Source organism: Rhodnius prolixus, unplaced genomic scaffold (assembly GCF_049639745.1).
Source record: "Rhodnius prolixus isolate KJV_2025 unplaced genomic scaffold, Rpr scaffold_7, whole genome shotgun sequence".
Lineage (NCBI taxonomy): Eukaryota > Metazoa > Arthropoda > Insecta > Hemiptera > Reduviidae > Rhodnius > Rhodnius prolixus.
The window spans coordinates 15,540,114-15,742,879 of NW_027411582.1; the positions used below are offsets into that span (position 1 = coordinate 15,540,114).

Consider the following 202,766-nt stretch of genomic DNA (forward strand, 5'->3'; position numbering starts at 1 on the left):
AAATAACAAGACTCTTATACCTACTGTTACTGCGACCCTATTTGGTCATTCGGCATCGAATTATGGGGATCGACTAAGCGTTACACAACTCATGACGCCTCCAGACATTACAGTCCAAAAATACTTCGAAAACTACTTAACGCTCCGTTCTATGTATCTAACCTCAACTATCCATAATGACCTCAAAATCTCTTTCATTAAAGATCTAGCTAGCACTCGTTTTCTTAAATTTCATTCCTCTACAGCTGCTCATCCTAACCCCATAATCGAAAAACTATCTTCTTCCGCAATACCAGGTAATCCTCCAAGGAGATTGAAGAGAAGATGGCCCCGCGATCTACTCTCCTCATGAGAGCAGTATAGTGCATCTATTCACGTTAATGGAGTGTCGCCACTGGGTCGCCTTCTCCAATCTTCATTCAAGACATTGTTACACTTTATCACATTTGCTCGTTGCAATAATCTTTACAGTTGCAAATTTCAATAAAAGATAAAAAAATAATAAAATAAAAATCTAACTACTTTCTTGCAGAGTTGGTTTTAAACAAATTTAAAGAGAAAACTAGAGGAACAATTGTTAAATTATAAAAGATAATGTCAGCTTCAAAGATAAAGTGTAAAAGAAACAATATTATCTGATCTACGAATGTTTTAATAAATACAAACATAAAAATCAAAACGGCATTGCTCACCATAGATAGTAGTTCTGGGCTAGAGAGTATAATAAGTAAAAACTTTTAGCAATAAATTAACTTAGAAAATATTTAAAACACAAAGTTGTGGGTGTACGTCCACGGTCATCTGTGCAATAAACGTCCCCTTGCAATTACCTCCTAACTTCTTTCTCGACTTATTTATGTACAAATTTTTAAATTACATATCTTGATTTAAATATCCTTGACATATAAATCAGGCTCTGTACTAAATGGAGCAATTATAATGATTTAATTAAGGCTCTAAATCTAAGTTTAATTAAAACGAAGAAAAGGGAACAAAAATTTTAGATTTATAGGTCTTAAAAGACAAAGGCAATAACAAAACGTGCGAAACTGCTTTACAGGCTTCTTGGACGACGCTCCAAATTGTCCATAGAACTCAAACGCTTAATATGCAACACTATCCTCTAACCTATGTGGACTTACGGGGACTAGAGCTGTGGGGTTCAGCCAAACCTATGTACAAACATACGGACTGTACAAGACATTTCAATCAAAACTACTGATGCTGACGCTCCTTTCTACGGTGACTAACCTCACACTTCAGAACGACCTCAATATCCCATTCGTACACCAACTCGCCGAGACAAAATACCAAAAAGTCCATACTACTATCTCGACTAGCTCTAATCCTCTTGTACTGTCTCTCGCTTCCTCTGACATCACTAATACTCCTCGCCGACTGAATCGCCAGTGGCTCCGCGACTTCCTTGTAGGCTGAAGACCTAAATCATTATTCTCCTATCTCTCCTCTCTCCGTAGAGAGTGCTACCGTTGGGTAGTTTCTCTCCTCCTGTTCTCCTCCCGCACCAGTTCATCTTATCTACCTCCTATTTACTTATTGTACGAGGGTCGTTTGGAAAGTCCGTGCAAAAATAAAAACTACTTAATTTTTTGGGGTATTCCTTTTTTATTTTTCAACATAGTCTCCTTTTAGGCTTATACACTTCGTCCAACGCTGCTCTAGTTTGTTGATCCCTTCCGAATAATAGGATTTGTCCAAGTCTGAAAAATAGCCATTCGTTTCTGCAATCACCTCCTCGTTTGAATAAAATCTTTTTCCTGCCAGCCATTTCTTCATATTGGGGAACAAATAGTAGTCCGAGGGAGCCAAGTCTGAAGAATAGGGGGGATGTGAAACGAGTTGGAACCCTATTTCCATTAATTTTGCGACCACAACTGCTGAGGTGTGAGCTGGTGCGTTGTCGTGATGGAAAAGGACTTTTTTGTGGGCCAATCGTGGGCGTTTTTCTAGCAGCTCGGTTTTCAAACGGTCCAATAACGATGAATAATATGCACCTGTAATAGTTTTACCCTTTTCCAGATAGTCGATGAGGATTATTCCTTGCGAATCCCAAAAGACAGTCGCCATAATCTTTCCGGCCGAAGGAACGGTCTTCGCCTTTTTTGGCGCAGATTCCCCCTTGGTAACCCATTGTTTAGATTGTTCTTTGGTCTCAGGAGTGTAGTGATGTATCCATGTTTCATCCACAGTGACGAAACGACGCTTAAAGTCCTGCGGATTCTTCTGGAACAGCTGCAAACCGTCCTTGCAACACTTCACACGATTTCGTTTTTGGTCAAGCGTGAGCAATCGCGGCACCCATCTTGCGGATAGCTTTGTCATGTCCAAATGTTGATGCAAAATATTATGTACCCGTTTATTCGAGATGCCCACAGCACTAGCAATCTCACGCACCTTCACTCTTCTGTCATCCATCACGGATTTTATCAATGATTTCTGGAGTAGTAACCTTAATAGGGCGTCCAGAACGTTTAGCGTCACTTGTGCCTATATGGCCACTCCGAAAATTTTGAAACCACTTATAAACTGTTCTAATCGAAGGTGCAGAGTCACCATAATGTTTATCAAGCTTCTCTTTAGTCTCCTGAGGCGTTTTGCCTTTCATAAAGTAGTGTTTAATCAACACACGAAATTCTTTTTCGTCCATTTTTTGAAAATCACTCGACTTCCTCGATTCAAACGAATGCCAAACACAAAGAAATAGACCGATCTGGCTGAAACTTGGTATGTGTTCTTCCAAGAGATGCTACTAACTAAACATAACCTCGATACGCGCCAGTGGTGCTATCTCTCTGACTTTGCAAGGACTTTTCAAACGACCCTCGTATATACAGATTGTAAATTACAAAATAAATAATAATAATAATAAACTGTGTTTTGACGCACCAATATTTAAATAAATTAACAAACAGCCCTTACTTTTCGAATACGCTTTGTACAATTTTGGAAATGCCTCTAACCTAAAACACTAGTTCATAAGATTTAAAAATGGGCTTAGTTTCATTAGTTATTTGACTAATCTTTGCTGTAATTATTAAAAACCCTTAATGTAGTTTATTAAATTATTTAAAGAATACATTTCATGGTGTAGAAGAATTCATTAAAAAGAAATCATGTCAATAATCGCACATTTAAAACAATGCATTTTCAAAAAAAGTAGAATATATTTTTCTATTCTACAAATCATTGAACTCCATCAATTTTATCTAACAAAGATCTTAGCCTAGCTTCAAAAGGACTACATACTTCTAAAACTATAGTAGACTAGACTATCCGGTTTAGAAACTGCTATAAAAGTCAAACCTGGGCTAACAATTTGGATTAAGTTCTTGTCATAAAAAATTGTGAAGGCTTGAATAGACTTCTTTAAATAATTATGCCCACGCCTGATCTATTTTAGTTTTTCTCACTGTTTCAACAGTTTTGGAATTCTAAACCGTGAATTTAGTTGGCAAACTTTTTCTGATTTCTAATTCTACTAAATATTTAGTTACCCAAGAAAGTTTCGTGAGATAGAGACAAGAAAAATCAGAAAGTGTCAGTAACTTTTTAACTGCCAAATAAAGAAGCCCGTTTCCATTTCTTTTTTTATGAGCTAATAATTTTTATGCCCTCAAAAGTAAAAATTATTTATAAATGTTGGTGAAACAAAATAAAAAATTAATGGAAGATTTTTTTTTAAAAAATAAAACTTTATCTTTATCTAGCTCGTGAACACGTTTTCTTGTAAAACAAACGTAATTTCTCATACGAAGATAAAAGGAATCCTGGAAAATGATATACCGTTAGAAAGCCCATTAAACAAGGAAACTTTTATAAAAAGTGCCAGCACCTAGGTCTGATAATGATCACATAAGGGCCTAATGAGTTTTCTTTAAAAATTTCGATTACTTTTATTTTTTTAGTATCCAGGAGGAAGATTGAGGCTGTTTGGAGAATAACTTATGCTTCAAAATGGTGACAAATTTTTAGAAAATTTATCTGTCTTTCTAACCGTGTCATCAGAATCAAATTCGCACTAAAACTTTCTGAGTAATAACATTTTTATTGAAAAAAAGTAATGATTTTAGAAAAAAAAAATTAAAAGTGACGTCACTCAAGAACAGTGTAAAATATGAAGTTGGCCAATACATCACTCCACTTTAGATGTACTACACACAGTAGGCCTGTGGACATTATTTACTGTTTCATTCTGTATATACAGGGTGTATACGGAGGAGTGGTCGAAACTTCGGGGGGTGATTCAGCAGCTCAAATGCAACAAAAAATATTCTCTTCACTTTGGCCCGATTCTCAATAGTGTCCAAGATATTTGCATTTTTAACTTTTCCAACCATACTCGCGTTTTTCACCATAAAAACGGCCGTAACTTTTCTATCCTTTATCCTACAACAAATCTGCTTATTCCAAACGAAAGAGCATTAAATTTCCTATAAATCTGCTCAATATAGACCCTCATAACGTTTCTTATAACAATGAAATTTTTACTTTAATGTCTAAAAAATTCGTTCTCGATGATTTTTGTTAAAGTTTTCAACTGCATTCTTTCAATGATTAATGAATCAAGGAGACACATAATTTCAGAAAAAGTGGCGCATTTATTGAGCTTCAAGACCATATGGATTTTTTTGGTTTTTAATAAAACCCTACCCCGAACAGAGGGGTGTAAATGCAGAAAAGTGGGATTTTACGTAACCGACTTTTCACTACAAATTTACTCAAATGTCAATTTTTGGAGAAGGAACGAAAAGCAAAGTAACCATTTTAGTTTTTAACAATTATTATTTAATAAAACGGAAGTAAAAAATAAAGTAGCAATAAAACGCAGTAGTTGACTATAATTGTTTATGCAACTTATTTTAATGACATAATGGAGGTTTTTTTTCATCAAAATTAATTAATAATAATTCAAAAATAAAATGGTTATTTTCTTTTTGTTCGTTCTCCAAAAATTGATTGGTTTTGAATTAATATTAATTAACTTTGATGAAAAAAAACCCTCCATTTTGTCGTTAAAATATGTTGCACAAATAATTGTAGTCAAGAAACTAAAAATTTGCCACAATTCTTTCCCACTTCCTTGTTTGAATAGTTCGAACGATTTTTGTAGCAATTTTAACTAGGCATCTGCCTATAGTACTTTTTCACTTCTGTGTTTTATTGCTACTTTATTTTTTACTTCCGTTTTATAAAATAATAATTGTTCTAAACTAAAATGGTTACTAAAATGGTAAAAATTGAGATTTGAGTAAATTAGTAATGAAAAATCAGTTCGCAAAATCCCAGTTTTCTGCATTTACACCCCTCTGTTCGGGGTAGGGTTTTATTAAAAACCAAAAAAATCCATATGGTCTTGAAGCTCAATAAATGCGCAACTTTTTCTGAAATTATGTGTCTCCTTGATTCATTAATCATTGAAAGAATGCAGTTGAAAACTTTAACAAAAATCATAGAGAACGAAATTTTTAGATATTAAAGTAAAAATGTAATTGTTATAAGAATCGTTTTGAGGCTTGGTATGAGCAAATTTATAGGAAATTTAATGCTCTTTCGTTTGGAATAAGCAGATTTTTTTATAGGACAAAGGATAGAAAAGTTAGGGCCGTTTTTATGGAGAAAAACGCGAGTATGGTCGGAAAAGATAAAAATGCAAATATCTTGGACACTATTGAGAATCGGGCCAAAGAGAAGAGAATATTTTTTGTTGCATTTGAGCTGCTGAATCACCTCCCGAAGTTTCGACCACTCCTCCGCATACACCCTGTATATTTTTTTTTATGACCAAACAGCCCTTACTTTTCTAAAATGCATCTGATGTACCTGATCACTTAGAAAGTAAGAACTGGATAAAAGCAAAAAATTAAATCACATGAATACGTATTTCTTGTAATGTAGAAAAGATTTTTTAAATAAACCATTTCCACCACTCACTTAAATGCGTGCTTATTTTTAAGATAAAGAAGGCTGTGTAAGAGAATGACGACATCTAAATGGGATGTATCAGTTCGTTATATTCTATTGTGAACTATTTTTTCTTTACTTTTTTTTTTTTTATTGTTTATCTCAACCTTTTCGTATTCCTTAAGATGGTTTAAATGAAGCAATCGCCAAGTGAAAGTGTTTACAGTTTGTACATATAAATACAATTCAGATCACGTTTGTAATTTTAATGTTTTTAACTTGATATTCAAGCAGTACGTAATTAACTATTTCAGTAATATTTAAAATAACTTCAACATTGATTGCAGCTATGTAAAAATGATTAACTTGTTTATAAACTTTCTTATTTCAAATTTTTACGTACCTTATTTGAATTAATTGGTCTGTGGGTTTATTTGTAGAAGTAAGAAGGAATTTTAATCACAACTTGTAGAGTTACTTTTTAATCAAAGACCTTATTATTGTTTGTTATGTCACTGTTGAATCCAATTTATGCCTTCATTATATGGTTTTCATCTTTCTATATTCCTAATGATGTTAGCACAATTTCTATTTTACTAGAAGTGCAGAGAAAGTTCAATACCTGAAGGGAGCCTCTTAGAATGGGTTTCAATTGCCGGGGTAATCTTTTACTTCCTTGCCCTATTATCTAAATGAGCCTTCTGCATCTAATGTGCTTCTTAAATCAGATTCTACTTATTACCAACCTCCTGAATACCCACTTCTTTTTTCTATCCTTGCCTTGAGAAAAAGACGTCCTCTAATCTTTCTGAATTCTCCAATTAATTGACCCAACATTTTTTTTTGTATTTGATTTAGTTAGAGGCTCTACTATTGTTCTAAGCCAGTGTTTTTCGAAATGGGTTGCGTGTAACATTGCTGTTCATTTTGATAATTAATGGCACATTCGCCTCTTGTGTTCCGTGAAAAAATGGAAATACTTTCATAGATCAAATTTAGTAAAACTGTTATGTAATTCAATGACGCTGAAAGTAAAAAACTATAGAGGGCTGAGGGGAGTCATGTGTATCATTTTGACTAATATCACTCTCTAATAAGTCTGCATTTTATATCTATTACAACACCGGCAGGGCTCCTGTCCACCTGTCCTCTTCAACAGCAATCCTCTTCCTTGTACACAGATCTGGAGCGCTACCTTAGGTTCTACATAGAAAAAAGACTCACGTTGAACCCACACACTAGACTTAAAAGACAAAGGCAATGACAAAACGTGCGAAACTGCTTTACAGACTACTTGGACGACGCTCCAAATTACCCATTGAACTTAAACGCTTAATATACAACATTATTCTCAAACCTATGTGGACTTACGGGACTAGAGCTGTGGGGTTCAGCCAAACCTACAAACATACGGACAGTACAAAACATTTCAGTCAAAACTACTTCGACAGATAGCTGACGCTCCTTTCTACGGTGACTAACCTCACCCTTCACACCGACCTCAACATTCCCTTCATAGACCAACTCGCCAAGACTGAATACCAAAAATTCCATACTACTCTCTCGACTAGCTCTAATACCCTTGTACTGTCTCTCGCTTCCACTGACATCCCTAATACTCCTCGCCGACTGAATCGCCAGTGGCCCCGCGACTTCCTTGTAGGCTGAAGACCTAAACGTCATCCTTCTCCTGTAGAGAGTGCTACCGCTGGGTAGTTTCTCTCCTCCCGCACCAGTTCATCACTCTCTCCATATTTACTGATTGAATACAATGTATACAGATCGTAAATTACAAAATAAATTAAAAATATATAAGTACACAGGGTGACCAGAGTTATACGCTCCACCCACTTTTTTTTTTAACGGCGTGAAATTTCGAAAAAATAAAAAACACGTATTTTATAATTTTTAGTCTAGTTTATTTTCAGTGATTGAACCATTTTTTTAAACCCCTGTATCTCGAGATACAGCATCCAACTTTTGTTTTTCAAATGGAACGTTATATTTTTTGTTGCACATTTTTATAGTATTTGAGCTCCTAAAAAAAACAAAAAAAAAAATTTTTGAAATCGGTTAGGTTTTTCAAAAGTTATGGTAATTTAAAATATGAAAAACAAATTTCAGTTTACTGTCAAAATTACTTATTTTTTTAAAAAATCTGATCAAACTGGGCACAATAAACGGTTAGGCAAGCCAAAACTCTGGACTCCCACGCTTTGCTTGTAGCAGCACTTATGGTGTCGAAGTCATGATCTAGGCAGGCTAGAGTTATTCGACGTTCAGGTTGTTTTTTCTACAAACGTTTGGTGTGAAGTTTTAGGAAATCAACTAATCGGCCCATACTTCTACAGAGAGAACTTAACTGGTGCAAGGTATCTAACTTTTTTTTCAGAGACATTTTGCCAGTTCTGCTTGAAGATGTTCCGCTACAACGTCGGCTAGATATGTATTTTCAACAAAATGGTTGCCCGGCACATAATGCGAGAGTGGTTCGAGGTTATCTGGACAGAAATTTCCATGAAAAGTGCTTAGGGACTCATTGTCCCATCCAATGGCCACCTCGATCTCCGGACTTAACCCAAATGGACTATTTTTTTGTGGGGATACCTAAAAAAATAAAGTGTAAAGTATCCTTAATCCCGTGGCTTTAGTCGATGATCTGAAACGTCGAATAACTCAAGCCTGCCTAGATATTGACTTCTCTAACATAAGTGCTGCTACAAGCAGAGCGTGGGAGTCCAGAGTTTTGGCTTGCCTATCCGTTGATTGTGCCCAGTTTGAACTGATTCTTTAAAAAAAATAACGTAATTTTGACAGTAAACTGAAATTTGTTTTTCATATTTTAAATTACCATAACTTTTGAAAAACCTAACCGATTTCAAAAAAAAATTTTTTGTTGTTTTTAGGAGCTCAAATACTACAAAAATATGCAACAAAAAATATAGCGTTCCATTTGAAAAACAAAAGTTGGATGCTGTATCTCGAGATACAAGGGTTTAAAAAAATGGGTCAATCACTGAAAATAAACTAGACTAAAAATGATTAAATACGTGTTTTTTATTTTTTCGAAATTTCACGCCGTTAAAATAAATAAAATAGAAATAAAATAAAAATAAAATAGAAATATATACAGATAAAAAGAAATTAGTCAATTAAAAAAACACAATAATTTTATTAAATCACTACACCATGATTTGTCATAAATTAATGTTGTTCATCTGAAAAACTGGAGTAGTACGACGCTACAGAAGAAGGATTGGAGAATTCGTCCTGATCAGAAGTAGTAGGACGTGAAAATGTAATTTAATTTTGCCTAGTATTTAGATGAAAGTTAGCATTAAGGGATTGAGAACCAAATTAAATGTAGCAAAAATTACCTGAATTCTCCATTAACTACTAATTGTTAATTAATTTAAACTATTAATTATTAAAAACTATTGTAGCTTCACAAATACTATGGCCCCACAGAGGTTTCTTTAAACAAACAACAAATAATGTATCAATATCCATAACCTTTGAAAAATAACCTTTACAAATTGGGCGCGATGAGAGCGAAGAAATCAAACATGTCATAACGCTTCGCTCTACTCTTTATAGATAGCGTTGCTCTATCTTTGCTTTGCTCGCCACTATGCGCGGTCCCATATGTTTACCTGTGTTTGATTTCGCCGCTTTGCTCGCCGCTCCACTATGTTTCCAGCCTAAGTCCCTCGTACAAGAACAGCAGCTGGTTGTTCGTTATATTTATAACATTTAAAAATAATTAATAATATAATTTATTAATTTGAGGAGAACGAAATATTACTAAATTACTGCGTTAAAATGTTCCGTAAAATGGCACTCGTAATTTATTTTATCAACAACTGCTAGGCATCTGATCGATTATTATGCTCTCTAAATGAATATAAATCTACGCAATCAAGGATAATTAGATGGTATATAACTGAAGTAATCAATCATGTAGAAATAAGTATTATTCATATAGTATAACTAGTGAAAGTAGAACATTAGATTGCTAAGTTCTCAAAAGAACCGTTAAGTCAATTATGATTGCCATTACAGGGTTAAAAGAGTAACATAACCTGAACACAAGTAGAAACGCTTTGTTTATAAACTTCAGCTTATTGTCTAGCAGCACTAATTTCATGTGTAATTGGTTCTCTTCTTGATTTTTTGCTTATTTTAAAAACAGTTCCGCCTCCAATACTGAAACAATAAAGAATACACCTTTTTTTTAGTTAATTATTTGTGGAAATTTTTTTAAATCAGAAGTACAACTTCATTAGAAGTACTGCTCTGTCATAAATTCGATTAGATTAAATTAAAACTTGAATTGGGATGAATTACACAAGCATTGCTGCTGAATGGTGATTGTTGTGCGAACTATTTACAGGTAAGTAGAAGAAAAATTCTCTCATTTTCCAAAAGTCCAAGGTTATTTTTCTCACCAATAATTTTTTAATACAACCTCTCCTTGTCCCAAAGTGGCGAAAGAATCATATCGCAAAAACTAGCGATTGTAACGAAAACAAATAGGAAGTTAGCATGTAATTTCAGAGTAAAGCATCGGTACATCCTTTGAGAAAAATGGCAAAATCTAATGTGTAAAGTGGCACAATTTGTTCGATTTTAAGCAAAAAGCTGAGTAAGTGTCGGTGGTTTTCGATAGCTACACCTTAACCCTAATCGAATTAATCTGAAAATTCAGCGACTTTCAATTTCTGAGTAGGACTGCAACATCTACAAATATCTTAAATCACAAACTCAGTGAGTGAAAGACCACTTTATACAAATATCTATTATAGACTCAGGAGGTTTCAGCACAGTTATTTACGAGGACTATTCAATTTCGAATATATTATATAATCGCAATATTTAATTAAAAAGTAAGTTAGATCCTGCAAATAATTTCTTTTCTCAAAACCCGATTTGACAAGAAACAATGCTGTTTTATGAGGTGTAAGGTTAGTGAAACCTTCTTGTGAGTAACTCAGTGTTACCCGAGAATAGTTACCAGAGTTTTCTTTTTTTGTTCACACTTACGAGAAATCAAAAAACGAGTTTAAAAAAATAGTAACCATTTTCAAACATTCTAAATGTCAAAAGATTACTCATCTATCAACAGCACAGGTAATAAGTTATAAGCCTAGGACAAACCATTGACACCTGAACCCACGAAAATTCCAGAAATGGAGCCGTAAAAAATTAACGCTTTTATCATTATGATTTGTTAGATGCCACCTTCAGAAAACTGTAATTACTATATAAAATTGAATGAGACAATAATGAAATATAATGTTAGACAGAAATTATAGATAATGACATAAAAAATGATAATACGTAGAGGACAATGTACAGCTTAGAAAAGTAAGATCTTTATTTTTGAATCCTTCAAGGTAGTTTAGTTTAAACAAGTCTAGAGGTGGGTGTTTTGATTTTTTTTTAAAAATGAACTGTAATGAAAACAATCCGCAACAATATGTAAATCCAACCTGTCAATTATGACAAGACAAATCGTTTTATATCTCCATTAATATCTTCATCCGGACCCCACACAATAAATAATAAAAAAATTGACATTCATCAAGTAAGCTGGTAGTTTTACGTGAGAAGTAAGCTAAGTAATAAGACTAATATAGACTTTATACACATTACTTGAAGGATATAATTCGTTCAAGTAGATTTATGTGAGATCAGAGTATAATTCAATGGCGAAAAATTGCAGGAAGCTTTGCAGATGCTCCGTTTAAGTTTAATCAGGAATACGAATTTTAATAAGACTTAGATTAGATTAGATAATAGATGGGACGGGACCTACGCCCCACGGCACCGCAGCCACAAAAGACTTATTGTGCCAGCCCCTTCTTAGTTCTAGTAAGCGAACCCTCCCCTCCTAAAGAGGTTGAGGACCTTCCCTACTAGTTCTTTTTGCGCTACTATCTTCTTTGGGCTCAACGTTCCAAAGGTTTCACAGTGCAAACGCTCGATTGCAACGCAATCGAACAGCAGATGAAAGGCGGTTTCCTCCTCTTCCTGACATAATCTGCGCAATGGTTCCGAGCTAATAAGCCCCCACCTTGCGCAGATACTTCCTGAACCTACCGTGCCCCGTGAATAGGCCTGTAATCAGAGTAATCTGATTTCTGCCCAAACACAGGGTCTCTTTAGTTCTTTGCTTGCACAGCCAAGGCATCATGGTCTTGCTGTGTTTAACCCCAGGACACAAAACCCAGTTCTTCTCGTGCTCTCTCCAGAGCCAATCTCTGAGAGCCGCACGAACCGAACCCCTGGTGATCCCCAGGACAGGCCCCGGGCCGATGAAAGGAGTATTAGCTCCATTCCTGGCCAGATGATCAGCTTTCTCGTTCCCTTTAATCCCTACATTACCCGGCACCCATTCCAGCCGAACTTTATAGTACCGAGCCAGTAGTTCTAGGGCCTTCCTGCATTCCTAGACCAGGGAAGAGGTCATTCTGGAGGATACAAGTGCCTTCAGTGCAGCCTGGCTGTCCGAAAAGATACGAATCTCCCTATTTCTAGGTTCCATCCGCAGGTTTTCCTCAGCACAGGTTTTAATAGCAAAGACTTCGACCTGAAAGACGGTGGCGTATCTCCCAAGAGGTCTCTCAATTAGTACCTCGGGTTTAACCCCAGTCCTCCAGACCTAGTCCCACAGTCGATCTAAATAAGAATTAATTCATTTTACTGAGTCGAATTCCATTTTCTTTATTTTGATGATTTTTCTCGAAGACTAAAGTGGCACGTATTCTTTGAATTCCTAAATAATTATACTTAATTTATACTGAATGCTTGGGGAAAAAAATCTTGAAGTATAAATTTTTTTAATGAATAGCATATACGTTATACCTACTTTTAAAAAATAAATAAATAATGATGATATCGCCATTTTAATCCTCTTTATCAATCCTGGGTATTAAAATCCCTAAATTATTTATTAAACGAACGAAAATAGCACTCATTGATGTCACCATTAAGAACTTAGAGGAACAATCATGAAAGAAATATCTTTCGAGTTCCTAATTCTCCATTTTAACATTAGTAATGAAATAATCTTTGTGAAATGGAGTCACAAGATAAAGATATATATTACAACTTAGGCGTTCAACTTTAAAGTATCCTTCTTTTTCCTAGAGGTCCCCCCTTTCTTGCTGGTTATCATTAATTTGTGCAAATTATATAGTGAATTCGCGTAATTTTTAGCCCTTTTACAATTAATCAGGCGTCTCCTTTGACAAAGCTCCATGTTTTAGCTGGTCAATGAAATTCGTTGAAATAGATAAACTCGTGTGTCTTGTCGTCTTAAGATCATTTAGTACTGGTTTATCGCCTACTGGAGATTAATCTAAAGATAGCAAAAGTTTTATAACGAGTTTGTTGCTTAATTATTCAGCAGTGCAGAAGAAATGAACGGGGCTGAATTTAAACATGGCCGTACTTCTCTTGAAAGATAAACCAAGTGAAAGATGGCTCAAAAACTGCACAGGAGGGAGAAAATTGCAAAAGTACACATTGCAGTATTGAACGTTCAGAGTTCTAGAAAATACTGAAATTACTGCGATCCTAAGTTGTAGTTAATTCCTTCAGCGCGAAATGTTAAAGCCGATTTGTGTGGACAAAATTTTGTTTTTCCGTTCTTAATTGCTATTCTTTCTCATCCTTTAATGCAAATTTTATTATTAAAATTGAAATCAATATAAAATAAAAAGATAAAAATAAATTATGGAGTCAATATGACTCCACATTGGCAATAATTGGCATTGGCAATGCAGTGTTAGGATATGGTTCAATGCTTTCAACTAAAAATACTCCTTCACTACTACAACTACTGATTCCTAGCTAGCAACGAGTTCTTGTTCTCTTCAAGTTCAAGATACCGCTGTGCCTAATTTCATGTCTCAGTTATCCAAACTTTGCGGCAACTTGCGTTTGTAAATCCTCCAAGATAGTTAAAGCGTTAATGGTCATCTAATCTCCTTTGTGAATTACCTGTATGTACACAGTGAGTGCAGTGTAATGCTCTTCTTTGGAATTGCTACTACAGGATGATGCATTTCATGTAACATGGTATCACCTATCACTTATTGCACCAGTGTACTGCACTGTAAAAAATTAAGTAAAGAAATTATGAAACAAAAATAAATAAATAAATAAAAAGTTGTAGAACATAACAATTACGCAAACCAATAAGTGATGACTAACAGTTAAATGCTGGTGAAAATATCTACATCATCGTGTGTATTGCTACAGAAAGATGTGTGTCTATAACTTCCTGCATTAGAAAGTGTAACACTTGCAGAGGTGAGATCAACTTGGCAGTGTGTTACCAATTCTTTTGTGTACCCTTTATAGTAGGGTGAGATTTCATTCTCTATTGATGCAATTGATTGAAGCAATATGCTATAGAAAACCAACTTTAAAAAAAGTAATGATTGAGGCTTTCAATTATAAAATCAAACTATAAGAAGGAACTCTACCCTTCTGAAATAGCATGCTAAGTGTTTTGTAGATTTTGTTATGCTATCTTAATTTCTCTTTGAATCAATTTTGTAGACTCATCAGTTGGTGATCAAAACCTGTAACAAAATGGTTTAATTTTAGAATTACAAATAGAAATAAAGATGAAAAGTTATCTACACACTTGGTAACGGGTGTTTTTCTACTGGATAATGAGGACAGCTGTTAAATTAGGAATGTAGTTTTCAACTGAAGAAGGCGTGTATCTCGGACGGGATGGCACATTTTGAACGCTAGGGTATCCGGAAAGTAATGTCGCTTTCTTACATTAAATTCGAACGAATAAATGTTTAATAAGTCTTTATTTTTAATCAATAATATAATCACCCTCGTTATCAACAACCTTTTGCCATCTAGTGTACAAATTTTCAATCCCAGACCGATAAAAATCGATTGGTTTTTGAGTAAAATCTCTCGAGATGGCATTTTGGATATCATCCAAATTTTCAAATTCAAAAGCCACTAAGAAAATGTTGTAGGAATCGGAATAAATGAAAATCCGAGGGTGCGATATCGGGCGAGTATGGTGGGTGAGGCAGTACCTCCAACCTCAATTCATTAATTTTTTCCAGGGTTCGCCTTGCACAGTGCGGTCTTGCATTGTCGTGGCGCAGAATGACGCCCTTTCTATTGACAATCGCCGGATACTTTTCCAGATTAAAGAGATTGGTTCACTCGATCCAATTGTTCACAATAAAGGTCTACATTAACAGTTTTGTCCAGGTTGCAGCACTTCAAAGTGAACAATTCCGCGAATACTCCACCAAAAACACAGAAGCGCCTTTTTTTGGGGGATGTAAACACGGCTTTGCAGTACTTCGTGGTGATTCATTTGGAGAGAGTCACTGCCTTTTGCGTTTTGGATAATCATATAGGACCCATTTTTCGTCTCCAGTGGACAAACGATCAATAAAACGGTTCTGTATGGTGCCGTTGAAGCAATACGTTGCAAGTGATGGATTGGTTGGCTTTGTTCTCTTCGGACAGATTATGGGGGACCCAAACACAAAGACTTTAAATGTTCTTGGACGGTCGGCAAGGTTGGTTAAGGTTGGTTTGACAGTTCCTCGATTTGTTTGACATGGATTTGCTTCCACTTCTGCCCTTAGCATGTCGTTGTCTAATGTTGTTGGTCTTCCTGATCGATAGGAGTCAGAGAGATCAAAATTACCCGATCTGAACTTGGAAAACCATCTTTGGCATTTAAGAACTTCTAATGCACTTGGATAAACATCGCAAATGTTTTTGGTCGCAATCGTTGCGTTACTACCCTTGCGAAACTCAAAAAGCGTACAATGCCTTATATGCTCTTCTGGTATTTGGCTAGCCATTTCACCCCTAACTGCAAAAAAAATAAGGAGTTTAATACTGAATTATTTAGAAGTGAACAAGTCACAATAACCTTAAATTGACTTTGGCGCTCCTTCGAGATACACAATGAGCTGACAAATGACAACCAAATTTCGACATGCGCAGAAACATTACTTTCCGGTCCCCCCATTATTTGAGGATTCTTTGAAGTCTAGCCTAGAGTAATGTGCTAAACGGTTTAAGCATAGAAGTTAGATGGCATAAGGAGTTTTTTTTTGACGTGGAATACGTCTTTAAATTTGCTATCATATGGAGGCAATCCAAAAAACCTAATGATAACAAAATCGGGGGATACAGTTTGGCGTTATAGTTTCGAATCTACCGTCTACATCCAAAATTAAATTAGACCACTGCATAGCTAAACGATCAAAGAGTTCATTACGATAAGCGAGGACTGTGACGCATCGCGCGCGGTGTAGAGGAAAGCGCCGCCATTTTGAGATGTCATTTTGCTGCGAATCGAGATTTGCAATTAGTATAACTTTTGACTCGGAGAAGCTACAATGTTCGTTTAAGTTTTAATCGTCAGCTGTCGTCACAATCTATCGATTGTATATAAAACTTAGTGTAAAATAGTGACAGTAAATATAATAAGGTGTTAGAATAAAAAAATATTATCAAAAATATATAATGTCGGCCTATACGCGTCGAAAAGCCAAAACCAGATACAGAAATCGTGTACGATTGGAAAGGGCTTCTCAAGAACAATTGAATGGTATTAATAAAACACCATATGACCGAGTCAAGCTGTGCCGGGAACATAAAAGAATGAATGCGGCCGAGCGGATCAACGTCGGTGTCCAGTACATCTGCAGCTGGGGCGATTGAAATTATGCAAGTGGATGATGAAATCGCTTCTACATCGACAACGGACTGCATAGGCATAGATTATGTTCGATCGTTGATTTGTTTCCTTGATTTCATCCTAAATACATAAATAAAAAATATTTTATATACAAAATATAACCCGTTACGTAAACGCATTCAAGGTACAATACACGGCCGTGTCCATGACACAGCCACTGTTTTTTTTAAGTTGTTATTCTTGTAAGGAGTCCTACTTGTGTTAGGTAGAAGGTTTAAAAAAATCATGTCAATCTTGTTAAAGACGCTTTAACGTAACTTATTACAAAATTTGCGTACATCTACAAGACAGGAACTGATTTAAAATTTAATTTATTTAACCGAAAAATACGTGTACTTTACTGAATATTAGATCAATTTTATTTTACTATTTAAATTAAACTAAACGAAAATCATACTAGACTAAATGCAAATAATAAGGACTAAATTCTAGGAGAAATGTAAATTTGAAAGAACACACCCAGACATCAAACATATCAATCTCCCCGCTCGCTAGTCATGCTGGACTAAAAATCCCTGTCGCTTTGTTATCGCTACCATAGTCACGATCTTGCCATTACCAAAGGTCAACTATAATCTTTTTATTTTTTTTTTTATATACACACTGCCATTTTGTATGAAAACTGTTCAGATTAAGATAAATGTAACAGTGAAATGAATAATAAAAAAAAAAGTTAAATGACAGTTGATGGCGTTCATGCCTACAGGGTATCGAGTGTTAATTAAATAAAATAATTTTGGAGTCGTTAAAAAAATATTATGGGTTTTCTTTATTTATTTTTAAAGTAACCTTGATTTTTTTGGGGAATGAACTTTTATTTCTTTATTTTGTTAATTATTCAATATTTCAAGGCTTGAATTTCGCTTTATTTTGTCTTTTACCCGTTGCTTTACTTTTGTAATTAGTGTGTAATTTAAGGTTATGAATTAGATATGTAGGAAAAGCATAAAACATTACTCCATTATTTTAAAATGGAGGAAATTGTTTGAAGAAACTTGTCCATAATATGACGCAAAATGTGCAAATCATAAAGTTCACTAGATTTAATTGTTTTTTATTTTGTTTCCACGTTCATGAACCAAAAATACATTGTTCTAAAACTACAAATGTATGTTTTAGCAAGAATCTAAAGTGGAAATGAAATGGTTGGTACAAAGTGAGAGACAAGAAATCCTTTCCCAAAATTTTAGGAAGAGAAATGTGCCAGAAAAATCGTAAATATAACTAACTTAGTTTTAAGATATATGTCTTAAATGTCTTAGCTCTCTTACACGTGTACAGAAATACGAATCCATTGGTTGCCTGCATTCTAAAAGTAGAGTGATTCATTCCTTGAAGTTTAATGTGTACCCTCAACAAGGAGCGTCTCTCCAGTGCCGTCTGTTTAATTAGACGTACGAGTCAGCAGAGAGAGAGGTTCCTGGATAAAGTTTTAAGAGAACGACTTTTTAACGCCGAAGCGTTAACATACTGGAGGTTAGCATACTGGACTCCCACGCGGAGGTCCCGGTTTCGAATCCAGCTGTTGACCCTTAGATTTTCTCTTCCTAGGAGCTTCTTACAGCTCACTGTCCATCACCGAACGCCAATAACCTTAGATGTTGACGCGCCTTAAATCATTAAAAAAAAAAAATAATAATGTAATAATAATAGGTAAATGCTTTATTATACCTGCCAAATTTTATCCAAATCGAGCTGAGATTTAGAGAATTATTACCAATTTATAATTTTGGAGGGGGCCTAACTTATGTGGGGCTAACTCCTTTCCCATTCAATATTAGGATTGTTCAGAAAAATGACTAATAAAGAATCATAATTAAATTGTTCTATTAGAAAGGCTCGATAACGCCAAACTTCAAGAGTGTATTCTGCCAACCGTACTGTCCATTCAGTTGGCTAATAACCTAATAAAGAGGCTATACATTGACAGGCTTGTGTTCACACATTCTGGTCTTTCAAGCAGACTACTTTTCGCTCTCAGTGAGTCTCTTCTCTCAGTCAATCTAAACAATGGGTTACCAAGGGGGAATCTGCGCCAAAAAAGGCGAAGACCGTTCCTTCGGCCGGAAAGATTATGGCGACTGTCTTTTGGGATTCGCAAGGAATAATCCTCATCGACTATTTGGAATAGGGTAAAACTATTACAGGTGCATATTATTCATCGTTATTGGACCGTTTGAAAACCAACTGCAAGAAAAACGCCCACGATTGGCCCACAAAAAAGTCCTTTTCCATCACGACAACGCACCAGCTCACACCTCAGCAGTTGTGGTCGCAAAATTAATGGAAATAGGGTTCCAACTCGTTTCACATCCCTCCTATTCTCCAGACTTGGCTCCCTCGGACTACTATTTGTTTCCCAATATGAAGAAATGGCTGGCGGGAAAAAGATTTTATTCAAACGAGGAGGTGATTGCAGAAACGAATGCCTATTTTTCAGACTTGGACAAATCCTATTATTCGGGAGGGATCAACAAACTAGAGCAGCGTTGGACGAAGTGTATAAGCCTAAAAGGAGACTATGTTGAAAAATAAAAAAGGTTTACCCCAAAAAATTAAGTCGTTTTTATTTTTGCACGGACTTTTCAAACGACCCTCGGTTCAGTATCCCAAAAAAGCAAAACTATGTGACAACACCCATCCTTGGGTTCAAGATCTTCATAATTTATTACATAAAAAACAAAAAAAGCAGCAGTTATATATTGTAGAAGCATTAATAAAATAATTATTACTTTGCAAACATGTTATAAAATAGTGGAACCGTTAATGGAATGCGGGTGTAAACAATAATTACATCCAAAATCAATTTATATATGCAGCCAATGTCGTCTTATACAAATATTTACATTCTCCTAACTTGTTCCCCCAAAAAAATGATTAACTTCTAGGGAGCTGTATGATTTATTGACAAATAATAAAATTTCTAAATTAATGCTTTACAAAAATTAAAAACGCTGTTTTGATTTGTATCTTATAAAACACTTGTTAATTTATTTTAATTTTATTCCTTTCAAAGGCACTTAACGCCTATTATCATTATGCCTCAAGCGTAGTTTTGGCATTGAAATATTTTATAATTAAAGCATCTATTCAGTATTGGCTATTATTCTAAAACTAATCCTTATAAAATCTATATTATACAGGGTAATCCATTTAAAACGCACCAATCGCAAATAACTTTTTAGGAAAGCGGAATTTCGAAAAAACCCACGAAGTAAACTATATGTTTTTTTTGGTCTAGTTTTCAAATTTTCTACCCCCGATGCTGTATCTTCATTTTTGGCGGAGTTACGGCCAAAAACCCGATTGAGGTTTCATAAGGACCACTGGTTTTGACAATGATTGTGAAAACTACATAAAAAATTGTGAAAAATGACGTTGACCCCGTTTCGATATCCCTAATATTTGTCGAGATATTTAAGATCAAAGTTACTATTTTATCAACTCGTGAACGGTTTTCAATATTAATTTTCCACCAGAAATACATCAGTTTTGGGAGGTCCTCTGACTACAAAAAATGTTATTTGTGACGCAAAGAACAACAAATAATAATAATTGAAGATTTTAAAAAATGTAGTGCAATGTAATGGTTATGGGTGAGTCAGGATAAATTTGTTTTATCATCAAATAAAAGCAACCAACACATCATTTTAATGTTCCCCGTATGCAAGACTTCTTGACCAATGATTGCGGTAAGAATATCTTGCCAGGGAAGGGCGGGTGTTGGTCTAGTGATCATGAGCATGGTTTTGTAAGTGGAAGATCCCCAGTTCGAATTCTGCGAATGCCTACATTTTATTTAAAAAAGTATTATAATGTATTAAGTATTATGAATAACTGAGATTCGAACTGGTGATCTCTCACTTACAAAGCCACGTTCTTGATCATTAGACCAACACCCTAGCAAGATATTCTTACCGTAATCACATTTAAAGAAGTCTTGCATACGGGGTACATTAAAATGATGTGATGGTTGCTTTTATTTGATGATAAAGCAAGTTTATCCTGATTCACTCACAACCATTACATTACACTTCATATTTTAAAATCTTCAATTATTATTATTTTTGTTCTTTGCGTTACAAATAACATTTTTTGTAGTCAGAGGACCTCAATTTTCTGTTGGAAAATTAATATTGAAAACCGATAAAATAGTAAATTTGATCTTAAATATCTCGACAAATATTAGGGATATCGAAACGGGGTTAACGTCATTTTTCACAATTTTTTATGTAGTTTTCACAATCATTGTCAAAACTAGTGGTCCTTATGAAACCCCAATCGGGTTTTTGGCCGTAAGACTGCCAAAAATGAAGATACATCATCGGGGGTAGAAAATTTGAAAACTAGACTAAAAAATACATATAGTTTATTTCGTGGGTTTTTTCGAAATTCTGCTTTCCAAAAACGTTATTAGCGATTGGTGCGTTTTAAATGGATCACCCTGTATAATACAAGTGAAGTACTGAAATGGTACATTGTCCAAAATAATGCAACAAACAAAAATATTGTTAAAAATAGTTGAACCTATTTAAAACCAGAACCTAAAATTACAAAAATATGATTTTCTTTTATTTAATTGTTACAATACTAATTGGGTATCTTCATCTATTACAATTTTATAGAATAGCCTGTATTTTACTGGATGTTTGCTTTAAAGTGTAAAAACAGATGGTAAGAATTAAGCAAAGACCCATAATGTTTTTTTCCCTTTTTCATTTGTTTAACTTATTGGTTTTTATTTTAGGTACCAAGCAGACTCAAATCACTCTGACAATTCATAAATTATGAAAATATAAATGAAACTTTCGTTAAAAATAAAATTACGTGAGCAATTTTTTTAAGTTTTTACCTTGCGTCAACACTGTACATATTCTTCCAATCTTTGGCCACCAACGTTTGGCCTCAATTTATTTTTGTAGCAGATGGATGATCTGTATAGTTTGATTGGCTGACCTTCAACCTTTCAATTGTTAGCAAAACAGAGACATTATCATTACAAGTGAATTTCTCCTAAAACATAAATAAGGTCGTTTGTATTAACAAAAGTCATGATTACACAGTATCGTACTTACTTAAAACAATCTTTACGTAATTAAAAGTAAGAATAAGACAAAAATAAGTTGACAAAGAAGTTTTTAATAATCAATTATTGGTTCTAATAAGAAAAATTTGCACCAATTAAAGAACTAAGTAAGTAGGTCATCTGTAACATCTTAGGCTAATCTAAAGAGATATTTTATTTCATGTCGTGATCCGTCTTCTCCAATATATCTAGGTCACTATTTTTAATTCATTAGACAGGATGGTATTTTAGATATTATGTCATAAGAAAAGAATTATGTTATTTTTTGAAAAAATGAAGTGGGAAAAAAGGCCACGATTTGTGGATAATAGCTAGGTGGACTTAATGTCAAGCTCAATTGTATAATGCAATTATTCATGATGCTTTTCTTATTGTTTGGCCACTAATATCTTTAAATATTATTGGTCAATTTTGGTGGCTTGCCATGCACGGATTTCAACAATAAATAACTTTTTCCACTTTTGGCCACTATTGGGCAGAGACAGGCGACGACATTGATTTGAGAGAGGTATTCGCCAAAGCTGACTGCAGATTTAATCTGTCAAGGCCGTGCGGCTATCCAGGATAATTGACCGGGCCACTGCAGGCTTAGAAAGCACATGCATTGCATAGGCTTGGCGGATGTTAAGCCTTTGTTAGGTTCTGTCAGGAGGAGGAAAAGAAGGAAATGGCAGTGCTTAAGTTGTGTCAGTGTGAGGGGCTGGTCTGGCTAAGGATGTTACTTCTCTGGGAGGAAAAACTAAGGCCTGAGGAGCTTTAAACGGACGTGTCTGGTGGGCAAGCTCTAGAGTTGGAGAGCCACAATAGATCCAAAGGGGTCGCAGTGGCGCAGGCCTTGAGGCCGCCCTAATAGAATCTTATCTTCTTACTGCTCACCACTGCAGGCTCAGAAAGCACATGCATTGCATAGGCTTGGCGGATGTTAAGCCTTTGTTAGGTTCTGTTAGGAGGAAGAGGAGGAAATAGCAGTGCTTGAGTTGTGTCAGTGTGAGGGGCTTGTCCTGGCTAAAGATGTTACTTCTCTGGGAGGAAAATCTATAAGGCCTGAGAGCTTTAAACGGACGGGTCTGGTGGGCGAGCTCTAGAGTGGGGGGGGGGAGCCACAGTAGATCCAAAGGGGTCGCAGTGGCGCAGACCTTGAGGCCGCCCTAATAGAATCTTATCTTCTTACTGCTCGCCACTGCAGGCTCAGAAACCACATGCATTGCATAGGCTTGGCGGATGTTAAGCCTTTGTTAGGTTCTGTCAGGATGAGGAGGAGGAGGAAATGGCACTGTACGTGTTTATGGGCTTGTCTAGCTAAGGATGTTACTTCTCGGGGAGGAAAAACCAAGGCCTGAGAGCTTTACCTACAGTATTAAGATTTGGGAACCACAATAGATCCTTTGGGGTCGCGGTGGCGTAGGCCATTAAGGCTGCCCAGCTAGAATCTATCTATCTATCTATCCTACAGAGAACAAAAACAAAAAATGGGCGAATCTTCTTTGAAAAGTAAAAAAGAAAACACAGAATTAAAAATAAAACAAAAACAAGATTACCAATGGCCTTGTACTTTTAAAGCGTATCTCCTTCCAAATCTCCGTGAACTTGGAGAATACAATTTACTATCAGTTAAATCTACAAGAAAGGAAGCTTGGAACGTGCAGGAAGATCGTGTTTATGAGGACGAAGACCTCGTCTAGAACTTTGGTTATTTTTTTTTTTTTGTGCTACAACTTCTTCATCATACTAACTAGAAGATTCTCTGGCCGGATTATCAAAACGGTAACATTACAAGCCAAAAAAAGAAGAAGATGAACTTATAAGGAAAACAACAGAACCCTCGTCAGTCTGTTTCTTGTATCTGTGTGCGCAAATAACAGCTACAATCACTCTAATCTTTTCTAGTAAATTGTAAGTAAAAAAAAAGAAAGATTTGTCCCAGACCATTTAGAAACTTCTAAGGCAGTGCTTCCCAACCTATGGTAGAAGTGTGCCGTGGCAAAAAATACTAAAAATGATAATGGCGTTGCATTACAATTAATTATAAGTTAAAATAGTATAACCTCATATTCCTATAATGAAATAAAACATAAAATGATGCGGAAATACCATTAGTTTCTAAACAAAACAAACCTCACTCCATCAGTTCTGCTCGGTGGTGGCCCTCCATAACAATTTCAATAGTGATGGGCAGAACGAGTCCACCTTTGGAGTCGTTGGATTTGAATCAGTTCCAGGGTTGGAATCGATTCCAACTCGTTCACTGATTCCAGTTTCTGCACTTACCCAATGCATTAGTACAAATTTCACGCAATTTACTAAAATATACACATTAAAAGTTAGCTTTCCCAGTTAATAACAAAACTATATTTCTTTAACACACATTAAGTACTATCCCTAATTTCCATTTGCTCTGATAAATATAAAATTAACAACGTAACACAATATTAACACAAAAATAGGCTAATCAAATATAAAAATTAAAGCAATGCAGTTTTGTCATTATCTAGCTTGACCCCTGGAAGATTGGAGTTAACTTGCTTCAAGAGGATTCAAGACAGAGAATTAGTAAAATATGTCACAGCTTTCGTTCTTCTTTATTGACTGTTTAGTTTTTGGTAACTTTAATCTCATTTAGAGGGGCTTTTAGTCACTTTATTTTAGTTACGGATTTTACAATTTTTGCATGAATTACCGGCACTTCTTGACATCAATAATGGGGCATTAAAATAAAGAATTTCTTTGTCATAAGATTCATTGCTACTATATAATAACATGTATAGTTAATTGTATTGACAGAGAACGGTATAGTCAGGTGTAGTGCTGCACGAGAAACGAGACAAATCTCGGTCTCGGTCTCGGTCTCGGTCTCGGTACCGAGACCGAGACCGAGACGAGACTTGGGCAACCGAGACCGAGACCGAGATCGAGACATGATATATATCTCGTCGAGAAATCTCGGTCTCGTCTCGGTTTTTCAAATATTAATTTTTAGCTACAAAATTATAAAATTGTGTTCTTTATTAATAAATAATCATTACAGGTATTGAATTAATTATTTAAAGATACAATTTTATTATATATGTTCAATATTACTACATCTATTTGACTTCGAATTACATAAGTAAAGTAAGCAAAGTAAAGTAATCGCCTATTTTTTCAGGCGAAGCTTTACGTCCAACTACCAATTAGGTGACGCGGACGGAGGCGACTAGCAAACATACTTTACTGTAAATTGCTCATATTAACCATTAAATAAAATCCAAGGCTTAAGACCGGGAATCGAACCCAGTACCACAATACACATTAGCTTCGCAGGTCTCGCACCGCTCGGCTACCGTGGCGGCCCCCTTCGAATTACATAATTTTTACACAAATTCACTAAATTCACTATTCATATCATTCATTCATTCCATTTCATAAATTTCACTATTAATAATCTAATACTTTGAACTTAGATATTATTTGAATTATATTTTAGAATTTTGGAATTAGTGAATTTGAAAAAAAAGACTATCACCTAAAAAATATTGCCACAAATTTTCGTTTTTAAGATACACTTTGCCCAAGCATTGATACATAAAAGAGCTTTTACTGAATCAGAAGTTAGAGAAGATCTTCTATTGGTCATTATAATCTTTCCGATGGCACTGAAGTTGCACAGATACTAAAAATATCTTTTGCCATTCTAGACAAATTTTTGAAGGAATTCTCAAGTGTTTTCCACCATTCTAAAATGTCAACGTCTACTGGTGCTTGGTCTAATTTGGTATAATTAATTATTTTTGTCTTCCATGCTTCGGTGATATTTGCTGATTTTTGAGCAAATGGTGCAAAAATATTGATGCAGTCGTCGTCGTCGTCAAAAGGTGAATCATCAGATTCTTTATCTTCACCAACAGCCATAACTAATGGAGCGGGAAGTTTGTTGGGAGGTGTATTTTTTATTTCACGAATCGACTTGTTATAGCAGGCAGATATGTTATTTGGGTCTTTCATTTGGCGCGTTTTTAACATCTTTTTGAAATTATATAAAGATATATAACAGTAATAGTAACATATGATGCATTGAAGTGTAAGTAGTTGTCTTCTTTTACACACACTTTCATTACCAATATATAAATTAAAATAATTATTAGAAAATAATAACATTTTTTGAAAAGATTATTAATAGCAAACCGCTTTTAATACTTAAACAAAAATTCAAAAAACCGAGACCGAGATATCTCGACGAGACCGAGACCGAGACTTGAGCGACCGAGACCGAGACCGAGATCGAGACTGCATAAAGTCTCGCCTCGTCTCGGTCTCGTGCAGCACTAGTCAGGTGAATGATTTGGTTTGTTATTAATGTTACAGGCTGCCACGAAAACTTGTATTTTTGTAGGATTGTAATAGTGTTGTTATTACAGCACTAGTTGAGCATAATACGTCATTTTCAAAATGAAATGGGAGCATTTCAGTTCCAGTGTGCCGTTTACTGTTTGGTATCTGACTAATCTGCCATGGACCAGAAAAAGATTGGGAAGCACTGTCCTTATAAAGATTGTAAAAACTCTCTACATTGTAATGATTTTACAAATTACCATGGTAAGTACAATCTACTAACTAGATTTTTTAAGAATTTTCGCAACTTAATCGAGAGGAATTACTGAGATAGTGCCAAATTTTTGGAAGTTGAGGAAACAATGAAATTTGTTTATATCAAATTGTGGGTCAGGCAAAGTTTTTTAAATAGTTTTTGTCCAAGCTACCTACGTAACTTATGAGTTTTGTTATTCTCCCAACGTACGTAAAAAAAAAAGTTACTATTTCAACGATAATCATGAATGAGCAACCAAAAAAAGGTTTCAAAAAACAATGCCTATTTCATAAGATATGAACATAAAATAACATAAAATATGAAATTGTTTTCAAGTAAATAAACGTACTGAGTAAACTAGACATGAAAATAGGTGCCACAAAATTTGCATCGACTTTTTATTCTCATTTTGTCTTCTAAAAGTATTCATTTTATGTATTCAAGACTATAAAACATCTATTTTGAATCAAAGCCAACATAATACCGTTTTAAAAAAGCATCTCTGACGAAACTCCATTACCTTTTGTGGCTACCAAACATAGTTTACATGAGGAGATTAATAATGAGGTTCGTCTGTAAGTTGGATTTAAATAAAACAAAACAAACAGAGTGGTTCCCATATTCACAATGAATGATTTGTGGTTTGGATACAATGGGAATTTTAAGCGTTGGTTTAGAATAATAGGTTCTATATTTTATTGTGTGGCAGTGAAATTATTTGTAACTTATGGAACTGTTACATATTATTGAGTAATGTATCGTCTTCGGCAAATGTATTTATAGTAGACAAATAGTGGTATTCTAGCAAAGAGTCTTCCAATTCCAGACGAGAAATAAATCTGGCCGTAATCGTGGTACAATCAAGAATATTGTTGCAAAAAAACTGTACAAATAACTAAGAGTCATTATCGGAACACTCTTCGTGACTTGCGAGAGACATTACTGCCTTTTGGTTAATAGTCGCTTCGATTATTACAATATTATTTTTTAAACTAAAAACCGAAAAAGAAGTCGTTTATGGGCATCAACATTTTTTAATCAGAGAAATTCAGCATTCGGTAATTATCTCTCTGATAAAGTAGCCTTGAAATTCGCCATTGAATTTCGAAATTTCACACGGTTAATTCCCCCTAGTGATCTCGAGCATTTACCTCAGATATTATGGTTTCTTAAGAGGTTTTTGACGGATTACTTTCTAAGATCATCTGAATGACCTGATACTTCCATTTACTTGTACAGTGGTACCTCGGTTCTCGACCACAATTCGTTCCGGAAATGCGGTCGAGAACCGAAACAATTTATCCCATAAGAAATAATGTAAACTATGTCAGTTTATTTCGTTTCTAAGCTCCAGAAATATACCGTTTTACTGGCCTAATTTTTTATATTTTATGTATCTAAACAAGAAATAAGATCTAAAAGTGTAAATATACGAGGGTCGTTTGAAAAGTCCGTGCAAAAATAAAAACTACTTAATTTTTTGGGGTAAACCTTTTTTATTTTTCAACATAGTCTCCTTTTAGGCTTATACACTTCGTCCAACGCTGCTCTAGTTTGTTGATCCCTTCCGAATAATAGGATTTGTCCAAGTCTGAAAAATTGCCATTCGTTTCTGCAAACACCTCCTCGTTTGAATAAAATCTTTTTCCCGCCAGCCATTTCTTCATATTGGGGAACAAATAGTAGTCCGAGGGAGCCAAATCTGGAGAATAGGGGGGATGTGAAACGAGTTGGAACCCTATTTCCATTAATTTTGCGACCACAACTGCTGAGGTGTGAGCTGGTGCATTGTCAAGCGTGAGCAATCGCGGCACCCATCTTGCGGATAGCTTTGTCATGTCCAAACGTTGATGCAAAATATTATGTACCCGTTCATTCGAGATGCCCACAGCACTAGCAATCTCACGCACCTTCACTCTTCTGTCATCCGTCACCATATCATGGATTTTATCAATGATTTCTGGAGTAGTAACCTCAACAGGGCGTCCAGAACGTTCAGCGTCACTTGTGCCCATATGGCCACTCCGAAAATTTTGAAACCACTTATAAACTGTTCTAATCGAAGGTGCAGAGTCACCATAATGTTTATCAAGCTTCTCTTTAGTCTCCTGAGGCGTTTTGCCTTTCATAAAGTAGTGTTTAATCAACACACGAAATTCTTTTTCGTCCATTTTTTGAAAATCACTCGACTTCCTCGATTCAAACGAATGCCAAACACAAAGAAATAGACCGATCTGGCTGAAACTTGGTGTGTGTTCTTTCAAGAGATGCTACTAACTAAACATAACCTCGATACGCGCCAGTGGTGCTATCTCTCTGACTTTGCACGGACTTTTCAAACGACCCTCGTAAAAACAACTCGGCTCATCTCGAGTGTTCGAGTTCCAAATGTTTGTTCGGATTTCAGGACAATATTTTCTCGAATTTCTTGGTTGAATAATGATTTGTTCGAAAGTCAAGTCGTTCGAAAACCGAGGTACCACTGTACTTGAAAGAGTAACAATGGGAGCTACTCTCACAGTAAGTCTCTGAATCGTCTCGGAAACTAAAAAAGATGGGCAAAGAAATCAATGACGCCCTAACAAGGATGTTGGGGCATGTTGGCGTGGAAGAAAATAAATTGGCCTTAGCTATGTCAAACTCATAGCGCGAAATCCCCTCTGAATTCTTTTTGAAGGAAAAGGAAGTCTGAAGAAGAATCACCACTGCTCCAGGACTGAGACAAGCAAGATATGTCTAGGCCAGCGTTTCCCAACCTTTTTTTGGCTCGCGTACCACTTGGTAGTACATCATGCTAATTTGTACCACTTCGTAAAAATGATGGTATTTCGTGAAATTTGTTATTCCCGAGTATGTTATTTTATTATCTTTATTTGTATAGAGATACAATGTATCTGTTGCAAAGGAGTTCAAGTTCATAATAATAATAATAATAATAATAATAATAATAATAAAGTTTTATTGAAAAACTCAAAATACATAATACATTTTAATTTATAAAAATAAAAAAAAACTTATTACGGCATGGAAATCCGTCTGCCGGGGTTTGGTTTTGAATATAAATAAAATTATATACGTAAGTACAAATAAACTTAAATTATACATTTTTAATAATTGTAATTGTAAACAATTTTGTGTTGTTGTGAATATGAAATAAACAGACCTCTTTCTTTTCTTTTCTTTTTTCTTTAAACTAGTGAGAAAAAAATTTTTTTTTTTAAATGAATGAATAGCCAAATAATACCTAATAATAATAATAATAAATAATCAACAAATCAGCAGGTCATTCAGAATTCAATATCCTAACTTATAAATAAATAGTTTAGAAAGCAATACACAATACTCTCTAAAATAATGCTGACTTTACTGGGAAATTGGAAAAAAAATTAAATTGAACATCAAAAATAAAATCAGAAATTATAAATAATTAGAAATTATGAAACTGAGGTTTTCAAAGATCAGACCATCATTTTATATCAACAGCAGCCGTATTCACTATTGAGCATCCTCCTGTACTTCCATGCACCAACCACATATTTAATCAGATTATTCCAGTTTGGGCCATTCAAGAGAGTTATAAAAAAGTCAAAAGAGAGAAATCTTTCGCCAAAGACCTCTAGACGATAAGAGGCGAGGATAGGACAGACCGCTACAAAGTGGAAAGTATCCTCCTGAACCCTATAATTACAGAGGGAACATTCTCCCTGACCATCAGGGTTATAAGGTTTATAGTTGAGATTCAGCAGTTCTCCCCTCAGCCTGATCACCCATCGCACCACTTCAATACTACTGCACACCTCACCACTATCGCTCAAATCCGCGCACCTAACTTCATGATTTAACAGCTTGTAAGTAGTGTACCGATGTGAAGCCTGCGCCCTTTCAATTTGCTTAAGATTAAAATTCTCTTTTAGGCGAGCCACGATAGATTGGAGTTTTAAATTAAGAACTTCTCTTTCAGACCTATCAAAACTAAGGGCAACTCCAGTCTGTGCAGCTAAAGTGATCCAATCCCCAGCCCAAGATACTCCCAGCCTTAGAACTTCTTCCGCGATTACTCGGGGAAATCTTGAATGGTCCATATTTAATACCTTCACTAAATAGCGACTATTTAACGCTAAGGTATAATGGAAAATAGGCTCTAGACCAGTCTCTAAGTGAAGAATGTAAGTTGGGGTGAAATTTGGCAGGGCGAATAACTTTCTAATGAAAAACCAAAGAACTTTTTCTACTGCATAAAAATACTCTGACCCCCACACTTGCGCTGCATAGCAGAGAATGGCTCGCGACACGGCATTAAATATATGAAGTTTCGACTTAAGTGGAATATGTGGTTGCATTATCGCTCTTCTCCAGACAAAGTTTATTGCAAATTTAGCTGCCGAAGACTTCTCTAAAAAGTGCGGTCTCAAGGACAACCGAGAGGTGAGTAAAACGCCTAGATACATGTATCGATCTACCACTTCAATTTCCCGAGCCTTGTATGTCCAACGCTCCCTAACCCCAAGTCTACCACCACGACGAAAAACGACCACCTTAGATTTTTCAAAGTTCAAGTTCATGTTCACTTTATAAACTTTGTAAAGTGTAAGATCTTAGTTTTAAAACTTTTAAATAATTAAAAATTGCTTACATATTTTTCTTTTCAAAAATATTAATTATTTTACAAAGTTCTTCTTTAGGATTATTATATTTGTGCCCAAATCTTCTAAACTGTATCTTTTAAGCATTCAACTGCCTGTAAGTACCAATTAAATTTAATGATGCTTACTCATTAGTCATTACAATCAGTCTCTTTAAGCAGATCTTTACTGAGTTATCATTCAAGTTCTGTCACATGATAATTCTATTAAATTTTCTTTATCTTTTATCGACATCATTGTAGCTTTTCCTAAATTTTCTTTATAGAAGGGGTTTGAAATCCAATTATCATTTGTGTTATTGGTTTTTGGAAAATAGTCCGACAATTTTGAATCCTGTTAAATGTGCTTTTATATTTTCTTATATATCTTGAGACTGATTATTGTACATATTAACAACTTTACTGTATAATATTATTAATTAAAATAATTTATAAGAATTATAGGAAAAAACTTATCTAAACGATATTTTTAAGATTTAATTTTTTTATATTTTTATGTCCGCCATTATTGATTATTTTTCGCGTATCATCAACCAGCAACTCGCGTACCACAGTTTGGGAAACGCTGGTCTAGACAATTAAAACCAGAGGAGTTAGATGCTTGTCCAGATCAAAATAAAAGCTTCGCATGCTGATTGATTTCTTTACGTGGATAGTCCGACTCAAAGAGTACGTGAAAGCAGATGGTAAATTCAACGGTAGACGGTATTGCGGTCAATTTAATTTCTAAACTGGCCGTCCAGCTTTGAAAAAATGATTTAGGTGGCTGGGAATTTACCAGGTATTTGCGGAGAATAGAATCTCCCTTGAATCGTTCTTAGATAACATTTTTGTAGAGTGATCTTAACTGGCTAAACCGTAATGAGGCAAAAATATTTTCTAGAAAGGCAGTGTGTTTTGCTCTGCCATGGTTATCTGAAGAATACAAAATTATTTCGATTAAGATTTATAGATAATCCAAGAGGAAAAGATAGAGAAAACAATAATAGAAGTAAAGCGGAAATAAATCACGAAGTCGAAATTCCTAAACTCTTTTCTTAGAGCGGACGGAAGTAAACAATTCATGGAGAGAGAAAGTTCTATCTGCTAATCGGCGATCAGCTACGGGTAAGTACAATATGTTCTTTTTTCTTTTTTTAAGCTCGTGACTGGAGCAAAACTTTACTTCTAGTTTGGCTGTACAAGAAGACGAATAGAAAGAAAGAAGAATCGTGTGAAGCAAAAACTGTTTTTTTTTGTAAACAAGGATCGTCAGTCATCTTGTACACCTCTTAGAAGACATCTACTATTTATATATATAAAGCTCTAAAACTTTGAAGAACGCAAAAGGCGAGGCTCACAGATAGTGATGAGGAGAGAGGGAAGCTTTCCCGGCCGCAGGCTATCCCACAACTGAGTGAATGTGGTATATACGTATATCTTCCATTTGGCTGAAAGAAATAAGTATCTTCACAGAAACGGATGTTATTGGCCCTACAGACCTACTTTAAACAAAAATTCAAAACCTAATTTCACCGGGTAAAAATCGAAAAAAATAACAAGTAATAGAAAAATACCAAAAAATAATATTATTTATTACTATATAATTAGTTTGTTTAAAAAGTATTAGATTCTCTCTCTGGTAATAAATTTTCTATTTACAACAAAATATAAAAAATACAAAACATAACCTTAACTCCATAGCTGACCAAATGTGGACAACACTAGCTTCCGTATAATACATAAATAAAACTCCATTTACCTTAAATGCAATGCTAATAAAAATGGAATAAATAGACTTTAAACCCATAACTCTTTTTAAAAACATCTCTATGTTAGTATGCTAGTACGATTAATGGCATGGATTTTATACTTGAATTAAAATTCCAAGCTATATTTGGTCTGCATGGTTTTTCTATTTTTAGTTTTGTTTGTTATTACTTTGTTTCCATTACATCTATAATAAAACAAAGTCTTTGTTTCTGCACAAGCCTTGACAGTGGAGATGTTTTCATTACAAAATGACGCATTGATCTTCTAGGCACTGTATTTTCTCCTCTGCAGGTAGGTTTAAAGATTGACCCCCTCTAAAAAATATGGGGAAAAAAGTATTCAAAATAAGGCTAAAATATATTTAATTCATAATTTATTTATTTGATTTATAGGACTCCACCTCCTGTCTCAAATACAGTTGGGTAAAGCATAAATTATTACAAATAACTGAGAGAAACACTTTGAGTTATATCATTGAAATAAGTTCAAAAGAAAATAGTTCATGGTATTTTTTAAGTCCTTTAAAATAAGTAAAAAGATAAACAAAGCGCCAAAATAATTCAAGAAGTAATAAAATACAAAACGTAAGTTAATTTTGTAACTTATTAACTCCTCTCTTAAAGTTAAACATTCACACAGATAACAGAATACAGTTTTCATTACAGCTCTTCTGCACTGAGTAGATCGCTGTTTTAGAGCGAGATGCGGTGGAGAGGTCTCTGATCTTTGACACGCCGGCGTGCCACAGGGCAGCATACTTGGACCGATCCTATACACCATCTATACTGCTGACATCCCTACCCAACCCCAAACCCTAATCACAACCTACGCCGATGACACCGCCATAATATCTTCCCATCCTGATCCTCTTCAAGTCACTAACATTGCCCAAGAACATCTTGAGCTCATAGAACCTTGGTGCCGAACATGGAGGAATAAACCCAACCACTACCAAATGTATACAGGTGACATTCACATTACGAAGACAGACCTGCCCTCCACTAACTATTAACAATACTGACCTACCGATTTCCACACAGGTTCGTTATCTAGGGCTCTACCTAGACAGCCGTTTAACCTGGAACCCGTCACACAAGACTTAAAAGACAAGAACTGAACAGACGTTACGCTCTACTAAGGAGACTCCTTGGACCGAAATCCTCCATGAACGTACAAAACAAACTTACACTTTACAAAACACTATTACGGACCAATATGGATGTATGGACCAGAATTTTGGGGCTCCGCCAAACCATCCAACATCCAACCTATCCAATCTTTCCAGTCTAAAGACCTCCGCAGAATCGTTAACGCACCATTCTATGTTCTCCAACCGCACCCTCCATCATGATCTCAATATTCCCTACGTAAATAAATTAATCCACACCCGATTCCTAAATTTCCACAGCAAACTCTCTGTGATCACCCAAATCCTCTGGCTCAATCACTATCCACATCGTCCCATCCTGACAATCCTCCACGTCGCTTAAAACGACGTTGGCCACTTGACATCATTGTTTCCTAAACCCCAATAAGTTCCTAGAGAGTTCCAGCGCTGGCTGGTTTCTCTCATCCCGTCATCCTGGTTGTGGCACTGAGCCAGCTCTAAGGCACAATCGAATGTTTCTTTGTAGCACATTTGCTAGATGTATTAATTTTTGTACAGTTGCAAATAAATAAATAAATAAAAAAAACTGCATTTAGTTAGCACAAAAGGTAAACTGAAAGAAGCTCTTTCCTTGTACTTTTCTCGGATGCTAAAATATGCAGGGCAAACCATGAATATATGGTACAAATCCTCTTTTTGAACATTGCCACATAAAAGGCTTAAATATATATTATATACGGTTTAAATCATTTGCATCTGTGTAGAAATATGATTCCATTTATTTTCTACATTTTTAAAGGTAATTCTTTAATTTATAATTTTTTTATAATTATAGATTTATAGATTATAGATAGAATTTTGTCAAGACATTTACGATCGTCCATGTGACCTAATCAACAGTTTGCATTTTTAAGGGCTCATTTTTAAATCGTTATTTCGTTTTTTCAAGTTTCTGAAATATTTTAGTATCTAAAAAGTTATGAGATACTAATCTTTATTAGCCATCTTTCATTGTTTTAATTCATCCAAACTGTTCCTAATTAAAATTAACGTGTGGCTGAGTCATGGACAAGGCCGTGTGTTTACATGAATACGTTTACGTAACGGATTATATTTTTTATATAAAATATTTTTATTTATGTATTTAGGATGAAATCAAGGAAACAAATCGACGATCGAACACAATCTATAGCCTATACAGTCCGTTGTCGATGTAGAAGCGATTTCATCATCCACTTGCATAATTTCAACCGCCCCAGCTGCAGATGTACTGGACACCATCGTTGATCCGCTCGGCCGTATTCATTCTTTTACATTTCCGGCACAGCTTGACTCGGTCTGATGGTGTTTTATTATTACCATTCGATTGTTCTTGAGAAGCCCTTTCCAACCGTATACGATCTCTGTATTTGGTTTTAGCTTTTCGACGCGTAAAGGCCGACATTATATATTTTTGATAATATTTTTTTGATTCTAACACCTTATTATATTCACTGTCACTATTTTACACTAATGTTTTATATACAATCGATAGATTGTGACGACAGCTGACGATTAAAACTTAAACGAACATCGTAGCTTCTCCGAGTCAAAAGTTATACTAATTGCAAATCTCGATTCGCAGCAAAATGATCTCAAAATGGCGGTGCTTTCCTCTCCACCGCGCGCGATGCGTCACAGTCCTCGCTTATCGTAATGAATTCTTTGATCCTTTAGCTACCCAGTGGTCTAATTTAATTTTGGATGTAGACGATAGATTGGAAACTATAATGCCAAACTGTATCCCCAGATTTTATTATTATTAAGTTTTTTGGATTGCCTCCATATGATAGCAAAAAAGACTTATTCACTTCAAAACAAAACAATTACATGTAAATCTCTAAACACTGAAATGTATTTCATAATCGCAATTTAAACGTAATAAATTTTAAATGTGCAAAAAAAATCGTTAAAAAACACAAAATTTATTTAGTTCAGTGCCATTTTCGCTCAATAGATTATCTTACAATTTGAAATCTTATTACCAGCTTAATTCTGTTAATACTGTTTATTCAGGTGGCAATGCCGCTAACTATACTTAAATAACATTTTGATTTTTGAGTGAATACCTTAACCTTCCACTCTAATAATTTATTATAGATCTACACAAAAGATATTGCACTCATTTATACCAATTTTTGGAAAGCTACTTTTCCACATCCTGGGGACCTTTAAACGGATATTTGCAATGAGATCCCAAAATCGAAAAAAAGCTTTTCAATCGCAACACTTTCTCTTACTTTTAGAAAAAGTGGAAATCCATAGAATTTTTAGAAAACAATCAACTATTCATATTATTCTGGGTCATTTTATGTAAAAATGGTATAAATAAAAAGGACGTTGTAAAGGTTGCAAAAGATTAAATTCTATAAGTTACGAAACTTTCTTGGAGGAAGCAAGCGTCCAACTTTTTACAATCTCTAGCTAGCAAGCAACAATTTGTGCATTAGATTGTTGGGTAAAACTGACTCAGTGTCCCTCGTAAAATCGTTCAAAGTAACTGAAGCTTTGATAGCCATAAAGCATCATTACGGCATAAACCAATTTTATTCAAAACAAAAAGATATTACGCTAGACTTTCTTCATTATTCTATAATAATGTACGTAATACTAATCAGGAAATATTTAGTGGAACTTTCTTCAGAAAATAACAGCCCCCAAGTTGGTACAACTGGTCCGTTTGGGTGACCTGGCGCCATTCTATACAGTACGGGTCAACATCTATGACAACATCAAGGAAGTTGTGGCTATACACAGGCTGGGTGTTTTGCATAAATTATAGCCATGTATATATATATATTTCTTGGTCTTCCTTTGTATTTCCTCGCAAACGAAATAAGGTGTTCTTCATGTAGTTTTTACAAGGATTTCTAGCTTTAAGCTTGTAAATAAACTTCCTGGCAAAACACTGCTCAGGAGAAGTAAAAGAAAAATTATTTCCTGATTTTAAAGATGTTTTACGTCCTTAAAAACCAGAGATTCTCTTTGGATACCCTAGGGATACCTGAAAAACAAGGTGATTATTCATAACTTTTTTCTTTCTTTTCTTATTTCTGCTTATCTAAAAGCATTTCTAGATCTAGGTGCATCAGAATCAAGCCGGAATTGCATCTGTAGATGAACTAAAGCAGAGAATAATAGATGCCTGTAACTCGGTTAAAGCCGAATCTATTTCTTTGGCATTAAGGGACAATTGGCTGGACAGAGCTTGTCTATGCATCTCTAATGGTGGAGGCCATTTCGAGCATGATCTGTAATATTAATGAGGAGTAAAATTTATAATAAAATAGTACTTTTCTTCTTATTCCATCAAAAAACCGTTATAATATCATTTTGACATTCCTTATAAGAATCATGTTTTCATTCATAACTTCTAAAATATCGCTCACAGAAAAAAACCGTTCAAGTAAATTTTTCTTAAAAAAAATAGAGGAATCTATTTCTTAAATAAAAACCACACCTCCCCATTTGAAAAAATGAAGTTGGTGCCCGTATCTCGCTTCTGGAAGCCCCGAAAAAAATTTACAAATTAAATTTGGATTTCTAACAAAAAAAAACTAAGGGAACACGTATTTTTTAGCTTTTTTTTTTCTAGCTACCTTAGTTTCCGAGAAAAAGTCGTTATCCATATAGCTTGGGACACCCTGTATAGAGATCCTCAGAAGGTAAGTGAGAAGTGCACAATAATTTGTGTGAGATGCGAATGCTCTGAGATCTGAAAAAAATAGTGCTGGGTTCGATTCACCGGTCTAGGTCTTGGATTTCACTTAATGGTTACTAAAAAAAATTCATTGCAAAGTACTTATTCTAGACACCTTCGACCACGTCTCCTAACCTAATTCGGTGTAGTAGACAACCTGAAAAATGCAATACTTTATTCAAAATAATATTTATTGTAATGTATCACTTGATACTAGTACCAAATTGAGAGAAATAGATAATAAAACTGAACAAAAATTCTTATTAAGTGCAAAGTCAAATTCTTTTAAACAAAATTCAAGGCTATTTATAACAACTTTTGCAATGGAAAGTAAAAGTGACGATTGCATTAAGGCGTATATATGACATAAAAAACTATTTAGCTGTAAGTTGATAATTTACATAGGAATGCACATAATATGACCTCAATTTAGTGTCATATTGATCTTGCAAATTTCACAACAATGCTTCTTATAGAATTACATCTAATAAGTGTGCAACAATTACTCATTAATATCAGCGTGACATTTAAGATCATTAAGAAAACTAGATAGTAGTCTCAGTTAAACTGTAATTATAGCCAATTTTATCAATAAATTCTTTGATCTGAATAACGTATTCAGAGTAAACAAAAAGATATAGCTGTCATGAAGCATGACGTTGGCAATATCCACTCTAAATACGTTGGATGTTACAACAAACATACATTTTATTTGAAAACACGAGTATGCGGGCTAGAAAGCATAAATTAAGCAACAACTGGTCGAATCGATTCAAAAAAAAGTGAAATCTAAAAAGGGTACGAAGTATCAGCATTCCAGATTGAATAGTAAATGAGTTATAAGCAGTTGAAATTTTAGAGTTTTGCATTTGAAATTTCAAATGTATGTATCTCCTTTCTTAACAATGAATGCTCAAGTTTTTATAAGAGAATAAATAAAGGATAGAGAAGCTGTTAGAAGTCATTGAACTTTAAAAATATTGAAAAGAATACTATTTCTAAATAATGGGGTATTTTTTTTATAATAATTCTAGTTACCAAAACTTGGTAAAAAATAAATTATACTGTATAGTCTATTTAAGCAACATCTTACATCTTATATTTGCATTATTTTACCAGAAGTCTACTCGCTCAATGTCGACTGTAAGTCTGTAAAGAGAATCCAACTATACCAGCCATTACCTAATTACTGACAGTTTCGAGACTCCGTTTCAGATGATCCTCAGATCGAGGACTGAATGGAGGGTAAAGTGGACAGAACAGTGCCAGAAGGGAGCCATGTGGTTTACGGATGGCTCCAAGATGGCCTGCGGGACCGGAGCTGGAGTGTATGGGGCTGAACCTGAGGTACTCATTGAGAGAGCTCTTGGGAGATACGCCACCGTCTTTCAGGCCGAGGTTTTTGCCATTAAAGCTTACGCTGGGGAAAATCTGCGAATAGATCTTAGAAATAGGGAGATTTGCATTTTTTCGGACAGTCAAGCGGCACTGAAGGCTCTTGTTTCCTTCAGAACTACCTCTTCCCTGGTTTGGGAATGCAGAAAGGCCCTAGAACTACTGGCGCGGCACAATAAGGTCCGATTGGAATGGGTGCCGGGCCATGTGGGGATTAAGGGGAATGAAATAGCTGATCAGTTGGTCAGGAATGGAGCTAATACTCCCTTCATTGGCCCGGAGCCGGTTCTGGGGACACCACGGGTGCAGTTCGTGAGGCTCTCAGAGACTGGATCTGGAGAGAACATGAAAAGTACTGGGTGATGCTTCCTGGGGTCTAAACACAGCAAGAGGTTTATGCCCTTGTTGTGCAAACAAAGAACCAAAGTGACTCTAGGCTTGGGCAGGAATCAGATCACTCTGTCTACAGGCCTATTCACTGGGCACGGTAGGTTCAGAAAGCATCTGCGCAAGGTGGGGCTTATTAGATCGGAAACGGTGTGCAGATTGTGTCAGGAAGAGGAAGAAACGACCTCTCACCTGTTATTCGATTGCTTTGCAATCCTTACAATCTTTGGTACCTTGAGACCAGAGGAGATTGTAGCGCAGAAGGAACTGGGAAAGAAAGCCCTCAACCTTCTTAGAAGGGGAGGTTTCATCTACTAGACTTAAAGGGGAAGGCACAATAAGCCTCTTGGTGGCTGCGGTGCCGTGGGGCATGGGTCCCGTCCCGCCGTGAAATCTAAATCTACCTAATTACTATAATCATGCAGTGGTTGAATTTCTATAAATAAAATAATAGGCTTTTTGGCCAAAAACTGGTTGTGATTTAATTGATTGCTAAATTGATCTTTAAGACACAACCACTGACCTTTTTTATCACTCAGACTCTAAAGTCAGGCCCTGCTGAGATACTTGATGTACTACTTGGACTTTGTGATGTTACTGGTGAATTCCAGTTCCAATTCTTCTACACTTTTAATATTTCTCATGTAACAAACAAGGGCTACGCCCACAACAACAAAGAATATGAATACGAAATCGTTGATTCAGTTCTCATAACACGCCAAGAGGTTGCAAGCCATTCAGACAGCTTAAGACATACAACTTAAAAGATCGCCTACGAATTTTGCGAATCCCAGTCCTACACAGATGCTGGACTTAGACCCGCTCTAAAGAAAATATTTTCTTGAGGCTATCTAGCCCTAATTCAAGGCTTTATACAGGGTTTTCATTTTAAAACGGCTCAAATGCATTTCATGCTTAAACGGTTGATCTGAGCAAAAAATGGCAGAGGAAAAATTTGTTGCCCGTCACCTCTAGTATCAGAATATGTGACACTTGATTTTAGATTTCTGCCCGCATACGCGGCAGCCGCGCGTCCAAAAGTTAGGGTTCGCAGTTGACCCCCATTTTCATATATACAGTTTTAAAGAGTATAAAAAGTTATGAAAGAAACCGGAAACCGCAATTCGATATCTTCAAAATTAAAGGTGCTAGGCCATTTCAAAATCTGGTATTTATTAATTATATTTCAATTTTTTAACTTGTTATCAAAGAGAAAGAAGAGCACGCGATAGGTCATTTTTGCATCCCCTTTCTACTAAAAATATTGCCAAGGCAGTAAAGCTAGTATTTTTCTTAATATCGGGAAATAAGTAGTTTTCCGAGTGATTTTTCTAAGGAAAATCAAATGTTAAGAGCTTTAAATGTTCTCAAGCGTACTCAAAATGGCTAAAAATTAATTTTACATCTGTTACAAACAAGAAGGTTTAATAATTATTTGGTAATTTTGGAAGAGTTGCGTTTAATTACCAAAAAAAATTGGAAACCTCCTGCCACATATTTAAGTGATCAAATATCTTTCATGTAAAGAATCAAACTTATTCCTTAATTTATCAAATAATGCACTTTACTCAACTTGTGAAGCATGTACTGTGCCTTCAAAGGTGCCTCACTCTTCACTCCACTTTTGGTCGCGCGTCAGCCGCGTATGCGGGCAGCAATCTAAAATCAAGTCACATATTCTGAAACTAGAGATGACGGGCAACAAATTTTTCCTCTACCATTTTTTGCTCAGATTAACCGTTTAAGCATGAAATGCATTTGAGCCGTCTTAAAATGAACACCCTGTATAATAGGAAGGGTGCCAAATTGCCGTGGCTCAACTAATATCAATCCTAAATTGAATTTATCTCAATGTAATTAAAAATTCAAAGAAACCATTAACATTCAATTATTTTAACTTAATCTTGGTATGCATAAATTCAAAATTTTATTTTCTGTTATCTCTTCTTGATACCCACAGTAAGTCAAGAAAAAGTTGGGAGAAAAGTCCCTAGGTCGAAAGCTCGGCATAATAAAGTTTATAATGACTGAAACTGGCAATAATATTTCATCCTATTGAAACTATGATTCAGTCACCAAAAATAATGAACAATAATAAAAACGTTACTTTAAGATTTCATAAAGGAAATTTCTTTCAATGAACTATTTCACAGCGTTCAGATTAATTACCTCTTTGCAAGCTTAACTTTATAATTAAAATAGAAATAATAAAAACCTTAAAAGTATAAAAACTTATTCAAAAGATTTATTACAAAAACACTTATACAATTAGGTAGTTATAGAGTCGTTAAGAAAAACATTTAATGGTAAAAAAAAAAAAAATAAATCTTGAAAAATGAGCTCGTGGGCCCTCCTCTGGGGTCGGTAATGTACGTAAATGGCTACTTGAAAGTTTTAAATCAAGGTGAACTTGCTCAACGCGACCTTTCATTTGCATTTACTGTAACACACTTTACTCTCCACTTTATAGCTAAATTATAAGCTTTAAAATATCATGAACAGTGGTACGAAGAATCAAATTAATCGTACACAATCTAATCAAGATAGTAGAATGAAAAATTAGCAATTATATTTAGCAGATAGTTTCAACATTGGCAGTAAGAGTTAAAATTTTGGACTTTACAGTTTACTAAGTAATACATAGTAAATGTTAGCATAGCAAAAAGTTACTTACCACAAAATTCGTTATAGAAAACACCATAAATTGTTTAGATAGTCCTGAAGTACTTATTGATTGCAGAGTATTTAAGGGATAACAGTTACTAATATTATGCAACTAACAGCCTGCAATTTCAGAAACTGGCCTTTATTAGCTATTATTACCCATTTACTCCAGTAATTCGGTTCTTATATTCTGTTATTGCCAAAATAATTTGGAATCTATTGAAACTTGAAAGATGGACGGTTGGATGTAGTAACTAAACTTGTGAAGATGAATAACACTTGGGAAATGCATGATTGGTATTATTATTATTTTTTTTTTTTTTGGCGCATCAACAGCTGAGGTCATTAGCGCCCGGAGCTTTTTCCAGTGCACTGCCGGCCTCCGGACAGTGTTCTCTCGTTACAGACAACACTGTCCATCACCGGACAGTGAGCTGTAAGAAGCTCCTAGGAAGAGAAAATCTAAGGGTCAGCTGCTGGATTCGAACCCGGGACCTCCGCGTGGGAGTCCAGTATGCTAACCTCATAGCTAATCCCTTCCCTTGATGATTGGTATTAGTTATAATAAAATGTAATTTAATTTTAAAAAAAGGTTTGATTCATTAAATCAAATTATTAGATTCAATATTTTCAAATAATTAATTGCCTTTAAGATTACTACTTAAATATAGGGTGCGCTGTACATGATTCTTTTGATGAAGTAAGATTGTATAGATTTAACAGTGAAATAGTAACTTGATAGAAGCCTGTTGTATAATAATAATTGCATAGATCACGAAAATGCAAAGTTGAAATTTATACATGTACAAAATAAGCGGCAGCTATTTCAAGATTTTAAATTATATAGTAGATGCTTTTAAAAGGTGGACTAGAGGCCGAACAGCAGAAGAAATGGGAAGAACTTGAAAAAAAAAAGACAGAAAAAGGTAACAGTTGTAGGCCTCTTCATTAAATCAAAATATTGCCCAACGCTGAGAAGAACGCATGCGCGTTATTCCATAGCTTCTGTTAAGGTTAGAAGGAGAAACAGTTCATATTCTATCTCAGACTAATCATTTATTATTAGTTGCAAAAGATTCTACTCAGTCTTTCTGCTGTCTTGATTGGCAGGCAATCTTTCACTGAATTTTTGCTGAGGGCTCTTTATTTCAATTTCAGACGTGCTTCAACTTGAAACAAAAATAAAAACTTAAAGAAACAAAACTACGCTTTCATAATGTTTACATCAACAGCTAGCTGGATCATAAGGTTCTTTTTATATGTACTACGATCCTGCTGGAACGTTTCCAAAGAGATTGGATATTTCCTTGGAGCAAAAAGAGAGAGTTAGCCGTGCTAGTAAATAGGAAGAGAATTTTCCACTCTTGGCATTTTCATCGTAAGATCTATGTTAGGTTTCTAGAATCCCGCGCAGAGAAACGGAGTTTTAAACAGGTATAAGAAGACGGCCACTGGGATTACTTTGGAAGAATCGTCCTTAATGTAGGAATGATGCTTGGTGTAGAAAGTAAGGATGGCAAAATACCAAAATTGGATTTTATTTGACCTGATATTAAACACGGGTACAACCATAACCCACAATTCTTCATTTTATTAATGAATAATGTATACGCATCTAAAAATACTTCCATTAAGATATAGAATGCTTTACAGAGAGAATCCCATAAACATATCAGGCAAAGAAAGGTGGTTACTAAGAACCTTAACAGCATGTGATACGTAGGACATTCCAAAAATAAAGAAAATTGTATGAGTAAATTTTTTTGAAAACTTACAAAATTTATAAATTTTCTGTTTGATTTTCCCATCAACCTGTATAATATCACTAGTTGTACTATCGAATAGTACAATTCAATTAATATTGGGCAAGTAGATACACATTCTGTAGGGAATATAAAACTAGATAGATAGATAAATTTCTGTATTTGATGTAAATTTACATATTACAGGGGTTCTGAAGTGTACAATAATTTTAAATAACTACTAGTATACTTTAAATAAATAATAAAATAAATAAAACAAAATTAAACATTTAAATATAAATAATAAAATAAATAAAACAAAATTAAACATTTAAATATAAATAATAAAATAAATTAAACAAAATTAAACATTTAAATATAAATAATAAAATAAATAAAACAAAATTAAACATTTAAATATAAATAATAAAATAAATTAAACAAAATTAAACATTTAAATATAAATAATAAAATAAATTAAACAAAATTAAACATTTAAATATAAATAATAAAATAAATTAAACAAAATTAAACATTTAAATATAAATAATAAAATAAATTAAACAAAATTAAACATTTAAATATAAATAATAAAATAAATTAAACAAAATTAAACATTTCTGAGTAAACAAAAGATATAATCATATTGATTGTTAATTAAACATAACTTAAACATTTTAGCTAGATTCTATTTCTTTAATCGTTTCTTATAAATGATCTTAGCTCTAAAGATTCTACGTATAACATATTGGTAGATCTTATTTAGGTGATCATATGAGTTTACTTTTAGAACATTTATAAATGGGCACTCTTTTTGAAGAAACTTTCCCAGATAGTGTCCTCTCAGTGGTGAATAAAGTGGACAAAGACAAAGAGAAAGTGCTCCAGGTTTTTAATTCTTCTTTAGATTGCACATTGTGCAGATTGAGTTGGTGTTCCATGTGGTAATAACCATTTCTAGATCTGATTCTCAATGCCTTGGAAACTCGATACTCGAATCTGGCTGACCAATCTGAGTTTGTCTAAAGCGCAAGTATAATAAATAAATATATTTCTCATTAAGACCCAATAAACTTATATCTCTATGGGAATACAAAAACTAATGAAATATAGTTTGCAAAGGGAATTCAATTATAAAGAAGATAAGATAAAAGGGTATTTTTCAATTGATTGAAACAAATAATAAATAAGTTTAGAATCTAATTTGAAACAAGGAAACAAAGCAAAGAAATATGTTAAAATAAAAAGAAAATAACAATCAATTAAGGAAGCATGAAAGTTGATTTATAAAAAGCAAAAAGTAAACAAATTGACCCGTAGGTTCAAGGTAATTCAGTTTTGCATATTGTAAGGGATAAATTTTATAAAATAGACAGTCAGTTATCTTTTCTTTTTTTTTCTCTTACAAAAACTTCAATCTGTCCACTTAGTAAAGTGTACTAACTAAAAACAGCTACGTGATCAAGTTGGTCACGTGTACTTTCTTGATTAAGTAGATTGTAAAATTGTAGAAGCATATTAAAATTTTTAACTCGCCAAACGGGATTGTATAAATATTTACGATTCCCCCTCCCATTTTCTCTGAATTACACCCACGGCTTTTTGAATTTTATTAATAATTTTTTCTTTATTTTGTATCTAGAATAAAACTCCATTAGCTATGGCACTGTGTCCTTCACACTGCTTGGCACGAGCCATATGTGCTTTGGACTAGCTTCTATTGAGATTTAAGTAAATAGTTAACAGTTATGGAAATATTCACTGAGTTAGTGAAGGGGAAAAATTCTTACATAATTAAGTTTATTATAATACTCTTACAAGTATTTAATAATATTATTTATGTAATATTAAATAACAACATTGAATCAACTTTTCTTGTTTATCTTTTTAGAATATTTTACTACAATAAATTTACCTAAATGTTTAAGTTATGTTTAGATAAAAATATGGTTTGTAAATTACTCTCACGACTTGCCTATATTTTATCGATATATACAGTGGTCAAAAAAAGTATTCATACACTAAGTTTTCTTGCTTTATCTACTGAACTTTTGTTTCTATGATGACTATTTCTTCAGCACTGAAATCGAAGATAGTAACAATGAATTTAATGCTCTCATTTTCTTTTATAAACATAAAGAATTGATTAAATAGCAGCAAAATAATTTATTGTATGCAAAATAAGTATTCAAACACTCAGTCTGAATGTTATAATTAAAGCAAAACTAAAGACCTAATATTTTGTAAGCAATCCCTTTGCATTTATTATTGCCTGAATCCTCCTTGGCATAGATTCCACCAGGTTTAGTGTCTCTTGAGATGTGATTTCTGCCCATGATTTCTTTAAATTTGTTATGAGCTCTTTTCTGGAAGAACATTTCAATTTTCGAATTTTTCGCTCCAAACAAAACTATGAATTTTCAATAGGGTTTTATTTTTCTGCTTATTAATCAATTCTTTAAGTTTATAAAAGAAAATGAGAGCAGGGAACGGGTTTGTTGTGGAGGTTACGTGAAATGGCTGCTAAGTGGAAGATTCCCATTTCGAGTCCCGCGAGGAGTTACTTTCTATTTATCTGAAAAATAGTAAAATAAGTGCTTCTACTGGGGGTCAACGACGTTTAATATGGAAGAACGACGTTAAGCTCCAGCTGAAAATGTAGGCGATTAGTTTTGCTTTAAACGTACAACAGACATTAACTTTTTTGTTTAAACTATCGAAATAACGAAGAAGTAAAGGAATAAAAACATAGAAACTGATGGGTACTTTAAATCTGCAGTATGTAAGCGAATACACTAACATTAGAAAGCAGAATTAATATGCTTTAGGTTAATGTTTATTTACAAAACTATCAAGAATATAAGAAGATAACACCATTTACATAGATGTTGGTAAAATGTTTCACGCAAGGTTATAAAGTCAAATATATTCTCGCATATTGCTCCAAAGCAGTAAACTTCCTATAATATAACAGTTTTCATTTTTCTTAACTATTATTATTACTATTGTAAAATATAAGTGGGAGATTTCAACGTTTAATTCTAATAAATGTCTATGGAAGTCCAAAGAGGATTTTGTTTGTGGCTTTTTCTGCAAGCACAGTCTGTACCAACTTCAGGGACCTTTGTTACGCCACAGACCATCCGAAATCGCCTGTATGCAGCGAGCTACAAAGGTAGAACAGCAAGGAAGAAACCATTTATTAGTGAAATCAATGGGATGAAGAGACTGGATTTCACTTGAAAGTTTGCCAATAAACAGCTTTTTAATTCTTCCCAAATTCTTTATGAAATTCTTTATGTTTATAAAAGAAAATGAGAGCATTAAATTCATTGTTACTATCTTCAATTTCAGTGCTGAACAGGTAGTCATCCTAGAAACAAAAGTTCAGTAGATAAAGTAAGAAAACTTGGTATATGAATACTTTTTTTGACCACTGAATATATATCGATTGGTTATATTTTCTATGTAAACAGAATTTTAATTAAGCATTCTATTGATAATACTCAAGAATCAAATAACACAATAATATTCAAATTCTTCTTTTTTGCAATGATTCGAAACTTTTTTTAAGAATATCGTTGTTAGAGTAGACTCAGATGTTACAAAATGTTCTGAATTACACAAGAGAATTTTCGAAATTATCTCTAATTAGCACCAGTCTATCATTTACTAACCTGTCTAATATAACCTACCTACTGGAATCTACAACAGAAGTAAAAGGAAGTTCCTTATCATGCGAATTATACATACTAAATACATTGATAACTCTCACTCAAACAATGCGTAACAACAAAGAATGAAATGTTTTGTACCAGAATTAGGTTTATGTAGGACCTTCTCAACATGACGACAATAACTACAACCATATTGTCTATCAACTTATTGATATTGTTAAGTAATGTATGACGATAAAAACTACTTAGGAAAGACCATCGATGGGAAAGTTCCCAAACCGGAAATAAGTCATCAATCTAAATACATTTTACTAATTAAAGTTTTCACTATTGAAAACAAAAACAAATGGGAATTCCGGATTGTCCATTGTCTCAAGATAGTAGTGACACTATTTGTCATACCGTGACTAAATATATACTAGTATTTAATTGTTGTTTCTTCTTCGATATTGAGTCTGCATGCGTAATAAGGAAGTTCTCGAAAATCTTAATAATAGTAATGATAATATAAAAAACTATTCAATGCAACTGATTCACCATTACAGTTTCATTAAAGGTAGGTTGTTCTACTTGAAGTTAACTCAGAAATCTCAGCGCTGAAATTAAAGTGAGAACTTGATTACAAAATTTTGACAAGAACGTTTTCCTGAACTCTGTACTTGATTCTTCGGTGCAAGTAGGGTTGCCAACTGCCCTTTTTTAACACCTGGTTGTCGTTGTCCTTTCTTAAATTAGGAAAGGACGCCTTTTGCCCTTTTTTCAGATATTATTCACACAAATCTAATTTATTTTATTGTATTTTCGATTTAAGTTCTGAATTCCGAGACTTCTTCATTTGGCGTGTTGTTTTTCTGTTCTAACTGAACTGAATAGGTCAACAGGTTATTGATGTAACGATGAACAAAATGCAAAAAGTGGTACTGGATTTGATGATTCTGATTAATTATATTCTTATGGTAGGTGCATTCCTTTCATAATGCCGACGCTGTTTTGAGGCCTACTTTTTTGCAATTAATCACAGATTTCTGCATCATTTATTTTAAAAAATGCATTGTATATCTTTCGAAAGGTATTTGTATGTAGATGTTTTTCATGAATAGTGCACGTTTTAAACTTATATAATATTTTTGAGAAAAATGAAGTCAAAGTTTTTGGGAAAAAATTAGAGACTTGCTATTTCTTATGTTTGGGCCACAAAGTGAAATACTTGATATTAATTTTTTGGAATATAAATTAGCTTATTTAAAAGGAAATTTAACCTTCTTTGTAATGAGCTTATCGAAATTGCTGTAGCTTTAATAGTTTGAGAAATATAGACAACTGTTTGCTAAAAAGTAGTGTTACCTTGGAAAAAACATAAAATTAAAAATATCTATAAAACAGAGCCGAATCGAGCCACAGTTTATATAGAATTTTTTGTTGCAAATGATGCCCAGAATCGGCCACCCGAAGTAACGGTAGTCTTATGCTGAACACCCTGTATATTCCTGGGCCCCAAAATCCTGTTGACGGCCCTGAATGTACTTAACTTTTTTAGGGTGTCCTTTTTTTTTGGAACTTTATAGAGTTGGCAACCCTAGGTGCAAGTGAAAAGACATCTGAAAAAATTAAAACCTCTTGCCATTACGATGAAGACGGTTTCACCATTTTCTAAACCAATGTGATATGGGGAGCAATATCTTTGCTAGCCAGTCGAAGTTAATATCAGGAAGATTTGTTAGAATTAGAACAAAATAAGTTTATGGGTATTTAGGTTGGAGTATATGAAAAGAAAACATGAACTTATGAAGTTTGTTCCGTTAAAGAGCTATACTCAGAGACAACCTTTAAAAAGTTAACCCAATTTCATGCCCTGGAGAATTTTAAATTATCAAGTAGACTTCTTATCCAGTAGGTTGTAAGGAAGAATTTTTTTTCTTTTTATTCTGTGTTCAATACAAAAAAGTATCCGGGTTACAGTTTAATATAAATCTGTTTAAAAAGTATGCAATCCATTATTACCGGATAAAAAACTGTCTTATAAGGTTATAATATAATTTATTATAAACTTAAGTTTCTACTTCGGTAGTTGTTATACAAGTTGACAGAAGGAGGAACTAGTTCAATCGAGTAAATTCTTTCACCGCCTACAACTTTCCGAACTTATAATGAGAACGTTCTAGATATTACGATAAATATAGATTTAATCCAGAAAGTATAGAACAAATATTCACATTTAGATCTAAGCCAAAGACAAGCTAGCGCTGCACGTGGTAGAAAATGGTACTAAAAACTGGAATAAATCACTACGCCTTTATTGACGACTTTTGCGCTCAACTTTTATTATAATATCGGGAGTTTTAAGTTGAAAAGAAAGTAAATGAGAACCAAAATATGCAACAACATTTTTGGAAGTTTGAAACTGGTAAGGTAACGGCGCTAATAATTATAATGTTGATGTCCCATCATTTAATGATAATTATTTAGGAGCAGGTTATTTTTTTCTTCTTTGAGCTTAATGACACTGTGCTGGATATTATTGAGATTAAGGAGTTGGTATAAATTATGGTTTATAGTCAGTGCAAATTTTTAAAGATTCTCTTTACGTTACCTTTAAGGTACTACTACAGTTTAATTTTATATTTATTTATTATATTAATTTTTATATGGATAATTTTTTTTATTTAATTTTATTATTTGGATGTTGAGGTATGTCTGCTGTATATAAGGAGTAAAGAAGAGAACCTGAGGAACACCAGCTCGAGCTAGACGGATATCAGAGTCTGCTGCTCCACAGTTGACTCTGAAATATCCATCTTATAAGTAATCTTTCTACCTTTGCTGACGATACTGTAATCGTATCTCCTCATTCCGATCCTCTTATCGCTACACGAACTCTACAAACACACATTCTACCACTTTACAGGACTGGCTTTTCAAATGGAGAATCAAAACCAACGTTACGAAGTCAAAGTTTATAGAATTTACTCTCAGACGGAAAATATCACCTCCTATCATCTTGAACCAACTGTAGACAAAGTACGCTACCTTGGACTGTACCTAGAAGCAAAACATGGAATCCCCATACTAGACTGAAAAAACCAAGAAACTAACCAACGCTACAAAACTTCTCGCCAGACTACTTGACTAACGTTCGAAACTTAACCTCGTACATAACAAAAGACTCTTATATGTACTGTTACTGCGACCTATTTGGTCATACGGCATCGAAGTATGGGGGATCGACTAAGCGTTCCAACTCACCACGCCTCCAGGCATTACAGTCCAAAAATACTTCGAAAACTACTTAACGCTCCGTTCTACGAGTATGTATCTAACCTCACTATCCATATTGATCTCAAAATGACCCTTTCATTACAGATCTTGCTAACACTCGTTTTCTCAAATTCACCATTCCTCTAAAGCAGCTCATCCTAACCCTCTCATAGAACACCTATCTTCCTCCACATTACCAGGTAATCCTCGTAAGATGGCCCCGTGACCTACTCTTATCGTGAGAACAGTATAGCAAGAGCACGTTACTGGAGTGACACCACTGGGTGCCTTCTTCACTCGTGATTTTCACGCATTTTTTTATCAGGTACCATATTTGCTTGTTGCAACAATCGTTGCAGTGGTAGATTCCAATAAAAGATTTAAAAAAATAATATTTTATTTATTTTTAATTTATTTCAATGATTGATTTTACTTTTGATTTAAATTATATACTCGGTTAGTTTTGTGAGAATTGTATTGAGATTGGCAGGAGTGTATAATTTACTGTTGAAACTAGTTTATTTTTTATATTCTACGAGCCATTGTCTTGGTAGTCCCTAGATCTGAGTGTTTTCACTTCTCAAAATACCCTATAGGCTCCTTACCTCCAGTGCCTTTTCGAGAACCTTTAATCCATTATCATCCGTACAACTGTTTGAATAAAGTCACCTTTAATACCAGGGTATCTTAATTTTGCTAAGCACACTTTTTGCTACAAGAAAGAATTATGACTGTTTGTACTACCGAAAAGACAGGGCTGGCACCTTTGTTATGGCATTTAGTTCGGCTATAAAAATTCAAGAATGGATGCAGAGATAACAGCCATATTGGATTCAAATCATCCTCTGCCAGTCAGTCACAGGTAATTATGACAGAAGATGGACAGGTGATTGTCAGCTGATGGAGAATGCTCTATAAAATTCAGTGAATGTAATCCGAAAAAAATCAAAGCGAGAAGTGGAACTCCATTATCAATGATCATAGATGCTGACCTCAAAGTAAAGTACGATATTACTAAAGAGATTAACTTTTCTAAAATTGGCAAATCAGATAAGACTATATTTTCTGCATAAATTTATTTATTTTTAATCATGTTCCTTTGGATTTTTCTTGGTAATAAAATAAAATAAAATTTTCCAGTCTCTTCTGCATTAATACTTGAAAATAAGATCGACAATGATTCTTACATCCAGCACTGCTCTAAAAAGTGGATATTAGAGTTTAAATTTACGTCTTTTTCATCAACCTAGCTAGAATTTTCAACTTTTTCCAGTGCCTTCTGCATTAATACTTGAAAATAAGATCGGCAATGATTCTTACATCTAGCACTACTTTAGAATGTGGATATTAGAGTTTAAAGTTATGACTTTTTCATCAACCTAGCTGGAGATTTCTACTTTTTTCAGTGCCTTCTGCATTAATACTTGAAAATAAGATAGAAAAATAATTCTTCCATCTAGCACTGCTCTAGAATGTGGATATTAGAGTTTAAAGTTACGACTTTTTCATCAACCTAGCTGGAGATTTCAACTTTTTCCAGTGCCTTCTGCATTAATACTTGAAAATAAGATCGACAATGATTCTTACATCCAGCACTGCTCTAAAAAGTGGATATTAGAGTTTAAGGTTACGTCTTTTTCATCAACCTACCTAGGATTTTCAACTTTTTCCAGTGCCTTCTGCATTAATACTTGAAAATAAGATCGAAAAATGATTCTTACATCTAGCACAGCTCTAGAATGTGGATATTAGAGTTTAAAGTTACGACTTTTTCATCAACCTAGCTGGAGATTTCAACTTTTTCCAGTGCCTTCTGCATTAATACTTGAAAATAAGATCGGCAATGATTCTTACATCTAGCACTACTTTAGAATGTGGATATTAGAGTTTAAGGTTACGTCTTTTTCATCAACCTAGCTGGAGATTTCTACTTTTTTCAGTGCCTTCTGCATTAATACTTGAAAATAAGATAGAAAAATAATTCTTCCATCTAGCACTGCTCTAGAATGTGGATATTAGAGTTTAAAGTTACGACTTTTTCATCAACCTAGCTGGAGATTTCAACTTTTTCCAGTGCCTTCTGCATTAATACTTGAAAATAAGATCGACAATGATTCTTACATCCAGCACTGCTCTAAAAAGTGGATATTAGAGTTTAAGGTTACGTCTTTTTCATCAACCTACCTAGGATTTTCAACTTTTTCCAGTGCCTTCTGCATTAATACTTGAAAATAAGATCGAAAAATGATTCTTACATCTAGCACAGCTCTAGAATGTGGATATTAGAGTTTAAAGTTACGACTTTTTCATCAACCTAGCTGGAGATTTCAACTTTTTCCAGTGCCTTCTGCATTAATACTTGAAAATAAGATCGGCAATGATTCTTACATCTAGCACTACTTTAGAATGTGGATATTAGAGTTTAAGGTTACGTCTTTTTCATCAACCTAGCTGGAGATTTCAACTTTTTCCAGTGCCTTCTGCATTAATACTTGAAAATAAGATCGAAAAATGATTCTTACATCTAGCACTGCTCTAGAATGTGGATATTAGAGTTTAAGGTTACGACTTTTTCATCAACCTAGCTGGAGATTTCAACTTTTTCCAGTGCCTTCTGCATTAATACTTGAAAATAAGATCGTCCATGTGTCCTAATTCCTGTACTGCTATAATTATTAGTGCAAACAATACGTATTTGTACAAACCACACCGAAGGACCTGCAAATGTTTACAATTATTATATTCTACGTTAACTCAAAAGAGATGACGCAAAAGAGTCACAATAGACTTTTCTGGCTTTTTGGTTCATACACGCATCAAATATCTCTCTCTAAAAATAAAAATAATCATAATAAATAATGCGTTAAAGAAAGACGACCAAAACAGTTACTAAAATTACTAATTTTAGAACAAAAACCTAGAAACTTATGTTAAATACAACCAACAAGTTAAATACATTACAATACGCTTGATTACAAATAACATTAGAGTAATTTAGAAAAAATGTTAATGAAATGCAACATTTCAATGGCGAAAGAGAAGACAGAAGAAACTAATTATCGGTTCTAATGAAGTAGAAATTGACTTACTAATTTCACTTAAATTCTATACAAAAGGAACACTTCACGCTTTGTACATACTTACTTAAAATAATCATTAACAATTTAAATAAAGGAAAAGAGAATCCCTAGATGGTAATCAAGAATACAAAGCAACGGATGTTCATGGCGCTTACCAAGCTGAATGTACATGAATAAATAAGTTAACAGAAAAGTTCCAGTGGTATTTATTACTATTCAAACAAAAAAAGTGGCGAGTAAACTGCTAGAAGATGGAATGATGATTGTAAATGATAAAGAATTATACGAGGTGTGGCTATTAAATAACGAGACTGATGCTGCTACAAAAGAACTATGCATGCGCCAAATCCCAACAACCGACAGCTGTGCAGCGTAAAGCCTTCTCTTTCGATAGCAGCGTCTCACATGCTTGTAGAGAAATCTGTCTGACCGGAACCGTTGTTTGTGTAAGAAGTGTTAGTTTCGTTTTGTCGAAAACATGATACTACACATGTATTAGAGCAACAAATTGTCGTGAAATTTCACATGAAACTTGGTAAAACCACTACTGAAACTTATCTTTCATCAAAAGAAGTTTATGGCGATGAATGTTAATCACGTGCACGAGTTTTTGAGTGGTTCAAGCGTTTCCAAGATGGCCGAGAAGACGTCGGAGATGATGACCGCCCGGGACGCCCTTCCACGTCCAAAACTGATGAAAATATCGATTATAATTAATCAACATTACTACCGTGATGTGCTTGCTCAACTCCGTGAAAGAGTAAAGAAAAAATCGACCCGATTTGCGGAAGAACCGAGTCATGGGTTCTCCATCAAGACAAACGCGCCGGCTCACACTACATTGTCTCAAGACGTTTCTAGCCAAGTACAACATCCCCCAGGTTTTAGGCCATCCGCCCTTATTCGGCCTGACCTGGCCCCCATGTGACTTTTATCTGGTTCCCCAAAGTCAAATCTGCATTAAAAAGGAACACGATTTCAGTCTCCGTTGAAGCTGTGAAAGAAAAAGCGGCAAGCGTCATGCAGGAGCTCACAGAAAAAGACTTCCAGCACGGTTTCGAACAATGGTAAATTCGCATGGAGCGTTGTAGGGATAGGGGAGGGGTGTATATTGAAGATGATAATAACTAAATATGTATAAATATAAAATAAAATGTTTTACAGCAATAGTCTCGTCATTTAATAGCCACATCTCGTATGAACGACTGCTACGGAGGAGGCTAGCTAACGTAATTTACTATTGATTTCTCAGATAACCATTTCATAAAAATCAAGCTCTAGATCGGAAATGAATCAAAATACTACCTCAATTTAGCTTTCGGACCTTGCCTTTAACAGCTTGGCTATTATGGCGCACATTTGAATTTCTAACTACTCTAAAACTTGCCATAAGATGGTGAACAGCTTTACTAGACTAACATTTAGATAACTTACATTCATACATAATAATGTTTATTTTATTTTATTTATTTATTTATCCATCTAAAGATACAAAATCTTGTTGGACAGAGCTCACAGTACATAATTAACAAACAAACTTACACAATTATGAACAAACTTAATAGTTAATAACTAGTAAACAAAAAAAAAGAAGAAAAAAATAATAATAACAATTTCCTTCAAGTGAAAAACATACATTTAGCCTTTGTACATTAACAGACTGAATACTATTTCTCATTTACACACACAAACACAAGTACATTTTATAATTTGTCAACACTAATTTTAAACTTATCCAAGTTACATCAACACGTTAAAACAAGAGCATACTTTTCTTGTATATTCAGGGTACAATAGCAAATAGTAAATGGGTCATTGACCCAAACAAAAAGAACGTAATCTACATATGTTATAAAAATAATTATAAATCCATACGGCTTTGTTTTTTGTGTCGATGTTTAATACTTCAAAGTAGTTGCTTGCATTTAATTTATTTTTAATACCTAAATTTGTAAACAGTATTTCTCTTAGTGGCGTGTACAGAGGACAAATTACCAATAGGTGATAAAGATCTTCAGTTTCCATCATATTACAAATTTGACAAATTTCTGACGGATTTATCGCGTATATATTATGTTTAAAATATAATTTTAAATTTAATGCATTACAAGTTCTCAATTGAGCTATTACTGTTGTGACATTATGGGGTAGTGGAAGTGTTAAATATAATTGCGGCTTACTATATTGATATTCGATATTTAGTAGTTTGTAAATATAACAGAAGGTACTTTGTTGTACACGTTGTATGTCATTATCCAATAAAAATGTCTCGTACTTGGCCAAAATTGACGAAAATTCTTTCTTTAATGTTCCGAAATTTAAATTACCACGATTTGCATCAAAACTGCCATATTGCATCAACTGCTTGAGCTGGGACCACCAGTTATATTTCAAAATATTGTTTGGTTTACTGTCCAACTCAAACAGTTTATGGAAACAGATTAAAGGGTATCTATGCGATTCCATTTTCAGGATTTTTAGTAGCCACTTTAAAGACATTTTCAGGACAGAATGTGAAACAGGGAGTATCCCTGCTTCCATTCTTACCACATGATGCGGAGTGCTCACCGGTAAAGAAAGAATTCTCTTATAAAATCGTGTAAAAGCTGGCTCTAGTACATGCAGATAATTCAATGCAATAACTTGAGTACCATATAACAACGAGTTTAAAGTAAGCGATTGGAACAGTTTCTTTCGAACTTCCCAAGAGTTACATTTCATATGACCTAATAATTTAATTAGTGCACCAAAACCTGTATTAGTTTTACTTATAGAGGATTCTACTGCCCGCTTGAATAAGCCAGAATTACTAAACACGACACCTAAATAACAATACTGTTTACATTGATCTATTATGGATCCTCCATATTTATATGATATATTAGACCTGGCCAATTTACCTCTATGAAATACGACCACCTTGGTTTTCTCTACATTAACTTTTAACTGTAATAATGTTTATTAAAATAGTATTAATTTTTGTTTGATAAACCTAGACTCTGCTACCTAAACATTTGTACATGTAAAACTAAAATTATAGTTACGTAAACTCTTTAGATTATATGATTGGTGTATATTGTAAACCAAAAATAAAAATTAAAAGGTAAGCATTACCAAAGAATATGCATGAAATTTTCTATAACCACTATTCTTTTAATAAAAAGAAGAGAATCTTTCAAATATGGATATGTATAAGTGAACAGACTTTTATGTAATCTCAAAAGATAAGTATTAATAATTATTATTGAGTCTCCACTGCTCGCATCCACCAATTGCATCTCTTCCCGGTAGTAAATTCCACTATACACTCTTCCTGAACGTATTATCAATTCATTACATGCTAATGTAACCAAATTACTAAAGAATGATAATCTTACCGCAGACGACTGGATACCTTTTCCTTTGATTACGGCAACAGAAGTGAATTAAATTGGTTCTGTGCTATTCTTGTGGAGAAAAAAACTTTTCTATTTCAAGCAAGATGGGGAGGATCGTGTGTTGCTAAACTGTGAAGGTGAATCAGAAGAGTTTTCTATTTGGATATATTGGTGATCTTGTAAAAGATGAATAAGAAGTGAGGATAGTTAAACGTCACTTGAGATAATGCAAAAAAAAGCCTCCCCTTACTGTAATAGGGAGACTGAAACGAATTAAAGAAGTTTATTTATCTACTTCCACTTTTCTATTGGCCACCTTTTCTAATGCAGTATTACGAATCGTATTGTTTATCTTTTTTGGCGAATGAATTCATCAAGTGAAAGAAATGAATTTTCATTTGCTCAACAATATGTGTAAAATGAATGTACAAACTTTAAAAAATAAATAAATAATAATATATTCTGTAAAGAGGTAAATAGATTTCTATCACTAAGATACTGTCGGGTCTTTTGGTAGAACCATAGTCAGCTACCAGCAATTTTCGGTCTTATAATTGTTTCTTTACTTTCAAACACCCCATTTTATGTACAGTCGAGCCTCAAATAAAGGACACTCTCACTAGCGACCACCTCTATTTACGGGCCAGTTTTTGGATTTCCCCGTTTTACCCCTATACACTTTCTATATAAAAGAACCTCCGCGTCTAACGAACACTCTACATAGCGGCCGCGGACATTGATTTTGGGGGAACGAATTAAATGTTTCACCTCCCACCAACGACCACCTTATTATTAAAAGTTCGTTTTGACGCGGTGGTCAAAATAATTATCCCCTCTCAAGTTTTTATTATTTTTTTTTACTGGTTTTTCCTAAAGTTTCCTATATAAGCTCACAAACATCTTGTACCATTTTAATCATTTTTCAATATAACTTCGGAAGAACAATATTATTTTTGTCCAATATGTCTCTCAAACGAAAGTGGTTTAATTCTAGAAGAGAAAATAAATATGTTGGAAGATTTTGCAAAAACCAAATCGAGCCATCGTCAACTTGCCGAAAGGTTTGTTCTATTTTTCTAATAATAGATGATAGTATGATGATAATTTCACCATAAATTATTATTGTTATGAATAAATGTGATGATTATTATAAAAATTATTAAATAAGTCAATAATATGTAGTTTTTTGATAAATTTTTCGGATAATTAAGAAAAATTTGATGCATACGTTTTTAAATCTATTAATAATAAACAATTTTTAAATAGATGTTCGGAAAAAAAACCCATATTTTTTCGTTATGAAACTTGCCTACCTCCTTCTAACGGCCACCTCCAAACAGCGGCCACTTTGCTTTCCCTCGCCAGTGTCCGTTGTTAAAAGGCTCGTCTGTATACTTATCTAAAACTTGCAAAACCAACTTGGGAAAAATTGATAAAATCGCAATAATCTTTCACTAAAAAAATAATAGTAAGTAAAAAACACATTATTTCAAAAATTTATTTAAACTTTTATAATCGCCCTTCTCTTCTACAAAATGAAATTGAATTCTAATTGACAAATTTTCAGATTGCTCCACAAAATTGACACTGCTTTTCTAATTTAATTCCCATTTAATTCGTTTAAGAAAGCAATTCCTCCTTAATTTCACGCTAGGCTGTCTTGTGTAACCAATTTAATCAACCAAAAATTTTTGGTTGATTTCTGGATGAGAAGAAAATTGAAACATACATTATTTCTGGAGCTATTCTCAAATATTTATGTTTTTCTCTCTGCCAAATACGAGTACACAGCTTTTTTTCTTTTTTAGCAATAGTAGTGTCAATGCCAATTAAATTCCAGGTCACAAATCACATAGTAAGTGAATATAAAAATAACAAACAAATTGCAACATTGCACCACACCTTAAAAAATTCTTGACATACATATTTTATTCTAAAATTAATGAAAAATTTTGCATATTTATTTATAAGAGAAAGTTAAACTGACATATTCTTACACTTTTATTCATTTTTTATTGTTATTCACTCTATAAAAATTTAATACTGATTTATAATATAGAAATTTTAAAGCTTTTTAAAATAAAATTCAAAAATTTCTAAATATTTTTATCAAACTTAACTGGAGAAAGAACAAACAATAATTCGATCCAATTTTAGTCCATTTATTTGAGAAAATCAATTATATAAAATACATATAAAAGCCTGATTCTCTAGACTTCTTTCACATTAAGGAATGCATTAAAAATTATTTGTTACAATTGAAATGTCGATTAGTTAGATACAGTTTTACCAAATAAATCACACTAATCGATAGTGAATAGGTTTTGTAATGTAAGTTTAGATCGTTTATAACCTTCTGGAAGGTTGAAGTTTGTAATAGTGATTTGAATAAATTTCTGTTCATACACTTTCATCTTCAACTTTTTTTTTTTTAAGATCAGATGTTTGTTGAAGATGTCTGAAAGCCGAGATAGGGATAGGAAAAGAGTAAAAACATTATCATTAGTGAAGGTCAAAGTTACTGTTTACAGAATGTAAATAAAGATCAGCTATGTAGAATAGGATCCTGAAGAACTTCTGGTTTCAAAGTAAGGTAGGTAGAAAAGAAATATTTTATTATATAATAAAAAGTGGTACCTTAGATATGGTTTAGAATGAAGAAAAGGGTTTGGAGGTAGGATCCTTTGTTTTTCGGTTGGAATCCAAAGTCAAATGTCTTTGGATGAAGTTGTTAAACAATAGAGTATAATAAACTTGCTTGAATCCAAACTGAAACTTCTATTACAGGGTTTTATTTTTTACAATTGCAATTAAAATATAATTACAAAATGAATAAACAAAAACTAGTGCATTAGTAATAAATTAAACTTAAGAATAGCGAAAATTTTATTGTGCACAGACCAATACCAAATTGATTCTTAATCATTGCTATAAGATTATTAAATTTTTTTTGAATGGAATATCTTAATTGAAAATTTTGATTTATGTAGCAAGATTTCTGGCTGATAGAGGCTCCATTAAAATACCGTTAATTAGCGGCAAGTTCAGCGTAACTGAGGGGAACGACTCAGTCGAGTGTAGTGGTTTAGATAAAAGACATGAATGAACTTTAATCTAGTTTTTTTAACTGTTTAAAAGTAAGCATTAACTCTATTTAAAATAGTTTATTTATTTTTTTAATAATTATTAGTATTCTAATTGGTAAATTTGTTTCCATAAATTGATGAAAATCTTTGTTATGCCTTCTGTTATTGGAGGATGGGGTTTTTGTATTCAGTTTTGCAGCATCAGCATCAAGGGTTTCATTATTAATTGAATAAAATAGGGGATTTTCTTTTTTCTTACAATTTAATCAGCTTCCGCTGTTTTCATGGAAATGCATCATAAATTTGAATTTTCTATGCAAACAAAGTGTAAAGTATAATAAATAAAACTAATTTCTTATTTTTTTTTACACTTCTTTTCCAAAATTACGAATACTTTACTTACAACTGCGCTAAATTAAGCTACTGTAGATTTAATAGGCGGTGAAATTTTTTTTATTATCAAAAAAAGATTTTTAAAAAATGCGAGCGGTAGCCATAAAAAGGTTTACTACCCTGGTTTTAGATAGTTAATAAACGCATTCCAGGCATTTGAAGGCTAGTTGTTTACATTTACGATACATACCAAATGCGGCGCTAGCTTTCGAACCGAAAAACGTTGTTACATTTTTAGAGCTACGTACCAGAGTTGGGCAAAAATTTAATCAATTAAAAAACAATTGAATTAAACCGAAATTTAATTTTAATCATGATTAAAATTAAAAAATTTAATCGGCCAAAATTAGTTGATTAAAATTAAATTCACTTTTAATTTAATCGGAATTTAATCAATTAAAATTTTTAATCATAACTAAAAATTAAGATTAAATAATCAGAATTTTAATTGATTAAATTAAATTCCAAATTTAGTTTTAATCACTTTGGACGATTAAATTTTTTAATTTAATCAAAATTTGAGAGATTAAATTTATAAAACCAAACATTGCCAATGGTTAAACCAGAATCGGACCAATGCATCTTTATTCCGCCTAGCTGGTGCCTCTTGTCTATCAATATTATCACCTTTCCCAAACTTGGCACCTTCATTCTACAAGTCTGGTGTCTCACCTGTACTATGTTGGTGACTCTCAAGACTTATATAGGACCAACTTACACTCACATTTAACCATGTTTACCACTCACTAGACTTTATATCTTCTAAAATTATAGATCTGTGCACAAAATAACTGTAGTTTGTAATTGAGAAAAACAAAGTGTATAAGAGAACAAAATTTCATACGAATACGTGGTTCACAGTGGGAGATATAGAACGGCCATAATTTTACAGAATTTCATGACCCAAAAAATTTTCAACCCTTTATATGTTCTACATTTATAGATCTGTGCACAAAATAACTATAGTTTATAATTGAAAAAAACAAAGTGTACGAGTAAACAAAATTTCATACGAATACGTGGTTCACAGTGGGAGATATAGAACGGCCATAATTTTACAGAATTTCATGACCCAAAAGATTTTCAACCCTTTATATCTTCTACCTTTTTAGATCTGTGCACAAAATAACTATAGTTTATAATTGAGAAAAACAAAGTGTACAAGAGAACAAAATTCCATAACAATACGTGGATCACAGTGGGAGATATAGAACGGCCATAATTTTACAGAATTTCATGACCCAAAAGATTTTCAACCCTTTATATCTTCTACCTTTTTAGATCTGTGCACAAAATAACTATAGTTTATAATTGAGAAAAACAAAGTGTACAAGTAAACAAAATTTCATACGAATACGTGGTTCACAGTGGGAGATATAGAACGGCCATAATTTTACAGAATTTCATGACCCAAAAGATTTTCAACCCTTTATATCTTCTACCTTTTTAGATCTGTGCACAAAATAACTATAGTTTATAAATGAGAAAAAAAAAGTGTACAAGTAAACAAAATTTCATACGAATACGTGGTTCACAGTGGGAGATATAGAACGGCCATAATTTTACAGAATTTCATGACCCAAAAGATTTTCAACCCTTTATATCTTCTACCTTTTTAGATCTGTGCACAAAATAACTATAGTTTATAAATGAGAAAAAAAAAGTGTACAAGTAAACAAAATTTCATACGAATACGTGGTTCACAGTGGGAGATATAGAACGGCCATAATTTTACAGAATTTCATGACCCAAAAGATTTTCAACCCTTTATATCTTCTACCTTTTTAGATCTGTGCACAAAATAACTATAGTTTATAATTGAGAAAAACAAAGTGTACAAGAGAACAAAATTCCATAACAATACGTGGATCACAGTGGGAGATAAAGAACGGCCATAATTTTACAGAATTTCATGACCCAAAAGATTTTCAACCCTTTATATCTTCTACCTTTTTAGATCTGTGCACAAAATAACTATAGTTTATAAATGAGAAAAACAAAGTGTACAAGTAAACAAAATTTCATACGAATACGTGGTTCACAGTGGGAGATATAGAACGGCCATAATTTTACAGAATTTCATGACCCAAAAGATTTTCAACCCTTTATATCTTCTACCTTTTTAGATCTGTGAACAAAATAACTATAGTTTATAAATGAGAAAAACAAAGTGTACAAGTAAACAAAATTTCATACGAATACGTGGTTCACAGTGGGAGATATAGAACGGCCATAATTTTACAGAATTTCATGACCCAAAAGATTTTCAACCCTTTATATCTTCTACCTTTTTAGATCTGTGCACAAAATAACTATAGTTTATAATTGAGAAAAACAAAGTGTACAAGAGAACAAAATTCCATAACAATACGTGGATCACAGTGGGAGATATAGAACGGCCATAATTTTACAGAATTTCATGACCCAAAAAATTTTCAACCCTTTATATCTTCTACCTTATAGATCTGTGCACAAAATAACTATAGTTTATAAATGAGAAAAACAAAGTGTACAAGAGAACAAAATTTCATACGAATACGTGGTTCACAGTGGGAGATATAGAACGGCCACAATTTTACCGAATTTCATGACCCAAAAAATTTTCAACCCTTTATATCTTCAACTTTTTTAGATCTGTGCACCAAAATAACTATAGTTTATAATTGAGAAAAACAAAGTATATAAGAGAAAAAAATTCCATACGAATACGTGGTTCACAGTGGGAGATATAGAACGGCCATAATTTTACAGAATTTCATGACCCAAAAGATTTTCAACCCATTATATCTTCTACCTTTTTAGATCTGTGGACAAAATAACTATAGTTTATAATTGAGAAAAACAAAGTGTACAAGAGAACAAAATTCCATAACAATACGTGGTTTACAGTGGGAGATATAGAACGGCCATAATTTTACAGAATTTCATGACCCAAAAAATTTTCAATCCTTTATATCTTCTACATTTATAGATCTATGCACCAAATAACTATAGTTTATAATTGAGAAAAACAAAGTATATAAGAGAACAAAATTCCATACGAATACGTGGTTCACAGTGGGAGATATAGAACGGCCATAATTTTACAGAATTTCATGACCCAAAAAATTTTCAACCCTTTATATCTTCTACATTTATAGATCTGTGCACCAAATAACTATAGTTTATAATTGAGAAAAACAAAGTATATAAGAGAACAAAATTCCATACGAATACGTGGTTCACAGTGGGAGATATAGAACGGCCATAATTTTACAGAATTTCATGACCCAAAAAATTTTCAACCCTTTATATCTTCTACATTTATAGATCTGTGCACCAAATAACTATAGTTTATAATTGAGAAAAACAAAGTATATAAGTGAACAAAATTCCATACGAATACGTGGTTCACAGTGGGAGATATAGAACGGCCATAATGTTACAGAATTTCATGACCCAAAAAAATTTCAACCCTTTATATCTCCTACCTTTTTAGATCTGTGCACAAAATAACTATAGTTTATAATTGAGAAAAACAAAGTGTACAAGAGAACAAAATTCCAAAACAATACGTGGTTCACAGTGGGAGATATAGAACGGCCATAATTTTACAGAATTTCATGACCCAAAAAAATTTCAACCCTTTATATCTCCTACCTTTTTAGATATGTGCACAAAATAACTATAGTTTATAATTGTGAAAAACAAAATGTACAAGAGAACAAAATTCCATACGAATACGTGGTTCACAGTGGGAGATATAGAACGGCCATAATTTTACAGAATTTCATGACCCCATAATTTTACAGAATTTCATGACCCACAAGATTTTCAACCCTTTATATCTTCTACATTTATAGATTTGTGCACCAAATAACTATAGTTTATAATTGAGAAAAACAAAGTGTACAAGAGAACAAAATTTCATACGAATACGTGGTTCACAGTGGGAGATATAGAACGGCCATAATTTTACAGAATTTCATGACCCAAAAAATTTTCAACCCTTTATATCTTCTACCTTTTTAGATCTGTGCACAAAATAACTATAGTTTATAATTGAGAAAAACAAAGTGTACAAGAGAACAAAATTCGAAAACAATACGTGTTTCACAGTGGGAGATATAGAACGGCAATAATTTTACAGAATTTCATGACCCAAAAAATTTTCAACCCTTTATATCTTCTACATTTATAGATCTGTGCACCAAATAACTATAGTTTATAATTGAGAAAAACAAAGTATATAAGAGAACAAAATTCCATACGAATACGTGGTTCACAGTGGGAGATATAGAACGGCCATAATTTTACAGAATTTCATGACCCAAAAAATTTTCAACCCTTTATATCTTCTACATTTATAGATCTGTGCACGAAATAACTATAGTTTATAATTGAGAAAAACAAAGTATATAAGTGAACAAAATTCCATACGAATACGTGATTCACAGTGGGAGATATAGAACGGCCATAATGTTACAGAATTGCATGACCCAAAAAAATTTCAACCCTTTATATCTCCTACCTTTTTAGATCTGTGCACAAAATAACTATAGTTTATAATTGAGAAAAACAAAGTGTACAAGAGAACAAAATTCCAAAACAATACGTGGTTCACAGTGGGAGATATAGAACGGCCATAATTTTACAGAATTTCATGACCCAAAAAATTTTCAACCCTTTATATCTTCTACATTTATAGATCTGTGCACCAAATAACTATAGTTTATAATTGAGAAAAACAAAGTATATAAGTGAACAAAATTCCATACGAATACGTGGTTCACAGTGGGAGATATAGAACGGCCATAATGTTACAGAATTTCATGACCCAAAAAAATTTCAACCCTTTATATCTCCTACCTTTTTAGATCTGTGCACAAAATAACTATAGTTTATAATTGAGAAAAACAAAGTGTACAAGAGAACAAAATTCCAAAACAATACGTGGTTCACAGTGGGAGATATAGAACGGCCATAATTTTACAGAATTTCATGACCCAAAAAAATTTCAACCCTTTATATCTCCTACCTTTTTAGATATGTGCACAAAATAACTATAGTTTATAATTGTGAAAAACAAAATGTACAAGAGAACAAAATTCCATACGAATACGTGGTTCACAGTGGGAGATATAGAACGGCCATAATTTTACAGAATTTCATGACCCCATAATTTTACAGAATTTCATGACCCACAAGATTTTCAACCCTTTATATCTTCTACATTTATAGATTTGTGCACCAAATAACTATAGTTTATAATTGAGAAAAACAAAGTGTACAAGAGAACAAAATTTCATACGAATACGTGGTTCACAGTGGGAGATATAGAACGGCCATAATTTTACAGAATTTCATGACCCAAAAAATTTTCAACCCTTTATATCTTCTACCTTTTTAGATCTGTGCACAAAATAACTATAGTTTATAATTGAGAAAAACAAAGTGTACAAGAGAACAAAATTCGAAAATAATACGTGTTTCACAGTGGGAGATATAGAACGGCAATAATTTTACAGAATTTCATGACCCAAAAAATTTTCAACCCTTTATATCTTCTACATTTATAGATCTGTGCACCAAATAACTATAGTTTATAATTGAGAAAAACAATTTATATAAGAGAACAAAATTCCATACGAATACGTGGTTCACAGTGGGAGATATAGAACGGCCATAATTTTACAGAATTTCATGACCCAAAAAATTTTCAACCCTTTATATCTTCTACATTTATAGATCTGTGCACGAAATAACTATAGTTTATAATTGAGAAAAACAAAGTATATAAGTGAACAAAATTCCATACGAATACGTGGTTCACAGTGGGAGATATAGAACGGCCATAATGTTACAGAATTGCATGACCCAAAAAAATTTCAACCCTTTATATCTCCTACCTTTTTAGATCTGTGCACAAAATAACTATAGTTTATAATTGAGAAAAACAAAGTGTACAAGAGAACAAAATTCCAAAACAATACGTGGTTCACAGTGGGAGATATAGAACGGCCATAATTTTACAGAATTTCATGACCCACAAGATTTTCAACCCTTTATATCTTCTACATTTATAGATTTGTGCACCAAATAACTATAGTTTATAATTGAGAAAAACAAAGTGTACAAGAGAACAAAATTTCATACGAATACGTGGTTCACAGTGGGAGATATAGAACGGCCATAATTTTACAGAATTTCATGACCCAAAAAATTTTCAACCCTTTATATCTTCTACCTTTTTAGATCTTTGCACAAAATAACTATAGTTTATAATTGAGAAAAACAAAGTGTACAAGAGAACAAAATTCGAAAACAATACGTGTTTCACAGTGGGAGATATAGAACGGCAATAATTTTACAGAATTTCACAACCCAAAAAATTTTCAACCCTTTATATCTTCTACATTTATAGATCTGTAAACCAAATAACTATAGTTTATAATTGAGAAAAACAAAGTATATAAGAGAACAAAATTCCATACGAATACGTGGTTCACAGTGGGAGATATAGAACGGCCATAATTTTACAGAATTTCATGACCCAAAAAATTTTCAACCCTTTATATCTTCTACATTTATAGATCTGTGCACGAAATAACTATAGTTTATAATTGAGAAAAACAAAGTATATAAGTGAACAAAATTCCATACGAATACGTGGTTCACAGTGGGAGATATAGAACGGCCATAATGTTACAGAATTTCATGACCCAAAAAAATTTCAACCCTTTATATCTCCTACCTTTTTAGATCTGTGCACAAAATAACTATAGTTTATAATTGAGAAAAACAAAGTGTACAAGAGAACAAAATTCCAAAACAATACGTGGTTCACAGTGGGAGATATAGAACGGCCATAATTTTACAGAATTTCATGACCCCATAATTTTACAGAATTTCATGACCCACAAGATTTTCAACCCTTTATATCTTCTACATTTATAGATTTGTGCACCAAATAACTGTAGTTTATAATTGAGAAAAACAAAGTGTACAAGAGAACAAAATTTCATACGAATACGTGGTTCACAGTGGGAGATATAGAACGGCCATAATTTTACAGAATTTCATGACCCAAAAAATTTTCAACCCTTTATATCTTCTACCTTTTTAGATGTGTGCACAAAATAACTATAGTTTATAATTGAGAAAAACAAAGTATATAAGAGAACAAAATTCCATACGAATACGTGGTTCACAGTGGGAGATATAGAACGGCCATAATTTTACAGAATTTCATGACCCAAAAAAATTTCAACCCTTTATATCTTCTACATTTATAGATCTGTGCACCAAATAACTATAGTTTATAATTGAGAAAAACAAAGCATATAAGAGAACAAAATTCCATATCAATACGTGATTCACAGTGGGAGATATAGAACGGCCATAATTTTACAGAATTTCATGACCCAAAAAATTTTCAACCCTTTATATCTTCTACCTTTTTAGATCTGTGTACAAAATAACTTTAGATTATAATTGAGAAAAACAAATTGTATAAGAGAACAAAATTCCATATCAATACGTGATTCACAGTGGAAGATATAGAACGGCCATAATTTTACAGAATTTCATGACCCAAAAAATTTTTCAACCCTTTATATCTTCTACCTTTTTAGATCTGTGTACAAAATAACTATAGATTATAATTGAGAAAAACAAAGTATATAAGAGAACAAAATTCCATACGAATACGTGGTTCACAGTGGGAGATATAGAACGGCCATAATTTTACAGAATTTCATGACCCAAAAAATTTTCAACCCTTTATATCTTCTACATTTGTAGATCTGTGCACCAAATAACTATAGTTTATAATTGAGAAAAACAAAGTGTACAAGAGAACAAAATTCCATAACAATACGTGGTTCACAGTGTTATATAGAAAGGCCATAATTTTACAGAATTTCATGACCCAAAAAACTTTCAACCCTTTATATCTTCTACCTTTTTAGATCTGTGTACAAAATAACTATAGATTATAATTGAGAAAAACAAAGTATATAAGAGAACAAAATTCCATACGAATACGTGGTTCACAGTGGGAGATATAGAACGGCCATAATTTTACAGAATTTCATGACCCAAAAAATTTTCAACCCTTTATATCTTCTACATTTGTAGATCTGTGCACCAAATAACTATATTTTATAATTGAGAAAAACAAAGTGTACAAGAGAACAAAATTCCATAACAATACGTGGTTCACAGTGGGTGATATAGAAAGGCCATAATTTTACAGAATTTTATGACCCAAAAAATTTTCAACCCTTTAAATCTTCTACATTTATAGATCTGTGCACCAAATAACTATAGTTTATAATTGAGAAAAACAAAGTGTACAAGAGAACAAAATTCCATATCAGTACGTGATTCACAGTGGGAGATATAGAGTGGCCATAATTTTACAGAATTTCATGACCCAAAAAATTTTCATCCCTTTATATCTTCTACCTTTTTAGATCTGTGTACAAAATAACTTTAGATTATAATTGAGAAAAACAAATTGTATAAGAGAACAAAATTCCATATCAATACGTGATTCACAGTGGGAGATATAGAACGGCCATAATTTTACAGAATTTCATGACCCAAAAAATTTTTCAACCCTTTATATCTTCTACCTTTTTAGATCTGTGTGCAAAATAACTATAGATTATAATTGAGAAAAACAAAGTATATAAGAGAACAAAATTCCATAGGAATACGTGGTTCACAGTGGGAGATATAGAACGGCCATAATTTTACAGAATTTCATGACCCAAAAAATTTTCAACCCTTTATATCTTCTACATTTGTAGATCTGTGCACCAAATAACTATAGTTTATAATTGAGAAAAACAAAGTGTACAAGAGAACAAAATTCCATAACAATACGTGGTTCACAGTGTTATATAGAAAGGCCATAATTTTACAGAATTTCATGACCCAAAAAACTTTCAACCCTTTATATCTTCTACCTTTTTAGATCTGTGCACCAAATAACTATATTTTATAATTGAGAAAAACAAAGTGTACAAGAGAACAAAATTCCATAACAATACGTGGTTCACAGTGGGTGATATAGAAAGGCCATAATTTTACAGAATTTTATGACCCAAAAAATTTTCAACCCTTTAAATCTTCTACATTTATAGATCTGTGCACCAAATAACTATAGTTTATAATTGAGAAAAACAAAGTGTACAAGAGAACAAAATTCCATATCAGTACGTGATTCACAGTGGGAGATATAGAGTGGTCATAATTTTACAGAATTTCATGACCCAAAAAATTTTCATCCCTTTATATCTTCTACATTTATAGATCTGTGCACCAAATAACTATAGTTTATAATTCAGAAAAACAACGCATATAAGAGAACAAAATTCCATATCAATACGTGATTCACAGTGGGAGATATAGAACGGCCATAATTTTACAGAATTTCATGACCCAAAAAAATTTCAACCCTTTATATCTCCTACCTTTTTAGATCTGTGCACAAAATAACTATAGTTTATAATTGAGAAAAACAAAGTGTACAAGAGAACAAAATTCCAAAACAATACGTGGTTCACAGTGGGAGATATAGAACGGCCATAATTTTACAGAATTTCATGACCGAAAAAAATTTCAACCCTTTATATCTCCTACCTTTTTAGATATGTGCACAAAATAACTTTAGTTTATAATTGTGAAAAACAAAGTGTACAAGAGAACAAAATTCCATACGAATACGTGGTTCACAGTGGGAGATATAGAACGGCCATAATTTTACAGAATTTCATGACCCCATAATTTTACAGAATTTCATGACCCACAAGATTTTCAACCCTTTATATCTTCTACATTTATAGATTTGTGCACCAAATAACTATAGTTTATAATTGAGAAAAACAAAGTGTACAAGAGAACAAAATTTCATACGAATACGTGGTTCACAGTGGGAGATATAGAACGGCCATAATTTTACAGAATTTCATGACCCAAAAAATTTTCAACCCTTTATATCTTCTACATTTATAGATCTGTGCACCAAATTACTATAGTTTATAATTGAGAAAAACAAAGTATATAAGAGAACAAAATTCCATACGAATACGTGGTTCACAGTGGGAGATATAGAACGGCCATAATTTTACAGAATTTCATGACCCAAAAAATTTTCAACCCTTTATATCTTCTACATTTATAGATCTGTGCACGAAATAACTATAGTTTATAATTGAGAAAAACAAAGTATATAAGTGAACAAAATTCCATACGAATACGTGATTCACAGTGGGAGATATAGAACGGCCATAATGTTACAGAATTGCATGACCCAAAAAAATTTCAACCCTTTATATGTCCTACCTTTTTAGATCTGTGCACAAAATAACTATAGTTTATAATTGAGAAAAACAAAGTATATAAGTGAACAAAATTCCATACGAATACGTGGTTCACAGTGGGAGATATAGAACGGCCATAATGTTACAGAATTGCATGACCCAAAAAAATTTCAACCCTTTATATCTCCTACCTTTTTAGATCTGTGCACAAAATAACTATAGTTTATAATTGAGAAAAACAAAGTGTACAAGAAAACAAAATTCCAAAACAATACGTGGTTCACAGTGGGAGATATAGAACGGCCATAATTTTACAGAATTTCATGACCCACAAGATTTTCAACCCTTTATATCTTCTACATTTATAGATTTGTGCACCAAATAACTATAGTTTATAATTGAGAAAAACAAAGTGTACAAGAGAACAAAATTTCATACGAATACGTGGTTCACAGTAGGAGATATAGAACGGCCATAATTTTACAGAATTTCATGACCCAAAAAATTTTCAACCCTTTATATCTTCTACCTTTTTAGATCTGTGCACAAAATAACTATAGTTTATAATTGAGAAAAACAAAGTGTACAAGAGAACAAAATTCGAAAACAATACGTGTTTCACAGTGGGAGATATAGAACGGCAATAATTTTACAGAATTTCATGACCCAAAAAATTTTCAACCCTTTATATCTTCTACATTTATAGATCTGTGCACCAAATAACTATAGTTTATAATTGAGAAAAACAAAGTATATAAGAGAACAAAATTCCATACGAATACGTGGTTCACAGTGGGAGATATAGAACGGCCATAATTTTACAGAATTTCATGACCCAAAAAATTTTCAACCCTTTATATCTTCTACATTTATAGATCTGTGCACGAAATAACTATAGTTTATAATTGAGAAAAACAAAGTATATAAGTGAACAAAATTCCATACGAATACGTGGTTCACAGTGGGAGATATAGAACGGCCATAATGTTACAGAATTTCATGACCCAAAAAAATTTCAACCCTTTATATCTCCTACCTTTTTAGATCTGTGCACAAAATCACTATAGTTTATAATTGAGAAAAACAAAGTGTACAAGAGAACAAAATTCCAAAACAATACGTGGTTCACAGTGGGAGATATAGAACGGCCATAATTTTACAGAATTTCATGACCCAAAAAAATTTCAACCCATTATATCTCCTACCTTTTTAGATATGTGCACAAAATAACTATAGTTTATAATTGTGAAAAACAAAGTGTACAAGAGAAAAAAATTCCATACGAATACGTGGTTCACAGTGGGAGATATAGAACGGCTATAATTTTACAGAATTTCATGACCCAAAAAATTTTCAACCCTTTATATCTTCTACCTTTTTAGATGTGTGCACAAAATAACTATAGTTTATAATTGAGAAAAACAAAGTGTACAAGAGAACAAAATTCGAAAACAATACGTGTTTCACAGTGGGAGATATAGAACGGCAATAATTTTACAGAATTTCATGACCCAAAAAATTTTCAACCCTTTAAATCTTCTATATTTATAGATCTGTGTACCAAATAACTATAGTTTATAATTGAGAAAAACAAAGTATATAAGAGAACAAAATTCCATACGAATACGTGGTTCACAGTGGGAGATATAGAACGGCCATAATTTTACAGAATTTCATGACCCAAAAAAATTTCAACCCTTTATATCTTCTACATTTATAGATCTGTGCACCAAATAACTATAGTTTATAATTGAGAAAAACAAAGCATATAAGAGAACAAAATTCCATATCAATACGTGATTCACAGTGGGAGATATAGAACGGCCATAATTTTACAGAATTTCATGACCCAAAAAATTTTCAACCCTTTATATCTTCTACCTTTTTAGATCTGTGTACAAAATAACTTTAGATTATAATTGAGAAAAACAAATTGTATAAGAGAACAAAATTCCATATGAATACGTGATTCACAGTGGGAGATATAGAACGGCCATAATTTTACAGAATTTCAAGACCCAAAAAATTTTTCAACCCTTTATATCTTCTACCTTTTTAGATCTGTGTACAAAATAACTATAGATTATAATTGAGAAAAACAAAGTATATAAGAGAACAAAATTCCATACGAATACGTGGTTCACAGTGGGAGATATAGAACGGCCATAATTTTACAGAATTTCATGACCCAAAAAATTTTCAACCCTTTATATCTTCTACATTTGTAGATCTGTGCACCAAATAACTATAGTTTATAATTGAGAAAAACAAAGTGTACAAGAGAACAAAATTCCATAACAATACGTGGTTCACAGTGTTATATAGAAAGGCCATAATTTTACAGAATTTCATGACCCAAAAAATTTTCAACCCTTTATATCTTCTACCTTTTTAGATCTGTGTACAAAATAACTATAGATTATAATTGAGAAAAACAAAGTATATAAGAGAACAAAATTCCATACGAATACGTGGTTCACAGTGGGAGATATAGAACGGCCATAATTTTACAGAATTTCATGACCCAAAAAATTTTCAACCCTTTATATCTTCTACATTTGTAGATCTGTGCACCAAATAACTATAGTTTATAATTGAGAAAAACAAAGTGTACAAGAGAACAAAATTCCATAACAATACGTGGTTCACAGTGGGTGATATAGAAAGGCCATAATTTTACAGAATTTTATGACCCAAAAAATTTTCAACCCTTTAAATCTTCTACATTTATAGATCTGTGCACCAAATAACTATAGTTTATAATTGAGAAAAACAAAGTGTAGAAGAGAACAAAATTCCATATCAGTACGTGATTCACAGTGGGAGATATAGAGTGGCCATAATTTTACAGAATTTCATGACCCAAAAAATTTTCATCCCTTTATATCTTCTACATTTATAGATCTGTGCACCAAATAACTATAGTTTATAATTCAGAAAAACAACGCATATAAGAGAACAAAATTCCATATCAATACGTGATTCACAGTGGGAGATATAGAACGGCCATAATTTTACAGAATTTCATGACCTAAAAAATTTTCAACCCTTTATATCTTCTACCTTTTTAGATCTGTGTACAAAATAACTATAGATTATAATTGAGAAAAACAAATTGTATAAGAGAACAAAATTTCATACGAAAAGGTGGTTCACAGTGGGAGATATAAAAAGGCCATAATTTTACAGAATTTCATGACCCAAAAAATTTTCAACCCTTTATATCAGTCGTTCTTAACCTTTTCATAGACGCGGAACACAATTATATATGTATATATTTTTATCGCGGAACACTAACATTAAATAATTTGAAATTCGGTATTTAGCAAGAACTTAAAATTAAATTCAATTTAAAAAAAAGGAACAATTTTTTGTTTTTGTAACTTTCCTAAGTTTCTAAATTTCAATACATTTAAAATTGAAATTTCGCGGAACACTTGGACCATATTCGCGGAACACCGGTTAAGAACCGCTGGTCTAGAGACTCGTGAAGAAGTCCAGGTCTACAAAAATTAACCGAAAAGTATTTATTGAAGACGCTTAGGAAAAGGGCCTCGCCAAAACGTGGTTCGAACCATTGGTTGAAAAGCCATAAAAGTGGATGATTAAATTAGATTGATTAACGATTGAAATTGAACTAATTCGGTGATTAAAATTAAAGTTCAATTTAATTCTCAGATTTAATCATAATTTTTTTAAGTTTGATTAACGATTAAATCTGAAATTTAATTGATTAAATAATTGTCATTTGATTAAAATTACGATTAAATTCGCCGATTAAATTCTGATTAAAATTAAAAATAAATTTAATCAATTAAAAAATGTAATCAATTAAAAAATTTAATCAATTAAATTTAGAATTTAATTTTTTTTTAATCAGTGCCCAACTCTGCTACGTACCATGTCAGTTAAGTGAAAAGGAATTAACTCAAGATCAAGAAGAGGGCGCAGTTTAATCCAGTATCTATTAATGACATTTTCGAGTACAGGATGAAGTTCACTCTGGATCCAATTTTTGCTAAAGCTTTCTAGGACTAGGTCATCTTCGGGGCTTACGCCATTGATAATGTTTGTTTATGTACTCTAATGAGCATAAAGCTCTGAAGATGATCTAGTCCCTAGGTTGGAAAGCTTGGCAAAGAATAAAGAAATCATGACTGAAATTGGCATTATTCTTTTCTTCATTTTGGATTAATGAATCAGACACCAAAAATGATGAAAAATATTTAACAATTATTGTGTAATGTTAGTCAAAAACCTTCTTGTTGAAAGCGAATATGGTTAGCCAAAATTTGATTTGAATGGTTTACGGTAACCCAGTAGCTATTTACTCCTGGAAGCTGTAAGAGAAAGTGGGATGAATCTGCGAGCAAAAATTATTAATAGAAAGTAACCATGAATACTTTACTTTCCCACTGGAATAGACATAAGGCTCTACACATGACCACCAGTAGCGCGTTAGTATGCGTACCTACAGCTGGCGTGCCATTCTAGTGGTTTAACTGTGTGTTAAGAACGAACAGTGTTCGGTCGACGCCAGTACATTGGAGGCCGCAGAAGGTCGTTCAAGGCCGTTGCTCCCCGCCACTCTTCGTCCAACCATAAAGTTGAATATCTGGCCTCCCACTCTTGTCTAACTGCATCCCACTGGTCAATCAGACATTCCACAAACTGGGCGCCTTCCCTTCCGTCTCCATGTTTCGAACTTCTACACTTCTTGTCTTTCGCTTGTATGCATGTCTCATGTACATTCTATGTATCCTATAATGCAGTCCACTAGCAGCTGTCTCTTCTATGTACTCCCTCATTCTAGTATTTATTCCTTCTTTTTTTTTCCAATCTCCAAGAATCTGGTATGTAAAAATGTAGAGAAAAAGAAAACTAGATAAACACTAACCATGTAATACAGCTGAAAAAAGTGATTTCTATTAAAATATTGCAGTTTAAAAGAAAATACGAAGGGGAAAAAACCAACGTTTAACGAAAATAAAAACCTTAACAAATAATGCTGCAGTAAATTGTAATAAAACATCTTTAAAAATGAAAAATATCAATTCAAAACGGTTTTTTTTAAAGAGGTTCCGCACTCGTACCCTGGTTTGGTCAAAAAACGTTTACGAGAGTGGTATTCCCGAAAAATAGATGATGGTTCCTTATTTTTCGCCAAACCACACGAATCTATGTCTAAACTAACCACTACGTCATTGTCTTTCTATTTAACATTAGTACGAGGGTCGTTTGAAAAGTCCGTGCAAAAATAAAAACTACTTAATTTTTGGGGGTAAACCTTTTTTATTTTTCAACATAGTCTCCTTTTAGGCTTATACACTTCGTCCAACGCTGCTCTAGTTTGTTGATCCCTTCCGAATAATAGGATTTGTCCAAGTCTGAAAAATAGCCATTCGTTTCTGCAATCACCTCCTCGTTTGAATAAAATCTTTCCCGCCAGCTATTTCTTCATATTGGGGAACAAATAGTAGTCCGAGGGAGCCAAGTCTGGGGGGATGTGAAACGAGTTGGAACCCTATTTCCATTAATTTTGCGACCACAACTGCTGAGGTGTGAGCTGGTGCGTTGTCGTGATGGAAAAGGACTTTTTTGTGGGCCAATCGTGGGCGTTTTTCTTGCAGCTCGGTTTTCAAACGGTCCAATAACGATGAATAATATGCACCTGTAATAGTTTTACCCTTTTCCAAATAGTCGATGAGGATTATTCCTTGCGAATCCCAAAAGACAGTCGCCATAATCTTTCCGGCCGAAGGAACGGTCTTCGCCTTTTTTGGCGCAGATTCCCCCTTGGTAACCCATTGTTTAGATTGGTTTTTTGGTCTCAAGAGTGTAGTGATGTATCCATGTTTCATCCATAGTGACGAAACGACGCTTAAAGTCCTGCGGATTCTTCTGGAACAGCTGCAAACCGTCCTTGCAACACTCCACACGATTTCGTTTTCGTGTCAAGCGTGAGCAATCGCGGCACCCATCTTGCGGATAGCTTTTTCATGTCCAAATGTTGATGCAAAATATTATGTACCCGTTCATTCGAGATGCCCACAGCACTAGCAATCTCACGCACCTTCACTCTTCTGTCATCCATCACCATATCATGGATTTTATCAATGATTTCTGGAGTAGTAACCTCAAAGGGCGTCCAGAACGTTCAGCGTCACTTGTGCCCATATGGCCACTCCGAAAATTTTGAAACCACTAATAAACTGTTCTAATCGACGGTGCAGAGTCACCATAATGTTTATCAAGCTTCTCTTTAGTCTCCTGAGGCGTTTTGCCTTTCATAAAGTAGTGTTTAATCAACACACGAAATTCTTTTTCGTCCATTTTTTGAAAATCACTCGACTTCCTCGATTCAAACGAATGCCAAACACAAAGAAAAGACCGATCTGGCTGAAACTTGGTGTGTGTTCTTTCAAGAGATGCTACTAACTAAACATAACCTCGATAAGCGCCAGGAGTGCTATCTCTCTGACTTTGCACGGACTTTTCAAACGACCCTCGTATGTCCCTCACACACGACTTAAAACGAACTGAACTTAACAGACGTTATCGACTGCTTAAAAGACTACTAGAGCAACGTTCAAAACTTTCATTTAATAACAAACGACTGATTTACAATTCTATACTAAAACCCGCCTGGATGTACTGGTATTGAACTGTGGGGTTCAACGAAACGCTCCAAATCTTCAACGAATTCAATCTCTTCAGTCTAAAATTCTCCGCACTATCGTTAACGGCTCCATTTTATGTTTTAAATCTAACCATCCACACAGACTTGGAACCACTTTTATCTTTTAAATTTTTGTGGTTACTTAACAAATTGTAAATTTTCACATAGTCATGGGTGTGATCAAATTTTTCACAATGACATACTTCACATTGCCTAAATTTTATTTTATTTTTGACCTGCCACTACAATTGAATTGTGATTCTTTTAGAGAATAATGAGAACTGTATGTTCGGACATTGTACGTTTCATTAAATCCAAAATAATAAGCTAGCTTAGACATGTAAAAAGACTACCGATGAGAGGGCGGTCAAGAGAATAACAACAGTTTCTCCCGGAAAGAGAAAAAGAGGACGCTTGAAGAAATGTTGGAGTAAAGACTTAGAAAAATGAGCTGTCTTTAAAATTGTAATGTCCAAGTGATGACGAAAAGCTCAAGATAAAGATACTAGGAGAGTTGAACCAAGCTAGAACATTTGGCCCTTTTCTGGTTCATATTATTTATCATCATTTAACAACATATTTAACTCATTGCGTAGTTCCTACACCGCTATCACCTCATAAAATCCAACAGGTCTGTGACAACCAGTACTTCGGTCATATTGGCGCTCAGTCAGAGTTGCTAAGTCCATCTTGGGATGAAGAGCCAAATAAGAAGTATAAAAATGACTTACGCTTTTTTTTTTCATAGCAATTCGTGCAATAACAATGCTCTTCTTTTAAAATCAGACCATACTTTCATGTCTAATTACCAACCTCATTGCCTCAATAAGATAGCGGTAGCAAACCTAACCTAAAACGCTACATTCAACTTCCTATTTAACATCTAATTAAAAATTATTGCCTCCTTACAGTTTATTTATTATTACATTAAAAAAAATAATAAGAATAAAGATGTTATAGTTGTTAGTACATCAATAAAACATAACGAGTGAACGGTGTCTAGGAATTAAGTCCTTGGCATTAAGTATAAAGTCAGAAACACAATTACAGTTTGTTGTCCCTTCACTTACTGTTACATAGGTCAGGTTAAAAAAGTTTTTTCTCTTCGTTTATTTACTATTATCCAGTACATTACTTGGGAAGTAATAATTCAATTTACTGTTTACGCAAAAGCATATATTTATGATTAATAAAGCTACAAAATTTTATTTAACGCTCTACATTAATTTTAACGCTGAAAATAGTGAAAATTCCCTCCAGTTAAAAACAAAAAATAAGATGGGCAATACGGTGTTTCAAAAAATGATGACTTTTAAATTTTAAAGAGCGCCGGGCGGAAAATCAAAGTTCCTTTAAAAACAAAATGTTTCGACCGCAGTAGAGCAAAATCGATTAATATTTAGAGGTCGATACCATCGATCAAAAGATTTTTGTTTTGCTTTTTTTTTTTTATAAACTACTCAAAAGTTGCTAAGGAATTGCAATAAAAAGATCAAAAAAAGACAGAAAGAGTTACATTTTTTTTAAAATAAAAGTTGCTTCATTTGTCTTTTAATATCACATTATCTTTCACTTTATAAAATTTTTAAAAACAAAGATAATACAGGACTTAACAATAGCCGTGAGTGTCGCCTAACAAATTGTGGAAAACATCTCCACTGGTTTTTCCACAATTTCTATTTTGTTAATCCAATTAATAGTTTTTCAGTACCTGGTGTAGCCTCCTCTTACTCTCTGAACAGCTGAACAACGGTTTGCCATACTCAAAATAACGGCAGCTATTTCTTCTTGCGGAATTTCTTCCCTTAGTAATGTTAAAACGTTAGCAAGCTCTCCGGTGTACCTGGGTTGGGGCTGATGGTTATTTAGTCGTCTCTGTAAATTGTCCCAAATGTGCTCTATTGGGTTTAGGTCTGGTGATAGTGCTGGCAGTGGTAAGTGGGTAACGCCGAGACGACGAATTTCTTCAAGAACACATCTGCGCGCGGTGAGGGCGGGCATTGTCGTCGAGAAAAACAAATTGTGGCCCAATATTGTCTCGGAAGTCTGAGACAAACCCCCCGAATAATGTCATCTCTGTATCTGATCCCATTTAAAGTGCCCTGAATGATGTGTAGTTCAGTACGATTGTTGAGAGTAATTCCACTCCCACACCATGACACCGCCACCGCGGTGTGCTGTTACCGTTTGGATGAATTGTGGCTCAAAACGAGTGTTTGGCCTTCTCCACACTCGCAAACGTCTGCTATCACAGAATCTTGACTCGTCACTAAACAATACAAATTCCCAGTTTTGGTTCTCCTTCAACCTAGAGTTTACCCATTCAAATCTTGCTCTTCTGTGCCGAGTATCCAAAGAGGGCCTTCTAACTGGGCGATACGAACGCAAACCAACCTCTCTCAATCGATTTCTAATCGTTTGATCAGATACTTGAGTCCCAGAGGATTCAAAAAGACGATTTTTTAACTGTCGGGCGGTCAAAAAAGGGTTTCTGCGGGCATTCATCCTCACTAGGCGGTCTTCTCTTTGAGTGGTTCTCCGAAAATTCCCACCGCCATGGCGTCTTTGTGCAGTTCCAAACTCGCGGTATCTTTGCAATGCTCGGCAAACAACACTTGGCGCAATGTTCAAATCATTAGCAATTTCAAGCTGAGAAAGGCCCTGTAAATGAAACTGGACAATTAAATCTGCCCTTTCATCACTTAGAGGTCTTCTTTGCATGATGAAAAATTAGAATTGAGAAGAAAAAAAAGTTCGCTCACTTTCAAATGCATTAGAATACTGAATCATTTTAAAGGACAAAATTAGCCATGTTTGTTTTTGTGGTTTATCAAAATGAATTAACCTTTGTAGGACTAACAAGTGCATTAATTCCTTAATATAAACAAATATTGAATGCCAAAATAACGAGATAAACATCAAAACATTGAGCAAGTTAATTATATTTGATGTTATTTATAAATTCCTTAGCAACTTTTGAGTAGTTTATATATATAAAAAATCCTTATTAAATGTTTTGTATCTTTTCAAATTATTAGCAAAACATGTAATTGTACAAAGTTTATTTAAATATAATTTGCTATAAAGACAATGCGGTTGGAATCATTTTGATGGCCATTTTACTTTCAAAGTTATGGATAATTAAAGAAGCTGTATTTAAAAAAATATATTAAGAAAAATTTACATTTTTGAAAAATTTCGATTAATTAACGTTAAAATCCCTCAATTTTTTTATGTGTTTCGTACAGAATTTAAAAAATAAATAATTTTGGTTACTTAAACTTCTAAATTAGGGAATATTTTGCATTTATTGTTATAATTTGAAATTGATTTACTATCAATCAATCAATGCAGTACCGTTTCCTCCTCTTCCTGACATAACCTACAAAGGCTATCATCTGCCAGGTCCATGTGTTTTCTGAGCCTGCAGTGGCCGGTTAATAGGCCTACAATTATCCTTATAGCCTGTGGTGGCTAGCCACAACTCCTGAGACCTAGTCTGCACCCATAGTTTAATGGCCGCAGTCTTAAAGCACTTGGAGACCCCCAAAGTAGGGCTCTACGGGCCAACGAAGTGTCCCGCAGAGGCTTCCCGGGCCAATAAATCTGCAGCTTCGTTTCTCCTTGTGTCCTGAATGACTAGGCACCCACACTAAAAAGACCTTAATTTGGTCACTAATTTCTTTCAGGGCACCCAGACAAACCATTGAGTTACTTATTTCCATATCTAAATTGAAATAATAATAATATTGGATTCCCACGCAGAGATCCCGAGTTCGAATCCAGCTAACCTAACCTTAGATTTTGACGTGCCTTAAATCATTTTTAAAAAATATATATAAAAATAATAACGAAAAGACGTAGCTATAATTATTGTTTAATTATTATAAACAAGCACATCTTCAATGAAACATAAAGTAAAACCGCAGAGTTTGTTTACAAACATGTCTTTTATCATTGTTTTTAGTCATAATTGAATTTCCCACACTACTGACCTTAAATGAGGCAAAACAAGGAATTCTTGTAACAGCAAAGGAATGTTATAGAAAACGTGAGAAATTGTGTTAAAACAGAGTAAATTGAAAGAACTAGTAACTAACGCAGGAAATACCTGACAAATGAGTCATTCCAGGCGATGTACTGTTATTCTTTATTGTAATAATAAGTAAAATACGTATTTATTGCGGAAAAAGGAAAAACAAAATATGATAGAAAAACCGCTTGTATAAAATGAAAACAAGACTTAGGGAAATAGAAATTGAAAGGAAAAATCCTTATGAGTGGATTATTTAAAATGTTTCAACCAGATTCAAGAAAATGTTGAATTATAAATTTTATATGACTTTTTGCTCTCATTATTTCTTATGGTGAAGATTGAAAAAAAATATCTCCATCGAGCAACATTATTCTAGGATGCAGTTGAGTGTGCACTTCTTTCGGGTGAACTAAAAAAAAAGAGAAGAGAAGTGGCCCTATAGGACGAGTGCGAATAAAGATGATGAAAAGAAAACCTGAAGTACCTGACAAAAAGGGTGCACTTTTGTTGGCTAGAATCTGAAGCACTGGGGCAAAATATGGAAGTGGTCCTTACAATTCAAGCACATATAAGTAGTAAACTTCTTTTTTTTATCCTTCATGAAAAGCAGCTTTTAAGCATGAAGCTTAAAAAGGATAACGATATCTGGTTTTCTCTAGATTAGAAGAAGCATTATTAAAGTATACTTTCGTACCGTTCTTGTTTATTACATATATCTGAACAATGACGTGGACATTCATTCATCTTTTCTTAACTACAATTTCGACGAGTAGAATTAAATTTCGACAAATAGAATTAAACTTTATTTGGACAAGTAGAAATTATAAAATACATATGAAAAGAATACAATGGCATGCGGTCTATGTCTTGTACTTTCTGCCTTAATTTCAAATATTCATATTGACCAAATAAAATTTTAGGCCTAGGGACCTGGAATCGAACCCAGTACTACAGTACAACTTAGCTTCGCGGGCCACCGCCTCTAACCGCTCGGCTATCGTGGCGCCAATTCGTACCAGAATTTTTGTTGTATAAAAGTGCACTGAACTTAATATTTATCTAAAGCGCCATCAAAAAACTTAGGGCCACGCCTGATTTGTGCAACTTACGAGTTCATTTATTCCACAAAATTGCCTGAAAACAAAAATCCACTATCAACACTCAGAAAATTGATAAACAGAAATCAATAATTTAATTAAAATAATGAGCTGATATAGACCACATTGTAACAAAATACGTGCTATACGAAGAACTGGCTTTCATTAATCAAAGAATGCGGCTAAAAATCGACGTCACAATGAAACAGATTTTATTTAGATTAGCGACAAATGAATTTTGTTGCATTTCTAACGTCATCATGACCTCGACCTCATTATTTACTAGAATTTTAGCCTCGACAAGTTTAAGGCGCCATGATAACCCATCATCACTTTATATAAGTATCTTAAAAAGTATTTAGTACTGAATAGAACTAAATGTTTGATAGTAATTTCATTAAAAAACTGAATACTTAGCATTGCTGGACATTATCGATGATTTTGGTTTTCTTAATCTCTGTCTAGTTTCAGATGTTAATCCAGGGAATGGCTCATAGTTTAATATTAATAGTATCCTAATTGAAAGTCCTCTAAGTTACCCTTAATGGATATACAGCTAAACTTGGTTTACTACAAGATTCATTACAATTTCGTGAAAAAATTATTTCCTAAATACATTTCAAATAAAAGTACATATGAACCGGGCTTTACTTCTAAGCATTGATACAGTGAAGGACTTAGGACTCAACATTGATTGACTTTTGACCTGGAACCCCATACACAAGTTAAAACGTAACTAAGCGAAAAAAACCTTTAGTCATTCAAGCAACAACAGGACAAACACTCGAGAACTAACACTTAACAACAAAGTACTTCTCTATAACCAACTCGTAAAACCAATTTGGACTTACGGACAAGAGTAATGGGGTACAATCTTAGCATTTCATCCAAGCAAGCGTTCCAATTGCCACTGGACACCAGTCTTGATAAGATAAACGGTGGAAATTTACGTCGCATTCTCATACATAGAAGTATCTACAATTAACTAAGTTATACCTGTAGTTGTAGAGAAATGTCATGGTTTTCAGACAAGTTGGTCGACCCACAAATCCTGATGTTAGGCTTCATGAGGTTCCAATACTCTGGACAACTAACTGGCAAACACTTCCTTTTTCTTGCTGGATCTTTCCTTATCTGATTTTGCCCATCTTGCATCCTCTTTGACGAAATGGCACTGGAAGAAAACGGTAAGTTATTTTTATTTTTATTTTTATTTTTTTGGTTCCGACAGATACTTCTGAGTGCAAATAGGATCTTCTTTCTCCCCACTTAAACATATCGACGCTGGAGTTCCACAGGGCAGCATTCTGGGTCCTATTCTCTACTCCATTTACACTTCAGACATACCAACAGATCCTAACACTACACTTCTCACATACGCAGACGACACCGCCTTACTGTCCTCTAATCATGATCCTGTACTTGCTCACAGAAATCTGCAGTCACACCTCTCCTGAATTGAACTGTGGTTCAAGAGATGGGCTATTAAACTTAATGAAAGCAAGTCTCAAAATATCACCTTCACTCTTCGGCGCATTACTCTTCCTCCAGTCTTCTATAACCTAACACCTCTACCAGTAGTGAACGTTGCCTGGCTACCTTGGGCTTTACTTAGACCGAAGACTTTCTTGGAACCCCCACACTAGACTTAAAAGAACAGAACTGAACAGACGCTATCGACTACTTAAAAGATTCTTAGACGACAGATCAAAACTCTCTCTGGACAACAAAAGACTGATTTATACTTCTATTTTGAAACCCATCTGGGCGTATGGAATAGAGCTGTGGGGCTCAACCAAACGCTTCAATCTCCAAAGGATTCAATCTCTACAATCTAAAATACTTCGAACTATTGTACGAGGGTCGTTTGAAAAGTCCGTGCAAAAATAAAAACTACTTAATTTTTTGGGTAAACCTTTTTTATTTTTCAACATAGTCTCCTTTTAGGCTTATACACTTCGTCCAACGCTGCTCTAGTTTGTTGATCCCTTCCGAATAATAGGATTTGTCCAAGTCTGAAAAATAGCCATTCGTTTCTGCAATCACCTCCTCGTTTGAATAAAATCTTTTTCCCGCAGGCATTTCTTCATATTGGGGAACAAATAGTAGTCCGAGGGAGCCAAGTCTGGAGAATAGGGGGGATGTGAAACGAGTTGGAACCCTATTTCCATTATTTTTGCGACCACAACTGCTGAGGTGTGAGCTGGTGCGTTGTCGTGATGGAAAAGGACTTTTTTGTGGGCCAATCGTGGGCGTTTTTCTTGCAGCTCGGTTTTCAAACGGTCCAATAACGATGAATAATATTTACCTGTAATAGTTTTACCCTTTTCCAGATAGTCGATGAGGATTATTCCTTGCGAATCCCAAAAGACAGTCGCCATAATCTTTCCGGCCGAAGGAACGGTCTTCGCAGATTCCCCCTTGGTCTCAGGAGTGTAGTGATGTATCCATGTTTCATCCACAATGACGAAACGACGCTTAAAGTCCTGCGGATTCTTCTGGAACAGCTGCAAACCGTCCTTGCAACACTTCACACGATTTCGTTTTTGGTCAAGCGTGAGCAATCGCGGCACCCATCTTGCGGATAGCTTTGTCATGTCCAAATGTTGATGCAAAATGTTATGTACCCGTTCATTCGAGATGCCCACAGCACTAGCAATCTCACGCACCTTCACTCTTCTGTCATCCATCACCATATCATGGATTTTATCAATGATTTCTGGAGTAGTAACCTCAACAGGGCGTCCAGAACGTTCAGCGTCACTTGTGCCCATATGGCCACTCCGAAAATTTTGAAACCACTTATAAACTGTTCTAATCGAAGGTGCAGAGTCACCATAATGTTTATCAAGCTTCTCTTTAGTCTCCTCAGGCGTTTTGCCTTTCATAAAGTAGTGTTTAATCAACATCCGAAATTCTTTTTCGTCCATTTTTTGAAAATCACTCGACTTACTCGATTCAAACGAATGCCAAACACAAAGAAATAGACCGATCTGGCTGAAACTTGGTGTGTGTTCTTCCAAGAGATGCTACTAACAAAACATAACCTCGATTCGCGCCAGTAGTGCTATCTCTCTGACTTTGCACGGACTTTTCAAACGACCCTCGTAGCCCCAGAAATTCAGTCTGTTGTAGTTATTTAGTACCAATTTTGTCCGGAGAGACAAGATGGTCGAATTTTAGCCTGTCTGACTGAAGTCCTCACAGCCTACAAGCGTGCTATTTTAAAGTTATCATAGTATTCTAAAATGATGCAGTTAAATGGTGTGATGTTTGTTTGTATTATGGGAAGTGATGATGCATTAAATTATTCTTGTGAATTCACCCACTAAGTTCATAAATTATCTCTTTTATCATATTGATTTTAATATGACAGAATCAATTCAGGAAGTACTTGTCAATTTTATTCATAATTTAATTGGTTATTAAAATGAATCATCACAGCGAAGACGCATATTTGGGCGGCAGATGTTTTTGAGTACTTAGTACATCATGACGATAGTGGGTTAATAAGGTTAACACTTCCTTAAATACTAGTTCTTTATTATGAACAATGATCATCGTTTATTATACATGGATTACACTTAAATTTTAGTAATAGTAAAATAATAAAAAATTATTGCTTAAAGAATGAAGGAGGTAATAAAATATGAGTAATAAATATGTTTAAAATTAAGAGAAACTAATAATTTATTGAATAAAATCTTATTTTACGATAAAATCATTAAAATTACCGCTATCTGGAGACATAAATCACGGAAAACGAGCTGCGCAAGAGAAACCTTTTACTTTATGACGTTTTAGAAATGTGTGACAGTTTCTTTCATCATGATTTCGAGCCTCGTTTCGTTGGAAGATGATACGAGGGGCACTACTTATATTTTGAGCCTTGGCAACACTGAGTGTTGTCAGGTGCTATCCTGACGTTTCCACTTGAAAGTTTGACATTTTTGACCATAACCTTCTTCAGAACGTTTTGTTATTTGAGCGCGATTAGTGTTGTTTACAGTCACTTGAAAATTGTGTCTCAGCGAAAAAATGGGAATTAACTGGTGAAAATTACGACTTTCGACGTGGATTATCAACGAGTGCATCGATCAACTTACTTCCACTTTTGGCGATAAAGGCCCCATCCTTTGCCACTGTGAAACGCTGGTATAACGAATTCAATCGTGGTCGTCGTTCGCTCACCGACGTGAAGGTCGTCCAAAATCAGTTGTTGACGTCTCAGAAAACATTGATGCTGTGCAAAAACTAATAATGCAAAATCGTCATGTGGACATACTGTGAGATTGAGGCAACCGTTAGGCATTAGTTCCACCAGCATATATAAAATATTGCATTATTATTTAGCCGTGAAAAAGGTTTGTTCTCGTTGGATCCCACATAATCTGACAAAATCTCAAAAAGATGGTGCAAACAAATGTTTGAACGGTCAATTCTGAATGGTACACAACCATTTGTTTGCCGGAAGTCTTCGATTGAAATAAGGAAAACAAACAAGCGCCGTCGGATCATTCTTCATCCAGACAATGCCAGCTATCACACATCTCGTCTAACAACCGACTATTTGAGCACTCAAAAAATCTAGTTAATGGGTCATCCGCCGTACAGTCCTGATTTGGCACCAAATGACTTCTTTTTGATTCCGAACGTCAAGAATAAATTACGGTGGACAACGATTTTCGTCGGCAGAAGAAGCCGTTGATGCATTCAAAAACCATGTTTCGGAGGTGTCTCAAGCGGAATGGAAAAACTGCTTTGACAAGTGGTTCGAACGCATGCAGATGTGTATAGATCATAAAGGAGAATATTTTGAAAAACAATAAAGTCATTTTCAATGACAAATTACTGTTTTTTTTTTATTATTAGGCTCAAAATATAAATAGTGCCCCTCTTATCAGCATAATTATCAATCGACAAGTTTACCGATAAAAACTTGTCTTAAAATCTCGTCGATGCAACTTTGAAATGTGAACACTAAAACTGGTGGAAACATCGATAAACCTTCGAGCTGAAAAACTAAAAAAAATAACCAATCTTTTGATCATTTTACCACAGACAAAAAAAAACATGGGACGCGTCAGATGGTTTCATCGGTTGGCCCACTGATGCCTTTCTGGACGCACTGGATGTTAGTAATCAACATGGACAGTACGAATGAAGAGTATACAACGCTAAAGATAATGTAATGGGTTCAGATGACTTGAAGAGGAGGTTTATGATGCGGGAATTAGTTAGAGATTTGATAGATAGATAAAGAGTTGATATTCGGAAAATAAATATATATATTTTAACAACAATTAAGAATGATTTAAATTGTAACTAGAATGCACAACTATAACGACGTTGAATAGATATATGTTTAAACACTTAGATAGGGGCGCGCTCGCGGTGGTAGAATCTTGAGGTTACGGTGGTAAAAATCTGAAGAATAATCATCGACTGATAGAAAAATGCATTCAGGAATATTTTGTTTTTTGCTTTCATTTTGAACAGCTCCAAGTTTCTAATTTGGCCAAAGCTTCCTCAGTGTTTATTTCAGTTTTCTTAAATTGTTCAATAATTTTCTTTTTCATACTGCCTTCAGTATTATTAGACATTTCTGAATTACATTTTAACACTTCAGGTGTCTGTCTGACAATTTCTTCAATATTCTTTAACTGGTTGTCAATGTTTTCCACTTTTGTGCCACTAGTTATTAAATAATATGTGGGTTTGATAAAATAATAAAACTCGCTAAATTTGTAAGTAATAACCTGATTTATTAACACATTACCTTTACTCACATTAACATTTACTAGCAACTAACGCTATTCATTACAGTCACCATTTACAACAGTCACAACAGTTTACTGTTACTTACTCACTACGTAACGCCACAAAACTGTTCCCCGACTGACCACTGGTCCGCACTGCACCGAATTGCACTAGTCTCTGCTACACAAACAAAGCTCTACTCACTAACTGACTAACCGCCTGACTAGCTATCTCTGAAGCACTCCGCAACACTGACTCTCTCAAACTGTCACTTCCAAAGTGTCTCTCCAAACTAACGTCTCTCCAAGACTCACTCAAAACTAACTGATTAAAACTGATTAACAACTGTAAATCTCTAATAACTCGTTAAGAACTCGATTAAAAACTCGTTAAGAACGGACTTCTCCAGATGTGTCTGCCTCCTTTTAACTGCGTGCCTCCCTCCAACTGGGACTGCCCTCCTCCAACTCTCTGAGCATAAGTTTCCACGCCCTCCTGACGTTCATTGGCTGGAGAAAACATACTGCCACCACCTCAGCTGGGGCCGCCCTCCTCCTACTCTCTGTCTCGCTCCTACCTGTCAATCACTGGCTGGGAAAACACATATGCCACCACCCCAACTGAGGCCTTTCTCTTAGCTGGCTTTTACACAGGTTACTAAATCCTTGAACAATCTAGCCCTTTCCTTTCTAGTTCAGGTAGAGACCGGCCCTTTTGTCTACACAGTGGTGGCCTGATACCGACTTTGGTCGCTTAACCTCTAGAACAATCTAGGCCTTTCTTCTCTGCCACAGGTAGATACCGCCCTTTTGTTTATGCAGTGGCGGCCTGTTACTGACTTTGATCGCTCAACCCCTAAAACAATCTAGGCCTTTCTTCTATGCCCAGGTCAACTTCGTTACAATATGGAATTTTTTGTTGCAAATGATGCCCAGAATCGGCTCCCGAAGTAACGGTATTTTTAATGCTGAACACCCTGTATATTACCTTTTTTAAAAATAATTAATCTGAGCATAATTCTTGAATAATTCCTTAATACGTACCTAGACTTTCTGATATTGTATTTTTAATAACGGCATACTCTTTAAAGAATTCAGACACAATACTTAAGAGGGCGTGCCTATTTTCCAGTCATGAAATCTAATGTTACTAACCACAGCAATCAGAAATATGTGGTAAATTAAACAGATTTATATTAGCAATTAGTAAGCTTATCTGCAGTTCGTGGCACGATCTATAGAAATTCAAGATCACGAAACTAATTCCACAAGTAAGTGCAATTTAGTACAAAAGAACTCTCCAAGTAAATTATTAATCTATTGTAATTAATGACAGAGATTAAATGAAGTTATTAAAAAAACAAACAATAACGGGCTTTTAGAGATAGGTTATAAACCCAACTGGGAGCTACCACAAACTGTGCAACAAGCAATTCTAAAATAGAAAAAGAAAAAGTATTTCATTAATTTGGAAGTACGTCCACAGATGGTAGCACTTGTATTTTAATTTAACCTCTACGCAATCTTCAGTCTAAATTGACTAGCACAACAGGTAGGTATATAATTTTTAAAGAAAATGTATTAGTCCTTTTAAATTTGAAATTATAATTGAAATGATTTTATAATATATGAAAAATAATTGCCTAGATGCAATACATCAAACTAATTGGTCGCATATTATAAGGATATTTAGATTTTCAGATATATTAAACATTTTAAAAGTTTTATGGCATATCTTAAATTAATTCTTAGTTTTGTTTTTCGCGTTGTAAATGAATCTGAAAGGCCATTCTCAGTGCAGAGGCGTTCCAGCGCTGCATCCCTGTAAAGTAGTAGAATTTTTGTGAGAAGTTTGAGGATGTCCAAAGTATTACCTTTGTTTACAGTAAGATTTTTCAATCAAAATTAAGAATTTTTTTTGTTAACTAACCAAGATTAAGGAGGAGATTAGATCAGTGGTCAGTGTATTGTATTCCGGGTTCGAATCTAGCTTAGATTGTTCACTTCTTAGAAGCTTCTTGCAGATCGATATCCAATAGTCAATGTTGTTGACTCAGTTATTGATGCACCTAAAAATTAAAATAAATAAATAGGTTCTGATACATTTTGAGCACACTTCTTGTCTGTAAATTAAGTAATGAGACTGATTTTTTTTAAAAAAAATTTATTCAAAAAGAATTACAATTCTATATTGTCACCTTCAAAATAACTTCCTTCTGAAGCCACACAGCGCTGGAGACGTTTCTTCCATTCCTCATAGCAGTGCTCGAACTCCGATACGGGAATAGCCTTCAGCTGGTGTCGGTTATAGCGGTTTGAATGTTTTCGACTGTCCCAAAAATGAGTTCCCTTCAGGTGATTTTTGCAACTTCGGGAAGAGAAAAAAAGTCACAAGGACTCAAGTCAGAGCGAATAAGGAGGCTGAGGAGCCGCAGGAATGTTTTTACTGGCCAAAAACTCTGGTTTATTGAAATTGCCAGTATGGCGAAGTCGAAGATCAAATGCATGCTGATTTGTTTTTTTCCGATATCCACGGAATCGTCCACAAAGAGTTTCTACCTCAAGGTCAAAACGGTCAATCAACTACTTTTACCGAAGTGGTTCTTGAAAAAAAACCTCGAAAAAGGGGTCATTCGTGTGAGACCAAACATCAAAAGAACAAGTGGGTGTGTTGCATCACGATAATGCTCCTTGTCACACAGCAATTTCAATAAACCAGAGTTTTTGGCCAGTAAAAACATTCCTGTGGCTCTTCAGCCTCCTTATTCGCCCTGACTTGAGTCCTTGTGACTTTTTTTCTCTTCACGAATTTGAAAAATCACCTCAAGGGAACACATTTTTGGGACAGTCGAAAACATTCAAACGGCTGTAACCGACCAGCTGAAGGCTATTCCAGTATCGGAGTTCGTGCACTGCTATGAGGAGTGGAAGAAACGTCTCCAGCGCTGTGTGGCTTCAGAAGGAAGTTACTTTGAAGGTGACAATATAAAATTGTAATTTAAAAAAATCAGTCTCATTACTTAATTTAATGTGGCAATTACTGGCAAAATAAACAAACGCATAGGCACGATTTACTTAGAAACCATCATAGACCTAATCAAATATTAGAGAAAGTAAACCTAAATCTCAATCCAAAACTATGGCATTAGAATAACACTTTTTCCACCTGTTTTAGTTAACAGTTCTCTTGATAAATGCACTGTCTATTAAATAATCACCAGCTGTAAGAAATGGTATAACGTTATGGGTAATCTAAGAGGCAGTGTTCTAAGGGTAAACTTGGGTAACCCAGGAAGGTAATATCAGCTGTTTCCTGTTTCATAAAAACCATAGATTTTCTTAAAAGTTGCCCCTCTTTTTTTTTCTTCATTTCCTGTCTCTATCACTTAGAAGTTATATTTATTTACAAAAATAATTCTGACGACATATTGTGTAACAAATCCAACATTTACATTGTTAAATTCAAAATTTAAATTTTATTACGCACAACGAAAACCTTGGCCGAACAAGCAATAAATGCAAATAAAATAAAAGCAGTAAAGTGTATTTTTATTTTATTGATATCTGTCTTTTGCCTAATTTACAACAGTTAAAAAGGACGTTATTTAATGCTTATATAAAACTACCTACTCGTATGGAAATCTCATTGTCTTATTAGAGGTCCCCACGGGGCTCGACAGGCGTATTTTATTTAACACTAGAATGGAAGAGATAACATTATAATTATACGACCTTGTAACAGCTGTTGAATACAGGTAATGTTTATACAATAAGTTACGACGTTAATTCGTGTGTTTATAAATATACAGGGTGATCCATTTAAAATGCACCAATCGCTAATAACATTTTTCAGGAAAGCGGAATTTCGAAAAAGCCCACGAAGTAAACTATATGTTTTTTTTGGGGGGGGGGTCTAGTTTTCACAATTTTCCACTCCCAATGCTGTATCTTCATTTTTGGCGGAGTTACGGCCAAAAACCTGATTAGGGTTACATAAGGACCACTGGTTTTGACAATGATTATGAAAACTACATAAAAAACTTTGAAAAATGACGTTAATCCCGTTTCGATATCCCTAATATTTGTCGAGATATTCAAGATCAAAGTTACAATTTTATCTTATTCCGTGATCGGTTTTCAATATTAATTTTCCACCAGAAATACACCAGCTTTGGGAGGTCCTCTGACTGCGAAAAATGTTATTGGTGATGCAAAGAACAAAAATAATAATAATAATTGAAGATTTTTAAAGAATGTAGTGTCATGTAATGGTTGTGGGTGAATCAGGATAAGTTAGTTTTATCATCAAATAAAAGTAACCATCACATCATTTTGATGCACCCAGAATGCAAGACTTCTTAAATTAGGGTAAGAATATCTTGCCAGGAATGGGCGGGTGTTGGTCTAGTGGTCATGAGCGTGGCTTTGTAAGTGGGAGATCCCTAGTTCGAATCCCGTTTATGACTACATTTTATTTAAAAAAGTATTATACTGTATTAAGTATTATGAAAGACTGCACCCTCGGGATTCGAACTGGGGAACCGTGAACGGTTTTCAATATTAATTTTCCTCCAGCTCTCACTAGCGACCACCTCTATTTACGGACAGTTTTTGGATTTCCCCGTTTTACTCCTATACACTTTCTATATAAAAGAACCTCCGCGTCTAACGAACACTCTACATAGCGGCCGCGGACATTGATTTTGGGGGAACGAATTAAATGTTTCACCTCCCACCAACGACCACCTTATTCTTAAAAGTTCGTTTTGACGCGGTGATCAAAATAATTATCCCCTCTCAAGTTTTTGTTTTTTTTTTCTGGTTTTTCTCTAAAGTTTCCTATATAAGCTCCATACATCTTGTACCATTTTAATCATTTTTCAATATTACTTTGGACGAACAATATTTATTTTTTCCGATATGTCTCTCAAACGAAAGTGGTTTAACTCTAGAAGAGAAAATAAATATATTGGAAGATTTTGCAAAAACCAAATCGAGCCATCGGCAACTTACCGAAAGGTTTGTTCTACGAGGGTCGTTTGAAAAGTTCGTGCAAAATCAGAGAGATAGCACCACTGGCGCGTATCGAGGTTATGTTTAGTTAGTAGCATCTCTTGGAAGAACACACACCAAGTTTCAGCCAGATCGGTCTATTTCTTTGTGTTTGGCATTCGTTTGAATCGAGGAAGTCGAGTGATTTTCAAAAAATGGACGAAAGAGAATTTCGTGTGTTGATTAAACACTACTTTATGAAAGGCAAAACGCCTCAGGAGACTAAAGAGAAGCTTGATAAACATTATGGTGACTCTGCACCTTCGATTAGAACAGTTTATAAGTGGTTTCAAAATTTTCGGAGTGGCCATATGGGCACAAGTGACGCTAAACGTTCTGGACGCCCTGTTGAGGTTACTACTCCAGAAATCATTGATAAAATCCATGATATGGTGATGGATGACAGAAGAGTGAAGGTGCGTGAGATTGCTAGTGCTATGGGCATCTCGAATGAACGGGTACATAATATTTTGCATCAACATTTGGACATGACAAAGCTATCCGCAAGATGGGTGCCGCGATTGCTCACGCTTGACCAAAAACGAAATCGTGTGAAGTGTTACAAGGACGGTTTGCAGCTGTTCCAGAAGAATCCGCAGGACTTTAAGCATCGTTTCGTCACTGTGGATGAAACATAGATACATCACTACACTCCTGAGACCAAAGAACAATCTAAACAATGGGTTACCAAGGGGGAATCTGCGCCAAAAAAGGCGAAGACCGTTCCTTCGGCCGGAAAGATTATGGCGACTGTCTTTTGGGATTCGCAAGGAATAATCCTCATCGACTATCTGGAAAAGGGTAAAACTATTACAGGTGCATATTATTCATCGTTATTGGACCGTTTGAAAACCGAGCTGCAAGAAAAACGCCCACGATTGGCCCACAAAAAAGTCCTTTTCCATCACGACAACGCACCAGCTCACACCTCAGCAGTTGTGGTCGCAAAATTAATGGAAATAGGGTTCCAACTCGTTTCACATCCCCCCTATTCTCCAGACTTGGCTCCCTCGGACTACTATTTGTTCCCCAATATGAAGAAATGGCTGGCGGGAAAAAGATTTTATTCAAACGAGGAGGTGATTGCAGAAACGAATGGCTATTTTTCAGACTTGGACAAATCCTATTATTCGGAAGGGATCAACAAACTAGAGCAGCGTTGGACGAAGTGTATAAGCCTAAAAGGAGACTATGTTGAAAAATAAAAAAGGTTAACCCCAAAAAATTAAGTAGTTTTTATTTTTGCACGGACTTTTCAAACGACCCTCGTATTTTTCTAATAATAGATGATAGTATGATGATAATTTTACCATAAATTATTATTATTATGAATAAATGTGATGATTATTATAAAAATTATTAAATAAGTCAATAATATGTAGTTTTTTGTTAATTTTTTTGGATAATTAAGAAAAAATTGATGCATATCATATAGCTAAATAATTATGCAATTATGTACGCTTTTAAATCTATTAATAATAAACAATTTTTAAATAGATGTTTGGAACAAAACCCATATTTTTTCATTATGAAACTTGCCTACCTCCTTCTAACGACCACCTCCAAATAGCGGCCATTTTGCTTTCCCCCGCCAGTGTCCGCTATTGAGAGGTTCGACTGTAAATTAAAAAATGAAAATTGCACAAATTTGATAATTTAGATTCAACTGTCGGACCAGAAATCACGGATTTGCAGTGGGTTCCTACCCAATTAGAAATTAGTCAGTTTAAATTTAAAGAAAAAGCTAACTATAATTAAATTTCCAATTTAAATGGGGGGAAAAAATCATGCCATATACCACAAGGGCGGAAGACAGAAAATTTTAATAAATAATAAAAAACTTATTAACAAAAATGAGAAAAGAAAAATAAATACAAAATATTGGAAAACATTAAAACGGATAGAATGGAATGCAGAATTTCTAGCACAGTTCTGTACTCCTGATACCGTAGAACGTGAATTTGTTAGAAGATGCATGCCCGCAGTGTGTAGCTGCTATGTATGGATTGCATACCCATTTTTGTGTGTCAATGAATAGAAAGGAACTTACCTCCTTAACCAAATTCTTGTCATAGCTCTTAGAATGAATGTTTATAAAATAATAGGAGGTATGCCTAGTATTTTTATTAAAGAACTATAACCTGACAAGAGGTTCCTAATAAATTATTTTACAAAAATATTTTACCTTAACTTGGACATGTTTTCTTTAAATGTTTGGACCACTAACAATAACTGATTATCTAACATCAGTGCTCGGGGATACATTCAGCCGGTAACAGGATGGGATAACTTTTGGTTGAATCTATCTTATGAGTCCAACTTTCTCTTTCTATAATTTTAAGGGTTTTTAATTTGTAGATTTATTATTAATTTATTTTAAGACAATTCTAAAATATTTGTGCCGCCTTCCTGGAACAAATTAGCCACAGGATTATTCAAATGCAAGGTATAGATCTACGGACAAGTAGATGTAGAAGTCTATCTGAAATTGAAGTTAAGTAAAGTAACGCCTAATTTTTTCAGGTAGGCTTACAGGCAAACATACTTTACTACAAAGTTCTCATATTAAAGATTAAATAAAATCCAAGGCCTAAGAACGGGAATCGAACCCAGTACCACAATACATATTAGCTTTACAGGTCTCGCCTCTAACCGCTCGGCTACCGTGGCGCCTTTATCTAAAATTAATAAATTATTATTTTTTATTATTTGCGTTTATTTTTGCTACAATCAGCGCGTTGGCGCTATAAGTAACAGTGATAACAGTAACAATAAATAACAGAAGTATACGAGTGGAGAAGTTACCCAGTGGTAACACTCCAAAACATTAGGCTATTAAGAGTAGTCGCTCTCTTCACTTGAGAGGAGATCAAGAGGCCACTGTCTCTTAAGGCGTCTTGTCCGGGTTATCAGGAAGAGTTCTTGACGAAAGATTTTTGAGCTAGAGGATTTATATGAGATTGCAGACTGAAATGGAGTTTTCTGTATCTTGTTTACAGCAACTTGGGTGACAAAAGGAATGTTCGTATAGTCCAGGTTGGAGACATAAAATGGACCATTAACAATAGTTCGAAGTATTTTAGATTGTAGCGATTGAATCCTTTGGAGATTGGAGCGTTTGGTTGAACCCCACAACTGTATTCCACACGCCCAGATGGGTTTCAAAATAGAAGTATAATTTAGTCTTTTGTTACCCAGAGAGAGTTTTGATCTGTAGTCTAAGAGTCTTTTAAGTAGTCGATAACGTCTGTTCAGTTCTGTTCTTTTTTAGTCTAGTATGGGGGTTCCAAGTACGTCTTCGGTCTAAGTAGAGCCCAAGAAATTAAAATATATATAAAAGAAATGTTGAGATAGTATGAACTCTGTGGAATTTGGTGTTTATACTAGATAGAGCACGCCCTATAAGGGTTATTATTATTTTTAAAACTAACCAGACGTGAAGTTACTGGTAAATACGTAAAATTAAGCCGAACAGAATCAGTTAGTATGCAATAGAATTCATTAAATTCATAATTAATCGATTGCATACATAATTCTAATTATTTAATTGAAAACCTTTTATAATAAAATCAATTCACAAAAGTTTCAATTAATTTTAATTGTAAATCAACGTATCGTTATCTTCTTTGTTTTTTTGTAGATTTTTTAACAATATTTACTTGTTTATTTCCTTATAATAAACTTTTGTGTACGAGATTACATTAAATTGCATCATTCCCAGATGAAACGTACATGCAGAAAAGATAAGAGACGTCCCGATCATATTTTATCACAACTTTTGATTACAGTTTTCAACAAGCTATGTCTGATGCTTGCCGATATTAGGAACTTTTGCCATATTGTCATACGAATCATTTATAGCCAAGTGGAACAACAATTTCATAATATAGCTATAAGGTTTCATCGTAGATTTGAGTAATTCTGGCTATGGAGTAAATTGTTACTTGCAAGACAATAGTTACTGGTAGAATAAAGTGTTGTGAGTTGGGTTAGGTCTAAAATTCTTTTGAAATATACAGGGTAACCATAGTTACATGCTCCACCCACTTTTTTTTTTAACGGCAGGAAATTTCGAAAAAATAAAAAACACGTATTTAATCATTTTTAGTCTAGTTTATTTTGAGTGATTGGCCCATTTTTTTTAAACCCTTGTATCTCGAGAAACAGCATCCAACTTCCAAGATCTAGGCAGGCTAAAGTTATTCGACGTTCAGGTTGTTTTTTTCTACAAACGTTTGGTGTGGAGTTTTAGAAAAATCAACTAATCGGCCCATACTTCTACAGAGAGAACTTAACTGGTGCAAGGTATATAACTTTTTTTTTAAGAGACATTTTGCCAGTTCTGCTTGAAGATGTTCATCTACAACGTCGGCTAGATATGTATCTTCAACAAGATGGTTGTCCGGCACATAATGCAAGAGTTGTTCGACGTTACCTGGACAGAAAAGTGCTTAGGGACTCATTGTCCCATCCAATGGCCACCTCGATCTCCTGACTTAACCCCAATGGACTGTTTTTTGTGAGGATACCTAAAAAATAAAGTGTACAGTATCCTTAATCCCGTGGCTTCAGTCGATGATCTGAAACGTCGAATAACTCTAGCCTGCCTAGATCTTGACTTCGCCACCACAAGTGCTGCTACAAGCAAAGCGTGGGAGTCCAGAGTTTTGGCTTGCTTATCCGTTGATGGTGCCCAGTTTAAACAGATCCTTTAAAAAAAATAACGTAATTTTGACAATAAACTGAAATTTGTTTTTCATATTTTAAATTACCATAACTTTTGAAAAACCTAACCGATTTCAAAAAAAAAAAATCATTTTTTTTAGGAGCTCAAATACTATAAAAATACGAGGGTCGTTTGAAAAGTCCGTGCAAAGTCAGAGAGATAGCACCACTGGCGCGTATCGAGGTTATGTTTAGTTAGTAGCATCTCTTGGAAGAACACACACCAAGTTTCAGCCAGATCGGTATATTTCTTTGTGTTTGGCATTCGTTTGAATCGAGGAAGTCGAGTGATTTTCAAAAAATGGACGAAAAAGAATTTCGTTTGTTGATTAAACACTACTTTATGAAAGGCAAAACGCCTCAGGAGACTAAAGAGAAGCTTGATAAACATTATGGTGACTCTGCACCTTCGATTAGAACAGTTTATAAGTGGTTTCAAAATTTTCGGAGTGGCTATATGGGCACAAGTGACGCTGAACGTTCTGGACGCCCTGTTGAGGTTACTACTCCAGAAATCATTGATAAAATCCATGATATGGTGATGGATGACAGAAGAGTGAAGGTGCGTGAGATTGCTAGTGCTGTGGGCATCTCGAATAAACGGGTACATAATATTTTGCATCAACATTTGGACATGACAAAGCTATCCGCAAGATGGGTGCCGCGATTGCTTACGCTTGACCAAAAACGAAATCGTGTGAAGTGTTGCAAGGACGGTTTGCAGCTGTTCCAGAAGAATCCGCAGGACTTTAAGCGTCGTTTCGTCACTGTGGATGAAACATGGATACATCACTACACTCCTGAGACCAAAGAACAATCTAAACAATGGGTTACCAAGGGGGAATCTGCGCCAAAAAAGGCGAAGACCGTTCCTTCGGCCGGAAAGATTATGGCGACTGTCTTTTGGGATTCGCAAGGAATAATCCTCAAGTTGGATGCTGTATCTCGAGATACAAGGGTTTAAAAAAATGGGCCAATCACTGAAAATAAACTAGACTAAAAATGGTTAAATACGTGTTTTTTATTTTTTCGAAATTTCCCGCCGTTAAAAAAAAAAATGGGTGGAGCATATAACTCTAGTCACCCTGTATTGTATGTCAAAGACAAACTATGAAAGTTTATCGACTTTTAAAGAAAGTAGATCTTTCACATAAAAAATATTAAAACATTTCATACTAATAAAAATATAACTATAAAAATCAAATTACCTATTATTATTAATGATATAAAAACTAACGGAAGATGTTTTTTAGCTCTTATAATATTCTAAGGTCTAATAACATAATAATAATTATTTTTTTATTATTATTATTTAATGTCAAGGTTGAACATAGTCTAGTTATTGTTGACAAATGTAGGTCATGAGACATTATGTTTTTTTTTGGTTATATAAGTTTTATAGTTTGGGATCATATTACCTTAAAATGTTTATGAACAAGAAGAAGCCATGGAGGAGCGGTTAGCTTTGAAGAAAGACCTCTCTACACACATCTTCCAAAAGAACGCTCTATGTTTAAGGATCAATAAATTGTGGTTGGGTGTCCAAAATGTTGGAATATTATCCGTCAGAGCATGAATGGCTTTTTCTCTATTTCTGGATGGTTTCCCAATTTTAATCCATCATTAGAGAGGATGTTTTATCAGTTTAATGTAAAGAATGAAAACAGTCAGCAAGTACTGTTGGAAATGGGTTACCCAGCGGTAACACTCCAATAACATTCAAAATTTCTACTGATTCTCTTCATCAGAGAAAAGATCGCGAGGCCCACTGTCTTTTAAGACATCTAGAAGTGTTGTCTAGAAATGTTCTTGAAGATAGATGTTGTACCAGTGGATTGTGATGTGTTTGTATGTTAAGATGGAATTTTCTGTATCGTGTTTTCAGCAACTTGTGTTGCACGAAAGGAATGTTCAAGTCTGTGTGAATGGTTTGATTGGTGACGTAGAAAGGAGCGTTTACTATACGACATGTGGCTATTAAATAACGAGACTGATACTGCTACAGAAGAACTATGCATGCGCCAAATCCTAACGACCGTCAGCTGTGTAGCGTAAAGCCTTCTCTTTCGATTGCAGCGTCTCACGTGTTTGTAAAGAAATCTGTCTGACCGGAACCGTCGTTTGTGTAAGAGGTGTTAGTTTCGTTTTGCCGAAAACATGATACTACACATGTAGTAGAGCAATGAAAATTTCACATGAAACTGGATAAAACCGCTACTGAGATTTATCTTTTATTAAAAGAAGTTTATGGCGATGAATGTTAATCACGTGCGCAAGTTTTTGAGTGGTTCAAGCGTTTCCAAGTTGGCTGAGAAGACGACGGAGATGATAACCGCCAGGGTCGCCCTTCCACCTCCAAAACGGATGAAAATATCGATTATAATTAAACAACATTACTACCGGTGAGGTGCTTGCTCAACTCCGTGAAAGAGTAAGGAAAAAACGACCCGATTTGTGGAAGAACAAGTCACGGGGTTCTCCATCAAGACAACGCGCCGGCTCACACTGCATTGTCTGTCAAAACGTTTCTAGCTAAGTATAACATCCCAGTTTTAGGCCATCCGCCTTATTCGCCTGACCTGGCCCCATGTGACTTTTGTCGGTTCCCCAAAGTCAAATCTGCATTAAAAGGAACACGATTTTAGTCCGTTGAAGGTGCGAAAGAAAAAGCGGCACGCGTCATGCAGGAGCTGACAGAATGGTTTGATTGGTAATGTAGAAATGAGCTGTTTACTGTAGTGCGAAGAATTTTAGACTGCAAGGTCTGGGATCCTTTGCAGATTTGAGCGTTTGGTTGAACCCCACAGTTCGATGCCATAAACCCAGACTTGGCTTTTAATGTACTTACATATATAAATCTTTTGTTGTCCAGAGTGAGTTTTGATCTGTTGTCGAGTAGTCTTTTCAGTTGTCGGAAGCGTCTGTTGAGTTCTGTTCTCTTAAGTCGAGTATGAGGCAACCATGTTAGTCTTCTGTCAAGGTAAAGCCCAAGGTAGCGGACTACGTTGACTGCTGGTAAAGAAATTAAATTGTAAAAAAACAGGAGGAAGAGTGATGCGTCGAAGAGTGATGGTAATATTTTGAGATTTAGTTTCGTTCAGTTTGATAGCCCATTTTTTGAACCAAGGTAAGGTGAGACTGAAGGTTTCTATGAGCTATTATTGGGTCTTTGTCAGTAGATAAGATGGCAGTATCGTCAGCATGGGTGAGAAGAGTAGTTTGAGGATGAGTAGGTATGTCTGAGGAGTAGATTGTGTACAGAATGGGGCAAAGTATGCTGCCTTGCCGGAACTCCAGCGTCAGCCTGGCTGAATGGAGAAAGAATAGTTCCTACCTTCACTCTAAAATGTCTTATCAGTCAAGTATTATTTCAAAATGAGGAAATAGGTGGCTGGAAGGATGGTCTTGAGCTTCCATAGAAGTCCAGGGTGCCACATCCGATCGAAAGCCTGCTTCACAGAAAAAAAAAGCTTATTAAAGATTTGGTGCTTCAATAGATAGTACTCCATGGACAAAGAAGCACAACGGCCCTTTTATTTGGGCAAACCCTTCCATTAATAAAAGAAATACCTTCCATCAAAGCAGCAAAATCAACTAAATTAAAAGGGGAAAAAAGAATCCAAAGAGCATCGTCAGGAATGTTGATATTGGGTGCCAGTAAAATTAGATTTCTAGAAGTTGCCATAGTAACTTACTCGTACATCCACCTGGTAATGGTAGAAGCTGATTATCAACTCCAAATATGTTTTTCGTTAAGGTAATATTTAAGGAAATCAAATTTTCTACTTTTCGTATGATTGATTTATCAATAAGTTTATCAACTTTTTTTTTCTTTTTAAAGAATAAATGAACTATAACCTTTTTTGGTCAGTTTATAAACAGTAATACGGCACTGCTACCTGTAGTCGATATGTTAATAATACAAACTGGTTTACGTCATTGAAATTATAACTTATAGCGAGGAAGTTGACAGCCTGTAATTTTATGCCAAATAGGAAGTAAAATAATTATGGGGACAAATTTTTAAAAAATATAAATAATTAGAAACAATAATTATTAAATTTATTATCTGGTTTAGGTGATTATTTGTTTACTATAGAATTTATGGTATATTGATTTCCTACTTTAGAAAACCAAATATGACTAAAAACTAAAGGGAAAAGAGAAAATATTGAACAGAAATTTACCTGTTATGGTAACTAGGTTATGTAGGAATTAATTATATTTTAAAATTTCAAATTTTCTAAATTTTAAAATGAAATTATAACTATTATTAGAGTCTTTTATTTTATAAAATACAAAACATTACAAATGAAAACACAGATAAAGAATTATAAAATTAAAATAAAGGAGATACAATTCCAAAGTGTAAATATAAGTTATAAATATAACATTAACTAAAATAAACTTTATATCAAAATACAGAAAATACTCTTTAATTACAAATATTCTTATTTATTTCGTATATCAGGAAAACAAAATTATAACTAAAAACTGAGTTTATTGTCATTTCTTATTATCAATTAACCACTGAATAAAAGTATGGCGGCGATCTTGCCAAACTTTGAAGATTAAGTTTTCGCAGAAAATAAAAGAAAGCACATACTTCACTATAATTTTTTTTCCTAACAAATAAAAAGTAGTCTTACGCGGGATTCGAACTGGCGATCTCATAGATACGAAGCCATTCTCTTGACCACTAGACCAACACCCACCAATAAGTTATTGCACACTTTCGAGTCCATTGAGTACCAAAATAGTAATTGATTTCTCTCAAAAAATGAATAATCTTAGCATTTTCAAAGTTTTTATTGAGTATTGAATTCATATATAACGTTATAATTTGTTTAAAATGTGGTGAAGGTTGGTTTCCTTATAACAGGGTATTTGTTTTTGGAATAGTTAGCCTAAAATATAAGTTCTAAGATCATCAGAGTGGAGAAATGGTCGAAATCGAAAAAATCGAAGGAAGTTAAACTTTCTATTTCGATTCTGTTACACCGGGAAATTTGATTATAAGTTCTTTTTCACTAAAATTCTATTCTTTTGTCAAGAAATATGAAGGCCTAAAGTGTTAAATGAACTCCTTATCTGGGAATTCTTTTCAAACAATAAAACTTCTATTGAATTTTGCTGATTATTAACCAGCAATACAGATCTAGTTCAGTAAATTTGTTCGAATTATAGACTATTTTTACAATATCGACGTACAAAAGACTTCATTTATTCATTCTAAAATTAACGATTACTTATTGAGGTAAGAAATCAAGTTATTTTAACCCTTAAAAGTCCTCTAAAAACTTAAATATCTTTCTTGTAAAGAAAATCCAGATTACTTTGTTTGCAAGCAGGTCCGGACCAATTAGCTTTACAAACATCAAGTGTCGTCCATACTAGGAACCATATCCAGAACAGTCACCATGGCAATCTGACTCCAGCACATCACATTTTGGTCCATTCCAACCTTCTGCCCCGTGACGTAACAACGTTTCATGCGGTAGTGCTTTTAACCACACCAGTAGTTCCTTTAAGAAAAGAAGAATTTTGAATATTAGATCGTGAAGTGAAAGACCTTGATGATAAAGTATAAATGTAACCTAAATGGATACAGATAATGAAGCAAAAGACCTGATAAATTTTATAATATTACAGATAATGAAGCAAAAGACCTGATAAATTTTATAATATTACAGATAATGAAGCAAAAGACCTGATAAATTTTATAATATTACAGATAATGAAGCAAAAGACCTGATAAATTTTATAATATTACAGATAATGAAGCAAAAGACCTGATAAATTTTATAATATTACAGATAATGAAGCAAAAGACCTGATAAATTTTTATAATATTACAGATAATGAAGCAAAAGACCTGATAAATTTTATAATATTTTACTAAGCTACAAATTGTAATAACATATCTAAGTGGATTATAATTGAAATAGTTAAATTAATGAACTAGGAAACAACATTAATAATAACATAACCTGGCGGAAAATAACCCACCTGTAGTGGGACTGAGAGTGTACAATAACAACTAGTGTCATTTTAGAGACTAGAAACAGAAATTAACATCATAGGCGGTACCCGTAGTATTGTTTGTTACATGCACAAGTCAACATTTGCAATGTGCAACTTTAGCAAACACGTGCTATGGCTTTCATGTGTTTGCCCACCACAGACAGCCTTGACATGAGCCAAGTCGCTTATACACTTACCACACTCTAAATAATATAACTTGCAGAGTATTGAATATTGTGCTGTTATCCATAAATACCTTGTGTACAAAGTGAATGGCTGTTTTTTTGTTGAACGGCTGTAACAGTCGCCATTAAGCAGATCTTCCGAAAGGGTCATACTTTTTATGCTAATAATTTAAAATAATTCTCAAGATTCTAACTCATAAACTTCTTTAAATTTTTAACAGTTCAGCCATATTTAATTCTTTCTCTATTTGTACTATTTTTAAGATAGTCCTTACAAATGAAAATATAACCTTACAGGAAAGCTTTTCTTAATAACTCCTCGTATACTGCTCTGAAAACGATTTTTTTTAAAGCAAAATGTAAAAAAGTATTTAAAATAAATCAATATGTATGTAATGCAATTAAGGAATTGCCTTCAAACTGGATTTAGCAATCAATTTAACCCCCTTTCAACAGTACCCAAAACATAGGACCGCAAATTTTCAGAAAAAATGGCTCTTAGCAAGAAATTTGTCCACTCTCTTCCCAAGAAATAATTTTATTCTAATTTTTCTGGAATATAAGTTATTAATAAAAGTTCCAGATCTACAGACATAAAATTAATATACTAAGTTCAAAGTATATCTAGTCATTTTCGATTTGAAAAATCTCAAAATAGTAATAAATCTATACTATTCAATGGCACTTTCAGTGAGCTTTGTCCTAATTTGACAATTAAGTTCCATATTTTATTCCTATTATAAGAGGCAGCTGTTGGTCTAGTGGTCAAGAGTGTTGCTTCGTATGCAGAAGATCACCAGTTCGAATCCCGCGTATGACAAATTTTTTATTTGTTAGAAAAAATTGTATATAGTAAAGTATGAGCTTCCACCCCGTCCACGAGAACTACTTGGTAGTTAAACGTTAAGCCCCGCCTGAAAAAAAAAATAGACGAATACTTAATAGTAACTTAATTCAGTACTTTAGGAGGAGGTCTCTTAATCAAATGTTCACCCGGCGCTCAATTCAAAATTCTGATTTTCTCAGCGAGTTTAGATTATTTGGTTTTTCTAAATTATTTTGGAATAAGTGATTGATCAATTGCATTTAAATGATTGTTATTCTCTGTGTTTGGAATAAATCTAATGATGAAATATTACCAAAAACGTGCATTTAATTTTTATTAAGTGATTGTTTCAATCGAGTGCTTTTTTAGCCCGAGTCACTGGTTGTTATGCGTGAAAAATCGATATAAAACTTGCGTAGGAAATCGATTTTTTCGCCCCCCCAAAAAAAATCGATTATAAAATACCACATTCTCTCAGAAGTTGATGAAAGTTAAAAGACAACCGACAAAGACTTCTGTAATTGTGTGTTTTATTTACTTCAACAATACAGAACAGTACAGTGAAACAATAACAAGTAACTAGCAAACAAACGTGTATTATAAAAGTAGTATTATTTATGAAACAGTACAAAGTTTTTTGAGTGAATGCATGTGGTCTATACAATGTAAAACAGATGTTTACAATAATTCCGCTACTGTACACCAAATGTACAGTTAATTTACAAATATACAAACTACAAATAGAGTATTATTAAAACAAGTCTAAAGTCCACCATTAAATTATGAATTATACGTGTATATGTCCAACGTTATGGCGGCTCGTGCTTTAGTTTGCCCAACTCCCATTTTTAAAATAATAATAATAATAATAATAATAATGAAAATAGTTTTGTATAATTTCATGGTAAGATTGTTCTATACACTGTGCATAATGCTTGAATGTAATTAATCACATTGTAGCTCCGCTGATTCTATACTATTAAAGTATAATACTAATCTAAATCACGTGTCCTAATTTGTATTCGCCAGATCTGTTCAACTAAAGTTATTGAAAAATAAATACAAATCTACTCAACAGTTTATGTTGACAACTTTTAATTAAAAACTATTTGGGCTTCTTTGTTGCCATTATTAATATTATTATTTTTGAAACTATTACTATTTTAAAAACCTATTTCGAGGATTAAATCAAATAAAAAATTGGTGTAAAACTATTCGCTTACGAATTCTCATTGTTTTAAACCTAACTTTCTCGTTTTCAGGATATCTTAAAAAGGTAATTACTGGTGAAACCACAAAATCTGCACGATTACAATACCTCCTCTTAGTAGTAGACAGAGACAAAGTAAAATCTACAAATATGATTTAATCAAGCTTAGAAATTTTAAAGATATCGATAATGTTTACATACTTTGAATAAACTCTTATGGGTCAATGAATTTTTGAAACATTCATGTTGGAAGTTAAATTACTTCTAGTTTAACACACTTTTCTCTAATATATGTAAAAGTGCCATCAGAGGGGGCTGCCGTCAACGCTACCCAGCCTGAAGGTTAGGTTATAGTCTAGGAAGGTTTAGCGTCATTTTAGAGTGTTTACGTTACAGTTTTTCATAGTGTTTAACGACGGTGAAATATAACTAGTAATTTAATTATTCTTTACAGGTATTTTATTGTTTTAATTATTTATGTATGTATGTATTAATGTTTTGTATTAATTTATTTATAAAATTATATTCTTTACAGAATAATAAAATCTGTTTTTGAAAACCGTGTTACATATATATTAAATATTATTTGGTAAAAATTAACGAAATTAAGCAAAACCTATATTTCAGTAATAAATAAATAATTAAAAGTGGACAGTTACTGCGCACAAAATATTAACGTACTTTTTTAAAAATCCCGGATCCTTTAAGTGTGGAGTTTGATGTTTGTGTATAAAGTATTTCAAATAATTAAATAACGGAAAGGTCAGGAAATCTGTGCTTATAAGTTGTCGTATTTATTTTCTTTAAATTGCTTGAAATACATTGCTCAGAGATTCTTCGACAGAAAGGTGACATTCTTTTACAAATTCTTCCGGTAAATTGTGTAGCCTCGATTTCTTACATTCCTTTGTTCTTTATGTACCAATCATTGTAAATGACGGCATAGTTCAAATAAACCATTTTTTAAGAAAAATGGATCATACACTTGGTTAAAAAAGGAAGTTATCCGGGTACATGTTCTACCATAAGGAAGCAATAAAAATACCCAAAACTGTAATAAAAATATTTAAAAAAATGACTACCAAGGTTATTAGAATAAATATTTCAAATCTAAATAAGAAGTGCATATTGCGGATGGTCGCAAATTTTTGGTAATATCATTCATGTGGCAAATAATATAATAATTAATAATTATTTACAATAATAGTAATAATAATATTAATAGTCTATTAGTGGAAATCAAGTAATCAGACCAAAATATTGTAACGAAGTTGACCTGGGCAGAGAAGAAAGGCCTAGATTGTTCTAGGGGTTCTAGAGCGACCAAAGTCGGTAACAGGCCACCACTGTGTAAACAAAAGGCCGGTCTCCACCTGAGCCGGAGAAGAAAGGGCTAGATTGTTCAAGGAGTTTAGTGACCGTAGCCTGTAACGGTCCACCCCTGTGTAAAAGCCAGCTAAGGGAGCGGCCCCAGTTGGGATGGTGGCAGTATCTGTTTTCCCCAGCCAGTGAGTGGCAGGTGGGAGTGAGACAGATGGAGTTAAAGTGGGGCAGTCCCAGCTGGAGTGGGAGAGTTGCAGTCAGTTTGGGGAGACGCTTTGGAAGGAACAGTTGGAGAGAGTCAGTGTTGCGGAGTGCTTCAGAGTTAGCCAGTTGAGCAGTTAGTGAGTAGAGCTTTGTTAGTGCAGCTGAGACTAGTGCAATTCGGTGCAGTGCGGACCAGTGGTCATTCGTGGAACAATTTTGTGGCGTTACGAAGTGAGTAAGTAACAGTAAACTGTTGTGACTGCTGTAAATGGTAACTGTAATGAATAGCGTTAGTTGCTGGTAAATGTTAATGTTAGTAATGTTAATGTGTTAATAAATCAGGTTATTACTCATAAGTTTAGCGAGTTTTATTATTTATCAAACCCACACTTTTTATTAAATGAACTAGTGGCAGTCACTAGTTGTGTAGTTAAAGTTTTTAGTAAAAGAGCAAAAACTTTACAATATTTTAAATGATTTTTACATAAAACGTTTACATTTATTTTTAAAAGGCGATACGTTCTTTCAACACTATGAACTTAGCATTAAATGTATGTGAACAAAGTTTGGTGGAACACTTGCATGACTTCATTATGTAATTAAATATTTTTTGAAACTAAGAATTTATACTGCAAACTCATCAGAATTTAAGCTGGAAAATGTTACTTTTGTTAATCCGATTTTATTCAAATTTAGCATTTGACTTATTCATTTAATCCATATTAATAGCATAAAGAAAATGTGGATGTAATTTAACCTAACCAGCACTATCTTAAAAAAAGGGGGGTTTTCTTTAGAACAAAGGTCTTCAACCTGGGTTCTGCGGAACGTTGACAGGGGTTCCGCAAGTGATTACAACCAAAACGCACGTAAAATGGAAATCATCTATACAATCGTCTAGTTAAGATGTTTGGCATTAAGATTAAATAAAGATACAAGAATAATTCTAGGAATTTGAGTAGAAAAAAAGCTTTGATAAACTATTTTATCTGCTACTTAAACATGAGGTTCCTTCAAGAAAGACCATGAGCTCGAAAGGTTCCTAAAAGAGTACAAGATTGAAAGACACCTGCTTCAGAAGATATATCTAAAAAAAAAGTTTCAGATGTTACATGTATGATGCTGTAAAGATACGAATTTTAAAGAATATTGATGGATTCATTAATTTTTTTTTTTTAAATCTTTTATTGGAATTTACCACTGCAACGGTTGTTGCAACAAGCAAATATGGTACCTGTAAATCACGAGTGAAGAAGGCACCTCAGTGGTGTCACTCCAATAACGTGCTCTTGCTATACTGGCTCTCACGATAAGAGTAGATCACTCTGGCCATCTTCTCTTCTAATCTCCTTAGAGGATTACCTGATAATGTGGAGGAAGATAGGTGTTCTATGAGAGGGTTAGGATGAGCTGCTGTAGAGGAATGATGAATTTGAGAAAACGAGTGTTTTAGCAAGATCTGTAATGAAAAAGGGATTTTGAGATCATTACGGATACTGAGGTTAGATACACACAGATCGGAGCGTTAAGAAGTTTTCGAAGTATTTTTGGACTGTAATGTCTGGGAGGCGTAGAGAGTTGGAACGCTTAGTCGATCCCCATATTTCAATAACCGTATGACCAAATAGGTCGCAGTAACAATAGATATAAGAGTCTTTGTTATGTAGGTTAAGTTTCGAACGTTTGTCAAGTAGTCTGGCGAGAAGTTTTATAGCGTTGGCACCTGGTAAAAAAATACGTGAAAATCACGAGTGGAGAAGGCACCCAGTGGTGTAACTCCAATAACGTGCTTTGCTATACTGCTCTCACGATAAGAGTAGATCACGAGGCCATCTTCCTCTTCAATCTCCTTAGAGGATTACCTGGTAATGTGGAGGAAGATAGGTGTTCTATGAGAGGGTTAGGATGAGCTGCTGTAGAGTGGAATGATGAATTTGAGAAAACGAGTGTTTTAGCAAGATCTGTAATGAAAAAGGGATTTTGAGATCATTACGGATACTGAGGTTAGATACATAGAACGGAGCGTTAAGTAGTTTTCTTAGTATTTTTGACTGTAATGTCTGGAGGCGTAGTGAGTTGGAACGCTTAGTCGATCCCCCATACTTCGATGGCCGTAGGACCAAATAGGGTCACAGTAACAGCAGGTATAAGAGTCTTTTGTTATGTAGGTTAGGTTAAGTTTCGAACGTTTGTCAAGTTTAAATTAATTTGAGAATCTAATAAAAAAATATGTTTCGAGATTACCACACATTGCATTGAATTTATGAAAAATAATATCAATAACATTGTGAAATACTGCCATAAATCTAAATAATCTTTGTTAAATTTATGTTAATAATCGACTTGTTGGACATTTCTGGTATTGTGCAAAAAGAACAGAGAGGATTCTGCAGAATGATGTTATTTCTATTATAAGGGTTAACCAAAAAACCTTCTTAAGAAATCTTTGCTGAAAAGTATACATACGTTATAAATATGGCCGAACATTTTATCTTTCACTGAGAAACATTCAATTGTAAATAAAGAGTAAAATAGTTAAATAGAGGAAATAATAGTTACGGATGAAGGTAATGAAATAAAAGTTTAGATCGGATAAAGTTGTCCAAGAAATACCAAAGAAGGATGGTGTTACAAAATTTATAATGTAACTTAGTTTACACCGCCAAAGGCTGAAGATTCTCCACCATCGTAAACTATGTCCTCTAAAAATTCCAAAAAGGGATAGTAAACGATACTAGAATTTATTTTCTACCTACATCTATTTCCAATATTATCACCTCCTTGGAAGGTCTATACAAAGTTTATTTGCACACAAATCCAACTCTCCTCTACAACTGAATGCAATTTCTATTTTCAGCCGCTTCTTTTGCATTACAATAAACGACAAAAGAAGACCGCTAACTTTAGAAAAGACTCTTCTACTATTAGTTGGGAATATATTTATTTCCTTTTCTTCTTTTTTTATTCTAGTTCAAGAAAATGTAATTCAATACGCGACCGTTTCTAGTCATGTTAAGATTAGCGTGAAGTATACGCGCGGGCGTGCAAGAAATTAGTTTCAAGATTCAAATCTGAAGCTTTGAGAAAACGTGTATTATATTTTGTTCCCTTATATGTAGAGTATTTATTACGCGTTAAAGGCTACAGTTCTACTATATTTGTGCGCACGGCTGTTTTTGCGACTAAAACATTTAGAACGAATTTACCGTTTTATTTAATTTAAAGTGTGCATTAGGAATTTTACCGATACATTTTTATTAATATATTACTACAGATCTTTCAAAGATATAAGCGATAAGTTTAAGAATTGCAAACATGAGCAGATATTAACAAGAACTTTTGGATTTCTTCAAATAAGAAGCACAGTCACCTGCTTAGAGTTTCTCGTTTATGGCGATGGTAATGATGAAAAAGGGCACTAGTTTGTCCAAGGTTAGGCGCATATGTACAATAAATAACTCAATATCTCGATTATTACCTTGATTAAATTATTGGTTCGCATTTGATGGGTGTCGCGATTTCAATTAAAATTAAATTGTTAGTTGTTAAACGCGCGCATAAAATCAATCAGTTAACATTAAAAGTTGATTTGTTGATTGTCGAAAAAATTAGGCATTCAAATACAATCCCCACAGTTCAATAACAATATAAATATCAGCACTAATCAATCGACTGTGTTTAGTTCAATGCCACAAGGCTGTGGGGATTATATTTGAATGCCTATTTTTTTTTCTACAAGAGTCGACAATCAACAAATCAACTTTTAATGTTAACTGATTGATTTTATGCGCACGTTTAACATCTAACAATTTAGTTTAAATGAAATCGCGGCATCCTTTAAATGTGAACCAATAATTTAGTCAAGGTAATAATCGAGTTATTGAGTATCGATCTCAACTGTTGAACTCTTGCTTTTTTTTTCCTTTGCTGTAGTATGATTATTTGCATATATTTATGTGCAATTCAACATCTCTATTTTAAAACCTAACCTATCAGTTTCAATAAATCCTCTTTCAGGAATGTCTCCTATTCAAAATCGCTCAAATTTCTTGAACCCTACCAAATTTTTTTTTTTTAAAGTTAGTTACAATCAACGCACTTTGCGTTATAAGCAACAATGATAACAATAAATAACATTCACACATATCAGAGGAGAGAAGTTACCCAGCGGTAACACTCCAAAAAACATTCTAAATTCTACTGACTCTCTTCATCAGAGAGGAGATCGCAAGGCCACTGTCTTTTAAGATGTCTGTCTGGAAGTGTTGTCTGGAAATGTTCTGGGAGATAGATGTTGTACAAGTGGATTGTGATGTGTTTGAATGTTAAGATGGAATTTCCTGTATCGTGTTTTCGGCAACTTGTGTTGCACGAAAGGAATGTTCAAGTCTGTGTGAATGGTTTGATTGGTGAAGTAGAAAGGAGAGTCAAACTATAGAGCGAAGAATTTTAGACTGCAAGGACCTGGATTCTTTGCAGATTTGAGCGTTTGGTTGAACCCAACAGTTCGATGCCATGAGCCCAGACTGGCTTTAATATACTTACATATATAAGTCTTTTGTGGTCCAGAGTGAGTTTTGATCTGTTGTCGAGTAGTCTTTTCAGTTGATTTCTGCTCTCCTTAAGTCGTGAATGAAGGTTCCATGTAAGTCTTCTGTCGAGGTAAAGTCCAAGGTAGCGGACCACGTTGACTGCTGGTAAAGGAATTAAATTGTAAAAGACAGGAGGAAGAGTGATGCGTCCAAGAGTTAAGGTAATGTGCTGAGATTTTGTTTCGTTCAGTTTGATAGCCCATTTTTTGAACCATTTTTCTAAGGAGGTGAGGTGAGACTGTGGAGGTTTCTGTGAGCTATTAATGGATCTTTGTCAGTAGATAAGATGGCAGTATCGTCAGCATAGGTGAGAAGAGTAGTTTGAGGATGAGAAGGTATGTCTGAGGAGTAGATTGTGTACATAATGGGGCCTAGTACGTTGCCTTGCGGAACTCCAGCGTCAGCATGGCTGAATGGAGAAAGAATAGTTCCTACCTTCACTCTAAAATGTCTGTCAGTCAAGTATGATTTCAAAATGACCTACCAAATTAAAGCAGTATTTCCGAAAATGATAAGAACTACGATTTATGATTATAAATCAATCGAGAATTTTTGTTAAATCATACTATTGTTTCTTAAAATGACATTTAGCATTCTAAAGAAAGTTTCGTTAATTAAAACCGTATTCACTGTCAGCTGTTACATATTCCATTACTAAATGTTGAAAAAGTCTTTGTATTAGTAGCAATTCTTATTCTTAATGTATAGTAACGTAGGTGTTTCTTTGTGTGTTTCAAAAAACAAAGAAAAGAAGTTAACGTACAGGAGAGTTAACGAGAATCTATGTATGATTCATGAGATGTCCTGCTGAAAGAATACTACTTCCTTCACATGAGGTAGTAGCGTCCTGTTAATGAATCTTTCTTTATTTCTTTACTTCTAAATGGGAGATCTTTTTTACTTCTTTTAAAAATAAAAAAAGTCGACTTGATTTAAAACACAATTAAATTATATTTATTTTATATCATAAACGGAGGAAAAAAGATTTTACTTTATTTATCCTTTTATTGCAAGTTACACCTGTACCTACAGGGTACAATAAGTAAATGTGATGAATGTATAAACAAATTATATTAGTCACCCAGTTGGTCACGGGACCAACGGCGCCTCAGCCGTCTTCGAGGATTGGAGGGTAGCTTAGTTGAAGACAAGTTTGCAGCTAAAGGGTTGGGATGAAGTGACAGTTTTTGGTGAAAAATTTTATATCGGATTTTGGCAAGTTCGGAGATGAATGGAATTTGGAGATCTGTATGTACAGTGTGGTTGCTAACATAGAATGGAGCGTCTACTATGTGGCGGAGTATTTTGGATTGGAGTGTTTGCAGTCTATTGATGTTGGATTTTTTAGCTGTTCCGTAAAGTCCATATTGGTGTGAGAAGAGAGTACAGAGTCGCCGTTTGTTCTGTAGTGTGAGTTTTGAGCGTTTGTCGAGTAGTCTGGCTAGAAGTTTGTATCGTTTGTTTAGTTCGGTACGTTTAAGTCTCGTTTGGGGGTTCCAGGTAAGTCTCTTGTCTAGGTACATTCCAAGGTACCGCACATGGTCGGCTGGTGGGATAGGTGTATGATGTAAGAAGACAGGTGGTGGAGTTTGTCGTTTGAGTGTGAAGACTATGTACGAGGGTCGTTTGAAAAGTCCGTGCAAAAATAAAAACTACTTAATTTTTGGGGGAAACCTTTTTTATTTTTCAACATAGTCTCCTTAGGCTTTGTTCAACATAGGCTTATACAGCGTCCAACGCTGCTCTAGTTTGTTGATCCCTTCCGAATAATAGGATTTGTCCAAGTCTGAAAAATAGCCATTCGTTTCTGCAATCACCTCCTCGTTTGAATAAAATCTTTTTCCCGCCAGCCATTTCTTCATATTGCGGAACAAATAATAGTCCGAGGGAGCCAAGTCTGGAGAATAGGGGGATGTGAAACGAGTTGGAACCCTATTTCCATTAATTTTGCGACCACAACTGCTGAGGTGTGAGCTGGTGCGTTGTTGTGATGGAAAAGGACTTTTTTGTGGGCCAATCGTGGGCGTTTTTCTTGCAGCTCGGTTTTCAAACGGTCCAATAACGATGAATAATATGCACCTGTAATAGTTTTACCCTTTTCCAGATAGTCGATGAGGATTATTCCTTGCGAATCCCAAAAGACAGTTGCCATAATCTTTCCGGCCCAAGGAACGGTCTTCGCCTTTTATGGCGCAGATTCCCCCTTGGTAACACATTGTTTAGATTGTTCTTTGGTCTCAGGAGTGTAGTGATGTATCCATGTTTCATCCACAGTGACGAAACGACGCTTAAAGTCCTGCGGATTCTTCTGGAACAGCTGCAAACCGTACTTGCAACACTTCACACGATTTCGTTTTTGGTCAAGCGTGAGCAATCGCGGCACCCATCTTGCGGATAGCTTTGTCATGTCCAAATGTTGATGCAAAATATTATGTACCCGTTCATTCGAGATGCCCACAGCACTAGCAATCTCTCGCACCTTCACTCTTCTGTCATCCATCACCATATCATGGATTTTATCAATGATTTCTGGAGTAGTAACCTCAACAGGGCGTCCAGAACGTTCAGCGTCACTTGTGCCCATATGGCCACTCCGAAAATTTTGAAACCACTTATAAACTGTTCTAATCGAAGGTGCAGAGTCACCATAATGTTTATCAAGCTTCTCTTTAGTCTCCTGAGGCGTTTTGCCTTTCATAAAGTAGTGTTTAATCAACACACGAAATTCTTTTTCGTCCATTTTTTGAAAATCACTCGACTTCCTCGATTCAAACGAATGCCAAACACAAAGAAATAGACCGATCTGGCTGAAACTTGGTGAGTGTTCTTCCAAGAGATGCTACTAACTAAACATAACCTCGATACGCGCCAGTGGTGCTATCTCTCTGACTTTGCACGGACTTTTCAAACGACCCTCGTATTTAGACTTAGTTGGGTTAATTTTTATACGCCAGTTTTCTAACCAAGGTTCTATTGAGTGAAGGTGGGACTGTAGTGAGCTTACTGCTAGGATAGGGGTCAGAGTGTGTGGAGAGAATGGCAGTGTCGTCAGCGAAGGTGTAAACAGAGGTATTAAGGTTAGAAGGTAAGTCGGCAGTGTAGATTGCGTAAAGAAGGGGAGCTAAGACACTTCCTTGTGGTACACCAACAAGGACAGGATAGATGGGAGAGTGAGTAGTGCCTTGAAGAACTTGGAAGAATCTGTCAGAGAGATAAGAGCTGAGTATGAGGGTAATAAGTGCTAGGAAGGATGCATTTGAGTTTCCACAGTAGACCTTCGTGCCAGACTCGGTCGAAGGTTTGCGATACATCCAGAGGAATACTCCAGCGCAGTATTGTTTTCGTTCGAGTGAAGTAGGTTTTACTTATAACGATTTTTTTTGCAATGAATTTATTCAAACTTTAATCAAGAAAACATTTGCACAGATTTAAAATTGTACACAACCAACATTATAATGCTGATAAGTATTATGATTATAATGCCGATAGTTAGTTGTGCCAGAGAAAATTGGATTTTAATCGAGGAGTACTCTGAACTGACGAGGAATTTATTTAGCAGGGATACTTACCATTTTTTTTTAATTGTAAAATCGAAAAAAAATAATTAAAATCTGAATGAATTATAGTAATTTTTTCCGTAATCTAAACATGAAAACTACAAGCAGTAAGAGGTTGGGTGCGGTTCAATTCTGAAGTTAATTACAACATTATAGTGACCGAATGACCTATACATTCAATATTGGGCGATACAAACGCCAGTCTCCAGGCAATCTAATAAATTCAGCAACACAGACAGTTATCAAGTTCGACCTAAAAAAAAAATAAGGGTCATCTATAAAAGCTAATCTAACTTTCTCTGTTTCTATTACCTTCCCTGTACCAAATAAAACAGAAGAAAGTGAATATAAATGGAAACAAGTATTTAGAAGTAGGAAAAAGATAACTATAAAGTATACGAGGGTCGTTTGAAAAGTCCGTGCAAAAATAAAAACTACTTAATTTTTTGGGGTAAACCTTTTTTATTTTTCAACATAGTCTCCTTTTAGGCTTATACACTTCGTCCAACGCTGCTCTAGTTTGTTGATCCCTTCCGAATAATAGGATTTGTCCAAGTCTGAAAAATAGCCAGTCGTTTCTGCAATCACCTCCTCGTTTGAATAAAATCTTTTTCCCGCCAGCCATTTCTTCATATTGGGGAACAAATAGTAGTCCGAGGGAGCCAAGTCTGGAGAATAGGGGGGATGTGAAACGAGTTGGAACCCTATTTCCATTAATTTTGCGACCACAACTGCTGAGGTGTGAGCTGGTGCGTTGTCGTGATGGAAAAGGACTTTTTTGTGGGCCAATCGTGGGCGTTTTTCTTGCAGCTCGGTTTTCAAACGGTCCAATAAGGATGAATAATATGCACCTGTAATAGTTTTACCTTTTTTTTGGCCTTTTTTGGCGCAGATTCCCCCTTGGTAACCCATTGTTTAGATTGTTCTTTGGTCTCAGGAGTGTAGTGATGTATCCATGTCTCATCCACAGTGACGAAACGACGCTTAAAGTCCTGCGGATTGTTCTTCTGGAACAGCTGCAAACCGTCCTTGCAACACTTCACACGATTTCGTTTTTGGTCAAGCGTGAGCGATTGCGGCACCCATCTTGCGGATAGCTTTGTCATGTCCAAATGTTAATGCAAAATATTATGTACCCGTTTATTCGAGATGCCCACAGCACTAGCAATCTCACGCACCTTCACTCTTCTGTCATCCATCACCATATCATGGATTTTATCAATGATTTCTGGAGTAGTAACCTCAACAGGGCGTCCAGAACGTTCAGCGTCACTTGTGCCCATATGGCCACTCCGAAAATTTTGAAACCACTTATAAATTGTTCTAATCGAAGATGCAGAGTCACCATAATGTTTATCAAGCTTCTCTTTAGTCTCCTCAGGCGTTTTGCCTTTCATAAAGTAGTGTTTAATCAACACACAAAATTCTTTTTCGTCCATTTTTTGAAAATCACTCGACTTCCTCGATTCCAATGCCGAATGCCAAACACAAAGAAATAGACCGATCTGGCTGAAACTTGGTGTGTGTTCTTCCAAGAGATGCTACTAACTAAACATAACCTCGATACGCACCAGTAGTGCTATCTCTCTGACTTTGCACGGACTTTTCAAACGACCCTCGTATATACAATTAAATTTATTTTAAAAAAACAAATACAATTCGTGAAACTATTGATCAAAAATATTGATAGTGAACACTTACTTAGTAGTTATGCAAAATGCAAGAATAATTTGGACGATATTTGTAGACTTAGAATGAGGTAGAGAATCGATTCGAAAGAATCGAAGAAAGAAATCGAGTTTGTGTATTTATAATATTAAAGAAAGATACATTATTCAGCAATTGAGAACAATTAGTATTAGAAAAAAAAAATGAGAGAAATGAACTGCAACAATTTCCAATTAATTTTTAAATGAATCGATCAGGAAATGTTCGATAAATTCATGTTTTTCTCTTCCCCAAACAACAGTTTAACAGAATTTAATGCCAGGACAAATGTTTGTAAAAAATGATGTTAATTTTATTTTTTTAGTGAGAGTAAAATAAAGGTATATTAGTATCCAACAATGCCCAGTAAAAGAACAATATGAAGCATTGTGCGTCATCAGTGAAGACAATCTCCGTGGTAATATGCAAACTCTTTCCTCTCAGTAAGAAGATGAATCGCAGTCCACTGACATTAACTTGATTTCATGTTCCGTTACTTAAGGAAATGGAAGTCTATGTGAGCATGTTAAACGCCATTTCTACACGATCTATACATACTAAGTTTTATCTGCTTTAGAATTAATATTTCAACTATATCTTTATATGCAGAAACAACTAAAATTAGATAGATACCTTCTCATCGTAGATTATTCACAGAAATCACCAATTAAAACTACACAACAAAGTGGCATTTCCCCCTCACTAGAATTTAAACAAAATTTCAAATTTCCCCTCTTTTGAGGGAAAATATTGATTACTTTATTTAAAAAAAAAAATTATAAAAATAAAACTGTGTTTATCTTTCCCTCGTAAATCCGCCATTGCCTAACATTACTTGCATATGGCTGCAAGTTTAAACTTAAAAATACGCTTATTCTTCTACACCGTATTTTAAGTAAGCTCCTAAATGACTAAAAGAAGGTCCTCCAAGAGAACTACCACAAAACTACTTTAAAAAAACAAAATCTTTTAATAAAACTCCCAGATTTACGCTTAACGCACTCATTCTAATTTTATAGAACCGCATTATATTTTCTTTGTGAATATTTTGCAGATCCCAAATAAATAAACTGAAACAAATGAAAGATAAAACTACCCTACGCCACGTAATACTTCCTAAAGCAAACAGTAAAATAAATAGACTACCATTTTATTAAGGTTATCCCGTGATTTTATTGGTACAGGCGTGGTTTGTATTTAAGTGGGCGTGGCCACTAACAACTAGCATGGCTATCTATTGGCTCCACAAACCGCCTACATTTCTCCATCTCCTATATTCTATATTCTGATTGGTCAATTGTTTATCGCCAATTATTTCTCATTAAAATACATTATAAAGTTTTACTAACAATTTTTCCCCCATTGGTATTTGATGTATTATCAGAATATGCAATTAAACAAAAAAATCTTCCAAAATGCTCTAAAATTTGAGATTTTTCTTACGTAATAATGTCTTTTTTCGTGTTAATGGAAAAGTCAGGCCATATTGATTACTTTATTTTAAAAAAAAAATTATAAAAATAAAACTGTGTTTATCTTTCCCCCGTAAATCCGCCATTGCCTAACATTACTTGCATATGGCTGCAAGTTTAAACTCAACAGTACTCTAGATGTGTGGCAAACGTATGTTATCTCTCACTTCAATTTACACCTTCTTAGGCTAGTTTAGAGTAATCTAGGAGCGGTTACTCTAGTAAGTAACAAAAACATTTGAAGTGAACAATCACATTTTTCTCTCTTTCTACTTCACTCTTGGTCAATTTTCTTTGAGACCAATCTTCTATAAAATCCGAATATTTGATTGGGCAGCACACTGAAACCTTAAAGGAAAAAACCTGCCCCATAACTAGATAACCTCTCTAATATGAATTTTAGGTAATTGGTCGTAAAGCGCGCCTACAAAAAAAAAAAAAAGGTATTGCTTTACTTCTTTTATTCTTCCGAAATAAGCGCCACTGGCGAGACCAGTAAAGCTAATATGTATTATGGTACTGGGTTCGATTCCCCGGTCTTAGGCCTTGGATTTTATTTAATAGTTAATAAAATATATTTACAGTAAAGTATGTTTGCTAGTCGCCTCCGTCTACGACACCTAATTGGTAGTTGGACGTTAAGCCCCGCCTGAAAAAATAGGCAGTTACTTTACTTTACTTTTATGCTTCCGAAATAAGACTGTAGCGTTCGAACATTTAATAAAGATCCAAAGAAAATTGACATAAGAGACATATTTGTTCGCACTAACAATTTTTGTCTACAAAAATAGAAAGATTCTCCCTACATGTCCAAAACGTCGAAAAAGTCTTGATAAAGTGGCCTGAATTATTTGTTTTGTATTCAAGAAAGTTGGCCATAATTTTTCAAAGTAACAGCACTACATCGTAAACATCACTATTATTCTATAGTTTAGATAAAAAGGGTGAAGATTTGTAGAAGTTTTATAGAGATATAAGCTAGTAGTACCAGATGTTATGTACAACATTTTTCGCGCAAAAAACGTATTGTTGAAAAGTTATTCAAGGAAGTGTTATGCGAGATAATATAATAGTTTGTCATGCGCAAAACTAATGCGTGGGTAGCGATCCAAGTGGCAGCTGTTGTTATTAAAGATAAAACAAACACATCTCCCGCATAAACTATATTATTTACTATATTCTTCTTTATTTTGACGCCAAACTAAATATATGTATATTTCAGAGAATACCGTTCATAACCCATATGTTCTTATCTATTGTTTTTCCAATATCCTAATCAAAATGTTTTTTTAGTTTAATGGTAAAGCTACACAACTAAAAGGAAGAGGTTATCATGGAAACGTCATTAACATTTCCACTATTTCGTCATTATTTATCCAATTTATTAAAATGTTTACTGGGAATGCTGTTCTTTTCACACGAGCTAACATAAATTTCTTAAAATTTCGCTTCTAAAATTTATATAGATAATTTAAGACATTAACCCTTGTTTCGTATTCTGCATTCCACGCGCCTACATAGATAGATAACTATTATTTGTAAATTATTTTTCAGTTAAAATACGATTTATGGAAGTTCGGGAAGGGATTCATTTTAAATTAATTTACCAGTTACAAGTACCAATAAGTAAGAATCTTTAGAATTGAGAATAAAGAGGTTATGTGAGTGTTTCATTCAAAATGGACCTGACAAAATTGTTAGCATCATATTTTTGTTTGTTTTTTTTATTATATATAGACATCTCAATTCGTTAAAGACGTGAATACGTCTTTAAATTTGAATCATATGGTGGCAATCCAAAAACTCTAATGATAACAAAATCGGGGGATACAGTTTGGCATTATAGTTTCGAATCTATCGTCTACATCCAAAATTAAATTAGCCGACTGGATAGCTAAAGGATCAAAGAATTCATTACGATAAGCGAGGACTCTGACGCATCGCCCGCGGTAGAGGGGGAAGCGCCGCCATTTTGAGATAATTTTGCTGCGTATCAAGATTTGCAATTAGTATAACTTTTGACTCGGAGAAGCTACGATGTTCGTTTAAGTTTTAATCGTCAGCTGTCGTCACAATCTATCGATTGTATATAAAACATTAGTGTAAAATAGTGACAGTGAATATAATAAGGTGTTAGAATAAAAAAATATCAAAAATATATAATGTCGGCCTATACGCATCGAAAAGCGAAAACCAAATACAGAGATCGTATACGGTTGAAAAGGGCTTTTCAAGAACAATTGAATGGTAAAAGTCGCAAAGCCGGTGGAGTCGCCATATATCGCAACATCAATAGCTTCACTGATTGTAATAGAGTTAACATTGACATTTCGGCAATTTATTTGGAAATGAAAGACGCAAAAGCTGATGATGTCTGTTTAGTAAACGAAAAAGGCCAATGGCATCTTCAAATTCGTACTCAGGTGTGTGTATATCCATCCGGGCACAGCGTTAGCAGAAATTAAACTCTTTATGTTACGATCGTTGTTAAAATATTCCAAAAACATCGCTGAAATTATACCCGATTACGAGCCTGATCTTACTACACCAATTATGATAGTTGGAGACTTTAATGCTGATGTCTCACAAAACCGCTCTTTGCCCGTCTTCATGCTCAGCGAGTTCAATTTGTCTTATATTGAAACTTCTCCAACAACGTTAGGTAATACCTATATTGATTTTAACGTTTACCAGAAATCTCGATGTATCTTGTATGCCATTTGTGTCGTACTTTTCGTATCACAGACCTATAATCAATAACGTTATATTGTAACACAGTAATTATTTGTTTCCTTGATTTCATCCTAAATACATAAATAAAAATATTTTATATAAAAAATATAACCCGTTACGTAAACGTATTCACGTACAACCCACGGCCATGTCCATGACACAGCCACACGTTAATTTTTTTAATTCAATTAAATGTACGCTTTATAAAAAAATTATTAACGTCAATTTTTTTTTAATCATTAAGCATAAACACATGTAAATGTTTAAAAGAAGTTATAAAAGAGTTATTTTAGTTATTTCCGGTCAGGCGTTGATGAGATAATGATCATTATGACACCAGTAGATATGCTTCATTACTCATCATGCTTGAAGTACCATTAATGGTCTATTCTTTAATAGAAGACCTCAGAGTAATTGATGGAGAGGATTTCTACTACTGCACAAGGATGTAAACCAAGCTTTACAGTTGCACTATACTCTTCAACAAGATTGATTACTGAATATTTCTGTTTTTTTGTTCGTAACCACCCTCAAGAACAATGCCTAAGATTTAATATATCGATTAAAGCTTCAAAGTGATTATGATTTGGGGACATATTTAGGACATGATTACAATAGGATACTTTAAGAAGATGGTGAATAAAGTTCCTTCTAGAATTGTTTTTTATTTTCATTACACAGTGTGTGGTCCATTATTAGGTCAATCCTTAAATATTTCGAAAGAAATAACCCCAAAAATTGTATTCCTGTGTAATGTGTTGAAACTATTATGTACCTATAATTTGAAAAAATGTTCTACCGACTATTTTATGTACTTAAACCTACATAAATTACAGGAACAGATAAAACAAAAGGTCACAAAGAATGTTTTTCTTTCACATTAGCATTTTCTAATTCCTCCTCCTGGCATTGCCTCCTTTTTAGCGATGATGGAAGTGGAAAGAAATGTTAATCTGTAAATGCAAGTAGAAAGGAGTCATGGTGACCCTGAAATGAAAGCATCTCGTACAGAACAACATTTACTGTTGTTGTCTCTCCCCTCTTGGGGAGGCTTCTTGTTACATAACTATTTTAATTTTCTTCCCTTACTTTTTTCCAACTGATACAGAGAGCAGTTGATAATCTCCTGGCTTGCGAGCAAGCACCTTTGAAGGCACAGTACATGCTGCACAAGCTGCGTAAAGTGCATTATTTGATAAATTAAGGAATAATTTTGATCCTTTACATGAAAGATATTGATCACTTAAATATATGGCAGGAGGTTTCCATTTTTTTTGGTAATTAAACGCAACTCTCCCAAAATTACCAAATAATTATTAAACCTTCTTGTTTGTAACAAATGTAAAATTAATTTCTAGCCATTTTGTGTTTGCTTGAGAACATCTAAAGCTTTTAACATTTGATTTTTCTTAGAAAAATCACTCGGAAAACGACTTATTTCCCGATATTAAGAAAAATACTAGCTTTACTGCCTTGGCAATATTTTTAGTAGAAAGGGGATGAAAAAATACATAAAAATGACCTATCGCGTGCTCTTCTTTCTCTTTGATAACAAGTTAAAAAATTGAAATATGGTTAATAAATACCAGATTTTGAAATGGCCTAGCACCTTTAATTTTGAAGATATCTAATTGCGGTTTCCGGTTTCTTTCATAACTTTTTATACTCTTTAAAACTGTGCACATGAAAATGGGGGGGGGGTCAACTGCGAACCCTCACTTTTGGTGGCGCGTCAGCCGCATATGTGAGCAGGAATCTAAAAAATCAAGTCACATATTCTGAAACTAGAGGTGACGGGCAACAATTTTTCCTCTACCGTTTTCTGCTCAGATCAACCGTTTAATCATGAAATGCATTTAAGCCGTCTTAAAATGAACACCCTCTGTATACAGCGGACACGTATTAGATGTGAAGCAGAACAGAGTCGAAAATACTTCTTGATTTCTTTGCTAAAGTAAAATTTTTTGCAGAGTGTTTTTCTATAGGTTTACATTAAGATATATCCTCAAGATATTGTACTTTTTTTTTTGACCATGGAAAGGAAAAATCCGATATTCGCAGAAGTTTAATAGAAGAATTTTTACTTACTATCTGGTGCAACAGTCCTTAGAGTAGGACCTGGTCCTCCTCAACAAGTTGTGCCCATCCGCTCCGGTCTGCGGCCTTAAGGCGGCCATCTTCTAACTCCAGCCCGAAGAAGGTCTTCCTCCACATCATCCAGCCATCTAAGTCTAGGGCGCCCTCGAATTCTTCTGCCTCCTGGGTTTTCTTTTAACAGTTTTCGGGGCACCCTTTCCCGCAGGCATCCTCTCCACGAGTCCCAACCATCTCAATCTCCCCTTCTTTATTTGGGCGACTATGTTTGGTTCTCCAATCAATTCGTGGTTCTTTCTGATTTTCCAGTCACGGCCATTCTCGCACTTCGGGCCAAAATATCTTTCTTAATATTTTTCTTTCCCAAACCCCGAGAATCTTTTCACTTTCCTTGCTGAGCACCCAGGTTTCGCTGGCGTATGTGACGATGGGTCTGATTATCGTTTTATCTTAGCCTTGCGGGAGAAGAATGTTTACTGATTTAGAATTGATGATTAATCCTAGCTGAAGATAAAATAACTACGCTATTGAAAAAGAAAAAACACAATATAAGGCCACATCTAATCACAATCTAACTTCCAATGAAATCTACCATAATATTAAATACCTATTTTTTTGCATTTCTAAAGTTTAATCATTTCTCCAAAACTATTAATGATTTTGCAATGGAAATAAATCAGAAAAGAATCTCCGTCAAATATTATTCACTTATTTTAACTGCAATTCTCCTCAGATATACGACATTTTTCTTTGATTATAATATTATAAGCATATATTTCATTAATATATTGAATTTTTACATTAAAATTGAATATTAGTAGCACATAGAAAAGTTTTATAGATAATTCTATTCGCGAACTATAAGATCCTATCCTACGTTTTATTTTCACAATTATGAATGCCATCGACATTGCCTAATCACATTCTTCTATTTCTAATACAATTTATATTCATAAAAGAATGTAATAAAACAAAAAATTTGGGAGAATAAAATAAAGAAATAAAAGTTGACATGTCAACAATAGGCTGGCAAAATTATTAATAGCAGTAACAACCTTCAAAGTTGGATAGGCAAAAATAAAATGACTAGAACTTATTATCGCCAATATGTTTAGAACAATGCTTCATTAATTACTAGTGCTCTTATCGCGCCATTCTTATAGAACATTTTCAATAAAAATATATGTTACTTGGTTTTTTTAACTTTTCTATGAAGAGAGACGGGCAATTCCTGATATAAGATAATAGTAACACAGGCAATAAATATATAGTTCTGATCAATGAACTGAATTGTATCAAAAGGTGGGTGTGATTTCCGAAAATTCACTTAGTTCTGAAACTCAAAATGATGACTAAGTAAGTTGTCTTCAACCTTTTTCTGTAAGGAAGAGCTAGCAATTTATATTTTTCTTTAGATTATTATAGTATTGAGTCTCGGAGAGTTGGTATGACAATATAGTCATTCAATTTACTTATACAGACGAACCTCTCAATAACGGACACTGGCGGAGGAAAGCAAAGTGGCCGCTATTTGGAGGTGGCCGTTAGAAGGAGGTAGGCAAGTTTCATAATGAAAAAATATGGGTTTTTTTTCCAAACATCTATTTAAAAATTGTTTATTATTAATAGATTTAAAAATGTGCATAATTGCATAATTATTGCAGCTATATGATATGCATCAAGTTTTTCTTAATTATCCAAAAAAGTTATCAAAAAACTAAATATTATTGTCTTAATTAATAATTTTTATAATAATCATCACATTTATTCATAATAATAATAATTTATGGTAAAATTATCATCGTACTATCATCTATTATTAGCAAAATAGAACAAACCTTTCGGTAAGTTGACGATGCCACGACTTGGTTTTTGCAAAATCTTCTAACACATTTTCTCTTCTAGAGTTAACCACTATCGTTTGAGAGACATATCGTAAAAAAATAATATTGTTCGTCCAAAGTAATATTGAAAAATGATTAAAAATGGTACAAGATGTATGGAGCTTATATAGGAAACTTTAGAGAAAATCCAGAAAAAAAACAAAAACTTGAGAGGGGATAATTATTTTGATCACCGCGTCAAAACGAACTTTTAATAATAAGGTGGTCGTTGGTGGGAGGTGAAACATTTAATCCGTTCCCCAAAAAATCAATGTCCGCGGTCGCTATGTAGAGTGACCCATTAGACGCGGAGGTTCTTTTATATAGAAAGTGTATAGGGGTAAAACAGGGAAATCCAAAAACTGGTCCGTAAATGGAGGTGGTCGCTAGTGAGAGTGTCCTTTATGGGGAGGTTCGACTTTATATGTAATACGAACAAATCCCTAGGTGGCCTTAGGCCTTTAGAGTAAATTCAGATACTTAAAAGGTAGATTAGGCCTGGCTAGCTAAGACTAAAAGTTGAGATAACCATTTCTTGGTTATCTAGCAATATATTTTTTACATACCCTAGAATCGATGCTGCCGAATCTTCGATTGTCTTTCATCTAAAATAGTTCCCAGGCTAGCCCAGGTGAGTAGGGCAGGTCCATTTAGTTATAAATCATCTGACTTAAGGTGTGGCACCGGTTTTTATACACAAAATAAAATCCCTAATTTCCATTAAATGCAAACTCAAATTGCCCATCCATTTCACATCATAACTTTTCACACATCATAACGTCCAAATGAGGCGATAACACCAGAAAACATAAAACAAAATCCACAAAATCGTTTTGAATGATCGAAAAGTGAAGTTGCGTGAGTTAGCTGACATCGTAAAGATATCAAAAGAACGTGTTGGTTTTATATTGCATGATGCATTTGACTATGAGAAAGCTCTGTTCAAAGTGGGTGCCGCGTTTGCTTACTGTTGACCAAAAACAAGAACGTGTTGATGATTCTGAGCAGAGTTTGGCCATGTTTAAACGTAACAAACCGGAATTTTTGCGTCGATATGTGACAATGGTAGAAACATGGGTCCATCACTTCACTCCGGAATCAAAACGATCGTCATCGGAGTGGACAGCAACTGTTGAAGCTCGTCCAAAGCGGCCGAAAGCACAACAAAGCGGCTGGAAAGGTTATGGCCACGGTATTTTGGGATGTGCGTGGTGTAATATCCATCGACTATCTTGAGAAGGGAAATACCATCAACAGTGAATATTATATAGCGTTATTGGAGCGTTTGAAGGCCGAAATTGCAAAGAAACGACCGCAGATGGCAAAGAAAAAAAATTTTGTTTCATCAAGACAACGCACCGTGTCACAAGTCAATCAAAACAATGGCAAAACTACATGAATTGAACTTCGAATTGCTCCCACATCCACCGTATTCGCCAGATTTGGCTCCCAGCCACTACTGGCTGTTCGTAGACTCCCCCCAAAAAGCTCGCCGGTAAGAAATTTCGCTCGAATGAAGAGGTTATCGCTGAAACTGAGGCCTATTTTGAGGCAAAAGATAAATCGTTCTTCAAAAGTGGTATTGAAATGTTAGAGCGGCGCTGGAATGATTGCGTTGTTCTTGATGGAAATTACGTTGATGAATAAAGCTAATTTTGAACAAAAAAAAAAAACGTGTTTTCTTTGTTAGGCCCGGCACTTTTCAGCCTATGTGTTACTTTTTCATACAGTGAAGAGAAAGATGAAAATTAAATATAACACGAAAGATGTGTCTGAAATAGGTTAGTTTAGTAAAAGTATTTAATTTAACAATATTTAGAACAAGTCACTCCCACCAAAATGATGAAAGTTCGGGGGAAAAAAGTCTAATAATTAAAATTATATTTTATTACAATAAATATATTAATAAGACAACAGTGAAATTTTGAATTGTATATCTATTTAAGATGAAGTCATTTAGAAAATGTCAATCGCTTAATATAATCGATTGTAGACACTTTCACCTGGAAGTAGTTATTAGGTTATCAATATGTGCCATTGTTATTAAATAATACACGATTATTTGCAAATAACGCCACGCCTAAAAAATAGTGCAACAGTGATCACATACATCTTAAAATGTCGAACGGTTATTGTACACAGAGGCGCGACTATTTACATTTCTTTCTATCTCCTTTATTATTATCATCATTATTTTAAATAGAAGTTTCTCTTCATTTACAAATAACATTAGCATTTCAATTATGAAAGTAAAAACATGATTCTCTCAGAATTTTTAACAATGAATATTAGAGCAGTTATAATTAATGCTTTGTCATTATAAATTTAAGAGTTTTAATGAGAATTATTTATGGTTAATGAGACCCTAAATTATACTTGAATGATATATTATTAATTGCTATTAATGATTTGTGGTGTTTTTAAGAGCCACTGGTCTTGAAAGATCAAAACAAATTCATAAATGATTTCCAATAACTAGTTATAGTATTTCATTTAAAAATGTAGATAATTCAATAAATGAAGATCAATTAAGTGCACTTCACAATATTTTTAAATGATCTACCATTAATATGATGTATTCTTAACAAGGTGCTGGTGTGGTCTAGTGGTCAAGAGCTTGGCTTTGTGACTGAGAGATCACCGGTTCAAATCCCGCGTATGGCTACTTTTTATTTGTTAGGAAAAATTGTTTATAGTAAATTATGAGCTTCCACCCCTCGTTTACGACACGATTAATTTAATCTTAACAATATTTTCATGGAGAGTATAATATAAAAATGGAGAATAGCAATTATGATTTGGCCTAGTGGAAGGAAAATAATCATAGAAAGGAAAAATAAGTATTATACGGTGGTAACCATTGTACTCGTTTAAATTAAATCTTTCATTGCTTAAAATTTCACTCCAAACTAATGATGGTAGCTTTACATGTTTATATACGACTGTACTAGATTGGGAATTGAAGAGATTAACTCAATGTGTAGCGCACTGAATGCCCAAACAAAGATCCTCTGTTCGAATTCAGCTGCCGGCCTTTAGATGTTCCATTTCTAATGGAAAATCCGTCAGACAAGGTAGGTAGAAAGAATTTGAATGAAAGGTTGGTTATATACGAGGGGGTACCCAAAAATAACCGGAATTGCGTTGCCGCGCATGGAGCTTATGTAGTACGCATTTCTGCCGCTAGACGTGTATAGCGCAATTCCTTGCCAGTTCAGTCCTGCCTGTGTTGTCTGCCTGGCTTGTTCTGTTCATCTGCAGTGATTGTTTTTACCAGCGCTGTTTTGTTCTTTTTTCGTTTTTTATGATAGCAAGTTTAAGTGAACAACGTGCAGCTCTGAAATTTTGTTTTCTACTCGGCAAAAATGCTGCTGAAAGTGTTTTAATGTTGAAAACAGCTTACAAAGATGACGCTATGGGAAAAACTCAAGTATACGAGTGGTTTACTCGGTTTAAAAATGGCAACATGTCGATTGATGACAAACCTCGTTCTGGACGTCCATCAACTGCCCAAATCGACGAAAATGTTGAAAAAATTCGAGAGCTGGTGTTCACAGACCGTCGACAGACAATTGATCAACTGTCAGAGAGTAGTGGGTTACCTTGGAGCTCGGTTCAGCGAATTTTAACGGAAGATTTGGGGATGAAAAGGGTTGCTGCCAAGTTTGTTCCTCGAGTTCTGACTGACAATCAAAAAGAACATCGAGTTGAAACATGTCGTGCTTTGAAACAACAGCTTGAAACTGATCCAGACTTTCTGTCAAAGGTCATTACTGGTGATGAGTCATGGTGCTATGGTTATGACCCAGAAACAAAGCAACAGTCGAGCCAATGGAAGACGTCATCTTCACCCCGACCAAAAAAATGTCGTCAAGTCAAGTCAAACATCAAAACAATGCTGATTTGCTTTTTTGATGCCAAAGGCGTAGTCCATTCAGAGTTTGTCCCCCCAGGTCAGACCGTCAATCAAACCTTGTATTTGGAAGTTTTGAAAAGATTGCGCAATAGTGTTCGCTAAAAAAGACCCGATTTGTGGCAAACAGGAGACTGGTTCTTCCACCACGACAATGCACCTGCACACACAGCCATCTCTGTTACACAGTTTTTTGGCTAAAAATGGCATGGTTCCGCTGCCCCACGCACCTTACTCGCCTGACCTGGCTCCGTGCGACTTTTTCTTATTTCCACGCATGAAAAAGGGCATGAAAGGTCATCGATTTGACAACATTGAAGAGGTCAAGAAAAAAACGAAGAAGGAGCTGTCAGCCATTTCTAAAGATGACTACAAAAAATGTTTCGAACAGTGGAAGCACCGGTGGGACAAATGTATTAGTTGTAATGGAGAGTATTTTGAAGGGGATAAGGTTGTTCTGTAAAAAATTTGTAAATAAATAGCTTTTAAAAAATAATTCCGGTTTTTTTTGGGTACCCCCTCGTAGTCTGTACATGTACGAAGTGAAGAGAGTAGCTCCAAGAACAGACGCCATAAGAATCGCCCAGCATCCACAGAGATATGTTTTAAAGATTAAAAACAAAACTGTAAGACTATTCTTGAGTTCCACAGCTTAAGATGGTTAATAGGTAAGCCGCTAGAAAGAGGACGATTTAGAAGGTTTCTGAACAGCCATCAATGTCTCCATTGATAGGAAAACGAAATATTCACAATACATGCTGAATCATGCTATGTTTCCTCCAGTAAGCGAAATTAGGACTAAGAGCTAAAAATATACAACTTAAAAAATAAAAAGAAATTTGTACAATTATTTCATAAAAATATTAGCCAATATTTCAGACAATACATTAAGGGAATGTAGCTGATGCCCACAAAAACAATGACTCCAACAATCGTGTACAGCATTAAATTCACGAACTATAAAAACTACAACAATACTATTGTACAAAATTACATCCTTTTAAAAGTCTTAACGAATTAGAAACTAAAATAAAATAAAAAAGAATCTAGATATTTCTATATCAAGGTGCAAGGTTGTAAATTTATGTAAATGAAAATGTTTTATCTGATCGGAAGTGAAGGAACTCACGAATAGAATCGAAAATTCATTTTTCTATTGTTTTGCTAACTCGTTATTTTTGTTTTGTAGCAAGAGAAGTATTATCTGTAAGTATATCGCTATAATAATATCTCCTTTTTATACTATACTTATTAATGTTTTCTTTATTTTATTTTTTGTTTACTAAGATGGTATCTATGAAGTATTGAACAAAAAAATGGAATTCATTAGTTTTGCTGTATTTACTAATATTGCCCAAGTTTTATGCGTATACATTACAGTAAACTAAAAGAATATATGTCTTTAAATGAGGCGCCACGGTAGCCGAGCGGTTAGAGGCGTTACCTGCGAAGCTAATATATACTGTGGTACTGGGTTCGATTCCCCGGTCTTAGGCCTTGGATTTTATTTAATGGTTAATAAAAGAAATTTACAGTAAAGTATGTTTGCTAGTCGCCTCCGTCCACGACACCTAATTTAGTAGTTGGACGTTAAGCCCCGCCTGAAAAAAAAGACGATTACTTTACTTTATATATCATTAAATGTTTTTTCGTTTTAAAACAAAAAATATTAATACCAAGAGCCTTACAATAGTCATAAGACCACAACTTGTAGCAGCCCCAGATGATGGTAACCACAAATTCAGTTTCTCTCAGCCAGTTTTAGAGGAGCGATAGGAGCTGGCCGTCAAGGATTACCATTTACAGTGACAATAAAAGCCTTCCTCTTAGATATTCTGCAGAAGACTTCATTAGAGTTGAATGAAACTAGGTGGATGCTAATACCAAGCTATTCTTTCCTACCAGGAAGAGTCTGAGGAAGGATGAGGTAAAGGCAGTTAGGGATGGCCACTACCTGGATTTCACCAAATCTTCTCCTTTCAATATTTCCGTAGAAGATACTTCATCCTCAATCATCAGCTATAAAGTAAGTAACATAATCCTCTGTATCTCGGTCAAGATACAGGGAATGAAAGTCACATCCGAACTTTTTGAAATGAAAATACTTTTTCTATTTTTAAAAAAGGGAAATCTCAGCGCAAGGTTCACCAAACAAAATGATATACCAGGTAGTGATAGACACCAATTGCATAACTCCTAGATCTAGAAGATGGCGCGCGTTCAGAATTTCCCTCGGAAAATGTGTTTCAAGAAATTGTTTGGAATTTTCCGAAAAAAAAAAATTGTAAAACCTACAACTTAATAATAAAGTTATGAGAAAACCTAAAATGCTATATTCCCACTATATCACGGTTCGCCTAGAACGATTTTAATTGAAAAGTTCACCAACATGAACATTTTTTCTTTCTCGTTATTATTTGGGTCGAAACTAACCAAAATCCACTGAAAACCAAATCGGTTTACGTAGCGGACTTTTTGTTTTTTTAATTTTTCAGGTCAAAAAATGGGAAAAACGGCTTTTTTTTGCATTGTTAAGCCTAATAAATGGAAAAACTATACAGTTTTTTGCAATACATTTTGAAGCTGAGAGAATTTCCGACAGATTGATGTATTTTATAAATGATAAAAATGAAATTTCGACATTCAAAATCAATAAAAAAGACATTTTTGAGCAAAATAAGGCAAAAACAAGAGGGTTTCTCGCATTTCAAAGCTTACTTAACAAATAAATCATCGTTTTTTTAGTGGAAGGGAATAGGACTTTTCAAAAATGAGAAAAATTCCTGCAAAATACAATATTTATACACTGGGAAAAGGGAAATTTTCAAATTCAAATTCATTTAATGAAACTTTTTGGATTAAAAGAGCCCAAATAATTTTTTATCGCATTGCAGGGCTTTGTAACTAAAAAAATTAAAGTTTTTGCTATTGGAGACATTGTGATTGACATCAGAGGTTGAAAAGAACTTACTCAATTATTTTTAAGTTTTTTTAGTCAACATTTTTTACTTTATTTGAATAAAGATAGATATTCATAGAAATTAAATTTTCACAAAAAAGACATTTATGTACATAAATATAAAAATTTAAAGTAATTATAAACTTAAAGTAATTTAAATTTTATTTTTTAACAAAGATCTCAATAATTTTATCGTGAACAACGATAGTACAATACTTTGATGTCGTATATTATGATATAAATTATTTTGTCAACAAAAGAAATTACAAATGATTACAATTGTAAACAACAATAGAACTGCATTGGTTTTTGCAAAAAACGGTATTGTTTTTCCATTTATTAGGCTTAACAAGGCAAAAAAAGCCGTTTTTCCCGTTTTTTGACCTGAAAAATTAAAAAAAAAAATCCGCAACGTAAACCGATTTGGTTTTCAGTGGATTTTGGTTAGTTTTGACCCAAATAATAAGGAGAAAGAAAATTTTTTTCATGTTGGTGAACTTTTCCATTAAAATCGTTCTAGGCTAACCGTGATGTACTACATACCTTATTTCTTATATAATTACATAAAACCATATTACATGAAATATTACATATTATTTTGGGCATTCATTTAGAATTTAAAGGTGAATGTCCGCAAACCATGAGCACGACTGGAATATAAAGAAACTGATGTACATTGTTGTACAGAGTTCTGTATTATTAAGCCCTCGGTTTTTTGCTAATTTTAGGCACGTTTTAGTCATTCAAAATTTACACGTTCCATGCATTTTCCTTAAAAAGTCTATTTAGTCACGTTTGTTTTACGAAAAAAACAAAAAAACGAACTGGCCTTTAGACTTTACGTATCAACTGTAGTTTTAGATTTCAAATTATGGAAGAAAAATTTTAAATATTTCATTTTGTTGCCGTACTTACAACTCTTACCCTGCAAAACAGCGTTAATGTTCTCGTTTAATGGTCATGAGTGTACGATTTTTCTTAAAAGAATATTCCAATATTCACAAGCCCCCAAGATAATGGAATCAATCGGCTAAATGCGATAATGTTTGCAATAAAGATCTCTTTAAGAGTGCCATTGACAAGAGTATGGTAGTGTTACCAAGAAGTAGCTAGCTTACAGAGGATACGTTTCCTGTAACCTAAGTTTAGACCAATAGGAATCGGTTGTTGGGAATGCTCAAGGCTCTTCTTAGTGTAATGGTGCAGAAATGGATGCTGTTCTGATAAGATCATCTAAGGCTCTTAGTGCAGAAACATGGAAGAGCAAGAGATGAAGGTCATCAAGTTCTTTACACTTCTAGCCTTAGGTAGTTCCGCTGGTAACCTGGCTGTGGTTATTAACAAAGGTATACACCTCAGCCGACTTCAATCTGCCCTTTAAACACCTTTACCAAGGTACAAAGGCTGAATCTAAGAGATACCAGTAGAAGGTGTGTCTAAAATGTGATGTATACTAGGCAGTTTGTTGAAGGGGCAATGCTAGTAAGTAAACAATAAGAGAAAACACCTAAAATTTATGGTAAAGTAAGGAAACGTCTTACTCAGTCTCTTTCTGAAGCTACTGTTCAAAAAGAGGATGAAGCTACACATAGACAAGTTGGATAGGTCGTATACAGCGATGAAAAAAATTCCAAAACCAGTTGATACTCAAAATAAGGCTGATAACAATTAAAAAAGAGTTTTGTTTCAAAAGCAGTTCAAAAGAATCGTAATTCTAACATCATTCTCAAAACTACCCGAACTCAATAAACCGAAGAGTTCTAAGAACACGCTTTGTTCATTGAAATAATTCTAAGAACAGTCTCAGTTCGTTTCAGCAAAATTAGTTACAATAGGTAACATTTCAGTAGAAGACAACTCTTTTAATTTAAACTTTTCAACATTGCTACCTATTTTATAAATATGATTTACAATCAAGAACATCTTTAGCTTGGATTTTTATTTGTAAATATTTTATTACCTAATCGTTCCTTGCACAGTTCTTCAAGGAATTTTCTAATTGTAGTTGCTAAAATCCTTTCTTAATCATATTTTTTTAAACTACACTCCTACAAACAAAGTGCAGAAGTTAATTTTCTGATTGACTTTTCCTTTCTGAGAGTAGATTCAATTAGGAGCTCCTTGGGTTGTTCAGGTTCTGGAGATGAGAAGTGAGATTACCAGATCACAGAATTTTTTGTAGAGAGTGGTATCAATTATAAGGGCAAAATAAATTTCTTTAGCTAGCTGTATAGGACACCCAATAATAACAATAATAATAATAGTAAGGGAAGGGATTAGCTATGAGGTTAGCATACTGGACTCCCACGCGGAGGTCCCGGGTTCGAATCCAGCTGCTGACCCTTAGATTTTCTCTTCCTAGGAGCTTCTTACAGCTCACTGTCCGGTGATGGACAGTGTTGTCTGTAACGAGAGAACACTGTCCGGAGGCCGGCAGTGCACTGGAAAAAGCTCCGGGCGCTAATAACCTCAGCTGTTGATGCGCCCAAAAAAAAAAAAAAAAGTTACGGGAATCTGTTCAATTGGTAGCACTGCGGACTTAAAAGCACGAAGGTCCCAGGTTCAAATTCAGGAGCGCTTTCCTTAGTATTTTTTTCCCCCTAGGAACATATGTCCTCCTGTGATAAGACAGTTTATTTTATCTCGAGAGTATTATCCTGCCGGAAGACCGGTAGTGCATTGTAAGATTTTTGTAACTAACGACTACAGATGCTGCTGCTTCTTAAATTATATAAAATAACAATAATAATAGAAGTTCAAGAAAAGCAAAATAATGTAGTGAATTTATTAAATTCTACAGCACGCGAAAAATAAAACAACTTACATTATAAAATTAAATAATGTATTATGAAGCAAGATAATTAGATATGAAGCGAAGAATTTCTAATGACGATCACAGACGATAAGAACGTAAAAGTTATAAAATGATATAAACATTGAAGTATAAAACTTGAAAGCAATAAAAATATAAAACTTATGAACGTTCACACACACCTTGATCAAGTAAAACTGCACATCTATTGAAAGGAAAAATGAAAATAATTGAAGAAAATAATTTACAAATGAATATATAAAATTAATTTAATATTACTAAAAGGATTGCAATATTAAAAGTTAATAAATTTGTAATAATGTAAAAACTACTTTATAAATGTAGTAGTGGATCGTTGGTTTATCATGAAAGTAAAGTAGTTACAAGATATTACTTTACAATATTTATTTACTGCAAAGTAATTGAACTTATAATTTTAACATTTATTTCAACGAGATAACTATTTTCCCTGTACACATAGATAACTTTTACTATCTAACATTTGTTAATTAATTGATTATTTTTGCATACTCTTACTACATATATCGTGGAATTACTGCGATCGTGTGATAATTTTGATTTTGAGTTCTCGATGAAAATATCTATTTTTTTTTTTTACGGAACGGAATTCGGCCTATTTAGTGGAATAAAAAGTGAATCTGATAATAAAAATATGTTAGCTATCTGCCTTCGTTTAAGACGCCTAATCGTTCGGCAGTTGAGGACGTAAAGCCTGTCCGAAGAAATAGGCGTTTACTACTATCACAATTACCAACATAATCTAATTAAAATTAATTAAGTAAAGTAACGCCTACTTTTTCAGGAGGCGACTAGCCAACTACTTTACTATACATTTTTTATATTAACCTTTAAATAAAAATCTAAGGCCCTTATCGGGGAATCGAACCCACTAAACCAACAATAGCAACTTAACTTTGCGGACTTTACTTCTAACCACTCGGCTATTGTGACGCCTTAAAAATTAAAAATTTAAAATCTGATGCATATCTATCAACTATTAACTAAATTTTCTGGTTTTAGTTTTTTAGTTTATTTTTTTTATTTTTCCAATGATTTGCTTTAAATATGGTACATACCTTTTTTTCTTTATATTCTCCTTAGATTCTTAGATTGGGTTCGAAGTTACGGAGAAGTGCATTCTGTGTCCTTCTTTTCTTGATCTCTCTTTTCTCTTTGTCGATACTGACGGAATTCTTGTTGCAGTCTCCTGAAAAAAATTAAAGATTGACTTTTACTCAATTTCCTAAATTGCATCAACGTTTGAGGTTACAGGCGCCGCGAGCTTTTTTTTCAGTGCATTGTCTGCCTCCGGACGGTGTTCACTAGTTACTGACAATCGCGTTGGAAACTATTATTAAGTTAACAACTCAGCTAATTTATTCTATCAATCATGTTGTAAGAAATAAAACTGAAACCAATGATAGTAAACAATAAATATGTAACAACAATAAACAATAAATTAACAAATCAATAAAAATACGTAACCGCCAACAAATTTAAAGTTTTCTTAATACAGCTACATTAGACAAGTGTTCAAAAATGTACCATTTAATACAATTAAATAGAACATACAAATGTTTATATCTCACAAAACTTTCTTATAGAACACTGCAATAGTTCTCAGGTAGAAGTTATAGGTCAAGAACAACGACACACTAGTAGACATAGACAAACACACACACACCCTCTTATTCAGTAAAATTCATGGAATTTCTCCTTCCACTTACCTCTAAACACATACATACTACTTCGGGTTAATTATAACAGTTGTTTGTATTGTATATTGTAGAAACTGACATGACAGTTATTGTATGTAGTTATCTTTATTTTTTTTAAAAACATTTCCTATAACTCACATATATTAAAGTCTTACAAGATTTTTTATGACATGCCCAACTAGAACATTATGTACAAAAGAGTCGAGTACATAACTTTTAACTACTTAACTAAAATAGAGAAAAAAAAGGCGTTTCTTTTATGAGATTTATTTGAAAAGAATTGTTGATAAATTATTTTCTTTTAAAAGGAACTGTCAACAAACAATCAAGTTTTAACTAGAGAAGAATAGATCTGTTTATTTACTATTAAACTTAGGCCTGAGTAGGTGGAACATTAGCGGTAGCTAGGCCTCTCCATATATCTAGACAACTTCCTTCAGTTCCTTGTTTCTGGTGGTGATTATTCAGAAAGATGGCAACAGGGCCTAATTTAAAGATTGGTTTCTAGTCTGAGTTAACACGGTGCTGGACATGACCTGGGCCAGTTGATGGGCAAAGTTTTGTTTCAGGAGCGGGACAAAAACTAAACGGAAAAATTTTGACAAGCCATAATATTTTTCTTATTTTAAAAAAAGTATAGTAAGTGAATTACACATTTTTATAATATCAAAATTAAGCTAATGCAATGTATTAAGCTGCGAGTGTTTTGAAAAAATTGTTCCGCCATAATTTTGGTTCAAATTGGGGACGTAGTTATTCTTAAGAGTGAATTTAGTTGGTTCAAATTTTGAAGCAAATTTTTAGTTCTAGGTATTTGATAACTGAGGAAAGTAATGTGATTTAGTTCAAACTAGGATTGCAGCGCAAAATAACCTTGCCTTAATGATAAAATTTAAACATCTCAACAAAAAACAATGAAAAATATTAACTAGAAATTTTCTGATAAAATGTTATCTTCAAACAAAAACTATTACAGACTGCCTGGTAACTATAACATTGTTATCACATTATGATAAGTACTGTTCGGGGAACATGTTATTATACACTATTAGAGTCATAGATATCGTTTGATCAGAAAAACTGGAACAATAATTAGACCCATAAAATAGTAACATTAACCTTGAACTTTTGTTCGCCGTAACGAGAGATACCAGTATTTTGTTGTTAAATGTCATCTTATAGTTCGTTTCAGTGATTCTTTGTATTTGGTACATTAGTAGATAAGAAAAATTCCATTGGGTTAGTTATTCTCATCAAAGAATTGCCTATTTTTTTTCGGGTAGGTCTAACTACCAATTTGAAAGTTATTTATAAGCAGGGGCACAACCTGATTTTTATTTAGTAGTTTCTAAGAATAAGTTAAAAACTATAACTATTATCTCTTTAACTACAAAAATCCACATTAATAATTGACACTCATTAATACGTCATTAATTGTCTCAGTAATGTTGACAACAAAATTTTTACTCACCAATAATCGTAGGAATTGTGGGTTTAAATCCTCTGGCCAGAAGTGGGCGAACAGTTAATTCAGTCAGTCATGTGAATTTTACAAAGACAGGACGCCATCCGGATCATAGGATTCTTGATGCTCACTGTAGACAGATTTTCAAAGATTAGAGAAAATAATAGTGCAATATTTTCGAAAAAAAAAGTGCAACAAAATTGAAAATATTTGTCATTAATGCAGCAACTTTCAGCCAACTAATTCTATTTTAATTTGGAATTTACATGATTAATTCTTTTTAATATTATTCAGGTAATGAATACCATCGTACATTATTTACAAAAACAGAAAGCATTACCACATCTCCCCGATGCAACCTACCCTACTTAAAACTTTTAGTGGAAGGTTATTTCAAATAAAATTATAGATCTGTAATCGATATTTGTTTCAATAAAATCGATAAAGACAATATCTTCTACATTTTATCAGTTTTGAACTACTGCTAATCATTATGCTAATTTATTCCACCAAAAAATGTTGATAATCTATTGACACAGCTTATGTGTTTAGTTGATAATGTAAACAGTGTTGTTTTTTTCTAATATTGATAAATACCAAATTCTACGAAAAAGACGCATATATTGTACAAACTGTTCTATTAATTATTAAACAAACTGTTATTTACATTACGTTTTTTTTAATTATCAGAGAGAAGAGGGAAAAATTAAAAATCTAGTCGATTAATAAATTACGTAAACAGTAGATTACATTGAATATATTTTATTTTCTTCAAAAATAATTTTAACTATTTTGTTTTATACTGTAATGTATGTTTATTTTTGTGAGTAGAGTAGAAGTTTATTTACACAACGTTTCCTTCTGTAACATTAATTCTAATTGTTAAGACTTGTATCTGTAGCTTGCCATCAAATAACCTTCAACCTTAAGATTTATTACGTTCATTCAATATTTTCTTTCTGCTTTCAACAGCCTAAGCGGGGCGTCAATCCTACTTCGTCCTCCTCCAATCACTTTTTCACTTTTCTTATATTTAAGCAATCACTTCCAAAGAGTGTGCTCTTTCAATTTTTTTTTACAGATTTCTTCCTTTCATTATCTTTTGTTAAACTCTCTTTCCAGAATTCTTCACCAATTTCTTCCTCCTTGCTCTTCTGACCCTTTGACAAAGACCCTACACTGGTTATCATATTATTATTTTTTTTAAATCATACATTCTCTTCTAATTCTGACATCATTCGAACCTCAGACGGCCATTGTTTAATTCGATGAATCCTTTGTCACGCAGAATTCTCTAATTATACTTGTTAAGCCGGGTACCATCCTTTCTCGACGGTACCGTTTGACAGTTCTCCATCTCGCCTTTTTCTATTGCTCTCTCTCTCTCTCTCCTTATTCCAATTCTCGTAGTACGCGTTATTTTTCGTTAATCTTTCCTTGGATGTCGCCGCCAATATCTTATTTTTCTGCTATTTTGTGGTTTTGTTTATTTCTCAGTTCCCATGGTTTCAACCTTCCCCTTCTCTATTCTCTCTTAACCGTAGGGTTTTTCCGTCTGCTGTAGTTCAGTACGCCTTTGACACGGATAGAGTAAGTTTGTATGTGCCTCTATACTTGCTTTATAGCGCCTCTAGTCGCTTCCGCCGTTCTGGATATTGCCCCGCTCAACAGCAATGTTCTGCCTGCAAGCTCCAGCTGTTCGCTTCAAGTACTGTTACCGCACTTCCGCTTCAACACATCATCACCGGCCGCTTCTCGCACTTCTGGGCTCAATATCTGCTTCGCCTTCCCTTGTACCGCTAGCCATCTTCGCTTCCTAGAAACCTTCTACGGATCACTTCTGGTCTGTTTCCGCCTATTTGGCCCTTACTTCCTCCTACGCATCTCTGTGCTGAATACACACACAAACACACTCAATACACATTCAAACAAGCACACACCTTTCTTCCGTTTTCTTTCTTTGCCATCCCCTTAACAGCATCACCTTCATCATCAAGCTGAGACTGAGTACCTTCATCCACATTGCCTCAAAGGTAAGTGCATTCTTACCCTTCTCTTTTCTATATTTCTTTTAAGTATTTCATCTATCTTATTTGCGTTACTTTGTCGCGGTGTCAACCTCGGTCACTTATCGATTCTTAAACTGCGTTTACGCTCACTTTCCTCTCTGCATCTGGGTGTAAGCCCTACGCGCTTACAATACTCTATTTTTAATTTCTGATGTTCTTAAGATATCTATTCGAATTCCTCTTCATTTTTAACAATTTTCCTAGTTTAAAGTTGTACAATTCAAGTTTCTCAAATTATGAGAAATTTTTCATATTCAATGTCGACACCTTTATCCAATCATTTCTTACATAGATAAACTTAACGCTTACTTGCTTTTTAGAGTCATTGTCCAACTTATAAGATACCTGAAGAAGCCATCTTATTTTTTAGCTGAAACTCTTCTTCACTTTTCTCTGTGAAGATCTAACCAGCGTTGCAGGTACATCCAAAAGCTTACCTAACTTCTGGAAAAACTCATAATTTCATAGAATCGGGTATCCCTCGAACAATGTCTCAGCTAGACTGTAATATAACTCAATTGCTATAAAAATTGCTACAAGCAAGTCCTTAATAACTTTCCTAACTATTCAATAAATCAATAAAAATGGTTAAAAAAAATAAAATTCCCACCCAAGAAGAGTTTTTAACGTTATTCACTTAACAGCTACTCAGAAAATTGTAATGATTTTAATTAAAGCAATGAGATGTGCAAAAATTAATCGCACAAAATTATGAACAGTAATGCCACAATTTAATTTATTTAATCAAGTGTAAAAACCTTTCTTTTGTCCATTCGTCTGTGTTCAATTACAATAAAAAATTGCACCAGCCCTGCGTCAAACACTTTTTGTTACAGCTAAAAACAATTCAATACAAAAATCTGTAAATTCAACTGAAAAGAAAATTTAACAAATCATAAAAGAGTTACTACTATAGATTATAACAGAATAGCAGAAGTTTTGTCATGATTCTTCTCTCATTCTAAAAATAAACTATTGCATTACTTCATTAAAAAAACAATAAAAATCTTTTTATAGATTTTACCATATTGTTTAAAAGAAGCGATGATGTCTTTGTTATCTGCATCGTTTATTAATTAGAGATTTTTTTTTTAATTTGTTAACGAACCACTTAACAAGGAGGTATGATAATGGTTTGTATAATGTAACAGATTTTTTTTTTTTATATCTTTTATTTGAAATTTACACCTGCACTCGTACAGTACAATAAGTAAATATGCTGTGCGTACAATAAAAATGGCGTGGCAATCATGAATGATGATCATCCAGTGATGACCATCATTAGTCTACCAGTTGGTCACGGGGCCAACGGCGCCTCAGCCGTCTTCGGGGGTTGGAGGGAAGTGTGGTTGAGAATAGGTTTGCAGCTAAAGGATTAGGGTGAAATGATAGTTTTTGGTGGAATGTGTTGTAGCGGGTTTTGGCAAGTTCTGGTATAAATGGAATGTTGAGGTCTTTGTGTATGGAGTGGTTACTGACATAAAAGGGAGCGTTTACAATGCGGCGGAGTATTTTAGATTGGAGTGTTTGTAATCTGTTGATGTTAGATCGTTTAGCTGTCCCGTAAAGTTCAAGTCCGTAAGTCCATATTGGAGCAAGAAGGGAAGTGTACAGTCGACGCTTGTTCTGTAGTGTTAGTTTTGAGCGTTTGTCCAGTAGTCTAGCAAGGAGTTTGTATCGTTTGTGTAATTCAGCCCGTTTAAGTCTCGTATGAGGGTTCCAAGTTAGTCTTTTGTCTAGGTACAGTCCAAGGTACCGCACATGGTCGGCTGGTGGGATAGGAGTGTTATATAAGAAGACAGGTCCAAGAGTTGTTCGTTTGAGTGTGAAGACTATGTGTTTGGATTTGTTTGGGTTGATTTTTATTCGCCATTTTTGTAGCCAGGGGTTCTAGTGAGTGAAGGTGAGATTGTAGAGAGCGGATAGCGAAGACAGGATCAGTATGTGTGGAGAGAATGGCAGTGTCGTCAGCGAAGGTGTATATGGAGGTGTTGGGATTTGAAGGTAAGTCGGCTGTAAAGATTGTGTAGAGAAGAGGAGCTAAGACGCTACCTTGTGGTACACCAGCAAGGACAGGAAAAATAGATGATCGAGAAGAGCCTTGAGTTACTAGGAAGAATCGGTCGGAGAGATAGGATTTGAGTATAAGATAGTATGTGCTTGGTAGAATACATTTAAAATCCTCTTGAAAATTTTACCACCACATCTCCAAGAAGAAACCTACCCTACTTAGAACTTTTAGTGGAAGGTTATTTCAAATAAAATTATAGATCTGTAATCGATATTTGTTTCAATAAAATCGATAAAGACAATATCTTCTACATTTTATCAGTTTTGAACTACTGCTAATCATTATGCTAATTTATTCCACCAAAAAATGTTGATAATCTATTGACATAATAGTTGATAGTTGATAATTTTGATAATGTTTGTCAGTCAAAGGCTGGAGGGAAAAGAACACAAGATTTCTTCAGGGACTGTCCAATGCTTGGTATTACAGCCTGAAAATTGCAAATAACTTATAACCTGACACCATCAAAACAAATACACAATAAATGTAAAGCTTTCTCTGCCTCAGTAAGAAAGATGTGAAAAGCACTATCTGGTCTAGAGTAAGTGATTGCAAAAGAAGACTTAAAAGAAGCAGGACGTTAATTTCAATGATACTCAACTCTCCCCCGTTATGGGCTCCAAGCCTTTTTAGTGAGATAAGCGACTGGTTTTTTTTTGGTAGGAGCAGCTTTAGAAGGAGTCCATCAGAGTTAAACACTGGAGTTACCTTGAAGGACTACACGATCTGTCCGCGTAATTATAACTGATAGAGATGTGTGGCTGACCAAAGGCTACCCCTTTTGAAGGGTGTTGCTGAAGGACTACGTCGATTCAGAGGACCCTGAAAATGATGGGCTTAGAATATAAACGGTTTTGCTGATTTGGTAAAACAGTTACACCAAAATTGATATACCATCTAAGAAATCTGGGTGAGCGAATACCTTTCTCCTTACCTAGGCATCCATTCAAACATTACCTGAGTACATTAAGGTACTTGAAGACTCCTGGTTACATTTGGAAGCCTGAATAGATTCTAAAGCGTGCTTACTTTCTAGAGTTCCCTTCATTTCTTGCCCTTCTCTAGCCTTGAATTAGCACCAAATATTATTAATAAAAATGATCGAAATATACACTTTCAAATATTTTTCAAAGCCTTCAATATTAGTTACTAATCGTAAAATCTTTTAATTACTTTTATTAAGACCTTTTACTCAATAGAAATTCAAATGGGAAAAGGTAAAAAGGTTTAATTGTGTTATATCTAAATAACTCTTAAGATGTACGTTACATTCAAAAAAGATCAAGTTTATTATACCTTAAATAACGCCTAAGAAATGCCTAGATTTTTATGAAGATTAAAACTATTTCTAGAAAGGTTATTTTAAAGTAATGTGCGCAATTAAACAGCGCAGGTGATCTAATAACTTGTTAAGTCTTAAGTTTTAAAATAAATAAACATATTTTAAATGTTTAAATACTTATTTCAAAAAAATAAAATAAAACGCAGAAGTAATAATTTTTTTTAAAAAAACAGTTTTAAAAATGTGAGAATCAGAATTTGAATCACCTTATGACCTTTCAAGGTAAAAAGGATATAAAACAGATCTAAAGAGCACCAGCTAAAGTAACCATAGCAACACACAACTTTCTTGCTGTTTCATTCCAGAACGAATTCTATCCCAAGGTCGATACAAAAATAAAATAAAATAAATAAAAAATAAAAGAAATCTTTAACTCCCCCTTACTGTAAAAAATTTTTGATTATGGTCACGTAACAATATATAAGTAGATTTATATATTTATACAACAAAAACAAAAGCAAAAAAAAACTAGATATAATTCAGTACATTCTGTTTGTATATTTCTCTATTTATTGGCTAAATACATTTTTTAGTTACAAAAAGTTTGCGTGATAATGGTTAATTAAAAAGAAATAACGTTTAATGTTGGTTAATTTTTCCGGATTAATAATGATAATGTTCCTGTATCCTGACTCCAATATATTATGCATATATTTATTGGTTTTCGTGTATCATGTTAATTTTAATGTTATAAGGAAGTAAAAAGAGTAATAATTGAAAAAATAGAAAGAAAACCACCAAGAAAATCAAATTAAAATTCTTAGTTGGCTATATATCAGAACTTAAATATTATTAATTAATTCATTGATTATTCGTGAGGCGCCACGATAGCCGAGCGGTTAGAGGCGAGACCTGCGAAGCTAATATGTATTGTGGTACTGGTTCGATTCCCGGTCTTTAGGCCTTGGATTTTATTTAATGGTTAATAAAAGAAATTTTACAGTAACGTATGTTTATTAAGCCTCCGTCCTCGACACCTAATTGGTAATTGGACGTTAAGCCCCGCCTATAAAAATAGGCGATTACTTTACTTTACTTCATTGATTATTCGATCTGCCAGGCTAGATTTCTAGACGACAATAAAACAGTATCTCAATTTAAAGGAAGAAATTTAACCTTATCTTAGTATAGCTTTTGGTGAGGTCAGGGTACGATTCTTATGGCATAGCATTGTGAGCAAAAGTATGAAGCTAGAATTTATAGAGAAAGCAGTTACATTGGTCTCAGTTAGGGTTGCCAACTCTATAAAGATCCAAAAAAAAGGACACCCTACAAAAAATTAGGTACATTCGGTGCCGTCGACAGGATTTTGGGGCCCAGGAATATACAGGGTGTTCAGCATAAGACTACCGTTACTTCGGGTGGCCGATTCTGGGCATCATTTGCAACAAAAAATTCTATATAAACTGTGGCTCGATTCGGCTCTGTTTTATAGATATTTTTAATTTTATGTTTTTTCCAAGGTATCACTACTTTTTAGCAAACAGTTGTCTATATTTCTCAAACTATTAAAGCTACAGCAATTTCAATAAGCTCATTACAAAGAAGGTTAAATTTCTTTTTAAATAAGCTAATTTATATTCCAAAATAATAATAACAAGTATTTCACTTTGTGGCCCAAACATAAGAAATAGCAAGCTTCTAATTTTTTCCAAAAACTTTCGACTTCATTTTTCTTAAAAATATTATATAAGTTTAAAACGTGCACTATTCATGAGAAACATCTACATACAAACACCTTTTGAAAGGTATACCATGAATAGTGGTTATTTTAAAAATTGATGCAGAAATCTGTGATTAATTGCAAAAAAGTAGGCCTCAAAACAGCGTCGGCATTATGAAAGGAATTCATCTGCCATAAGAATATAATTAATCAGAATCATCAAATCCAGTACCATTTTTTTTGCATTTTGTTCATCGTTACATCAATAACCTGTTGACCTATTCAGTTCAGTTAGAACAGAAAAACAACACGCTAAATGAAGAAGTCTCAGAAGTCAGAACTGAAATCAAAAATACAATAAAATAAATTAGATTTGTGTGAATAATATCTGAAAAAAGGACAAAAGGCGTCCTTTCCTAATTTAAGAAAGGGCAAGGACGTCCAGGTGTTAAAAAAGGGACTGTCCTTTCCAAAAAAAAGGGCAGTTGGCAACCCTAGTCTCAGTTAACCGTTTGTTAATCCAGATTATATTAGAAAATAATAATCTTGGTTAGGTTAGGTTTAGTAAAGCCAGTTTATTAAGCCATATTTGCTCGCACTTATTGAGCTAGCTAAATTTATATTAGAAATTGTGTGTGAAACAGTATGAGAATCGTAACCATTGATGGTGGTTACCAGCTTTCAAGATTCTGTGGACAAGACCAAATTAAGAATTATAGAGGTAACTATAACGATAGATCAAGAAACACATAATCTAATTGGGTTTAGGCAAGTTTTCTGTTTAACAAACAGCGAACGAGGCTATTTCTTTGCTAAAAGATTCTAAAAAAAAATAGCTCCTAGAAAAGTGGATTGCCATTTACGCCGATTGTAAAGAGTAATTTTTTAATCAGGGTCTACATGAAATCAATCTTAGACTCACTTGAATGGAACTGCATTTACTTCAGGGTGCTGATGTCCAAAGACAAGATAAGCCGGTTAAATAAAATCATTCAGATTAAATTAAAGAATTAAATTCCATTGTTCGAGTGGACATTAATTAATTTTTATGACATTATAATTAATAATTCTACATGCCAAACAAACGATTTAATCTGTTGTTTTTTTTAATTATGTAAGATATCTTAATTATTTAAAAATTAAATACACGTTAAAAAACACAAAAACGAAAAAATACTTACGTCCACTAAGTTATAAAACACAAGTCTCTTTACAGCCACTTTTAGAATCTGTAAACTTATTTTAGTGGCCGGAAATCAGCCGTCTCAGATTTCTTTTTTTTCGCCGCATAGTTGCTGTTAAATGATGCTTAAAGTCAAGTCTGCTTCAGTAGAGGAAACCATTGTAAAATGCGCACCATGTTAAGGGCAAAAAATAACAAACACACTGCTTGGCTAAAAGTTTTGCAAATTTATGTGACCACATGTAAATAAATAAAAAAAAGTTTTGAACAATAGCAACAACTATAAAAAGCAGAACTAAATTTGCAAAAAAAAAAAAAGTGTGGAGCTATGGTTCTGAATGGAATTTACACTGAAGGCTATTTTTAACCAATCGGAATCACTGTTATGAGTCCCAATATCCTTTAGTTTCTCTTTTACTTTTATGTTGAGAAATAGCATCGTTACTGTGCCAAGTTGAATTCAAGGTTTCGTAACTATTATAAAAGTTTTGAATTGGTAATAGTTATTTATTTAACAAGCGCGGAAAGTAGTACTTTTCCTCACACGAGGCAGGGTTTGCACGCACGAGCGAGCGAAGCGAGGCGAGTGCAAGCGCAAATTGCCGAGTGTGAGGAAAATACTTTACACTCGAGTTAAATATTATATTTTTTCTGCAACCATTAGGGTTATTAACTGAAAAAAAAAAAACTAAACAGGCATCACTAGAATCCATTTTAAATTTCTATAAGGTAACACTATAACCTTTTTAACTGTTATAATTAAAAATATCTAATTATTTATTAAAGTATTATTTTTATTTCTATATTCCTTTCAATTTTTATTTTATTTTTTAATATTCGTTTTTTAATTATTTAGTTACGTTAAATAAGCTTATTAAAGTTTTACAGAAAATATTTATGTTAATAACAAAACTTCTTATATCAAGGAAGCACAATAAAGTTTTTCCACTCACTAGTGAGGAAAGTGACACTAATGGGAATTTCCCCCCACTAGTGAGGTAAAGTTGGGCATTGCACAGCTGATTTTAATTGAGTAATGAGAACTACATGGTTGCAGAAAAAAATCTTTAATTTTTTCGAAATTCTGTCTGACCTTTTAGTCTCAATCAATTATTTGAATTTAATGATTCGAAGATCTGATTATTTCTCCATTACTGGATTACTAAAGATTTAAGAATTTTGGGATATAACTTTGACTGCTACCTGTTAAGATCTCTAATTTGGCTTCTTAATGGTGCCAGGCGAAGTCCCACAGCATCTACTTCTTGTACCAGATTTCTTTAAAACCTGAAAGAGTTCCTTAGATGGGTAAAAGACCTCTTTTCTTTCCTCCTATATGGGACCTGATCCTGGAACGTATCCAATCTTAGTATATGTACCGCCGAAGCGAGTACGTATAATCAAGCAACCAATAATGGAGATGATTTCAAAGCACGGGTGGAAACATTACCTTTGGTAAATCAGAATAGAATTTCGCACAACGAACAATAACCGCTTTATGCAGTAAATGAAATGAATGAATATGAAAATTTTAAATTGTAAAGTACTTTAAAGCAAAGTCACTACCGTCCATGACATCTAATTTGGTAAGTTGGACATAAAGCCCACCCCAAAATATAGAAATACACGAGTAACATCAACTTTTGCACAGAAAACGTTTACATTTAAGAAGTTTTTGTAAAGTTGAAACATCAATAGTGCCAATTTTTATTTAGTATTCAAAATTTTGAAGTAAAAAACTAAGTAATTTAAGTGCAAGTTGTAATTTCGAAAACGTGGAATCATGTACGTGTACACACCAGTTTTTTAAAGAACCGACATCCAACATCTATGGCAGGGTCAAGCAAAATATTATTAAAATAATAATAATAATAAAAACAAGTGATTATAAACAGATATAACCACATTCTTAATGAGAGAACAGAAACCAAAAATCAATATTTTCCATAAGGCAACAGAAAACTGATGACGCAAACCGAACTGGTTGTAAAGGAAGCAGAAGTTAAGATCTTATATGTATACCACTCTTTTTGTTTGTATTAAGATTTAAATACAAGTATTTACCGTAAATGCTGTCTTAGTAATTGGTCATCAGTTGTTAATTTATTAGACACACACCTTGCGGTTCCTAAATCTTCTGCCCCATAGAATTGAATGAATGTCAGTTCATTATTGAATAAATTTAACTGTTGTTTCATTTTATGTCTTCAAAAATTAAATGTTGAAAGCGGTATCTTCTTTAAAAGATTAAAAAATGTGTCAAATCCCGAATATCTAATGAAGTATTTTTATTAAAAGGAAGTTAATCGATCGATTTAAAAAATTTGGGATTTTTTTTTTTGTTAATGAAGCAATTAGTAATAATAATCACATATATCAAATTCAAAACAGTGATTTATGTATTTTATGTAGTAGAGTGCCAGAATCGTTGTATTAAATTTTATTTACTTGCCCAGCCTTACATCATTTAAGATCGATATGAATCGATATGATATTACACGACTATGAATGCTCCCTCAGCTCTCTATTAAGCGATCTCCAACACATTCAAAAAATAAACAATATTTATAATTATTTTCAACACTCCATGTCCCTAAGGGATCCTATAAATTAATTATTTCCCGTAATCTGTTTTATTTGATCCACCCTAAGTATTCCTTTTTGTTTATTTTTATAAATTATTTTCTTTCTATTATCCAGAATTTTCTGTTCTATTTGTTTTTGTTCCTAGCATAATACCTTTTGTTTGTTTATTCAATTTTATAATTATGTAATAAAAGTCTTGTATTTTGTTCTAATTCTGTAATCAAAGTTGATCTTTATTTTACAGTTTTACTTTGTCTTCATAGCATTTATCATTTTGTATAAGAATTTGTTCTGACCTAACTCTCTTTGTAAAAACTAATGTTTAAACAAATAAATTATTATTATTATTACTATTATAATTATTATTTTTTAATGATTCAAGGCGCTTCAAAATCTAAGGTTATTGGCGCCCGGAGCTTTTTCCAGTGCACTGCCGGCCTCCGGACAGTGTTCTCTCGTTACAGACAACACTGTCCATCACCGGACAGTGAGCTGTAAGAAGCTCCTAGGAAGAGAAAATCTAAGGGTCATTATTACTATTATTATTATTAACAGATTATTCCCCATTAAATTAACAAAATCGAGAAACTGCGCGAATGTAATACTTTCCCTTATAAGTTGTAAGAGAAAGTAAATGCAGTGAATCTTGCAAAATGCTTGGAAATTTTAATAAAAGTTAAAAGTATACAAGCAAAATATGCCACAGTTTTTTGTAGCAAGATATTGATTACTTACCAGAACTAAAAATCAATACTTAATACAGAGGGTTTGTTTTTTTTATCGCTTATAAAGAAAAAATAAAGCATGTATTATGCATTAGAAAGGTGAGTCAGTATGCATGTTGCATGTCAGTACATGTGATCAAATATTATTGTTCATCTCAACTATTAGATATCGCCATTTTTTTTTTTTGACCCAGAACCAAAATTAAATTACACCTGTGATAAGTCGTGCTTTGAAAGTCGAACTTTACAAATGACTAAAAATGGATTAAGTCTGAATAAAAATACTCGTTAACAATTAATCAAATTTCGGTGATCTTGCTCTTCCACCGTCTCAAATGATTTGAGATAATTATCAATAGCTAGAGCATAAGTTTTGCATCGGGGAGAAATTTTAATGGCAACTCAATCAAGTGGGTTAATTTCTTCGCCGAAATTGATAAGAGTTCATGTGCATATTTTTATCAGATATTTTTTTATTGGGTAGTTAAAATGACTCAAAATTATTAAAATGAATAATGGAATGAATTCGATTTAAATCTAAAACGACTTTATGAAACCTCTCCAAAACAGCGTGTTCCATCGAAATTTCTTTCCCAATTAACTATTTCCTCGAACTACTTAACTGCAATAGACCAAAATTATTTATTTAATTCCACTTTTAGTCCATAATACCGTTTAATATTTAATTCTGAACTGACGATTCAACCTTATCTGGCTCTCAACCAACCTGCCTCCTATACCAGATTAATAGCTCTAACTTCGCACTTCTAGCAAGTATTTTATTAAAATCACTGACAAGGATACTGTTTATAACATTAATCTCCAGATGCAATGCAAACTTTGCCAATTAAATGGAATCGAAGAATTGGAATCTATATTTTTCTCAAATGCCCCATGTATCAGCCAATGAGAGAATTTTATAACTTTAACAGCGAGGAGAACTGGACGGACAAGTTGCTTAATCCTAAAAACTGAAACGGCTCTAAAATTAATTTGTAAATATGTGAGTAACTACTCAAATTAAGAGCCTTAATTCTTCATAGATCAACATAATTACTGATAATGAAAATAATAATAATAAATATTTATGTATGAAATAATAAAAATTAAACTTAGTAAATAGTAATAGATTGATCTTTAAATTTTTTCTCTTTCTCAGCTAACAAAATTTATCTAGGTCTGTCTAGGAGTGTGGGGCAAAATTTAAAATTTAAACAAATTTATTATGCAATTTAATTATTCTAAAAAATTAATATTATTTATAAAATAAAAGGTTAAACTATCATTTATCTTTATTTTAAGCTGAACTTTTAATTTATTTTTTATTCTACTATTTTCAATAGAACTGCATTCATTGTTAAAAATTTTGTATAGGGATTGACCCCGTAGACAATTTTGAACAATGTTATTATATGTATAAATATGTCAATACCTTAATTAATTATTTATGTAACTATTTCCTCATAAAATATGAAAAAATGTGAATGACTTATTGCATACTAATTATATTAGAATAGCTCTAAATAGGTTCCTTGAAAAGTGACAGACCCAAGCGAGCGCTCGTTCACCGTCTAATTTATCAAACAATCATTCTGTTAATATTTCATCATTATTATTTAAAAACAAAACACGCAACTTATTTTTAAAACTTAACGTTTACCTCATCAGTTAATCACGTTGGCGTTTTACTGCTTTGTTTACAACACAATCCTGGACAACTACAATATTTTTTTTTTTTTTAAATTGTAATCAAAAGAAAAACATTTAAATAGTCGTTAAAAAGAAGATGAAAACAAAAAATGAGCACGAATATCACGTAACACAATACATCTGCGCACCTACCGTCCACATTGTGAAACTAACATGTCAAAATATCATTCGTAAAAATTCCATTTAGGCAAACCCCGCGAAAATAAAAAAATTCTGGTATAAAAGAATGAGAAATATCATTATTTAAAGGTACAATATGAAAATATTAGATGAAATATTTGTCTAAAAAGGGCACTAGAGGTTAAAATAATCTAAGAAAGTCGGCTGCTTAAGCAGAAATAATTTTATAACAAACTTGAAAATCATTTAAGATCCTCAGCTATTAGGTAATCTTCATCACATTCAAAAAATGAACAATATTTATAATTATTTTCTTCACGGCATGTCCCTAAGGGATCCTATAAATTAATTATTTCCCGTTATCTGTTTTATTTGATTCACCCTAAGTATTTCTTTTTGTTTATTTTTATAAATTTATTTTCTTTCTATTATCCTGAATTTTCTGTTCTATTTGTTTTTGTTCCTAGCATAATACCTTTTGTTTGTTTATTCAATTTTATAATTATGTAATAAAAGTCTTGTATTTTGTTCTAATTCTGTAATCAAAGTTGATCTTTATTTTACATTCTTATTTTGACTTCAAAGATTTTTTATAATTTTGATTTGATTAAAGTGAAGAAATTTGATTTATATTTAGTTTGGCCATCAGTCAAAGCGCTAAACGCAAGTTCAACCAGTAAGAAAAATAAATATAAAAAATTGGAACACAACTTCCACTTCATTAAAGCAGAATAGAATTCCATGACAATGAAAAACAACAGCAGCTTGCACAAAACAAATATCAGCGGCCCTAAACAAAAGGCTGTTAATAGTACGAAACAAATTTTGCGCATACAAATACAAGGTAGCATACAAAAACAAGCCAGTTTACCTTGCCAAGGCTAAATCATAAAGTGCAATCCAAATAAGATACTAAAATATTTAATATCAATTTTTACAAGGAATTTGTACTTGTCTGAACCAATAGCGTGATTGTTCTTTCTTACAAAAGGAATTATGATGTTTTATTAAAAGGAAAATTGCTTATTATTTGCGTTAGTAATCTCAATTAATCAAACAAACACTCTAAAGTCTACGACAGATAGAACATAACAAGCTACTTTAAATTTAATGCTTACAAAAAATGAATGCAAATTGTGTAATATCAATTCATATTGATATTCTCTCATTAAAAGCACTGGGGATGATATGCCTTTTTTTTGAAATTTATTATCACCGTAATGAAAAAGCTGAGAAAGTTAAAATTCCCAACTACGTTCCATCAGAAAGTATGTATTATTTCTTTGAAAGAATTGTACTTCAAGTTGGGCCAGTCTGTGACTGTAGTTTAGAAATGGTGAAATCAGATGGTGACTCTGATTTTTTGGAACTTATCGCTCATTCAGAGTTCTTCTGGCTTTTCAAACTCAAGTAATTATATAATCACCGCTGTTTAAATAAGAAAATGATTTACACTGCTAACTTAATCAACTGCGCATGTGTAAACTTCAGTTGTGTGAGATGTTAATACAGAAGGCAGTTGCAATATCGATTATTCCTATCGGTTACCACATCGTTACATGTATTACTTAATATCATCGATACAATCTACAAGTAATATAAAATTGTATGCTCAAACTCATATGCGCTTACTTATTAATATTTTAAAAAATTAAAGAAAAGAAGAACTTAATTAAGAACTTGCAACCTTAACTAATCACAATATCTCTTATTATTTCACATTACCAACCAAACAAACCTGTATAAACATGCCTTCTAAATAGGATGACTCATATTATTTCCGTTTTTATTTAATCGTTAATTTACCTGTACATGCTCCAAGCTCGAACATAAAGCCATCACACTATCACATTTATCAACTTTGTACTATAGGTAATAATATATTATACGCGTAAAAAGTAACAAAATTAAATGAACATAAAATAAACTATGAAAAATTTCGCTTATAAAAAGAGAAAATTTTTTCTCTACAAAACCATGACCCAAAAAAAATCAACTCTCAATATCTTCTCAACTAATGGATCTGTACTCAAGAAAACTATAGCATACTACTCAGTAAAACAAAATGTGTAAGAGCACAAAAGTTCATACGAATAATCTGTTGTTTACAGTGGGAATTATAAGTGCACAATTTCACAGCAAAACCATGACCCATACAAATTTCAACTCTCAATATCTTCTCAACTAATGAATCTAATGAACTCAAGAAAACTATAGCATACTACTCTGTAAAACAAAGTGTGTAAGAGCACAAAAGTTCATACGAATAATCTGTTGTTTACAGTGGGAGTTATAAAGGGCCCCATTTCATAACAAAACCATAACCCAAAAAAATTTCAGCTCTCAATATCTTCTCAACTAATGGATCTGTACTCGAGAAAACTATAGCATACTACTCAGTAAAATAGAGTGTGTAAGTGCACAAAATTTCATACGAATAATCTGTTGTTTACTGTGGGAGTTACAAGGGCCCCAATTCACAGCAAAACCATGACCCCAAAAAATTTCAACACACAATATCTTCTCAAATAATGGATCTGTAGTCAAGAAAACTATAGCATACTACTCAGTAAAATAGAGTTTGTAAGTGCACAAAATTTCATACGAATAATCTGTTGTTTACAGTGGGAATTATAAGTGCTCAATTTCACAGCAAAACCATGACCCATACAAATTTCAACTCTCAATATCTTTTCAACTAATGAATCTGTACTCAAGAAAATTATAGCATACTACTCTGTAAAACAAAGTGTGTAAGAGCACAAAAGTTCATACGAATAATCTGTTGTTTACAGTGGGAGTTATAAAGGGCCCCATTTCATAACAAAACCATGACCCAAAAAAATTTCAGCTCTTAATATCTTCTCAACTAATGGATCTGTACTCGAGAAAACTATAGCATACTACTCAGTAAAACAGAGTGTGTAAGAGCACAAAATTTCATACGAATAATCTGTTGTTTACAGTGGGAGTTATAAAGGGCCCCATTTCATAACAAAACCATGACCCAAAAAAATTTCAACTCTCAATATCTTCTCAACTAATGAATCTGTACTCAAGAAAATTATAGCATACTACTCAGTAAAACAGAGTGTGTAAGAGCACAAAAGTTCATACGAATAATCTGTTGTTTACTGTGGGAGTTATAAGGGCCCTATTTCACAGTAAAACCATGACCCAAAAAAATTTCAACTCTCAATATCTTCTCAACAAATGGATCTGTACTCAAGAAAACTATAGCATACTACTCAGTAAAACAGAGTGTGTAAGACCACAAAAGTTCATACGAATAATCTGTTGTTTACAGTGGGAGTTACAAGGGCCCCATTTCACAACAAAACCATGACCCCAAAAAATTTCATCTCACAATATCTTCTCAACTAATCGTTTTGTAGTCAAGAAAATTATAGCATACTACTCAGTAAAACAAAGTGTGTAAGAGCACAAAAGTTCATACGAATAATCTGTGTTTATTGTGGGAATTATAAGGGCCCAATTTCACAGCAAAACCATGACCCAAAAAAATTTCAACTCTCAATATCATCTCAACTAATGGATCTGTACTCAAGACAATTATAGCATACTACTCAGTAAAACAAAGTGTGTAAGAGCACAAAAGTTCATACGAATAATCTGTTGTTTACAGTGGGAGTTACAAGGGCCCCATTTAACAGCAAAACCATGACCCCAAAAAATTTCAACTCACAATATCTTCTCAAATAATGGATCTGTAGTCAAGAAAACTATAGCATACTACTCAGTAAAACAGAGTGTGTAAGAGCTCAAAAGTTCATACGAATAATCTGTTGTTTACAGTGGGAGTTACAAGGGCCCCATTTCACAGCAAAACCATGACCCCAAAAAATTTCAACTCACAATATCTTCTCAAATAATGGATCTGTAGTCAAGAAAACTATAGCATACTACTCAGTAAAACAGAGTGTGTAAGAGCACAAAATGTCATACGAATAATCTGTTGTTTACAGTGGGAATTATAAGTGCTCAATTTCACAGCAAAACCATGACCCATACAAATTTCAACTCTCAATATCTTCTCAACTAATGAATCTGTACTCAAGAAAATTATAGCATACTACTCTGTAAAACAAAGTGTGTAAGAGCACAAAAGTTCATACGAATAATCTGTTGTTTACAGTGGGAGTTATAAAGGGCCCCATTTCATAACAAAACCATGACCCAAAAAAATTTCAGGTCTCAATATCTTCTCAACTAATGGATCTGTACTCGAGAAAACTATAGCATACTACTCAGTAAAACAGAGTGTGTAAGAGCACAAAATTTCATACGAATAATCTGTTGTTTACAGTGGGAGTTATAAAGGGCCCCATTTCATAACAAAACCATGACCCAAAAAAATTTCAACTCTCAATATCTTCTCAACTAATGAATCTGTACTCAAGAAAATTATAGCATACTACTCAGTAAAACAGAGTGTGTAAGAGCACAAAAGTTCATACGAATAATCTGTTGTTTACTGTGGGAGTTATAAGGGCCCTATTTCACAGTAAAACCATGACCCAAAAAAATTTCAACTCTCAATATCTTCTCAACAAATGGATCTGTACTCAAGAAAACTATAGCATACTACTCAGTAAAACAGAGTGTGTAAGACCACAAAAGTTCATACGAATAATCTGTTGTTTACAGTGGGAGTTACAAGGGCCCCATTTCACAACAAAACCATGACCCCAAAAAATTTCAACTCACAATATCTTCTCAACTAATCGTTTTGTAGTCAAGAAAACTATAGCTTACTACTCAGTAAAATAGAGTTTGTAAGTGCACAAAATTTCATACGAATAATCTGTTGTTTACTGTGGGAGTTACAAGGGCCCCATTTCACAGCAAAACCATGACCCATAAAAATTTCAACTCTCAATATCTTCTCAACTAATGAATCTGTACTCAAGAAAATTATAGCATACTACTCAGTAAAACAGAGTGTGTAAGAGCACAAAAGTTCATACGAATAATCTGTTGTTTACTGTGGGAGTTATAAGGGCCCTATTTCACAGTAAAACCATGACCCAAAAAAATTTCAACTCTCAATATCTTCTCAACTAATCGTTTTGTAGTCAAGAAAACTATAGCATACTACTCAGTAAAATAGAGTTTGTAAGTGCACAAAATTTCATACGAATAATCTGTTGTTTACTGTGGGAGTTACAAGGGCCCCATTTCACAGCAAAACCATGACCCATACAAATTTCAACTCTCAATATCTTCTCAACTAATGAATCTGTACTCAAGAAAATTATAGCATACTACTCAGTAAAACAGAGTGTGTAAGAGCACAAAAGTTCATACGAATAATCTGTTGTTTACTGTGGGAGTTATAAGGGCCCTATTTCACAGTAAAACCATGACCCAAAAAAATTTCAACTCTCAATATCTTCTCAACAAATGGATCTGTACTCATGAAAACTATAGCATACTACTCAGTAAAACAGAGTGTGTAAGACCACAAAAGTTCATACGAATAATCTGTTGTTTACTGTGGGAGTTACAAGGGCCCCATTTCACAGCAAAATCATGACCCAAAAAAATTTCAACTCTCAATATCTTCTCAACTAATGGATCTGTAGCCAAGAAAACTATAGCATACTACTCAGTAAAACAGAGTGTGTAAGAGCACAAAAGTTCATACGAATAATCTGTTGTTTACTGTGGGAGTTATATGGGCCCTATTTCACAGCAAAACCATGACCCAAAAAAATTTCAACACTAAATATCTTCAAAACAAATGGATCTGTACTCAAAAAAACTATAGCATAATACTCAGCAAAACAAGGTGTGTAAGAGCACAAAATTTCATACGAATAATCTGTTGTTTACTGTGGGAGTTACAAGGGCCCCATTTCACAGCAAAACCATGACCCAAAAAAATTTCAACTCTCAATATCTTCTCAACTAATGAATCTGTACTCAAGAAAATTATAGCATACTACTCAGTAAAACAGAGTGTGTAAGAGCACAAAAGTTCATACGAATAATCTGTTGTTTACTGTGGGAGTTATAAGGGCCCTATTTCACAGCAAAACCATGACCCAAAAAAATTTCAACTCTCAATATCTTCTCAACTAATGAATCTGTACTCAAGAAAATTATAGCATACTACTCAGTAAAACAGAGTGTGTAAGAGCACAAAAGTTCATACGAATAATCTGTTGTTTACTGTGGGAGTTATAAGGGCCCTATTTCACAGCAATACCATGACCCAAAAAAATTTCAACTCTCAATATCTTCTCAACTAATGAATCTGTACTCAAGAAAATTATAGCATACTACTCAGTAAAACAGAGTGTGTAAGAGCACAAAAGTTCATACGAATAATCTGTTGTTTACTGTGGGAGTTATAAGGGCCCTATTTCACAGTAAAACCATGACCCAAAAAAATTTCAACTCTCAATATCTTCTCAACAAATGGATCTGTACTCAAGAAAACTATAGCATACTACTCAGTAAAACAGAGTGTGTAAGACCACAAAAGTTCATACGAATAATCTGTTGTTTACAGTGGGAGTTACAAGGGCCCCATTTCACAGCAAAATCATGACCCAAAAAAATTTCAACTCTCAATATCTTCTCAACTAATGGATCTGTAGCCAAGAAAACTATAGCATACTACTCAGTAAAATAGAGTTTGTAAGTGCACAAAATTTCATACGAATAATCTGTTGTTTACTGTGGGAGTTATAAGGGCCCTATTTCATAGCAAAACCATGACCCAAAAAAATTTCAACTCTCAATATCTTCTCAACTAATGAATCTGTACTCAAGAAAATTATAGCATACTACTCAGTAAAACAGAGTGTGTAAGAGCACAAAAGTTCATACGAATAATCTGTTGTTTACTGTGGGAGTTATAAGGGCCCTATTTCACAGTAAAACCATGACCCAAAAAAATTTCAACTCTCAATATCTTCTCAACAAATGGATCTGTACTCAAGAAAACTATAGCATACTACTCAGTAAAACAGAGTGTGTAAGACCACAAAAGTTCATACGAATAATCTGTTGTTTACAGTGGGAGTTACAAGGGCCCCATTTCACAACAAAACCATGACCCCAAAAAATTTCAACTCACAATATCTTCTCAACTAATCGTTTTGTAGTCAAGAAAACTATAGCTTACTACTCAGTAAAATAGAGTTTGTAAGTGCACAAAATTTCATACGAATAATCTGTTGTTTACTGTGGGAGTTACAAGGGCCCCATTTCACAGCAAAACCATGACCCATACAAATTTCAACTCTCAATATCTTCTCAACTAATGAATCTGTACTCAAGAAAATTATAGCATACTACTCAGTAAAACAGAGTGTGTAAGAGCACAAAAGTTCATACGAATAATCTGTTGTTTACTGTGGGAGTTATAAGGGCCCTATTTCACAGTAAAACCATGATCCAAAAAAATTTCAACTCTCAATATCTTCTCAACAAATGGATCTGTACTCATGAAAACTATAGCATACTACTCAGTAAAACAGAGTGTGTAAGACCACAAAAGTTCATACGAATAATCTGTTGTTTACTGTGGGAGTTACAAGGGCCCCATTTCACAGCAAAATCATGACCCAAAAAAATTTCAACTCTCAATATCTTCTCAACTAATGGATCTGTAGCCAAGAAAACTATAGCATACTACTCAGTAAAACAGAGTGTGTAAGAGCACAAAAGTTCATACGAATAATCTGTAGTTTACTGTGGGAGTTATATGGGCCCTATTTCACAGCAAAACCATGACCCAAAAAAATTTCAACACTAAATATCTTCAAAACAAATGGATCTGTACTCAAAAAAACTATAGCATAATACTCAGCAAAACAAGGTGTGTAAGAGCACAAAATTTCATACGAATAATCTGTTGTTTACTGTGGGAGTTACAAGGGCCCCATTTAACAGCAAAACCATGACCCAAAAAAATTTCAACTCTCAATATCTTCTCAACTAATGAATCTGTACTCAAGAAAATTATAGCATACTACTCAGTAAAACAGAGTGTGTAAGAGCACAAAAGTTCATACGAATAATCTGTTGTTTACTGTGGGAGTTATAAGGGCCCTATTTCACAGCAAAACCATGACCCAAAAAAATTTCAACTCTCAATATCTTCTCAACTAATGAATCTAATGAACTCAAGAAAACTATAGCATACTACTCTGTAAAACAAAGTGTGTAAGAGCACAAAAGTTCATACGAATAATCTGTTGTTTACAGTGGGAGTTATAAAGGGCCCCATTTCATAACAAAACCATAACCCAAAAAAATTTCAGCTCTCAATATCTTCTCAACTAATGGATCTGTACTCGAGAAAACTATAGCATACTACTCAGTAAAATAGAGTGTGTAAGTGCACAAAATTTCATACGAATAATCTGTTGTTTACTGTGGGAGTTACAAGGGCCCCAATTCACAGCAAAACCATGACCCCAAAAAATTTCAACACACAATATCTTCTCAAATAATGGATCTGTAGTCAAGAAAACTATAGCATACTACTCAGTAAAATAGAGTTTGTAAGTGCACAAAATTTCATACGAATAATCTGTTGTTTACAGTGGGAATTATAAGTGCTCAATTTCACAGCAAAACCATGACCCATACAAATTTCAACTCTCAATATCTTTTCAACTAATGAATCTGTACTCAAGAAAATTATAGCATACTACTCTGTAAAACAAAGTGTGTAAGAGCACAAAAGTTCATACGAATAATCTGTTGTTTACAGTGGGAGTTATAAAGGGCCCCATTTCATAACAAAACCATGACCCAAAAAAATTTCAGCTCTTAATATCTTCTCAACTAATGGATCTGTACTCGAGAAAACTATAGCATACTACTCAGTAAAACAGAGTGTGTAAGAGCACAAAATTTCATACGAATAATCTGTTGTTTACAGTGGGAGTTATAAAGGGCCCCATTTCATAACAAAACCATGACCCAAAAAAATTTCAACTCTCAATATCTTCTCAACTAATGAATCTGTACTCAAGAAAATTATAGCATACTACTCAGTAAAACAGAGTGTGTAAGAGCACAAAAGTTCATACGAATAATCTGTTGTTTACTGTGGGAGTTATAAGGGCCCTATTTCACAGTAAAACCATGACCCAAAAAAATTTCAACTCTCAATATCTTCTCAACAAATGGATCTGTACTCAAGAAAACTATAGCATACTACTCAGTAAAACAGAGTGTGTAAGACCACAAAAGTTCATACGAATAATCTGTTGTTTACAGTGGGAGTTACAAGGGCCCCATTTCACAACAAAACCATGACCCCAAAAAATTTCATCTCACAATATCTTCTCAACTAATCGTTTTGTAGTCAAGAAAATTATAGCATACTACTCAGTAAAACAAAGTGTGTAAGAGCACAAAAGTTCATACGAATAATCTGTGTTTATTGTGGGAATTATAAGGGCCCAATTTCACAGCAAAACCATGACCCAAAAAAATTTCAACTCTCAATATCATCTCAACTAATGGATCTGTACTCAAGACAATTATAGCATACTACTCAGTAAAACAAAGTGTGTAAGAGCACAAAAGTTCATACGAATAATCTGTTGTTTACAGTGGGAGTTACAAGGGCCCCATTTAACAGCAAAACCATGACCCCAAAAAATTTCAACTCACAATATCTTCTCAAATAATGGATCTGTAGTCAAGAAAACTATAGCATACTACTCAGTAAAACAGAGTGTGTAAGAGCTCAAAAGTTCATACGAATAATCTGTTGTTTACAGTGGGAGTTACAAGGGCCCCATTTCACAGCAAAACCATGACCCCAAAAAATTTCAACTCACAATATCTTCTCAAATAATGGATCTGTAGTCAAGAAAACTATAGCATACTACTCAGTAAAACAGAGTGTGTAAGAGCACAAAATGTCATACGAATAATCTGTTGTTTACAGTGGGAATTATAAGTGCTCAATTTCACAGCAAAACCATGACCCATACAAATTTCAACTCTCAATATCTTCTCAACTAATGAATCTGTACTCAAGAAAATTATAGCATACTACTCTGTAAAACAAAGTGTGTAAGAGCACAAAAGTTCATACGAATAATCTGTTGTTTACAGTGGGAGTTATAAAGGGCCCCATTTCATAACAAAACCATGACCCAAAAAAATTTCAGGTCTCAATATCTTCTCAACTAATGGATCTGTACTCGAGAAAACTATAGCATACTACTCAGTAAAACAGAGTGTGTAAGAGCACAAAATTTCATACGAATAATCTGTTGTTTACAGTGGGAGTTATAAAGGGCCCCATTTCATAACAAAACCATGACCCAAAAAAATTTCAACTCTCAATATCTTCTCAACTAATGAATCTGTACTCAAGAAAATTATAGCATACTACTCAGTAAAACAGAGTGTGTAAGAGCACAAAAGTTCATACGAATAATCTGTTGTTTACTGTGGGAGTTATAAGGGCCCTATTTCACAGTAAAACCATGACCCAAAAAAATTTCAACTCTCAATATCTTCTCAACAAATGGATCTGTACTCAAGAAAACTATAGCATACTACTCAGTAAAACAGAGTGTGTAAGACCACAAAAGTTCATACGAATAATCTGTTGTTTACAGTGGGAGTTACAAGGGCCCCATTTCACAACAAAACCATGACCCCAAAAAATTTCAACTCACAATATCTTCTCAACTAATCGTTTTGTAGTCAAGAAAACTATAGCTTACTACTCAGTAAAATAGAGTTTGTAAGTGCACAAAATTTCATACGAATAATCTGTTGTTTACTGTGGGAGTTACAAGGGCCCCATTTCACAGCAAAACCATGACCCATAAAAATTTCAACTCTCAATATCTTCTCAACTAATGAATCTGTACTCAAGAAAATTATAGCATACTACTCAGTAAAACAGAGTGTGTAAGAGCACAAAAGTTCATACGAATAATCTGTTGTTTACTGTGGGAGTTATAAGGGCCCTATTTCACAGTAAAACCATGACCCAAAAAAATTTCAACTCTCAATATCTTCTCAACTAATCGTTTTGTAGTCAAGAAAACTATAGCATACTACTCAGTAAAATAGAGTTTGTAAGTGCACAAAATTTCATACGAATAATCTGTTGTTTACTGTGGGAGTTACAAGGGCCCCATTTCACAGCAAAACCATGACCCATACAAATTTCAACTCTCAATATCTTCTCAACTAATGAATCTGTACTCAAGAAAATTATAGCATACTACTCAGTAAAACAGAGTGTGTAAGAGCACAAAAGTTCATACGAATAATCTGTTGTTTACTGTGGGAGTTATAAGGGCCCTATTTCACAGTAAAACCATGACCCAAAAAAATTTCAACTCTCAATATCTTCTCAACAAATGGATCTGTACTCATGAAAACTATAGCATACTACTCAGTAAAACAGAGTGTGTAAGACCACAAAAGTTCATACGAATAATCTGTTGTTTACTGTGGGAGTTACAAGGGCCCCATTTCACAGCAAAATCATGACCCAAAAAAATTTCAACTCTCAATATCTTCTCAACTAATGGATCTGTAGCCAAGAAAACTATAGCATACTACTCAGTAAAACAGAGTGTGTAAGAGCACAAAAGTTCATACGAATAATCTGTTGTTTACTGTGGGAGTTATATGGGCCCTATTTCACAGCAAAACCATGACCCAAAAAAATTTCAACACTAAATATCTTCAAAACAAATGGATCTGTACTCAAAAAAACTATAGCATAATACTCAGCAAAACAAGGTGTGTAAGAGCACAAAATTTCATACGAATAATCTGTTGTTTACTGTGGGAGTTACAAGGGCCCCATTTCACAGCAAAACCATGACCCAAAAAAATTTCAACTCTCAATATCTTCTCAACTAATGAATCTGTACTCAAGAAAATTATAGCATACTACTCAGTAAAACAGAGTGTGTAAGAGCACAAAAGTTCATACGAATAATCTGTTGTTTACTGTGGGAGTTATAAGGGCCCTATTTCACAGCAAAACCATGACCCAAAAAAATTTCAACTCTCAATATCTTCTCAACTAATGAATCTGTACTCAAGAAAATTATAGCATACTACTCAGTAAAACAGAGTGTGTAAGAGCACAAAAGTTCATACGAATAATCTGTTGTTTACTGTGGGAGTTATAAGGGCCCTATTTCACAGCAATACCATGACCCAAAAAAATTTCAACTCTCAATATCTTCTCAACTAATGAATCTGTACTCAAGAAAATTATAGCATACTACTCAGTAAAACAGAGTGTGTAAGAGCACAAAAGTTCATACGAATAATCTGTTGTTTACTGTGGGAGTTATAAGGGCCCTATTTCACAGTAAAACCATGACCCAAAAAAATTTCAACTCTCAATATCTTCTCAACAAATGGATCTGTACTCAAGAAAACTATAGCATACTACTCAGTAAAACAGAGTGTGTAAGACCACAAAAGTTCATACGAATAATCTGTTGTTTACAGTGGGAGTTACAAGGGCCCCATTTCACAGCAAAATCATGACCCAAAAAAATTTCAACTCTCAATATCTTCTCAACTAATGGATCTGTAGCCAAGAAAACTATAGCATACTACTCAGTAAAATAGAGTTTGTAAGTGCACAAAATTTCATACGAATAATCTGTTGTTTACTGTGGGAGTTATAAGGGCCCTATTTCATAGCAAAACCATGACCCAAAAAAATTTCAACTCTCAATATCTTCTCAACTAATGAATCTGTACTCAAGAAAATTATAGCATACTACTCAGTAAAACAGAGTGTGTAAGAGCACAAAAGTTCATACGAATAATCTGTTGTTTACTGTGGGAGTTATAAGGGCCCTATTTCACAGTAAAACCATGACCCAAAAAAATTTCAACTCTCAATATCTTCTCAACAAATGGATCTGTACTCAAGAAAACTATAGCATACTACTCAGTAAAACAGAGTGTGTAAGACCACAAAAGTTCATACGAATAATCTGTTGTTTACAGTGGGAGTTACAAGGGCCCCATTTCACAACAAAACCATGACCCCAAAAAATTTCAACTCACAATATCTTCTCAACTAATCGTTTTGTAGTCAAGAAAACTATAGCTTACTACTCAGTAAAATAGAGTTTGTAAGTGCACAAAATTTCATACGAATAATCTGTTGTTTACTGTGGGAGTTACAAGGGCCCCATTTCACAGCAAAACCATGACCCATACAAATTTCAACTCTCAATATCTTCTCAACTAATGAATCTGTACTCAAGAAAATTATAGCATACTACTCAGTAAAACAGAGTGTGTAAGAGCACAAAAGTTCATACGAATAATCTGTTGTTTACTGTGGGAGTTATAAGGGCCCTATTTCACAGTAAAACCATGATCCAAAAAAATTTCAACTCTCAATATCTTCTCAACAAATGGATCTGTACTCATGAAAACTATAGCATACTACTCAGTAAAACAGAGTGTGTAAGACCACAAAAGTTCATACGAATAATCTGTTGTTTACTGTGGGAGTTACAAGGGCCCCATTTCACAGCAAAATCATGACCCAAAAAAATTTCAACTCTCAATATCTTCTCAACTAATGGATCTGTAGCCAAGAAAACTATAGCATACTACTCAGTAAAACAGAGTGTGTAAGAGCACAAAAGTTCATACGAATAATCTGTAGTTTACTGTGGGAGTTATATGGGCCCTATTTCACAGCAAAACCATGACCCAAAAAAATTTCAACACTAAATATCTTCAAAACAAATGGATCTGTACTCAAAAAAACTATAGCATAATACTCAGCAAAACAAGGTGTGTAAGAGCACAAAATTTCATACGAATAATCTGTTGTTTACTGTGGGAGTTACAAGGGCCCCATTTAACAGCAAAACCATGACCCAAAAAAATTTCAACTCTCAATATCTTCTCAACTAATGAATCTGTACTCAAGAAAATTATAGCATACTACTCAGTAAAACAGAGTGTGTAAGAGCACAAAAGTTCATACGAATAATCTGTTGTTTACTGTGGGAGTTATAAGGGCCCTATTTCACAGCAAAACCATGACCCAAAAAAATTTCAACTCTCAATATCTTCTCAACTAATGAATCTGTACTCAAGAAAATTATAGCATACTACTCAGTAAAACAGAGTGTGTAAGAGCACAAAAGTTCATACGAATAATCTGTTGTTTACTGTGGGAGTTATAAGGGCCCTATTTCACAGCAAAACCATGACCCAAAAAAATTTCAACTCTCAATATCTTCTCAACTAATGAATCTGTACTCAAGAAAATTATAGCATACTACTCAGTAAAACAGAGTGTGTAAGAGCACAAAAGTTCATACGAATAATCTGTTGTTTACTGTGGGAGTTATAAGGGCCCTATTTCACAGTAAAACCATGACCCAAAAAAATTTCAACTCTCAATATCTTCTCAACAAATGGATCTGTACTCAAGAAAACTATAGCATACTACTCAGTAAAACAGAGTGTGTAAGACCACAAAAGTTCATACGAATAATCTGTTGTTTACAGTGGGAGTTACAAGGGCCCCATTTCACAGCAAAACCATGACCCAAAAAAATTTCAACTCTCAATATCTTCTCAACTAATGAATCTGTACTCAAGAAAATTATAGCATACTACTCAGTAAAACAGAGTGTGTAAGAGCACAAAAGTTCATACGAATAATCTGTTGTTTACTGTGGGAGTTATAAGGGCCCTATTTCACAGTAAAACCATGACCCAAAAAAATTTCAACTCTCAATATCTTCTCAACAAATGGATCTGTACTCAAGAAAACTATAGCATACTACTCAGTAAAACAGAGTGTGTAAGACCACAAAAGTTCATACGAATAATCTGTTGTTTACAGTGGGAGTTACAAGGGCCCCATTTCACAGCAAAATCATGACCCAAAAAAATTTCAACTCTCAATATCTTCTCAACTAATGAATCTGTACTCAAGAAAATTATAGCATACTACTCAGTAAAACAGAGTGTGTTAGAGCACAAAAGTTCATACGAATAATCTGTTGTTTACTGTGGGAGTTATATGGGCCCTATTTCACAGCAAAACCATGACCCAAAAAAATTTCAACACTAAATATCTTCTCAACAAATGGATCTGTACTCAAGAAAACTATAGCATAATACTCAGCAAAACAAGGTGTGTATGAGCACAAAATTTCATACGAATAATCTGTTGTTTACTGTGGGAGTTATAAGGGCCCTATTTCACAGCAAAACCATGACCCAAAAAAATTTCAACTCTCAATATCTTCTCAACTAATGAATCTGTACTCAAGAAAATTATAGCATACTACTCAGTAAAACAGAGTGTGTAAGAGCACAAAAGTTCATACGAATAATCTGTTGTTTACTGTGGGAGTTACAAGGGCCCCATTTCACAGCAAAACCATGACCCAAAAAAATTTCAACTCTCAATATCTTCTCAACTAATGAATCTGTACTCAAGAAAATTATAGCATACTACTCAGTAAAACAGAGTGTGTAAGAGCACAAAAGTTCATACGAATAATCTGTTGTTTACTGTGGGAGTTATAAGGGCCCTATTTCACAGCAAAACCATGACCCAAAAAAATTTCAACTCTCAATATCTTCTCAACTAATGAATCTGTACTCAAGAAAATTATAGCATACTACTCAGTAAAACAGAGTGTGTAAGAGCAAAAAATTTCATACGAATAATCTGTTGTTTACTGTGGGAGTTATGAGGACCCTATTTCACAGTAAAACCATGACCCAAAAAAATTTCAACACTAAATATCTTCTCAACAAATGGATCTGTACACAAGAAAATTATAGCATACTACTCAGTAAAACAAGGTGTGTAAGAGCATAAAATTTCATACGAATAATCTGTTGTTTACTGTGGGAGTTATAAGGGCCCTATTTCACAGTAAAACCATGACCCAAAAAAATTTCAACACTAAATATCTTCTCAACAAATGGATCTGTACTCAAGAAAACTATAGCATACTACTCAGTAAATCAAGGTGTGTAAGAGCAAAAAATTTCATACGAATAATCTGTTGTTTACTGTGGGAGTTATAAGGGCCCTATTTCACAGTAAAACCATGACCCAAAAAAATTTCAACACTAAATATCTTCTCAACAAATGGATCTGTACTCAAGAAAACTATAGCATACTACTCAGTAAAACAAGGTGTGTAAGAGCAAAAAATTTCATACGAATAATCTGTTGTTTACTGTGGGAGTTATAAGGGCCCTATTTCAGAGTAAAACCATGACCCAAAAAAATTTCAACACTAAATATCTTCTCAACAAATGGATCTGTACTCAAGAAAACTATAGCATACTACTCAGTAAAACAAGGTGTGTAAGAGCAAAAAATTTCATACGAATAATCTGTTGTTTACTGTGGGAGTTACAAGGGCCCCATTTCACAGCAAAACCATGACCCAAAAAAATTTCAACACTAAATATCTTCTCAACAAATGGATCTGTACTCAAGAAAACTATAGCATACTACTCAGTAAAACAAGGTGTGTAAGAGCACAAAATTTCATACGAATAATCTGTTGTTTACTGTGGGAGTTACAAGGGCCCCATTTCACAGCAAAACCATGACCCAAAAAAATTTCAACTCTCAATATCTTCTCAACTAATGAATCTGTACTCAAGAAAATTATAGCATACTACTCAGTAAAACAAGGTGTGTAAGAGGACAAAATTTCATACGAATAATCTGTTGTTTACTGTGGGAGTTATAATGGCCCTATTTCACAGTAAAACCATGACCCAAAAAAATTTCAACACTAAATATTTTCTCAACAAATGGATCTGTACTCAAGAAAACTATAGCATACTACTCAGTAAAACAAGGTGTGTAAGAGCAAAAAATTTCATACGAATAATCTGTTGTTTACTGTGGGAGTTATAAGGGCCCTATTTCACAGTAAAACCATGACCCAAAAAAATTTCAACACTAAATATCTTCTCAACAAATGGATCTGTACTCAAGAAAACTATAGCATACTACTCAGTAAAACAAGGTGTGTAAGAGCACAAAATTTCATACGAATAATCTGTTGTTTACTGTGGGAGTTACAAGGGCCCCATTTCACAGCAAAACCATGACCCAAAAAAATTTCAACTCTCAATATCTTCTCAACTAATGAATCTGTACTCAAGAAAATTATAGCATACTACTCAGTAAAACAGAGTGTGTAAGAGCACAAAAGTTCATACGAATAATCTGTTGTTTACTGTGGGAGTTATAAGGGCCCTATTTCACAGCAAAACCATGACCCAAAAAAATTTCAACTCTCAATATCTTCTCAACTAATGAATCTGTACTCAAGAAAATTATAGCATACTACTCAGTAAAACAGAGTGTGTAAGAGCACAAAAGTTCATACGAATAATCTGTTGTTTACTGTGGGAGTTATAAGGGCCCTATTTCACAGTAAAACCATGACCCAAAAAAATTTCAACTCTCAATATCTTCTCAACAAATGGATCTGTACTCAAGAAAACTATAGCATACTACTCAGTAAAACAGAGTGTGTAAGACCACAAAAGTTCATACGAATAATCTGTTGTTTACAGTGGGAGTTACAAGGGCCCCATTTCACAGCAAAATCATGACCCAAAAAAATTTCAACTCTCAATATCTTCTCAACTAATGAATCTGTACTCAAGAAAATTATAGCATACTACTCAGTAAAACAGAGTGTGTTAGAGCACAAAAGTTCATACGAATAATCTGTTGTTTACTGTGGGAGTTATATGGGCCCTATTTCACAGCAAAACCATGACCCAAAAAAATTTCAACACTAAATATCTTCTCAACAAATGGATCTGTACTCAAGAAAACTATAGCATAATACTCAGCAAAACAAGGTGTGTATGAGCACAAAATTTCATACGAATAATCTGTTGTTTACTGTGGGAGTTATAAGGGCCCTATTTCACAGCAAAACCATGACCCAAAAAAATTTCAACTCTCAATATCTTCTCAACTAATGAATCTGTACTCAAGAAAATTATAGCATACTACTCAGTAAAACAGAGTGTGTAAGAGCACAAAAGTTCATACGAATAATCTGTTGTTTACTGTGGGAGTTACAAGGGCCCCATTTCACAGCAAAACCATGACCCAAAAAAATTTCAACTCTCAATATCTTCTCAACTAATGAATCTGTACTCAAGAAAATTATAGCATACTACTCAGTAAAACAGAGTGTGTAAGAGCACAAAAGTTCATACGAATAATCTGTTGTTTACTGTGGGAGTTATAAGGGCCCTATTTCACAGCAAAACCATGACCCAAAAAAATTTCAACTCTCAATATCTTCTCAACTAATGAATCTGTACTCAAGAAAATTATAGCATACTACTCAGTAAAACAGAGTGTGTAAGAGCAAAAAATTTCATACGAATAATCTGTTGTTTACTGTGGGAGTTATGAGGACCCTATTTCACAGTAAAACCATGACCCAAAAAAATTTCAACACTAAATATCTTCTCAACAAATGGATCTGTACACAAGAAAATTATAGCATACTACTCAGTAAAACAAGGTGTGTAAGAGCATAAAATTTCATACGAATAATCTGTTGTTTACTGTGGGAGTTATAAGGGCCCTATTTCACAGTAAAACCATGACCCAAAAAAATTTCAACACTAAATATCTTCTCAACAAATGGATCTGTACTCAAGAAAACTATAGCATACTACTCAGTAAATCAAGGTGTGTAAGAGCAAAAAATTTCATACGAATAATCTGTTGTTTACTGTGGGAGTTATAAGGGCCCTATTTCACAGTAAAACCATGACCCAAAAAAATTTCAACACTAAATATCTTCTCAACAAATGGATCTGTACTCAAGAAAACTATAGCATACTACTCAGTAAAACAAGGTGTGTAAGAGCAAAAAATTTCATACGAATAATCTGTTGTTTACTGTGGGAGTTATAAGGGCCCTATTTCAGAGTAAAACCATGACCCAAAAAAATTTCAACACTAAATATCTTCTCAACAAATGGATCTGTACTCAAGAAAACTATAGCATACTACTCAGTAAAACAAGGTGTGTAAGAGCAAAAAATTTCATACGAATAATCTGTTGTTTACTGTGGGAGTTACAAGGGCCCCATTTCACAGCAAAACCATGACCCAAAAAAATTTCAACACTAAATATCTTCTCAACAAATGGATCTGTACTCAAGAAAACTATAGCATACTACTCAGTAAAACAAGGTGTGTAAGAGCACAAAATTTCATACGAATAATCTGTTGTTTACTGTGGGAGTTACAAGGGCCCCATTTCACAGCAAAACCATGACCCAAAAAAATTTCAACTCTCAATATCTTCTCAACTAATGAATCTGTACTCAAGAAAATTATAGCATACTACTCAGTAAAACAAGGTGTGTAAGAGGACAAAATTTCATACGAATAATCTGTTGTTTACTGTGGGAGTTATAAGGGCCCTATTTCACAGTAAAACCATGACCCAAAAAAATTTCAACACTAAATATTTTCTCAACAAATGGATCTGTACTCAAGAAAACTATAGCATACTACTCAGTAAAACAAGGTGTGTAAGAGCAAAAAATTTCATACGAATAATCTGTTGTTTACTGTGGGAGTTATAAGGGCCCTATTTCACAGTAAAACCATGACCCAAAAAAATTTCAACACTAAATATCTTCTCAACAAATGGATCTGTACTCAAGAAAACTATAGCATACTACTCAGTAAAACAAGGTGTGTAAGAGCACAAAATTTCATACGAATAATCTGTTGTTTACTGTGGGAGTTACAAGGGCCCCATTTCACAGCAAAACCATGACCCAAAAAAATTTCAACTCTCAATATCTTCTCAACTAATGAATCTGTACTCAAGAAAATTATAGCATACTACTCAGTAAAACAGAGTGTGTAAGAGCACAAAAGTTCATACGAATAATCTGTTGTTTACTGTGGGAGTTATAAGGGCCCTATTTCACAGCAAAACCATGACCCAAAAAAATTTCAACTCTCAATATCTTCTCAACTAATGAATCTGTACTCAAGAAAATTATAGCATACTACTCAGTAAAACACAGTGTGTAAGAGCACAAAAGTTCATACGAATAATCTGTTGTTTACTGTGGGAGTTATGAGGGCCCTATTTCACAGTAAAACCATGACCCAAAAAAATTTCAACTCTCAATATCTTCTCAACTAATGAATCTGTACTCAAGAAAATTATAGCATACTACTCAGTAAAACAGAGTGTGTAAGAGCACAAAAGTTCATACGAATAATCTGTTGTTTACTGTGGGAGTTATGAGGGCCTTATTTCACAGCAAAACCATGACCCAAAAAAATTTCAACACTAAATATCTTCTCAACAAATGGATCTGTACTCAAGAAAACTATAGCATACTACTCAGTAAAACAGAGTGTGTAAGAGCACAAAAGTTCATACGAATAATCTGTTGTTTACTGTGGGAGTTATGAGGGCCCTATTTCACAGTAAAACCATGACCCAAAAAAATTTCAACTCTCAATATTTTCTCAACTAATGAATCTGTACTCAAGAAAATTATAGCATACTACTCAGTAAAACAGAGTGTGTAAGAGCACAAAAGTTCATACGAATAATCTGTTGTTTACTGTGGGAGTTATGAGGGCCCTATTTCACAGCAAAACCATGACCCAAAAAAATTTCAACACTAAATATCTTCTCAACAAATGGATCTGTACTCAAGAAAACTATAGCATAAAACTCAGTAAAACAGAGTGTGTAAGAGCACAAAAGTTCATACGAATAATCTGTTGTTTACTGTGGGAGTTATGAGGGCCCTATTTCACAGTAAAACCATGACCCAAAAAAATTTCAACTCTCAATATCTTCTCAACTAATGAATCTGTACTCAAGAAAATTATAGCATACTACTCAGTAAAACAGAGTGTGTAAGAGCACAAAATTTCATACGAATAATCTGTTGTTTACTGTGGGAGTTATGAGGGCCCTATTTCACAGCAAAACCATGACCCAAAAAAATTTCAACTCTCAATATCTTCTCAACAAATGGATCTGTACTCAAGAAAATTATAGCATACTACTCAGTAAAACAAGGTGTGTAAGAGCACAAAATTTCATACGAATAATCTGTTGTTTACTGTGGGAGTTATAAGGGCCCTATTTCACAGTAAAACCATGACCCAAAAAAATTTCAACACTAAATATCTTCTCAACAAATGGATCTGTACTCAAGAAAACTATAGCATACTACTCAGTAAAACAAGGTGTGTAAGAGCAAAAAATTTCATACGAATAATCTGTTGTTTACTGTGGGAGTTATAAGGGCCCTATTTCACAGTAAAACCATGACCCAAAAAAATTTCAACACTAAATATCTTCTCAACAAATGGATCTGTACTCAAGAAAACTATAGCATACTACTCAGTAAAACAAGGTGTGTTAGAGCACAAAATTTCATACGAATAATCTGTTGTTTACTGTGGGAGTTAGAAGGGCCCCATTTCACAGCAAAACCATGACCCAAAAAAATTTCAACTCTTAATATCTTCTCAACTAATGTATCTGTACTCAAGAAAATTATAGCATACTACTCAGTAAAACAGAGTGTGTAAGAGCACAAAAGTTCATACGAATAATCTGTTGTTTACTGTGGGAGTTATAAGGGCCCTATTTCACAGCAAAACCATGACCCAAAAAAATTTCAACTCTCAATATCTTCTCAACTAATGAATCTGTACTCAAGAAAATTATAGCATACTACTCAGTAAAACAGAGTGTGTAAGAGCACAAAAGTTCATACGAATAATCTGTTGTTTACTGTGGGAGTTATGAGGGCCCTATTTCACAGTAAAACCATGACCTAAAAAAATTTCAACTCTCAATATCTTCTCAACTAATGAATCTGTACTCAAGAAAATTATAGCATACTACTCAGTAAAACAGAGTGTGTAAGAGCACAAAAGTTCATACGAATAATCTGTTGTTTACTGTGGGAGTTATGAGGGCCTTATTTCACAGCAAAACCATGACCCAAAAAAATTTCAACACTAAATATCTTCTCAACAAATGGATCTGTACTCAAGAAAACTATAGCATACTACTCAGTAAAACAGAGTGTGTAAGAGCACAAAAGTTCATACGAATAATCTGTTGTTTACTGTGGGAGTTATGAGGGCCCTATTTCACAGTAAAACCATGACCCAAAAAAATTTCAACTCTCAATATCTTCTCAACTAATGAATCTGTACTCAAGAAAATTATAGCATACTACTCAGTAAAACAGAGTGTGTAAGAGCACAAAAGTTCATACGAATAATCTGTTGTTTACTGTGGGAGTTATGAGGGCCCTATTTCACAGCAAAACCATGACCCAAAAAAATTTCAACACTAAATATCTTCTCAACAAATGGATCTGTACTCAAGAAAACTATAGCATACTACTCAGTAAAACAGAGTGTGTAAGACCACAAAAGTTCATACGAATAATCTGTTGTTTACAGTGGGAGTTACAAGGGCCCCATTTCACAACAAAACCATGACCCCAAAAAATTTCAACTCACAATATCTTCTCAACTAATCGTTTTGTAGTCAAGAAAACTATAGCTTACTACTCAGTAAAATAGAGTTTGTAAGTGCACAAAATTTCATACGAATAATCTGTTGTTTACTGTGGGAGTTACAAGGGCCCCATTTCACAGCAAAACCATGACCCATAAAAATTTCAACTCTCAATATCTTCTCAACTAATGAATCTGTACTCAAGAAAATTATAGCATACTACTCAGTAAAACAGAGTGTGTAAGAGCACAAAAGTTCATACGAATAATCTGTTGTTTACTGTGGGAGTTATAAGGGCCCTATTTCACAGTAAAACCATGACCCAAAAAAATTTCAACTCTCAATATCTTCTCAACTAATCGTTTTGTAGTCAAGAAAACTATAGCATACTACTCAGTAAAATAGAGTTTGTAAGTGCACAAAATTTCATACGAATAATCTGTTGTTTACTGTGGGAGTTACAAGGGCCCCATTTCACAGCAAAACCATGACCCATACAAATTTCAACTCTCAATATCTTCTCAACTAATGAATCTGTACTCAAGAAAATTATAGCATACTACTCAGTAAAACAGAGTGTGTAAGAGCACAAAAGTTCATACGAATAATCTGTTGTTTACTGTGGGAGTTATAAGGGCCCTATTTCACAGCAAAACCATGACCCAAAAAAATTTCAACTCTCAATATCTTCTCAACTAATGAATCTGTACTCAAGAAAATTATAGCATACTACTCAGTAAAACACAGTGTGTAAGAGCACAAAAGTTCATACGAATAATCTGTTGTTTACTGTGGGAGTTATGAGGGCCCTATTTCACAGTAAAACCATGACCCAAAAAAATTTCAACTCTCAATATCTTCTCAACTAATGAATCTGTACTCAAGAAAATTATAGCATACTACTCAGTAAAACAGAGTGTGTAAGAGCACAAAAGTTCATACGAATAATCTGTTGTTTACTGTGGGAGTTATGAGGGCCTTATTTCACAGCAAAACCATGACCCAAAAAAATTTCAACACTAAATATCTTCTCAACAAATGGATCTGTACTCAAGAAAACTATAGCATACTACTCAGTAAAACAGAGTGTGTAAGAGCACAAAAGTTCATACGAATAATCTGTTGTTTACTGTGGGAGTTATGAGGGCCCTATTTCACAGTAAAACCATGACCCAAAAAAATTTCAACTCTCAATATTTTCTCAACTAATGAATCTGTACTCAAGAAAATTATAGCATACTACTCAGTAAAACAGAGTGTGTAAGAGCACAAAAGTTCATACGAATAATCTGTTGTTTACTGTGGGAGTTATGAGGGCCCTATTTCACAGCAAAACCATGACCCAAAAAAATTTCAACACTAAATATCTTCTCAACAAATGGATCTGTACTCAAGAAAACTATAGCATACTACTCAGTAAAACAGAGTGTGTAAGAGCACAAAAGTTCATACGAATAATCTGTTGTTTACTGTGGGAGTTATGAGGGCCCTATTTCACAGTAAAACCATGACCCAAAAAAATTTCAACTCTCAATATCTTCTCAACTAATGAATCTGTACTCAAGAAAATTATAGCATACTACTCAGTAAAACAGAGTGTGTAAGAGCACAAAATTTCATACGAATAATCTGTTGTTTACTGTGGGAGTTATGAGGGCCCTATTTCACAGCAAAACCATGACCCAAAAAAATTTCAACTCTCAATATCTTCTCAACAAATGGATCTGTACTCAAGAAAACTATAGCATACTACTCAGTAAAACAAGGTGTGTAAGAGCACAAAAGTTCATACGAATAATCTGTTGTTTACTGTGGGAGTTACAAGGGCCCCATTTCACAGCAAAACCATGACCCAAAAAAATTTCAACTCTCAATATCTTCTCAACTAATCGTTTTGTAGTCAAGAAAACTATAGCATACTACTCAGTAAAATAGAGTTTGTAAGTGCACAAAATTTCATACGAATAATCTGTTGTTTACTGTGGGAGTTACAAGGGCCCCATTTCACAGCAAAACCATGACCCAAAAAAATTTCAACTCTCAATATCTTCTCAACTAATGAATCTGTACTCAAGAAAATTATAGCATACTACTCAGTAAAACAAGGTGTGTAAGAGCACAAAATTTCATACGAATAATCTGTTGTTTACTGTGGGAGTTATAAGGGCCCTATTTCACAGTAAAACCATGACCCAAAAAAATTTCAACACTAAATATCTTCTCAACAAATGGATCTGTACTCAAGAAAACTATAGCATACTACTCAGTAAAACAAGGTGTGTAAGAGCAAAAAATTTCATACGAATAATCTGTTGTTTACTGTGGGAGTTATAAGGGCCCTATTTCACAGTAAAACCATGACCCAAAAAAATTTCAACACTAAATATCTTCTCAACAAATGGATCTGTACTCAAGAAAACTATAGCATACTACTCAGTAAAACAAGGTGTGTAAGAGCACAAAATTTCATACGAATAATCTGTTGTTTACTGTGGGAGTTAGAAGGGCCCCATTTCACAGCAAAACCATGACCCAAAAAAATTTCAACTCTTAATATCTTCTCAACTAATGTATCTGTACTCAAGAAAATTATAGCATACTACTCAGTAAAACAGAGTGTGTAAGAGCACAAAAGTTCATACGAATAATCTGTTGTTTACTGTGGGAGTTATAAGGGCCCTATTTCACAGCAAAACCATGACCCAAAAAAATTTCAACTCTCAATATCTTCTCAACTAATGAATCTGTACTCAAGAAAATTATAGCATACTACTCAGTAAAACAGAGTGTGTAAGAGCACAAAAGTTCATACGAATAATCTGTTGTTTACTGTGGGAGTTATGAGGGCCCTATTTCACAGTAAAACCATGACCTAAAAAAATTTCAACTCTCAATATCTTCTCAACTAATGAATCTGTACTCAAGAAAATTATAGCATACTACTCAGTAAAACAGAGTGTGTAAGAGCACAAAAGTTCATACGAATAATCTGTTGTTTACTGTGGGAGTTATGAGGGCCTTATTTCACAGCAAAACCATGACCCAAAAAAATTTCAACACTAAATATCTTCTCAACAAATGGATCTGTACTCAAGAAAACTATAGCATACTACTCAGTAAAACAGAGTGTGTAAGAGCACAAAAGTTCATACGAATAATCTGTTGTTTACTGTGGGAGTTATGAGGGCCCTATTTCACAGTAAAACCATGACCCAAAAAAATTTCAACTCTCAATATCTTCTCAACTAATGAATCTGTACTCAAGAAAATTATAGCATACTACTCAGTAAAACAGAGTGTGTAAGAGCACAAAAGTTCATACGAATAATCTGTTGTTTACTGTGGGAGTTATGAGGGCCTTATTTCACAGCAAAACCATGACCCAAAAAAATTTCAACACTAAATATCTTCTCAACAAATGGATCTGTACTCAAGAAAACTATAGCATACTACTCAGTAAAACAGAGTGTGTAAGAGCACAAAAGTTCATACGAATAATCTGTTGTTTACTGTGGGAGTTATGAGGGCCCTATTTCACAGTAAAACCATGACCCAAAAAAATTTCAACTCTCAATATCTTCTCAACTAATGAATCTGTACTCAAGAAAATTATAGCATACTACTCAGTAAAACAGAGTGTGTAAGAGCACAAAAGTTCATACGAATAATCTGTTGTTTACTGTGGGAGTTATGAGGGCCCTATTTCACAGCAAAACCATGACCCAAAAAAATTTCAACACTAAATATCTTCTCAACAAATGGATCTGTACTCAAGAAAACTATAGCATACTACTCAGTAAAACAGAGTGTGTAAGACCACAAAAGTTCATACGAATAATCTGTTGTTTACAGTGGGAGTTACAAGGGCCCCATTTCACAACAAAACCATGACCCCAAAAAATTTCAACTCACAATATCTTCTCAACTAATCGTTTTGTAGTCAAGAAAACTATAGCTTACTACTCAGTAAAATAGAGTTTGTAAGTGCACAAAATTTCATACGAATAATCTGTTGTTTACTGTGGGAGTTACAAGGGCCCCATTTCACAGCAAAACCATGACCCATAAAAATTTCAACTCTCAATATCTTCTCAACTAATGAATCTGTACTCAAGAAAATTATAGCATACTACTCAGTAAAACAGAGTGTGTAAGAGCACAAAAGTTCATACGAATAATCTGTTGTTTACTGTGGGAGTTATAAGGGCCCTATTTCACAGTAAAACCATGACCCAAAAAAATTTCAACTCTCAATATCTTCTCAACTAATCGTTTTGTAGTCAAGAAAACTATAGCATACTACTCAGTAAAATAGAGTTTGTAAGTGCACAAAATTTCATACGAATAATCTGTTGTTTACTGTGGGAGTTACAAGGGCCCCATTTCACAGCAAAACCATGACCCATACAAATTTCAACTCTCAATATCTTCTCAACTAATGAATCTGTACTCAAGAAAATTATAGCATACTACTCAGTAAAACAGAGTGTGTAAGAGCACAAAAGTTCATACGAATAATCTGTTGTTTACTGTGGGAGTTATAAGGGCCCTATTTCACAGCAAAACCATGACCCAAAAAAATTTCAACTCTCAATATCTTCTCAACTAATGAATCTGTACTCAAGAAAATTATAGCATACTACTCAGTAAAACACAGTGTGTAAGAGCACAAAAGTTCATACGAATAATCTGTTGTTTACTGTGGGAGTTATGAGGGCCCTATTTCACAGTAAAACCATGACCCAAAAAAATTTCAACTCTCAATATCTTCTCAACTAATGAATCTGTACTCAAGAAAATTATAGCATACTACTCAGTAAAACAGAGTGTGTAAGAGCACAAAAGTTCATACGAATAATCTGTTGTTTACTGTGGGAGTTATGAGGGCCTTATTTCACAGCAAAACCATGACCCAAAAAAATTTCAACACTAAATATCTTCTCAACAAATGGATCTGTACTCAAGAAAACTATAGCATACTACTCAGTAAAACAGAGTGTGTAAGAGCACAAAAGTTCATACGAATAATCTGTTGTTTACTGTGGGAGTTATGAGGGCCCTATTTCACAGTAAAACCATGACCCAAAAAAATTTCAACTCTCAATATTTTCTCAACTAATGAATCTGTACTCAAGAAAATTATAGCATACTACTCAGTAAAACAGAGTGTGTAAGAGCACAAAAGTTCATACGAATAATCTGTTGTTTACTGTGGGAGTTATGAGGGCCCTATTTCACAGCAAAACCATGACCCAAAAAAATTTCAACACTAAATATCTTCTCAACAAATGGATCTGTACTCAAGAAAACTATAGCATACTACTCAGTAAAACAGAGTGTGTAAGAGCACAAAAGTTCATACGAATAATCTGTTGTTTACTGTGGGAGTTATGAGGGCCCTATTTCACAGTAAAACCATGACCCAAAAAAATTTCAACTCTCAATATCTTCTCAACTAATGAATCTGTACTCAAGAAAATTATAGCATACTACTCAGTAAAACAGAGTGTGTAAGAGCACAAAATTTCATACGAATAATCTGTTGTTTACTGTGGGAGTTATGAGGGCCCTATTTCACAGCAAAACCATGACCCAAAAAAATTTCAACTCTCAATATCTTCTCAACAAATGGATCTGTACTCAAGAAAACTATAGCATACTACTCAGTAAAACAAGGTGTGTAAGAGCACAAAAGTTCATACGAATAATCTGTTGTTTACTGTGGGAGTTACAAGGGCCCCATTTCACAGCAAAACCATGACCCAAAAAAATTTCAACTCTCAATATCTTCTCAACTAATCGTTTTGTAGTCAAGAAAACTATAGCATACTACTCAGTAAAATAGAGTTTGTAAGTGCACAAAATTTCATACGAATAATCTGTTGTTTACTGTGGGAGTTACAAGGGCCCCATTTCACAGCAAAACCATGACCCAAAAAAATTTCAACTCTCAATATCTTCTCAACTAATGAATCTGTACTCAAGAAAATTATAGCATACTACTCAGTAAAACAAGGTGTGTAAGAGCACAAAATTTCATACGAATAATCTGTTGTTTACTGTGGGAGTTATAAGGGCCCTATTTCACAGTAAAACCATGACCCAAAAAAATTTCAACACTAAATATCTTCTCAACAAATGGATCTGTACTCAAGAAAACTATAGCATACTACTCAGTAAAACAAGGTGTGTAAGAGCAAAAAATTTCATACGAATAATCTGTTGTTTACTGTGGGAGTTATAAGGGCCCTATTTCACAGTAAAACCATGACCCAAAAAAATTTCAACACTAAATATCTTCTCAACAAATGGATCTGTACTCAAGAAAACTATAGCATACTACTCAGTAAAACAAGGTGTGTAAGAGCACAAAATTTCATACGAATAATCTGTTGTTTACTGTGGGAGTTAGAAGGGCCCCATTTCACAGCAAAACCATGACCCAAAAAAATTTCAACTCTTAATATCTTCTCAACTAATGTATCTGTACTCAAGAAAATTATAGCATACTACTCAGTAAAACAGAGTGTGTAAGAGCACAAAAGTTCATACGAATAATCTGTTGTTTACTGTGGGAGTTATAAGGGCCCTATTTCACAGCAAAACCATGACCCAAAAAAATTTCAACTCTCAATATCTTCTCAACTAATGAATCTGTACTCAAGAAAATTATAGCATACTACTCAGTAAAACAGAGTGTGTAAGAGCACAAAAGTTCATACGAATAATCTGTTGTTTACTGTGGGAGTTATGAGGGCCCTATTTCACAGTAAAACCATGACCTAAAAAAATTTCAACTCTCAATATCTTCTCAACTAATGAATCTGTACTCAAGAAAATTATAGCATACTACTCAGTAAAACAGAGTGTGTAAGAGCACAAAAGTTCATACGAATAATCTGTTGTTTACTGTGGGAGTTATGAGGGCCTTATTTCACAGCAAAACCATGACCCAAAAAAATTTCAACACTAAATATCTTCTCAACAAATGGATCTGTACTCAAGAAAACTATAGCATACTACTCAGTAAAACAGAGTGTGTAAGAGCACAAAAGTTCATACGAATAATCTGTTGTTTACTGTGGGAGTTATGAGGGCCCTATTTCACAGTAAAACCATGACCCAAAAAAATTTCAACTCTCAATATCTTCTCAACTAATGAATCTGTACTCAAGAAAATTATAGCATACTACTCAGTAAAACAGAGTGTGTAAGAGCACAAAAGTTCATACGAATAATCTGTTGTTTACTGTGGGAGTTATGAGGGCCCTATTTCACAGCAAAACCATGACCCAAAAAAATTTCAACACTAAATATCTTCTCAACAAATGGATCTGTACTCAAGAAAACTATAGCATACTACTCAGTAAAACAGAGTGTGTAAGAGCACAAAAGTTCATACGAATAATCTGTTGTTTACTGTGGGAGTTATGAGGGCCCTATTTCACAGTAAAACCATGACCCAAAAAAATTTCAACTCTCAATATCTTCTCAACTAATGAATCTGTACTCAAGAAAATTATAGCATACTACTCAGTAAAACAGAGTGTGTAAGAGCACAAAATTTCATACGAATAATCTGTTGTTTACTGTGGGAGTTATGAGGGCCCTATTTCACAGTAAAACCATGACCCAAAAAAATTTCAACTCTCAATATCTTCTCAACAAATGGATCTGTACTCAAGAAAACTATAGCATACTACTCAGTAAAACAAGGTGTGTAAGAGCACAAAATTTCATACGAATAATCTGTTGTTTACTGTGGGAGTTACAAGGGCCCCATTTCACAGCAAAACCATGACCCAAAAAAATTTCAACTCTCAATATCTTCTCAACTAATCGTTTTGTAGTCAAGAAAACTATAGCATACTACTCAGTAAAATAGAGTTTGTAAGTGCACAAAATTTCATACGAATAATCTGTTGTTTACTGTGGGAGTTACAAGGGCCCCATTTCACAGCAAAACCATGACCCAAAAAAATTTCAACTCTCAATATCTTCTCAACTAATCGTTTTGTAGTCAAGAAAACTATAGCATACTACTCAGTAAAATAGAGTTTGTAAGTGCACAAAATTTCATACGAATAATCTGTTGTTTACTGTGGGAGTTACAAGGGCCCCATTTCACAGCAAAACCATGACCCATACAAATTTCAACTCTCAATATCTTCTCAACTAATGGATCTGTACTCAAGAAAACTAAAGCATACTACTCGACGCTTACAGCCCATGTAGGGTGTTGACCATCACAATAATGGTTCTCCTAACATTTCTGTCCTGAGTTTTTCTTCTCCATTGCCTGATGACTGAACTTTCTGAAGTCGTTCTCCACTTCCTTAGCCCATCTCCTTTTAAGAAAAACATATAATTAAAAATTGAGTACTCTAATTAAAATTAATGGGAAAATGGTATAACCTATCGCAATCTCTAATAATACACATATTTCGGCCCAACATTCTCTGACGATATGAAGATCATTTGTCGCTCGGAGCGGACTCAGAAACTCCTCTTACGAATTAGAAGCCTCTAATTGTCTCTAAATTCATTAAATTGTGAACCAGTACATCCTACTGCTTACTGTGTGTAGTACATCTAAAGTGGAGTTCAATGACGTATTGGCCAACTTCATATTTTCCACTGTTCTTGAGTGACGTCACTTTAAATTAGTTTTCTAAAATCATTACTTTTTTCCAATAAAAATGTTATTACTAAGAAAGTTTTAATCCCAATTCGATTCTGATGAGACGGTGAGAAAAACAGATAAATTTTCTAAAAATTGATACCATTTTGAAGCATAAGTTATTCTCCAAATAGCCTCAATCTTCAACCGAATGCTAGAAAAATAAAAGTAATCGAAATTTTTGAGAAATCTCATTAGGCCCTTACATGATCATTATCCAGACCTAGGTGCTGGCACTTTTTATAAAAGTTTCCTTGTTTAATGGGCTTTCAAACGGTATATCATTTTCCAGGATTCCTTTTATCTTCGTATGAGAAACTTACGTTTGTTTTGCAAGAAAACGTGTTCACGAGCACACCAACAGTGTTAGTTTATCAAGTTGTTTAATTCATTGAAAACTCTTTTAGATGGACGAGTAGTCAATTTTTAAAGTAGATTGTCTTGAAATAAGGAAGTCAAAGGTTACAAATTTCACTAATACCTAATTCAGAAAAACGTTTTGAAAACAATAATTATCAATACTCGCAAAAACTTCCCTACCATTAATAGAATGTTTAAATCGTGATTAAAGAAATTGTACCAAAAAAGAATGTACAACTTAAAAAAAAAAAAAATTATTTTTACATCAATGATTTTGCAAGCCTCTTTCAAACTGCCTAACTCTATAACCCAGCTGGTTTATTTGAATTCCAAATTATAGATGTTAAACATAAACATAAATACAATCATTATTACCTAATAACCCGTGTTGAAAAGGTAACCATAAGAAAATGAAATGAAATACAGATTAGAGAACTGGACATAGTTAAATTTCTGTGTTAGCCACAAATATTACTAAGATTTAACAGATTAGTAACAAAATAAAAAGAAAAATTATAGATTTGATTCACCACATTCTTGCATCATTTGAATATTACGAGATATTTGATTGAGAACAAAAACTTTTATTTATCACAAAAACAAATCATAATGGCAAAACAATAAAAAATAATAAAATTCAAGTTAGAACGTAAATGATTATTTAGTAGGATAATCCCTAGTATTAAAGGTCTAATTGTCTAACCAATGTTTTCATTTTACTCGTTAAAACAATCATATCTCTTTACCAGGAATTATTATTACCACAACTGATAATAATGTACTTTTTCCGTCCTAAAGTGGGGGAAAAGCAAACGAAACGAAACACTAGAGAATCTTGATATTTTTTGTCTACTAAAACAATCTCTTTGTAAGAAATCATAAACTTTCTTCCGATGATGTAAGAAACAATGGCCAACAACGGTTTGTTTCATATGGTTATGCACAAAGTATTTTCAGACATTACAATACAGAAACAAAAATGAAAAAAAAAAGGAAATATAATGCAGATAAAGGAATCACAATCAACCCACATCTTCAATATTACAGCATGGTTTGTGCAATCATGAAGAAAAAATATTTTTAAATTTGGGAAGGTTATGTGGTGGTTTTCTGGAATTCAGCGGGGTGTGCAGTCCTTAGGATTTATTATTATTAAATTATTAATATTAAATATATTATATTAATTATATTACATTAATTATATATTATATTAATTATATTTTATTAATTACATTATATTAATTATATAATTATATTTTATTAATTACATTATATTAATTATATAATTATATTTTATTAATTACATTATACTATATTAATTATATTTTATTAATTACATTATATTTTATTAATTACATTATTATATTAATTATATTTTATTAATTACATTATATTAATTATATTATATTAATTATATTATATTAATTACATTATTTTAATTACACAAAAGTCCTCTGATCGAACATTAACATTATTAAAATAAAAAAATAATAATAAAGCAATCTTGTCAACATTTTCAAAATCAGTAAACACAATTTAATGAATTTAGAGACAATTAGAGGCTTCTAATTCGTAAGAGGAGTTTCTGAGTCCGCTCCGAGCGACAAATGATCTTCATATCGTCAGAGAATGTTGGGCCGAAATGTGTGTATTATTAGAGATTGCGATAGGTTATACCATTTTCCCATTAATTTTAATTAGAGTACTCAATTTTTAATTATATGTTTTTCTTAGAAGGAGATGGACTGAGGAAGTGGAGAACGACTTCAGAAAGTTCGGTCATCAGGCAATGGAGAAGAAAAACTCAGGACAAAAATGCTAGGAGAATCATTATTGTGATGGTCAACACCTTACATGGGCTGTAAGCGTCGCTGGCCTTCAGGCAGTGTTTTCTCTTAACAGTCAACTGTAAGAAGCTCCTATGAAGAGAAAATTTAAGGGACAGCAGCTGGATTCGAATCCGGGATTTCTGTGTGGGAATCCAATACGCTGACCGCTAATCCATTCCCTATCAATGTGTGTATTAATTATATGATTTTTTTTGTTTAAATTTATTTGTTAAGTTACACCAGCGCTAGATACAGCTATTAGTAACAACGACAATAACTGGTACCACTGTACACTCACTAATTGAGGGGAGAAGTTACCCAGTGATAACACTCCCTAAGTCGTCTCTAGGATTAGTTACTCTCTTCAGTAGAGAGAAAATCGCGAGGCCACAGGCTGATTTTAATCGTCTGGTAGGATGATTTGGATGGTGATGAGAGGATAAATGGCGGACAAGAGCATTTGGAATGAGAATGCAAGTTCTGATGAAAACTTTTGTAGCGAGTTCGTGCAACCTGGACCTACAAAAGGGTAATTTCCAAGTCTGGGTGGATGGTTAGAATTGAAACGTAAAATGGAGTGATAGTGCGGAGTATTTTAGACTGAAGCGATTGAATTCGTTGAAGATTGGAGCGTTTCGTTGAACCCCACAGTTCAGGTGGGTTTTAGTGTAGAATTGTAAATCAGTCGTTTGTTATTAAGTGAAAGTTTTTTGTCTAAATATAGCCCAAGATAACGGACAACATTGGCAGGAGGAATTGGAATTGAGTCATAGAAGATCGGAGGAAGAGTGATGCGGCGGAGAGTAAAAGTAATATTTTGAGATTTTGTTTCATTTAACTTGATTTTCCATTTTTTAAACCATTCCTCAAGAGAAAAGAGATGATTTTGAAGGTTTCTGTGTGAAGATTGTATGAATTTAAATTATAAAATAATAGAACTCTCATTTTAGTAAAAGTTATTTTATTTTATTTTGTTTTACACGTAAAACAAATAAATATTGAAACAATGAAAATAAACCTCTTAAGATATAACGGTTAACACGGGTCTTTGGTATTACAGTACAAGGTGCAAGACAACCCAGCCAGTATGGGATAGAGGATTCACGGAGGCGGCACGTTTATCGCAGACAGGCGAACCCTCTCTCTCTAAGTTCACAAATACGTGCCCAGGATAGAGGTGGTAAAAAGCCGTTGTGATTTGGTTGATTATTGTTTTAAAATGGTATATGTGTTGTGTTTTAGTATAAATGACTGCAACAATAGTGTATATATACAGGCAACACATAACGCTTCATCATAACGGGTACATCATCCCAACCATTGGGCCTGGTAACCACACTTCACAAAAACGCACACATCGACGGAGATTTTAATATAAACATGCATCAAATATTTCTCCCACATTATTTAGAAATATAACTGGACATGTAATTCTGTTATTTTGATTAGAAGTTTTTTTTATATAATAATAATAATGAACATTTATTGAGATAAAACTTTACAAGTTAATTATCCAGTAAAACTAATAAGCGCGCAAGGTGAATGCAAGATTGGTGCAGCAGCCGTCGTATCAACCCTCCTAAATAAGTTACGTTACGTTACGTTCAACACCCATGGAAGTTTAGGGTACCCAAAATCAGTAAATCCAATGATGAATAATGGCAATAAAAACGAACGTTGCTTGAACATTAATAAGGGATAAGTTTAATGAAGAAACACAAACGTTTAACTGAAAAAGTTATCATATTTGTTTCAATTAATGTCTCAGAGTAAGTTGAATTTAATAGTTGCCTGCAGGGATCTGTTTGCAACCTTATGTGCAACAGATTTTGCATAGAATAAAAAATAGTTTTAGTTTTTCCAAAAGTTTTCTCGCGTGTACAAGAAAATTTACACATTAATAAAGCAAGAAAAATGTAGGAAACTGAAGAATAAATTGATTGGAAACTGAGCAGTGATTAAAGTTTTTCAGTTCAAAATGGCATTGAAATTAAAGTGCCTCTCATCTCTAAAAAAGGTAAATCTTTGGGCTCTCAAAATTATCAGAAAGAATTGAACTCTACTTTAGATTCTGTTACCCGGTAAGATTATTTAAAATATACACATGCCTAGCACAATACATTTTACTACTTAGTCCAAATTTGGTTTATAGCCATTTCTAGAATTACATTTAAAAAATGATGAAGCCATATATAGTTTAGACAGGAGACTTATTATATAAATCGTGTACTCTGTTGGTATGTATTAAACATGAGCTCGTGACCCTCACCAGGTCACGTATATTACGACATACACAGAAACTTCCGGCAAAGTTACACAAAGCAGTGTGTGGACTATAGGAGCAGTGTAATAAGGTAAGCTGAAAGGTACAGAACAAAGGTTTCTGTGTACATGTTTATATTTTTGCTTATACCCACATGTATAACAGAGCCATAGGACTATTTACGAGTGGTTGTAAAGAAGATTCAGGGAATTTAAAAACGGAGGAAAGAGATACCAGATGCGATTGCGTTATGACTACCAATAAGTTCCGAACTGAAAATGAAGTCAACAGAAAAAAAGTGAACAGCCATTATTGTTTCCCTTCTATGTTTGCTCTCGTTGCACAACAATTAATTTGTATCATATACCTAAATAACTAATCATTAACTAAAATTATTTAATTTACTTACCGTTTTGTAACCATTATTGAAAGAGTTAAATTCAATACCATCATAAGCTGCATCATTATCAAATTTGCGTATTTCTCTCGCCCTGCAACAAGATGGACGCTTCTCGTTACACCACTACAACAACAATGTGATTATGGCGGGAGCAACATCGCCTGATTTTTACCTATAACCTATTTAATGGTTATTTTGTTCTTACAGAAAGCCCTTCGGGCACTGCCCTCATGCGGATTTTAATAAAAATAGTAATATAAATAATATTAGTCTAAAATAGTAGAATGCGCGCTTGATTGAGGCATTTTAAAATTCTAGTTTGCATTCATTTGTTACTTTTTCTTTCCACTGCGTAAAGACATCATTGTAATTGTGCAGATTTTTTTTTTTTATTTTGTGCATTCTTCAGAAATATTCATTTTTAAGATTTCTTTATTTAAGGATTGGTTTCAACAAATCAGCCTCTATCTCCTGTGCTCATAAGTGTGGGTCTAGTGTGTGAGTGATCACCAGTTCGAATCCCGCGTGTGGCTACTTATTATTTGTTAGAAAAAATTGTTTATAGTAAAGTATGGGCTTCCGCTCCGTCACGACACCTAACTGGTAGTTGGACTTTAAGCCACAGCTGTAAAAATAGGCGATTACTTTACTTTAATAGTAAACTTAATCCAGTACTTTAGTATTTAGTTATTCGTTTAGTTATTGATCATTAACTAATTCTTTTGTCGGAATGTCAACATCTGAGGCTGAACCATAGACACTAGAGCAGAGTATGTTTCAATGCCTTTTCCGGATTAGCTGGAATCTGGCGAAAGGATGTAAACTGATTCTAAAGGAGAATTCAAGTAGTGGATAGGGATTTATGGAACAAATTGCGTCTGGCTAGGAACACATACGAGGGTCGTTTGAAAAGTCCGTGCAAAAATAAAAACTACTTAATTTTTTGGGGTAAACCTTTTTTATTTTTCAACATAGTCTCCTTTTAGGCTTATACACTTCGTCCAACGCTGCTCTAGTTTGTTGATCCCTTCCGAATAATAGGATTTGTCCAAGTCTGAAAAATAGCCATTCGTTTCTGCAATCACCTCCTCGTTTGAATAAAATCTTTTTCCCGCCAGCCATTTCTTCATATTGAGGAACAAATAGTAGTCCGAGGGAGCCAAGTCTGGAGAATAGGGGGGATGTGAAACGAGTTGGAACCCTATTTCCATTAATTTTGCGACCACAACTGCTGAGGTGTGAGCTGGTGCGTTGTCGTGATGGAAAAGGACTTTTTTGTGGGCCAATCGTGGGCGTTTTTCTTGCAGCTCGGTTTTCAAACGGTCCAATAACGATGAATAATATGCACCTGTAATAGTTTTACCCTTTTCCAGATAGTCGATGAGGATTATTCCTTGTGAATCCCAAAAGACAGTCGCCATAATCTTTCCGGCCGAAGGAACGGTCTTCGCCTTTTTTGGCGCAGATTCCCCCTTGGTAACCCATTGTTTAGATTGTTCTTTGGTCTCAGGAGTGTAGTGATGTATCCGTGTTTCATCCAGAGTGACGAAACGACGCTTAAAGTCCTGCGGATTCTTCTGGAACAGCTGCGAACCGTCCTTGCAACACTTCACACGATTTCGTTTTTGGTCAAGCGTGAGCAATCGCGGCACCCATCTTGCGGATAGCTTTGTCATGTCCAAATGTTGATGCAAAATATTATGCACCCGTTCATTAGAGATGCCCACAACACTAGCAATCTCACGCACCTTCTTTTCTTCTGTCATCTATCACCATATCATGGAATTTATCAATGATTTCTGGAGTAGTAACCTCAACAGGGCGTCCAGAACGTTCAGCGTCACTTGTGCCCATATGGCCACTCCGAAAATTTTGAAACCACTTATAAACTGTTCTAATCGAAGGTGCAGAGTCACCATAATGTTTATCAAGCTTCTCTTTAGTCTCCTGAGGCGTTTTGCCTTTCATAAAGTAGTGTTTAATCAACACACGAAATTCTTTTTCGTCCATTTTTTGAAAATCACTCGACTTCCTCGATTCAAACGAATGCCAAACACAAAGAAATAGACCGATCTGGCTGAAACTTGGTGTGTGTTCTTCCAAGAGATGCTACTAACTAAACATAACCTCGATACGCGCCAGTAGTGCTATCTCTCTGACTTTGCACGGACTTTTCAAACGACCCTCGTACTTCTTAATTAAGGAAATCTTAAGATGGTTTTTGGATTCTTTTATTGCTTAAATAAGTAGAAATGTTTATAATTCTTCCAAAAATCTTGTGATTGTGTAGTGTGAATGCTATATAAAATAGTTCAATCCGTAAGTCTATCCAAATTTTTAAAATTTTAATGCAGAGTTGTATTTTAGTCTTTCATTTGAGTGGGATTATTTATGAACGTTTGTCGCATAGCCTGGAATGAGTTCTAAACTGTGAGTTCTGACGTTTGAGTTGCAGTCTCTGGTTTTGCAGGTTATATTATTGATCATTAAATTAACTCAGTAACCTGATATTTTGTAACCTTTGCTCAATTTATTCCAAACAACAACAAAATATATCTACATAAAATGGATTTACCAAAAGAGAAGGAGTAGTTCTCTTTAAGTTTCACTTGAAAGTTTATTTATTTTTCCTTCAACTAATAGACATCTATAACCCTTTTAAAACAATCCAAGCGGAAACAGATAACGAGGTCTTGAAAAAATTGCCAAAACTCTGGGACTCTTCCGACAATATTCTATCTCCTACCACCTGCATTGGTTTTTTTCCAGTTTGTGGAACTTCAAGAGGATTTTTTTAAAAGGAAATATTGCTTAATCAAGCGTTTCACTAAAAATTCATAAAATTGGCGTTTTAAAAAAATATATTTTTCTGAGACAAGTAGAATAAAAAGTGAATAGACCATTACTTTTAATTTTATTTTTATTTTTTACTTTTGAAAAGGAAATTGAAAAAATTAAAAGTAAGTTAGGAAACAGCAATCTGAAATATTCATTACTTTAAAAGTGAATTAATTTTTCCCTTCTCTCATATACCAGTCAAGAGAGAGTGTTGTGCCAAATTTTTGAAATGGTGTATTCTCTGTAATATCCGTTTTGCAGTCTCTTAGGTCTGAACATCTTCACGATACATCTCAAAAAAAGGCGAACATCGGTGAAAGATATATGTAACTTTATATTGTCATTTAATCTCACCTGGAAACCTGACTGTAACCTGCCAAGTTATAGGCGATCAGAATTTCTTTAACTAAAATACCTCTTTTACAATTTGTAATCTTATCTTTTTCTCTGTCACTCAAAAATGACTCTTTTGTGAATGAATATGAAAAAAAAAAAACACGGACAGTTGCTTCAAAAGAAGATCACGTGGCTATCGACGCTTTTGGAGGATTTCCTGGCAATGCAGAAGGGTTAGGATGTGAACAAAATTAAGCCATGTAACCTGTTGCAACAGGATCTTGCAGCTTCTGAAACATTTGGGAACAAGAAGATCTAGGTGCTAGATATAATTAAAAACAAGGTAAGAAATAATAGCGATTCGATGGAGCATTTTTGACTTGGCTTTCTTGTTGATATTAGAAGCTTTAGTTGTGCCCAAAAAATTTCATTCTGCATGTCCAGACAGGTTTGGGTATCATGATGTAGATAATGTCGTTGCTGTTTAGAGCGAATAAAAAAAGCTCTACTGTGGCTGTGTCATGGACACGGCCGTGTGTTGTACGTGAAAACGTTTACGTAACGGGTTATATTTTTTATATAAAATATTTTTTATTTATGTATTTAGGATGAAATCAAGGAAACAAATAATTACTGTGTTACAATATAACTTTATTAATTATAGGTCTGTGATACGAAAAGTACGACACAAATGGATGCAAGATACATCGAGATTTCTGGTAAACGTTAAATCAATATAGGTATTACCTAACTGGTTGCTGGAGAAGTTTCAATATAAGACAAATTGAACTCGCTGAGCATGAAGTCGGGCAATGAGCGGTTTTGTGAGACATCAGCATTAAAGTCTCCAACTATCATAATTGGTGTAGTAAGATCAGGCTCATAATTGGGTATAATTTCAGCGATGTTTTTGGAATATTTTAACAACTATCGTAACATAAAGAGTTTAATTTCTGCTAACACTGTGCCCGGATGGATATACACACAACCGAGTACGAATTTGAAGATGCCATTGGCCTTTTTCGTTTACTAGACAGACATCATCAGCTTTTGCGTCTTTTATTTCCAAATAAATTGCCGAAATATCAATGTTAACTCTATTACAATCAGTGAAAGCTATTGATGTTGCGATATATGGCGACTCCACCGGCTTAGCGACTTTTATCATTCGATTGTTCTTGAGAAGCTCTTTCCAACCGTATACGATCTCTGTAATTGGTTTTGGCTTTTCGACGCGTATAGGCCGCACATTATATATTTTTGATAATATTTTTTTATTCTAACACCTTATTATGTTCACTGTCACTATTTTACACTAATGTTTTATATACAATCGATAGATTGTGACGACAGCTGGCGATTAAAACTTAAAAGAACATCGTAACTTCTCCGTGTCAAAAGTTATACTAATTGCAAATCTCGATACGCAGCAAAATGATCTCAAAATGGCGGCGCTTCCTCCTCCACCGCGCGCGATGCGTCACAGTCCTCGCTTATCGTAATGAATTCTTGGCTAATCTAAAGAATAGCTCCCCGGAGGTGTGGCCTGTTTATTTTTAGGGGGTGGGAAGTACAGCGCACATACCGGTGAGATTTTATACTTCCCGCCAATGAACTGTTTCGGATTGTGCGACTTTCGTAACTTTTATGTTTCGCACGCATGCGCAGTACACTTACTGCATAGTAACTGCTTCCTATTTAATGTATTAAAAGTTCCCGCGAGTGCCCTGTTTGTGACCTGAGGTGCCTTTTTTTTGTAACTTTATGAGCATGAGCGTTTTAAATTTGCAGTTTTTTTTTTAAATTAAAGCATGATTGTAGTGTGAGTGAGGATGGAGTAATGAATGTTTTAAAATTTTGTTCGATTTTCTGGAGGGAGTTCGACAAGTGTACCCTCCTCAGGAAAAGGACTCCACAGAATAAGGTAAGTTTCTTTTGTGTTTTTCTGTGTAATTATTGTAATGAATCTTGTGACACAAATTAAAAAATTGAGGGTGATTAGGTAGGTTAGGAGGGGGTATGGGGGCGAAGCCCCCATTAAGAAAAAATCAGGGGGTGTGGGGAGCGAAGCCCCCATTAAGAAATAAATAAATCAGGGGGTATTTAAATAGAAATATCAATCCTAAGTAAATAATTCGAAGTGATTCTGATTCACTGTTACCATATAACCCGCTAGATTTAAGTGTAAATATAAAATAAAGAAATAGTTTTATATTTATATTTAAATATGGCGGGTTCTATAGTAACAGCGAATCAGAATCACTTCGAATTAGGCCACACCTCCGGGGAGCTATTCTTAAGATTTGCCGAATTCTCTGATCCTTTAGCTATCCAGTGGTCTAATTTAATTTTGGATGTAGACGATAGATTGGAAACTATAATGCCAAACTGTATCCCCCGATTTTGTTATCATTAGATTTTTTGGATTGCCACCATATGATTCAAATTTAAAGACGTATTCACGTCAAAACATAAACTCAAGAGAGGGAAGGGATTAGCTATGAGGTTAGCATACTGGACTCCCACGCGGAGGTCCCGGGTTCGAATCCAGCAGCTGACCCTTAGATTTTCTCTTCCTAGGAGCTTCTTACAGCTCACTGTCCGGTGATGGACAGTGTTGTCTGTAACGAGAGAACACTGTCCGGAGGCCGGCAGTGCACTGGAAAAAGCTCCGGGCGCTAATGACCTCAGCTGTTGATGCGCAAAAAAAAAAAAAAAAAAAAAAAAAAATAAACTCAAGAATTGTTAAAAATTAAGAAAAGATGGTGAGTGTTAACATAATTTGGTTTTTTAAATTTCATTCAATCAAAGTACAAGTTCTTCTAATTCAACTGCGCATTATATTGATTGATTTTTAATCAATAAAAAATAAGAATAATGTTTTAAATTCCAATCCCGTAATTACCAGTTGCTATAGTTTCATTAGATTTATAGCTTTATTATCATGGGGACTTAAAACAAAATACGATGCAGTGTTTAATAATTCATATAATACTTTGTCGGCAACTACCATTAACTAAATTTATAAAGCTTAAATTTATTACCCATGGCAAAGAACAAAAATATGTACTCTTTCAAAATCTAATTTTAACCTGTCATTATTATTAATACTTAATTAAAATACATGAAAAATAACTGAGCACCTCTAAAACAAAATGCATTGACTGTATTTTTGTACCTACATTATCGTAATGAAGGGCTACTCAGTTATTTTTGTACCTACATTATCGTAATGAAGGGCTACTCAGTTATTTTTGTACCTACATTATCGTAATGAAGGGCTACTCAGTTATTTTTGTAAACCGCAATTATTATTTCAAAAAAAAATTAAGGAAAAACAAAAAACCTTAATCTTGCAACATGACATTTCTAAAGTGAAGCTGAAAAGCGTGAAGTCCCTCCCAGTGAACAAGTAAAATGTCAAGGATATTTTAAATTAAAAATAAAAATGAAAAACGCGTCTCTTTTTATTTGTACGGTTGCATTTAACTTTTAGTTTTGTTTTGGTTAAATTTAGGTAGTTTGAATGTTTGCAGGAAACATATGATTATAAACAAGATGGTGTCTGAATGATGTTAAAAACTCACTTAGTTAAAAACTTTTCATGTTATTTAAAAACATTTATTTACAGTATTAACTCTGTTTACACAAGCACAGTGTTTGTTCTTAACGCAATTATGATTTTTAATCCAACAAAACGAAAGGTTATTAACAATTTCAGTCTTATTTATTTTTATTTGTAGCCAAGCTTTAGACCTAGGGACTTCAGGGCTTCTTATTAACAATAATAATTTGTTTCACATTGATAAACATTGAAGGTTGGTTATACTGGGTGATCCATTTAAAACGCACCAATCGCTAATAACTTTTTAGGAAAGCGGTATTTCGAAAAAACCCACGAAGTAAACTATATGTTTTTTTGGGTCTAGTTTTCAAATTTTCCATCCCCCAATGCTGTATCTTCATTACGAGGGTCGTTTGAAAAGTCCGTGCAATAATAAAAACTACTTAATTTTTTGGGGTAAACCTTTTTTATTTTTCAACATAGTCTCCTTTTAGGCTTATACACTTCGTCCAACGCTGCTCTAGTTTGTTGATCCCTTCCGAATAATAGGATTTGTCCAAGTCTGAAAAATAGCCATTCGTTTTGCAATCATCTCCTCGTTTGAATAAAATCTTTTTCTCGCCAGCCATTTCCTCATATTGGGGAACAAATAGTAGTCCGAGGGAGCCAAGTCTGGAGAATAGGGGGGATGTAAAACGAGTTGGAACCCTATTTCCATTAATTTTGCGACCACAACTGCTGAGGTGTGAGCTGGTGCGTTGTAGTGATGGAAAAGGACTTTTTTGTGGGCCAATCGTGGGCGTTTTTCTTGCAGCTCGGTTTTCAAACGGTCCAATAACGATGAATAATATGCACCTGTAATAGTTTTACCCTTTTCCAGATAGTCGATGAGGATTATTCCTTGCGAATCCCAAAAGACAGTCGCCATAATCTTTCCGGCCGAAGGAACGGTCTTCGCCTTTTTTGGCGCAGATTCCCCCCTTGGTAACCCATTGTTTAGATTGTTCTTTGGTCTCAGGAGTGTAGTGATGTATCCATGTTTCATGCTTAAAGTCATGCGGATTCTTCTGGAACAGCTGCAAACCGTCCTTGCAACACTTCACACGATTTCGTTTTTGGTCAAGCGTGAGAAAATCACTCGACTTCCTCGATTCAAACGAATGCCAAACACAAAGAAATAGACCGATCTGGCTGAAACTTGGTGTGTGTTCTTCCAAGAGATGCTACTAACTAAACATAACCTCGATACGCGCCAGTAGTGCTATCTCTCTGACTTTGCATGGACTTTTCAAACGACCCTCGTATTTGGCGGAGTTACGGCCAAAAACCTGATTAGGGTTTCATAAGGACCACTGATTTTGACAATGATTATGAAAACTACGCAAAAAATTGTGAAAAATAACGTTGACCCGTTTTCGATATCCCTAATATTTGTCGAGATATTCAAGATCAAAGTTACAATTTTATCTATTCGTGAACGGTTTTCAATATTAATTTTCCACCAGAAATACAAGTTTTGGGAGGTTCTCTGACTGCGAAAAATGTTTTTGGTGACGCAAAGTAAAAAAATAATAATAATTGAAGATTTTAAAGAATGTAGTGTGATGTAATGGTTGTGGGTGAATCAGGGATAAATTTGTTTTATCATCAAATAAAAGCAATCATCACATCATTTTAATGCACCCAGAATGCAAGACTTCTTAAATTAGGGTAAGAATATCTTGCCAGTGATGGGCGGGTGTTGGTCTAGTGGTCATGAGCGTGGCTTTGTAAGTGGGAGATCCCTAGTTCGAATCCCGTTTATGACTACATTTTATTTAAAAAAGTATTATACTGTATTAAGTATTATGAAAGACTGCACCCTCGGGATTCGAACTGGGAATCTCCCACTTACAAAGCCACGCTCTTGACCACTAGACCAACACCCTGGCAAGTTATTCTTACCCTAATCATAGATCAAGAAGTCTTGCATACTGGGTGCATTAAAATGATGTGATGATTGCTTTTATTTGATGATAAAACAAATTTATCCTGATTCACCCACAACCATTACATTACACTACATTTTTTAAAATCTTCAATTATTATTATTTCTGTTCTTTGCGTCCAAATAACATTTTTTTGCTGTCAGAGATACTCCCAAAACGTGTATCTCTGGTGGAAAATTAATATTGAAAACTGATCAGAAATAGATAAAATTGTAACTTTGATCTTAAATATTAGGGATATCGAAACAGAATCATCGTCAAGTTTCACACTTTTTTATATAGTTTTCATAATCATTGTCAAAACCAGTGGTCCTTATGAAACCCTAATCAGGTTTTTAGCCGTAACTCCGCCAAAACTGAAGATACAGCATCGGGTTTGGAAAATTTGAAAACTAGACCAAAAAAAAAAACATTTACTTCGTAAACTTCGTGGGTTTTTTCGAAATTCCGCTTTCCTAAAAAGTTATTAGCGATTGGTGCGTTCTAAATGAATCACCCTGTATTAAATTTATAATATTTGGCCTACTAATAATGCACTTAATTTAAAAATATTCATTGCCAGTGATTAGCTTATTTAAATTAATTTAATTGTTTTGTCTTAATACCGTTTTTATTTACCATTTCCGTCTCAGATAACTTTAAAGAATCATTCAATTATTTAATAATTCCTGTTGTTGAAATATCTAGTAAATCAAATTATCAATTTCCGTATTTTCTGTAAGTAAAAGAATTAACTTCAGGAAGTGAAACTGAATTTGAAAAAGGGAAATAAAAAGTTCAAATGTTTATTACATTGAAAATGAATTTAAATAAATTATATATTTATTTAACACTCATTACAGGGAATTATCTTAAGTAAGTAACCGTCAGTTTTACATGTATAAACATGCAATTGCACGTGCACGTACTTTCTGCAGTAGATAAGATCTCCTGTTCTTTGGTAATATTATCACCAGGTCATTTACACTTACAAAGCATCATGTATAAAAGTAAGTGCTAAGATGTTCAGTGGTTTATTGCTTGTAATTGTATCGGTTTAGCAACTACAACTTGCAAATAAATAACTCTGTACGCTAACAAACCCTAGTGTAAGGATAGTTAATCTTATTGCTATTAGATTTAATGGGCACTCCATTAAACAAATTTATATTTGTTTTGTCAGGACGATTTTATAAAGTTTTCTAAATGTTAATACGCTTTAAAGTATTTTAACTATAACATTTTATTCTCTAGCCATAATTATAGATACACTTTCTACTTATTTAGTAATTTTACTGTAAATTTGACTCCAAAAAGTGCAAAGTGACAAGACTAATTAGCTTTAGTGGGTCATCAGGTGGAAGTACGAGGGTCGTTTGAAAAGTCCGTGCAAAGTCAGAGAGATAGCACCACTGGCGCGTATCGAGGTTATGTTTAGTTAGTAGCATCTCTTGGAAGAACACAAACCAAGTTTCAGCCAGATCGGTCTATTTCTTTGTGTTTGGCATTCGTTTGAATCGAGGAAGTCGAGTGATTTTCAAAAAATGGACGAATGTTGATTAAACACTACTTTATGAAAGGCAAATCGCCTCAGGAGACTAAAGAGAAGCTTGATAAACATTATGGTGACTCTGCACCTTCGATTAGAACAGTTTATAAGTGGTTTCAAAATTTTCGGAGTGGCCATATGGGTACAAGTGACGCTGAACGTTCTGGACGCCCTGTTGAGGTTACTACTCCAGAAATCATTGATAAATTCCATGATATGGTGATGGATGACAGAAGAGTGAAGGTGCGTGAGATTGCTAGTGCTGTGGGCATCTCGAATGAACGGGTACATAATATTTTGCATCAACATTTGGACATGACAAAGCTATCCGCAAGATGGGTGCCGCGATTGCTCACGCTTGACCAAAAACGAAGACAAAAAAGGCGAAGACCGTTCCTTCGGCCGGAAAGATTATGGCGACTGTCTTTTGGGATTCGCAAGGAATAATCCTCATCGACTATCTGGAAAAGGGTAAAACTATTACAGGTGCATATTATTCATCGTTATTGGACCGTTTGAAAACCGAGCTGCAAGAAAAACGCCCACGATTGGCCCACAAAAAAGTCCTTTTCCATCACGACAATGCACCAGCTCACACCTCAGCAGTTGTGGTCGCAAAATTAATGGAAATAGGGTTCCAACTCGTTTCACATCTCCCCTATTCTCCAGACTTGGCTCCCTCGGACTACTATTTGTTCCCCAATATGAAGAAATGGCTGGCGGGAAAAAGATTTTATTCAAACGAGGAGGTGATTGCAGAAACGAATGGCTATTTTTCAGACTTGGACAAATCCTATTATTCGGAAGGGATCAACAAACTAGAGCAGCGTTGGACGAAGTGTATAAGCCTAAAAGGAGACTATGTTGAAAAATAAAAAAGATTTACCCCCAAAAATTAAGTAGTTTTTATTTTTGCACGGACTTTTCAAACAACCCTCGTAGGTACTTCTTAAGTAAGAATCATTTCCAGTGTAATGGTAGATTTTTCGATTTTGAAAGGCGGAACGGGACCCATGCTCCACGGCACCGCAGCAACAAGAGGCTTATTGTGCCTTCCCCTTTAAGTCTAGTAGATGAAACCTCCCCTTCTAAGAAGGTTGAGGGCTTTCACTACTAGTTCCTTCTGCGCTATAATCTCCTTTGGTCTCAAGGTACCAAGGATATCGTAGTGCAGCCTCTCGATTGCAACGCAATCGAGCAATGAGAGTCCGTTTCCTCCTCTTCCTGGCACAACGGTTCCGAGCTAATAAGCCCTTAACTCGTGCAGGTGCTTTCTGAACCTGCCGTGCCCCTGTGAACAGGCCTGTAACCAGGGTAATCTGATTTCTGCCCAAGCCCAGAGTCTCTAGAGTATTGGTAACTGCAGACTTTTTCTTACTTCCTCTTGCTAAATCCTAAAAGGAGCGTGTCCTCCTTTAACATGAGTCATCTATGCATTCGCATATTCCTTAGGGACCTTCTACTTCATCCAGCCAACTTAACCACCGGGAGGGTCAATTGGATTTGGTTCCACATATCTTGTTTTCCAAGATGTTAAAATATCTTTTACTTTTATTTTTTGGTAGTTTGCGGATATATTTGCCACTGCTTCCTTGTAAGTGGTTTTTTTTGAGTAGGATAAGGTTTGGATTGTCTTGTAAAGGTAAGTGTTTTTAATTAGTTTTCTCAATATTCGAGCGAGCAGTCAACTAATAACATTGCCATTGTTGTACATCCTGTCTGAGATGTGCAAGATAGCGGGGATATGTTGTTTTCTTTTCCTAAAGTAGAATGTCCAGTTCGCATATTTTAAAAACTAACCTAATCTCTTCCCTCTTATTCACCAAATCGAAATTTTACATCCTATTCCGCTACATAAAAAAACAATTAAATCCTAAATGATATATGCATTTTATTTAACCTTGAACATATTCATATAACAATAAAAGCAAATGCTATATACTGAAAAATTACATATGCAATGCAAATTAATAAATAATTTTGAACCAGTTCAAGGTAGTAATTCTGACTCCATCAACTCGTTTAGTTTTTTTACATTTTGTGCCACTTCCTCATTGGTAAAAGTAGCTGTGGTTTTATTTTTAAAAACACATTGTCTTAGTGAATACATTGGGTCTCTGATGATAAATTCAAGTTAAGTATTCGATTAAATTGAAGCTAACATTGATCATAAACAAAGAAAAGACACAGTCACAAATTTCGCTAATTTGTTATGAACCTAAGTGTTAAACTGAAGTTAGGGTGCCGTCGAGTATTTGTGTAGAAGCATAATAGCTGGTTAAATGACTAAAGGTTATCGATTTAGGCAGAAGGACATGAGCATAACCTGGAGCATAACGAATAAGGCGACCCTGAGCCGGTTGTCGACATGGCAGGGGACAATATCTGTCCTATATACAGCTTCGAGTCTCCATTTCAGGTGTTCATCAAACCTAGGACTGAATGGGAGGGTGAACTGACGGAACAGTACCGGAAGAGAGGCATTTGGTTTGCCGATAGCTCCAAGAAGGACTGTGGGACTGGGTGTGGAGTGTATGGGGTTAAACCCGAGGTACTCATTGAGAGTGCTCTTGGGAGATACGCCACTGTCTTCCAGGCCGAGGTTTTTGCGATTAAAACATGTGCTGAGGAAAACCTGTGGATGGAACCTAGAAATAGGGAGATTTGCATCTTTTCGGGACAGCCAGACTGCGCTGAAGGCCATTGTTTCCTTTAGAATGACCTCTTACCTGGTCTAGGAATGCAGAAAGGCCCTTGAACAACTGGCTCGGCACAATAAAGTTCGGCTGGGCCATATGGGGGATTGAAGGGAATGAGATGGCTGATCGTTTTGCCCAGGAATGGTTCTAACACTTCTTTCATCGGCCCTGTAGCCTGTCCTGAGGATCACCGCTCGGTTTGTTCGGCTCTCAGAGATTGGATCTGGAAGGAGCATGAAAAGAACTGGGTGATGTGTCCCTGAGGTTAACCTCAGCAAGACTATTATGCCTTGGCTGTATATACAAAGAGCCGAAGAGACCCTGAGTTTGGGTAGAAATCAGATTACTCTGATCATAGGCCTATTCACGGGGCAAGCTAGGTTCAGGAAGCAGTTCTGTACAAGGTGGGGGCTTATTAGCTCGGTACCGTTGTGTGCAGATTGTGTCAGGAAGAGGAGGAAACGGCCTCTCACCAGCTGTGTTCTATGAAACCTTTGAAACGTTGAGACCAAATGAGATAGCAGCGCAAAAAAGAACTAGTAGGGAAAGTCCTCAACCTCTTTAGGAGAGGAGGGTTTGCTTACTAGATCCAAAAAGGGGCTGGAACAATAAGCCTCTTGTGGCTGCGGAGCCGTGGGGCTTAGGTGTAGGTAATCTTGGTTAAATAACTAAAATTATGATTAGTAATAATTGAATACTGCGTTCCAGAATAGCACGAAAAATATTTATAGTACAAAAAAACAAAATTTACTTTGAGCAAAAATGAAATTTTGTGTGTATTCATTAAGCAAAATAATACCGTTACCCTGGAATTTAAAAAAATGATATATCATAAGAACTGGAGATAAAATTTGAATATCAGATTACCTGAATACATTAATCTCAGCTGTGGCAAGAAATGTATCGCTTTTAAATAAAATGAATCGCTTTAGGGTGATAAAAACTTCATTTTATTTGCATTTTAAAATTGCAACTTGCAAAAATATTATGACGATATAAAAAGTCTTAGAGAAGTTTACTCTTGGTGCTGTTCCTAAGAAACCATTTATTTTTTTATTAATTTGTTTACTGAATTTCATTGCCATGGATATTGCGGAGCTACTCGAGTAATGTTGTTCAAAATTCTTGAAATTAACTTGAATTTAGAGAACTGGTGCGGTCATGGTAGTTAGAGAATAAAAGTCAATAATTCGATGTGAATTGTTCAGCTTTTATGAATGATTCATTTTGAT

The 202,766-nt window shown here is 34.0% G+C and overlaps 4 long non-coding RNA genes across 13 annotated transcripts; 2 read left to right on the forward strand and 2 right to left on the reverse strand.

Moving 5' to 3' along the window:
• Positions 1 to 10,003: 10,003 nt before the first annotated feature.
• LOC141446548 (uncharacterized) lies at positions 10,004 to 33,458 on the reverse strand. The gene is made up of 5 exons (XR_012453783.1): positions 32,656 to 33,458; positions 21,546 to 21,706; positions 14,143 to 14,516; positions 13,930 to 14,042; positions 10,004 to 10,128 (listed from the first exon to the last, which is right to left on the reverse strand). It is a non-coding gene; the product is annotated as an uncharacterized lncRNA (long non-coding RNA).
• LOC141446549 (uncharacterized) lies at positions 10,125 to 21,556 on the forward strand. Its single transcript, XR_012453784.1, has 3 exons — positions 10,125 to 10,315; positions 17,813 to 17,907; positions 21,441 to 21,556. It is a non-coding gene; the product is annotated as an uncharacterized lncRNA (long non-coding RNA).
• A 26,073-nt stretch (positions 33,459 to 59,531) lies between the features above and the next one.
• LOC141447072 (uncharacterized) lies at positions 59,532 to 188,238 on the forward strand. The gene is made up of 3 exons (XR_012454129.1): positions 59,532 to 59,754; positions 185,823 to 186,104; positions 186,642 to 188,238. It is a non-coding gene; the product is annotated as an uncharacterized lncRNA (long non-coding RNA).
• Positions 82,163 to 202,548, reverse strand: LOC141447071 (uncharacterized). Of its 10 annotated transcripts, XR_012454125.1 has the most exons (7): positions 202,402 to 202,548; positions 197,926 to 198,022; positions 188,590 to 188,671; positions 139,003 to 139,126; positions 136,890 to 137,020; positions 90,452 to 90,590; positions 90,054 to 90,343 (listed from the first exon to the last, which is right to left on the reverse strand). It is a non-coding gene; the product is annotated as an uncharacterized lncRNA (long non-coding RNA). The 10 variants fall into 10 exon arrangements; XR_012454127.1 differs by lacking the exons at positions 90,054 to 90,343; positions 188,590 to 188,671; positions 197,926 to 198,022; positions 202,402 to 202,548 and adding exons at positions 82,163 to 82,799; positions 83,759 to 83,936; positions 139,310 to 139,427; XR_012454128.1 differs by lacking the exons at positions 188,590 to 188,671; positions 197,926 to 198,022; positions 202,402 to 202,548 and adding exons at positions 124,220 to 124,729; positions 139,310 to 139,500 and having other exon boundaries at positions 90,028 to 90,343.
• Positions 202,549 to 202,766: the final 218 nt, after the last annotated feature.